Source organism: Podarcis vaucheri, assembly GCF_965113315.1.
Source record: "Podarcis vaucheri genome assembly, chromosome: 8".
Taxonomy (NCBI): Eukaryota; Metazoa; Chordata; class Lepidosauria; order Squamata; family Lacertidae; genus Podarcis; species Podarcis vaucheri.
The window spans coordinates 73,790,254-74,078,611 of NC_138766.1; the positions used below are offsets into that span (position 1 = coordinate 73,790,254).

The 288,358-nt window shown below is 43.0% G+C and overlaps 1 protein-coding gene and 1 long non-coding RNA gene across 2 annotated transcripts; one reads left to right on the plus strand and one right to left on the minus strand.

The window, feature by feature from the left end:
* Positions 1-41,317: 41,317 nt before the first annotated feature.
* Positions 41,318-205,547, minus strand: ANGPT1 (angiopoietin 1). Its single transcript, XM_082235731.1, has 10 exons — positions 205,463-205,547; positions 189,318-189,562; positions 110,364-110,519; positions 105,862-105,983; positions 91,882-92,114; positions 83,178-83,305; positions 79,207-79,308; positions 69,270-69,439; positions 55,127-55,257; positions 41,318-44,939 (listed from the first exon to the last, which is right to left on the minus strand). The coding sequence occupies exons 1-10, from the start codon at positions 205,524-205,526 to the stop codon at positions 44,779-44,781; spliced, it is 1,512 nt and encodes a 503-aa protein (XP_082091857.1). The 5' UTR covers positions 205,527-205,547; the 3' UTR covers positions 41,318-44,778.
* Positions 205,548-239,800: 34,253 nt separating this feature from the next.
* LOC309539657 lies at positions 239,801-241,434 on the plus strand. The gene is made up of 3 exons (XR_014222921.1): positions 239,801-239,849; positions 240,844-240,993; positions 241,097-241,434. It is a non-coding gene; the product is annotated as an uncharacterized lncRNA (long non-coding RNA).
* Positions 241,435-288,358: the final 46,924 nt, after the last annotated feature.

A 288,358-nucleotide genomic window follows, 5' to 3' on the forward strand; every position in this document is an offset into this window, starting at 1 on the left:
TGTAGTGGAATATGGCATGCAGTGTGAACAACAGAGTGTTCACAACTTGCCAGAAACAACGGAAAGATCAGACAATTGATTGGTGGCTTGCCACCACTGTCAATGGAGCTACACATTCATCTTGTGTGTTCTGGAGAAAGAGGAATAAATCCAGATGTGGAATGAACATGTTCTCCTGGGTTCTGTTCCCAACCCAGATTTCTCTCTCTGATTCGTGTAGTCAAGAAGGAACAAAGGCAGACTATCAGGGTGATAATACTTGCCTCGGAGACGATTGTCAGCTTCAATTAATCTTTGCAGAGTGCTGAGTTTCTTAGATTAAAAAACAAAACAAAACTCTGTAAGTGAAAAGTATTCATTAATTGGCTGATTCCTAACTGAAGTTCCTTTGAAATAAAGCCTTTTATACTTTTATAGAAGTAGACTATTCTTCTGAAGAATAGAATACCGATATTCCCTCTAGTTCGGGCAAAAGTCTGTTTCTTGTAACTGTCAAATATCATAGAGTCCAAAAGCTCTTTGGCTGTTGCATTTGATTATCTAAAAATGTTTTCAAGTTCTGCCCCACGGGTACATTTTAGGGATGTTTGTTAATGGAAAGGGGTGGGGATATTTAGACAGGTGTGGATTGCTGGTGTTATATGGAAATTTGGTTGGAGTCATCAGGTTTTTTTCATCACGTTCTGCTGCCTTAGCATAGTGGCTTCCAACAGCAACTGGTTGCCTAGAAAGGCCCACCACAATTTCTGAAAGGCTTATCTCATGAGGTGGGCAGTGAGGAATGAAAGGGCGAGAGTTTAACTTTGCATACTAAAGAGTCACAGAAGCATAGAACTGTAGAGTTGCAAGGAACCACAGTGGGTCTTCTACTCCAACTCCCTGCAATGCAGGAATCTTTTAGCTCAACATGGGGCTCGAACCCACAACCCTGAGATTAAGAGTCTCATGTTCTACCAACTGAGCTATCTATCCTAGGGATCTCAGGTTCAATCCTTGGCTTCTTCAGGAAAACATGGAAAGATGCTGTTGACAATACTGATCTAGATGAATCTTCTGATTCCCATCTTCCTGTGGTTCTATAATATGCACACACCTATTCACTGCTCATTTCATGCTCCTGTTTATGAAATGTAAATGATACACTTTAAGGCATCACATGACACACGGTTGTTGCAATGGTCTAACGTGGTTATTCTTCTGGAGAGAAGTTTGCCTTTAGAAATTGGATGGCTTTAAAGGAGGATTGGACAAATCCACTGAGGACAAGCTTTCAACTTCTACTGGCCATGATGGCTATGTTCTGCCTATACAGTCAGAGGCTTCATGCCTCTGAATACTAGTTGTTGAGAACTGCAAGTGGGCAGCATGCTGTTGGACTCATGTCCAGCTTGTAGGCTTCCCGCAGGCCTCTGGTCGACCACTGTGAGAACAGGATGCTAGACTAGATGGGCCACTGGCTAGCTCCTGCAGCCTTGTCTTACTTTCTTATGTTCTTAGACTTTTCAGAATCTGAAATTGATTTAGAGATGGATAGTGGGAATCTTGGTGCTGGAGGAGACTCTTGAGAGTCCCATGGACTGCAAGAAGATCAAATCTATCCATTCTTAAGGAAATCAGCCCTGAGTGCTCACTGGAAGGACAGATTATGAAGCTGAGACTCCAATACTGTGGCCATCTCATGAGAAGAGAAGACTCCCTGGAAAAGACCCTGATGTTGGGAAAGATGGAGGGCACAAGGGGAAGGGGATGACAGAGGACGAGATGGTTGGATAGTGTTCTCTACCAGCATGAGTTTGACCAAACTGCGGGAGGCAGTGGAAGACAGGAGTGCCTGGCGTGCTCTGGTCCATGGGGTCATGAAGAGTCGGACACGACTAAACGACTAAACAACAACAAGTGGGAATCTGGCTGAAGAATCCATATTTATTGAACATGATTCTGCCCGACACTATTCTGCTACCATTTCTTGTGTGTTTTGTTGTATGGAGTAGAGACTTTAACACTATAACTGCAACTGTTTACTTATAGTTCATTCCTTGTTGAACCATAGAGGTTGAATGCCAGCTGAGCTCATAACAAGGCAGATAATATCTACCACATCACCTACAGTTGGGCTTCCTGATTGTCAGCCCAATCTGTGCTTGTCTGCCATGAAGTAAGTCCAAATGAGTTTGGATCTCTCACTCCTGAGTAAGCGTGCTTAGGATTGCAGCCTTAAATAATTATTTCATGCCTTCCTACTGTCATGGTGAAACAATTACTTGGGTCAAGGGTCTGCACCATAGGGATTGTTTTGGAAGGGGCCCACCCACATTCCAACCTGAGCAGGGTAAACCTGACTCTGGACTCCTGGCTGGAATGTCATGTTAACAATAAATCACGAAGCCATTTAGCTTTCAGCAGTCAAGTGTCTTCAGGTCTGCCTTCCTGGTTTATGTTTTTAATAAAGTCACATATCAAAGCTTTGTGCCCCAGTTGGAATATATTTGGATCAAGAAGATTTAAATACCACATTTCAAACAAAGCATATTAATCCTGGAATCAAGCACTCTGTAATTTATTGGGGAGAGACGTCCCCAAGGGCTCATTGTTATTTTATTGATATGCACAGATTAGAATTATTTCCACGGATGAATGTGAGGTTTAATTTTGAAAAGTTTGTAAAGGAGACTGTGAATTTACTACAAACTCCTCACTTGCTCAGGCTGCAAACACGCCATACATTTAAAGCACGTTCTCACCAGAATCCTGGAAACTGTAGTTAACCCATACAGTGAGTTCCCAGCACCCTTAACAACCTACAGTTCCCAAGCTGCATGATGCGTGTGTGCTTTAATATATGCTGTTTATCCTTACAATACCTTATGCTTTGTTACACGCATTTTCCTAGGTTTTGCAAATGTTTATCCGTTGCATTAAGAGGGTTTGCAAAATGAAGATGACATGTTCCTGCAGACTTAAACCTAATTACCTCTTTAAGATGAGGGTGGGATACCTTCCCTTCCGCTCCTTGGCACAAATGCTCCTCTCACTGTCTTAACCAACTACCTTGATGATAATCAGGTTTTCTGTCTCAACCAAGAATTGAAGAGGATTTGCAAAGAGTGAATCCGGTCAGTGTTAACTGTAGTTAGCATGTGTAAAGGTAAGCCATGATTAAAGCCAGCAAGAGAAAGTGCTGGATTTACTGGAGGAAAGATTTCCTCTAGAGGAGGGAAGAAAATGAATGAAGCACATACAAGTTGACACATAAGGCACAGAAAAACGAGGCTACAAGGCCAAAAAGCAACCAGGGTTGGAGGGCAAATCAGAAGGCAGGACTACAGAATATCAAGACCAAAGAACAAGACAGGATAGGCAAGCCGCATTACAACTCTGGTTGACTTTGTTGCTCAAAGAATGCACTGCTGGAAAAGGAAGCCGTTTTGGACCATCTGGGATGGTGAATCCAAGCCATCTTTTAAATGGACTTATCTGAGAGGCTGCACTTATGCAGCTCACCACACGGGAAAGTGGCTAGCAGTTCCTGACTCAGAAGCAGTGGTGTAGTGGTAAACTTGGAAATCAGGAGCTTGTCACGCTAGTCTCCATAGCTGCATCCCCAACAAGGGTCCAAAAATGTAGACAGTTATTATGTTGATCCATTATTATATAGATATAGGCACACACACAGCAGCACATAACAGCCTAACACCATAATGAAACTACATTTAGGTAAAGGTAAAGGGACCCCTGACCATTAGGTCCAGTTGTGGCCGACTCTGGGGTTGCGGTGCTCATCTTGCTTTATTGGCCGAGGGAGCCGACGTACAGCTTCCGGGTCATGTGGCCAGCATGACTAAGCTGCTTCTGGCAAAACAGAGCAGCACACGGAAACGCCGTTTACCTTCCCACCGGAGCGGTACCTATTTATCTACTTGCACTTTGACATGCTTTCAAACTGCTAGGTTGGCAGGAGCTGGGACCGAGCAACGGCGCTCACCCCGTTGTGGGGATTTGAACCACCAACCTTCTGATCAGCAAGCCCTAGGCTCTGTGATTTAACCCATAGCGCCACCCGCGTCCCTACATTTACATTTAAGTATATTCCACTGAAAAACACCTTGATACTCCTGCTCTCCATTTTTAATTATGAATGGGTCAATGCATGTATGCATAGAATTGTATCAAGATAAGCCTTGTGCAAAAAAGAGCCACTGAACTCAATTGATTGTCCTATTTTTTTACTGTGTTTTATAAAGTTTATATTTATACAATCTACACACACACACACACACACTAAAATGGCATGCAAAATTGCATGGTAAAATTACGGTACATATCTGGGTAGGTTTGCTGGAGTGGGGTTGGAAAGTCAAGTTCATTGATTTCAGTGAGTCTACTCCAAGAAGGACTGGATACAACCCATAGCCTACAATTCTGAATTGTTTGCTTCTGTTGTAAATGAAAGGGGAAAAAGTTGAGAAGACATTCTTGAAATAATTTTTTTTCATGGGAAATAGCTAGTCTGGTGTTTTGTCAGAGATCCAAACTAAATAAGTATGTTTTGATGCATCACATTAATCACAAAAAAGACAATGTTTGAAAGATTACAAATGTAAAAGCCCCCTGGGGAAAAATATACTTTTAATAGGCTTTTATCTTTTTTTAGTCTTTCATAAGTTCACTCCTCTTACAGGAAATCTGTCTAAAAGGATCAGCATGAACTGTGGAAGTGGCAGTGTTTTCTTCAGCTACTCTCCAAGGGCTTATACAATCTTTTGAAATATTAGGTACAGGGCAATCCCTCTGTTGCTAGTTGTAATCTGATTGCATTTAATTCAGTGTACAAAATGTACTCATCATCTCCTTTTATGAAAGGTGTTAGTCACTTCTCGCTACTTAGCCCTTCAGGAATCATAAACACACCATCGTTTAATTGATCACGGAACATCCATCACTTCCCCCAGTAATTCCTTCATCTCCCATAATAAAGATAACTGAGCAAAGGCGCCAGTGAAGGAACCTGGGCTTCTTAGATTTCAAATAACTTTCTTTTTGAAAAAGATGTAGGAATGGGCTTGGCAGCTGCATCTTGTATGTTCTGATTAGGACTTTCAGATGGAAGAAAGGGTTTTGCTAGGGCTTTGACTTGATTATGGACAGTTTGTGGTTGACTGTCAATAATTTTTCCTTTGTTTTCCTTCTGAATAGTTGCAAAAAGCAATTAATTGATATTATTATTATTATTATTATTATTATTATTATTATTATTATTATTATATTGTAACTATTTCAAAAAAGGACTGCAAAACAGATTTGCATTCCCTCTTCTTTTAAAGACCCAACTTACCGTATATACTTGAGTATAAGCCGACCCGAATATAAGCTGAGGCACCTAATTTTGCCACAAAAAACTGGGAAAACTTTTTTGACTCGAGTATAAGCTGGTTCACCACACCACAAACCTCCTGGTGGGCCAGAGTGCATGTGCACACGCATTCACACACAGCAGAGGGGGCTTCTCTCTCCCCCCAGCCCCTCCCGTCCCCCTGCCTATCTAGGGTGCTGCCGAGAGGCAGAGGCTGGTGGCAGCAATGGAAGAGGAAGAACAAGCAGCCTGAAAGGGCTGCTTTCAGGCTGCTAGTGTCGGAATCTCCACTCAGCCAAGCTGATAAAGCTCCATTTTCCGGCCGAGTCTCCGGAAACGCCTCCGACGAATAATTAACGACCTCGAGCCTTTGATGAGGCTCTAAGGCACATTTTATTCAGCAGAGTTCCCAGCACAGGGAAGAGACGAGAGGTTTGGCTACATGCTATGCTTTATTTCTAAGCTACTCAGACAGCAAAGAAAAATACATCCTCTCTCTGTGAGAGCAGAGAGCAACTGAAACAAAGGAACAAAGGAAACAGGAAACCAGTAACGTCACATCCGTCTCTAGTCTCCAGTGAGACTTCCAATAGCCTGGACTGTCTCTGGAATGTAAACAGAGCCTTGTGACTCCAAGCAGCTGCTCAGTGGCAAACAGAAACTAACATCTAGTTCCTCTGCCGCCACTGCCAGCGGCAAAGGCGGCGGAGGAGGAAGGAGCAGCCTGAAAGGACCCTCACTCGAGTATAAGCTGAGGGGGGCTTTTTCAGCATTAAAAATGTGCTGAAAAAGTCAGCTTATACTCGAGTACATACAGTAGTTTTGAAGGCTGCAATTCTATTTTTTTTAATATAAATGTTTTATTAAGTTTCCACAATAGACAAGCATAAACAAAGAAACTCACAAAAAACAATACAATACAAAAGAAGAATACAAACATTAAACACATCAAAAAAGATAAAAACACATATAATAACAAAAAACAAAAATTCCCTTTTTCTTAATTTCTCATTTTCAATTAGCTTACTTTCCCGACTTCCTCACATCTCCCGTTCTTGTATCCCTTTTTTAAAAAACCAATTCAGCAAATTCATATCCTATTAATTTATCTGTTGTTGGTCCAATCTTACATTTTACTTTGTTGCTAAAGCCCCTGCGATTCTTTTCAATGTCCTTAACATTCATGAATTTTACAGTATTTCTGCAAATAAATTTTAAATTTCTTCCAATCTTCCTCCACCGTCTCCTCTCCCTGGTCTCGGATTCTGCCAGTCATCTCCGCCATCTCCATATAGTCCATTAATTGGAAGGCTGCAATTCTATATGCACCTCCCTGGGTTTAAGTCCCATTGAATCCATTGGGGCTTACCTTGGAGTAAATATGCATTGGATTGCATTAATAATCACCCCCAGCAAAGAATAGGCTTGTACCGCAATTGAAGTGTGTTTCCAGTTTCGACTCAGCTATCAAAAGTTACTTCTTTAGTTATCATACTTATTTGTGTGTGGGGTGGGTGGGGAACCTGTTCTAAATTATGCACTGCAACTTGGTACACATGATGGAAAATTGTAGTAACTGAATGAGGATTATCTATGTCACTCTGACTTCTGCTAATGAAGAGTGATTGTGGCTCTCATAAGATTGGTGACTATGATTATCGTTCTTATTGGAAGACGGGATTCTTGCAGAAGTTAACACCCTCCCGCTGTGTTCAGATCAACTTGCATTACTTAAGCGAAGGCAGAACAACTAATTGAATGGGAAAGCAAGGTCGGTAGAGAAAGCCCAAAGTACTTTGGAAAATCATGTTGCTTGGCTGAAAACGCAGGAAAGTGAGTAGTAATTTTCCCCCTCAGAGTGTTTTTTGAAGCGTTATTAGCTGAGAAACAGCAGGGACTTATCACAGGCCCTCCTGCGTTTAAGTGGATAATCTGGGCCACCCAGATCTGATCAGATATAACAGAACTCGTCACCTGCAGAGGAATCTGATGGCACAAAGCAGTGTTTTTTCTTTGCTTAGAAAAAAAAGGAACAGGTCTTTTGCATAGCGTGGCTGAGACGTGCAACAAAACCCCAAGTCGTTTTGCATTATGTTTGAAGCAGAGAATCCCAAAGGCATATCCTCCATGGTAAACACACACATCAAATAATACATTGGATTGTGCCTAAGTATGTCCATTTGCTGATGGAAGACTCTTTTATCCAGTGAACATTTCTGTGAGCAGAAAGTAGGGGGAAATCTGCAGGCAGGTCAGGGGTGGGAGTCTTGTTAGAATATGCCAGAGTTCTACTGCATCCTAAAGCGCTCATCTTCACAGATCCTGCCATAGGACTGTAGAAACAGGGTAAAACAAACTTATCAGTGAAAACAGGTAAAAATGATGCAGACTGGAAGTAGGCTGACCTGTCTATGCCATTAGTATATGTCCATCCCTATATGTCAGCTGTTCTGAGCTGCGTAGAAAAGAACAGCGCTGTTGGCTATTATACAAATCTCTATATGGTTGCTGCATCTTATTATGAAGTTCTTTTTAATTCATGTGTAGGCATCATTACTACAATGTGCAAAATACAGAAATAATATTTTTTATTTCCTTTCTCAGCTTTATTTTACAAGTCAATGAAACACCTGATTGGGGAAATGACTGATTAGGCTCTATGTACATGACTGTGTAACTCTACTTTCAGAGGATGGTTTCTTATAAAGCATGCCAAAATGGATTTCCATGTTCCAATATGTGCTTAATCCTCAATGTGCTTATGTACACTTCCATAATCTTTGCATCTGGGGAGTTGCGTCTCGGCTTATTGAAGAGGCAGCTGCAAAAAGCAGCTTTGGAGGGTTTTTGTTTTTTTAAACTTATTTCTGGTAAAAGGATAATATGTTAGGTGACTTTATTGTACCGTTATGAAGTGGGCTGTGCAATTCTTTCAGTACGTACTCCTCTATTTTGCGACCAGACAAAGCAAAAACTGAAATGAATTTGAAAGCCTTTAAAAGACTTGCAGGCAGTAGTTCAGCAATGCCAAGCTTTATCCACACTGCTGCTTGACCCAAGATTTATTGCTCTCTGGATTCAAATGATTCAGCTGCAGACAGAACATGAGAAATTATATGTTTTAAGCCAGCAATAATATGGCATAGATCTACCCTGGGCCAAAGCTACTACTTCATCTGTGAGTCTTCAGCCTCCAACAAGCTGAAATGAAACCTGCCCGTGAATCTGTAGCAAATTTAAAATGTGCATTGGAGCGGCTCCAGTGTAGAGCCAGCCCATAGATTTGCATCAGATTGCATGTGTTTTCCTGGTGGAGAAGCGACACACATCTAAATAAGTGCCTTGCAAACATGCTGGGTGGCTGATGGTAATGCAGGAAGGACTGAGGATGGATTTTCAAGGGTGAATTGGTCAATAGGATTGTGTGCTAATGGCCTACACTGTAAAAGTAGGTCTGATGGCACTATATTGGCACTGGAAACCAAAAGTCACTTGATTTGTTCTGATTGCTGCTCAACTAACTATTCCAACCACCCAGTTACCCATGGGTGAGCAGGGTATTGTTCTGAACCCACGATGGAGAAATCACAGAAGGAACTTCCTATGTTTACCAAAGCCCATAATAAAACATCGATAGATGTGGCCAAATCTTCTGTAAAACCTTTGATCTTTGGGTTTCAGGGGCTATGAAAAGTAAGACAAAAGTTTCAAGGCTATTCTATGGGGAAATAAATGTAAATGTGTTCTCCAAACATTTAGGAGGCAGTTTCCTATTTCAGTTCTCCATATGGCACAAGCAGATTAAAACCATTGGCTGACCAGGTGTAGGTGTGTGTGTGTGTGTGTGTGTGTGTGACAAGATGAGTGAACAAGTCAGAGAAGCTGCCAGCTGAAAGTTGTTGAAAGAATTGTGTTCTCTGACCTACCCTACAATTTGATGCAAGGGAAAACACATCCATCTTTGAGATTATTGTTTGCCCTAAGTGTAGAATGCTCCTCCATTAAACTAACGACATGGAGCTGATCTGTACACTCTTCCAGATGATACCTGGTGCATATGTGGGGCCATAATTGCTATAAGCTTATGGGTAGACACCAGTCAAATTGAGAAATACTATTTTGTCAGACTAGACGAGCAATGACATTGTCTGTGCCATGGCAACACAAAGCCTTTTGTTTCCATTCTTTGCTGGAGTCAGAGACTGCCATTAATCTCCTGTACAGTGTTTTAATTCTTATGTGTGCACATCTATTAATGCAGCCTTTTCTCCTGTGCTTTTTATTCCCCACCCCCTGCTTAATGCTACTGGAATGTTATATATATAATATCTATTATTTATTTTTGTTGAATGGGTAGTCATTGTGAAGTCCAAAACTCATTTCCCACCCCACTCCAAACAGTTTGTTTCCTTTTAATTTTCTTTTCACCTCAGGCATTTTGATAGGCTTGAGTGGGAAGAAACAGGCAAACAGAGACAAAAGACTCCCCCCCTCCCCATTTTAGTCATTTAGAAACACTATGGCTTTATCAATAGCAGACTTCAGCCAGAATACCTGCTGTTTTTCATCCAGACCAGAAATGATAGACAAGGCGAAATGTGTCAGTTTTCTTTGCATGGAAATGAGGGGGTTTTTTTGAGAGGGAGGGGGTGGAGTGTAGGCATCTGCAAGAGGAAACATCACATCAGCAATTCAGGAAATCATATTCTAAGACACTGGAAGCCAAAATATGGAATTACAAATCAAAGCCCATGAAAAATGGGAAGGGTTTTTTTTTTTTAAAGTCATGCTGGGGGAGGAAGCTGGCATTGCCAACCAGCAGGTTGCAGCAGTCCTGTTTAAACTCCTGGAGCCTGTCCAGTCTCTTCTAATAAATTGCTGTGTGAGGGGCTTTCATAGGCAGTCATAGGAACAAACATTATTCCAGACAGATTCCTGTATCGTTCAGCAGCTTCCCGTCCACACTTTGTCATGAAGTAGAAATAATGCATTTTCTGCTTTAAAGTCATGCCCAATGCCTTTCAGCTCTCAGCTGGTATGTTAACTTTCGTCTCTGACTATCAACTATCATACACCAATGCCCCTTGGAGCAGTCAGGTTTCCTTAAAAGATACCTCCAGACTTAAATGGTATGGAGTCAGAGTTGGGCATTTATTTGCTTTTAAGGTATAACTTTGTGCCATCTGTTGAGCTGATAAGCCTATTATGTTTAGTTTTTTGTTCTGTTTTCCATTAAAGCCCTAAACCAGGAATGTTGAAGCGATGTTCTTCCAGGTGTTGTTGTACTCCCAACTCTCAAACCAGTACACCAAGTGGTTAGGGATGAGGGAAGCTCTACTGCAATTGTTTATTTTTAGGCTGTATTTTCAGGCATTATGACTACCAGAGCAGTTTACAACATTCTGAACAAATTCAAATCCTACTAAATACTTGAAATCCACATAAAGCAATGCATGGTACCTAGTACAAATAAAAATACAGAGTGCAAAGGAGAAAAGAAAATCAACAAAAGGCCTGGGTGAAAAGATGAGGCTTTAACTGGTGGTGAAAACGCAAATGTTATCTGGATGCCATCTAAGCCAGTGGTTATTGCTCACAGTTTAAGAAGATAGGAAGCTGCCTCCCTCCGTCAAACCATTGATCCATCTAGTGCAGTTCTGTTGACATAAGTAGAAAGGGTAAAGGTAAAGGACCCATGGATGGTTAATTCCAGTCAAAGGTAACTATGGGGTTGTGGTGCTCATCTTGCTTTTCAGGCTGAGTGAGCTGGCGTTTGTCCACAGATAGCTTTCCAGGTCTTGTGGCCAGTATGACTAAACTGCTTCTGGCACAACAGAACACTGTGACGGAAGCCAGAGTGCACAGAAATGCCTTTTACTTTCCTGCCACAGTGGTACCTATTTATCACTTGCACTGGCATGCTTTCGAACTGCTAGGTTGGCAGGACAGAGCAATGGGAGCTCACCCTGTCGTGGGGATTTGAACCACCAACCTTCCAATTGGCAAGCCCAAGAGGCTCAGTGGTTTAGACGACAGCACCACCCGTGTCCTTGTTGACACAACTGATGGGTTAATGTGTCAGTTTTGCTTTCTCTCCATTTCTCATTTATCCTTTCTTAAGTTGAGTTCTCCACATTTCCGCCTCAGTTTGCAATTAAAATAAAAATTCTCACGAAAATTCATCTACCGTATTTTTAATGCAGAATTCTCCCAATGCACCCATTATTGTGTGCAATGTTGCTCAGAATGTAGGTCTTCACAAATCAATTTTCCCTAATATAATGATTTTTTTGTATGTTATTTTCATGAATTATGCATTTTTATACGCATTGCTTGGCTGGAGAACTACACTGCAAAATTCAAAGGAGTGCGAATTTTGAATCATGGCTGGGGGTTTTTTGGTTTGCATATTGTTTCAGAAAGTAGATTTGCCTTTCAATGCAAAGTGAATTGAATCTCTTCCCCATCTCTGTTTACAGCCCGGCCTTAGACCTTCTCACCCGGAAAGTTCAAGTATAGATGGACAATACAAGTGGCCTTGCTCTTCCTGTATGGATAGAAATTAAGAACACCTCATTGTGTTGGTTATTTCCTGGGCAACAGGCCCAGTGGGCCTTAATGCAGAGAGGTGACTCTAACAAACGTATTCCCCACCACTGCCATGTTGCTTTGACTGATGCTTTGTGCTGTACTAGCTTCACCCCTTCACCCTGGAATAAATTACAATGCAAATGGGAGGCAGTGAAGTAATGCACTGACCACATCACTGCTACTGTCTTATCGTCTAGAACATGAAATGGAATCTCTTCTGTGGTGGTGGGGAGTTATGAGAGCACATTTCTTTTGGTTCTTGCTATGTAAGGACATCACTTGCCGTTAATCAGCCTTAGGGTCTCTATCTCTCAGCATTTTGTCAGCTCAATGTCTGCAAAGAAGGTCACTGAATCTGGGCATAATGAAACACATCAAACATCTCACTTGTAATCTCGAGGCTCTGCTTCCCCAGCCTGTCTGCCCCCTCCCCAAGAGCCGAATGAACTTTTAGACGTTTGTTTTCTACTGTTTTGGATGTAGCCAGTGGGTTCCATTTTTCCATACATTACTGTTATATTAAAACGGCTTTATACTTGCCCAAAATCTGTTCCACGCTGTTGTTCTACGTTTGTAGAAAGTACAACACTTCGGTGCCAAGAGATATGAAACTAGCTGTGTATAACGACCATCTGTTTTTTGGCTTGCTATGAAATGGTGAGTGAATGAGCAAGTGAGTTCCAAAACACAAAAGGGATGCTCAGTTCCATAGAAAACAAGCCAGGATTGGACACTTCTCCATGCTGCTGAAATGCATCCAACGTTGTTATCTTCAACTATGGGAGCGGTTGTTTCTTTAATTGGCCCCTGCTGCTTTTTGGCTTATACTATAGTGGGAGATGATCTAGATTAGAATAATTTTGGTAACCATTCTGGCAACACTTGATCTGCTCAATCTCTTTCATGGCTTATAGCTGGGGATAACAGTTGGTTACGCTCCAAAGCTAAAAATCTATTTTACCTGTCCTTGGTGAGATTGATAGAGGCAGATAGTGGAACCATTTTTCCTGTGGGTGTCCTTAATTTGCATGAGAGGAATTGGAAAGAGGGGACATTAAAAGTAGAAGAACGTATGGAGAACTTGCAGGATCATGTCAGCGACCCATCTAGTCCAGCAGCCTGTTTTCACAGTGGCTAGTCAAATGCCTAAGGGAAGTCCCAAAGTACAACTTGAGCACCACAACACGCTCCATTCATGCAGTTTCCAATAACTGGTACTGAGAAGTATATTGCCCCTGGCAGTGGTGGTACAACATATCAGAATGCACTGCTGAAGTTCTTCTGAAGAACACTGTCAGTTCCGTTTTTCTGGAGACCTCCACTTGCACATTTCTTGTGTTTCATAAGAAGCCAGACCATACTGAGTCAGACCATAGGCATATTTAGCTCAGCCTTGTCTACACTGACTGGCAACAGCTCTCCAGAATTTTAGGCCTATTCCTATCCATAACTAGAGATGCCAGGTATTGAACTTAGGACCTTTCAGATTCAAATCATGGAACTGTGACTTTTCCTAATAATTATCTCCCCATGAAAAAAACAACAACTTCCCACGTGTAATAAGATCTAACTGAGAACTGTGCTGAAGGTTCCCACCTCATATGCTACTTTTCTAAGATTTTGTTTCAAGGAGTAAAGGTAAAGGTACCCCTGCCCATATGGGCCAGTCTTGCCAGACTCTAGGGTTGTGCGCCCATCTCACTTAAGAGGCCGGGGGCCAGCGCTGTCCGGAGACACTTCCGGGTCACGTGGCCAGCGTGACAAAGCTGCATCTGGCGAGCCAGCACAGCACACGGAAACGCCGTTTACCTTCCCGCCAGTAAGCGGTCCCTATTTATCTACTTGCACCCGGGGGTGCTTTCGAACTGCTAGGTTGGCAGGCGCTGGGACCGAGCAAAGGGAGCCCACCCCGCCGCGGGGATTCGAACTGCGACCTTTTGATCGGCAAGCCCTAGGCGCCGAGGCTTTTACGCACAGCACCACCCGCGTTTCAAGGAGTAGAAGGAGACAAATATGTGATTCCTGAAGTTTTAAGCCTTCATTTGCTCCTCAGCAAGGATGGGCAATCAGTTATTAATTATTACATCTTTCATGCAGATCCAGGAAATCATCCTTCCTTCTGCTGTCAGTGTTCAGATGTGAATATTGTTGCATATGAACAGCACCCTCCATGAACAAAGGGAAAATATTGACAGCCGTAAGGGAAACATCAATATTTGCAGAAGTACAACAAAAATCTTTAAGAAGAAGATCCTAAGAATGGCTCAATTTAGGAATGAGTGATTTGTTGTTGTTGTTTTTTGTTTTTTTTAAAATAAAATTTTTATTGGGGTTTTCACATTTTTTTTAGACAAACACAAAAACATAAACAACTATAAACCAACACTACACACAAATAACAAGTATAGTTTTAAAACCTTAATTTCTTAACCACTTTCCCAGACTTCCCCCACCTCCCCTTCTTGCATCCCAATTCCAATAATTAACTCAGCAAGTTCTTATCCCCAAAATTATCCATTATTAACATTTTACTTAATTCGTCTTAATTAACCAATTTTAAACTTCCACCTCATTTTCATACTCAACATTTACCCCTTTTTCTAAGGTCGACCCAAGTTCCCTTTCAAGAGTTTCCCAATTTTTATAATAATTACAAAGCAACCTAACAAATAAAAGCATATAATTATACCCCTTTGGATTCCAAAACTCCCCCCCTTCCCCGGTTTCGATCCCCAGAAATTATCCTTCAGTCTATCAGTTCTCAGCCTGGATCTCTCACGTCCGAGGCCCTTAAGTCTCTCTCAGTCCCTCTCAGCCGGTTTTGTTGACAGTCCTTTATGTTGAACATCAAGTCTCGGAGCAGCTTTGACCCACTAGGATCTATATTTTTTCCAACCAGACCTCCATATTCAAAGAAGGAGTCCAGATTCTGCTTCTTACTCTTTTTAAGTCCAAATGTCCCAAATGTCCCAAACACTCCAGTTTTCGCCTTAATCAAATTTGTAATCCATAGGTCTTCCGAACTCCCCATAGGGAAAAGTCCCCAATATTCATTCTCCATTTCAAACCAAATTTTCATCATCCAAACCTTGCTTTCCTTATATTCCATCTTAACAGGCCTCTGGTTGTCCTTTTTCACCTGCAGCATTTCAGCTCCTCCTTCCCACCCCTCTGAAACAACGCATGTTTCTTCTTTTCCAGCTGCAGACTTTTCTTGAGTCAAGTCCTTATCAGCATCAGCAAATTTGTTTACTTTAAAGTTCAAGGTTATAAGATTTGTAGCCATAACTTCACTCTGCTCTTGCAGCTTTCCCAGGAAATGAAACATTCTATCCAACTCTGCCTGTATTTTTCCATCTGCAGCCATTGTAATATCTCAGAACCCCCTCTAGAGGGATTCTGGTTACTAATGTTCTTTCTCCAACAATCAGGTTATTTTGTTCTTATTTATTCTTTGTTTTCAAAAGCTTAAAGTCCAATGTAACAAAAATAACCAGCAAAAGTAGCAAAAAACAAAATTTTCTGACTTTGACAGCTCATTTGACAGCTGTCAAACTCTGTAAATATCCTCCACAGGCTCTCTCGCGGATCGCTCCCGGATCCAGGGGGTTACACTTCGGCTCTAACGATCAATTCTAATCCTCCAGCAGAAAACTTATATAGCCAAGTTGTGAAATTAAAAATTTTTGTCTCGAAGAGAGAAAGACAGTCTCTCGACCTTAGTTATCCAATTCTTGCTTTAAATTGACTGCAAGGGGGGGGGAGGCGGACTTCCTTTTGACACCTCCCCCGGTCGTACCAAATTCAATTAAAGGAAATTTTTAACTCCAATTTTTCGTATTACTCATGGGTTGTTACTTTTATAGTCCAAATGATCAAGGAAAGAAGTCAGCGCTCTCCAGCCATGGCTTGCGGCTTCACTCCGTGGAAGAAGCGGTCTACTCACAGCACCACGCCGCTCTCTGTCCCCTGCTCCGAAGCCTTTAAAAAGGCTTCTTCGCGGGTCGGAGGGGGCGCAAATGGTGCCCGCCGAGTCACCAGGTCCACAGGTTTCAGCGCCTGTGGTTTCTGAGGGTCCCCGCATCGCCGCCGCGGCAGGACCTCTCTTCCACAGAGCCGATTCCCTCCGGAGCTCGGAGAGAATCTGCCATTAGCTGATCGTGCTAACCAGGAAGTCCGAGTGATTTGTTTTTTGGAGGGGGGATGAAAACTGGGTAGGAGGGGAACTGGGACAGAGTATTGTGGAAGTGTAGCTTCTTGTCCCACATAGAGATTTCTCAGGAGACAGATGAGGTGATCAGGGACAAGAAGCTACAGTTAGAACTGGATATGGAACAACTGATTGGTTCAAAATTGGGAAAGGAGTACAACAAGGCTGTATATTGTCTCCCTGCTTAGTTAACTTATATGCAGAATCCATCATGTGAAAGGCTGGACTGGATGAATCCCAAGCCAGAATTAAGATTGCCGGAAGAAATATCAACAAGCTCAGATATGCAGATGACACAACCTTGATGGCAGAAAGTGAGGAGGAATTAAAGAACCTTTTAATGAGGGTGAAAGAGGAGAGCACAAAATATGGTCTGAAGCTCAACATCAAAAAAACGAAGATCATGGCCACTGGTCCCATCACCTCCTGGCAAATAGAAGGGAAAGAAATGAAGGCAGTGAGAGATTTTACTTTCTTGGGCTCCATGATCATTGCAGATGGTGACAGCAGTCACGAAATTAAAAGATGCCTGCTCCTTGGGAGAAAAGCAATGACAAACCTAGACAGCGTCTTAAAAAGTAGAGACATCACTTTGCCAACAAAGGTCCATATAGTTAAAGCTATGGATTTCCCAGTAGTGATGTATGGAGGTGAGAGCTGGACCATAAAGAAGGCTGATTGCTGAAGAATTTATGCTTTTGAATTGTGGTGCTGGAGGAGACTCTTGAGAGTCCCATGGACTGCAAGAAGATCAAACCTATCCATTCTTAAAGAAATCAGCCCTGAGTGCTCACTGGAAGGACAGATTATAAAGCTGAGGCTCTAATACTTTGGCCACCTCATGAGAAGAGAAGACTCCCTGGAAAAGACCCTGATGTTTGGAAAGATGGAGGACAGATGGATGTTGGGATGAGATGGTTGGACAGTGTTCTCGAAGCTACCAGCATGAGTTTGACCAAACTGCAGGAGGCAGTGGAAGACAGGAGTGCCTGATATGCTTTGGTCCATGGGGTCATGAACATGGGGACACGACTAAATGACTAAACAACAACAACAACATTGTGGAAGTGGGCATGGCTGACTGAACAGGAAAACAGTGCACTATGCTACAATGTTTTGTGCAAGTCCCACCTGAGGAAAACAATTTACAAGTTATTTAAGCACAAATTGGACATTTTGTTTTTGTATGAACTTGGCCATACCACAGCAGTTGCTGTGTCTGATATGCTGTGCCCCTCTCCATAATAGGAAAAGTGGTTTCCCTAGTTTATTCTCAAGGGGCACCAAGTCTCCTGATGGTTATTTGGCAGCAAATGTGATGACTCAGCCAAAAATATTGTTTAAATAGTGGGATTCAGGAAAAGAAAGTTATTTGGGGGTGGGGGTACACAAGCTTATCAAAGGCTCAGGGTTCGAATGAAAGCAGAAGAACTTTCAAAGCAATGAAGTGAAACAAGAATTTTCCACTAAGAAAATAATCAGGAATTACTATTTAGTACAAAGTTTATTTTACTGTTATCCTCTCTTGGATTGTGACCTTCTTTGCAGTTGGAATGTGTTATTATTCAACCAATTCATATAAACATCCTTTGTGGCTTGGTAGCTTTATAACCGGGAGAAGATACATTTTGGGGTTTTCATCTCGCCCCAGCTTGCCTGTGCATCTCTATAGGTTCAACACAGAGGAGGACTAAGACAGAAGACAAGGAAAACAAAAAGAGGCCTTCATTTGTACATCAGTTGTTGTCTTGCCAAATATGTTGGCTCGGTGCAGCATCAATTTCCATCCTGCTTTGCACTGGCTTCCACTTGTGGAAGTTGTGAAATATTTATCATCAAAAATGAGTCCTCTGGGATTATTCTTGGAAGGCAACTGCTCTCCAAACCATAGCATGTTGATTGAAATCCTTTGTGTCCAGATGTGGAGAAGCAAATTGTGACTGCCACTCATTCCCCATTCAAAAGTTAAAAGGAAATAGAGCAGCTATGAAGAAACGGTACCTATTGCTGTTGGGTCTGTGTACAATATGGTGCGGTGTTTGGTCATCCTCTGCTGCTCTTGCCATGAAGAGGACCAAACCAACCAGGAGAAATTTCATCAACCAGAAACAACATGGACATGAATTTTGTAAGGGAACCGCACCTGTGCGGTTTGCTGCAGCTTTCAGTTTCTTCAACATTTTTGTGTCTCTCCCCAGTCCACATCAACAAAGTGCCCAACTACAGTGCTAAATCAGTACCCCCCAAAAAAGCAGTCTTGATGTCATTGTGTACATATGTTTGCATCAAAATACTTTTGTGTGTTGTGTTTTACCAACAAAGATGTGTGCTTGTGTGTGCTGATAAACGCACGACACAAAGAATCTATCCCACACAACTTTTGCCTCTCCCCACTAGCACCAAGGAATTACGTAAGTTTCATAGGGATGGGGAAGGAATTTAATTCAGGTTACATTCAAAGGCAAACATACTGTTATTTATTGGGTTGAATAGGATCCAAAATGCAGCAGTCTGATTGGTCCTAGAACAATAGGATTCAGAATGCAGCAGTCTGATTGGTCCGCAGGAGCCACCCAATCCAACTCCAGGTGGAAGTGAATCTGTAACCTGATTGGCCTACAGGAAAATCCCAGAAATAGCCAATCACGTGGGACCCATTGTGTAAATAATGTATATAAAGCAGACATTTCGGTGGGAATTCCATTCTTCACTACTATGAGCTGAATAAAGAGCATGAAATCCACACTCGACTCCGAGTGTATTTCACATACCTAGTTAGCACTTTCTGAAACAACTAGCAAATTCTAAAGTATCTTAAAGTTTTCAGTGATGTGCTCCTCAATTCTTTTTCCATCTCTTATTGTTCACTTTCATTTTGTGTTCTTTTTTGTTCTCTTTATCTGGGCAAGACTTGCATTTTTAAAAAGGGATCCTCTTGCCTTTAATAGCTTCCTTGACTCTGCTCACGAACCCTGCCGGCATCTCCTTTGCCCTGGTTGTGGTATCTTTTTGGATCTGCAGTATACATTCTAGCCAAGCTGCTGTTTACATCTCCAGTTCCTGGCATTTGCAGGTGGGACTGGGAAACATTCTTGCCTGACACCCTAGAGGGCTGCTTCTAGTCAGTGAACACCATGGATATCCTCCAGATGTTATTGAATTCCCACTTCCAAGAGACCAATCCAGCATGGCCAATGATTAGGGATAGTCAAACAGCATCTGGAGGGCATCATGCCGAGGTAGACAATGCTGGACTAGGTGGTCCCTAGCTCATCACAAGACAGGTTCCTACGTACCTAAGTTAGTGATGACTAAAGCAAAAAATGATGGTGTTCTAAATAGGAGTTTCCTTGCTCTACAAGAGACCTGTATTTACACAGGCAGCTTCTGCGTATTTTCACTTGCACAGCATGCAAAATCACCCTCTGAGGGCAAGAAATGCACAGTAGCTTGGCTACCAGCTTTCATCAGAGTACCCATGCTCTCTTGTGACTTGTAGTTGCCAAATATTCCTGTCTCTAATGAACTTTATATGGCCGTTGTGCAATGTGGGCAAGGGCACAAAACTCTCCATTTAATTTCTTACCACAAAATGACCTTCGGCTGAATTGCATCATTCAGAACACCAAGGGGTTTACCCAGGCCTTCTCCATTCCTTTTCAAATTAAAAGAGTGGCTTCAGCTACAGCCGTGAATTCATCCAATCCTCTTTTAAAAACTCTCCCTATTTCTTGGGGGGGGGGGGAGTGAATTCCATGATTTAATGGTGGCCTCCAGAATTTGCTGGACTATAACTCCCATCATTCTTGGCCATTGGCCATGCTGGCTGAGGCTGATGAGAGGTGTTTTTCTTTTCCTTCCTTCCTCTTATTTTTTAAAAAGGAGAAGATTCTAGCCACAACAGTATGGCTACATTCCTAAAAGATTTTATTGCTGTGTAGAATACCTAATTCTACACAGCAATGTCCTCAGCATTTGTCAGCCTACCTGTGCATTTTATAATAAGGCAATGGAGGCTGGTCCATGAAGGTGAATGGGGCACTGCCCCACCAACCTCTGCCTGCCTGCTCTATTATGTACCACCAGTCAGGGGGTGGCTCTGCCTGCCATTGGCTGTGGCGCCACCTACTGGTCGCCTCCTTGCCTTCCACCCTATCAGTCCCAATGGGCACCAGCTGGGGCTGTATTCAGGTATGAACGTCCAAGTACGAAGGAGAAGGTGAAGGTGAAAATTGATCCCAGGACATGACAATATACCAAAGATTCCGATCTTTACCTCCTGTGGACAAAATGTCATATACCTGAGCTCCAGTTACAGATGGGTAGCCGTGTTGGTCTGCCATAGTCAAAATAAAAAAAATTCCTTCCTGTAGCACCTTAAAGACCAACTAAGTTAGTTCTTGGTATAAGCTTTCGTGTGCATGCACACTTCTTCAGATACACTCTTAAAGACCAACTAAGTTAGTTCTTGGTATAAGCTTTCGTGTGCATGCACACTTCTTCAGTGTGTATCTGAAGAAGTGTGCATGCACACGAAAGCTTATACCAAGAACTAACTTAGTTGGTCTTTAAGGTGCTACAGGAAGGAATTTTTTTTATTTTGAATATACCTGAGCGTTATGCAAATTATGTTAGCTTTCCGGCAGGAAAGCATCGCTGTATATAGTCAAGCGGTGGTTCTTTCAGGGCAGACATTCTGACTATTTCAAAAGACGGGAGAAAACATACAGTCTGGGTTTTAGTCTTGACCGAAATGTGACCTCGGTTACATTGATTTGCCGATCAGTTTGTTCCACCTAAACTAGAACCACAGATTTGGAGCTTTTGAAAAGAGCAAGCCACTTTATTTAGATGCCTTGATGTGATAGTGGGAAATCTACCATTAAATATTCCTTTAAAAAAAAAAAAGCCCGAGGAAACAATATGACAACAGGAGGCAGACGGTAAGGGGGTTTCGCATTTAAGAGAGGAAATGACATGGGGTTTTTGGCAAGCGCAGTTGAGATAGCTTGGATCCAAATGAAAGGTAGAAAGGGTAAAAAGATCAGAGGGAAATATTAGCGAGCCTGGGCCTGTGATAAGGCAGACCTGGAAATCTCTATTTAGATAAAGACTGCACACACACACACACACCCTGGCAGAACTTTATCACATTAATCCTCATCAGAAACAGATTTCCTAAACCTCTGCAACTGCCTTTTGGAATAAGTGTGATTTTTGCTAAAGAAAAGGCAATGCTCTTTAAGGGAGCATTTGTGCTCTCTGGATTTTAAGAACATCCAGATTGGCACCAGCACTTGGCATTGTGGGGCAAAGGCTGTTGTGGCCACAGGTCCTGGAAGGCCCCCTGCAGCTGACAAAAAAATCTCACTTCAAAAATAATAATACATTAAAAATAATAATAGCCCAGCAACGTAAAGAAACACGCTGGGTGGGGCAGCTGCAGCTGGTTTTGCACTTCCTAGACCCAAACTTCAGGGCACTGCCCCTGACATATACGTTATTTATGTGTTTATTTTGAGGTGCAGATCTGTGCCCCGGTCTGTAGCTGTGTTGGATATGAAACAGGTTTTACATATGGATTTATTTGTAATTGTTTGTATGTACGGAACTGTTATTACACACGGAACTGTTTTAACTGGTTGTTTTTTTTACATTGGGATTGTTTTTAAATGTTTTTATTGGTTTTTTAAAAAAAACCTGTGAAATTGCTTCGAGATTTTATGGGTAGCAATTCATACATAGAATCAAATAAAACCAAAATAAATAAATGTATAAATCTGTTGGTCTACTCTGTCTTTTTTCGTGCACTAATCTGCTCTATACCGAAATGTCAAGTTCCATATCCCAACAATGATTATCATCCTTTCCCTCCTACCAGTGAAGTCACGGTTAGTATCAGAGCCTGGTACCATTTTGTAATACTATATTTTAATGTGTCCTTTATCTTTTTACTGCATTATTGCTTGATTAAGGTACTGCCAAAATTCTCAATCCACAGCCTAAGATGATTCAAATAGAGCTAGTAAGGATTAAAGGATACACTTTACCAGAGTCTGTTAAGTTCCCCTCAATACCTCAGCCTCAACACTGACCCCTTCTCTGGAATCTTCTTCAGGTGTTTGAAAGGTCGTAGCTCAGTGGTAGAACAGCTGCTTTGCATGCAGAAGGTTCCAGGTTCAATACCTGGCTTCTCCAGGATGGCTGGGTGAGTACCTTACCTGAAACCCTAGGCAGGCATGGCCAAACGTGGCCCTCCAGATGTTTTGGGACTACAACTCCCATCATCCCTGACCACTGGTCCTGTTAGCTAGGGACGATGGGAGTTGTAGTCCCAAAACATCTGGAGAGCCACGTTTGGCCATGCCTGCCCTAGAGAGTCTCTGCCAGTCAGTGTAGACAATATTGAGCAAGATGGACTAATGATCTGACTCAGTGTAAAGCAACTTATTGTGTTTGTAGGTTTTCTACCTGAACCATCCGTCATCCTCTCTGATGGGCCTTTGAAGGTACTTATGAGATGTTCCTTCTCTCCCATTCCACTCCCAGAGAGAATGCCTACCTGGTCAATTAACTGCAGTTAGCTCCATAAATCTATCTATTAATCCTATAGCAAGGTCAAATACATTTCAATTCAGGACATCATTTCAGTGGTTCCATTCATTAATCATTGCTTCATAACATCCTCATTAATTTATAAAAACCCTATCCCGCTCACACCCATTCAATTCCTTTGGCACCAACCTTTGAAGCAGACATGTTAGCAAATCCCACAATGCTGAATTTATTCAAGGAAATGATTCTGTTCATTCATCAACCAACCTTTATACTCCACTGAAGAAAACGTTGGCTTATTTATTTAATATTTAAGATATACCGACTGTGTGTTCAGTTTGGACATTGGTAAAGAAGAACCTATGTGTGTTCAGTCATTGGCTTCCATTTGATTAGCAATTCCGCATGATCAGGATTTCAAATTGCATGGAGACCTTCACACACATAGCTAAACATGTGTACACTTCTCTTGTCAGATGTCTGCAAAGAATATGTAAACAATATGGAAGAAAGGGAAGTGGGACACGCGTCGTATCCAAATTAGCGTTATGTGGCTCGTTCCATCAGTGCAAGGAACCCAGAACCTTCTTGCCAAGAAGATGCTATTCCGCTAGGTAAATGTACAAGTGGTACAAACTACAGCTTGTGGACTTTATTCAGTGGATCTGAATGACAGTCTGTGGGAGGGGGGGACCTTTCCAAGACAAACTGATTTTTTTTTAAAAAAAACAAATACAAACACACACACACAGAACGATTCACTGACAGAAAGCATCTGTTGTCTGCAGCAGATAGAAATTAAAAACAAAGCCCAAGAAATGCAGCAGTATTATTTTGCAATGGCATTCCAAAAGTGAAGTGCCAGGAGAAATTGGCAATAAAACCACCCCAACTGAGATGGAGTTTCTCTAGGTATCAAACAAAGAATTAGACACTGTGCTAGCTTTGCCAACAACTTTGGCTGCCATTGCTACAGAGCCAAGGATATTATAGTTGTCAGGAGCCCAAGGCAAACAACATCCATCCAAGACTGATAAAGGAAGTTTGGGTGGAAATGAGAGAAGCTTTAACAGATATTTTCACAGGTTTGTTTGGTTCAGATGAGCTCCCTGTGGGACTGGAACATAGTTAGAATAACCCTCTAATGAAAAACTAGCCTGGAGACGTCCTTAGAAATTAAACAGTAATCCATTTAACCTCTTCTGAGAGAAGGTTTTGTCAGCATTTGAGTGATTTCAAATGCTGATACTTTTGCGAAGCTGAATGTCTCGGCTTGGCTGTGAACAGCTACAAGGCATCAGAAGATGACTACAGTGCTCTAAAAAGACCATAATTCCATATATATCTATATTAGTTATGAAAATATAAAGAGATAATGACTGTGACCCACCAGAAAAAAGGGATCCCAAGGTTGTGGTGGATAGTTTGATGAAAATGTCGATCCAGTGTGCAGGTGCTACAAATCAAGGAAAATCCCACCTTGGGGATGATTAGGAAACGAACTAAAACTGTCAATACCACAGAACAATTATACAATATGGTGAAACCACACTTGGAAAACTGCATGCAGTTCTGACAATCACACCCTAGAATCACACCAATCAAAGGATATTTATGGGTGAATCTTTCACTTCAGTTTTTTTCAGTTTTCCATTCTTCAGTATTCCACATTTCCAAATCAGTTTGCAAAAAAACTCTTCATGAAAATCCATCAGCATTCGGGTCCAAATTTTTGTTAATATTATCCAAATACACGTTTCTTATGCCATTTTGCCTAATACACAAATTTCCCCCTCAAAGTCATTTCCCCTCATATAATGCAGGTTATTTTCACTTATGCCTTTTATGCACACTTGACCCCAGTATATGCACTCTGTACACATTACATGGCTGGGATGCTGCACTGCAAAATTTGGAGATGCATCAAAGGATGGTTGTGTCACAGTTTGCGTATTGTTTTGGAAAGTGCAAATTGGTTAGATTTGTGAACTAGATTGAATCCCCTGTCTCCAGTCTATGTAGAGCTGAAAAAAGTGCAGAAAACAGCAACCAAAATCATTCTGTGAGGGAAGGTTACAACATTTGGGGCCTTTTAGCTCAGAAAAAAAAGTTGTGAAAGGCGGCAGAAGTTCATTAAAGCCACAGCACCATGGTAGAAGCTCCAGCTGACCGAGTAGCTCCAGAAGGCAGTAAAAAGAAAGAACTCTTTCTGAGAATTCCTATAACACCTGGTGCCCTGGTTTCTAATTTGTTTCTTTTTATTTATTCATTTGTCGCATTTATATCTCACCTTCTCCGTGGTGCCCCTTTTAACCTACATGGTTGTTCCCCTCCTCATTTAAACCCCACAAGAAGCCCCGTAAGGTTGGTTAGGAAGGGAGTGAGTGACTGTGTGCTGGGCCCAGGGGTAACCCGTGAAACACGGTCCAGGACCGGACCAGAATCCAGAGCTTCCTCTAGGAGTCAGTCCTACAGGGCCAAGGCAGGACACAAGGCAGGAAACCAGGCAAGGGCAGGTACAGGATCTAGGCATACAGCAATGTTGCTCCCACAACCTGGGGTGGGGTCCGACAGCCTTTCATCTTTGTCGGGGTAGCGGCTGGGCCTGACTCACCTCCCTGTCTTACCCAAAGGCGAGCAATCCTCCTGCGAGTACTCAGGTCTCTCCTTCTCTCAGACCTCAGTCTCTACAGCTCAGGAGATGTTGGTGGGTTACTAGACCCAGAGGCCACCTCAGCCTCCCCTGACCCAACTGGTAGTGGAGCAGCTGTAAGTGATTGCCCAGCTGAAGGCAACAAGGTACTCCCCGCATCTGGAGCCAGGGCAGGCTCAGGCCCCTGACTCGGCCCAGCTGGTGTTTCTTGCAGGGGAACCTGTGCAGACTGGAACTCTTCAGGACCAGGCCCCAGACTTGGTTCATGTTATGTACTGAGTTGAATAGGATCCAAAATGCAGCAGTCTGATTGGTCCTAGAATAATAGGATCCAAAATGCAGCAGTCTGATTGGTCCTAGAACAATAGGATTCAGAATGCAGCAGTCTGATTGGTCCTAGAACAATGCAACAGTATGATTGGTCTGCAGGAGCCACCCAATCCAGCTCCAGATGGAAGTGAATCCACAAACTGATTGGTCCACAGGACAATTCCGGAATTAGCCAATCACGTGCCATTAGCCAATCATTGTGTAAATAATGTACATAAAGCAGATACTTTGAGGGGACTTTCATTCCTCCTCACCACTATGAACTGAATAAAGAGCATGAAATCAACTCTCTACTCTGAGTATATTTCAGTTCAGATTATGCCTGAGGCAAAGGATCCAGTGCAAACCAAGACTCCTCTGATTCTGAGTCTGAGCCCGAGTCCCAGGCCATCACAGACTGGCCCAACATCACCCAGTTAGCTTCACAGCTGAGTGGAGATTTAAACCCTGGTCATCCAAGTCCTCGCCCAACACTCTGACCAACACTGTGACCAGTGGCCCAATTTAGGGTGCTCATGTTCGTAGTTAAACCCCTAAGTGAGTTATCCCATGAACATCTGAAAGGCAGCCTTCTTCGCTACAAGCTGTTAAGATAAGCAGAGGGAGGCCCTCTTAGTAGTGTGGGGAATCTTGGGAAAAGCCCAGGAGAGGGCAGCTTTCCATGGCAGCCTCTACATTTTGGAACTCCCCACAGAGCTGCATCTAACACCCTCGTTAGGTAACTTCTGCCATATGCTGATGGCTCACCTCTTTGCGTTTGCCATCTGATATATAATTATTAGGACCTACCCTATTCTTCTGATTGGCTCTGATATGTTTGAAAATGTGGCCATTTCTGGCTGCCACCTCCTTGATAGAATAGTTTTCAGTGGGCTGAGTATGGTTTATATGTACCGTATTTTTCGCCCTATAGGACGCACTTTTCCCCCTCCAAAAATGAAGGGGAAATCTGGGTGCGTCCTATGGGGCGAATGCAGGCTTTTGCTGAAGCTTGGAGAGCGAGAGGGGTCGGTGCGCACCGACCCCTCTCGCTCTAAAGGCTTCAGGAAGACATCCGCAGCCTAGGCAGCCCTACGGGAGGTCCGGCAGGGATGTCTAGGCTGCGGATAGCAGCCTGCCGCCCGGCGGGCGGGGCGCCCTGAAGCAGAGCGCCCCCCTCGCCAGGCAGACATCCGCAGCGTGGGGAGCCTTGCCGGACTTCCTGGCAAGGCTCCCCACGCTGCGGATAGCAGCCTGCCGGCCCCGCAGGGAGGGTGCCCTGAAGCAGAGCGCCCCTCGCGCGGGGCAGACATCGGCCAGCCCCACAAACTCGGGGGACAGCAGGGAGGCGCAGCGCCGCCATCCCTCTGTTCCCCGACCTGGTTCGGTTTCCCCGACCTGCTTTTGGGGAGGAAATAAAGGGAAATTTTTTTCCCTTTATTTCCCCCCAAAAAAACTAGGTGCGTCCTATGGGACGGAGCGTCCTATGGGGCGGAAAATACGGTATATATATTGTCAGAAACAGATGTTGGCCCAGATATAATTGAAACCAGGGTGGTTGTTTTTTGGGAAGGTAGAGAATCTAAGGTAACAGAATTATTGACACATTTCATTGCTCCCAGTCCATTTTGAAACACGGGACAATAAGTAGAGTAAATTCACAGCTTAGGAAATTCTTGGAACAAAGAGAGGCGGAATGGTCTTAAAGTCAAACATTAGATCTAATCAGCCAGCTAACACAACTTAGTGCAGAACTACAGATGTCATTTTTGGATTAGGTTGAGATCAGGCCCGTTTGAAGAAAGTGCAATGCTGGACATGTTACTTCGTTAGGGGAATTAGTTTGGGCTGCGGTACGACATTCGCTGTTGGAGGAAAAGCTCCAGAGAAAACTCTTGGCTTCGGCTGTTTTTAAATGGTTCAATTGTCTGATAGGAGCGGGGGGGGGGGAGCGAGGGAGGAAAGTGGCTGTGTAAAGTCTTTCCCAAAAACTGATACTAACTCCTAGGATGCCCGAAGGATTTATATTCATGCTGGATTATATTATCATGGAATTCATACAGTAATCATTTTATGTGTTGTCGAAATACAGACCTAAAACCCCCAAAGGTGGAAAACATCAGAGAAAATCACTTTTGGTCTTCAAGGAATTCTCACGGACTTCCAGATCTAATTGTTATTTGGCAGGAATCAAATGGAGCAGACTTTTAAAGATTATTATTCTTCAGAAGCCTCCATTAGGTCTTCTTTTGCTGCAAACATTTGACTGTTCCAAATCTGTATCTTACTTACTTATTCTGTTGTGCTACCTGGTGTTTTTCAGCTTTTGGATTGTTACTGTTCCTTGTTTTTTGTCAAAATTCAGGGCAAATGCATATCTACAGCCCCTCAGATTAGAGGGCACCCAACCTGCCTTTGAGTGTCATTCAAATTTTGTCTTCAGGTCTATTTCACACCATAAAAGGAATTCCATGTATCCACCAAAACCTCAGATACTTTGCTCAAATGACAGCCTCACCCCCAATGGCGCATGACATACTGCCTTTGAAATGCATCTAGCATTTAAAATGTTATTTAGTTTATGTATATTTTGTGTCATTAATTTGCATCCTCTGTGAAACCCAGGACAATGTTCACAGGGTTCCTGGTGAGTCACCTGTGCAGGTACTGATGTGGTCCGGGATCTCAATACTCATGGAATAAACTTACCGTTATTAAAACAATGTTCTCTTTCTCAAAGAAATGTAGAGATAGGTAGATCAATAGATATCCATATGGATATATGGATATAATATATTTATGTCAGGTTGTGTTCTATGAATGTTTACTCAAACCAGTTTAAAATGAACAGCATTTTCCAACCTTGGGTTCCCAGATGTTCTTGAATTATAACTCACATCGGTCCTAGCCAACACGGCCCAATGGCCAGGCATGTTGAGAATTGCAATCCAACAACATCTGGGGACCCATGGTTGGGAAAGGCTGGCATAGAACTAGGATAGCCAATCAGTAGTTTGCCAGATGTTTTTGTACTCCAAGTCCCCTTTTCCTGCCCATTGACCTTGCAGGTTGAGACTGCTGAGAGTTGAAGTCCAACATCTGGAGGTTTGCTCCCGTGGTTTAGAAGATCCATGTATATGCATACTATGCATAGTATTAATTCTTTCCTCTCCTAAATGTTTTGTTCCTGATAAATTGTCCCGAGAAGATGCTAATCCAGGTAAAACAGAAGCCAAGCCTTTCTCTAGGTATGTGTTTTCATTAAAAAGGAATACGCTCTGGACCTACAAACTCAAGATGAAGGATGAAAATACTAAGGAAAAAATGATTAGAATGTTATTTCTAGCTAGGAAATATCTCCTAATAAAGGCACAGAAAATCAGAGTAGATGCCTTTTTGTGGGCCGAAAAGCACAGTAAAGCTAAACATAAAAATGGCAAAACTATTTTGCCCCTTCTCCTTTCTGATTAGTGCTGACTATTCTGCAAGACAATGTACAGTAGTGGTTATTAGAGTATAAGGATTGGTTGTTTTCCCCTCAAATCAAAAACAGATTGTAAGGAAAGGATGCTACATACAATCCGTTTCATGAATAATGGGTGGCAATTAGCCTTACCTTAGGCACATATATATTAAAACTTAGTGTTCTAGGTGGGGAGAGTTGATTTGAAGAATTAATATTAAATGTGCATTAACTACCCGAGGCATTAGGGGTTAGGCAAAGCAGGTGACTACTATACTCCCCCCCCTTAAAGACAAAATACTATGTTGAGCAAGTCCCATTTCATTCGCCAGAGCTTACTCCCAGGAAAAGGACTATGTGATTGCAAAAAAGGCTCTTTCCAAAGTGGTCAAAAGAGAAATATATTTCACTGGTTTCTCTAGGTTTTGATTCTTTTACTTAGGCTGCAATCCTGCACACAATCAAGCTATTTAATTCTTAAAAATAAGTTTGAGGAAGGAGGGGGGAGTTGCTGAATGGGAGAGACTGATTATTCCTATTTTTTGTCTTGGTTCGAAGCAAACTTTCACCCAGCTTGCATCTCCATTAAACCTGGCTTAAGACGCAATCTTATGCACAGCTATTTGACAATAACATCAGCTGAAGCCAACAGAATTTAATTCCAAGACATTCGTTGACTTCAGTGGGTCTAATTTGGCTTCAGTTCAAGTGTTTTGATTTACCTCCGTTGTGTGGATAAGACTGTTGATGGGATTCACACAAAGGCATTCAGCGAAAGGATACTTGGCAGTTAGATCATTTCCCTGAGCTTCATATCACTCTTTTAGGCCACCTACTGTGCTGCACGAGAGGAGTCGTATAACCTTTGACTAAATGTAGGAATTTAAGCTATGAAAAGGTCCGAAACTTGACACTTGCCATGACGCCACCCTGTCGGTTGTTAAAGATAATTCCGCAGTAGATACTGAATTCTGAAAATAGAATTACACAAAGGTTATTTATCTACCTTTGCCCTTCCATACTTTCAACTGAACCCTGCTGTGATTGGAGATTTCCTGAAATCAACACTTTGTCTATATTAACTTTTGTGTTTAAGTCTGTTGATGAGCACAAAAGACGTTTGCAGAAGGCAGTGATTGCAAAGCAGCCAATTTGAGGCCAACAAAGACAGGCGATTGCCCAATTAGCATCTCCTGTCACTCGATCACAAAAGCTTCCCCATAGATGGCTTACTTTTGATTATGATTCCCATTCCCATGAAACGGAATGAAAGGCTTGGTCAACTGAGTTAGGACTATGTTTGATACCACCTGTGTTGACTGAGGCCCACCTAGCTTGTCCTCAGGGTTGGCCCAGCACATGTTTCTTCCTGAAGCGAAGGACACAGGATCACAGGAAGCTACTTTAAACTATCAGCTCATCTAGTTCAGTATTGTCTACACTCAATTCTTTTCCTTTAGAAAAAAAAAAATGGTGCCAATACTGTGTACTCTAGAGTACCCTGAGAAAAAATGCACTGTCTACCCTGACTGATGGAGGCCCTCCAAGATTTCAGATGGGGGACATTCCCAGTCTCATGAGGAGATGCAAGGGATTGAAACTGGGACTTTCTGCATGCAAAGCAGATGCTCTACCGCTGAGCTGTGGTCCTTCCCATCAGAAGATGTTGCACCTTCCCCAACCCACATCCAGAAGCTGTCTGGACTGGCAGTGGAATCTCCCTTGAACACTGGCAATGGGCTAGCTAAGGGAAGCCAGGTCAGGCCATGTAGCATATACAGTTCTGTTCACCAAGAGATGGAAATAGCTGGAGGAACGGGTGGCTGCCAATGTTGCCTCAGCATCTGCCGCCTGAGGCTGCATTCTCATTTCGCCTAGTGGTAGGGCAACACTTCTTCTCTTCATTACTTACATTTGTGCTTCAATAGGACAAAAAAAAGGAGGCAGATCATTCAGCACAAAATGGCAAGCAAGAGGCATTATCACTGCTCATTGACACATTCCAGGCAGGCAAAGACACTTGAGGAAGGTGCAGAACAGGATCCATGAGGGGTGTGGGCTGCAGGGATGGGTGTGATAAACCTGAGCCCCAGACACATTTGTGGCCTGAGGTTCCTGAGGTGGTGGGAATCCATTGCCTTCAACTTGTGTATTTTTCATAATTGGCTGAGGTGGCAAACAGAATATTGAGCAGCCGGACCTTTGGTTAGATCCAGTTTTACTTTATGTGAACAATTACAAAAAACTCACTTTCAGTGAAGCCCTTGCCCCCCACCCCCACCCCCATTGTAGCTGGTCAAGATACACATTGTGCAATCTTCCCTGATAATAACACATGAGCCCACTCACTGGAGACAAACTCTCTGGAATAAACAAAGTAATGTAATATTTCCTGGTGCAATCCCAAGTTTATCCTATTCCCTGACACTAATCTTTTAATTCATTGGCCGGGCACTAGCAATCTCCTTCCGCATTTAGATACATTGGACAAGGCTTTGAGTGTTTTGACATTTTTTGATGCATTACAGCTGATTTCCCTTTTGGTCTTAACTCTTTCAGATTAGAAAGCTGCCAGTGCCAGTGAAGAGGAGTTGGAAGGGTAAACAGGGTCATCTCGGCCCATGATCGGAATCGTTTATGAATGAATTCCAAGCTATGCCTGGACCAACTCCTTTTTTGCACCATCTAAAAACATACGAAGTACCTGCTGGATCAAGCCAAGCCAATGGCCCATCTAACCCACTGTTCTCACAGTGGCCATCCTGTGGCAGCAAGTTCCATAGTTTAATTGTGCGCTGAACTATCTCTGTAAATATCATTATGTGTCCTGCTGCCACAAGACTCTTTCTCATAATATAACCATTCCCACACCATTTGACTAAGGGAGCGGGTGGCACTGCGGTCTAAACCACTGAGCCTCTTGGGCTTGCTGATCAGAAGATTCAAATCTCCGCGATGGGGTGAGCTACCATTGCTCTGTCCCAGCTCCTGCCAACCTAGCTGTTCGAAAGCACGCCAGTGCAAGTAGATAAATAGGTACTGCTGCAGCGGGATGGTATACAGTGGTACCTCAGGTTACAGACGCTTCAGATTACAGACTCCGCTAACCCAGAAATAGTACCTCGGGTTAAGGCTTCAGGATGAGAACAGAAATCGTGCGATGACAGTGCAGGAGCAGCGGAAGGCCCCATTAGCTAAAGTGGTACCTCAGGTTAAGAACAGTTTCAGGTTAAGAACGGACCTCCAGAACGAATTAAGTTCTTAACCTGAGGTATGGCTGTACGCCATTTCCATGCACTCTGGTTTACCTCACGGTGTCTTGTTGTGCCAGAAGTGGATTAGTCATGCTGGTCACATGACCTGAAAAGCTGTCTGTGGACAAACACCGGCTCCCTTGGCCTAAAGCGAGATGAGTGCCGCAACCCCATAGTCTCGCCTTTGACAGCACTTAACCATCCAGGGGTCCTTTTTACCTTACACCATTTGGGTAACATGAATAGGCCCAGGCTGTGTGGGAGGAGAGCTAGCTGAAGAATCTCCCCTTCCCAGCAGCATTGCTACTACCAGAATCCAGAACAATTCTGGCCCATAAAAGAAGCCCAGTGTTGGCTCTACTAGTTAACCATAGTCCTTATCATATGAGCCAACTGCTAGGGGCTGAGGTCCCTTTGCCATAACATATTTGAGGGCCCCTGGGCCCACCAAAGTTGATCAGCATTGCCATTCAAATAGTGCGCATGTGTATATCACATCATGTGATTGATTCTGCAGGGCGGAGCTTCCTTGTCCCCCTCCCCCATATTTCATTCAAGTTGGCACCCCTGGTCCTTATCATGCTATTTTGAGTGTGGGACATGGAGCTGCATAGCAGCCGATCAAGGATGGGGAATCTATATCCCTTTAGCTGTTAGTGGACTACTGCTCCCAATACCCCTGAGCATTGGCTGTATGGACTGGGGCTGATGTGGACTGATGTGGACTGGGGTCTAGCAAAGTGTGGAGGGACATGACTCCCCCTGCAGCAGATCTATACCAAGAATGTTAATGGGAGAAAGCAGGGCACAGACAGACCTTAGTTAGTATTGCCCTTCCTAGCAGCTTTGCATGAAACATAGAACTTCAGTGGAGAACTTACAATGTGAGCCAGTGTGGTGTAGTGGTTCAGAGCAGTAGACTCATAATCTGGTGAATTGGGTTCGCTTCCCCGCTCCTCCACATGCAGCTGCTGGGTGACCTTGGGCCAGTCACACTTCTCTGAAGTCTCTCAGCCCCACTCACCTCACAGAGTGTTTGTTGTGGGGGAGGAAGGGAAAGGAGAATGTTAGCCGCTTTGAGACTCCTTCGGGTAGTGATAAAGCGGGATATCAAATCCAAACTCTTCTTTTCTTCTTCTTCTTGTGTGAATAAATATCTCACAGTGAGATGCACCTATGGCCCACTGTTTTGTTACCCCTTCAAGATCAGAGCCTTTAAAAGTGTTCAGTATTGTCCTGCTTAAGTACATAGGTAGGCCTGTTAAAAATTATTTTATGAAACTGTGTATATGAAAAAGCACAGGACATTGGAAAATAATGGAAAGTGTGCAGGAAACCATTTTAATATATGGTGCAGAACTCTATGGACCACATTGACAATGGCATTTCCCTCCTTTCTCCAACCAATACTGTAGTGTCAAAGAATTAGGTGACTTTCACTGAGTAATTCTTATTCCTGTTCATATCCGTGCTTTCATTCAGGCTAGCTGATTTTTGTAACTTGTCTGACGGGCAAGGGATGAGAACGGCATCAACAACTGGATCTGCTCAGTGTTCCAAATATTGATTTCCCGAAAAATATTTGTTAAAGCGAATTAGTTATGGTGGGAAGTCCTGGCTAGAATGCAAAGGTTATCTGTAGCATTGCGACCTCTTGAGCCCAATCTGCATGCTGCTCTGGCTAGAACAGAAGAAAGCAAAAAGGTCAAAGAAACAAGATAGCTGATGTAGGGCAAGAAGATTAGCGGCTTTCGCTGCCTGCTAAGCTATTAATTCAAACCAGAACTGTACCTTTTGGCAGGTACTGTGGGGGTGGGAGAAAGAGTGTATTTTTTATTATTATTGCTAATTAGATCCATCCAAGTGCAGGCAGTGCAGGTCCACCCTATTTAGTTTTGCGGAACAAATCTCTCTGTGTGTGTTGCCATCAATGAATGAAATGGAAGCAATGGTGTAAGTTCCTGCGTCTGCATGAATTTCACTACTGAACATGAAAGAAAATAGCAGGTGAATGTTCAGGGATGGATTTTCCATCTAGGCCGAGATATTTCCTGTTTCTCCTCCAGAAGCATATACTTCTAGGAGAGACTTTGGGTTTATAGAAAGGTAGGTAGGTAGAGGAAGATTCCTACTGAACCTGGGATTTTTTTAGCTTAAACAAAAGGCAACTAAGAGGTGACATGATAGGAATTTATAATGTTATGCATGGTGTGGATAGAGTTGACAGAGGAAAGTTATTCTCCCTCTCTCATAATACTGAAACTCATGGATAAAACTGAATGTTGTAAGACTTGAGACAAAGGAAAGCACATAGTTAAACTCCCATTTTAATTATCATCATCACCACAGTCTTGATTCCTGGTCCATGCTTTTAAAATCTATTTTAATGTAATTCTGCATTAAGTGCTATCTTGTGTTTTGCAATATTGGCAGTTTATTGCAGTCTTGCTAACGAAGTTTGCCTTCTGTTCAGAGACCTGAGACCTGATCAAGCAAACACCTACTGTCAGATGCTGTTGCGGTTGCTCAAGAGTAACCAGGCAGGACTCCGACCTGTCTTTTACAGGCTTTATTTTGGTGCAAACTATTTACAGTGAAGAGCATCATAAGTTCATGTCTGGCTCAATCGCTAGCAGAATCTGGGAGTGGTCTGTTTTTGTACCTCCCCAACATAAAGGTTTTGTCACCCCCAGCCTTTTCCGCCCCTCCCTGTGCCTCAAACTACTGCGCATGATGGGCGACGGCAAGGACGTGCCTCCCTCCTCTCTGGCTTGCTCAGGTGCAGTGTTAAGGCTCTTACTAGCATCTTCTGGTCCTTTTCCACTGGAGGTGGGGCTTTCCTCCTCACCCGAAGAGGAACTGCTTCGCAAGATTTTCCGAGGCTCCCTGTAACACAACTGCCCCTTCATCTCTCGTCTCTGAGCCGATGGCAGTTCCCTGACATCCACATTCTTAAGTGTGGCTCAGGATAACCCCAGTTGACTATTATTAGATACAGGATAACTCCCATGAAGTAATTAGACCTCAGCAAAGCCACTGAGTGTTTGGGAAGTTAACACCTCAGGATATGATGGGTTAATGTTTGTACATAGTTCTCATAACTTTTCATGAAAAGTTGAATTCTGCCGCACCAGTCCTGGCTTAGTTCTTTATTCCCTTGTGGGATATGTTAATGGTACTTTTGTCTTAAACAGGAAATAATCTTAGCATGGCGCTGATGTGGATTTAGAAAATAAAAGCCAATTCATCAAAAAATTGGATCAACTGCTTTTCAGCCCTCAATCTCCTCCTCTAGTTTTGTATAGTGAAAACAGTTCATTTGAACTTGACTCTATTGGCTTCATTAAAAATGTTACTAATATGCTATAGGTGGCAGCAGACATCAAAAGAACTCAACTGAAAGACCCTGGTGTATTTCATTATGGCTCCTAGGTGCTGGTAATTTCCTCACTGCTTCTTTACAGTCATGTCTTCTGTGGGCAAATCCTATTGACTTTGGTAGGACTTATGAAACAATCCTATGCTCACGAAGCTGGCACAAAGCAGGCTGGTGTAAATTAAGCCAGCGTAAAATTACACCAGATCTTTACCTTGTTCAGCAGCAGGGCTGCTGCTCTCCTTTAAAATCTGGCTATGCAATAATAATAATAATAATAATAATAATAATAATAATAATAATAATTTATTTATACCCACCCATCTGGCTGGGTTTTCCCAGCCACTCTGGGTGGCTTCCAATAGAATATTAAAAACACAATAAAGCATTGAACATTAAAAACTTCCTTAAAGAGGGCTGCCTTCAGATGTCTTCTAAAAGTCAGATAGTTGTTTATTTCCTTGACATCTGATGGGAGAGCGTTCCACAGGACGGGCACCACCATTGAGAAGGCCCTCTGCCTGGTTCCCTGTAACCTCACTTCTCGCAATGAGGGAACTGCCAGAAGGCCCTCGGCGCTGGACCTCAGTGTCCGGGCAGAACAATGGGGGTGGAGACCCTCCTTCAGGTATACTGGGCCGAGGCCATTTAGGGCTTTAAAGGTCAACACCAGCACTTTGAATTGTGCTCAGAAACGTTCTGGGAGCCAATGTAGGTCTTTCAGGACTGGTGTTATGTGGTCCCCGTGGCTACTCCCAGTCACTGGTCTCACAAAAGCTCACTTTCACGCATAGAGCTCTCTTGCTGGATGGAAACAGTTGTGTAAATGTAGCATAACAGCCTTATTTTATACTGGCTGTGAGGGTGAGCATTATTTCCACTCTTGAATGCTACTTTCATCAACCTCACTTACCTGATGGAAATTTGAGCTCCCTTCTTTCAACCACAGCTCATTGGTACAGCACTTCTTTCAGCCAAGAAAACACCTAGGCCCATAGCATACCACTTTTGAGTGGTTATTAGCCTTCCTTACAATAGCTACCTAAAGGAAGGACCATAGCTGAGTGGTGAAGCACTTTCTTTGCACAGAGAAGGTTTCTTGCACCTGCAGTTGAATGACTCATATAACAAGAGACAGGAAAGGCCTGAAGCTCTCTCATGCCTGCCTGGAGAGTCACTGGTACTCAGAGCCAGATAGACAAGTAGGCTGACCCGAAAGTAAAGCATGTTAAAGAAGTTTACAATTCCTGCATTGCTGATTCCATCAAGGTGCATTCAACCACATGGTTCTAATTTAAGGAGTGGTTGCATTTTTTTATTTAATGCATCCTATCTCCAGCATGGGCAAAGTCCTTCAGCCTGCATCTCTTGTTAATCTGGGCCCTGCTATGTTTGCATATCTATGATGTGCAGTTTAATGCACACCGTAGAGCAACCATAAAGGATTAAGATGGATGATGCTACACCATGTCCATGTCAACTTTGTGTAACCTGCTTGGGTCTATATGGTGGTGTTTGCTGCTGTAGATGCCACTACATATGTGAGGAACAAAGAGAGAGGTTCTACTCTGGTTTTATGAAGGCAGAATTTTGCCTGGCTATCACCCCGTTGGAATCACATTTTCAGAAGAGGAAAGACAAAATAACATACAGTGGATGCGAGTCAAGATCTAAAGCCAAAGTCTTTAGTAGAGGAGAAAAATCTCAAAAGTTTTGCCTCACAAAAAAGGAAAAGAAAATATACACTGAGGAGTTCTGCTCCATTTCCCTAAAGAAAATAAATGAACAGTTCAATGATGCATCTGAATGTGAAGAAATCAGAGATTTGTAGTTTCCCTGAGAGCAGACAGTGCTTCTAAATTTAAGCATGAAAGGGATACTGGAGGATGGGTCTACATCTAAACATGGAAGAATAAATATTATCTGAAGATGATTTATTTGACTTAAGGGTTCCTGACTCAGTAGAAATATGGACTGTTTCTTGAGACACCCCCGCCGAAGTCTCTTTAAGAAAGTGAATGTTCTCTGGGTTATGTCATCCATTTTAGAGCCTGATGCCCACTGACATTTCGATATACTGATAGTAAATCTGAAACTATCCATTCATGTTGACTAGTTACACAGCTAGGGCTAGAGACTTGTACCATGAGATGCTTTAGGCTGCAATTCTAACCCTACTTATATGGGAGCTGTGGAGGCTGGTCCATTAGGGTGAACGTGACAATGCCCCACCAACTCTCTGAACTCTGACAGCCTCCATCAGCTGGCCTTCTTACAAACAACCAGTCCAGGGGGTGGCATTGCCTGTGACAGCTTTCTCTTCCTTCGTCTCAGTGCTGTCCTTGTAGAACTCAGGAGGCAGATGGGGACAAGACTAGAATTAGTTAGCTCTGCCTGTCCTTGACTCTGGTTCTATGGGCTGTTGGTTTCCCTGTCTTCCACCCTGCCAGTCCCAATGGATACCAGTCACCAGTGCCTGTGAGTAAGCCCCACTGGATTCAGTAGGACTTATTACTGAGTAGACATAGTTAGGACTGCATCATTATTCTCCCACATTGAGAACCAAATTGATTCTTTGCATATGAAGCTGGTGAAGGCTTTAGCATTCAATCAAGGCTAAATGTTCAGAAAAATCACAAGGCATAATGCCTTCAGGACCATAGGGTGGGAATTGCATGTCTGAAGGCTCCCCTGTATCAAAACATAGCATTGATATAGATATACCACAAACAGTTTAACATCTACTTGCCTTCTTTATATTTCTAGGAGACCAGCAATAACTTGCAACTGAACTCAACATATTGACTTGTCCCCAAAAAAGGACTTTTAGGAGAAGGAGAAATGGTGTTTCTTCATCATAATAATGTCCACCACCTGTTCAGGTCCTCTCTCTCTCTCTCTTTCTTTACTCTTCTGCACCCTTTAGGGCACAGAGAGATGCCTGAAAGCACACAAGGGAGCAGTCAAATATATATATATTTAAAATAAAATAAAAAGGTGGCATATCCAAAATGTGGAGTTCTTTCCATTGATGTGCATAGGTGAATGGTGTGGTGGTATAGTATCAGAGACTCCCAGTAAAGACTGGGATGTTGTAAAGCTTCCCAGTAAAGATTCCTTCCCAGCAAAGATGCTGTTACCACAAGGGACATTGGAAGAGGGTGGGCTTCTCTCTCCCCCACGGATTTTGGGGGAGACATTGGAGCACTCTCCATGCACTTAAATGGGGGAAGGCATGGATCCATCTGCAAAATAAACCCATTTTTTAATCCCTCCTTCAAATCATTCTGATTCAACTGGCCTGTGAAAACCATTCAATGCAACTAAAAGCTAGACCTGTCCATCAACTCAAAATATATTCCCACCTCTGCACACACTCCCTTCTTGAACTCTGGATGTTTTCCCAGGCAGATTGGCTTTGTTTCTCAGGGTGGTAAAGCAACAGCCATTGTGGGGTTGTTGTTGTTTTAGGAGAGCCAAGGCCACAGAGCCAATCAAACTTAGCAAGGTCGTGATTCACTTTGAGACACCCTGTTAATGGTGCAATCTAACTTGGAAATGTGAAAACCTTCACTGAATCACCCAATTTTCCTTATAATCCAGAGAACACAAAGACCTGAGACACAGTATATCTATACAGTGGTACCTCAGGTTACATACGCTTCAGGTTACATACGCTTCAGGTTACAGACTCCGCTAACCCAGAAATAATGTTTCAGGTTAAGAACTTTGCTTCAGGATGAGAACAGAAATCGTGCTCCAGCAGCGCAGAGGCAGCAGGAGGCCCCATTAGCTAAAGTGGTGCTTCAGGTTAAGAACAGTTTCAGGTTAAGAACGGACCTCCAGAACGAATTAAGTACTTAACCTGAGGTACCACTGTATATCTATATGCTGTATCTTAATATTTTGCTACAGTTATAAATGCATTTCAGCAGATTGGATTCCACCCCCTTCCTAAAAAAAATCCTTCGCATTTACTTTCAAGGCATACAAGAGCCTGTAAGTACTAATTGGCATGATAATCTAGGACTTGAAAGAAGCAAAGACACATTGCTCCATTCCCCTATGTCTTTTGTACTGGCTCCCACCCCCAACCCCCGCTTTAAGCTAGGCTGGCTTGAATGTATACAAGAAAGAAGTCTAATTATGCTTAACTTCCCTGAAGAAAAAAGTGGATAAATGTGTTACAAAGAGATGCTGAAAATACTCCCTCCATCCTTGAGCTATATATATATATATGAAACAATGGCTGGGATCTGGTAAAAGAATTCGAGCTAATTGAGGCTGGCCACTGCCAGGCTTCATAAACCAGAGAGTGATTAATGAATAAAAAGTCATTAGGGAAGAAGAAACAAGTAATTCCATTTCATACAAAGATGGCCCAAAGGAAAATGAGTCATTAGAAAGGAAATCCAAATCCAAATTAAGTTGTGTAGTAATCAGCTGGTAGGAACCAGCAAGAAATGGAATTGTATCGTTTGTTAGCAAGAGGCAGAATATTTCTTTTTTAAAAAAATAATTGTGAAGTGCTTTTAGATCATAAGAAGAGCCTGTTTGATCAGGCCAATGGCTCATCTTGTCCTTCACTCTGATCTCATAGTGGCCAATCAGATGCCTAGGGGGAGCCTGAAAGCAGAAGCTGAGTGCTTGAGCCCTGTCTCCACTTGGGATTGTCAGGTTTCATTTCTTAGTACCGAAAGTATTGATCTGATGTATAGAGATCTTTCCTATTCTAACTAATACACGAGAATTCTGGAAGCTCCTCTGTGTGAAAGAAGCAAGCAGAAGGTTCATGATTGTTTGGGTTATACCTTCAGAGAAGCTGAGTACAGCTGGCTTGAACTGGTTCTCTTATCTCTTCCGATTAAGGTCATGTTAATTATAAATATAAGCCAGAAGGAGCCTGGGTTTTACTTTCTATCTCTCTTCTTTTTGGTATGGTGTTCTGTACATAGTATGCTTAGTGTTAAGGTTTAGTCTTGTTATAAATTTTTGTAAGTGCTGCAACTTGATTTTTTATGGACTGTGCCAATCCTGAATGTACTGGATTTGTGACCATTATGCTCATTTGCCTTCAGATGAAAGTAAAAGCTCTGTTGAATGAAATATTAATTGCCTCCGGTCTATTTTTGGGGAACTCTGCTACATGTTAAAGTTTTTTCCTACCCCAGCACTGGCGCGACAGGGATGCCCAGCAATTAGCATGCAGGGGCATATTGGAACATATTTACAGCCTTATCCTCCATGAATTTGCCCAATCCTCTTTGAAAGCCATCCAAGTTGGTGCCCATTACTACTTTTTGTGGGACTGCATTCCATCGTTTACCTTGGTGCTGTGTGAAGAAGTACTTCCTTTTGTCTTTCCTGAATCTTCCAACAACCAGCTTCACTGGATGTCCCCAAGTTCTACTAGTGTCAAAGAGGTTTGATCTTCTCAGCCCTCAGATTGCCAGCCTGAACTTCTGAATATTGTTCTACTTAGGTTTTCCCTCCTCTCAAATGTGGGCTACCACAAGAATGTACACTCCAAACACAGCAAAACACGGAGCCAACCAATGTGTTTTAAATGTTTTATTATAAAGGATAGGAAACCATGTTCCCATTTGTTCAAACTGAGATAAATAAACAGTAAATATCATGCTTGAGTTTTGACATATCTTTTCCTTTATGGTTTTTTTTTTTTAATTGTCCTTTGCAATACGATCTACACGATGGCATTCCTGATTTGGAGACTTAAAAAAAAAAAGATTTTTTGAGAAGTAGCACACTTTTTGGACTTAAATGAAGACTGCTGGAATGAGAGAGAAACCAGAAGTATGAAGGAACCACTGAGCAAAGAACAAGTTGGAACACAACAAACTAACCCTTCAGGCAGGATAATGCAAAGAAAAATACATACGGATACATCAATACAAAAGACCTTCTAAACTTGAGAGACATGGAGCCATCACGGTTACAAATAATCCTGTGGTCACCCCCTTGTACTTCCAGGTTTTCAGTAGGAAACCTGTGCAAGCTTCATCATTCCCATAAATGGAAGCAAAGCAAGCTATGAAGAGGGTGGGTAGTCAACTTTCTTAAGCACAACATTAGAAAAACTTGCTGAACATTTTTTATTTCCTTCAGAAAGAGGCTCACGCTTCAGAGCAACCCAACTGTGTGCTCATTTCAACAGGGCCAGATTCCACTACTGTTTATTTATTAGTTATTCATTTCCATTTCTGAATCACTTGCTATAAAATAATTTGCAGTGATTCAACAGTTAAAAATATATCAAACATTAGACACAGTGAGGTGGTCATCTCAAGTGACAGAGGCTGAGCGTGAGGGATTGACTGTGTCGGAAGTCAGAGCAATGGGTCTACAGCACAGCCTGCCCTGCACTTCCTATGTTAGCCTGTTGTCTTCAGGAGTGGTGGAGGACATCAAACTTAAAAGAGCCTGCTGGATCAGCCCAATGGCCCATTTAGTCCAGCATGGTGCTCTCACAGTGGACAACTGGATGCCTGTGAGAAACACACAAGCAGGATTTGAGCACAAGAGAACTCTCCCTTCCTATGGTTTCCAGCAACTGGTATTCAGAAACATTACTATCTCCAACTATGGAGGCAGAATATAGCCATCATGGCTAGTGGCCTGTCCCATTTAACGGGTGTGTGTAATGAGGGGGCACAAATAAAACCTCTTGGAGGACCAGATGTGGGCTGCAGCCCACAGGTTAGCCACCCCTAAAGTACACCTATAATGATATATGAAACACAGTTGAAAGTCAGAGTGAGACTTGTTGAACAGTGCTGAACACGGTGTTCTTACAACAAGGACTTCCTGAGATGCTGATTTGTAAATGATTTCCCCCATAAGATGATCCTTCCTCACTCAGATACTTCTCATGGCATAGAAAAGCTCGGCTAATGATACCTTGATAGCTGGAAAACCCCCAATCTGCACATACATAAGGAATGTGTGCAGCGCACGTCCCATGCTTTGTTGATAGCATTTGCTCAGTGCCACACATGCACACGAGTTCCCATCACACAGAAGATTTTACTGCGGGTTCCTTGAGTTCCCATTCACATTGGTTTCCCCATTTAACTTCTCATGCGTACTGAAGCCCTGAAGTCTTGTGGACCTGATAAGTTCCTATGTATTCTGAAAATGCACATAGATGAATGCCAACTGAGCAAATAATATTGGATGTGGACCAGATAGTTGCACATACAAATGTATGGCCGGTCAGCTTTCTCTGATCCCCATTTTCTTAAAAAGGGTGGCTCTCAAAAATAATGGAATGAGCCTAATTTTTACGTGTGAATGGTTATCTCACCCATTTCTGCAAGAGAAGGACCACAAGCTCTGTGGCAGAGTACATGGTTTAATACCTGACATCTGCAGGTAGAACTGGGGGAAACTCACATCTAAAACCCTAGAAAGATACTGATAGTCTGCACAGAAGCAGTGCTGAACTAGAGGGACCTGTATAAGGCAACTTCCTATGTATGAGATCTTTCATGCACATGAGTTACATTAATGAAGCATAGGTGCGTTTCCCTTGGGCCATATGTCTTTCTGAGCTGGTCAACAATGTACACAAGGAAGCACATGAAATTCTAGAAGTGCATACATTGGAGGCAAATTATTCAGGAATCAACATTGTAGTACTAGAGCACAACAAACCCCTTCCATACAACTACCGAAAGCTACACGTTTATTGCAGCCCTACGTATGGGACATGATTCAGATGAGCACTTTTAAGTCCCATTCATTTCAAATAAAAGAGTTACGCATAGGCTTAGTTTTCCCACTGAAATTAATGCCTTTAACTTTGGCTACTCTGTGCCCATGCCCACTGCAATTACAATACATAACTGTAAGTATTCCCTTAGTTCTCCTGTATTTACTATTTCACAGCAGTAACTGAAGCACAGCAAAGAACTGATAGTCTCCTGCTTAACTTATTTTGCAGATTAAGGATGAATAACATAGAGAAGAAATGAAGGTCTAAAAGCAATTCAGAAGTAATTAAAATGTGCACATGCAAAAACAACAACAAAACACTGCTTCATGAACCAAATCCAGTTGGAATATGTGGTTACGCCATCTGCATCCATGCTGTATATTTCAAAGGAAATTCCATTTGCAAAATAACCTTTATTTCACCTTACAAAATATCTGGGTTTGACATTCAGACTTCATTTGCTAGAGGCCAGAGCCGTAACAGTCAGAAAGAAAAATCCCTGGTTTCTTTTGTTATCATGCTATAAATCCCAGTTGAAGGATTATGCCAATTATCAGGATTACCTACATTCACCCCAGTCATGCAGGACCATTGACAACTCTCTGCATATTGCTCTTATCATTCTCTGTCCATCATGATTCACGGTCTCTTTATTGGGGGCATGTTTCACATTTGAAACCGACTTAATGAGAAATTGCTCCAACATACCATATTGATCCTACATTAAAGAGACGTTATCCATCTAAATGGTGTTTGCTGATACCAAGCAACGCTTTGAATGACCATCTTTGTGTTTCTTTTTTAAGGCACGTGTACCAATTAAAATAAATATCGGTTGTGCTTTTTTTTGCATAGATTCTGTGCTATTTCCTTCACTGACAAGCATCCTTTTCTCCACGGATGATGATGGTGATGATGATGTATTTCTGCTTTACAAAATTTCATCTAGTTTAATCTGGCAGTTTTGTACAAGCAAACAAGCTTCTGCTCAAAAGTATTAGGTTCATTTGTGGCAACCGAACCGTAATGTTGTCCACTGATCTGTCGCAATAAACACCTTCGCTAGTCCAAGCAACCACAGTGTCATCTGCATCCTGGTGTGTTGGGTGGTGACTTGTGTCCGTTTACTGCAGCCTGTGACAGGGAAGATCTGAGTACTGATGGGCGGCTGCCATTTGATGCTTTCAGGAAGTCCTCACCCTCTGCTTCTGAAGGTCACATACGAAGTTCTTCAGAATATGGTAGCTATACTGCACATTGTTCTTGCTTTTGCTTGGTGCGTTTAAAAGTCTAAGGGCCGGATCATCATAGTTGTGGAACGTAATGAATAACTGGGGCCTTTGAAGTAGTGCCATTTGATTCCATTTATTTTTCCATGGTGCTGCCCAGCAGAGTAGAACATTCCATTGAGATTGGAAGGCCCACAGGCATCAAACCACCATCCTGAAATCATTAAGAACAAAACCATTAGAACATACACCAACTAAGCATGCTCACTTTGGCTTGCAACATCACGCTGGCTGGCAAATGTGTAGAATCCAACTTGGTAAAGGCCGTGGAGGCCATGTTTTGAGTTTCTTCTTCTTCTTTTTTGAAAAAGAAGAAATATTTTGAGGTTGGGATTCTTAGAACTGCATGAGTGGCTACATAAAAAACAGTCATAATGATAGAAATAGGAATAGCAGTACTCTGTACCAAACAGCAGACAGTTTCTGAAAGTGAGGGAATTTTCAAAAAACATTTTGTTATGTGGCTTACAGGTCCGCTTCTCAAAAAGAAAGGAACAACTATTCCAGTGGATATTGCAAACCCTTGACAGCAGCTAAATTTTGGGTCCTTGCCTATAATCAGAGTTGATTCTAGATCAAATGACACTGAACAAGACATCCTTCCATTTGTTTGACTTCTTAACATCTTATTTTGTAGTCATTTCACAACACTGACACCCAACGCGCATGCATTTCTATAAGCTGATAAATTTTCATGGGTGCATCTGCAAATCTATTCATTCATGTCATTGTCTCTAAACTTATGGAATAGAGTTCTTATGCTGGGCTGCCAGGCCACGTGACCAAACTGAATGGGGTTAGGATCCAGCTAAGTCCATGGTTCTGCCCCTGCTATGCCCTTGGAATGCCCTTTTTGGGTGAATTATGCTTGAATCAGCTCAGCCAGCTTTGGTTCAGCCGGCTGAGTCCTGGCTGAGGCAGGATGAGCAAGTTACACCACCATATTTGCAGCCTAAGCAGGGCCGGGGACTTGATCAGCTGGGCCAGAGATCCACTGCATCCTAAACTGCTCATCCCAGTGAATCTTGCCATAGGATTGCTCCCTGAATGTATGAAAGAACTGCAAAGATTTTTTTTTTAACAGGGAAGCTTGTTTCTTTCCTTAATTAAGAAGCATACATGCTCCAGCCGTGTTTGTGGGGGATCACAACATTTCCTTCTTGAAAGCATAAAATCATGTGAGATCAAGTTTTGCCCTCTGAAGATTTTTTTTGGGTTGTTTAAATATTTGTAGCCAAACTTTAAAGAGGTAAACAATGGCTAAATAAATCATTCAGAAACAAACATTTGCAGACTCTTATTCTCGATGACACTCACTCAAACAAACTCAACTTGTTTTAATTAGAATACAGGGAAGCAGCATATCACTTTACTAGCACAGTTTGAGCAAGGCAGAACTTTGTGCATTGCAGGGGGTTGGACTAGATGACCCTTAGGGTACCTTCCAACTCTAAAATTCTATTATTCTAAATCAAATCATACCCCCTGCAATGCAGGAATCACAGTCAAAGATTCCCTGACAGATAGCCATCCAACCTCTGCTTAAAAACCTCCAACAAAACCCCATACAAAATCCATGGAAGTTGAAAAGTGTCCCCGGATTCATTGAAAAAAATCTGGAAACCTTATCTAAGGCTTGGTTTCAGATCCTCTATCACTTGGTCACCCTTGATGATATGTTTGCAGGCATAGAATCATGGGCTTGTAAGGGACTTTGGAGGCTATCCCATTCAACCCCCATGTTTCAGAGGCCTGACTGACCTCCCGTAGAAGTCGAGTAGTTAGTGTTACCAGGACCATGCTGTGGAATACTCTGCCAGCAGAGATTCAGCAGGTATGCTTGCTATTGACTTTCAGGCATCTCTTGAAGACAGGCCTATGCAACAGTATAATTTTTTTGATCAGCCAGTCACCTTAATCATTTTGTACTGTTTATATGGTGTTTATACTTTGTCGTATAAATTATTATACACTGCCTTGTTATATTGTATGAATTGGTGGTATATAGCTGCTTTTATAAATAAATACAGTCATACCTTGGGTTACAGACGCTTTGGGTTGTGTGATTTCAGGTTGCGCACCGCGCCGAACCCAGAAGTACCGGAACAGGTTACTTTCAGGTTTTGGCACTTGCGTATGCGCAGAAGTGCTAAATCGCGCTTTGCACATGTGCAGCAGGACCAAATTGCGACCCGCACATGTGCAGATGTTGCGCTGCACTGCGGGTTGCGAACATGCTTCCCGCACAGATCACGTTTGCAACCCAAGCATCCACTGTAAATGCATAAAAGCCTTGTTAACACTGGTTTTACCCACTCACCCTTTCTTTCTGTTGTTTCTTAAATCCACTCCTTTTTGCCCTCTTTGATACCCCCCAACCGGCGCCAATGAAATTTAGATTGTCAGCAGATTTGTGGCAGGGACTCGCCATGTACATTTATGAGAGAATAAAATAATGTGGACGTTCCTCCCCCACCTCATATTACTTACAATTCTCCTTCCTTCCACCCCCAACATCTTCTCCAAGCAAATCAATAAGGGATATGTGAAACTCCTGTGAGAACTGTTAGTACTCTTTCCAAAAAAAATTGGGCTACCCTCAAAAGCTGGTCACCTGAAAAGGAACCCCCACATCAGCCTTGAATTTCAGTTTAGGTAACGTTTCAGCGGTCACTCTAAGAGCCAAGCTAAATAGTGTGTGGGAGATCTCTGACCGGATCTCCTGAAATCTTTTCCTTTGGTTAAAAGCAGCCACCGTGGAAGCAATTTCACTTGACTTGCAGTTGCAGTGCTGGGGAGGGGATATTAATTCATCTCGCTAAGCTAAAACTCTGCACCCCCATTGGAAGCTGCTGTTTAGGTGGCAGGAAAAGCTATCTATAACATTGAGTATCATCACCATTACCACTTTAAGAGTCATGGAACATCCTGAAAACTCTAGGATGTTAAAGGTGATGACCTCACAGGACTATAATTCCCAGCACCCTTAACAAACTACAGTTCCCAGGATGCTTCATGCTTGTCACAGTATTATAAAAGTGCTTTTAATGTATGGATGTAGGTTATCTCCATTGCTGATAGCAGTTTGGGGACATTTTCATCCAAGCAAAGCAAAGCAGGCTGAATCCAAACCCACGTGGCTGCTTTTTACCAAATTTAAAAACTATCATGGTTCCCACTCACATCAAATCTAGTTTGGCCCTCAGACAAACTGTTCCTTCTACAAAGCACAGTGCAGAAGGACCTGCAAGACGAGAATTCTGAAGCAAAGCAATACATCAGAAGCATGGCTTTACTCATTACAAAAGTCCCTTTTTTGAAAGGAGTATATAGCAGGACAGCTTAGGTTTGTGCTTTTGGGGTTGAAGGCTAATAGTGAAATAAAGAGATTTCCCCTTCTCCCAAAGGGGAAGGAAGCCAGTCTGCACCTTTTGTTCCATTTAAACTAGAGGTTGCTTGTGTTGTGCAGCAACACAGCATCTGTGAACCTGCTGGAAGCATCTGCAGGGGAGCCTAGCAGAGCCAAGTAACAATCAAAACTGAGCACACACAGTTAGCAGAGCGGTGTGAGATTTCTTTAACTCCACGGAACAGCACGGCGTCTTCCAAACTGAAATGCTTACTAACTTTTTTTTTTTTTTGGAAGAAAGTATAATAAAAATAATAAAAGGCACCTTTGGTGTTCAAGGATTCCCGTCCTATCTCTGGAGATGCAGGGGAATTAAACACAAATTTCTTTTTTTGTGTGGGCAGAATGTGCTTCCCATGCGGCTTGTGCACTTTGTCAGCAGATCTGGTCCTCTGCATTCCATCCAAAGGAAAGGAGTCCCTGTTTTCTTTTTTCTTTTTTAACCAGTGGTAACAATGATCAGCGCATAGCTCCAAGGTTTACTCGACTCTGCATTTCGACCAGAGTGAATTTATGACTTGAGCCTTGCAAAGTAATTTCTTGCATTTTTTTTGAACAATACTTTGTAGGCTCCCCACCCCCGAAGTAACACTTCATAACAAGATCTTTGGGGAAGGATCATTGCCAAATACATTCTGGCATTCTGCTATTTTGATACAGCTGACCTCTCTTTGATTACAAAGCTATACCTAAGGGGCTAATAACCAAAGAAAAAGAAAGCAGCACAGCTGATGTTTGACTGTAACAAGAGCATAATCTTGCAGAAATTTAAGACAAAGCTAAACATGGAAAAATCTAATCCTCGATTCCCCCCCCCCTTTCCAGAGCTGAGCCTGGAACACATAAGCGGCTCTCAGCTCCATTTACACTGTCAGGAGTATGGACCAGGAAAGTGGTATCTATTACCATTCTACTTCACAACAACCATCATAGCATGAAAGACAGACTTTCTTTGGGGATATTTTTCTTTTCTGAGCAAGGCAACCTAAACACTGTGCAATCCCAAAGCAGCCCTACATGACAGACTACCTAAATTATGCCTACAGGAACGATCTGCTAAAGTACGTACCACATTTAAGGACTCCCGGCTGACTTGCACAATTAAGTGGGGTCTCCTTTATAGGGTACTGGAGACATGTCTATTACGGTTTATCTATGTGGTCCAGCTCACACAAACATGTGTTGTTTATCCCTTCTTGACTGCCTCATCAAATCATTGCTCGTTTGCTTGGATGAGCTATCACAGTTTAATCCCCTCAGAGAAAACCTGCATCTCATGCAATTCCAACTCAAACAATGCTTTTCCAGTGAAGATGCTTCACACATTCAGCTGAGAGATCAAGTGAAATATATATATATATATATATATATATATATATATATATATATATATGTAGGTATGAACCAAGACAAAAGTCAGCAAATGCTGAAACAGGTCCCAGGATACTAACTTCCTGCCTTCCTGCTGACCTGGCTACAGGACAGATTTCCATATTTTCCACATAGTTTCAAGTGTTTAAAAGTTGCCATTGCCTCAAAGGTTCGATTTCTGCTAAGCAGCAACTGCAACTTATTCTGGAGAATAATGTGAGGACTGGTCTTTTTTAAACTCTACTTATGGTGCTATCCCCAGCCCAGCAACAGTAGACTGGCAGATAACTGCACAGATAAAACGGGGAAAGAGGAATTGCAGCCTGTTAAATTAATCCACAACCGAATTGCAGCCATCTCCCCTACAAATCTCTGAATTTTTCTCATACAGCTAAGGGAGTGGTGATTGACTAGATAGAACTGCAATCAGCTTCTGAGCTGGTCCATTTCATCCCTAGAGATATTAATTATACTGCCAGAATGATTCAATATAACTGGAAGGATTTTGCATTGTTCTTGGTGGTTCTATCATTCTAGAATTTTTATTTTATTTTGTTGTTTTAAAAACACTGTTATGGCCAATGGCTTCAATCATTTCAACAGTAAACATTTATTCATTCATACCAGAAATTATACTGGCCTAAAACAATCAAGGTTTGCTTTTTATGGACCTGTAGGGGGAGAGCAAGAAATTATTCTACTGATGTTTCTAAATCCTCATCCTTCTGTTTAGATTACTAGTTGAGCATCTGCTGATTTTAATTCAATATTCCTAACTAAAAATATGTCTTATTTATTGGAACCACAGCATACCCTCCAACATTTCTCTGATGGAAATAGGGACATCCCATTCCATAATGATAATTTTACTATTTATACCCCACACATCTTACTGGGTTGCCCAGCCACTCTGGGCAGCTTCCAACATATATAAAAACACAATAAAACATTAAACATTTTTTTAAAAAACCTTCCCTATACAGGATTGCCTTCAGACAGCTCGGGAGTCAAATAACTCCATACCCTCCAACATTTCTCCAAAGAAAATAAGGATCCTACCATACCTTCTAACATTTTTGCGATGAAAATAGGGACGTCCTAAGGAAAAAGCAGGATATTCCAGTATCAAATCAGAAACCAGGATGGCTTCTCTAAATCAGGGACATCCCTGGAAAATAGGGAGACTGCGGTTTACAATCTTTTGTCTTCAAGCTGGTTTCTATCTTTCTCTTTCTGAGGCAGAAAGTTCCACAACTAGAGATTGGATTTGGATTAGAATTTGATATCCCGCTTTATCACTACCCAAAGGAGACTCAAAGCGGCTAACATTCTCCTTTCCCTTCCTCCCCCACAACAAACACTCTGTGAGGTGAGTGGGGCTGAGAGACTTCAGAGAAGTGTGACTAGCCCAAGGTCACCCAGCAGCTGCATGTGGAGGAGCGGAGACGTGAACCCGGTTCCCCAGATTACGAGACTACCGCTCTTAACCACTACACCACACTTGCTGTTTGGTAGCTTGGAAATCCATCCAAAAAACAAAACAAAACATTTTTCGGATGATTCTGAACTAGTTCACTCATGTATGCACACTGCTGGAGTTCGCCTAGTCTACATGAAAAGACTGACATCTGAAGGTATAGTCTTACTATTGATAATGTCTGTTTGATGGGCCATTGGATAATATGACTACTCCATTTCTGGTATTAGGTCTGCGATGGCTCATGGGCACATACATTGACAGTGCAGCCAGAAAGTGATGAATGCACAGAACACTGATGAACTAGTTTTCAGTAGAAATGTTGTGTTTATGTCCCCAAGTTCAGGTTAAACTGGCTGCCTGCATGTGCATAACTCTCTCTCTCTCTCTCTCTCTCTCTCTCTCTCTCTCTCTCTCTCTCCTCTCATTCTCTCTCTCTCTCTCTCTCTCACACACACACACAGAACTTTGCTTAGATCCTATGAAAAAGTACATTTTTGTTTCGTATGTCTGTTCCTTAAAAAAAACACACCATTATGATAACATAGGTAAAGGGACCCCTGACCATTAGGTCCAGTCGCGGACGACTCTGGGGTTGTGGCGCTCATCTCGCTTTATTGTCCGAGGGAGCTGGTGTACAGCTTCTGGGTCATGTGGCCAGCATGACTAAGCCGCTTCTGGTGAACCAGAGCAGCACACGGAAATGTCGTTTACCTTCCCACCAGAGCAGTACCTATTTATCTACTTGCACTTTGACATGCTTTCGAACTGCTAGGTTGGCAGGAGCAGGGACCGAGCAACGAGAGCTCACCCCGTCACGGGGATTCGAACCGCCGACCTTCTGATTGGCAAGTCCTAGGCTCTGTGGTTTAACCCACAGTGCCACCCGCGTCCCTTATGATAACATACAGCTCAGCATTTAGCACATCCACACATGCAACAGGCAATGTAAAACACAACAGTTGAATGTCCTGTAACTATATGCCTACGAACTCTATGGACATTGGCTCCATAACTGTGGAGGCTGGTCCATTTATGGTCTGCCCTCAGCTAGCCTTCTCCTGCCTCCCTTCCTACTTACAAACCAGTCCAGGGGCTGAAATTGCCTGTCACTTTCTTCCTTCTAAGTCTCAGTGCTGTACATGAAGGAAGGAGGGGGCAAAACTAGAATGACTTGGCTCTGCCTGCCACTAGCTCTGTCTCTGCCTACGGTGGCTCCCTCTGCCTTCTGTCCTACCATTGACAATGTGCACCAGCCACTGCGGCATTTAAATGTGATCTAAATATGCAAATGGCCTTAAATATGGCCTTGTCTTAATAATAAATGTGCTCTACGGGTTTTCAATGGAAAAGACCTGTTTTGATGGTTCAGTGAAGTTTGTAAACCTTTTTGGAAACAGACTGCTCTACTTTTGCGATCTGTATATACTCCACAGCACTGTAGGTAATTATGATGATCATAACAGGTCAACAAAAGCTGCATCAAGGGACCTTTTATATCCTGTTGCAAACCTCTGAGCCAGGTATGCCAGCACAAAGCAATAGACTGTGGTAGATCTACCTGCTCTAAATCTTGCTTGGCCTTCCATAATTACCTCTTTCGGTTCCACCCAGCCTATCAAATGATTGCATGAATGGCATGCAAATATTTTAGATGCAAAATAAATAACGGCTTTTGGAATACTACCTAGAAGGATCAGAGCATTAACTATAGAGTTTTCTACACAGAGCTTTAAAGTTTGGCCAAACTTGAAGCCCACTGTTCCACATCATGCTGGAAAAAGAAATTCAACCAAGTTGTTGAGCTGGCGGAAGCCAACATAATGAGTCCCTCCAGTGCAATGGGACTTTCCCCTCTCTCCTCCCCAACACCCTCCCCAAGTCTGCTTGGGAGGGCTGGGAGATTGTTCCATCTGGCAAGCAGAAATGTTTGTGCTGATGGAGCAAACACCTTTGCACAAGACTGAATTCCACCCAAAATCTTCTCCCGTTGGCCTTGTTATTTCTTAGTCTTTAAATCAAGTGTTGACTTGTCAAATGATCTCTCCTCCTGCTGTGCATCACCCAGATTTGTCCTAGAGATCCCCCTAGTCCTCCGGAGCAGATCTGGGTAGGGTAAATGGGGAGGAGAGGGGGGCAGAAATCCCATTGCACAAGCAGAAATCTTTGCAGTGATGGGACGTTGCACTTGAATATTCCAATTAGTTTTATACACATTTGCTGCATTAATCCTATAACAAGATCAAATATGTTTCATTTCAGAATGTCTTCCTATGTTCCTAAGTTCTACGCAATGTCTAGTCAAAATCACGTTTGTAATTCAATCCAATTATTTTAGGTCCCATCCTTTGAAGCAACATAAAATGAACCTGCTTTATCACAGCTCAGTTGGTAGAGCATGAGACTCTTAATCTCAGGGCTGTGGATTTGAGCCCCACTTTGGGTGAAAGATTCCTGGATTGTAGGGGGTTGGACTAGATGATCATTGTGGTCCTTCCAGCTCTATGATTCTGTAATCTCTGTGGCAGCCCTTCAGTTATTTGAAGATGTCTATCGTGTCACTTTTTAATTACTTCTTCTCCAGGCTAAATATCCCCAGCTCCTTCAAACTTTCCTCAAGGGACTTTGGCGCTAAAACATTTAACAACAGTACAGAATAAATTGTGGCTTTCCAGTTGTAGTTTTTAATCTCTGGTGATTCCAGTCTCCATCTCTGATCATCTCTTTTGTCACTTGCTACACATAAAATATTTTGCTCATCTCCCAGAGACTACAAAACCCTCCAGGCTGTCAAGATAGCTGCAGAACTTGTGTATATTTTATAGAATTCATAATCAAAAGGCTGTCTATGGTGTTGCCAAAACCAACAGAAAGTCTGATAAGGTTTTCTACTGTCTAAGATACAATTATTTTACAAGATGAATTATTTTTATTACATAGTTATCACAGCCACTTTTTGTTATCAGACAGTTTGTTGTGACAAAAGAATTGAACGGATCTTTCTACGGTTCAGTGTTGTGAAGTGCTCAAAGTGCTATCTCACAGGAAGCTGGCTGTACATTGCAAATCCATGAAAAAAAATAACCCATCATATCCTATTTAAAGATGTTTATGCACAATCAATTAGTAGCACCGGCCCTGAAAAAATGAGTCAAGCATCGTTAGTCATACAGCTGACAAAAACGGGTAAAAGCATCTCCTTATATGTCCATATAGCTTTTTCTTACTTGGAAGCTTTCCACAAGAAATTACTAGGACTCACTTCAAATGTCTAGGATCACCCTGGATGGGGGGCATCTTGGTTACTGACTCAACATTCCCAGTGAATTTCCCATTGGACTCTTATCAATACATCAGCGGTATTATTTTTGTTTGGCGCTATAAATAATAGACCAAGATGATAGTGACTTGAGATCAGATGACACCCCCACCGTCCACCCCAACATCATCACCACTATCATTTGTAACAAGCAGCCATGGGGAGGGGCAGATGACAAAGTCAGAAACTGGAACTGAAATCCCCAGTGTTCACTTATTTGTCCCATTTCCAGAACAGAAATAAATCTACTGAATATAATTAAATACTGTGGTCCCAATCCAAATCTAACAAAAATGTTGTGAGACAGGAGACCCAAAACCAGGTCTCCATTATCTGCACCTCTGGCCCTGCATCTTTCTTTAAAAAACCCGAAAAAGATTTAAATCAATTCGTCACTTCTTAGAAGGTAGAGAGCAGTAACAGAAGCAGAAGGTAGCTCAGTAACAGAAAAAAACATTGAACACACCAGGTTTCACAAGTCTTAACAAGGCTCCCTTAAAACCCTGCAGATGTTTCCCCTAAGGAGGAAGACCAATTTCCCATTGATTTTCAGTGAAACTTTAGCTAAAGGAATCTCAGTAAGCCGAAAAGAACTTCTGTTTGAAACCCTTTGGAAAACTGTTGGTAGCAGTGGGCTGGAAGGATTAGAATCATGATTCAGTAGAAAGTAGCTCTTTCTCCATTCATTCATTCATTCATTCATTCATTCATCTTTTGGTCCATCCATCCCTTTATTATGAGTGTTTTTTATCATTTGATGCTTACCTCCTGTTAGCATAAGGGCACATTTGCACATGCAGTTGTCGTTGTCAGCATCTTTGGTACTGAAGTCAGCTCCGTGCAATATCAAGCTGCTCTGTTTTCCTGCGGTTCCTGAATGACCCTTTAGATACAGCCTACAAAGAGACAGGAGAGGTTCTTCATGTTAGCCAATACAGCCACACAACGAACCACACTTGATTTGGAATTCTGTGGTGGTGACAAGTCAGGAAGATTCCCAAAATCCTGAAAATGCTGCGGGTCAGTGGAATCATATTTCAGCAATATCATTATGACTTAACTCATTTGTGATTTCCCTACTAGGACTGGATCTAGACACATCAAAGAAGCATTTCAGTTTAAAGAGTTGTAAATTTAAACAGGGAAAACAGGTAGAGGAAAACGGGACTCCATGTCGCCATCCAGTGGCACAATGTTATATCACACATACAACACATATAAATGACTTTTTCTTTACCAGTCTAGCTGAGTCCTAGAACTCGTGGACATACAATGAAGGTGAAGGTCGGAAGATTCAGGAGAGACCAAAGGAAGGAATTTTTCACACAGTGTGCAGTTAAACTATGGAATTGGTTCCCACAGAAGGTAGTGATGGCCACCAACTTAGGTGGTTTTAACAGAGGATTAAACAAGTCCCAGCAAAGGAAGAATGGATACAAAAACTTATGGAATATGCAGAAATGGTGAAACTTACTGGAAGAATAAGAAATAAAGGTAACAAACTTTTTATAAAAGAACAGAAAGGGTTTATCGAATATTTACAGATAAATTGTAAACAGATAAAAACACAGGCAGGATTGTTGTAATAACCTGCAGCTACATAAGAGTATATATTTAAAGAAGATAAATAAATAAGTTAAGTTAATTTGGATATGCAGAAGATATTAAAAATAAAGTTAAGGGAACCTGCAGAAAGAGGAGGAAGGAAGTCAAGTTTTAAAATGTTAGAATTTTTGTAAGATCAGTGAAATGTATATATCTGACAAGTATAAATAAAATGTTAAAAAAAAAAAAGGATTCACAAGTTCATGGAGGATCAATGGCTGTGATCTGTGATGGCTTTGTTTTACCTGGATGGCCATCTGTCATGGATGCTTTAACTGAGATTCCGACATTGCAGGGTTTGGACTAGATCACCACTGAGTCCCTTCCAACTCTATGATTCTTTAATTCTACCTCCACTGGTGATGGCAGTATGCTCCTCAACTCAGTAGCTGGGAATCACAATTTGAAAGACTGCTAAGTCCTCAGGTCCTGCTTGCAGACTTCCCAGAAGCTTCTATCTGGTTGGCCGCTGTTAGAACAGGATACTGGATTAGATGGGCCATTGGTCTGATCCAGGAGGGCTTTTATTGTGTTCTTATACGATTGCACTGTCAGCTACACAATGCCCATTCCCAACTAAGAGAACGCTGCTGCACAATCCCTTTACACACAGCCAGAATTGGATCAGTAAGGGGAGAATTAAGGGCACTACGCTGGAAAGAATGCAGCCAATCGAAATGGCAAGATAAATCCAGTGTAGGGGAAGTTCCAAATGAAGGGCTAAGATAAAGTATCTTGGTAAAAGTCAGAGAAAGGCTGGACATAAAAACAGTCACGCTTTATGAGGCACAGTTGAAATGCAGTGCCAATTAGATATTGTTTTCTAAAGCAATACACAGGCTACGTTTTGGAGCAATAAGTATTCCGCTGGTCCTTATGCTTTTTTTGTTGTTGCTTGAATATAAACAAACTAAATTGAGATTATAGCCTTCTAGATTTACTGAACTTGGACTCTCATGGCTTATTTTGGTAAATGATCTTACTTTTTTTTCCCCCAGAGGAAAATAAACTCCTTTGAAATAGTGCTGATAGAAAAACGACTCCGGAACATGGTATCTACAAGCTTATTTTAAACTGTCACAGATCGTCAGTACATCACCCCCCCTGCCAAGCTCACAGAAGCAAATGTCAGCAGAAATAGTGGAACCTGGCTTTTTGACACCATTTAAAGAACTCTGGCTAAATCCCATCATGAAGTCAATAGCCGAAAGTGCTAAAAAAAGAGCCAGGGGTTTCTTAAACTTGGATGCATAGAAACTCCATGAGAATTTTTGCTCGACTTAAATCCAAACTGGTCATGGCATAATCTGCACATGACCAAATAATCTCATCATGTTTATAGCATTGAAATGTGGTTTCTTTGTAGGTCATTGCTGTTATTTTACTATGTCATTATGAAAGTGTTTTCGCACTGTTTGTTTGAAACACAGCCTTGTTTTGTTTGTTGTAAGCTGCTTTCAGCATAATTTTATTTTGTGGGAAAGTTATTCATTGGGGTATCTGTTGATAAAATTATCTGTTGATAAAATTCATATAATAATTTTAATAATTTTTGCATGTACGGGAAAGTTAACTATACAGTGGTACCTTGGGTTAAGAACTTAATTCGTTCCAGAGGTCCGTTCTTAACCTGAAACGGTTCTTAATCTGAAACGTGCTTTTGCTAATGGGGCCTCCTGCTGCCGCTGCGCTGCTGGCACGCAATTTCTGTTCTTATCCTGGGGCAAAGTTCTTAACCTGGAGCAACCACTTCCTGGTTAGCGGAATTTGTAACCTGAAGCATCTGTAACCCGAAGCGTCTGTAACCCGAAGTGTCTGTAACCCGAGGTATCACCGTAAAGGAGGAAAAAAAAACCCTGATTACCGAAAGAGGAGAATGAACTAAATTCTTTCCTTGATCTCTCCCACAGCTGTCTATATTTATGACATTCTTCCAGTCTAATAGCATAATTGTGTTTTACCAGAAGTTCTCTTCGGGCCTTTGCAATTTTGAGTTTTGATTTCTCTAGTGTTAATGGCTTAACATATCTTTCACATCATGCTACAGAGATGGTTTCCAGTACAGATGGAAGGGAGATGTGGTTGATAGGAGACTGCGCAGTGAGACACCGCTAAATGAGTATCTGTAACAGAACACACATGCAACTGGATTCTAAGTGAGAAACAGAAAGAGAGGGCAATTCACATGTGGAGAAAAGATTGCCGCAGTCGGGACTTTTTAGTTTAGGCAAAAGGCGAGTAAGGGGATTGTTATGTACTGAATTGAATAGGATCCAAAATGCAGCAATCTGATTGGTCCTAGAACAATAGGATTCAGAATGCAGCAGTCTGATTAGTCCTAGAACAATAGGATTCAGAATGCAGCAGTCTGATTAGTCCTAGAACAATAGGATTCAGAGTGCAGCAGTCTGGTTGGTCCACAGGAGCCACCCAATCCAGCTCCAGCTGGAAGTGAAAGGAAATCTCTCTCCAGCTTCATACACAGAGATCTGCTTTATCCCATAGTCTCTGCAATGCCCCCTTCCTCTTGGACCCTAGGATTTCAGGCCCCAGAACTGATCACATTTTCAACAGATTCAGAATCCAGCAGATAAAATTTGAAGCTAGATTCAAATATGTTTACTCAGAAGCAAATAAACTCTTTGCATGGAATTGGACCTTTTAATGAGATATTTAGGAAAACTTCCTTTATTTCTAAGGGTTGTATTTCCAAGTGAGTTACCCAAAGGGGTTGACTAATTTCCCTGGGACGAAATCTAGACATCTATCTGTTCTGATTGGCTTGTGTCTTCTAAGGAGGCCTCAAAAGGCAACAACTGGTCCAGATTATGCTTAAGTGATGTCCTAATTCTGATTTATTACTTTAACTACTAAACACTTTTTATCTAGAGGTAAAAGGAGAGAGAGAGAGAGAGAAAATGAGCCTCATCTGAAAATATGCCAGGCGTCGATTCAACTTTATTGCAAAATCAAGCGCCAGTAATTGTATATTTTCAATTCATCTGAAGCCAAAAATATTTTTTCCTTGCAAAGAAGTCGATATTTTTTGTATCACACACATGAAATCAGGGGTGTACTCCTACTTTGGCAACGGAACATTCACTTAAGGCAAGACAGTGATTACGGGGAAGTTCCCAAGTATTTGAAAATGCATAATAGGATACAGTAATTGTCATAGTTACAAGAAAAATAGTTATTTTCTATGCCACAAATAGAAATCTGTACTCACTAATTTCCTTCTGTACTCACTAATAGCAGAAGAAAATAAGCACATGTGCTTGTTATGCTCAGAGGCAGTGACTGAAGCTGCCTTGACCTAACCTGGTTAATAATGCAGATATATTTGCTGGAATTGCAGGCCTGGACTATGCATGTTATGTACTGAAGTCCTCACCCTGGGCCAGCAGGGGGATACTGTAGATAGTTATAAGGGATCGAAAGTGACGTTCAGTGATTGGATAGTTTTAGAAAGTTGTTACAGTAACGTTGTACTGGAGCTCTATATAAGCAGGCTGACTGAACCCTTCAGTTCAGTTCTGTCCTGGCTTGTGAATAAACTAGAGCTGTTTGAAGAATCGATGTGTCATCTGATATGTTCACCCACAACCTAACACTGCACATAGCAGAAACCGTGGAGAGTTGAATTGTATATTGATTTCTCCTTTACACCTTATTCTGGGAAGGCCATGGAGGTCCCAAACCAGTGTCTGGATGTAGCAAAGGACTGGATGTGGGCAAACAAATTGACACCGAATTCAGACAGGACAGTTGTGCTCAGGCTAAGGATCTGAAACATGAATTTCAAAGGATACAGTAGTTGTGTTCCAGTTCACTAGCTTCAGGAAATGTGATTAAGTAGGTTTGCATTAAAGATGAAATGAGCCTAATATCTTCCCCATCCCTTATTACATGGAAAACAAGAGGTTGCCACACTAGTGCTTGCCTTGTAATGCTAATGTTGGGTCAAGGGGGGTTGTGTAGAACCCATGAGTTGGTTGGAGATACAGAAATGCCTAAGGAATGTGTGTGGTTTGAAACAAACACCAAGCACAGACATGATGCCCAAACAATGAGGTTTGGCTGTCATGTTTTATACCTGTATATTCTAATTCTCCCACTGACTCCCTGGTTTGAACAAACCATAGCTTGCTGTGTTTTTCTACGCATGGAACCTATGGTTTTTTAAAACCATTGTTTGTCTCCAAATCAGAAATGGAAGGCGCAGTTTGATCTTGGGTTCTGTTTCTGGCTTGTGGATTAGCTATGGGTTACTCATACTGGGAAACGAGTGAGGGAATCAGATTATGCAAGCGGCTGCAAAGCCTGTTTTCAACAGCCCAACTATAGTGATGTCACAACTGGGTTATAGGGTGTTCATATAAACACAGTTTGGCATTCTATAATTCAGGGCACGAAAGTTCTTTAACAAGCAGCTAATTTCTAAATGTAGGTAATCAGTGCAGAAAAATCAAGAACTGGAAAGGGTATTCCTGGAAATGTTTACAGAAATTTGAAATAAATAAATGTTGCCTTGGAATCCTTGATTTGCTTTCTAAGGACATAATGTGGATTTCAAGAAGTGCCAAGATGAATTATGTGCCACTAAGACCCCAGTTTGAAAAACACAAACAGCCTGTTAAACATATTTCTACTCCCATGGCGTCATTTGTGGCTTCTAGAGTCAGATATGAGTGAAAGGTTCACTCATTGTCATCTATTTATACTTTAAGTTGTTAGCTGGTGCCATACTGACCAGGCCAGGAGGGTTCAGACTGAACCCTGAACCCTGAACACTTTTTTTCTTCTTTTAAAAATCAGAGTCATGGCCTTATTAAAAAAAATCTGCAGTTCAGAATTATGACCCCGTCTCTTTAAATAGAATCAGGAATTAGGTACATGGGGCTTGTTATTACTGCTAAACAGACTAATAAAGACTACTCAATAATGAGTTTGCTTTATGCATGGTTTGCAGCAGATTGTCAGGGAGACTTAATGCAATCAGGTATTTGGCAGGTCTTAGTTTTCCATACAGATAAAAGTCTCATGTAATTGCTTGTTTGTGGAATCTCCTGCCTCACCATGTCCGCGGATGGCCTGCTTTACCAAAGAGAGTCTTCTATTTGAAGGTGTCATCTGTTGGAATGGCTGTCCAAGTCCAGAAGGAAGATTAAGAAGCAGGAGAAAGGAGAGCAGGAGTCTTGAACTAGAGCAGCAGTTCTTAACCTGTGGGTCCTCAGATGTTGTTGGACTACAACTCCCATCATCCCTGAGCTCTGGCCTTGCTAGCTAGGGGTGATGGGAGTTGTAGTTCAACAACATCTGGGGACCCACAGGTTGAGAAAGGCTGAACTAGAGCATCAACAGGACATGATCATCTGTTGAGTTGTGGTAGATCAGTGATAGGACATCTACAGCAAGCAATGCACCAAGTTTCTGAATCGGCCCTTCCTAACACTCTCTCTAGGCCACACCCCTTCTCCCAGGCTCCCCCCCCCCTCGGTGTACCTTGAGGAGGATTTTCTGTGCAACTGAGGAGCGTGGGGTGGAGGCAGACAGATCATGGGGAGGCAAGCTTTAGCCAAGAAACAAAACAAAACAAAAAAAAGCTGTAATTTTTTTTAAGCATTTGGCTCACACCTACTGCAAATGCCTAGTGATAATTGACGACAGCTTTCTTTTTTTCCTCTCTTTTAAAAAAACACAGGGCGGGTGAAGGGTGGAAATTGATGGATGATGAATGGATGTGTCCTGTCTAGCTGTCAACATATTGCATGGACTGGGATTTGATTGGATTAAGCTACAACTGTGAGTTTACAAACCTTACGAGAACAATAGCGTCAGCTTTCAGTTAGCCAAACAACATTTCTCTTAACGTTTGCTAATTCTCAGAGATAGCTCACACAGTGCCACTTCGGACTTTGGTCACTCAACTGATAAAGCACTTTGGCGTTGTTCCAAAATCGGCCTCTTGCTAATGGGCACTAGATTAAATCACTACACGTTTGGGTATATTTCAAGTCATTCCTGAGAAGTCATGGCAGCCTGTTGAATGCAGGAATAAATCTCCATGTTGAGAACATTTGCAAAATATGTACAGAAAGCACATCTGCTAAAATCTTATTATGTGTTGTGTTCTACAGGCATACAGTATGGCTTGAACGAGCTCATTTGGGTTAGGATTGATTTGATGGGAACTTGGAGGTTCTGTAACCAGAGAAGGAGAAAATTGGGTGTTCCAACCCACCTAGGCTGTTCTGGAGTACATCCTTCCCATTGTGATATCATAATATTACGTACTTCCCTAGCTCTGTTACCATTATTGGCTGTTGATGCTGCTGGAGGCAGGGGAAAGCACAACAAGGCAATCTCATGGCATGGGTGAAATGTCCCCCACATTATATTTGAGAGTGGAGACTGTAATGGCAGGATGCTATCCCCATGTTCAGTGCAACACGTTGTTTGGCTGTTTCATTAATTCCCATCACACCACTTCTTGCCATTGCCCCCCTCCATATTTTCTCCCAGCCACATTATTTAGTAAATTCCCATCTGAAATTTGCTTGCAAAATCAGAGAGAAGTTTATGTTCTGGTGTATACTATTTAAATCAAATACATCTGATGAATGTGAATGCTAATGTGAAAATTTGTTTCAGCCAAATATTCTAATTTGAAACAAACACACATGAAAGCTCATAAAGTATATGCAAGGCATGCCAGAAACAAATGTGCATTCCCCATGATTACAAAGTCTTCTGTTTAACTCTCTTTATTTCCTCATATAGATATAGAAAGAGATTAATTTGGCCCCTGGAATGTAAATATGAATATTTCGCCATTATTTAAAATGTGTATCTAAACGGCCCTTACTTGAATAGAGTTACCCTGTGGTCTAAAAGGATACTTGGAGATAGCCCGTTTAATCATTTCTGCATGCAAATACTGCCAGAAAGTAATATTAAAAAACATATAAATCAGATGAGCTGTGTTCAGATTCAGGAATTAGGTCATCATTCAGCATTGATTAGTAAATGCCACTTATTATCAGCCAATACTCTAAGCTCCTTCGCACTTTTTATACCCATCTGGGATGTATTTTATCCTGCCTTCTCAGAATATATATATATATATATATATATATATATATATATATATATATGCAGGTTTTGGTGTCTTCGGGTGTCTTCCCGTGTAAGAGTCGGGGTGTCTGTGCGACGTTTCGACGAGGTCTCACTCGTCATCTTCAGGCTGGTGCTTTCGGCTTCTTGTTACTGGAACAGAGCAGAGTCTGGTGTTTGAGTTCCTATAAATACTGTTGAGGGGTGTGGTGTATAGCCTCCCACGTTCTGGGCAAAGAGGAAGTTCCTAGATTAGTGTGCCTTTTCTTCTTTTGTTCCTTAATTACTTGAGGGATATCTTGAGTGATTTCATGAGTGATATTCTGAATACCACTCATGAAATCACTCAAGATATCCCTCAAGTAATTAAGGAACAAAAGAAGAAAAGGCACACTAATCTAGGAACTTCCTCTTTGCCCAGAACGTTGGAGGCTATACACCACACCCCTCAACAGTATTTATAGGAACTCAAACACCAGACTCTGCTCTGTTCCAGTAACAAGAAGCCGAAAGCACCAGCCTGAAGATGACGAGTGAGACCTCGTCGAAACGTCGCACAGACACCCCGACTCTTACACGGGAAGACACCCGAAGACACCAAAACCTGCATTCCTGTACCCGTGAAAATCTACGAAAGCATATATATATATATATATATATATATATATATAGCGCAGCTGTATGGTTCTGAAAAGAGAGGATATTTTTTTAATGTACATGTGTTCAGCATTACTGCTTTCAAATCAGAGATCCTTTAGGCTAATAAAAAGTAGTAGAAAGAAGGGAATACAAACAGTTAGGAGAATAAGCAGAACATGTCTGAAGTCACCAATTGGGAATGATCCAGGCTGAATCAAAACTTTCTATAGTGTTTTGTAGAGCCGCATGAAAAATGATTTTCCATATTTTCTCAGGCATAATATATCACTCCATAGCCTCCGAATCCTTACATCAGTGATTGCAAGGAAATGTTGGAGCAGTGTTATTTGTCCTTTGATAAGGCATTATTGTGCTGAATGCAAACAAAGCGCTTCTTCCACCTCCCAAGGCTTCCCCCCTCCCACTCCTTCACGTTGTTTTCTGTTTTCTATTTTAGGTTTCCTTGAACTAATGCCCAGGCCAACTTGGAAACCAGTTTCTTTGCTGGTTCTTATTATTGCTGATGGAAATGGTAGTATTTGGAAGTTAAAAATGCAGTGCATCCTTCTTCTGTGTTTTCTTGCTAACAGGAAATATTGGATGCAGGATCATTGTTGCTGTTAATAGTTTCATCAGCAAGAAAGATCATTTGCTTGGCTGAAAGGAGTCTGTTTCCCGTGGGGGATATTCAGAGTAGATGCAACTGGCAACTAGCAATGCGAAAAGAAAGCAACAGTGGATTTTTGCTCAGTAGGCACTTCTTGGGCTTGCTATGCACAATGCGAACCAATGAAAGTTGCGCCATCAAAGGCACAGACACGCTCTGCTCTGTGGTAGGTTGGCCAGCTGTTTGGCATCTAGCCTTAAGATTTAGCTCCCTCCTCAGTTCCACAGCCAACTTCTGTAGCCATCCTAGATTTGGCAAGGGAAGTGAGACTTTTTATTCACGAAGCTGTAGCAAGTTCCTACACTAATGCCTTGATGATCAACATTCTTTGGTTAAAAAAACAACTGGGGGGGGGGGACATTGGCCAAGCTTAAATCTCCCAAGATGAAGAGATTTGCATATTGGTAACACGCCTCATTATTTTAGTGGTGATTTAGACTGTTAGCTGTAAAGGACAAAGCTCTTGCTGTATGACTTATGCTACTTTGTAAAGTATCATGATGGCACAATATGAATAGACACATAGGATTAGTTCTAACTACTATGACCAGCCTGCGTCTTCGCAGAATGTCAGATAATTTTAATTTTCACCTGTGACCTGATCATTTTAACTCAAGATGCCAAGAACTGGTGTCCCCCTCCCCAAAGAAAAACAGGTACCATAACTCAACATGTTACAATAAGTCACCAGGTGACTCGGGGCAGCCCTGAACAGATACTGGTTTGACATTAGGGATGTGGGTGGTGCTGTGGTCCAAACCACTGAACTGATGTGGGCTTGCCAATCAGAAGGTTGGCGGTTCAAATCCCCATGATGATGTGAGCTCCCATTGCTCTGTCCCAGCTCCTACCAACCTAGCAGTTCTTTTTTTTTAAAGTTCTTTTTATTATGTTTCCTTCATCATACACATACAAAAGAAAGAAAAACAACCAGTTCAATAAAAGAAAAAATTCTAATTCACACCATAGTTGAGTGAATTAACAAAAAAGGCACTAAAAAAGAAAAAGTAGAAAAGTGAAAAAGAAAAAGAAAGGTGCAAAAAAGTAAAACATATAACAATTGACATACATCCACTTCCTTCCCTCCTGATTTCGGGTTTCTACTTTTAATAGTTTCATTTTACTGCTGGTATTGGTTTTTAGTTTACAGCATCGGAAGTTTTATATCAGACCTGCTGTAGTTGGTAAGTTACTAAAATTACCCTCAATGTAGGCCATGAACTTATTCCAGTCTTCATTTAACTTTGTATTTTTTTGATTTCTAATTCTTTGCGTCATTCTTGCCAATTCTCACCGTTGGTAAATTTGTACTTTTCCAATTTTGAGCGATTAACATTCTGGCCGCTGCTGTTGAATATTGAAATAAGGTTTTATCTTTTTCCGGTATTTCTTTTCCAACAATACCTAATAAAAAGGCCTCTGGTTTTTTGGGGAATGTGTATCTGAATATTTTTTTTAACTCATTATATATCTGATTCCAAAATTTTTTCGTTTCCTCACATGTCCACCACATATGTATAAAGTTACCTTCCTTTGTTTTGCATTTCCAGCAGACTTTGTTACCAGTCTTATACATCATATTTAATTTTTCTGGTGTTAAATACCATCTGTATATCATCTTTTCTAAGTTTTCTCTAATTGCAGTGCTACCTGTGAATTTTATTCCCTCATTCCATAATTTTGACCATTCCAACCTAACAGTTCGAAAGCACGCCAGTGAAAATAGATACCAGTGGTGTAGCATGGGTTGTCAGCACCCGGGGCAAGGCAAGTAATTTGCGCCCCCTAACCCTAACCCCCAGATGTTGCGCCCGGTGCAGCCGGGCCCTCCTGCACCCCCCACGCTACGCCACTGATAGATACATAGGTACCACTGTGACAGGAAGGCAAATGGTGTTTCTGTGCACTCTGGCTTCCATTACAGCAGTCTGTTGTGCCAGAAGCGGTTTAGTCATGCTAGCCACATGACCTGGGAAGCTGTCTGAAAGCAAGATGAGTGCCGCAACCCCATAGTCACCTTTGACTGGATTTAACCATCCAGGGGTGCTTTACCTTTTACCTTTCCTTACTGGTTTGACAACAGCTGCGTTCACTGCCTACAGAGGTGCTAAAAACTACAACAAGTTGCCTCCCTAGCTGGTTTGGGAGTCCCCCCTGGTTCTGGTCTAGGTCAAATAAATGTGCCCCCACCTCCCTGGTTCTCTTAGATTCAGGCAGATGGCTAGGGCAGCTCGGAAGGGCCCTCGTGCAAATGCACACATGTGCAATGGTAGAAGCCTGGCTGGAAACCTTAAAGCCCACTGTCGCTACACAGGAGACAGATGGAAGAAACAGAAAGATGAACTGCCCCCACCCTCGTGGCTAGGAGATAGGTGGAATCATAGATCTAAAGAGTAGACTCACACATGCTGGCCAGCTTGCATTTTGACTTGAAATGTTTGTTTGGGGATTCTCAGAAGTAAGTAAAGGCAGTAAGCAGGACAGGGGAGCACCAGCCCACAAACTGGTGCTGACCTTTAAAGCCCTAAACGGCCCCGGTCCAGTATACCTTAAGGAGCGTCTCCACCCCTATCTTTCTGCCCGGAAACTGAGGTCCAGTGCCGAGGGCTTTCTGGCGGTTCCCTTGCTGTGAGAAGCCAAGTTACAGGGAACCAGGCAGAGGGCCTTCTCGGTAGTGGCACCCACACTGTGGAATGCCCTCCCACCAGATGTCAAAGAGAAAAACAACTACCAGACTTTTAGAAGACATCTGAAGGCAGCCCTGTTTAGGGAAGCTTTTAATGTTTAATATATTATTGTATTTTAATATTCTGTTGGAAGCCGCCGAGAGTGGCTGGGGAAACCCAGCCAGATGGGCAGGGTATAAATAAAAATAAATTATTGTTGTTGTTGTTGTTGTTGTTGTTGTTGTTGTTGTTGTTGTTATGCCAGGGTGGGGAAGCACTGCCAGGAAGTGAGACTAAAATCTGAGACTAAGGGTGCATTCAGACATTGTTCTACTTTTCCTGATTACAAAGCTAGCACTTCTATTCTGGATTTTAATGATCCTTTCACACTGCATTACCTGTTGCCTTATGGTACTGTGGCTTTTGGGTTGATGTGGAGGGAAGAACAGTATGCTGGAACACTGGCCCATATTTCATCATGTGGAATTACAACTGAAAACTCCTGTGATTTTCCAGATTAACAGGATAACAAATGGATTTTTTTCTGGCCGCAAATAACATGGAGAGAATTGCTAAACTAGATGATGCTACTTTTCCAGAAGTGGCTTTTACAGAGTGTGAAAGATCACAAAAAACATGGAAATTATCATATAAAGAAACATTAGAAAAATGAAAGTAGCCTGACTTTGGCTAGATAAGGCTATATTCAGGTGCTGAGAGACAGGGCGCTTTTGCCTTTATTTGCGTTAATAGAAAGTTATCCATAAGATTTTGTGAGTTTACAGACTTTGAAATTGTACTAGACAAGCTGGGCAATAAGGAGACAAGCACCAGTATATCAAGTCCATGAGATTCCCCTATCACTGTTGGATTTTGGCTCCAACAGATAAGAAACTGAACTTGGCTAGAGAAAGAACTGTGCAGCTTAACATCAGCTATTAGATCACTAGCTAGTCTCTTATTTCTACCTTGGGAAATGTTAATCTTTGGGGTTTTAACTGATGTAAGCAGAATTTTCTTGTATGGCTTAAAAAAAAACCTCTACCGCTATTATTTCCCCCCAGTATTTTCAAAATATGCATAAAATTACGGTAAGTCAAAATTCGATAGTTTGGTGATTTCTAAACCCGATTATAAACCAAATTGAACCTTGCTGCACTGCAGATGATGGAACTGGATGTGCAATAAGGTAATATCAGCTCTCAACTCTATTCTCCCCCCCCCAACGCTAGAGGGAAGGACAGTTGTATCTCTGACACACCCTTCACCCCTTTCCCCTGGCACTAGGAACAATGTCATGGCAGCAACCAGGTACAGGAAGCTCCCAGAAATGCAGGTCCCTGGGTAAATTACCTTTCTCAGTCTGTTAGCATCTGCGTCACTGCCATAATAATGATCTATACACCAGGGGGAGTGGGGGGGCAGAGACACCTCCTTCTTTCATTGCCTCCCTGCAAGTGCCAGAAAATCAGCTGCCAGATAGGTGAATGGTGGAAAGATTTGTGGTGTGGAGGAGTTCTTCTCTGGTTCAGATTACAATCCAAGCCAGAGAAAGACTCTGAACTTAAAAAAATAAAAATAAAAAAGAGGTGAGCATTATGAGTCCCAAGATTCATATTTTGAGCCAAGGAATTGACTCAGTGACATGATTTAGGTGCAACAATATATCCAGTGAATGAAAGAAAAGAAAAGAAAAGAAAAGAAAAGAAAAGAAAAGAAAAGTCATTATAATTCAGAGTGCTGATTCCAGCACTTAAGTTCTTTTAGGGTACAACCGTTTGCACACCTACTGTCAGGAGCAAGCCAGCAGTAAATCACACTTTGCAAGTTTGAGTTAACTCTTTATTAGCAAGAACACGATCTGCAAACCTACCTGGGGGTAAACACCACTGAACATAATGAGACATACTTTGAAGTAAACGTAGGTAGTTGTGGGAAATATCTCTAGAACGTTATACCAGCAGAATGGGGGTGCCTTGTCAAACATGACCACTTTATATTTACATGTCCATAGTAGATGGATATCTTATATGTCAACAAGTATAAGTTTGTACCTAGGCAGTCAGTGTAGACAATACAGAATAGTCTGATTCATGTAAACGAGCTTCATATATTTTCTCATATTCCATCTACTAAAACCTTCCAATTGTATATGTTCGGTTAGTGAGTTTCTAATTCATTGCATGCACACAGTGACAAAAACATCTGGACTCACCTGTAATTCTGCTTTTCATTTCCTATGTAAAATCTATCGTATTGTGAATATGCTCGGCTTCCTTCCCAATCCATTAGTTCAATTCTTAGAGAATAGTGTCTTTGACTAGTGGTTATTGCAAAGATAAACTCATTCCCCAGCCAATATTCACCAGAAGGACTACCAAAGCCCTAGAAAAAAAGAAATAATATTCAATTTATTGGTCTTTGCTTACATTTCTTTAATACTTAAACTATAGCAACTGTCACTTGAAGGGAAACCAACTTTCATAGTTGTGATAAAACTTGACTAATACCCACAATATTATTGAAGTTGTCAGATGCAATTTGGAAATACGAGCTCGTATTTTCGTTGACAACTATTATTTTTGCCGCTGTTTGTTGACTATGATGACATGAGATTGCTATGAAAGTTTCCTCATGTTTGAGGCATAGAGTTACTACTTATTTTTCCCAACTCCTCATTTATTAAAACATGGCAAGCTTTAGGTCAGATCAGATGTACTCTTTGCAAAAGAATTAAAATATATCAGGTTGGATCCAGACAAAGTTAGTCATAAGGTAGCCATGATACCCTAATTTTCCAATTGATTTTGATAGACCTTGCGTTTGCTTCTGCTGCAGAGAACATTTATACTCTACTTTATTAATTACTTTGCTATACTACTTTAGTAATTATTAATTATATTTCTGGGTTGTATCCAATGTAGTGCTAGGCAACCCGTTCTGTTAGCACAAAGATTTCTGCTTGTGCAATGGAACTTCCACTCTCTCCTTCTCCTGTACCCCCTAAATTTGCTCTGGAATTCTCCCCAACCCTCTGCATCAAATATGAGAAGGATACAGGGCATCTGCAGCGGCAGGAGGAGTGGAAATCCCATTGCACAGGCATAAATTCTTGTACTCATGGAACGAGCGCACGGTATACCTTCCTTTGCATGTGAAATTTTATTAAAGAGTTGGTTTTATGGCTTTAATGCTATTAATTGTTATAGGATTTTAAAATGAATTTATTATAAAATTAAAGGAATAATAATACTAGTTTGAATGCAACTCATGTTGTCTAGAAAATGCAAAAAAGGATGGTACAAAATTCCCAGGAGAGAATGGGCGAGATGGACAGCATTAGCTGCTAATATAAAGGTAAAGGGACCCCTGACTGTTAGGTCCAGTCGCAGATGACTCTGGGGTTGTGGCGCTCATCTCATTTTACTGGTTGAGGGAGCTGGCGTACAGCTCCTGGGTAATGTGGCCAGCATGACTAAGCCACTTTCTGGTGAACCAGAGCAGCGCATGGAAACGCTGTTTACCTTCCCACTGGAGTGGTACCTATTTAACTACTTGCACTGCGTGGGACACGGGTGGCGCTGTGGGTAAAACCTCAGTGCCTAGGACTTGCTGATCGCAAGGTCGGCAGTTCAAATCCCCGTGGCGGGGTGAGCTCCCGTCGTTCGGTCCCAGCTCCTGCCCACCTAGCAGTTCAAAAGCACCCCTAAGTGCAAGTAGGTAAATAGGTACCGCTTTATAGCGGGAAGGTAAACGGCGTTTCCGTGTGCGGCACTGGTGCTGGCTCGCCAGAGCAGCTTTGTCACACTGGCCACGTGACCCAGAAGTGTCTTCGGACGGCGCCGGCTCCAGGCCTCTTAAGTGAGATGAGCGCACAACCCTAGAGTCGGTCACGACTGGCCCGTACGGGCAGGAGTACCTTTACCTTTACTGCGTGCTTTTGAACTGCTAGGTTAGCAGGAGCAGGGACCAAGCAATGGGAGCTCACCCTGTCGCAGGGATTTGAACCGCCGACCTTCTGATCTGCAAGCCCTAGGCTCTGTGGTTTAACCCACAGCACCACCTGTGTCCCAGCTGCTAAAATAGCTGTCTACTAATAGATGATATTGAAAAGGAAATACCTTTTGAAAAACAGTAAGAAGACAGCATGTGTTTTCCAAACCGATAGGTTCTACACTTTTGTTGTGAGCCACATTAGGAACATCTATGTAGAAAAGTGTCATAAAATAAAAACAGCACCACTACTACCAAAACATAATGGCAGGCCCAAAGGATTACCATATCTAGAAATGCCTGTTATAATTAAACCACATATTTATGCCCACTTGATAAATTACAACATAATGTTGTTTTTATTCATGATTTTGGCCTGGTTGGGACATCCAGCAGCCCTCTACGCTCACACACATGTGCATGCATGCTCAATCAAACTGGCAATATTTAAGCTCCTGCTGACCGTGAAATAAAATAAACAACCTGGCAAGCAAAGGCAACATTGATTTGGGACACAGCTAATTGCCCTTGTGGCATGTTTTAAAATGGCAGACTGTCATTTAAGTGGGATGCCTTTATCCCTTAGGACACCTGGAGTTTCCCATAGAGCCATTGGCATTGTCTGCCTGGTTGTGTAGCTGAAGTAGCAAAGCAGCAAACATTGGTGCTGAATGCACTAGAAGAAAAGACATGAACCTGGACAGCTCTGTTGGACGTCACTTTAGAGGGCTTTGCGCCCTGATGGGTCTAAGGACATAATGCATCACTCGGGTCTCCTTATTGCAGAGGGGAGGATGTTTTCCTTGGCTCTGCCCAGCGTGCTAGGCATAAGAAGCCTACTTTCCTTTGTCCCATGGTTTCTTCCATCCCCCCCCCCCGTGATTTCCAGGCACAAGTCTGGGCGGTTTTTCTTTTATCCTGTTTTCATTGTTGCCTGGGAAAACCCACAGTTTACTGCTGAATTGGAACAAATGTCAATCCACAGAAAACCTGACTGACGTTTGTTCCAATTCAGCAGAAAACAGCAGGTTTTCCTGGGGGAAGTAGAAGGAAAAACCTAAAACCTCTCAGACCTGTGCCTGGACATCACAGGGCAAATGTGATGAGCCCGCAGTATAAAGACCACCATTTGTTTTGGTGCGAACTGATATGGCTACAGTAAACCAGGTGTGTCCAATAACAACAGTCAATTGTTAAAATGTTACTTCAATGACGTTCTGATCAGAGGGCTATATAACAAAGGGAACTGGAGACAAATGACATTTTATAATGTTTCAGCTACTTAGCAAGAACCACCAAAGGCCAATCTACATTACCCGTTAATTGTGCTGCAATTAGCGGAGCTGAAATAACAAAAAGGGTTAGGGAGTCTGTGTGAGTTTTGAAAGCAACTGCAAGGCTCTTGCATGACTCTTAATAGAGCCACTCAGAATTTGCAGACTCAATGTTAACAAGGGGGCAGGGGAAAATCCCATGGATGGTGCAAAAGGGATTTATTACTTTTGGCAAATTTCATAAGGGTATCCTATTTGAATCGTGTTCCTTCAGCGTCATTAAACCATTTTCTCTCTTGCATTGTTTATTTTGTCTGAAAATGTTCATAGGAAGCTTTGGCGCTTTTTGTAGGCAATCCCTCCAAATTGAAACCAGACACAGACAGTATAGCCTATGGGTTCATCTCTTGTCAGATAGCGCACTGAAGAAAGCAGTTAATATGTCAGGTAAGCCCCCCTCCCCCCAATCTCAGCAATCATGCCTTTCCAGGGACTATAAAGAATAATCAGGGAGATTCTCAAGCTTTACATGGGAATACGCAACAGTCTTTTGAACATTTCTGGCAATAATTTTATTACTGTGCACGATTTCTTTTTTTGATGCATACTCCACTTTTTAGATATTTCTCACAAGGCTGTAACAAAAAACCACACACACACCATAAACAATACAGTGGTACCTCGGGTTAAGTAATTAATTTGTTCCGGAGGTCCATTCTTAACCTGAAACTGTTCTTAACCTGAAGCACCACTTAGCTAATGGGGCCTCCTGCTGCTGCCGCGCCACCGGAGCACGATTTCTGTTCTCATCCTGAAGCAAAGATCTTAACCCAAGGACTATTTCTGGGTTAGCGGAATCTGTAACCTGAAGCGTCTGTAACCTGAAGCGTCTGTAACCCGAGGTACCACTGTACCACTGTATGTATAACGTTTTGCGAGGGGGGAATCAACAACAAAGTCAAAATTGTAAGAATAGCAATCAAAGCTAGCAACCATTGATAACCCCGTGAATTTGTCCAGTGCCCTTTTAAAGTCATTCAGGTTGTGGACATCTGTCATAATACCCCCATCCACACTTTGGTTAAACAGAGGAAGGGAGATCAGGCCAACCAGAGTGTTCCTCTCTGTTTGCCGTCCCTTATGATTAATGTTTCGCTACCACAACATCAAAGTTTTCGTTTCACCAGGCTGCCTGCACCAAAAAGCTACAAACTCCCCCAAGAACACCTCTACTGTGGGGTTTGGTTGTTAAGGGTGGGTGGTTAAAATAACAGAGACCACAAAGTTTCATGAACCAAGATTAAAAGCTAATGAAAAGGATAAATAGAAAGGTTGTTCTTAGGATAAAATGTTTTCACATATGAATAGTTACATGCACACAATCAGTGGTGGACCTACATTTTGGGGGTCTGAATCTTGAATGGTCATGGGGGCCCCTTTGTAACCAGCAAAGAGGTCTGTGTAACCACTGTTATCTTCTACAATGGGGTTGTTCCGTGACAGATTACCAAACCTTTACAACACCTGTGCTACTGACTCTCAAACTTTGAGTAACAGAAAATTGATCAATTTGAGTTGTGTGACTCATATCACGTCTACTAGACCCATTATTATTTTTTAAAGCAATGTTGGCTAAGGTCACTTCTGGGCCCCCTCTGGGATCAGGGGCCCTGATGCTTAAGATTCATTAGTTTTATAATAGACACAATCAATCCCACAAGAGGAGCAAAGTACAGAAAACAAAAGCAGGTTGAACTCATCCCAACAGCTGAGAGTTAAGGCCTTAAAGATAAAAGTCCTAGAAACCTTATTGGCAGTTTGCAGCTCCCTCTGGCTTGTCATCTTCCAACACCTACATGATTTATTGTTCTAGAGATCCGTGCCAGTCTGACAATCATTGCAAGTAGCTGGCTAAATATACCTTTGCATATCCCAAACTACAAACAGACACAAACATCAAAGAAGTGCACTTTTGTCTGAATCCCGTTTGTAGACTGGCCCACCCAGAATCCACACCTTACCTCATTATTTCCTAAAACCTCCTGAGAGGCTTACCTGAGAGAGATAGCAAATTAACTCCTTGATTCCCCAACCAAACTATATACAATATTTCTGTTTCTTTTTAAGCAGCCCGTTTCCTTCACAGCCATCACTATATCTTCTAGTAATAAATTCCATAGTTTGGCTATGAATGGTGTGCATCCTCATGCTTCCTCCATGTGCCTGCAGAAGACCCACTGGCTGTCTTCTAGTTAACCCACCTGAGCCAAATCTCAGACAACCACAAAGCAGCCATGGTTTTTCTCTACTCTCACCCGGGAAGATGAGGCATGAGGAGAGCAGAGACCTGTTTGAGAACCAGAGCAGGGGTTTCCTCTTGCCACAATCCCATTTGAAGTAACCCAATCGCATTTTATCTTAGAAATTAAGTAGGGTTGAGCCTGGCTAGTAGAGGCATAGGTAAACTTGGCCCTCCAGATGTTTTTGGCCTACAACTCCCATGATCCCTAGCTAAGAGGACCAGTGGTCAGGGATGATGGGAGAGCCAGTGTGGTGTAGTGGTTAAGAGCGGTAGTCATGTAATCTGGGAAACCGGGTTCGTGTCTCCGCTCCTCCACATGCAGCTGCTGGGTGACCTTGGGCCAGTCACACTTCTGTGAAGTCTCTCAGCCCCGCTCACCTCACAGAGTGTTTGTTGTGGGGGAGGAAGGGAAAGGAGAATGTTAGCCGCTTTGAGACTCCTGAAGGGGAGTGAAAGGCGGGATATCAAATCCAAACTACTACTCTTCTTCTTCTTCTTCTTCTTCTTCTTCTTCTTCTTCTTCTTCTTCTCCTCCTCCTCCTCCTCCTCCTCCTCCTCCTCCTCCTCCTCCTCCTTCTATGCCTGGGCTAGTACTTAGGTAGGAGGCTGATTGGGAATCCTTCATGCTTTGACCTCCTATTTTGTGTTTCAGTGAATGGTCATTAACTAGCTCCAGGTTCTCTGGAATGAAATGGGATTTTCCAGATCCATTTCAGTGGGGCTTTAGGCCTGATTTTGGAACTGAAACTGCCTTAGTCACCCTGTGAGATTACTTTTGCCGAGAGAGGGGTGAGAGAGTTCAACACTGCTGATTCCCTTGAAGGCTTTTGACGCCATCAGTCATAGTAGCCTCCTGGATAGGCTGCCTGGAATAGGGGAGGGAGGCCTTCCTTTGCAGTTTTCCCGCTCCTGTTTGGATGGTGAGTGTTAGTAGATTTTTGCTTCACCCAACTTCCATTTTTCCTTTGCATCCACACATCTGGGAACCTGATATTTCAGGGTTCTGCACTTTAGATGTTTGTGTGGTATGGTGAAGCAGGAATATGTAATGTCTGGGTCAAGGCTAAGTGGTATACCCTTCTGCATTGCATGAGCAAATCTTCTGAAGGCAGCTATAATTTCCCCAACAGAATTTATATACAATGCAGCCAAGCGCTATGTGTTATGAAACAACTCTTTTTGCTAGAGCTGAACTCTCCTTGTCCTTTCTGACTAGGGAAGGCTGCCATATGGGTATTATTTGAATAATACATGGGTAGCATTTATTACAGCATCCCTAGAAATGCTGTACTCAGCCGAACCAAGCAGATATATAGCCGCACGTCAACACAATTCCTCAAACAGATGTTATCCAGTAACATTCACAAAGGGAGGATAGCGGATTCTTTTTACCACAAGCTCAGGCAAAGAAAGTGTAATCAGCTTTTTGTTCAGTAGCTGAGAAATGACTATAAATTAATTAAACAAGAATGTATGTGGTGGCTTGTGGTTTTATCTAATAGGTTTGCTGAACTGCGTGGGGCGGAAGTGTCTCAGCTTCTGGTTACATGATTTTTGGCACAGCAAGTTTCTTCTGATCTTGTCCATCCATACCACTCAACCTTCTCCTTTCACCCAGCTGCAGACAGTTTGGTCAAGCAGTGGTACATACCTGGCCTCTTGATAACTGAGCCACTACTCTCCAATTTCTCATATTCCACCCTGGCCTTTCTTGTATATTGTAGGCTTATAGGCATTTAATTTTGCTTTCAGAAGATGCCTGTTTGCAGCATTTCCCCCCTTTAATGTCTAGATTGCTGAGGCACCACAAAGTGTTTCAGGGATCCCTGATCAACTCATACCACCTCACAGAGATCTGCCTTCACCTCTAGAAATCCTCAATCCCACCAAAGTAACCCTGCTATGATTCGGAACTCATCTGAATATAATGCACATCCTTATTCTGGTTAAGTATGCCACATACCAGAAACAAGGAACTGAAATAATCTAAAGTAGCTGTATTTAAATTAACAAAGAACCGTAAAATCAATAGCATGAGTAGTTTAAAAATGCAGAATATTTATTTTGATCAAAAACATACCCTTCAAACTAAGCCAAATGTTTTTTGTTTGACAAATGCATGTAAAAGTGGTTTTCCCACTAAAAAAAAAATCATTAGTAGTGAGAGCAAAATGGAAACAGTGAAGCAGGCATGACTAACTCTGAAAACACAAAGCTTTTAAAAATGTCGTCAACACCTCATTTGAAAAAAAAAGAGGAAAATATTTAATCAGGAACAATTTCTTCCTAATTTAATAAGTTGCTTGACATGTTTTCTAGTTTTAGCCTTGTGGTGTACCCTGGCATCCTTCAGAAAGTCTTGAAACTTCTCTATACCCTGGCACCCTCTGGAGGACACAAGGACAGCTAATTTCATTTGTCACAAGATCATATGGAGAAGTGCTGTCAAGTTGTTCCTTGTGTTCCAGAAACCCAACAGGCTTCAATTACATTTGGGCATTTAGTGACAGTAGCCCCACGCTGTGGAACAATCTTCCAGCAGAGGTTTAGCAAGCATCATCAGTTTTGACTTTCAGGCATCTCTCTCTCTCTTTTTAAAATAATGCTGACAGCCTATGCAGTTGTTTAAACCACCCCCCAGGTCAGTCATTTTAATGATTGTTTTGTACTGTTTTGTACTGATATATTGTGAATTATTTTTGTACACCACCCTAATGTTATAGTATACAAATGGCAATATACAAATACTTTCGTAATGGAACAAAAACCCAACTATTTAAATAGCCGTCCCTTTATCTCTGGGAGTACGGTAAATGCAGAACAGAAAAGCCCAAAACAGTGTTAGCTGCCACCATCTACTGACTTCGGAACAGGAGTTCAGAGGAGGTGACTGAATACAAATAAGGGTGGTGTAGAAATTCATTGTGTCCTTAAAAAAGAAGAAGAAGACCAACTCAGTTCAGCATTTCTGAGTTTTCTTGCACAGTAGAACACAACTATTAGTTGGATTATCCACTTCTTTGGATTTTGCTCTGCAATAGTGGTCTCAAAAGGTGCACATTTTAAAAACATTAGTAAGCACACACAATGTGTATGTTAGGATGAAAAAGAATGTATTGAAAATGCATATTGTATGGGTAAATGAATTCAAAGTTCATACAATTTACATGTGAACTTTGTTTCTGTTAATTTTGGAAAGCCTGAAAAAAAAAATAGGACGTATCAGATCTATAACTGAGAACACCAGTGAAACTGACATAGAACGGACTTAGGCGGGTCTGCCCATCCTTAAATGGAAGAGGAAAACACTTTCAGCACTGAATCCAGACAAACCTACTTCCCTTCATGCCACTATTGCACAGCTAGCAGAAGGAATGCAGATGTCCTCAGAGTCTGATGATTCATTCTGAGAAACCACACCATAGCCTCAGTCTCATCAGTGATAGTGGAGCCAATGGCTGCTAAAGCAGGCCAGGTGCATTTACCTACCAGAGGCAGAGGAAGCCAGCTGGACTGAGCAACAGCCCCATTTTAGTCTCAGTCTAGGAGTGCCTGGTGCTGAAGCAACATTTGAGCCTGCTCCTGTCAGTCTGTCTACAGCCTGAGCTGCTCTTGGAGCTGTCCATGGTTCTACCTTGACCCTGAACTCTTGCCTTCAACATATACTCTTCCTATGAATGTGAACTGCTTATGGGTCTGCTCCCTTCAGGTTGGACTGGAACATTCAATGGGCTGCAGTTACTACCCACTTGGACAAGAACACTTATGTGGTGACACAAGTTCAAACAGCACCTCCATCTGAGGGCATCCCAGCAATGAGTCTCTCCACAGCCCTAACATCTGTTGTTCCCCCACCTCAAATTTAATACAAATTTAATACATAATTTGTAAATGAATAATCTAGGGCAGGTTTTCCCAAACTTGGGTCTCCAGCTGTTTTTGGACTACAATTCCCACCATCCCTGACCACTGGTTCTGCTAGCTAGGGATGATGGGAGTTGTAGTCCAGAAACAGCTGGAGACCCAAGTTTGGGAAACCCTGATCTAGGGCAAAATATCTAGTATAGTAGTTTTCCTCAGAGCAGTGACTGTGATCCAAAGCAGCTTTCTCCTTTAAAATACTAGTCATTTCCCTGTGTTTCCTTCCAGAGACAAATCTCCCTCAGTACATGAGAAGCTCCCATTCTTGAGCAGAAGTCCTTTCCCCTTGTTCACAAGGGAGTTTGGAGCTCACCCAAGGTTACTTTTATTATTCATGCTGAATGTGACACATCCTCTTGGGGTGAGGAATGGAAAGCATAGACAAAGGCAACAGATACATCCCAAAATCTGCGAGGCATGGGGAGTTTCTGAGCAGAGAAGCTCTAAGAAGTATGATTCATGTTAAATCAAATCAAGAAAGGGGTCTTTAGATGGCTATATGAGACTTGAGTCACATGGTTCTTCTGGCTTTCCTGTTTAAAGGCCACATTCCCAGCACAAGTTCTTAACACAGTGTCCGCTTCAAAATAATAATGATTTTATAGCAATATCCCCATGGATTCTAGGCATAGAATTCCTGTAAGTAACTCCCCCCAGCTTACCATCTTGTATTCTTTCCAGCTTTTTTGGAAATCTAGGCTCCCATCTTCTCGGTGTTGTATGACTGTCCAGCCTCCTCCTGCAGTCTCCATGTTACAAAAAACCTAGGCATAAGAAGATACACTCGTGAGGTTCACTGTGCGGATCTGGGCCCTTGATAGATCCAGATCAGCTTCCTGCCTCCTGCAGTGGCCAATCTGAATTTTTAGAAAGCTTTGCAGAAAAGCAAATTAGATAGTAACCCATGTTTTTTAATGCCTAGATTCTAAACCCAAAAGGGGGGGGGGGTAGAGAGTAGAGAGCTACTGAACATGGAGGGTGGATTTCTTAATCTCAGTGACCCAGGGAGCAATCGTATACACAAGAAGCTGCCACAAAGCAAGCTGGCATAAGTTACATCAGATCCAAACTCCACCAGCAGTGGAGCCACAAGCTAAGCCTGTGAGAGGGAAAACAAACCTTCAAAATAGTTTGAGTTACACTATCATCTGACCCTGTCAGAGCCCTCAGAAGACAGGCAAGCACTTACCACACTCTGAGAAGGCGCTGCACCACTCGCACTGTGCGAAATATACCTCTGCCCACACACATTGGTATGTAAGTAAGCCCCCCTTTCCACACACCAGCAGCTCTTTCAGAGCTGTTTCCCTCAGGTGCTATCTAACACAGCTTTGATATCTGTCCGGTTGAAACATCCACATAGATGGGATCTATAGCACAATTCTTTATAGCCTCAGCTGAGAGAGTGTAACAGTTAGGTGGAAGAGACCCACACAACCACTGTTGGCCATGTGTGGGAAGGGTTGGGCAGTGGCTTCCATGTTCCTGCAGGTGCATGCAAATGGCACGAAGGATCCACACCACTGTGCGCTTTATACTGCACATCTTTTATGTGAGATGCTGGGCCATATACCGTATTTTTCGCCCTATAGGACGCACTTTCCCCCCTCCAGAAATGAAGGGGAAATGTGGGTGCGTCCTATGGGGCGAATACAGGCTTTCGCTGAAGCCTGGAGAGTGAGAGGCTCTCACTCTCCAGGCTTCAGGAAGCTCTGCGCAACCCTCCGGAGCCCGGCTCGAAGCCGCGCTGGCCTCCGGAAGGTCGCGCAGAGCTACCTGCCCTCCCGGGCTCCGTGCAGCTCTGCATTCCGAAGCCTCGGGTGCACTCTTTAGCGTGCCCGGGCTTCGCACAGCTGTCCACAAGCCTGGGGAGACCGGCGAGGCTCCCTAGGCTTGCGGATAGCAGACTGTTCTGGGGGCTGGGGTCAGGGGAAGCTCGGGCTTCCCCCGCGCCAGCCCCGTGCGGGGGGAAAATAATTTTTTTTCTTTATTTCCCCCCAAAAAAACCTAGGTGCGTCCTATAGCACGGTGCGTCCTATGGGGCGAAAAATACGGTGTGTGTGTGTGTGTGTGTGTGTATGTGTGTATATATATATATATATATATATATATATATATATATATATATATGAATGATGCATTCCTATGCCAAAAGGAGCTTTCACTGACTGTATAGCTTACACGGTCATGTATTTAGGAAACAAGTTAGTCAAAATATTCTCAGCCCTTTCCCTTTCCCAGGAGGGGGAAAAAATGAAAAACCCTGATTTTCAGGTTTTGCTCAGTCTTCTTACTTGAAGCAATTTCCTTAAATATGTTCATACTCAGATGCACGTGCTCCAGAATGGTTGAAAGTATTTCAGAGTTCCTCTCAATGTGATCTCTTAGGAAAGCTACATGCTCCGCTGGTGTTTAGAGCATGATTTTAACAAAAGTTGTTATGAATTCAGTGCAGGTCTCAGCATTCTCACGCAGGAACATAGAAGGAAGCGGACCTCATGACACTAGCTGGTAACATAACGCTGTACATGGCCTGATCACATGGGGGTCACTACCCAATTCCTTTCAACTGTTTCCTTCATAATTGTCCAAAGGATGCTATTTTATCCTTAGCTGAATCAATTCCATGCCTTTCACTCCAAGGGGTATTGTCCATTCTGGTGTTATGCGGTTCCCACTACTGAATGAACTTCCAGTCTGCTTTATGAAGCCAAGAACCCCACATTTTGTGTCAAAGGAAGGGGATTGTACAATGTCCCCCACCCCCGCCACCAAATGGAAGCCTTATTTGAGGAGGTAAGATCAAAAAAAGAAAAAAATATATAAATAAGTGCTTTTGCTTGGAGAAAAACAATTTGGCTCTCTGCTTCCTCCCACAATGACATTTGAGTGCAAACATTTATCTGCACCATGCGGCTTCACTGGTCTTTGATTTATAACCGCCTTTTTAAAGCAATTCATGTATCTTATTTAACACTCGCATCAAGCTCCCAGAAACACAGTGGCTACTTTTTTTGCACATTAAATCCTCATACACCAGTCTGTAGGCTTATGTTTCCATATGGCAGCTGGGGGGAGGGCATGGCTGGGGGGGATATATAAGCACACCCACACATACAGGAAACTTCTTGAAGTGTATTTTTTTTTAATTTTTTTTAAAAAAAATCCATTCCTAAATAGGTTAGGGAGTTTTACTGTTCTGAGTAATGTAGCATATTAAAAATGAGGAATCAGACAATGACAGAGGGATTTGCAGCACTAAATTATTCACTGTGTGGTCTGGTCTACTCCATAGCAATGGAAGGGAACACCTGCCACATTAACAGGAATGGCAGGCTGATTATAAATGTTAGCTTACCACTATCTGAGCCAACAAATGTCCTCAACTGGCTCATGTCCCAGACAAGGTCAAGGCACTCAGCTATTAAACACCTTTAACATGTTTTGAGGTCGAAACTTGAATACACGCACGAAATAAGAACTTGAATTGCTCTGCTTTTTTATTTTATTTGCTTGATAGTGGATGGAATATAACCTGAATCATCACAAGGCAGTGGAGTCTAATGAAATGAAACTCCCTAAACTGATAAGAGATGTATCAAATTTACAACAACCCTATGGAAGCGTGTGCTTTTGTTGTTGTTTTAGGATTAAAATATACCATAGCTCTCAACTTTATTTCAGATGCTGCCAGTCATATGTCAGCTGAAAGAATTCCATCAAAAATGGAAACAGGAGTGGGAAATGTCATCTTCCTTTTCTGTCCCATGTCTGGTAAAGAATAAATCCAGTGACTATGATGGGTACAACAACACAAATGACGTTATCTTTGGCCGAAGGTGAACAGTAGCTGAATGGAAACAATGCCACATGTGACTAATGTATGGCAGGATGAAAAAGGATGCCTTCTTACATCCCTAATGATGGACTGGTCGGAAGAAGTCATTGTGGTACATAGGTGACTCCACCCAGGACTCTTTCTTCTCTCCCTCTAGTAACTGGAGATACCAATGAAATGGATCACTGATGGGACAAGCAGTTTGAAACTATCTAGCACTGCTCCAAGCATTGCTTTTTCTTGCTAGTTTCTTTAGACGTCTTTGTATTTAGAGGATCAGAGGACCAGTGTGGTGTAGGGGTTAGGAGGGGTAGACTTGTAATCTGGTGAACCAGGTTCACGTCTCCGCTCCTCCACGTGCAGCTGCTGGGTGACCTTGAGCTAGTCACACTTCTCTGAAGTCTCTCAGCCCCACTCACCTCACAGAGTGTTTGTTGTGGGGAGGAAGGGAAAGGAGATTGTTAGCCACTTTGAGACTCCCTAGGGTAGTGATAAAGTGGGATATCAAATCCAAACTCCTCCTCTTCCTCCTCCTCTTCTTCTTCTTCTTTTGAGGCACAATATTGCAACTTACCTTATTACTGCAAAATTTCAAAATCCCTGTTAAGCAGACACCTGCTTTAAAATCCCTTCCTGCAGAAATTGAGGAGAGGGGCCAGGGATGCATAATATCTCTCAACATTAGAATTTAAAGATATGATACCCAGATTGCAAAAGGCCAACTCTTGAGCTCTGAAGAGTATCTAATGAAACAGTTTTTTTTAAAAAAAAAATCAACCCACAAAAATTATTTACCTTTTTAGGTTCTGATATGTTATTAACATAAATAGTGTAGACACCACTTTTGTTGAAGCCAGCTTGGTATGCATCAGCACAGTCTCTGAATGGCCTGTCATCTTCTCTTTTTGTACTCTTTAGTACAACTGAAAAACAGAAAACGAATATGGTGTTGACATCAGCAGTAACAGCTGCATTGCAGTGTTATTTCTAATGGTGTATTTTTTGTTAATGGTTGCTCTAATATTTTTACAATGTGGTGACATAAAAATACTTTCATAAATAGATCAATATAATATACAAAAATTAGAGGCATTTAATTCAGTGACAAGCAGAGTGATACCACAGCCTGAGCAACTGAGTCTAGGTTATCCTGGTCAAAGGGCAGATCCACACTCGTGGTTTTTAACGTTAAGGATGGGTTAAGGAATGCTGTTGATAATGTAGATGGACACATGGTATCCTACTTTTATGTTCATAAAACGTTATTACCTTGTCTTTTTATCACTTAATTTTAATTGTTTTATGCTGTTATATCAGTGCAACACTGATCATATGTCCCTAGGTAGTGTTTTGTCTGGTTTTTTTACTGCATTCAAACTCTGACCCCCCCTCCCATGGTATTCAAGGGGCAGATAGCAAAGGACATGGGGGGAGAGAGGAAGAATTAAAATGTGAGACCAGATGGCAGAGCACAGCAACCAGCGTGGCCAGGTATTACTTACATTTGATGGGGGGAAAACCAAAGGTTAAAAAATGTTTTTGATTAACAAGTATGCCCTGTGACATTTTAGGACGACATATCTAATAGTGTTCCAATAGGGGGAAATAATGTTCAAGAGGTCAGTGTAGATCCAGCCCAAGAACAGCTGCAGTTGGTGAATTAGCCTACACTGGGCAGAAGCATTCATAGCTGTAATAGGTATGAGTTACTTGTGCGTAAACTGGTGCCTTTCTCGGTTAATTTGCCTTGTTAAACCTTTCTGACTGCACAGCCCCTTCTCATCGTGGCTGCCTCAGTCACTGGCAGAATCCGTCAGTGGGCGTTTCTTGAACCTCTTCCAGCATAAAAGTTGTTTGACACCCAGTCTCCTCCTCCTCTCACTGCGCGGGAGTCTTCTGCGCAGGGAAGGCGTGTGTAGTGGAGGACCTGGGCTCTCCTCACTGATGTCCAGTGAAGAGTCCTGGAGACCTCTCTCCAATTCCCCCGTCTGCCCCCCTTTATCCCTGGTGTTGCGCTGATTGGCTTCCCCCTCTACTGAGCTGTTTCTCCCTCTGCTGCTGGGTCCTTCGCCAGCATCATCTGGGAGCCTCCCCTTTGCCTCTCGCTCCGATGTCAGTTCTCTGACAATAGCCACAAAAGCCACTTGAGACTCCAGTGATAAGCCCTGCAGAAAGAGGCAAGTCCTCACCTGGTGCCTAAAGAGATGGGGAGTGTTGATGCTACCTGGACCTCATGGGGAAGTGAGGACGATATCCCTGCTACTCCTAGGGCCTTCTGGTGGTTCCCTCACTGTGAGAAGAGAGGTTACAGGGAACCAGGCAGAGGGCCTTCTCGGTAGTGGCGCCCGCCTTGTGGAATGCCCTCCCATTGGATGTCAAGGAAATAAACAGCTACCTGACTTTTAGAAGACATCTGAAAGCAACCCTGTTTAGGGAAGTTTTTAATGTCTTATGTTTCATCATGCTTTTAATATTCTGTTGGGAGCTGCTCAGAGTGGCTGGGGAGGCCTAGCCAGATGGGTGGGGTATAAGCAATAAATTATTGCTGCTGCTGCTGCTGCTGCTGCTGTTGTTGTTGCTGCTGCTGCTGCTGCTGCTGCTGCTGCTGTTACTGAGAAGGCCTTCAGCAAGGTATAGACCTCTCCACAAATGATACAGTAAATCAGGGGTCAGCAAACTTTTTCAACTGGGGGCTGGTCCACTGTCCCTCAGACCTTGTGGAGGGCCAGACTATGTTTTGAAAAGAAGAAGAACGAATTCCTATGCCCCACAAATAACCCAGAGATGCATTTTAAATAAAAGCACACATTCTATTCATGTAAAAACACGCTGATTCCCAGACTGTCTACAGGCCGGATTTAGAAGGCGACTGGGCCGGATCTGGCCCCTGGGCCTTAGTTTGCCTACCCATGCAGTAAATTAACAGATAGAAATAAACAGCTACAGGTTTGATGGAGGAAGTTCTCTATCCTGCCAACATGCCTATCTGAAGCACACAATATCTGCTGACGAACGAAGGTGGAAGCCCTATGTTTAAGTTATGCTACGATACATAAAACTCGCATTACCTATTAACGGCATGATTCGTGACTCACAATCTGTTGGCACTATATAAATGTTTAACAGTAGCAGCAGTAAAAGTTTTACGGAGGAATCTTAACGTCTTTTGTTACACTTAGAGAGGGAAAAGGCAACAGAGCTACTGTTACATTGCCAGATTAGCACATACTCTCTCCCTTTTATTATCAAGGAAAACATCCATTTGCTGCCTTCTTCACCTCACTTTTCTTTTGAGTTCCTAGCACAGCCCGATGGATGAGGCCCAGAGTTTATTGTTTTAGGCTGTTTATCTTGAAAGAAAAATCAAGGCAGCTTAGAAGTCAAACAGTGGGAAAATAGAATGAGAAATCGGAACAATAAAATAGGGTGCTGTTGGCTTCATTCAAATGTTATCATCAGTCTGGGTTGCTGAAAGATTGCTCAGATAAAAAAGATTTTATCTTCTTCTGGGAAGCAAATTCCACTAAATAACGGCTAAGGCTATAAAGGCTTGCCAGTTGCCTTGAAGCTCTGATAAAGAAAAAAGGCAGAACCCGGAACAGCCCCAGTCTTGCTGAGCAAGAAAGCTTCTATGAGAAGCTCCCTGTGTTATGCCGGTCCCAGGCCTTAAAAAATAAAGTCAGCATATTGAACTTTACCTAGAAGAACTTTAGCTAAAATAATTGTTTTGTAAAGGTAAAGGGACCCCTGACCGTTAGGTCCAGTTGCGGACGACTCTGGGCTTGTGGCGCTCATCTCCCTTTATTGGCCAAGGGAGCTGGTGTTTGTCCACAAACACTTTTTACGGGTCATGTAGCCAGTAAGACTAAGCTGTTTCTGGCGAAATCAGAGCAGCGCACGAAAACACCATTTACCTTCCCACCGGTGCAGTACCTATTTATCTACTTGCACTGGTGTGCTTTCAGACTGCTAGGTTGGGAGGTTGTTTTGTAACCTAGGCCAAATACAAATTCCAGCAGCTGATCCGATCAACAGATGTCACCATATTCTATCTTTCCAGCATGCTGTGATCGCTATCCAAGGAAGAATCCTGCTATTTTTATGGTAGATGTTTTGTTTCCTGTAAGTCACCACCACCAAAAAGCACTTGCAGGAAGGAATCCAACAGGTAGAGAGTATTTTTGTTTTGTTTTGTTTTTATAATCACACACATTCTCTACCTGCCGAATTTCTGGGGGAAAGTTTTTATTTATGGCAACAGAATATTGTTTCTCCAGCAGGGTATTCATTGATTGTCCTCTTACTCCCCCATCTATTATTTTAAATATTTATTAGTTGTTTTTTCTTACAAATCTGTATATATACTTATCTGTTTATGAAAAAATAAATATATATATATTTTAAAAAAAGTTTAGTACACACAGAAGTTCAACAGGTGGGTCATTTACAATCACACTTATTCTCTATCTGTTGAATTTCTGCCTCTGATTTTATTACTAAACAATAGGAAAAAATGGCAGGAATGTTTTATTGTGAAGAAGGACTACATGAAGAAAATGAAATACAAGCTTGATAACTCAGTTCCTTTTGTTTTTACATCAAATCAGGAATCTCAGCATGGTGTGGTGGAACAATAATTCCCTTACAGGTGCCTTTCCCCCAAAATAAAACTGGCATGAAAACTGAGCTGCCAAGCAATTGTGTTCCTTAAAGACTGATGCATTTCCTCTTTCTTTCTCTTTTTTGTTTGAGCAACGAAAACCTTTGCCTTCTTGGCAAAGTTCCAATTTGTAATTACTCCAGGATGGAACTACGTTCTCTTGTATCCAAACGAAATGACTTCTGTGCCAAGAATTATCTTCCAGTCACTGCCCTTGTGCACCTCTATTCTATCTTCCCTTACTTGCTCCCACCCCTAAACTGAACCCCCCCCTCAACACTGTAACCCTTTCCTCCTCTAGGAATGTTGCTGCAATCCCTTGATCATTTTGGTTACAAGCAGCTTTTAGAGATTTAGATTCAGGTAGGTAGCCGTGTTGGTCTAACGCAGTCGAAATAAATAAAAAAATGTCCAGTAGCACCTTATAAGCACATGAAAGCTTATACTCAGAACAAACTTAGTTGGTCTCTAAGGTGCTACTGGACATTTATTTATTTATTTAGAGATTTAGGATATACTTCTTTAAGACACTTAGGTAAAGGTAAAGGGACCCCTGACCATTAGGTCCAGTCGTGGCCGACTCTGGGGTTGCGGCGCTCATCTCGCTTTATTGGCCGAGGGAGCCGGCGTACAGCTTCCGGGTCATGTGGCCAGCATGACTAAGCCGCTTCTGGCGAACCAGAGCAGCGCACGTAAACGCTGTTTACCTTCCCGCTGGAGTGGTACCAATTATCTACTTGCACTTTGACGTGCTTTCGAACTGCTAGGTTGGGAAGAGCAGGGACCGAGCAACGAGAGCTCACCCCGTCGCGGGGATTTGAACCGCCGACCTTCTGATCGGCAAGCCCTAGGCTCTGTGGTTTAACCCACAGCACCACCCGTGTCCCTTAAGACACTTACTTAGCAGTAAATTTGGGAGACCAGCAAAGCCAATGTGGTGCACTCCAGAATTTGGTGACTGCAACTCCCATCAGCCCATGCCAGCACAGCCAATCATCCACAACATCTGAAGTGCATCACATTGGCTACCCATGCTGCAGACATCGGTAGGATTCACTGTTAAACATGAAAGACCATAATAACCTAAAGCTAGAAGACATGCTTCTGCTTTGCATGCCGAAGATCCTGGGTTCAGTCCCTGGGATGTCCAAGCATGCCTGGTAGGGTTGCCATATTTCAATAAGTGAAAACCTGGACAGAAAAAGTTGTTGAGCTTATTTCTGCTAAACAGCAAAGAGATTTTGAGCTTTCTCCTTAGGAAAATCAGCAAAAACAACACTGCCGACATCAGCTGCCATACATCCAGATTTTCCAGGAACATTTAGCAGATTTTCCACCCGGACACTGCTTGCGGCAGAAGAAAGACTTCTTCCTGAAACTTGGAGAGCTGCTCTCAACCTGTAAATCATTGTGAGTGATATAGAACAATGGTTTGACTCAGTATATGGCAGCCTCTTCATGATCTGGCTTCATATCTAGGGCTTACATTGAAAGCTGACCCTAGCTTGCCTCTCCTTCCTTGAATTTGCTCTGTAACTGGAAGTGGACCAGTCGCATCCCTGTGGACGGAATGTTAGAATGAATGGGCATTCACTCTCTCCACAGAGATGATTCTGGCTGAGAAGAAAAGGGCAGCAGCAGTAAGGCATCCATGTACTGTTAGAGGCTATTAGGCCTTTTTACTACATTGGAGTATGATCCTAGAGAGCAAAGTATATTGTGCGTTTTAATAACCACAATAGTGCTATGCCTGCACTTTAAAAACAAAACAAAAAACAATGCCCTCATTTCACAGCCACTTTGGAACCTTTTTTTGGCTGGGAATTGAAGCATAAATGCAAATAAACATTTGTGGGTATATAGTGATCTTTGATATCAGTTGCTGGGAAGCAAGAGTAGGAGAGAGTTATTGCATTCATGTTCTGCTTTTGTGTTGTTTTTAGGCATTTATTTGGCTCCTGTGGGAAACAGGATGGTGGACTAGATCGGCCTTTGGTCTGATGTGGCAGGGTTCTTTTTAATGTTTAAATTTGCACTAATTAATGTTTAATTATCATGTTTAATTTGCTAAGCGGAGCAGTTCAGCTGCAGAAGCTTGTCTGTTTTATACCTATTTATGGGGTGGGGTATAATTAATCACAGGAAGACTTCAGCATTCCCAGTAGCTTGTGCTAGACAAGATAACCAAGTCTGGAGTGTAGATAGAACCTTGCTGACTGTCACTCAGCAACAATGCAAGATTGCAATTACTATACTCTCTTTTAAGGCCAAACTACATATGATATTCAATGCAACAATTGCTGTTGTGAGTGAATGTGTGTACGTGTGTGTGTCAACACCAGTGCTGGAGGACCAATCAGGATCAGAATTGCAGTGTGTGGGGAGTGGGGATAACTTATTCCTCCCACATTGCCTTCTTAGTGAAAATCACCCTCACAATTTGGCATTATTTGGTTTAGAATGGAAGCTTCCAATATTTCCAACTCTGTTGTTGTTATTGTGGAAATTTTTATACACCTTGAAATCCCACCTTTTACCTAGGAAATGTGCATGTTCAAAGTTGACACAGTATTTCCTTAGTGTTGGGATTCAGCTTTTTCATGCTATAATAAACCTTGAGGTGATGTGTGAAAAGCTGAATATTGCAAGTAGGAGTTGATGGACACAGGAAGCTAGGCTGGAGGCTGGCACTTGTAACATTTCCTTGCATCTACCATACTCCCTGTTGTTTTTGTCCATTGAGTTGGGAAAGATTGAGGGAACAAGGAGAAGGGGACAACAGAGGACGAGATGGTTGGGCAGTGTTCTTGAAGCTACCAACATGAGTTTGACCAAACTCCGGGAGGCAGTGGAAAACAGGAGTGCCTGGCGTGCTCTGGTCCATGGGGTCACGAAGAGTCAGACACGACTAAACAACAACAACCATGCTCCCTAATGCATGGGGAAGGGCTGTATCTCGATGACAGAACATCTGCTTTGCATGCAGAAGGTCTTAGGCTCAATCTCCAGGTAAAGAGCACCCCACCTGAACTCCCAGAAGCTGGTGCTGCCAGTCAATGTACTGACCTAGACGAACCAATGGTCATACTTCATGTGTTCCTGTGTTGGTGTGAATAGATTTTGAATTGTCCTCATATGGAGTCAGGAACTTTCCTTTGATCAACCAAAGATTGCCCAACGCTAGTTTAATAATTCTCAAACCCCTGATAATAATGTGATATTATATATCAGAGGATGTTGAGAAAAGGCTGTGTCAAGCAAAATTAATTTTGATTTACTCAGTAATCTAAGATCTGACACAATGAATAAGAAATTCAAAACATAGTATTTACTGGTTCCGATGTAAATTAACCAATCCTATTACTAATCGAAGGATGCTTATCTTGATACTAGCATATTTCAACATTTCCTGACATTTCTAATCACATGTTGATATAATGAAGGATGTAGTACTTTGTGGCTTTTCAAATATCTGTCAAATATGGTTGTTATATTAACCTAAAACTGACTTTTCCTGATTGTATGCTCGACTATTCAACAGTGATCGCAGACATGGGTTTGTGATCCCACTTGTTGGTAAGACTGTTGATCCTACTCATTACTAAGATTGTATAGTTCCATTCAAAGTTCAGCTAATGAGAGTCAAAAATTTCTTGTAGATTAGTAAAGACAAAAGCTCTGATGCCGTTGCACTTGCACCTAAGTCACCATGATCCCCAGTGACAGTAGATCCACCATGTCCCACCGCAGCAGAGACCTCTAACTTTCCTAAGGTCACAAAGAGCACACCAAGTGGTGGTGCTCCATTTCAGGTCTGGGGGCTGCCCTTTCAATGATCCCTACTGGTTAGAAAGCAAATGAGACCCGGGAGAGGTTGACAGGGCCTAGAGAGATATAAAGGCTCTGCAGGAGTAGGGACTTTGTTGTGAACAAGTGGTTGACTCTGATGCCTCCTGGGGATCTGTCTGTGATTCTGCAAGCCCTGTGTCCAGTCATCTTTGCTATGTGGAACTGTAGTGATCTGCTACTCTTGTCATCCTGGGTTTTGAACATGTACTTGGCTCACCCAGGTTGACCCAGGGTCCCTTCAACACCCCACTCTGTTTAGTTCAGCCTTTCCCAAGGCAAACACAAGTCCCAGCTCAGCCACAATTCTCACTGTTATGCTCCCTCAAGGGATTGTTCTGAGGAAAAAACTTCCATGAGTGCTGCTTTAATACAAACATGTCAATATATGCTTGTATCATGCATGTGTTATGAAGCTTACCGTGGAAATCTCTTGGCACTTCCTAGTCCCACTCAATCCATTGGTAGGACTGGTCCTGGTGGCTACCTAGCAAAATCCTCAAAAATGGGAGTCTGGTTGCTGTGTTTAAGCTTAGAAGCCAGCCTTGGAACTCATCCGTCTCCCAACAATTCCTTAAGCTGTCTTATTTACTCTTGCCCAGTTAACTATGCTTAAGTTCTACTCATACGACACTTCTGTGAGGTCAGATGGGGACATGCAGAACTTAGGGGTGGGGCATCTAGTAGCCCACTGAATCATACTACAGTAGTTCTGAAAGCCTACATTATAATCTTAGGTGTTAAATTGGATAATGGCTTTACAATCCACAAGGAGCATAATTCAGTACCCAATGGTCATTTGATTCTGAATGTGTTCAAGGAAGCTGGCCTAAGCAGGTATTTGGAAAATATAGTTTTATCCTCAGAATGACATGCTAATAGAAATCTGGGACAGAATTGACTCAATAAGATGGCAGTCATTGTATTAGAGACATTCTGGGGAGAAATCCATAACCACCCCTGATTTAATAGTTCAAGCATATGCCATCTTACCTCCTTCTTTAGAACAAAGACTGACTAAGTTGTGAACGGTGTCCATGAGCTCCAGCTGTTGTTTTTGCAGAATACTGTTATTGGTGGTTGCCTTACTCAGCTGCCTCTCCAGTTCTTGGATGATGTAGGTCTGACGTGAGACCAAGCCTTGCAGGTCCTCTTTCTCCTCCTTCAACGTATCCAGCTCCCCTTTATGTCTCTCTTCCATTTCAAGGATTTTGTGTTCCAATAAACTAGTAGGGGAAAAACACATCTTTGTTAGTGGTAGTGTATGGGAGTAGCTGGCTGGAGAATCGAGCAGAGGAGATGAGAGGCTGCAGGTCATTCATTCATTCATTCCATTTATATCCCACCATTCCTCCAAGGAGCTCCACATAGGACACATGGTTGTCCATCTCATGTTGCCCTCACAACCACCCCGTGAGGTAGGTTAGGCTAAGAGACAGTGATTGGCCAAGGCTGCTGAGTGGGGACTATTATCTTAGTCTCCCAGGTCTTAGTCCATCACTCTAACTAGTACATCATGCTGACTGTCTTTTATATGTGGAAGGGGGCCAAAGCCTTTGAGAACCAGCCCAGCTCTGGAGGGCAGCCTCCCAACAATAGGAGTGTTTGCATCTGTCACTTTTGGTTTCTCGGTTTCTCAATCTCCCCACTCTTAGTTTCAGTTCTCCACATTTCCACATCAGTTTGCAACTTTTTATTTTAAAAAATCCTCATGAAAATCATCAGCATTGAACTGCAACTTTCTCCTAAAATACACATTTGTTTTGAGGGGGGGATTCCCAGTACAGTGGGCAGCTAGCATCTGCAAAGAAAAGGAGGATAAGGGGAGGAGTGAAGAAGAACTACACTAGCCCAAAGCTCACCTTATTATTAGTATAAACTACAGTGGTGCCTCGCAAGACGAAATTAATTCATTCCGTGAGTTTTTTTGTCTAGCGAATTTTTCGTCTTGCGAAGCACGGTGTCGGAAAAGTTTTGGAAAAGCTTCAAAAATCACCAAAAACCTCAAAAAAGGCTACCACACCGCATTCTATGAGTTGCTCCTCGAAGTCAAGTCACAACTGTATTAAGGGTGATAAGAAAAAGGAAACAAACTTGCAAAAAATGCAAGACATTTTCGTCTTGCGAAGCAAGCCCATAGGGAAATTCGTCTTGCGAAGCAGCTCAAAAACCGCAAAACCCTTTCGTCTAGCGAGATTTTCATCTTGCGAGGCATTCGTCTTGCGGGGCACCACTGTATAGTCAAGGCATGCCTGCCCATGAGGTGGGCTGATGTTGCCGCCTTGGGTGGTGGAATCCTGCAGGGCAGCACTTGTGCAGCAATGACCTCTTCTGGCAAGATCTTGTGAGAGTTCTGTGAGATCTCGTGAGAGTTCTCCAAGATCTTGCCAGAAGAAGCCACTGCCATGTGACCTAGGCAACTGAGGCTTCTGCGGGAAAGGGCACCTCATGTTTTGCCACAGGTGGTTAAACAGGATGGGTCCCATCCCCCCCGACCATAGTTTATCATTACAGCAGAAGAGTCTGCACTAAAATACAGCACCGAGTTGCATTTAAAGTGTGATTTCAAGACAGTTTGGAGGTTACTGGCTGGAGAAATGCAAAGGGAGCAGAAATGAGTTTCGAAAAGCCTAGTGAGCCCCTCATTGCTCATCCTCAGAGGAGCAACATGACACAGGCCTGTTTCTGGATAATACTGCTGACAAACATGGCCAAACCTTGACACCTGGCAACATACCACCGTTATAATGTGAATGGTTTCCTATCTGAAAACTAATATTTGGCTAAAGAGTAAAGGTGACTAGACTGACTATGGCTGCATGGAAAATAAAAATACCACCACTCACCCCCGTGCACATTTTATTACGATTCAGATTTCCAAGTGAGATAACATGTACTGCATACAGGAATATATTAAATATGTGTTTAGAAAAAGCAAGATGATGTAAGATCTTGTCTCTCTCTCTCTAAATGAGAGTGATACCCAGATCCCCCTTGCCCCCGTAGTCTTTAGTTGTACTAGAATCCAAGGACATCTAAAGTTAAAAAATATCAGTTTCTCCAAATCTACTTAATTTCTCTGTGAGGTGTCAGAAGAAATATGGCACCCTAACTGTTCACAGATTGTAGGGTTATGTGAGGTACATAGTGTCTTTAGAGAACAGGGAAGTGAAAACCAACACAGCAAAGGTGATCCAGATAAAGAATATAATAGTTCATCCAAAGAGGAAATTAGGCACAAGCTAACATGATACTTCACTCTGCCAGAATTTCTTTCATAGAAGTTGGCTTGTGCATGTTTGAAATATATTTTCATGGTGAATCAGAGGGCATTCACTCTTCATTGAGAACTTCAGGCTACAATATGGGGACAGGGGAACCTTGGACCTGGGGCAGAATGTGACCTTCTCGGCGTCCCTCTCTGACCCTCAGTACTCTCTCCACAGACCCCTCTCAGGGTCACACTACTCAACACCCCAGATCCACACTCTCCTCAAGTGTTTGGGCCTAAGCAGAATGTCCTTGAACCACAAAAACGCCTATTGCTTCCCTGAATGGAGGAGGCAGGTACGTATAGAAACCCCTGGTTTTTGTGTAGTTGAAATGTCCAAAGTAAGAGTCTCCTCCATTGCGCCAGCCACTTTTCTCTCTGGCCCTACCCACCACTGGAATGCAGCCCTTTCTGGAAAGTTCCCCATGTGGGAACATGGTCCTCCTTATTATGGGATTTTTATTCCCACCCACACTCAGATCTTGCTCCCAGTGGGATAGGAAGCTCGGAGTTTGGAAGAGTTGCCTCTCCTTTTGAGGTAGGTCTCCAAACAGCCAAGGTTCTTCTATCACAAGCATCTTTACATCTTTCTCTGGAAACTACATTTACGAAGGGGTCACCGGCATCCTTTTTCTTGGCCTGCTCTCCTTCTTAGCCTGAAAATATATGAAAGAGGAAAATATATTCCTCTCCCTGTGGGCACATCACTGCTATGGGCTTTGTTGGTTTCAGAGGAAGGAAGAGGGTTGGGGGACTGCAAATCTAAATGGGACATTTTCTTCTCCCACTCACTCTTCTCTGAGGTGAGCACTATGAGCTCCTAAAAGCTGTATCTGTTCCTGATAATCTTCACTCACATCCCTAATCACCAGGTCTTTCTCTTACAGAGATGATTGGGGAGCATCTTCATAAATGGATGTGCATTTTGCCCCAGAGTACCACTGGACACTATAGCAATGGACTACTCATGGTAGTCCAGTATTAGCATCAAGACTTAGCATCATAAAACCACTCATGTGGTGCTGCTTGGAGGTTTTAGCATCAAAACCTTTCTGTTATAACAAGGAAGATGTAAATATATCCCATCTGCAGACCAGTCTTTTGATTCCGTATGCCAAAGATCATGCTTTTTATATCCACAGACTAACCAGTGGATTCAAGACTGCCAGTGATCCACGTGCTATCCAAGATTTAATTTGAAATCCCCCCCATCCCTCTTAAGGCTTTTATTTCTGGATAACAGATCAGTGGCAGAGTGCCTTGAACACAGTTCATCTACCCAAACCTCGGGATATAATAGTATCCATATGTTATTGTTTTTATTGACTATCACAGACATTCAATGTGGGATGTTACATATGATAAACATATACTTAATTAAAGCCATGAATCTGCTTCTACACTCTGGAGTAATATTTTTCTAGAAAGGAAAAGTAATGAAAATGAAACACAAATATGCTTTCCATTTAAATTATAAAACATTTGATGTACAAGAAACACACCTCCTAAAAGCATGACTTTTTGTCTCACAAAGTGAAAAGTAGGAGGGATTATGGATTACAAGAACATGAAAAGAGCCTTGCTGGATCAGGCAAAAGGCCGATTGAGCCCAGCCTCCCTGCTTCCCACCATGGCCTACCAGATGTTTCTGAGAATCTCAAAGCAGTTAGTGCAGTTCTTATTCGTACAACCACTTCTGCTTGGCTTTTCTAGGATGCTCATAAGAAAGCTGTCCCCCACATAGATAAAGGGACCCCTGACCATTAGGTCCAGTCGTGACCGACTCTGGGGTTGCGGCGCTCATCTCGCTTTATTGGCCAAGGGAGCCGGCGTACAGCTTCCGGGTCATGTGGCCAGCATGACTAAGCCACTTCTGGCGAACCAGAGCAGCGCACAGAAACACCGTTTACCTTCCCGCTGAAGCGGTACCTATTTATCTATTTGCACATTGACGTGCTTTTGAACTGCTAGGTTGGAAGGAGCAGGGACCGAGCAATGGGAGCTCACCCCATCACGGGGATTCAAACTGCTGACCTTCTGATCGGCAAGTGCTAGGCTCTGTGGTTTCACCCACAGCGCCACCAGTGTCCCCCACATACTGAACCCTCTATACACCATTTCTGCAACAATTTGATTTTTGCTTTCTTTTTTTTGGTAGATCCTCATGAAAATACACCAGCATTTTAATGTGGTATTTTTTCCTAATACAGTCGTACTTCTCGAATGGAATCCGTTCCGAAAGTCCAGTCAACTTCCGTAAACGTTCGAAAACCAAGGCGCAGCTTCCGATTGGCTGCAGGAGCTTCCTGCACTCAATCGGAACCAGCGGGGAAGCTGTGTCAGATGTTCGGCTGAAACATTCGCAAACTGGAACACTCACTTCCTGGCTTGAGGTGTTCAGGAGCCAAAATGTTCGAGTCACAAGGCGTTCCAGAACCAAGGTAGGACTGTAAATATATTTTTGTATGTTTTGAAAAATATAGACATTTTTGCAAGTGCTTTCCCCGAATCAAATGCATTTTTCTATGTTATTGCCGTGTGCATATGCACTTTCACACACACTTCGTCTTAGTATATGCATTTTTGTACACGCTACTTGGGTGAAGACCTGCATTGCAAAATTCACAACAGCGGAAATTTCAAAGGATCTATGATGTACAGCTTCCTTGAGGAGGGAGGATAAGTGGGGGTGTCTGTATATATCTGTTGATTTCCACAATGCAGCATACTGTCTTGTTTATTACCTCCCAGACAATATTTTACATAACAGTAAATTAATTCCCAGTAATAAGTCGGCCACGGGAGTTAGATTAGTGGAATGTTGCCTATGTCAAGGAAGGAAGAGAGATGGTAGCATTTTTAACCCCACTGACTGGGATGTCGTGGAATGAGGAAGCCTACAGATGTTTTGCTGCTTAAGCAACAACACATCTGACCGTTTATAGATGACTTCATGAAAGTCATGTCAGCTTCATGTAGTGCAGTAAAGAGTCTGGGTATTTTAGATTTCCCCTTCCCGTTTATATTTACAAATGTGGTTTTGCATTAATTTCAGAATCAGTGTATAGATAAGGGAATCTTACACACTGCCTTAATGATTCTCTCTGCAGAAATGGCAATGAAAACCATATTGAAGTGTTCAGAGTGGTATGCAGATCCAGAAAGGGTGACATTCTCAGTAACATGGTAATTACTTGTCAACGGTAGTCAGACCACTAATTTCATGTCTCCTTTATTTAGCTGCACAACAAACCTCACAATGAAACCACAGGCCTATATTTAGATGGTAGATCTCGAAGCCATGTTTAAAGGCAGAAATACCAGCAGAGAATAAAGTCCTACTGTTGAGACCTTCTATCAGCCTTTTACTTCAGAGTTTGCAGGGCACACTGCGGCCAGCTCAAGACTTGGATTCTATTTATTTTAAATTTTTGATAAGATCAAGTGTTGGCATTTTTTAAGCGAAACTAATTGCATGTGTTTTGTGAAATGCACATTATAAAGTTCTTGAAAAAACAGGTACATTAGTAAAAAAAAAAAAAAAAAACCACCCTGCATATAAAAATGTGTTTACTGGGAGAAATTCACTCAAAAATGCTGATAAATCTTCACGAGGATTAAAAGAAGAAGAAAAAGAATTAGCAAATTGCTGAAAAATGTGGAGAACTCAATTTAATGTTGGGAAAATGAGCCTGTGAGAACAAAACGTGACAGATCCATCCCTATTTCAAGGAAATAATTAGGGATGCTTCAAATATCATACGTTTCCTACATGGAGAGCATGTAGGAAAAGCAAGAAGACCACATGTGGATTTTCATGAATAATGATCATGCTTGTGTCTATTACTACAGCCCACATAGGAAATACAGATCATTTGAAATTGGCTTTAGATGTTGCAAGATCAGGTTAAAGGTGCAAAGAAAAGTGTGTTGTCTTTAGGGCATGTTAGCTAGGGGGCATATTCCTTTAGATGGCAACGTTTAAGAGCTGCTAGTTCCTAGTCTCAAATGCCACAATATTATCTAATGCTGTCAAGTCTATTGATCTTAAATGAGGCCCGAAATCAATTTTCTACCGGAGAAATGGTGCGTTACTTTTGTCAGGATGTAAACCAGCAGGGTGGATCAGCAGGAGAGTATATTTAACCCTCTTCTCCCTGTTCTGCTAATAAACTTCACTCTTAGGGAAAGGTTAGACAGAAAGGCCAATGTAAGAAATTCTCTGTTGTAGCTACTGTGGAAAAAAAAGGTGATGAAGTAGACCGTGGAACCAGCCCTGATGATTCTCCCCTGGGGCTAGGATTGCTTGATCCAGACAATTTCCTTTGCAAGGTAGATCTGCTAATCCGGTCCAGACCATGCTTGAAGTTTAAAGAGGATTTTAACTCAGATGCATTTGAGAACAGGATGTGGTCCACTACTTAGATATATATTAGGGTTCTCAAGAGCTTGGACATTTTAAAAGTACAGATAATAAGATTTAGTCTGCCCAACAGATACAGATAACTGCCATCACTGGGATAAATGCCCTGCATATCGTCTACATTTTTACTGTATTTTATATGTATAAGGGAATTCGAGATGACACTTCACCTGCTATGAAGCTGGAATGGTTGTCTTAGAGATGGAATTCTCTGACAATCTTGACCTGGAGTTTATCTGCACACTTTTTTTTTCTAATTCGAGTCTCACTCCCTTACTAATTCTGCTAAAAATATTAACATTAACATCAACAAAGGGAGCCCTCCTTGCTCACCTACAACTTAGATCTGTGAGACAGACAGGCACAAGGCACAGGGCCTTTTCTGTTGTGGCTTCATGGCTTCGGAATCTTTTACTGCCTCACCTCCAGAAGCCAGTTTTTCCCCCAAGGGGGTTGAATGACTTGAAACTTGGCATTCACATCAGCAATATTCTTCTCTGAGAGAGCTTTCTTTCTGTTGTCTTATATTAGGAGGTCAATGTGTTTTATCTGGCTTATTGTTTTGATTTCTTAGCACATAAGTGGAACATGGATCAGTGAAACTTGGTGATTCAGCCTACAAGTATTTTAAAACAAATAAAGCAATTCACGAACATCAGAAGTAAGAGTTGTCATCCTTTTTCAAAAAAACAACAACCGTAAGCAATCCCTTGCATTGAGCTACCTGGTGGGGCATATTTTGTTGCGGTTGTTGCTGTTATTAATAAAATACATGTTATTTCTTACTGAAGATGTAAACTGGTTCTTTCAAGGAGTACTGGAAACCTTTTCTTGTCTATTTAAAAAGTAATTTTCCATATGCGAAGTCCACAGTGGGGTTTGAAGTTTAAGGGGACAAAACAGCAGAACTTATTAAGAAAACCATTAAAGAAGATGAAACTGGATGTGATGGAATTTTAGAATGAAACTGTATGCAATCTTGATTATAAACATTGAGGATGGGTGAGTGGGAAGGCAACAGTATTCCAGGAAGGTTTTTTTTATGGTTAATGTTTTATTGTGTTTGTAATATTTTGTTGGGAGCCACCCAGAGTGGATGGGCAGCATGTAAATATAAATATATAAGATTATTATTATTATTATTATTATTATTATTATTATTATTATTATTAAATAGGATTTTAACTGTTGAGTGACAAAATGTAACTTTGAATTTTGAAATAAAATAAAATATGTATTGGGGGGATGTAAACTGGACATTTTATTTAGTCATAAGAGCATTTCTCCAACCCACCTTTCAGGCCAATTAGGGCCACCTAGAAGGCATGTACACACACACACACCACAAAATAACAAGCAATACAAACTGGGATCGTTTACACAGAGCCAAACAGAATGCAAGCAAACAGCAGGAATGGGATAAAAACAAAAGCTTGGCAAGCTACTGAGGCTTTGCCGCAAATCAAAACGCCAGAACAGAGGAGCCCACGGCGCCTTTCCATAGCGGGGATTTCGCAGGCAGAGGTGCTGCTGATGTGATGCAGGAGATCAGATCTCCTGGCTTTTAATTTTATTTTGTTAAAAAGGCTTCATAGCAGAAGAACATCATAAAAGCCTGCTGGATCAAACCAATGGCCCATTGACCACCCAGGTGCCTGTGGGAAACCCGTTAGGAGGAGCAATCTCCCCTCCTGTAGTTTCCAACAACTTGTATTCGGAAACATATTGTCTCCGTCTGTGGAGGCACAGGATACCAGCTGTGGGGTGGCATGAATTGGAATGGGGCAGGGTGCTGGGGGAAATGATGTCCAGTGCTTCCCTGTTGCTCTGTTTCCCTGACCAAAATCCCCTTCCCCAAGCTGCTATTAGCTCTACTAGGAGGAAAGGGGACCTCCTGAGCTTATTAGCTTCCCCCAACGGGACTTCAGGGGAAGGGACATATTTTAACTAGGAAAACAGCACGGAGACAAAGGTTTCAACACTGCGCTACCTCCTGGTGCCACTGCCCTCGTCTAATTTTGGGGGTCCCACAGCTGCTTAAAGCTGTAATAAAACATCAAGAGCTCTGATTACAGATGTCCCACCACATCATGTATGTTTTGGCCCATAGTTTTCAATGCATCTATATATAAAAAAAATTGCGTCCAAGGTATTACACATTCCTCTTACACGGAAAATTATAGCACCAGATGTTTTTTGACAACGCATTATACTAACACTACAGATTTTAAAAAAAAATGGTGAAGGGATCATAATGTCGCTGCTGTGGCAATTCTCATGCCAAAATCCTTTTTTAAGCACTTTTTGTTCATGGCTGAGCAGTCGCAAGCCCTTGTGTTGGAAACGCAGGGATATCCTTTCCAACGAAAGGCTGCTCCTAAAGTTACAAAATTCTTACAGGGGAAGATTGGTATGTGGAGGGAGGGATAGGAAACACGTGTAGATCAGGATGGGCAAACTCAGTTGACAAGATCTATTTTGTTTGACAATGTAAGAAGAGCTTGCAGGATCAGACCAAATGCTCCTTTAGTCCAGCATTTAGTCATGGTGGCTAACAAAAGGCCTGCAGGAAGTCTGTTAGCAGGACATGAGTGGAGTGGTCCTCTCCCACTCATGATTCTCAGCAAATCATGTTCAAAGGCATATTGCCTCTGGCACCGAAGGTAGTACATAACCCTCATGACTCATAGCCTTTTAAAAAATAACTGGAACCTTAAGATTAACCATTCAAAGCTGGAAGCAAAAGACATACAGTGGTACATCGGAAGTCAAATGGAATTCATTCCATTCAAATGGAAGCTCCTGCAGCCAATTGGAAGCCGCGGAAGCCCTGTCAGATGTTTGGGTTCCAAAGAACGTTCACAAACCGGAACACTTACTTCTGGGTTTGCGGCGTTCGGGAGCCAAAACGTTTGACTCACAAGGCGTTCGCAAACCAAGGTACAACTGTACTTAGAGTTAAAGAATTCTGAGCCCAAGGATTTGTTTCAGTACCAGAACCGATTTGCACAGCCCCTAAAACCCCACTCCTGTGTGTCCCCCTTCCCCAATTTTCTTCATTTCAGCAATATAATTTGGAGTTGGGGGAGCCATTTTGCCATTGCCGCTGTTAAACAATTGGAAGTTGCCAGTCCACAAACAGATCCAGAGCTACCTTTCACTCACCCCTGGCATGGATCATTCTTGGTGATGATCTCCCATGCAGATACTTTTTGCTCTGAGTTGCAGCTGGACTCTACTTTCCAAAGCATGTATGCTGCCAGTTCATTGAAAAGAACAGATGTGATAATTTTGCCTGCATTTTGTTATGTATGAAAAATGCATTGATTGAAGTACATGCACTGATTAAAAGAACTGTGATGTGATTGTGCAATCACACAGATTCCTTTTTATGCTGTGATTTAATCTAAGTGCATATTTATTTATTTTTATTTGATTTATTAGATTTATATACTGCTCTGCATCAAAAGATCTCAAAGTGGTACACAAGATTAAAACATGAGATAAAATCACAAATAGATAGTTAAAACAGAAACAACAAAACAATAAGTGAATATGTACTGGTCTGCATTCATAATCCACAAAGGAAAAAGATGTTAACTGCACACTGCATCAAACTGATTATGTGCAGGGGTCTGAACAAGCTCTGGATTTTTATTTTATTTTTATTTGTTTAAGGTATGATGAACTGTTAAGGCATCAGTGCCATTATGGAAATAAAACCAGATTCTAAAATCTGGGTAAAACATTAGAAGGGGGTAATGCCACAAGAATATTGAGGAACCATCCTCACTCAATTATTATCCAAACTTTCAATTCAACCAGTTTGTGGGTTATGGGCTAGGCAACCTTTCTCCATTATCTATAGGGAAGTTTCTGAGTAGAATAGTATCTCAATACTGTTGTTCCAATTCAATTGCTTTTTGGAAATAAGCGAGACAGTGAAAAAGTTGTGATCTCTACAACAAGAAAAAATGATCTCTCCAGTCTGCTCACTCCTGCTAATTTTATTAATGGACCTTACTGCATTCTGCTTTCTTGAACAAACAGTTTCTGCTCCCCTTCCCTCCTTTAACTGCAGCATGAAAATAGGTTGATTTTCAACACATCCCTTCCTTCCATATACAAGGCCAGGCTATTTCATCACATTAAAAGGGCACATCAGTGTGTCAGTCGATGCAGCCACACACAGAGGTCAAGGCAGGCCATGTTTATTTACTGCCAAACATATCTTAACACTGTGACACATTATTAAAGCACATAAATAAATGCAAAATATTAAGCACACCAGTTATCACCTATAGGAATCTCTGCCTTTTCCACATTCTAAATAAATACTTAGGCCTAAGCCGATAATTGGCAGGTCACTAATACAATCAGTAGGTCAGTGGGTTAAAAAGCCACACACATTTCCCCTTCAACACTGAAGCTTTGTAATGGTCTTGCAGCTAATTCAATAATACGGAAGCAAAAGTTGATAGAGCACATTACCTATAAAGGGTCTAGATTTCAGCCGATTACCGAATCTCCCTGCTCTGCCTTCCTACAGGGCCAGTATTCCTATATAACAAAGTGGCCTTTTATGCATTACCACAACGATGCAGAGACCACGTTCCCACAGTTTTACCTCTGGTTGTACAAGAGTGGTTGAATGCTAAGAACAATGTGAGCAGAGCCAATTGCAATTTTCACCCAATGGTTGCTGTCCAGTGGGATGAATATCAGATGGGAAATACCTATGTAATTTACCCCACCCATATGGTTCTGGGGTTTCATTTCTGCAACAGAATGGAAAGATGGCTGTTGTGCTTTCTTGTGACATATGAAGGTCCTTAAGGGCGCTGCTCCACATTTTTTAAGCAAACTGGTCTGTTTAACAATTGCCAGACTAATGCATACTAAATCCTTGGGAGGCTTTTGGGGGAGGAACTACATTGATGAGCCTGTAATTAAACTTTGGATTTTTCCAGATAATGTGATATGGTTATTTTCTTTTATAAAAATGCACCAAAATACATATTTTAGGATAAACTATGCTTAGAAATGTCTATATTGAAAGAAAATGTGAATTTGCATTTTGTGATAAAATATGCATTTAAGTAAGTATTTGGATACAAATTTTCATATGGATTCTTTCCCCACCCCCAAAATGTACAGATCAATGCAGAAATGGGATGAAAACATGTGAAACGGGCATTGACTGGCAACAGACTGCTCCATCCATCCCTAGTGACAACCAAGTCAACTACTTGGTGACTACAATAATTGCTTGATAAACTAGTCATTTAGGAACCATGCAATATCTCTCTATGAGATTGTTTTATCATCTCCTAAGTGCAATTAATGGAACGAAAGATCCTGCAAAATGAGACAATCAGGATGTGAATGTCCTGTTAAAAGCATCTCTGAATACATGCAAACTGTTTGCTAAGCACAAAGCTGTTCCTAGGTTTTTTGAGAATATCAGTGTGTGTGTAAGTGTTTGTGCAGCAATTGTCCAAGAAGTACATTTCAAACAGCACAAAAAAGCAGTCCTTGATGTTAGTTAATAATTGGAATGGTTTGGGAAAGCATAATAATATCCAATTTCATTTGTCTATTTGTCCCTTTCTTAAGCTACCCCCTGCCTTTACATGGAACAATGTTTCTTAAGATAACATGAATAGCCCTACTCCATATCCAATACTCCTGATAGGGCCATATAGAATTCCCCCTATAGTTAACTTGGTGGCCCTCTGCCAATCAACAGGGCAGTGACATGAGGCCACCCACAGACAAAGTAAGAATTTCTTCATACCTGGGAGACTTCCTAGGTTGTTGTGTTTTTTTTTTTAAAAGTAGCACTTTGTTTAAAGAATGAGAGAAACCCTCCCCCAAAAGCCTCCCAAGGATTTAGTATGCATAGACCCTTCCCAAGCTATATATGTTAAAAAGAGTTAAAAACAATGCTAGTGATGAATGTAAGTGGGGGTGACAATCTCATTCCAAGATCAACAAGAGAAATAAAGAAATCTCCAAAGCAAGGAAGGAGAGATGGGTAACCATGTCCTGTTCAGGTTGGAGATGAATAAATATATTCCTCCACAATCTGCCCCGCCCCGATTTCTCCCCATTGATCTAGAGCAGGTGCAGCTAAACCTATGGTTCTCTAGATGCTGCTAGACAGCAACTCCCATTATCCCTGATCAGTGACCAATATTTTGAGAGCCATAGTTTCACCAAGCCAATCAACAGTATTGCTGGACTACAAATCCTCTCATTTACCATGCTAGATGCGATTAACTAGGAATGTCAGAGGATTCCACTGTTATCACAGTGCAGTGCAGCACTGCCTTTCCACAATGAAATAACACAATGAAATAACTGCAAAGAAGTGAGATGTAAGGAAAATAATGCCAAAAAATGAATATCAAAATATGGTGTCTATGTATGGCATTACATACCACAAAAATACATATACGGTATAATTCTACTTACGTGAATAATGAAGCGGGTAGCATATTACAAGGAGAAAAGAAAATTCAGTTGAGCATATTGACTAATATGTCAGTATGAATGAACGTTAGAATGGAATGAAGCACATTCCTACATCCCTAATGCAGGCTTCCTCAACCTTGGCCCTCCAGATGTTTTGAGACTACAATTCGCATCATCCCTGACCACTGCCACTGGTCCTGCTAGCTAGGGATCATGGGAGTTGTAGTCCAAAAAATATCTGGAGGGCCGAGGTTGAGGAAGCCTGCCCTAATGGGTCCAGCAATATTCAGAGGGCCATCATTTTAGCTACCACTTACCTACAGCAATAGAGTGCTTTAGCACTAATTCAGGACCAGTGATTGCATCAAATGTATGAAGGAAGAGTTCACACTCCTTTCACCAACTGTACTGCTCAGTATTTACCTTCCCCCAGTGATTGCCATGGGGGTGCAGGGAAGCAGAGCCCCTTCATGAGTCTTTCTGGTTCCCAGGTTCTTTTGAGATGCCAATATCACACCTTGCTGCCTTTCATCCACTGGTATCATTCAAAAGTTTAGGGTCACTGTAAGCATAACAGTACAGAGTACTGGCCATTTTACCTGATAGCCTCATATATAATTGTATTGTTTCATTGCTTGCCAGCCTGGGCTCCTTTTTGAGAAACAGTGGAGTAGAAATCCAATCAATCAATCAATCAATCAATCAATCAATCAATTAGAGACTGTCCGGAAGAAGGCCTCTTGGTACTGAAAATGTTCTTCCACACATGCTTTACAACAGTATTAAAGAACTCTGCACTCACCTATTTTTATCATGGATTTTCAAGATTTCATGTGTCTGCTGGAGCAGTTGTTTCTCCAGCTTGTAAGTAGATAATGAATTCTCCAGCAGCTGAATTTCTAGTCGAGACGTTTGATTTAGTACCTGAAGGAGGCAAGCGAGAAATAATAGATAGGCCTTCCAATACTTTTGACTTTAGCAGTCAACATTGCTGTTCTGCTTTGCTTGGTCCCAGACATATCATGATGATCCAAAAGAAAAATATTGCAAAATAGAGACACATCAACAGGACATTTTATTTTGGTCTCTACAGCTTTTCCATTGTTCTTTTATGAAGTGCATTTACCTAAGTAGCTTGCCAGGGTGATTTAAATTTAAACACAAGCCAACCTGCTCCCCAGCTTCTGTTCTGTAAACAGAAGTTCCAAAACATCATTGTCCCAAGGTATTTCTTTGGCTGTGTTTGGTCTAGGTTTATTTATAGCATAGCTTCAGATATTGCATACCTCCTTGGAAGTAAGTTTACATTCCTCCCTTGAGCTTCTTCAATTTCAGTCACTCTAAGCCTCACTAGGTTCTTCCTGTGTCCTTACCGAACAACATCACCTAGAACAGTAGCCTTCAGTGTTCTCAGACCTCAGCCCACCTTTAAACCAAACATGTGGGGGGGGCATTCCTTCCTATATATAGGGATGGGGGAATCTTCCTAGATACACATAAAATATAAGGCTGTCAATGCCAATCAGGTTATGGAGAATTTATAGGACCACTACCAATCATCATGTCTCTGCATGCCAAGCATGGTGCATGTGTGTTATTTAAAGAAGGCACCATTGGCCAAATGTAGAGTTACCATAGGATATAACAGGCCTGTCATTACAGGGAGAAAGACTATTTTCTACCACGACCCGAAATCATGTGTGCTCCAGCTATGAGCACTTCAGATCCAAGAATTCTGTCTTGTGGATCACATTGTGAATCTACTCATTCATGCATGATCAAATCAGGTTTTGGGGCAGTCATTATAAAATTAGAAAGAGAAGGCTCTGGCGGTTCTGATGGGCGATTGTCTAGAAAATTATTGAATAATACACATTTATCTTGTTGTATCACAACGCATATATTCTCTACATATTTGGATAGATTGCCAGAAAAATAGTTGGTGTTATGAGTGATTCAACAAAAAAAGGTCACAATCTTTGGCTGAAATCCTGTGTAAAGCATAAATTCTAGTGTTGCCTTCTGATAGTGGGCATCCCCCCTATATTGTATGTGTGCCAAAAGTCAATTCTTATGTTTAATACTGTGACTGCAGGACTAAGCCAATGGGGATCAGCATCTACACTGCTCTGGTAATATAAAAGCCGGCCTTTGTTTATCAAGGATGATGGGTGAGTTGACCTTGACATGCTTATTTTCTCCTAATGCAGTTCAAATATATAGTGTAGCCTCTATTCTCTGTTATGACTTAAGTCTAAAAATATAAGATTTTGGTTCTAGCAATTTCTCATGCTCATATTCCATTACCTACAAGCTAAGGCCGTCTTATATGAAACTTTTATTAGCCCTTCCATGGAAAACTAAGAAGCTGAGAGCTTGAGTAAGACTATATTGTCATCACCATGTGTATATTATCTCTAGCTAGACTAAATTAATTGTCCTTTCTTGTGTAATTGATCTTGTTACTCTATATGTTGATATGCGTTTTAAGTAATCATTTCGGGAAAGGATACTGTAAACACGGTTTGAGGCTCGGAGAATACAAAAAATATGATCCATCTCAAACACTCTGCTGGTATAACTAACTGGCCAGTGTAGTGATTACATACATGCATACATTTGTTTTAAGCAGACAGTCTGGATGCGCAGCATCTGCTAGATACCATATGCTTGAAACTGTAAGGGAAAGGGGAAAGAGTGGCGGAGAATTATGAATTGTGAACAGATAGATAATATCAAAGGGCTCTCAATGAGTTAGGGCCAACGGACATGTATCAGAAGCTGGGATGCTGATCTTGTGGACTTCTCTGTCTCCTCCCTTCAAACCCAGGCCCTGTCTGTGATGGGTTCCCAACAGGACTGCAATTAGCAAACAGATGTTCCCTAGACCTCTTAGCCTCAGGTATAGACAGTTGGAAACATAAGACTATGAGAAGAGCCTGCTGAATCAGGCCAAAATGGCCCATCTTGTCCGGCATCCTGTTATCACAGTGGTCAACCAAATGCATGTGGGAAACAGGATTCAGACGCAAGAGCCCTCTCCCCTCCTGTGGATTCCAGCAAATGGTATTCAGGAGCAGTACTGCCTCCAGTGGTAGAGGCAGTGCACAGCCATCTTGCCTAACAGTCTGTGATAACCTTCTCCTCCATGAATTTGTCTAATCCTCTTTAAAAGCTATGTAGAAACAGGGTCCCTACTTAATTACAGCTAGAACAGGCAGAAAGGTCTGGTCTTTTCTTTAGCCCTGGAAGAAGAGGAGGAGGAGGAGGAGGAGGAGGAGGAGGAGGAGGAGGAGGAAGAGGAGGAGTAGTTTGGATTTGATATCCCACCTTTCACTCCCCTTAAGGAGTCTCAAAGCGGCTAACAATCTCCTTTCCCTTCTTCCCCCACAACAAACACTCTGTGAGGTGAGTGAGGCTGAGAGACTTCAGAGAATTGTGACTAGGCCAAGGTCACCCAGCTGCTGCATGTGGAGGAACGGGGAAGCGAACCCAGTTCACCAGATTATGAGTCCACTGCTCTTAACCACTACACCACGCTGGCTTTCCCCCAGGCCATCCTACCTCCACTACCACCATTAAACAACAGGAGAAGCATTGTTGGACATGAGCTTACACTGAAGGAATGGGTTTCTAAAACCCAAAACTGACTGTGCAGGCAGTTTGAAACTGCACCAAAATCCCTATTTTCCCTTAGCTAAAATCCATTAACTTGAGCTCTGAGCTCAATGAATAAACAAAAGCCCGGCTGTATAGACAAGTGCTCAGAGCCCTCTCCTTTATCAGTTGTGATGGCAACTATGGCCTTCACTGTACCAGTAGTAGAACAGAACAGAGAGAAGACACATCTGTGCTTTATCTTACGTCCTGGACACACTCTGACACACAAACCCAGGTCCGGGAACAAACGCCAGAGTGTGTTCCCGGAGATGATTACCTCTTCCTCCCAGATAAGAGTAGGAAGAGGAAGATCCTTTTATGGTAAGAAGTACAGGAAGAAACACCCTTTTATGGTTAAGAATACCAGAGCTAGAACATATGTGATGTCAACCTGCGTACATAGGCTGACGTGGTTGGAAGGAGGGAGAGGGTGTCTGGAGGGTATAAATACTGCATGAAACTTCTCATTTCTTTGGACTTGCTGTGGACTCACCACGCAAGTGCCTTCTGCTATCCGAAGAGCAGAATAAACTCTTTCTTTGAACCAACTCGGTGTCATTTTGACTTCCTTCCTCCTGTCCCGGAGCAACGCAGACCCAATCGGTGAACTCCAATAAGGCTACAACACATGGGACATTAAATGACTTGCAATCTTAAGCATATCACAGAAGCCCCTACAATAACTTACAATTCAGGCCAAGTTCTCACTGAGATGATAAACTTGTGTTTTGGCCGTTCCCAGGTCCCAGGGCTGGATCCAGGTTCAAGGGGACCTACAGCAAAGTGCCTTCCACAGGTTCTGCTCTACATTGGATCCTTCCTCCCCTCAGCTATGGGCTGCGCCCCACCATTACTCTGCAGCAGCATTGATGGAGTAAGAGTGTTTTCTCCTGTTCTAGAGGGTAGGACCTGCACCAGTGGATTCAAGTTAAGGGAGAGGAGATTCCAACTAATCATCAGGAAGGACTTTCTGACAGTAAGAGCAGTTTGACCATGAAATGGACTCCCTTGGAAGGTGGTGGATTCTCCTTCCTTGGAGGTTTTTAAGCAGAGGTTGGACGGCCATCTGTCATTGTTGCTTTAGTTGAGATTCTTGCATTGCAAGCAGTTGGATTAGATGACCCCAAAGGTCTTTCCCAACTCTACATTTCTACAACCCTGGGATTCTATAATTGTCTTCGATAGCAATACTCCATGGGCACAGTGTATTTTTCATGGCTGTGAACACTGAAGAGAAAATCAAAGCAACCCAAGCTAGCCTAAAGCGGCAAGTGATCACATATATAAAAGGCACAATCAGAACTTTTCGACACATTCAATGCTTCAGTTGCTCACAGCTAGTAGCCAAGCTGTTTATTTGAAGTCAGCAGCAGCAGCTCACTTTCTTGGCTAGTCCAGCCTGAGATAACACATGCAGAGCAAACTATACCAAGCAACTCCCATTTGGCCCAAACCAGGGCACTTTAACTGAAACCAGCCTTTGCTGCTGTTACCACCAATCAAGAAGTGTGTTTCCTGCAGCAAAAATAAATAAATAAATGTCGAGAAGCACAGTATGAGGAAATGACACAGAAAAAAAGGGAGTAAAGGGGAAAATGTTTTGTCATAGTTAATGGCCTGGTGAATGCAACCATGGAAACATACCTGTGTTTCGACATCTGTGAGCTTTCTTGTCTGCTCTGCTGTCTGGCTGAGGAGGCTGGTTCCTATTTCCAGCATGGTGGCTGTATGGTTCTGCACAGCGTTCTGCTGTAACTGCGCCATCTCTGATTTCATGTTTTCCACAATGTAGTTCTCAAGCTATGGAAGAGAACAGGTAACGAGTTTAAATGGCAGCAATGAATTTATGTTAAAATGCATCTGCAATTTAAATGTGTGTGTGTGTGTGTGTGTGTGTGTGTGTGTGTGTGATAAATTTATAAGCGCTTTTTCCTCTCCATAGCGGACTTCAAAACAATGTGAAATGCAAGAGTTTAAAAATAAAAATAAGCAAAGCAAAAATAACAAAGCTTGGAAACAATCCCATAAATACTACCAGCACAGCAAACAAAAGTAAAATCATCAACAGAACATAAGAAGATTTCAGGGGCAGGACTGAGGAGGAATGGTGCCCCCCCTTCTCCTGAACCTTCCCAAGAATAGGAGGACAGTATAGATTTAGAACAGTGGTTTGCAGAAGGGCCTAGTTCAGAGATTGCAGAGGGGGAAAGTTGGGAAATATTGGAAGAGGAACAGCAGGAAAAAGAAACACCAGGGAAGAGACAGCTGACAGACTCAGTGTCTTTGGAGAGCATTCCTGAACTAACTTCCCCCAGGACTAGGCATGCAGTGAGAGTAGCCGAACAGAAAGCTCAGAGACAGAAAGCCCAGCTCATCCAGTGCAGGGATGACGTAGGATAAGAGAGACGGGTGGGTGGGTGGTGGCTTTACTTGGACCAATGCCATTTCTAGAGAGAGACTGCATTCCTTTGTCTCTCGCTGTGATTATTGAATAAACTAATTGGTAAGAACTCTTCTTTTTTTTTATCTGCTTCTTTGCTGCCACCGGGGCAGGGATCTGATTCCCTGAAGCCTGACAGAAGATGAGTCCTGCCATCAAGCCAAAGGCCCACATTCTAGTCCAACTTTCTGGTATCATACCAGATGCCTACAGGAAGGCCACAAGTAGGACCAGAACCACAATAGCACTGTCCCTGCTTGTGATTCACTTCAATAGGTATTCAGAAACATATTGCCTCCAGCAGTGGAGGTAGAACAGCCATCATGGCCAGCAGTGATTGATGGCCTTATCCACCACCAATATGTCTAATATTATCATGGCCAGCAGTGATTGATGGCCTTATCCACCACCAATATGTCTAATATTATTTTATAGCCATCTAAGTGGTGGCCATCATTACATTCACTGGAATCTAGTGTGGAGAACTACACTGTCATGAATTTTCCAACATTTAGCTTCCCTGGATTCATAGCCAGCAGCCTCAGGCAAACTATTTTCTCATAAGACAAGGTGAGTTGTTGCTCTTCTGCAGTGAGATGTAGCCCTTTCATATGCAGTATGTTTAGGAATCAATCCTACCATTCCGGAAACAAAAGTTCATTGCAGCTTCCCTTGTAAAAATCAATCACCCAACGCACTTTTACACAACAGCTGATTCAACAAACTATGTGATGAGCCATATAATAAAGTCAGTTGGGGCCAAATGAACTCTTACCTTCCCTTTGGCCTCTAATGTTGCCTTGGGGAGTACCAATAGTGTCCAAAGTGGTGGATGGAAAACACATTATAATATATTACAATGGGAAGGCTAGATTTACACATCTAGTAGCAAAATTGCAGTTCTGAGAAGCTCATAATCAAGAAATAGAGAAAAACCACAAGCAATTGGCTTGTGACATTCAGAGGGGGTGTGTGAATTAATTTCCTCCAAAATAGTACTGGGTTGATGACATTTTTAGAGTGTGATAACCTCTCACAGAATAATTGTAACACAGAACTCCATTGTAATAATTTCCAGAGAAATATCCTTGTTAGTCTCTTGAAATAAAAACAAGAAAGTCTTGTAAAGAAAGTCTTGTGGCACATTAAAGACTGACAAATTTATGATGAATAAGCTTCTCTTGTGGACTATAATTCAGTACCTGCATCAATTGAAGTGGACTATAGTCCACAAAAGGTTATGCCATAATAAATATATTCATCTTGTTTTTTACAGATGGCCATGGGGGGGGGAATCTGTATTTTATTATTGGGACAGTAAATGAGGAGTACACAGCTTACAAAGTCAAATGTACATATTACTAAGTCATGTGATTAATTTTCCATATACATTTATATAATTTGATCATTAGTTAACTGTGTACTTACATACTGCTTTGTGAAGAGTTTTTTATTTATTTGAAAAGTGGATTATAAATTTATTAAATAACAGAAATAACAGCAACAACAACATTAGCATCATGGTAGAACTATTCAGCTCCATTTCTGAAATATGCTTAGTTTATTTTTGTAGGCTACATTAAATAGTATATTCATAGTCATAGTTATAGCTGAGACTTCTGGATAAAAAACTAGTGCCCATCATACTCATCAGATTATATGGTTTCTGAGTCAATGGAATTGGTGGGTAAATGTAAAACTCCCATCTCCTAGAGAGATCTATGATTGTAGGGGGAAAGAGGCAGGCAAAGACAGCTTCATAGACGTGTCTGTGATTCAGTTTGATGGACCTCTCACTCCCCTGGTGATATTATCTCACTGCCCTGTGAGAGGGCCCTGAGAAAGGGAGGCAAATGGAGATACCACTATCTTGTCTTCAGACAGAGCAATTCAGATTGCCTCTTCTAGAGTCTCCCTTCACAATGGTTACAGAAAGGGGCTCAACATGCATTGGACTTTGCAGATGATATTCACTGGATAAGATATGAAAGTCTAGCTTGGGTTTACTGACTATCAATGAAAGATAGCAACTTTCTAAGTCAATGTAATTCAGAGGAAAGCATTGCAAGTGGATTCAGAGTCTTTGAGTCTTGGCTAAGCCGTTCTTTCTTTGTCCCTGCCTGAACATGTGCAGGATATTCGTTCCCATGTCAGATTTTCAGTGTTTCAGCTAGGGATGCAGAGGATGAATTTAGGCATAAAGTGGCAGGAGACCTGAATGTCTTCTCCAGTGAAGAACAGATAGGCATTGTTGACCAGATGCCAGGATCTCTGGAGTGTTTGCAGATGTAGGAGGTGTTTTCACTATTGCTATTTTGATAATATTTCTTTGGAGTTCACAGCCTTTTAAAACCAATTCCAGGAATGTGACCCTGTGCTCCCTGTGTTACTGTCTTGAATAATGGTCATTTAAATACATTGAAGATGGAGTCATTTTTTGGGGGGGAGGGGGGAGAGTGAGAAGAAAAATTCAATAACAGCTGAGATTATTTGATGCAACACACTGCAAAGACAATGCCAGTATGGTATTGCCTAAGCAGGCACAGTCTATGGCCCATGAGAGCAGTGAAAAAAATTGAGACACTGGAGTTTGGTGAAAACCAGATGAGATTTTCACTGACTACGGTCAGTAAACTGGGTTGGCATGGCAGTAGGACAAGGATGAGTTCCTCATTCCACTCTGCCTTTGCTGATGGAATGGAAATGCACTGAGCTTAGAAAGGCCCACCATGGGAGTTCTCCAGCACTGAACTCTGGTTTGATGAAAGCCTGGCATCCAGGGTCTCACTAGGCAAGTGGGAAGAGATTCCTGTTAGGTAGAGATCCTAACTCATGCTGGGCATGTCTTAGTGAATCCTCCCCTCAGACCCATTTACTAGGAACCAGGCAGAGGGCCTTCTCGGTAGTGGCGCCCATTCTGTGGAACGCCCTCCCACCAGATGTCAAGGAAATAAACAACTACAGTGGAACCTCGGGTTTTGGACGTAATCCGTGGTGGAGGCATGTCTGCAACCCGCAGCGTTTGTAAGCTTCAGCGCCGCGTCTGCGCAAGCGCGTGGCATGATTTGGTGCTTCTGCGAATGCACAAAGCGCGGTTGAGCACTTCTGCACATACGTGAGCAGCAAATCCCAGAAGTAACCATTTCTTGTACTTCCAGGTTTACCACGGTCCATAACCTGAAAACGCGTAACCCGAAGTGTTTGTAACCCAAGGTACCACTGTATCTCACTTTTAGAAGACATCTGAAGGCAGCCCTGGTTAGGGAAGTTTCTAATGTTTGATGCTTTATTGTATTTTTAATATTTTGTTGGGAGCTGCCCAGAGTGGCTGGGAAACCCAGCCAGAAGGGGGTTATAAATAAATTACTACTACTACTACTACTACTACTACTACTACTACTACTATGCCGATCCTACCCAATTCCATTTCCACCCACACTTGTAACAAAAATTCTCTCCAATGCTTAACATAATGAGGGAAAAGGGAAACAAACAAACAAACAAGCCTCCAAAGAGGCCAGTTGAGGTTGAGAGGAAAGAACCAGAGACCCTTTTAATGGCTTCCGCCCTTCCTTTCTCACCTGAGTTCCCATGGGATGACCACCACCCCACGAGATCTTGTGAGGGCAGGCGCAATTCTTCCTCCCCCATCCTGTTTCTGGGCCCTGCACTGCTGGGCAATGTTGCCCCATGTGATGGTCACACCCAGAAGGAGGCTCAGAGGTGTATGAACTTTCCTTTATACAACCTGGAAACTTTTCATATGTGAGATTTAAAATACTTTTATACTTACATCACATTGTTATGAGACTCCCAAGGCATTTTTTAAAGGCTCCTTTCCCTACTAAGCAAAGTTTTAGTCTTACATCTGAACCAGCCCTCTGAAGTTGCCTTCCCCATTTTAGTCGGGTAACATCCTCAAGTTCTACTGCCGTTCCTTTTCTATTAAACTTGAAATGCTACAGGGGAAGTGAGCATGTTTCATTCTGAACAGTAAGCAGCACCCAATACGGGCCAGATGTGTGCCTTGATTTAGGGACTGAGGGAAAAAGTAAGAAGGGAAATGTACAGCATGGGATTAATACAAAAGCACCCTTTCATCTTTTATCTATGTACTTCTGCAGATGCCAGACTGGCAAAGGCTGATGAATTGCACTGGCTGAGGTCAAGAAAGATTTGTAACAAATTTGATTGTCTATGTAGAACTCCAAGTAGTGGGGGTTTTTTTTGGGGGGGGGTTGTTTTTTGTGGGAGGCAGAGAATGTTTGCCTATGAGGAAGAAAATGGAGCTTTCCCTCCAGAACAAATATAGGTGATTGAGAGACGATTTTTCAGCTCAGAAAAGGGAGAAAACCAATGGAAGCATTAGAATAAAAGCTCAGAAATATCACAGGCTTTGCTTGCAATAATGCTGAGTTACTGAATAATACCAGTGCAAACATGCTACCTGGCATTCTAAGAGCCTCTTCTTACAAATGCTAGGATTCATAAAAAGGGAATCACAAACAGGGAGTGTGCTGTTGTACTCAGGTCTGGATTTTGGGCTTCCTATACACATCTGCTTAGTCACTGTGAGAACAAGATGCTTCTAATAATAATAATAATAATAATAATAATAATAATAATAATAGGACGTGGGTGGTGCTGTGGTCTAAACAACAGAGCCTAGGGTTTGCTAATCAGAAGGTCGGCGGTTCGAATCCCTGCAACGGGGTGAGCTCCTGTTGCTCGGTCCCTGCTCCTGCCAACCTAGCAGTTCGAAAGCACGTCCAAGTGCAAGTAGATAAATAGGTACCACTCTGGCGGGAAGGTGAACGGCGTTTCCGTGCACTGCTCTGGTTCGCCAGAAGCGGCTTAGTCATGCTGGCCACATGACCGGGAAGCTGTACGCCGGCTCCCTCGGCCAGTAAAGCGAGATGAGCACCGCAACCCCAGAGTCATTCACAACTGGACCTAATGGTCAGGGGTCCCTTTACCTTTAATAATAATAATACTACTTTTATTATTTATATGTCTCCCATCTGAATGTGTTGCCCATAAAACATTAAAAACACAAAGACATCCAAAGAGAGGGAGTGATGTGTGTATATATATTTATTTTTTAAAAAACACATCATATTGAATATCCTAGAACTTTTGCAATCTTGTAGGTGAAAAATCTTCTGAGCATTTCCCAGTCAATCCAAGGTAAGTGTAGCACAGCTCACCCATTTCTAGTGGAACAACCTGTTCCCCTCTAATGAACCTAGAGAAAAACCAAGAGCAAGCATAAACTTGCCATACACCAGGGAAATTCCTGACATGTCCTGGTTTTCGGGTGTAAAAAGGGCATCGGGGTGAATTTTGCAGAATCGGGAAAACATCAGGGAAAACCCAGATGTATGGCAATGTGATGGAAAAAGCAGCAGAAACAGCTCCAAAAGCTTAAAATCACTATTGGGGGTGGGTGTCAAAAATTTTGGTGGGTTTCTTTAAAAAAGCAACTTTGCGGGTGTCAGGAATATTACTTTTTGAACTATGGCAACCCTAGAAAACATTACTGATGGTAGCTCACTAGGTTAAGTCCCAGTTATCATGGTTTGTACAGCAAAACCTTCTTTGGGAGAGAAACAAACTACAGTCTCTGGTTTGGATGCAATTCCAAGACAGGACTTGTGGTCTGTTTCCTCTGTGAGCTAGTTGGAAGGAGCAAAACAGAGCAAAGAAGCACAATCACCGTACAGTGGTACCTCAGGTTACAGACGCTTCAGGTTACAGACTCTGCTAACCCAGAAATAGTACCTTGGGTCAAGAACTTTGCTTCAGGATGAGAACAGAAATTGCGTGGCGGCAACAGCGAGAGGCCCCATTAGCTAAAGTGGTACCTCAGGTTAAGAACAGTTTCAGGTTAAGAACAGACCTCCAGAACGAATTAAGTTCTTAACCCGAGGTACCACTGTAAACCATTAACTATGGTTTACTGTGACATGAGATTGACAACATAGATTGTATGGCCTCATTTGTATATAATACTAAACCGTAGTTGGCTGTTGATTATACAGGAAAGCCTTTCTTATGCATTTCTTTATTCGCTTTATGGCTTTCCTTTCTTTTTTGCTTTGGAGCCTCTGTCTAAACCAGCTCTTTTTATGCTTTATGTTAGCTTGCAGCCTGCCTGCATAATGGTATGGGTGCTCATGCTATTAAATTCAGCGGCATCTGCTTTCTGTAAACACTCATTACACTGAATCTGTGTTTTCAACAATGTGGTAATACTCAGCAGCGATGTAATAAAGCTCCAACGTTCTCCGAAATAAAACTGCCACAGAGTTAAATATTATTGTTTATTAAACATTCCAGGAGATCGCGTATTAGGAGTAACTGATTTTTTTTATATTTTTTGCTTTCAGTGTTTACCAAATGATCTTTATAGAAGCCACCCAAACGCTAATGATTAAACTGCAAACAGAAATGCTGAACATGAGTGCATGTTAAGGTTAGTGGCTTCCGGCATATGCCTATAAATAACGTAAGAGCTATTCTCTTTTACTTTGATTGACTATTACTCAGTGCAGTTTACACTTTTACATTTGACCGGAAGAAGTACAATGGCTACCCAGATGATTCTGAGATCACAAATAGGCTTCAGAATTCTATTAATTGGCCTCAGTAAGAGGGTGAAGCTTAGCATGACAAGAAATGGTTTCCAAGCTGAAACCCGTTAAAAACCATTTAAGTATACAGTGTGTTTTGGAGGTTGATGAAAGGCGATAGATTGCTCCATAGCTCAACAGCACACATGGCAGCTGGTACATGCATCCATACTAAAAAGGTAAAGAAATCATGAACAACATTGGGAAAGGAACTATGAGCATGTGTGAAATGTAATTCACAAACTGATTGGTGCACCAGGTAGGCTGATAATTTATTATCAGCATGTATTTGCTGTGGTTCAGGACCGAAGCCTTCCATGTTAAAACATGAAACACAGATAAAATCAAATTAATTAAGTCGGTAAGCGGCAGTGTGAAAGGACTCCATAGTCCAGCACAAGCAAATGCAGTAATGCAACTCAAAGCTATTTAAAACTGAGACCGCATCGGTATAAAGAATAAAATATTGGACACTGCATTTTAACTAAAAGGCAGAGGGGAACAAAATGATTTCCTGGAGCTGTTCAAAGGCTGCTAAGGACAAGGGAGGACTCTCAAGGGAGAGTCCCACATATATGGGGCCATATGTATGGTTGCAGAATACATAGCATTTCCATAACAACAATTCATGTATTGAAAGACAGGCTTTGGCACGGTACACTTTTGGAGGGTGCTAAACACTAAAAATATTATTTTTACAGCCTTTCCCAGAAGGGTGAGTTGACTAGTGGGGAAGTATCTGACTTCTTTTTTGAGAACTTTTTGGAAATTAGTTTTTACTTCTTATATTCTTTTATTCTTTTACTGCTGTATATCACCCAAGGCTTGTTCTTGGCTGCAGCTCACAGTTAATGATGAGAGAGCTTAACTGCAGTGTCTGGTTCAGACAACATGCTAAGTCAAACCTTGGCTTACATCAGTGGGGTATGGCAGTAAGAAGGACCAGGGAGCAGACAGTGGCTATGAATTCCTCTCTATCTACACATTCAATTGCAGTCCTTGGTCAGCTATAGTTTGGGCTTCCTATAATGTGTGAACAAGACCACAAAGAAGAGATTTGCCCCTGTGTTTCTCAACATATTGCTCCATGCTGAAGCCACTTATATCTGTCAAGGCTGAATTGCCGGCATAATCTGTTAAAAAAACAAGAAAACCACATCCATTCACTAGGGATAATTCAGAGTTAGCAGCTGATTTATCAAGGGGGTGGAAAAAGCCTATACAGAACTGTGGCCGACCACACATGTTCAGTTTCTGTCTCTCGACATGATATTTCAATAAACATATTGAGAGCATTTATCTGAGATGTATACCGGATCACACATACAAATAAACAGTTGGTGTTTATTTGAATGTGCAATCAATGAAGTAAACACAGCTGTATTTGGAGTACGTGATGTTTAAATGCGCTGCTTCTAATCCAATTGGCTAGCAAGGGTTCAAATGCACTTGTGCTTGATAAGGATCACCTTAGGGCAACAATGCCTACTGAAAAATCAAAATATATGCACAATTTGAGTAGGAAAATATTGGGTTTGCCAGTGAAAAGCCACCGTTGCCTGTGCTTTCATGGCCGCGATCAAAATGCACTTATTTCCCTTCTTGCACTAAATTAGAAATTAACAAGCTGTTTCACAGTATTTCTTTATTATTTCATGAAATGTATATACCACTTGATTATTAAAAACCCCCTCAAAAAGCAAAAAAAGATAAAACAATAAAAGCCACCAAAAAAAATCACAAAAAACATACAAAAATTAGAATACTAAAACCGATTAAAATCACCTCAATTTTCTAAGCGTCTTGGTAGACTCTTCTAAACAGGAATGTTTTTAGCAGGCACCAAAAATAGTACAGTGAAGGTGTCTGCTTGATCTCAATAGGCAGGAAATTCCAAAGTGCAGGCTGAGATCAGAAATGTTCAGTGCGTTGGGTTTGCTGACCCAGGAGAGTCCCTTTGGATAATAACAATAACAATAACAATAATTTAATCTATTTATATACCACCTTTCTCCCAAACTGGGAAAAGGCAGCAGCTCTGCAAGATCTTTTAAACTTCCCTACAGTGGCATAGCGTGGGGGCCGGCCGCACCGGGCGCAACATCTGGGGGTTAGGGTTAGGGGGCGCAAATCCACGGGTTAGGGGGCGCAGATTACTTGCCTTGCCCCGGGTGCTGACAACCCACGCTACGCCACTGCTTCCCTACCCCTTCAGGTTTGTTGAAGGAGAAACTTTTGTTAAATAGCTGAGCAGATTGCATAGTCATCTGATGTGTTTCTCTGCTAGTCATCCATATCCTGGTTGTTAATTATAACTTAGACAGGGAAGTGTGGAAAATCAGACTCTTGGGCCCTTTCGCACATCTCCAAGACATGGACAACAAAAAGTTGAAATTTCAAGGGTGCACTTGAAAGCAATGAAAGCAGTGAAACCCACACTATATCCACTGTTGCTGTTCAGCTCTCCTGAAATCCCAGATAATAAAGTTTAGAATTTCCATATCCAGTGATCATAATGTTTCATGGAGGTATGACCCTCTATTATCTTCAGGGGCAAACAAACATCTGCGGTGAAATACTCTTAAAATTAACTACAATAAATTATACTGTATTTCACTACTGCACTTCTCCCCCAATAGCTGTAACTCATAATAAGCGTGAGACTCTTGATTTAAATAAATCAAGATTAAATCAAGAGGAATTCATATCAAAAGAATGAGACATCTACAATACACTAATGCCAAGTGGACTTAATTGGGGTTGTTATGCAGGTAGGGAGGGGCAAAGGATGAAACTGTAATTTATTGTAGGTTTGTTCCTATATTCAAAATTAATAAAAAATATTTTTTAACAATGCGCAATTAACTTTGCCGTTCACTATCATGAAGGAAGCCAAAAATCTAATCTATATAGTTCATCTCTGTTTATTGAAATAAACAGAGGATGGTATACATACCAGAAAACTTGATTAGCTACTTCCAGTCACCGGCAATTAAAAATTAGACAGAGGATTATTTCTCCCATGCATGGCACTTCTGTTCTTGGATTTACATGTAATATCTACTTTTGATTACAGCTTCGCTTAATATGGTTAGACAACCATATTCATTGGTGTCCTGTAAAGTTTGGTATATTTATGGTCTTCAGTTTTTATAGCACTAATGTGTAGCACAAGTGGTTTAGTGATGAATATTCCATATAGATGGCAATGTTTACTTTAGTTCCTCCCCAAGAATTGTATCAATACATCTCTGTTGGACTTGCTTTATAATTGTAGGAGCACATAAACTGAACAATTCCAGAAATGACCATGGCAATAAAGGAGCGATTTTCAGTTTCCCACAGCACCATAAAAATAGCAAAATGCTAATGGAAACTACAGTACATGTCTTCCTTTCCACTCCCATAATTCTGCACCCATCTATTAAACTCCACATGGCCTTAGCCCTAGCTTTACTTTTAATGAGACTGCCTGCATAACTCTCCACATATAAAACTCTCCAAGTATTGAGAACAAAAACTTTCAGCGTAAGTCTGCAGCCTCCATTTACCCAGGATGCACCAGTATTCTGAATCGCACATGAAAAACAATATGGCCGCTGAGTATTTTCAACATTGGGCTTAGTGCCTGACTCTGGATTCGACTTGTTTAGAATTTAGGGAAATCTGCATTTGGCTTTACTGAGACATCGAACTATAAAGCTGAATGCCCTTAATATTGATAATACCAAGTGTAGTCATTTCTTAGAAGTGTTGGGTGTGGCCGTATTCCACTGAGCAAAAGAAAAAAAGGCTTGGATGTTACACAAGGGTTTGTGTGTGAAATTACACATCACAAACCATTAATATGTTTAATCCCTTCCACCCTTACATTTATTTTCGGTCTTTCTTCCATGCGTGGAACTTAAGGTGGTGTAAATGTGGTTCTTGGGCAGTCACTCATCTGGGTACTGACCAAATCCAGACCTGTTTGTTTCAGCAAGGTGGTGGATTCATGTACATTCATACCATAAACTGGAACCAGGGCAATTCTGTGCATGTCTAATCAGAAGCTAGGGGGTTACTATCAGGTTAGTGGGTACAGGCTTTCATCCCACCATGGAGAATCCATCATAAAGAACCGCTTACAGAAAAAGAAGCTGAAGTGAGTCCTACTGTAAAGGGTAAGGGAGCACTTGTGGATTTCATCAATGTGGTATAGTGGTTAAGAGAGGTAGACTCGTAATCTGGTGAACCGGGTTCGCATCTCCGCTCCTCCACATGCAGCTGCTGGGTGACCTTGGGCTAGTCACACTTCTCTGAAGTCTCTCAGCCCCACTCACCTCACAGAGTGTTTGTTGTGGGGGAGGAAGGGAAAAGGAGATTGTTAGCCGCTTTGAGACTCCTTAGGGTAGTGATAAAGCGGGATATCAAATCCAAAGTCGTCTTCTTCTTCTTCACCAACCCCAAAGGCCACCTTGTGCTCAGAGAACTCCATTTTGGTGAGATCCATATGTTCCACTTGAAATAGAATGAAATGAGTTGCCCGTGCCTCTTAGTTTTTCTTGGGCAGTGGTTTGTTACTGCAATAACAAACACTTAGCATGCTGGCTATTGAAAAAGATTCAAGCCAAAACTGAGAGGCTTTGCCTGTGAGTGACATGGCCATTTGGATGAACAATGAGCAAGTTCCAGTTGCCCATCTAGCTTGACATCACCGCTAAACAGAATACTGCTTGCTGTTATTTCTGTTTAGCTCTTCATCTGAGTCTTGTTAAAATAATAATAATAATAACCTCTCTCTCTCTCTCTTTTTTTTAACTTGGCTCCATTTTCCTTGACTCTCCTGCGGTCCATTTCAGTGCTACAATAAATCCAAGTTAGATAGTGGACATTAATAAACCTATATTATTCTGCCAAGTAAAAGCCTTGGCCAGAGGAACAGCTTTGTAATCATGCTAAGACATTACAGTGTAATCAGAAGTCCATAAAACAGCACAGCGGAGAAAGATAACAGGGCTGCCAATTTATTTATTTATTTTCCAAAAAGGAAAGGGGAGATCTGCATTCTCTGAAATCACATTCAAGGACATTAAAGCACTGATATGTGATGTTCAGACTTTAATTTGTGGAATGACGGTGAGCCGTGTAGCTTTGCAGAGAAGAAATATTAGCTTTTTATTGCACTGAGTCTCCGGATGACGCATGAGGATGCAGGCTATCGTTCACCACAGCACCCACAAAAGCAATACGGTACTGAATCAGAGACCATCCTAATTCTGGAGGAGGGAATGAAGAGCCTTCAGAAGGAGCTCTAACTAGGTCACAGACTTTATATCATGTCATGAAGTCTGAGGAAAGAGCAACACCATAGCTTGAGTGGAGCTTGGTCCTGCCATGATCGAAAGGTAGTCAGGAAACATGTGTGATGCATCTTACACTGATGGGATGCCTGGGTTCAAGGCAGCGGCAAGATCAGGTCCAAGACCAGCAGCAAGAACACAAGCTCAATACACTGCTAGTGGCATCTGATCTGACATATGGGCTCTGCTCTCCATGCTTTTCTTTAAAATCTTCCCCAATGAGAATAACTTGTTAAGGGCAGGTTTAGGTTAGGGCATATAAAGATTTATCTGTAGGAAAGCAGCAGGCAGCCCTCTATAAGGATGAGACAGGGAGGTCAACGACAAGCTATTTCCTGCCCCCAAAAGAGATGCAAATAATTCTTCTCCAGGCTGACAAACTGCTGACCAGCCCCCTCAGTATTACCCACCCTCAGAAGCCTTGCTTGACGTTTCTGGCAACGAGTTTTGTCCTTTCACTGTAAACTTTCCTCACATGTTGTCCGCGATGATTTTCTTCTAAAACTCGAGCTGTTAACATTAGTGCAAGACGTATGCAGGGGGATTTTTTTACTTTGTTTCCTTTGGAACAAACCACCCATTTTGTTAAGCATGAAAAGGAAATTCGTAAGTGCTTCTGTTTCAGTTGAAGTGAGCCATCATCGATCCACGAATTCCCAGCTGAAGGAAGGAAAGGTGGAGTGTACTATATGAGGTGTAGGACACGTGAAATATTTGCACATCATGAACTAGGGTCGTTGTCAGTGGAGGGTGGAATCTTGAGAATATTCGTTTCCCTAGCTTGGAGGCAAAGCTGCAACGCAGCATACCTTTGGGTCTGATTTGTTTAACATACATAAAGGCATCTCACTGTAAGCAATTATTTCATGAGTCAAGGGCTGTAAAAATTATTGCTACTATTATGCTGACATCATGATGAGCAGCAAACCCTGCATGATTAATAATAATAATAATAGTAGTAATAATAATTTATTACTTATACCCCACCCATCTGGCTGGGTATCCCTAGCCACTCTGGGCGGCTCCCAACAGAATATTAAAAACACAATAAAACATCAGACATTAAAAACTTCCCTAAACAGGGCAGCCTTCAGATGTCTTCTAAAAGTCAGATAGTTGTTTATTTCCTTGACATCTGAAGGGGAGGGCGTTCCACAGGCTGGGCATCACTTTGAATTGTGCTTGGAAACGTACTGGATCTGAAACTGACATTTCCTACCATATCCCTCTTGTGATTGGGGAAAAATATATGGGAATTTGCTTTAATCAACATGCAGAATTGGGCAGGTTCTTAATGTGTGGATTCTTCTTCTTCTTCTTCTTCTTCTTCTTCTTCTTCTTCTTCTTCTTCTTCTATCACTCGTAGCCAAGTAAGATTGTCTTCCATGAACACAGTGTGGATTTGCCAAGTGTGCCTTCCTCCTAGCATATTTCTCCCTTGCGTCCTGAGTTTGAGTGTCTTCAACGCCCATGACACCTTTGGTAAAGGTTGTTCTCCAACTGGAGCACTCGCAGGCCAGTGTTTCCCAGTTGTCAGTGTTTATACTACATTTTTTTAGATTTGCCTTGAGATAGTCTTTAAACCTCTTTTGCTGACCACCAGCATTACGCTTTCCATTTTTAAGTTTGGAATAGAGTAGTTGCTTTGGAAGACTATGCACATGCAATGAATAATCAGAAACACCCAAAGCATATACAAAGTTAATAAGCCCACCACAAATATACTATACACTGATTGCACGTCTGACATAGCATCTAATGACAGCTGTCTGTCTAATTCAACTGCAGCTCCACAATGCTGCTCCAACAGCGATCACATCAGAAGTGCCCCATGACAACAACCTTGCAATCACATGGTAGCAGCCTAAAGCTCAGCCCCATCTCTGCCTCCAAGTTGGGGAACAAATCCCATTTTCTCCAGCAGTGGTGCATTGTAATTTGAGTGCTGGGAAAATGCTGAAGCCCTCCCCCCCCCAACATGAAACTTTTAAAGAGGTTGATTATTTTAACCCTTATTCTTGTGCGAGAGCTTTCAGAGAAATAACTAATGAAGCTCGGAATCAAAGTCATCAACAGCAAATGTCAAGTATGGATAAATGCAGGGATACGTTTGATTGGACAAAGGCGGAGAAACTTGGCTCAGACTGTACCGGGGACCAGCAGAACCAGCACAAAAGCCCAACATAATAAACCATTCTTTGTAATGCCTTTTGCTAATCCTCACCTTTTAGCACTTGTGTTGGAGAACAAGAAAGGCGAGAAAGATTTAATATAAACTGGCTTTTCTGACTACAAAATGTTAATATGATTGGCATTTCATATCATTTCCCTTCTATTTAAACTCGGTTCTATTCTTAGGAGCACTGTAAAGCTTTTATTGAGAAAAAAGAGTGAAATGCATATTTGTGTGTGTATATATATGCACACACACACACACACACACACACACACACACATACACAGTACATAATTGGCTCCAGTTGAGTTGGCAGTGGGGCAATACTCTAGACAGCATAATCCTGAACTGGCAAAGGATGAACAGAATGACCTCATCAGAGCATTCCACCTCTGGCTTTCTATGAAATGAGTAGCTGCTTTCTTCCTTTCTTTTTTACTCAACCAATAGAAGGGCGGACAGGATTAAATTCAAATTACAGGCAAATAAATCTTACATAACTTTTTGTAAGGGAGGAGAGACCTAATGGTACAAATCTATTTTTACAACGTAGAACAAGCTTCCAAACTTAGTTAGCTGATCATTAATCAAGTGTCCTATTAAACTCTGGGATAAATTTCAATACAAATTGGATTTTGAAATGCATGAGCTTTTTGTTCCTGGAAGGATCTTGTGTTTAACTGGAATTCGGAAGAGGAAAAAGAAGCTGATTGGCTGAATTCATGCCTTGGCAGTGAGTAAGCAAATGTGCTCACTAATTGTAAGTAACAGAACATATACATGTAAACACTAATCTCCAAGGAAGACTTCAGGTTTTGCAGGCAAAAGTGTTGATTAATATCTGGGTTGGATCAGATATGAAAAAAAAGGTTCTCTATCTGATAGATGTTTTGCACGTTTCTACTTAATTCATTTCCAGATGTTTTCCTAATCTCATGTTCCTCTAAATAGTACATACACCAAATACATTTTTGCAGCTAATGCAAGTCAGGAGCATTTGTGAGCTTGCAAATCAGGGCTATGAATTAGGAAGTCACTAATTTAAAGCCTGCCTTTTCCATGAACTCACAGGGTGGCCTTCACCAAACCACTCTTTTGGCCTCGGTCCCATATGCAATATGTGGGATAAGAATAGCAGAGGTTGCTAACCCATAGGTTGTATCATGCCCCCAACATTTCTGTGTGATCACCAAGACCTTTCTTGTTGCCTTTTTAAAAATAAACAATGCCCTTCTTGCCCCTCTTCCAAACCACCCTTGGCTGAAGGTTTGTATGCAATGTGTTTACATCTCTTTGTATGTGGCTGAGGGGACAACCCTTGAAAGGTTGGCCAACCATCAATGCAGCTCTAGGTTAGCTGCTTTTGCCATCCAGGTGTGTTGTTGAGATTACAGCTAGATAATGCAGGTGAAAACCCTTGAGCACCTGAAAGCGCTTTCCAGATGATATAATGATGACGATTCTTATGCCAGTGTGGTGTAGTGGTTCAGAGCAGTAGACTCATAATCTGGTGAACCGGGTTCGCTTCCCCGCTCCTCCACATGCAGCTGCTGGGTGATCTTGGGCTAGTCACACTTCTCTGAAGTCTCTCAGCCTCACTCACCTCACAGAGTGTTTGTTGTGGGGGAGGAAGGGGAATGAGATTGTTAGCCGCTTTGAGACTCCCAAGGGTAGTGATGAAGCGTGATATAAAATCCAAACTCCTCCTCCTCCTCCTCCTCCTCTTCTTCTTCTTCTTATCATCCTATCATCATCATGCATCTCAGAGTCATATCTTTCCATGAATAAATTGCAGAGAGAAAGAATGAGAGTAGCCTGTGTCTATTATCATCAAGTTGTTTATCAGAATGGGAAACTGCCAGCTATTTGCAGGATCTGACTGTGGCTCAGGGTCTGCCTTGAAGCCGACTGTGGTTAGAGGGAGAGGCTGGTGTATAATCATTTGGACAGGCAAAAGTTGCAAACATGAAGCAGTAATTTGGAAGGGAAGAGGAAGATGGCAGCAAGACGGAGGAGTTCAAGCGAAGAGCAAACTACTTGCTAACCAGTGTGGGTGAAGTTTCAGCTGCTGTGCTTGGCTGTGTTTGGCTGGCATCAGTCCTAAGGACCTGTGTGGCGTTCGTATGGAGCCCCCAATCGTCTCACGGACTACTGACCTGTATACCACTGTTAACGGAAAAAATCTGAGGGCTCTCTTGGACAAAAAGTAAAGACACCAACCAGGATAACTTGGAGCAAAACAGCAGCCTGTAGGCTTGGCCTTTATTGAACTGTTGCAACAGGGTATTCCCTTCCCTTGCAGGAGAGAGGAAAGACCCCGAACAATGGGCTGCAAGACCTTATAAAAACTTTTGAAATTCCCCTCCTCTAGCTCAAGCCCACCCCCAGAAACATCATGCATACATTACAGAAAGGAGGGGTTGACATCATGCATACATTACAGAAGGGGTTGACATCATGCATACATTACAGAAAGGAGGGGTTGAGGGAGGAGTTGTGGTGGTAACCTGAGTGTCCTGTCACCTGGCTGGTTCTTCCTTTCCCCCTCCCCATGAGTACTTTCCAGGTGACAATGGGGAGTTTGCAGTTTCCTGCCCCCAGAGGGAAGATCTGATCATTGTCCTTTGTTTCAGCCTGTGGTGAATCCACTGTTCTTTGTGATTTTGATTGTCTTCTGTCTGGGATTATCAGGGTTGACATAGCAACTGGGCAGGGCTCCTGTGGATGTGCTGGGATGGTGAAGGAATTATGGCTGACCAGAAACCAAGCACCCCCCTTTGATAGTCCTTGTCACATGGAGTAAAAAATGGAACAGTGCAAATCCGATGTATGGTTGATTTTCTATGAATTTATAACAGAAATGTGGCGTATGTAGTGTGTGAGTGTGAGTGTGTGTGAAGTTTGTGCAAACAGAATGATTGGGGTGGGGGGGTTCCTGCTACACCACTAATCCGCTGCCACCAACCAGGTCCTTCCCAGTAAATCACTTAGTCTCAGTCAGGTTCTCAAGTTAACAAAGAAGAGTCTAGTTTATTTCAGACACAAGCAAACTTTAACTGCATTCCAAATGTTGTTACTCTTTACCTTCTTAGTCTTATTTTATCCTGTCCCTATCTCTTCTACCTCCCCTCACACAAGAACCCACTGCACTAACTGTCTCTCTATTTCCTACTGCCTGCCAACTGCCTTTCCAACTGCCTTTCCCAACCAACCAACCCACTAAAACCAACCAACTAACCACCAACAACTAACTCAAATCTCGGGCTAAGCCCTTTTATATACAGGTAGGCTCTGCCTCTGGCTTTCCTATTGGTTTACATATTAACCCTTTCTCTCCCCCTGTACAGACATTTTTCAAACGAACGGGCAAATGTCACAACCTGACTTGCTGTTCTTGGCATAGCACCACCACCTGAACTTCAGGCTCCACCTAACTTCTTCTGCTGAATCTCGAGCTCCAACCACTGACCCTGAGCTGGAGAACTCATCCTCCAAGTGTAGTTTTGGGTCAGGGCCAGAGCCCCAGGTTTCAGATGGAGGTCTGAACAATGTGTCCACTAGGATTCACTATGCCTTCCTGGTGCCCTCCCCTATAAGCCTTCCAGGTGATGGTGGCCAGAAGCGAAGGTGGGCACCTTCCCCTTTTATTTTATTTTAAAAACCAAGGCTGAAGGAGTAAAAATGCTCTGAAGCAAAGCACTGAGTGAGAATGCAGCCGCCTCCCATCTTCATCCCGCAGAACACCTCTGTTTCTGTAACCCTAATTTAAAAGAAATTGTAAGTCGCTTTGAGCTGCCTTGGACAAGATAAAGTGGCTAACAGATTTAATAAATAATAAATATAATAAAGGGAATGGGATGCTTCTGACATGCATTTGCCTCACCATGCCAAGCGCTGAGGATGAGCCTGATTCCTGGAAGTATGGTATATTTAAAGTTCTTGTTTTTACCTTGCCCTGCTTGTTTTGCACAAGATGGTGCATGCTGCCTAGGGCAACAAACTCTGAGTTGTTAGAACCCCGGAGAATGATGAAGCACAGGAGCGGCTAGGATATCATCTTTCTAAAGTGACTCTGATCATGCCACTTCTATGTTAGTAGCACGAGCCCAGCTGAAGCATGAACATAATTTGCAGCCTGCGTGGCAAAAAGCCTGAAATCTACCAAGAAATATCCCAGAGGAGCTCCCCAAATAGTAGCCAGTATTTAAAGTTCTTTGCTTTTCTTTCAGATCTTTTGCATAGTGTGTAGTTTTTACATTGTATTTGGGGATATATTAGTAGATTTGCTTGTCACTCAAACAAATGGGAAATAAATGTTTTTCCTTCAGAATCCTTACTTTTTCCCCAGTAAATTTAAACCAACCCTGAATTTTTCTTTCTACACCCTTTCTTGACGAATGAAGGTTCTCTCGGGGTTCCTAGCGCTTAATAGCTTCTTTCAACTATTGACTGTTCCTTCCTAATGAAAAGCCATTTTTAAAAATAAAACAAAACAAAAAGTATTTGTTACATTAAAGGGTTCTGATGAAATGATGAAAGCTCAGTTACAGCATGGCCTTAAATACACAAATTATGTTACACGGCGGAGGACAAACAGTATATTTGTTCAGGGTATGCAGTAATCCCTTGTAAGTTGTTTGCTACCTTAGAACTGCACACACATAGAGAAAGAATGAAATAAAAACACACATGACTTCTTAGTCAGCTTGAAACTTCAGCTTATGCAAAATGCAGCTGCCGTAATTAGTGCAAGAGCTAGACAATTTGGTCCTATGACCATACCGATTTTGCATCTGTTGCATGTGTTACCCTGTCTCAGGTTAGAATGCCAGTGCTAACCTGTAAAACTGAGACAGTCTTGCAGACCAGGTTATCCAATGCGTTGCTTAGATCTGTAGGAACCTGCCCAGGCGCTAGGATCAGCCTCAGAGGAGCTCTCTAGTCTGCTGCTAAGTTCATTCAGGTTGGCAAGTACCAATGACAGGGTCTTTTCAGTGGTGGCTCCATACTTTTGAAATCCCCTCCCCTGAGAATTCTACTTCTGCATGCAAAACAGATGCTGTTCCACTGAGCTATGGCCCTTCCCAAATGATCAAGACAGTAAGGAGAGGAGAGGAGGACGATGCCTGCTGCCACAGCCCCAGAAGCCCTTCCCCTTCCCCATCCACACACTGAGGGATAAGCTCAGCAAAGAAGAAGGATCTTTGAAGAATCTTTGTGAGGCTTACGGCACTTTCTTTGAAGAGGCTTCCTCAGGATGAACTGGAGTACTCTAGAAATGCAAGAAAGTTCTGCTAGCTCAGCACCTGAGCTATAGTTATTCTAACCTTTCAGATTATTTTTTCAAGTTGGATTTACACCAGTGAAAAACTGCTTTGCCTGTGGTATCAAGAGACTTCAGCTTAGACCTGTGTTCTCTGAAAAGACTACAGCTGTTCGGGGGGAAAGACCAAATCTCGATTCCAAAAATGTTTTGCTTATGCACATGTCTGGAACTGATTTTAGCTGACCTTGAGACTCCGCATCCATTCAGGTAACCTATCCAAAAAGAACTTGGAAAAGGATTTTTGGTACTCATCTTTAGGACACCTGTGTTGTCCCTCCCTGAGTGCATACCTCATTAATCTCCAAAGCAGATACGGATATATTGCATTGGCAGTAGATGTGGCTACTGTCCGGCCCTGGTTTAGCTCAGCCGAGACGGATTGCAGCTGGAACCCACTATGTCTGAGGGCAGAAGAGAACGAGAAGAGCAGCAGACTTGGTCACAGATGGGCTGGACATCAAGGCCTGAAATCAGGCAGGTGAGAGTCAAAGGACCAGAGACAATAGCAGAGTAAGAGCCAGGAAGAAGAGCTCTTTCCAAGCGTTACAAAGGTGGAGATGGAACCATGTAAGGGGGGAGCTGTGAGGACCAGAATACTATTCCACACCCCACCCTGTCCCCATTTTTGTCACCTTCCATCTTGTGAAGGACTGTGTGAAGCAGGGAGCCTCCTGCATCTTTGGAGGCTGCCCACACATTTTTCCAGTTCCAAAAAGTGTGGGGAGCCTTCACATAAATGTATGGTGCAAATGCACCCAGCGTCTGCTGCTGCACATTATTATTATTATTATTATTATTATTATTATTATTATTATTATTATTATTATTGTATACCCCACCCATCTAGCTCACCCAGCCACGCTCTGCGGCTCCCAACAAAAGATTAAAAATACAATAAAACATCAGACATTAAAAACTTCCCTAAACAAGGCTGCTTTCAGATGTCTTCTAAAAGTCAGATAGTTGTTTATTTCCGTGACATCTGATGGGAGGGCGCTCCACAGGGCAGGTGCCACTACCAAGAGAAAAAGCCCTCTGCCTGGTTCCCTATAACCTCGCTTCTCGCAGGGAGGTAACCACCAGAAGGCCCTCGGAGCTGGACCTCAGTGTCTGGGCTGAACAATGGTGGAGATGCTCCTTCAGGTGTACTGGACCGAGGCCATTTAGGGCTTTAAAGGTCAGCACCAACACTTTGAATTGTGCTCGGAAATGTACTGGGAGCCAATGTAGGTCTTTCAAGGCCAGTGTTATGTGGTCTCGGTGGCCACTGAGGTCTGTTTAAAGAAGGGGAAAGCAATGCCAGGAAGGGTGTTTGGGAAGCTGAAGCTGCAGTCATGTGTGCACTTACCTAGGATTATGTTGCCTTGAATCAAGGGACTTACTTCTAAGTAGACATGCACAGGACTTTTCTCATGTGAAAGGTTTCCAGTTTCCTCAAGAGAGCCACTTATGTTGCAGAAGGCAGGCAGGCAGGCAGGCTTGCAAAGGTGCCAAACAGCATTCTGCAAGATGCTGCTGTCATTTAAAATTTTTATTTTAAATGCACCAGACAGACTAAAAGTGGAGCAAGGGATAAGTTTGTACAAGCTGTTGGGACCTGGCTCAAGATTTCTGGATGGGTGGAATACCTCACTTTCTAATTATGCTAATAAAAACAGACTCGTTGTGGTTTTCCAGCTTCCTTGTGACTTCACTGGACTTCCTCATTTACATCAATACATATTAACTGTATTTTAAGACTAAAGATCATCACAGGGAGGAGGCTCCACAATTTGGGCATGTTGTCAAAAAGGCCCTTTCCACCCTAATTGAGACAGCGCATTTGTGAACGTTGGCACTAAGCTTCTCTTTAATTGGACAATTTAATACAAGATTGTTTTTGCTGATCTGCGTGTTCTAGACACTTTTTGCCATCTATTAGGTTGCATTACATGCTCTACTTTTAAAGCACATTCTGTCCCTCAAAGAATTCTGGGCACTGTAGTTTAGCACTCAGAGTGTTGCAAGTCTTAACAAATTACAGTGCTCAGAATTCTCAAAGTGGGAAAATGTACTTGGAAGGTGCTTTAAAGTTATAGTGTGTCACAGTCTTACATGACTAAACGTTAAATCAGGTCCTCCCTTAAAGAGGGCACGTATTGCGGTGAGACCTGGACAACTGACACCCTGTGTTGTGTGTGGGTACAGTGGGTCAGCCACAACACCCAACTGGTAGGTCCCTCAAAGCTGGGTGCAATCTGGCCAATGGGGCACAGTTCAAATGGTTTGAGGGACCTATTTATGCCCATGCACATGACCCAGAGCTTCCTCTTTCAGTGCCAGCATTCGGAACACCTGCCCACCTCTCTACTTTTAGGGCTTTGCGTCTGACCTTGCTATGCCGTCGTGTGTTGTCTGTCGTTGGGACAGGGGCATGGCAGGAATTTTCCCCACTTGGCTGATTGGCTGTTGCCATTTGGGTTTTGCTTGCCGTGTAGCAAATCGTCACAACTTGTAAGGTTGCAGACAGGCTCTGGTTCACGTGATAGGAATGGGAGAACGCTCTCGCCATCCCTACGTGAAGGGTATTCTGTTAAAGGAATCCAGGGACTCGATGGTTTGGTCAACCCCTGAGAGGGGGACATTTGGGTGGTGGAGATAGCCTGTTCCTGGCTTTCCGCTTATCCAGGTGTTCACCCTTGGCTGACCTAAGCTGGAACCCTGGGGTAAGTGCTACCTGTATGGCAGGGAGCTAGTTGAACCAGAGCCTATGCAACCAGTCATTTTCTGTAATCAATAAAGTTGTGGCCTAAATTCTGCCAAAAACCAAACCAAAATTTGAGTCAAGTGTGAATTTATTTAGGGGGGAGGTTTCTGGGTCTGAACACACAAAAGGAAAGGTAACCGATAGTTTCTCTCAATCCTAGATTATGTATATAGCAGCAGTCTATTCTGCAGCATCTAATAACTGTGTGCTATATTTGTAATGAGGTGATGAGAATTATTGTCTAATCAAATTTGGAGAGTGTCACACTGGCTACAATATATTTAAAACTGGGACACTAAAAAAGAAATTAGAAGAAGGAATCCCTGAAATATGAAGAATGTGACTATTAAATGTTTATAGGCAGAAATTACTATTGATTACTTTAAATCACATAGATTTGGTAGTAAGAGTTTTATTGAACATATTACTTGAAATAGCCAGAAGTATGTATTTCATCAGTACAGTTCTATCAATGCACTGGATCCCTACAGTTCTATCAATGCACTGGATCCCATTTTTTCACTCTACTTCTCCCAAAGCTATGGTTTCTGAAATAGTAAATACACATCTAAAACTGCCTTTAACTAACAGATCACAGAAGCATTTTGGGGGTCTAAGACCTCCACACCACTAGATAGAAACCCTTAAATGTACTATAAGCATGTACACCATCCTTAAATAAAAGTAGGAAACAAAAGTATGAAATATATGTAATAGTTATTACTATTTTACACACTTTTTATGTAGAATACAAGATCTGCTCAATACTTTTCTTAATATTATATTCCTCAAAGGGAATCCACAAAGGTTTCTTTTTAAACTAGTCTATAAATGCTTTCCTGGTAATAGTTCTTTCTAAAAGCTATTTTCATTACTTAGCATTATATTAATGTTGCTTTTTCCAGGTGTATACTGAGGAAACACTTATACAGTACATGGTTTCCAAACTATGCTGCAGTATAATTGCTAAGTGCAGTATCACAGATAACATCAATGGAAAATTGTTGGATGCATATTTTTCCCTGAGGGAGAGTCATTGCTGCACCATGAATGAGTTTAAAATATTGTAAGGTAAAGCTACCCCTGACCGTTAGGTCCAGTCACAGATGACTCTGGGGTTGTGCACTCATCTCGCTTTACTGGCCAAGGGAGCCGGCATTTGTCCGCAGACAACTTCCAGGTCATGTGGCCAGCATGACTAAGCTGCTTCTGGCGAATCAGAGCAGCGCACGGAAACACATATGTAGTACACCTAAAAATGGTACATATCCAGATTCTTGGTTTTAAAACTCAAATACACTTGAAGAGCTCAGGCAGTCTTTGACTAAATTTATTCTCAGAAACACAGTCTGGCCTGTTGACACACACACACACACACACACACACACACACATATATATGCGCATTTGCATGCAATCTTTTCTCCAAGGAACTGAGAATTATATACATGGTGTCATCCATCCACAAAAATATATTTTACAGAGGTACCTCTAGTTATGAACTTAATTCGTTCCAGAGGTGCGTTCTTAACCTGAAACTGTTCTTAACTAGAGGCGTGCTTTCGCTAATGGAGCCTCTTGCTGCTGCTGTACCGCCGGCACACGATTTCCGTTCTCATCCTGGGGCAAAGTTCTGAACTCAAGGTAACTCTTCCAGGTTAGTGGAGTTTGTAACCTGAAGCGTTTGTAACCTGAGGCGTTTGTAACTCGAGGTCCCACTGTACTCACAACTTCATAGGTAAGGCTCAGACACACACACACACACACACACACACACACACACACACACAGAGCCGATGTCACCCCTTGAGCTTTGCACTTGAATGAAAGTTTGAAACCAGGACAGTAAATGACATCACCAAGCCAGAACCTAGTTCAGTATTGTCAGCACTGATTGGCAGCTGTTCTGCAGGCAGGAAACTTTCCCAGCCCTAGCTAGAAACTGAACCTGAATTGAACCTGAGACTTTCTGTTTGTAACCCATGTATGCTACCATTGAGTTGCAAAACCAGTAGAGAAATCTGGTTGCCCATTTCAGATAAGGTCAGAGTACGTACTATTATTAGGTAAAGGTAAAGGGACCCCTGAATATTAGGTCCAGTCGTGACCAACTCTGGGATTGCGGCACTCATCTTGCTTTATTGGCCGAGGAAGCCGGTGTACAGTTTCCGGGTCATGTGGCCAGCATGACTAAACCGCTTCTGGCGAACCAGAGCAGCACACGGAAACACCGTTTACCTTCCCGCTGGAGTGGTACCTATTTATCTACTTGCACTTTGACGTGCTTTCGAACTGCTAGGTTGGCAGGAGCTGGGACTGAGCAATGGGAGCTCACCCCGTCACGGGGATTCGAACCGCCAACCTTCTGATCGGCAAGTCCTAGGCTCTGTGGTTTAACCCACAGTGCCACCCACGTCCCTACTATTATTAGAGTTAGGTAGAAAAAGTGAAACAAAAATCTCTCAGAAAAATCAGGAGGGGGGGTTAAAAAAAATTGAGAGGGGGTCGGCCAAAGTGTTTCAGGTCTGTTGTTTTCCTTTTCAAGTGGGGAAATTTCAGCACAACCTTAATTGCTATTGCATTTTCATTCCATCCTTCTTCCAAGGAGCTCAGAGAAGTATACCTGTACACCGTTTCTTTCCTCTTTCCCCATTTTAATTTCTTAGGCTGAAAGTCATTCAGTGAGCTTCAGAGTGCAGCAGATATTTGAACCTGTGTTTCCCAGGCCCTCCTATCCAACAATATAATTCCTAGACCATAGTGACTATAATGAAAATCCACTTGAGCGTCATTCAGTTTACATACCACATCTCTTTCCTCTATTATCAGCTTCTCTGATGGCTCAGATGGTCTCTTGATTCCCATCAAAGGCAATAGGATGAAGAGCATTTCACTTTGTACTGTACATCCATTCATTTGATCAAAACTGACTTTGGTTTGATCATGTTTTGTCTTCGGTACTTGTTTATGCAGCACAGAGATTGGACGTTTCAAATTCTGTAAATGGAGGTTGGTTTGAGGCCTGGGATTGCTACCGTAGTGGGGCGAGGGAGGTATGGCGGTGGGGGCAGATGTCATAGGCGAAGGGGATCGAGATATGGATATGCTCGTACCCCTTCCAATCTGCGCCCCATCCCGAGGGACGAAGGTAGGGTAAGCAAGGATTACTCACCTCCGTCACTGGTGTTGTGCAATGCCAGGTCTATAGGCAAAAAAACCGCCACCCTGCGAGACTTCTTCACCTCGCAGGGGGTTGACCTGGCTTGTGTGACGGAGACCTGGGTGCGCGAAGGGGAAACTGTTACCTTACGAGAGATGGCGCCCCCGGGTTTCTCCGTCCTCCACCAGTCGCGGACTGTGGGCCGGAGGGGAGGGGTGGCATTATTAATCCGAGAAGACTGTTCTTTCAGGGCTCTACCATCGCCATCGATCCCCGGCATTGAATGTGTTGGCCTAGTGTGGGGCTCCGAGGAGAGCTTGGCTGTCTGGCTGGTGTACCGGCCACCTAGCGCACCAGCAGCCACCCTGTCAGGCCTGCTGGAGGCGGTGGCCGGCTGGGCCTTGGAGTTCCCCAACCTATTGGTACTGGGGGACTTTAACATCCATGCTGATGCCACTCCCTCCTCACAGGCACTGGACCTGGTGTCTTCCATGGCGACACTAGGGCTCTCCCAGTTTGTTTCGGGCCCCACACATCAAGCAGGCCACACGCTGGATTTGATCTTTGGCGCCGGTATAGATGTGATCATGTCTCCCTCGATGAAGGTGCCATGGTCTGATCACTATGCACTGAAAGCCAGGATTGATTTTCCACCCCCACCCTGCTTAGGTGGCGAGCCAATTTGGGCTCGCCCGCGGAGGCTGATGGACCCTGATAGATTCCGTCAGGCCTTGCGGGACCTTGCTCCCCCTGGCGACTCATTGACTGAGCTTGTTGAGGGCTGGAATATCCAGCTCCTGGCAGCCATCGATGAGATCGCACCTAGGCGCCCTCTGCGACCCCGCAGAAACCGGGCTCCCTGGTTTACCGAGGAGCTTCGGAAAATGAAGCGGGACCTCAGACGGCTAGAGCGAGTATGGCGGGGTGCCCGTGACGGAGCTTCAAGAACATCTTATAGGGTTTTTATGAAAACCTACGAGATGGCAGTGAAGGCCGCTAAGAAGTCCTACTTCTCGGCCTCCATTGCCTCCGCTAGCTCTCGCCCGGCGCAATTATTTAGTATAATTAGGTCTTTAACGTCCCTCGAAGGACAGCCAAATTTAAATAACAATTCGGCACACAGCTGCGAGGCATTTGCGAGCTCTTTTGCGGAGAAGGTCCTGTTGCTCCGCCATGACCTCCCTGCCAATTTGGATACAATGAAGGAACTGGAGGCCCCTCGACTGTCCTCGGGTCCAGTATTGGACCACTTTGACCGGATATCCCCAGCTGATGTGGACAGACTCCTCCAAGCTGGAAAGCCCACCACTTGTCCTCTTGACCCGTGCCCGTCCTGGCTGATTAGAGCGTGTCCAGACGAGGTGCGGGCCCCCCTGGGGGATATCATCAATTTGTCCCTTGGCACCGGGACATTCCCAGGAGAACTGAAGGCAGTGGTGCACCCGCTCTTAAAGAAAACATCATTAGATCCTTTAGATCTATCCAATTACCGCCCGGTTTCGAATCTTCCATTCCTGGGTAAGGTGATTGAGAGAGCGGTTGCTGAACAGCTTGGTAGGTTTCTGGATGAAACATCTGCTCTGGACCCATTCCAGTCCGGCTTCCGCGCTGGTCATGGGACCGAGACGGCTCTGGTCGCCCTAACAGATGATCTCCGCAGGCAGCTGGATCGAGGCGGGTCGGGGCTGCTGATTCTTCTAGACCTGTCAGCAGCCTTTGACATGGTCGATCACGAACTCCTGGACCGCCGCCTTGCCGACGTGGGGATCCAGGGCACAGTCCTTCAATGGCTGCGCTCGTTTCTCTCCGGTCGGGGACAGAGGGTGGCGCTTGGGGGGGAATTGTCATCGCGCCACTCCTTGGTGTGTGGAGTGCCTCAGGGTGCGATTCTCTCCCCGATGCTTTTTAACATCTTTATGCGCCCCCTCGCCCAGCTTGTCCGGAGTTTTGGGCTGGGTTGCCATCAGTATGCCGATGACACCCAACTCTATCTGTTGATGGATGGCCATCCTGACTCGGCCCCAGATACACTGACCAGATGTCAGGAAGCTATGGCTGGATGGTTACGTGGGAGCCGGTTGAAGTTAAATCCTTCGAAGACAGAGGTCCTCTGGCTGGGACGGAGCGATATGGGATTGAGGGGGCAACTCCCGTCTCTTGCGGGGGTGCAATTAGTGCCAGCATCATCCGTGAAGAGCTTGGGTGTAATCTTCGATACCTCCCTCTCTATGGAGGCGCAGATTACAGCTATAACAAAGGCGGCATTTTTTCATCTCCGCCAGGCTAAGCAGTTGGCTCCTTATCTCTCTCGCCCTGACCTAGCCACTGTGATCCATGCGACGGTCACCTCCAGACTGGATTATTGTAACTCGCTCTACGTGGGGCTGCCCTTGAGACTGACCCAGAAACTCCAGCGGGTGCAGAATGCCGCGGCGAGACTCCTTACGGGGTCTTCGCTGCGAGATCATATCCATCCGGTGCTGTACCAGCTGCACTGGCTCCCGGTGGAGTACAGGATCAGGTTTAAGGTGCTGGTTTTAACCTTTAAAGCCCTATACGGCCTAGGACCCTCGTACCTACGGGACCGCCTCTCCTGGTATGTCCCACAGAGAAATTTACGGTCTGCAAATAAAAACACCCTAAAGATCCCAGGCCTCAGAGAGGTTAGGCTGGCCTCAACTAGAGCCAGGGCCTTCTTGGCCGCGGCTCCAATCTGGTGGAACGCTCTGTCACAAGAGACTAGAGCCCTGCAGGACCTGGCATCCTTCCGCAGGGCCTGCAAGACAGAGCTGTTCCACCAGGCCTTTTGTCAGGGCGCAGCCTGACCCCCTCCTCTGGCAATCTGCACAAAAATTTGCTTGATGGTTGCCATTAATTTGATTTTAATTTGATTTAATTAATTTTATAATGAATGTTTTAGAATGTTGAACTATTTTTATTGTTGTTAGCCGCCCTGAGCCCGGCTTCGGCTGGGGAGGGCGGGATATAAATAAAATTTATTATTATTATTATTATTAAATGATGTCCCTATTTCAAAGGATGCTGGATTTATGAACACCAGACTTAGGCAAAATAAGAGTTAATGCAGAAGCCCAAATCATCCAGTGGTTTCTTTTGGATATGGAAACTTATTCTTCCCCCCAGGGTAGCAGTGAACTCTGATGTGTATAATATCTGCAAAACTGTAAGAAAGGATATCTAAACATGCAGATTTACTGTATTGTTCTGAGAATACAGTCAACAAGGGACCAAAAATCTGATTTCCAAATCACAGTGGAACATGTCCTGTTTTGTTATACACTAACATTCAAGCTGTTCCAAAAGTTAATGTTGGCATGTCAGCCTTGAATTAGGAAACTAGGGAAGATTTAAGCAATTTTTACACAATAGTAAGTTGTCACTGCATTGCTGTAAACTAGGTCTCAGGGGCCGTTGTTGAGTTATATTGGTGGCAAGATTGATAGCCATCAGGACCACTAACTGCTTGGGCTCCCATCCAAACCCCAGAGGGATAGTAATATTAGTCTGTTATAGACAATATCCCAAATGAGAGCTTGACACTAGGGATTGAAAGGATTCGTTACATACCATTACACTTTATCTCGTGGTTTCTTACATTCCATTTTTCCTGAATTCTGGTTTAATGATATATATATATATATATATATATATATATATATATATATATATGCAGGTTTTGGTGTCTTCGGGTGTCTTCCCGTGTAAGAGTCGGGGTGTCTGGGCGACGTTTCGACAAGGTCTCACTCGTCATCTTCAGGCTGGTGCTTTCGGCTTCTTGTTACTGGAACAGAGCAGAATCTGGTGTTTGAGTTCCTATAAATACTGTTGAGGGGTGTGGTGTATAGCCTCCAACGTTCTGGGCAGAGAGGAAGTTCCTAGATTAGTGTGCCTTTTCTTCTTTTGTTCCTTAATTACTTGAGGGATATCTTGAGTGATTTCATGAGTGATATTCTGAATACCACTGGGTGGGTCATTAAGTGTAGATTAGTTGCTAAAGCTTTCGTGTCTTGACCTCTTGAGCTTGTGAAGAGTTTTTCTGAGAAGATGGCTGTGCTGCATTTAGTTGTGCTCTGGCTTGGCTTCGTGTATAGGGGCGAGCTGTAATTTTGTGCCTTGTGCCAGCCAGATCTGTGTAGGGATTGCAGGGGGGTGCAGCATCCGGAGGTGCCACTATAGTTTGGCTACTGGATGGAGTCTGTAATATGTCTGTGGAGAGGGTCTGGGTTTGGGTCTGGTGTGGTTGATTGGTGACGGCGTTCTGTGTGCCTCTGGTTCTGGTGTCGGTTTTTGTGGGGAGGGCTAATTTCCAGATGTCAGGCAGGCGGGACGTGTCGTCACGCTTGTTCATGTTGTGAGGGTGTTTCTCTATCTCGATGGCTTCCATGATTATTCTCTTGTGGTGATCATGTTAAAGAGCAATTTGGAATCTGCAAAATTAATTTCGTGTCCTGTTTCTTTCATGTGTTGGAAAAGAGAGGAAGTTTTTTCTTCTTTTTTGACGGCATTCTTGTGTTCTGCGATACGTGCATTTATTCGTCTGTTTGTTTGTCCAATGTACGTGGCTGGGCAGACTTTGCAGGGTATTTCATAGACCCCTTGGTTTTCGAGCTGGATTTTGTCTTTTGGGTTTCTGAGGATATTGGCTATTTTTTGGTTGGTGCAGAAGGCTGTTTTGATATTGTGTTTATGGAGGATTTTGCTAATTTTGTCTGTAGTGCCCTTGATATAAGGAAGGAGGGCCATGCCATTGTTTTCTTCTGTGTCTTGGTTTTTGGGGGGTGTTTCTTTTTGGATTAGCTTCGTAACCTTGTTTTTCTGGTATCCATTGGCGATTAACACATTTGAGAGATTCTGTAACTCAGTTGTCAAGTGGTCTTTGTCAGCCAGGCGTTTGGTTCTGGAGATGAGAGTCTTGGCTACGGAGTTTATTTGTGCAGGGTGGTGGTGTGATTGTGCATGTAAGTAGCGGTTGGTGTGTGTTTTTTTCCGGTAGATAGTGTGTCCTAGGGAGCCATCAGGTTTTTTGTAGATTAGGACGTCAAGAAAGGGGAGTTGGTTGTTGTCTTCTATTTCCATAGTGAATTGTATTTTGGGGTGTAGGCTGTTGAGATGTGTGAGGAAGCTATCTAGTTTTTCTTTCCCGTGTGGCCAAATTACAAAGGTGTCGTCAACATATCTGAGCCAAAGTTTGGGTTTGTGTTCTGACTTGTCTAAAGCATTGGTTTCAAAGTGTTCCATGTACAAATTTGCGATGACCGGTGAGAGGGGTGATCCCATAGGTGCTCCTTCTATCTGTTTGTATCTTTGTCCATTGTGGATGAAGTACGTGTTGGTTAGGCAGTGGTTGGTCAGGTCCAGAATGTATTTGGGGGGATTGTATTTGTTTTGAATGGCTGTCAAGGCTTCATTAATGGGCACTTGAGTGAAGAGAGATACAACATCGAAGCTCACAAGTAGGTCATCGGGATGTAGGTATTGCTTCTTTATTGTTTCTATGAACTGGAAGGAGTTAGTAACGTGTGAAGCGATGGATTCTGCATAGGGCTGAAGTTGCTTAGCGAGAAATTTAGCGAGATTTTGTAGAGGTGAGCCTATGGAGCTGACTATTGGTCTGAGTGGTGTTCCTTCTTTGTGTATCTTGGGGAGACCGTAGAGTTTGGGGCATCTGGATGATTTTTCTCTGGGGATGATTCTTAGCTGGATTTCTTCACTGATAGGAGAGGCTTTTATTTTGGATTTGGTGGTTTTTTCCAGATAGGTGGTGGGATCTGTTTTTATAGGTTGGTAGGTAGGGTCTTGGAGTAGATTTGATAGTTTTGCTTGGTAGTCCGATGTGTTCATCACAACAGTGGCGTTGCCTTTGTCTGCTGGGAGAATGATTATGTTGTTGTCTTTTCTCAGGTTGGTGAGTGCTTTCTGTTCTTCTTTGTGTAAATTGCTTTTGGGTGGTTTGCTGGAGCAGAGGATGTTGGTGACTTCAAGTCTGATTTTATTGGCTTCATCTGGGTCGATTTTGGTCAGACTAGCTTCGACTCCGCATATGATGTTTTCCGTGGGGATGCGTCTCGGGGCGACTGCAAAGTTGAAACCTTTGGAGAGTACTTTGGTTTCAGTTGGGGTGAGGATCCTGTCTGATATGTTATGTACTGTTAGTTTCATGGGTTGTTGTGGAGGGTGGCTGGGCTTCTGGCGTTTCTCTAGTTTGTAGAGTTTGTTGGTGTGTCTGTCTGTCTTATGTGAGGTCTCAGTTTCAGCTCTCCAGACGGCTAGTTGTTTGCATTTGTCCCAGAGTGCAGGGTGGATTTTGCCTGACATCTGGAAATTAGCCCTCCCCACAAAAACCGACACCAGAACCAGAGGCACACAGAACGCCGTCACCAATCAACCACACCAGACCCAAACCCAGACCCTCTCCACAGACATATTACAGACTCCATCCAGTAGCCAAACTATAGTGGCACCTCCGGATGCTGCACCCCCCTGCAATCCCTACACAGATCTGGCTGGCACAAGGCACAAAATTACAGCTCGCCCCTATACACGAAGCCAAGCCAGAGCACAACTAAATGCAGCACAGCCATCTTCTCAGAAAAACTCTTCACAAGCTCAAGAGGTCAAGACACGAAAGCTTTAGCAACTAATCTACACTTAATGACCCACCCAGTGGTATTCAGAATATCACTCATGAAATCACTCAAGATATCCCTCAAGTAATTAAGGAACAAAAGAAGAAAAGGCACACTAATCTAGGAACTTCCTCTCTGCCCAGAACGTTGGAGGCTATACACCACACCCCTCAACAGTATTTATAGGAACTCAAACACCAGATTCTGCTCTGTTCCAGTAACAAGAAGCCGAAAGCACCAGCCTGAAGATGACGAGTGAGACCTCGTCGAAACGTCGCCCAGACACCCCGACTCTTACACGGGAAGACACCCGAAGACACCAAAACCATATATATATATATATATATATATATATATATATATATATATAATCAGAATTTGCCATCCTGACTGGAGCTTTAACTTAGGTAATTAACATAAAAGAGCCTACTGTATCAGGCCAGTGGCCCATCTTGTCCACCAGCCAGTTCTTTCCCTACGGATGGAAGGATAAAATATTTGAGGTTTTATAGTTTAGCAAAATAGATGGGAGGATAGAAATTATAAAGGTTTATTAAATGAGAGTTGAATTAGGACAGACAAAATAAGTGACTTCTTCACATCAGCACTGACCCGATACACTTCACTGCCTAAGGAAAAGGAAAATATGGCAACATACAGATACCCCATTCCACATACAGAGGTCATTCCTGTCTCCCTAGCATTTGCCACCTGAGGTGGGTGCCTCACTTTGCCTAATAATAGAGCAAATGCACACTTTGCTTTGTTCCCACAAGATGTAGTGATGGCTTCAGGTTTAGATGGCTTTAAAGGGGGATTCAATGACATAATAAAGGATAGGCTTATCAATGGCTCTTTCTTACATTATTTAAGTTTAAGTTCAAAGGCACAACAATGAGATAATCAGTAGCTAACATCTTGAGCTGAGTCTGCAGGCTGTTTGGAAGCCAGTTCAATTGGATAAGATGATCAGACGATAACAGCCTGGGTGGCAAAAAAGTGATTAGGCAAGCAATGTAATCCTATATCCGCTTACCTCAGAGTAAGCCCCACTGAACTCAGTGGGACTTAACTTTTATAGAGACAGATGTCCTGTAAGGCTGAGATCCTGAGAACATTTACATGGATACCAGTTTCTCTGAAATCTACCTCCCTTTCAAGTAAATTTCCATAGGATCGGGCTACAGAAGCCCTTGTGAGTTGTTTTGATACCTTTTCCTTGCAGTTATAATTTAGTGCAGCCAAGAGGGGAAAGCACCAGTTATGGAGTTTCTTAACTTCCATGCCTGGAAGAGGAATGGGCAATGGACTGAAAGAAATCTGGTCAACAGTAATGGGAAACTGGCATGGACATGCTAATTATTTACTTTATCCAGATTATTTCTGCAGTTCTGAATATTCTCCTCCTCCAGGCCTGTTGAAAGTACTGCCTTGTTGCTGTGCAATCAGAGAGGAGCATGCAAAGGTGTGCAATTTATAGCCTTTTACTTAACAGGTGGTAGCTGTGAGTTTCCTGTACTGGATAATAAAAAAGAAAACCATGTCTTCTTTTTGTCTTTTCCTCTCTTCTCAACATAAAAGAGGGGCAGTATTAGTCACAGTTTGCATGGACAGTTGCCAGCCCAATCGCTTGCTATTTTTCTTTTCTTTTTTGAGCCTAATAAAAATGTCTATTAGGCTTTTGTAGGGATTTAAAGACTGACCTGCACCACTGGCCAAAGCCGAATGAAATTGGCAAAGCACGACAGTCAAATCCCATGTTGCTTTGCAACTTTCAAACAATCTAAAAGCCTTGTTGAAATGTAGCAGCCATGGCAAGCTCACACTCTTTGCCAAAGCACTCTAGGGGTACGTTCCAAACAAGATCTGATCTCTCAGGCTCGGACAGTGAAGGGGGGGGGAAAGAAAAGAAAAGAAAAGAGGTTAGGTTCTGTCAATATCGTGCACAGTACAAACAGGGGGAGAAATTCCCCTTGACTTGTTTTCTTAATGAGACATCCCCTTGGATCTGTTTCTTCTGTGCTCCATGGGATCCGATTAGGAAGACTTTCATCCAGCCAAAAGTCAAATGAAATTATCAGGAGTGAAGGCTAGAAGGGGACCATGAAACTGGATTTTCCAACAGCCTACTCCAGTGTTCACCCCACCCTCCTCCTCCAAAACAAAAACAAAAGCAAAATCCACGGGGAGAAGCAAAGTAATAAAAATGGTTATAAACTTAAATGACCCCACCTCCTTTGCCTGCAATTGAATAAATAATAATGATTCCACACTAACAAGAATTTAGTCCACACATGTGAAAAACCGCTGAGTAACAATGAGGATTTTAAATGACATAGCTCTTTGCTTTCCTATTTGTTTTTCCCTCAGCACTATCCTATGAGATGTAGAAAATGTTACCACAGTTATTGGGAAGATAATTGGAACTAAGGTGTATTGTCTTCACTAGATATTGTCTATAATTTTTTGTGGGGGGGATGCCAAATTTTGAAATTATTGGTTGTTGTTTTTTTTAAAAAAATGCATTTTCAGGTGAAATGTTAACTAAAAAATTGAGTGCTTTGGCACCTGTCAAATCCTAAATATCATTACATCTTAATTATCAAATACAGGATATCAAATCCTGTAATGTCAAGTATCTGGGGTAACTTAAAGATTCTATCTGTTGGCATCAATGTTTATGGAGAGAGAGAGATAGAAATATTATATGCAGCTGCAGAACAGAGTGCTGGAAGTCCTTTCGCTCTTTTCTATATTTCTGTAGTTTCCCCCTTCTTTTCCTTTTCTCTACCTTTCTCTTTTTTTGGGGGGGGTGTTTCTTTTCTTTTCTCTTTTCTAACTTTGTTCTTTCTCAAGAAAGTAGCTGTTTTATCTTAGTATATTATAAAAAGGTACTTTGTAATGGGTATGTATTTTTATATATCTATGAATAAGTATCAATACGTAAGTTAAATTTTTTAGGGGGGGTGAGAGAAATCCGAAAACGTTTGGGTTCACTTTAATTGCACTGCTGATCATCACCTGTTTTATGGCAGGAAACAACGATTTATCCAACAGGAATGACAGGTTCTGATCCTACATTAAGGATGGGGAACTTACGGCTCTTTAGACATTACTGGACATCAACTTTGGGGAGCTGGATCCCAGCATTATCTGGAGAGTCATCTCTGCTCTACAAAAATGAATGGCCTTTTGATATTTTGGCTCTGCTTACAAACTGTAGCAAGTATATCCTGTAGAGAAAGGTTGGTGCTCACTAGAGCCTCTTCCCTGCCTATCCTGGCCCAATGGATTATATAGAGAGAGGTGCTCCTGTGGGTATCATTTAGGGTAAAGGTAAAGGTAAAGGGACCCCTGACCGTTAGGTCCAGTTACAGATGACTCTGGGGTTGTGGCGCTCATCTCGCTTTACTGGCCTAGGGAACCGGCATACAGCTTCCGGGTCATGTGGCCAGCATGACTAAGCCGCTTCTGGCAAACCAGAGCAGCGCACGGAAATGCCGTTTACCTTCCCGCCGGAGTGGTACCTATTTATCTACTTGCACTGTGTGCTTTCGAACTGCTAGGTTGGCAGGAGCTGGGGCTGAGCAACGGGAGCTCACCCCATCACGGGGATTCAAACTGCCAACCTTTCTGATCGGCAAGCCCTAGGCTCTGTAGTTTAACCCACAGCGCCACCAGCGCCCCTATCATTTAGGGTAGCACAGGTCAAATCCAGAACCTTAAATTGTGCCCGGTGGGAAACAAACAGAGAGAAGCACAGTAAACCAATAGAGAAACGGGACTGGAATGGCCTGGCCTGGCCTGGCCTGGATATATGGCTTGCACACTATATTGCAGATCTCACTTGTTCAGTGTTGTGCTTAGGTGACGTTTGATGTGTTTATGGTGTTGTTCTCAACCTGTGCCTGTTTTTTTTTTTTTTTACAGCTTCAGGTTGGGAACTAAGCATGACTGGATGCTCCACCATATAAAAATATCCCCTACCACCCAGGGGAAGGTGGTAGGCTACTCTTCCTCCTCACCTGCACATAAGTATGGGATGCCCCTCAGCGATACCCCACCACCACCTGTAGTCTGAAGAAGAAAGACCAGACACAAGCAAGAACTACCCTTTACAATCAGTTGAACAAGTATTTTCCTCGGGTTGTTTTTTTAAAAGCCAAAGCAGCTTTAGGAGTCAGCAACTTGGAGCAGACTATCATTGGAGCACTTGCCTCTTTCTCTGTGGGCCAATTTCACTCTTCTGAGGAAAGTTATGATAAAAGTACTGTTTGCCTTCCTTCATGAGGTAAAAAGCAGCTTGGGTGGGTGATTTTTGATGTGGGGGGAAATGGGTCAGAAGAGAAAACTGAAGTGCACTTTACTCACTCAGTGTAATGTTCAACACCAGACTGTAGCCTTAGCCAAAAGCAGCCGCACAAAGACATGTGTGTGTTTGTTTGACATGCAACTTACCATCTTGCGTTGTTGTGATCCCTTCGTCATTTTTGTGGTTTTGACTTTATCTGGCTTTTATAATGTTTTGATGATTTTACTGTGCAAACATTTTGAGCTCGCTCAGAATAAAATGTGCACAATAAACAAACAAAGTAAGAGCATAAGAACGCAAGCGCTTACGTTATTTGTTTCTTGTATATTTAAGCCACGCTGAATCAAACCAAGCCAAAGGGTCCATTTAGTCCGCCAGCTCTTTCCCAAGAATGACCAGCCAGATATCTTTGAGGAGCTCACAAGCAAGCCATGAAAGCAGCAGTGCTCCCCTGTTACTCGTCCTCAGCACCTGGTATCTGCTACTGAACATGGAGACTCCATTTGGCTACAATATTACAAAACCATTGAAGGAACAATGTAAAAGCATATGTAACCTGAAGCGTCTGTAACCCGAGGTACCACTGTACAGTGGTTACAGACTCTGCAGAACTTTGCTTCAGGATGAGAACAGAAATCACACAGCAGCGGCACAGCGGCAGCAGGAGGCCCCATTAGCTAAAGTGGTACCTCAGGTTAAGAACAGTTTCAGGTTAAGAACGGACCTCCAGAACGAATTAAGTTCTTAACCCAAGGTACCACTTTATTAGACAAAATCATGGAGGATTAGGCCACAAGCCACTGTTCTACCTTCCACTGTCAGAGGCAACATGCTTCAGAATCACAAGTGGGGACAGGTGCTGTTGCACCAAGGTCTTGCTCTTACATAACCTCCAAGATACCTCATATGAAAATAGGGGCATTTCTACCCACCCCCCATTGCCCTTCTCAACCCCCCATTCGCACTTCCAACACTACTACACCAACGGGATGCCACATACACACCCTCCATGATCCTGAGTATACCCCTTAATCCCAGTTTTATTTTATTCTTTGGTAGATTTACCAAAAAAGGAAAAACCCACCAATAAATGCATTTTAGAAAGGGGCAAGATTAGATGCAGATGCATAAAGCTTTTAATTTTTTTTTTAAAAAAATTAAGACTCCTAGTGCTCCGCTCTCCCTTTCTTCCCATCCAGGGCAGCCCTGCCCTCTGCCTGCATGCTAGCGGTCAACAATGTCTAGGCAACCCGATGACCATATACATACGTAATAGACAATCTTTATAGAATTCCTTCAAACCATAAAAAGTTCAGAATGAAATCTTTAGTCTCAAAGTCTCTGAAAATCTTTAAATGAAGCGAGGTACCAAACTTTGTACGGTGGAAGACAAGCTGTGAAGCTTTGTGTATTCAACAATGATGTCCAACGCTGAACAGTAATTCCGGATATCGACTACTGTTTCGTAGAATTCTTCATCAGCATGGTGGGTGGATATAGAATGCTTTATAAACCCATCTTATTTTGAATGAATGCATATAAATGAAAATATCAAATGCTGTGGAACAGTGCTCATGTAATAATGTAGTCACTGCATGACAGTGGTGGCAGCCCTCTCTTCCTCCTCGCCTGCTCTCCAGCAGCTGCTATGAGCTACCCAAGGAGGCCAGCAAGAGCAGCCATGGAGAGGTAACAGGATGCTGCTGCCTCGCAGTCACCACTGCCACCACTGCAGTCACTCAAGACAAGTGCTGGCTGATCCTTCTCCCCAAGCTCAGCGGCAGCACTGGCAGGGAAAATAGGGGCATTCCGGGATCAAATCAAAAGCCGGAATGGCTTTCCTAATTCCAGGGCTATCCCTGGAAAATAAGGACACTTGGAGGGTATGCTTTTGGGCTTCCCTCAAGCACCTGCAGTGCCGGATTTACGTATAAGCTAAACAAGCTATAGCTTAGGGCCCCACTCTCTTGTCCCCCCCAATATACTTCTTCTTAATTGTATTTCACTATTAATATAATTCTTCTTAATTGTATTTCAGTCGGCGGTTCGAATCCCTGCGATGGGGTGAGCTCCTGTTGCTCGGTCCCTGCTCCTGCCAACCTAGCAGTTTGAAAGCACGTCAAAGTGCAAATAGATAAATAGGTACCGCTCTGGCGGGAAGGTAAATGATGTTTCCTTGCACTGCTCTGGTTCACTAGAAGCAGCTTAGTCATGCTGGCCACATGACCCGGAAGCTGCACGCCAGATGAGCACCGCAACCCCAGAGTCATCCGCGACTGGACCTAACAGTCGGGGTCCTTTTACCTTTATTAATATACTTCTTCTTAATTGTATTCCAGTTCAACAATTACTTTGATAAAATACATATTTTGTTACTTTTAGATACCTATTAGGTCCATAAATTACCATATAGCATATATTCAACACAAAAAAACAGTGACAATTTGTTGTTGACAAAGGACAGCTGGACATATAAAGGGCCCCATTACCTTCAGTAGCTTAGGGCCTCACCAAACCTAAATCCAGCCCTGGGCATCTGGTTGGCTACCATAAGAACAGGATGCCTCTTGTTATGTTCTTATGTATTAAAGTTTCTGCACATATTACAATTTCTCTCTTGGTAAAGGTAAAGGGACCCCTGACCATTAGGTCCAGTCGTGGCCGACTCTAGAGTTGCGGCGCTCATCTCGCTTTATTGGCCGAGGGAGCTGGCGTACAGCTTCCGGGTCATTTATCTACTTGCACTTTGACGTGCTTTCGAACTGCTAGGTTGGCAGGAGCAGGGATCCGGCAACAGGAGCTCACCCCGTCGCGGGGATTCCAACTGCTGACCTTCTGATCGGCAAGTCCTAGGCTCTGTGGTTTAACCCACACCGCCACCTGCATCTCTCTTGGTAATGTATGACAAAAGTCCATCTGTTGTGGTCAAAATAGTGACTAATCATGGTGGCTATGATATATTATCTCCAGTAACAGAGGTAGTATGTCTCCAAATACAGTGGTGCCTCAGGTTAAGAACTTAATTCGTTCTGGAGGTCCGTTCTTAACCTGAAGCACCACTTTAGCTAATGGGGCCTCCTGCTGCCGCCCCACAGCCACCCCGCAATTTCTGTTCTCATCCTGAAGCAAAGTTCTTAACCTGAAGCACTATTTCTGTGTTAGCGGAGTCTGTAACCTGAAGCATATGTAACCTGAAGCGTCTGTAACCCGGTACCACTGTACCAGTTGTTGAGGATCACAAGCAGGGATATTGCCGCTGCACTCATGGCCTGCCTGTACATTTCCCAGAGGCACGTGGTGAACAGAATGCCAGACTAATGGAAATGCTACAGCGGCTGACAGGATCAGGGTCTTAACTGGGCAACAAAGCAAGTGGAGACTCTCCAGCTCCTATGTAGAAATCTCCTCCCTCTCCCAGCTCCCCCTCAGCTGGCCTTCCTTTTTACTGACAATGAGTTTGCTACATACCGTGACTGTTGCATTTTAATGAGTTTATGCATGGCTTCTTTCGGAGCGAGCAATTAAAAGAAAGAAAGAAAAGAAGACATGGCACAAAAGGCGAAACTCCTCCTTTACTGCTGCTCTATTATTTCTGCACAGGTTTAAGTTGGCCTTTATTTTACTTAGGCCTATTCTCTACTTAATCCCGCTCTGGTCTCAAGTGCTGGCAAACCAACCACACTAACTTCAGCAGAAAAGGCCGGTTTAGGAGTTACCAATTCAAGTCTTTCTCTCTCCTCACTCCATTCTATGCAACACACTCAGAGAAGAAAAAAGGTCACTTAAATCCATCTCCTGCTTAGCTGCATTGTGGCTCACTCTAACCCACAACAGCAGTGAGCAAACCTTCCTGAAACTGCAGGCTTCGATACGTTCATTCATACATTTGCACTATTTAATAATACCATTTCCCCCAAAGCTCAACACAGCATATGACAAAACTGTAACACATAATAAGAGTGCACATAAATGAATTAGGAAAGAATAACAATCAAAAGAGAAAAAAAGAAAGCAGGCAGTGACACAGTATCATTAAAAATTAGCAGCAGCTCAAGGCTGTCCAGATTTACTGCAGGCATAGGCAAACTCGGCCCTCCAGATGTTTTGGGACTACAATTCCCATCATCCCTGACCACTGGTCCTGTTTGCTAGGGGTGATGGGAGTTGTAGTCCCAAAACATCTGGAGAGCCGAGTTTGCTTATGCCGGATCTACTGCAATCCAAACGTCTGCCCACTTGAAGAGGAGTATCAGTGTTGGCTTCAGACCTCAGGGTCCCAGATTTCAGTGGTGCCCTGTGGGACACCAAAATTTGGCACCCCTTGCCTCTCTCACTCCATTCTAAATCAGTGTCATGGCTCCCCCAGTGGCGCACCTGAGGCTTGGTGCCCAAACTGGTTGCACTCCCCAAAATCCATCTCTGGTTCCTCAGCTGAGGAAGGGATGCAGAATCCATGGCCTTCTATATTTTCTTCAGCTGCAACTCCCATCAGCACCAACCAGCACTCTAAAGCCACCCCAATGAACTTTGTAGCTGACTGGGGATTTGAAACCTCATCTCTCCAGTCCTCGTTTAGTACTTTATCCACTGCAGAACATGTCAAGTCCAAGCAGGAGTTGGCGAATGCAGTTCAAACACCATTCTGAGCGCTACTTTTAGGAGTTTGCAAGCAGGCACAAGATTTAACTTGTGTCTGTAGCTTTAGTATGCAGCTTCTTCTGTTTTGGAGCTGCTGTGCGTCTTTCCAGCTCAACACATTTTTCGGGAATGAATTTGATCTGTTAAAAACAAAGTTTTGTCTTCCCCCATTCGTTGTCATGGGGAATCTAAAAATGACTGTAACTTCACAGAATTTGATTCAATTTGCAGGCATATGAAGGTCTCCATAAGTGAATTAAGGCTGCCAGCCAAAGGCAGATATATCCATATCTTTTATTGTTAATCAGTTGGGGTGCTTCATGGGAGTGATTCATGAGGCAACGAAGGTTCAGCAGAAAATGGACCTTCACTGGGAGAAAGGTGATAATAAACATCCACTCAGATATGCAATCTCTTTCTGACTCCCCACCCCATGCCAACTGCTTAAATGTTCACACTACTTGACTTCTGCAGGATTCACCATCTCTGCACTGCATGGTAAGCACACAATGGAGTTTGATATGAAAAAAAGAGGGGGAATTGTTTTGTTTCTCTACAAGTCCACAGTTGTTCCTTTTTCGATAGTTGCACTCCATTTATTACAGACAGCAGAGTTGCTCATTTAGTTAAGCCATCCAGGAACCAGATGGTTCCTATCAGTAGAGATGAAGAAAAATGAAGAGCTATTCTTGAGAAAACCTGACATCAGCAAGTCTCAGAAACGATGCCAAGCAACAAACTTAGACCGAGATTTGGATGGCTCAAAGTGCCAACACTACAAGGCTTGGTGATGGCAGAAAGTGGGAAAACATAACTCAAGTAGGGCAATCCAAACATGATGTAGACTCAAGAACTCTTTTTAAATAGTTTTTGGAGACTGGAAATCCTACTTTTAGTCTATCAAGACTTTCAATGAAATTTTACACGGCAATTTTACATGAAAAGCTATCTTGGGTGGGGAAGGTCAGAAACAGCATGTTATCCAATTAACATCAATGTGAGGATTTACACTTGCACAATCAACCTTCACCCCTCTCCTCCCCCTGCACACACCCTGTCAGTTTCTCCAGTGCAGATTTGGGGAGGGGTAAAGTTATGTTGTGCAAGCATCAATCCTTGCACTGATGGAACACATTCATCTCCTGCTGCAAAGAGACAAATAACATAGGAAATTGCCTTAACATGAGTCAGATTGTTGGTCCATGTAGCTTACTCTAGCCTACAGTGACAGGTGGCAGATCTCCAGAGTTTCAAGGAAGTTTAGAAAAGGGTACCTTTTCTAAGGTATGGCCATCCTACATAGGTGTGCTCCTATTTGATGTAAGTCATAGAATTCTCCCGCTGTTGGATTGACCCAGTGTATACTTCTGGGAGGCGGGAGGCCAGGAGTCAATGGTTGTACCCAATGCCTATGTCAAACACCTCTAACATCTGCAATCAATAAAGTTGTGGCCTTATTTGACCCCCCAAAGCATTGTGTTCTGTCTGGTGTATTACTCTGGATGGTGCAAAGCTTCTTGGCTTGAAACCGAATATGCGGACTAACTCTATTGGAAAAATGTGGGTTGGATCACATGTTTGTCCCATTGACATAAATGGAACTTTAAGTGAGTCATGAAAAACTTGTCCTCTTGATTTAAATGGAACTAAACAGTGACAAACTTCCTTTGGATCCAGCAAGTTGTATTTGGAGGTGTGAAGTATATGCAAATTCTCTTACTGTATCTCTCACTCCTGTAAGTCATCACTTGATACTGCAGTCATCAAGTGATGAACTTCAATGTAGTAAACCAACCTTGAACCTTTTACTTTGTCTAGTGCTTCTTGAGACCCTCATCCAACAGCTAGGAGAGGAGGCCACCAGAAATATCTGCTTTTTTTTTACCAGAATACAAAAAATCCAGTCTTCTCTCATTCATACATTTATTAAATTTCTATTACACCCTTCTTCCCAAAGAAGCCCAGGATGGCAAACATCAAAATGTTAAAACAATACCATTTAAATAAGATAAAACACACTAAAAACATTAAAAAGCAATTAGAAACTATCTAAAAACATTTCATGTGTCTGAAAATATTTTAAAATGTTTGGAGTCCTTACTCCCAAATTATGGGGATGTTACTGTGCTTGGTACAGACCATCCGCACTAAGGAACTTGGATGGATGTGGAGGTGCAAACATTCACAGCTGGATGCTATCCAGATGTCTTATTTATATCACACACTAGATTTTATCAGATCTGTTATGCTTCGTTTTGGAATAATTTACATGTAGATAGGGCTTGAAGTAAAAATCAGGAGTTGGCAGGACAAGTTGTACCCAGTTCCCAACTGTGTTGTTAGCTGTGTTAAAAAAGGGGGGAGTTCAATCATTTTGTTTTGCTATCCAAATCCACAATTGTTCAGTTTTGACTGTTGCACTAACGTTTATTAACTCACACAACTGAGTTGCTCTGATAGTTCAGCTGCTTAGAACCAGATGGTTTCTATCAGCAGAGTGACCTTAATAATTGGGAGTGGGGATTATGATTCAGGAGGTGATTACATGCTCCACCCCCATCCCTACACACAACCACAGCCTAACCTTCATAGCCACAGCCACTGCTTACAGAACAGTTGGGTCATGCTCCCCAATGCAAGAGTCAGCCTAAGACACCCAGCTGTAGCATGCATACTCCAGTTTTAATGATTCTGGTGCCTTTGTGCATGCTTTATCAATGGACTGCCACATTCTCTTGAGTGCTTATACCCTTCCAATTTTTTTGTCTCATGACATATATATTTGCCAGCAGCCTTTTGGCAAGAAACAACTCAGCGGATACTGCGTTAGTTGTCTCTGTGGTACACAACCGCATGACAGCTGTCTAGTTACTACACTGACACTTGTCAATGCTTTGAAATGAGATGAATGAATGCGTTTCTTGCCCTACCCCACAAAAGATTCCTCCCATCCCTGCAGCCATCTTCCGATTCCCATGCCCCAATGGCAGAGTGGCTGGTTCCCATTGGCAATGTTTACTGAGCTGTTTTTTTCAGCAGAAGGGTGGTGACTGGGAAGCCCAGCACACCAGAACATTTGTGGGTAACAAGGACAGTCATCTGGGAGCTGGGAGTGTGGTGGGAATTCCTGCAATCCACTTTTTGCCATAGACCACTCTGTCACTGCCAAACTTGCTTGCTGGTAGGATTAGATACTTCCCCAGATTTTGCAACAAAAAGTGTACACAAAAACATGAAATTTACTTAAACGATGCATAGTAACTCTATCTATCCCACTTTTCTGGGATGTCCAATGCAGCACAAAGTACAAAAGTATATATGCCTAAAACATAATGAAAACTAGCAATATATCCAAACCCACAATTGAAAGAACAAAATCAATTCAGAAGCCAGGAGCTAAGATAAAATGTTAATTTTTATTTTATTTTATTTTTAAAAATATTCCAGCCTGGATGGAATCATTCTTGTTTTGCATGCTTGTTGGCGAAGGTTTTATTATCACTCTGCTAAGATGTACACTTTGAAACAAATGCTTGGATTTATATAAACGGAAAAAGCAAATATCCAAAATATGTAAACAATGCGGCATTATTTGAGTGGTTTGGGTTTCAAGACAATTATAGTAAGTATGCAGATCTGGTTTTGATGGGCCATGCAGAAGACGTTGGTAAAGTGCTAAATGTGCAAGTAATTACGAACTTGGCACAGTAGCACTATTTATACTTTAAACTGTACATTTGCTGCTTTGGGGGAGGATGTTTACTTAACCAGAATCTATTAAACATGCTGAAGAGTATCACCGGGGAAGAAGGAAAAAAAGCTGTAGCCCGAAACATCTTTCATTGATGAAACACAGAGTCAGTCAGTCATCACAAATGGTAAAGAAAGACAGACACAAGTTGGCAGAATACAGGAGACCCTTAGGTGTCTTTTATCTCCTTTTAAAAAAATCTGCGCCGAAGTGTTTGGTGACAGTGAAAAGGGCTCGTGGGGCCGGCGGCTTGAGTCTTTCACTGGGTTACATACTTTGCAATCATGGAAACATAGGAAGCTGCCCTGTGCTGAACGAGGCCCATTGGTCCATTGAGCTTAGTGTTGTCTACACTGACGGACAGCAACAAGTTTTCAAGCAGGGAACGTTCCCAAACTTTCTTCTGCATGGGAAGCAAATGCTCTCCCACTGAGGTACGCCCTTTCTTTTATTTTGCACCACTGCCTCAAGAAACAATGTTGAAAGGAGGGGAGGGGGGAAAGAAATGGGCTACCTCCCCCAGCTATAAATGCTTTCATCACAGTCATCTCCCATTTTCTCTTTGAAAAAGTGCCAGCGTTATCCCTCTGCTGCAATTTATTTGTCACTAGCTGTTGTTCAGGCCACCCATCCCAAAGATTAGCTGAGTGGATAGCCTGCATATAGATTTTTTTAAAAGGTGTATAAACCTTGAAGACCATACTATTTGGAGTGATTAAACCATACAGATACCATATTTTCTGTTTGTTGGGTTTCAGTGTCATGCAACACCAAAATGTTACACTTTCAGGCACCTAACATCAGTGCAATATTTGACTGATTGATTGATCAACATGTATTGATCAACACTTCACTTGACAGAAAGCCTCTAAGCAGTTTACAAAGAACAGGCTAAAATAATCATTAAAAAAAACAACCAATAACGTGGTACCTTGGGTTACAGATGCTTCAGGTTACAGACGCTTCAGGTTATAGACTCCGCTAACCCTCGGGTTAAGAACTTTGCTAGTACCTCAGGTTAAGAACTTTGCTTCAGGATGAGAACAGAAATCGTGCGGTGGCGGCGTGGCGGCAGCAGGCGGCCCCATTAGCTAAAGTGGTACCTCAGGTTAAGAACAGTTTCAGGTTAAGAACAGACCTCCAGAATGAATTGAGTTCTTAACCAGAGGTACCACTGTAAAAGCAAACATTGCAAACGAATTGGCATGTTTTCCCCCAAAATATTAATATAATCAGTAATTTAAAAACAATTATATAAAGCTACATGTCAAAAAATTATGTGTGGGGGGTTATTTGGGGGGGTGGGGATAGGAAATGCAGATTAATGCTGAAATGGGTTAGAATGGACTATGAAAATGGCACAGAGCAGAAGTAGACTGATCCATCCAACCTTCCTCAAATTCTGTAAACTCTTAGTTGATGTTTCCCCACTCAGTTCCCATTCTCAGACATGAGAGTGGGGAATGATTTAAAACAGTTTCTCTCACCGCTTTAAAAAGTTGATACTTTTAACATGGCTCACTAATGATTATTCATCAATGCATATTTGCATAAATGCAAGTCAGATGTGTCTGAGCTCTCATATAATGTATCTTCGCTGTGTCTGCTTCACTAAAAAAAAAGTGAAGTTGAACTATGTTTGATTTGCAGATATGAACAAAAATATGATCTCTTTTAAGGGGTAGAATTTTCTCACACAATGCAGAAGAATCTTGTATATATTCAGAAGATTATAATGAGTTAGGGTTGAAAGAGTATTATTTTGAATAAAGAATGTGAAGCATTAAATGCATAACATCCCTCTGGAAGAAATATATATTTAGCAACATAAGCTTAACTTTTAATTGGAGGGGCTAGATTCTATTAACAATTCTTTACATGTGCATCTTATGGATTTTATTACTACTTAGTCCAATTCTCATCTTCCACAGAGAGTCACACAGACCCACAGTATGCTTTAAAGTGTTGAAGAAGATTTCAAAGCTTTTGCAAAAGCTACTTACACTCACAAGTGATCAGAAGGTGAAATCAGGAACCGAGTTATCAATTGCATGGAAATGATGTCCTACAGCAATGCACCAGCCATAAGATTTATCTTGTGTGTGTATCTGTTGCACTGGGAAGCAACTTCAACTGTTTCAGATCCATCTACATCTTTCCAATTTGACTTGTTGTTCAGGACCTAATAAAACCTGACCCTCCCCAAATATAAAGGGGAATATACAAATAGCTAAATCCCCCCTTTTTTCCATAGAAGTGTGTGGAATTTGCAGGCAAAGGAGTCCCACCAGAGTGGCTTAAGCTTGCCAAACTGTGGAGAGCTCCATCTGGGGTACTGGGAGGGGGGGGAGGTTTAATGTTTAAAACCAACCTTCTATGTTAGTCTTGTTTGGCAATCCCCTGGATTTTAGAGGCAGAATACCTCCCTTCCAGTCTACTCCCAAGATTTACCGACGTACTATATGTAACTGGTAAGTAGCTACTGTCTGTATACTCTACAGCTGGTCATTCTGTTGCATTCTTTGGTCAGCACTGAGAGAAGATAAATAAAACAAAAGTCATTTGTAATGGAAAATATTACAAACCGTTTAATTTTAGCAAGTGATGATTTGCTGCCCTATATAATTAGTTTTCCCTTCATTCTCTGACCTAAATATTATGCTCTTTTGTTGTATCCATGAAACCACACATCCTGCATTTAAATCCTACAAGACCTATTAAAAATGGTGTAGCATAACTATTGTATGAAAATGAGCCAAGTAAGAGAAAGGTTGAGTGCAGCAGAGTGGGTTATTAAATCCTTGCTCTGGTCAGTCTTCTTCCATTGCAAATTTGTGAAGCATCTGCCAGAAAGGAAAGCAGCTATCTTGCACCCATGTTACGGTTCTGTCTGTGGAAACGTTTACCCAAACAAGCGGTTGTTGTTGTTTTGGACACATGCAAAATTCTAACTGGACACAACCTTTTTGTTGTCACAGATGCCCCCTTTTACATCACCATCACCATTGCCATCACATATAATGGTTGTCTCTATGTAAAACTATGTTACACCAAGGGAGGAATTCAATGTAGCACCAGGCAGATCATTCCATCAGTACAAGCATTTCTGCTTGCACTGATAGAATGACCGGCCCTCTCCTCCACCTTGTTCTGGGGGTTCTCCCAAGCCCACAGACAAAAACTGGGGAGGCACAGAGGGAGTGGGGAGCCCTACTGGGCTAGTAGAAGTCATTGTGTGGGCTTCTGCTGATGGGGCTCATTCTCTGAATCCCATTCAATGCGTTTATTCACATGATTGTTTTCTGATGTACAAAATCACTGGTGGCACATTCAGTAGAGAATAAATGTGCTACTTCTTTCCTATTCTGCCTGCCACTAATGGATTGTACTGTATCCCTTTATTCTGGGTCAGACTCTCTTCAGGGGATGATACCATGGATTCAGAGTGGAAATTGCCTTCAGATCCAGCCTCAGGTGTACACACAACACCGGAAACACTTGAACAAAATGACCTCTCTGATCCTCTCATTACCCTCTGAGGGTTCCAGCCATACAATGACTGTCACTGAAACAACACCTGAGCTCTAGCTGTATGGAGTCTTCAACCTGAGCCCTGTAGGGAGCTGTCCAGGGTACCACTGAAGGGTTGCCTTGCCTCCAGGCTGCTGAAGCCCTGACTCACAACAAAATGGAGTGGCCTATTGATGTACACAGGAATGCATGCTGTTGACACCACACTTGGGAGAATGCCCAGCAGAGTTGTAGGCCAGTGACACAATCAGCCTGCACTGACCAGTACAAAGCACAATCTGGGTGCAGTGCCTGATTGGTACAGAGGTAGACCGCCCTAACTTCCAACTTTAACAAGTGACAGCCTCTTAAAATAACAGTGACCCACTTTTGTTCTTCCTCCTTTATTCACTCTTCAGCCTCAACAGCTGAGCTGTGCATCATCTGCCCCATACAAACTGCTGCTGTATATACTCTCAAAATAGTATTTAAAGTAAAACCTTTCATTTTCTTATAGCTGCTCCCTTGCTAAGGTGTTAAAGCATTTTTAATGTAATCTGGGGTTTTTTTTTATCAGCTTCATGAGTGGAAAACCTTTAGATGTTGTTGGACTCCATCAGTGGTCTGGGACAATGAGAGTTGGAGTCTAGTAACATCTGGAGGGCCACATATCTCCCATCTTTGGCCTACCTGGTTAACTGGCAAAGTTCATGTTAGCTTGTAGAATATTTCCATTGTAACTCACTGCTTCTTGTCTCTGAATTGGTTTATTTATCCTAGCTCCAAGATGTGCTCTGCTCCTTCAGAACTAATGGCAAATCATCAACTACTAAACACAAGATCTACTGTCTGTTGGTTGACAATTTTACTATTATCCCTCACTGTTTTGCTGAGCTTTGACCTCTTGTGTTTTATTAGCTTAGATCTTAAAGTAGCAGGCTATGATGGCATTCACTCCAAAACATACCTGTAGTGACTGCCAGAACAATCCCCCACCATCCCCTTTCCCCAGAAAATCCTGGCAAAATCAAAGAGCAAATGCATATAGCATGCCAAGAGGTTCAGGTTTTACAGTTCTTCTTTGCTACTGTTTGCCATTTCTCTTCAGATATATTCAAAGTGCTATTTAACCACTGAAAACAACAAGAGGAAATAGGAGTACAAACTTGCTGAATTAACAGTTGTAAATATGATACAACACGATACTTAAGTGACTAAATCCAGTAATTTGACCTGCATACGGATCCCAGGAAAGAGAGGGGAGCTATATTTGTAACTGAGAACTGGGCTGGCTACAGGGCAAAATTACCCATTTTGCTAGAAACTCTTCAGATGTAAGATCCAAGCAAAACGGAAATCACTACCAGGAAGAAAGTATCTGGAGTGCTATGCAAAGTTAGGAAACTGTGTCTGATTTCAACGCTGCTTGCTAAATTATGAGTTTGGTATTATTTATTGTGCATAGGTCTAACCATGCTTCAGCATGGAACAGTACTATTCCAATATTCCTCTTTCCCCTCTAGTTACTCCTCTCTCAACCAGTGCAGCCAGACAGCCCAACTGTCTCTCACCGCTCTCTGTCCTCAGTGTTCAGTTCATTCAATATGACTAATCACGCCCTAACCCTGTGAAACAGGAAGCCATAGCAATATAAGAAGGTACCTTATACCAGGCCAGACTATTTGCCATCTAGCTTGTAGGCATTCCATGGGCATCTGGTTAGTCACTGTGAGAAGAGAGTGTCATTGGCCAGGAATCAGCTTCAACTGCTGAACAGCAGCCTGAAGGGGGATAAGGGAGTGACTCCATCTGCAGCTGATCAGCCTTCAAGGACACAGAGTAGAAGGCACTGACTATAGCCAGGTGGCTTCAGCCTTCTTAAGCAGAGCTTCCAGCAGCAGTCAGATGCTAGAAACAACACTTGTAGTTCCTGGTCCTTCCTTTCTGCTGCCTGCTCATCTTGACCCTTGACCCCATGATCATCGGCTTCCCATCTGACCACATGGTCACCCAACCCTAGGACTGGACCTGACTTTGGATGCTGACTCTGCCTCCAGGCAAGTAGACCTCAGAGACTCTTCTGGTTGGCTGGCCTCCCACTCCATTGCGGCCCAGCAATGAGACTACAATACAGAGGGCTGGACGAGATGGGCCTTTGACCTGATCCAGCAGAGCTCTTCTTATGTTCTAAGAACTGTCAGCTTTGGCTGGCAGGGTTTTAGGCAGACATCTTCCTCACTGCTGTAACTTGACCCTTTTTAACTGGAGATACCTGGGACAGCACAGGCTGGTTTATAAACACAACAGGGGAGTTATCATCTCTGTATAGGTTGGGATCTTGCATGCACAGTGATCACCATGCTACAATGCAAGTTTGGGAAGCAGGGAATGTAATCTGATTTGCAAAGTCTGCCCTCTTCTTCTTTTTGAAAGGGAAAGCTTGTGCAAATTGGCAAAATCCGCACAGCAAATTCTGCATATGCTGTCCACTTTGAAAATTGCCTCTGCTGTGGGTGGGAGGGCCAAGGTGCCTGTTTCACTCACCCTGCCTACAGGATCCCATCTGTGTGCGTGAATCTACCCTGAAAACAAGAAACTGATACCTGGCTGTTGTTAAAATGCACCTTGTATTTTACGAGGCAGATGAACTAAGGGCCACACCAGACTTGTTTTGCTAATTTGCAGCCACACAACATAGCTTTGACAATACGAAATGTGATGCTCTGGGAGAAAGTGCTTTGTTTAACCCTGTCTTCCTTGCCCCCCCCCAAGCTGCTATTAGTGGCAAAGGTGGTGATGAGACCTGAAGAACATATGTACCAGTTTTCCTCTCCTGCTGAGCTGAAAGCAGGTTGGTGGGAGGAATTACCATATTTTTTGCTCTATAAGACTCACCTTTTCCCTCCTAAAAAGTAAGCTTTCACTGCGCAGTGAGCCCTCTTGCTGTTCTGGCTTCTGAGATTCAGAATATTTTTTTCTTGTTTTCCTCCTCCAAAAACTAGGTGCGTCTTGTGGTCTAGTGCGTCTTATGGAGTGAAAAATATGGTACATCAGGAAAGGCCATGATAGGAAGGGTTAAGTAAGTCTTGTTAGCTCACCTTTGAGACTTTTTACAAAATGACTGACAAATGTAATAATATAATGATAATGATTTTTAAAACCTCTTCTCCCACACCAGCACATCCACAATTTTCAAAATCATCCCTGAGGAGCTGCTAATGAATAACAACAACAAAAACGCCGCATGAGATCCTCATCACAGCTTTCCTTTATTTTGTCTAGTTTAGCCCTAGGGCTTACTCTAAAAATGTTGGCATTTCATCTATGACTAACAGGAAATATGGCGCTGAACTCTCAATTTAGTAATGTGGGAAACATTCAAAACTGGAACCCACTTTAAAGCAAGACCCCAAAGCCCTGCTTTTATAGCATGGTGACACATTCTTCACACACCAGCCACAAATTCTGGTCCTCCAGGTGCTTGACAATTCCATCTCTGCAGTTCATGGTAATCAGGAAGAAAAACTAGAAGGCTTAAAACTCCACTATTGGGTCACCATTAGAGATGGACACATCAGGCTGCTATCTCTGGTGGATATCAATTTCATTCATTCGAAAGTCATATGCATATTCATTCATAAGGATTCTTTTGATTAATACAGATGCAGTCATGAAAATCTGTTATGTTACAAGCCCATTCCATCCTGTTTCTGCATTAATCTGTGCATAAATAGAGATATATAGGTAATCATATTTAAATATATATGTATTTTATCACAATGTACACAGTTATAAACATATTGTATCCTAAAACATGGCTTTTGTAATGCATTTTGGTTTATGCATCTTTTTGAGTCAGGAACATTATTTTTGAAAGGAAAGGAGACATATAAAATCAGAATGTTAAGTAGGGTCTACCCCACACACCAGTGTGGCCCACATAGCAGTCCACATCTAGATAAGATGTCAGCTTGCACAGAAATCCACAAAAACTGAATTCTTCAAGTATCCTTTGGTATCATGCTAGTGTATGTATGTGGGCGGGTGCTCCTCTGGGGTTGGAGTATCACAGCTTACACGGACCGCAAAACTTGTGGTAAATGCCTGATTTCTATCATGGTTTGGGATCCCTTCACATTGACAAACCACAAAGATTTTCACAAGCTGATTTCATACTGAGAGGGTAGAATGAGATGATGTTAGTGTGAGCCAGCTGCCTACATGAGGATAACCACAGGGACCTTCCTGATCACAGCTGCCATTTTGCAAAGTGACATGGTCAAGAAATGCCTATGACTGCCCACCTACTGCTTTGACATACACATGCGTACAGAAGAATGGACAAAGCAAATGCTCATTGACAGATTCCCAAAGCAAAACTAACACACACACACACACACACACACACACACGGTTAGTGACTTCTTTAGACTCAACAACTCCCTCCACATACCTAAATAACATCTCTTTTAAGCAACCAGCTAGATCAACTGATGTTTTCATCTTGGACAACCTCACATCAAGTTGCAAGTGGAGGGTTTCATGTCTGAAGGCTCAGATACGAAAACTCCCTGAGAACAGGCATAAATGGCATGTCAGAGAAAAGGTTTCAGACTAGCCTTCTTCCTATGAACAGGGTTTCATCAGGTGAGGAATTGGCCAGCTACCCAGGGCCTGAAGCTGTGCATTCAATGAAAGGCTTCAGCCATCATTCTGCTAACTACAAAGACTGATAGAAATGCTACAATGAGGATGCCAATCCCCATCTCTATTTTACTTATTCCAACTGTAATGCAGGCACAATACAGAACATCTGTAAGGCAGAACCACTGGCTTTTAACTTTGAAGAAAACAGTTCAGCCCTAAAACCCTACACTGCTCATTAATGTAGTGAAAAGAGGACCTTTAATTGTGTCTCCTCTTAGCCAAATTTACTGTCAGTCTGTACAGGACCAGCCAAGTAAACTCCTATTAATGTCTGCACATTGGACTGCTCAGCACTGGAGACTGCTTGGCATGAACCAGGACTGTGGTAAGGCATTTCAAAGACCAGACCTTGAATACATGTCCCCTAATATGGGGCCCCTGCTTTTAGGAGCAGGGACCTGTTTTAGAACAGACAGGAGGTTCTATTAGGGCTGTGCACCATATTCAGTTGAGGCCAAGGTGAATCAGGTCATGTAGGGCTTCTACTAGGTTGGGTGGAAGCAGCCCTAGACCATTTCTGGTTGGGCCCTGCAGAGTGATCCAGGGCTGTTAGGGGGTGGTGAGTTGGACAGGGGGGGAAAGGAAAGTGGTTTGAGCATGTCTGTTTCCAACAGGGGAACACACAAACAATCAAACTGAGCGGAACTGATTCAGTTCCGCAGGCTGCAAGGGGTCTGCTTCTCCAGCATATTCCCCACAGGGAATTTGCTGGGGAAGCAGACCCCAGCAGAATATCACAGTTTGATTTGGGATGATGATAAAGCCAAATCAGAGTAAGGTCAATACTTCCTGCCCTCACTCAGGAACCTTGTGAGTTATATATTTAAAAATGTCAGCCAGCAGCCTAGACTTCCTGCAGAATGATCACAAACATCGTGCCCACAAAAGAAATGGCAGTAGTGGGGAGAGATCAACTGCTACATTATTTCAGTGAACTTTCTTCACACACAGAAACCCAAGCTGAAAAAGGTTCAGAGGAAGAATTTTTTGTCCCAGCTCTAGTTTAAGATGATAAAAGTTCTCTCAGCAGTCTTTGATAGGTGATACCTCTTTCAGATCTGCTATTTATCACTTGTTCCTGCAGAAGGGGGAATGATTATGTGTGAAACAACCCAAAGCGTTTTGTGTTTTGTTTTGTTTTTTTCTTCAGTTGCGGGCATTTGAAACACGTAGATAACAAAAAAATGATGCCCAAAACTTTTCAGCTTAATGGGATAACCTTTAAAAAGTCCAAATGAAAAATGTGTAGTGCTTTTTTCCCCATTTTTCCTTTTTGTAATGAGCTTTTAACTTTTCCCAGAGGTGATTAAGCAAAGAGTAATGGGAGCCTTTCTTCCAACTAAATTACATCAAGTTTTTTTTTTAGTATTTATGAATCACTTGGACAAGGCTTTGAGTCTGATCTATGCAAAAGGTGCAAAAACTCTATTTTATCTGTCACTACTTTTAATCATAGCAGAGAGGAATTTCATTCCTAATAAATTACACGGTTTATTGTACAACATTGTCAACAGGTTTCATTTTTCACTCCTTGGGTTTAGAGTCTGACAAGATGAATGTCCCTGGGTATTACTCTATAATGCATACAGCAGAAAAGCAAATGCAAACCACCCAGTGGGAAAGAGCAAATGGTTTTCATGCTGGACCAATTTGATACTTAATAAGAAAGAGAAGAAGGTTTTTTTACAGGGTACATGGTTTTAATTCAAGGAATCTGCATATTATCATGACCCCATCAGCTAATTTCTCCATGTTGTTGTTGTTTAGTCGTTTAGTCGTGTCCGACTCTTTGTGACCCCATGGACCAGAGCACGCCAGGCACTCCTGTCTTCCACTGCCTCCCGCAGTTTGGTCAAACTCATGCTGGTAGCTTCGAGAGCACTGTCTAACCATCTCGCCCTCTGTCGTCTCTTCTCCTTGTGCCCTCCATCTTTCCCAACATCAGGGTCTTTTCCAGGGAGTCTTCTCTTCTCATGAGGTGGCCAAAGTATTGGAGCCTCAGCTTCACGATCTGTCCTTCCAGTGAGCGCTCAGGGCTGATTTCCTTAAGAATGGAGAGGTTTGATCTTCTTGCAGTCCATGGGACTCTCAAGAGTCTCCTCCAACACCATAATTCAAAAGCATCAATTCTTTGGCAATCAGCCTTCTTTATGGTCCAGCTCTCACTTCCATACATCACTACTGGGGAAAATTTCTCCATACCTGTTTAAAAGAAGAGTCCAGAGGCTTTGGATTCTGTTGCCCATGTGGAAGGCACTCACAGATGCACTGCCTCATGGGTATTGTGGCAGATTGCCCATGTTTGAGCAGGAGGCTTGGCTATTTTCATCCACGTGCGATCAACTTCCCAACGTAAGGACGTCGAAAATAAGAGCTGCCTTATGAGTCTTCATATTACTTGGGCTTGAAAAAGACCAGCTAGCAGAAACAGACTTCCAAACAGGGCTCCATTTTCCATTATGTGTTATAATTATTTTGCTATTTTTTATTGTTTGCTGTTTCATATTTGAGCATAATATAGTTTATTCTCATATTCTGGGTTTTGCTGTTTTCTGTACACTGTCATAGTGGGTCAGACTACTAATTAATGATTAAGTATACTGACTCAGTATAAACCAGCTTCCTGGATTAAATGCTAATCCATCTATCTCAGCATTGTCTGGTAACAGTGACCAGCAAAAGCTCCCCAGACTTTCAGACAGGAGCCTTTCCCAATCTAATCTGGAGATACCAGGGATTAAAGCCGAGACCTTTCGCATGCAAAGCAGATGTGCTATCGCTGAGCTATGACCCTTCATCAAAGTGGGAGAAGGAGGAGGCCTATTCTGCTCCTTGGCAGCAAATGAATCACACTTCTTCCAGGCTTCCTGTAGATCTGGCTGGCCCATTGTGAAAACAAGAGGCTGAGGTGTGTGGACCTTTGGCCTGATCCAGTGACACCCTTCTTACGTTCATGTTACATTTAGGAAAAAGACGTACCTGAACTCAACAGACACAACACATATTGTGATGGTGCATATTCATCTGCCCTAAGAGAGCCCCCATATTCATTCTGAATTTGTATTCAGATTTTACTAACAATTCTAGTCAAGGCCAAGGTTGGGTCCATGCAGATTTATTTATTTAGCCCCATCTATATTGGTTTCTGGATCTTTCAATGATATTTTAGTTCTGTATTGTTTCGCACGTAGAAGGTTGGGGAGCTCAGTTAAAAGGCTTTCAGGCAGCAGTGCTGAGAAAGACCCAACCTAAGATCTTGGAGAGTTGCTGTCTGTAAGAAGAGAAAGCACTCAGCTACATGAGCTAAACAGCATCTTAAAAAGTAGAGACATCACCTTGCCAACAAAGGTCCGTATAGTAAAAGCTATGGTTTTCCCAGTAGTGATGTATGGAAATAAGAGCTGGTCCATAAAGAAGGCTAATCGCCGAAGAATTGATGCTTTGAATTATGGTGCTGGAGGAGATTCTTGAGAGTCCCATGGACTGCAAGAAGATCAAACCTCTCCATTCTTAAGGAAATCAGCCCTGAGTGCTAACTGGAAGGACAGATCGTAAAGCTGAGGTTCCAATACTTTGGCCACCTCATGAGAAGAGAAGACTCCCTGGAAAAGACCCTGATGTTGGGAAAGATGGAGGGCACAAGGAGAAGGGGACGACAGAGGACGAGATGGTTGGACAGTGTTCTAGAAGCTTCCAGCATGAGTTTGACCAAACTGCGGGGGGCAGTGGAAGACAGAAGTGCCTGGCGTGCTCTGGTCCATGGGGTCACGAAGAGTCGGACATGACTAAACGACTAAACAACAACAACAACACATGAACTAATGCAGAAAAAGGCAACTCCCTACATTGGGGAGAGGCTGTGGCTCAGTGGAAGAGCATCTGATTTTCTTGCAGCAAGTCCCAGATTCAATCCCTGACATCTCTCGGTAGAACTGGGAGAGAGCCTTGTATGAATTCCTAGAGGGACACTGTCAATCACCATAGACAATATTGAACTGGATAGATGGCAATTCTGAGCCAGAATAAGGCAGCTTCCTATGTTCCATCAGGTTGAATTGATATTGAAAAAAATTAGGGCCCTTAAAATATTGTTATGGTGCGGAACCTGCTGCAGCATGTATTGTTCATTTACTACTCCACAACACTACTTGTTCCATTTGCCCAAGTTTCAGAGGTGAGGCAATAATTTCATGGGAAAGAGCCTCATTGCCAGGCTCACTGCCACATCTGTCAAGTCTTCTGACTTCACTGGAACTGCACAAGAACAGGATGTGCTGCAACAGCTCCTATAATGCAAATGTAACATCATCATAAGGTTGTTTCTCGATCTGTGTGACCAAAAGTCCTTTGCCAAAGTGAATTTAAAGCAGCTGCCATTCATTCAGGACTTCTGCCTATATCCTGTCCAACTAAGTTAGTTCTTGGTATGAGCTTTTGTGTGCATGCACACTTCTGGTATCTGAAGAAGTGTGCATGCACACGAAAGCTCATACCAAGAACTAACTTAGTTGGTCTTTAAGGTGCTACTGGAAGGAAATTTTTTTATATTTTTTATTTTTATATTTTTTTACTATGGCAGACCAACACGGCTACCTATCTGTAACTATATCCTGTCCGTCTTCATTCCAGTTTGCATCTGTACTGGAAATACTTTTACCTGATTCTACATGTGAAATTGTTGTTAAATATTTTGTATTGTTTTTCCACCTGCAATTATTTTTCATTGTTTTATGGTTATATAACTGTTTTACTTGTTCTATTTTTAATTTTACATCAAATGTTAATCTGGCATGTGCATAGCTTTTTATACTTAGATTCTATTGGCAAATTAACTTGACATAAACTCTCATTTTGCATAACTTACCAGACAGAAAACATCAAAGAAGAGAGCAAAAATAATGTGGTGTTTTAATATCTATCTATCTATCTATCTATCTATCTATCTATCTATCATCTATCTATCTATCATCTATCTATATACATTGGTACCTCAGGTTACATACGCTTCAGGTTACAGTCTCCGCCAACCCAAAAATACTGCTTCAGGTTAAGAACTTTGCTTCAGGATGAGAATAGAAATTGTGCTCCGGTGGCGCGGCGGCAGCAGGAGGCCCCATTAGCTAAAGTGGTGCTTCAGGTTAAAAACAGTTTCAGGTTAAGTACGGACCTCCAGAACGAATTAAGTTCTTAACCTGAGGTACCACTGTATATATGAAATTTTAAAATTGTTTAATATTTGGAACTGTTTTTACCATTGCTTTATGGCTGTAACTGTCTGATATGTTTAAAAATTGTATATATAACCAGCCCAGGGACCTTGTGGTGAAGCTAGGGCCGAAGAAATCAAAATACAGTCAAACTTTGGTTGTCCAATGTAATCCATTCCGGAAGACCGTTCGACTTCCAAAATGTTGGACAACTTAAAACTGAAAGAGGACGCCTTAATACAATAGGGAAACTCAAAATGGAAGCCATGTCGGATGTTCGCCTTCCAAAACACATTTGAAAGCCGGAGCAGTTACTTCCTGGTTTTTGGCATTCAGAAGACAAAACGTACGATAACGGAAGGGTCTGGGAACTGAGGTTAGACTGTAAATAAATAAATTGCTAGTAAAAAAGGAATCTAATACACTAAAATTATCTAGAATCTAATACATTAAAATTATCTAGAAACTGAAGATTATTTAAGGCAGGGGTAGGGAAGCTATGGCTCCTAAAATTAACTCTTTATTCAAAGGAACAAACAGCTCAGGAGGCCAGGCCTAGTAAGCACAGCAACTCTTCCTGGTAGATCATGCCCCCAATGAGGCAGTTGTGAGGACTGAAGGTCCCCGCCTTCCCACAGTTGCTTAAACCTCCTTCTTCCCCAGGTCCTTCCCAAGCAATTTGAGACTCTGTCAACATGTTTGTCGCTGCTCCTCCCCCTTCATACTTATTCTGGTCCTGGGAAACCAGAGGGGAGAGGAGCTTTGCTTGCTGGGGTTGATGAGAATTGGAGTCCAGCAATATCTGGAAGGCCATGGATTACCCATTCCAGGTTTAAGGGTATGTTTACTCTCAGTGCCTTCACACGACCAAATATTTGCTAATGAAACAGTAATATAATGCTTGGTCCATGGATAAAATCCACCAAATGGTTATTGTGAATTCAGTTGCAATATTAATAACAGATGTTTCGATATGCTAACACATACTATGATGGACACATGTTCTTCAGTCATCAGAAACTGTGGTGGGTAAGTGGTTTACCTATAACCTTGCTATTCTAACACAACATGAACCTGAAATCAACCAGAAATCATTGTTACGTGCCTCAGGAGGATCACATCTCTTCATAAAAGTGCAGGGGCAGCCCACTTTGAACACATAGACTCCAGAAGTAGATACTTACAAGAAAGTCGTGCTTGTGGTTTTCTCTGCTTGGGAACATAGCAGTCGTTTTACAAGACCATTGTGTTAATTGTAAAAATAAAACAGAAACTATTTGATGGTGTTGTATTTCCTTGCTTACGTGTTAAGTCTCAAGCAATAATAAACTGAGAGCAATGTGGGACAATAATTGGTTTGATTAATCACTCATAAGTAACTCCACAGGCAGGCAGACATATCACTGTACTATGTGTGGTGTGAAATTTTCAATACCACCAAGTGATGCTGGTAGAACGCATCTGCTTTGAGACAACTGAAATGATATTGCAAAGTGGCAGTGTCTCAGTAATAGTTCACATATACTTTGCATGCCAGAAAAAGAGAGAAGAAGAAGAGGAGGAGGAGGAGTTTGGATTTGATATCCCGCTTTATCACTACCCAAAGGAGTCTCAAAGCAGCTAACATTCTCCTTTCCCTTCCTCCCCCACAACAAACACTCTGTGAGGTGAGTGGGGCTGAGAGACTTCAAAGAAGTGTGACTAGCCCAAGGCCACCCAGCAGCTGCATGTGGAGGAGCAGAGATGTGAACCCGGTTCACCAGATTATGAGTCTACCACTCTTAACCACTACACCACACTGGCTCAAGAGACCTTGATCATTTTTATGGGAATGCAAGATATAAACAAAGTAGTCAGAGAGGAGTGCATTCTATGGACTGTGCAAAGACTGAATTCTTCAAGCATTCCTACAGTACAGACACATCAGCGGAAATCTATGCACTCAGATGGAAATGTTGCCTTACCATTGGCTTTGTAGTCACCTATCCATATGATTATGGATAAAGGTACTATAAACTTACAGATTACGTCAAAAGAGCAATGCTGTTGAAACTCTTTCAAAATGAGTATCTAGATGTGCGGTGGGGAAATCTCAGCCCTTCAGATGTTGCTGAACTACAACTCCCATCAGCCCCAGCATGCATGGCCATTGGCCAGGGATGATGGGAGTCGCAATTCAGCAACATCTGGAGGACCAAAGGTTCTCCAACTTGCTCAAATATGTTTGAATTGGCATTTGAAGGAAGAGGGCAAGGAAGAGGCTGCAGGGAATGATTATAGAGAACAATAGCCATTGTCACAAGTCACAATGAGTCATACCTTTTAATGATCTATTTTGCATCACAACCAAAATATTAATTCAAAAAGACGCGTTTCCTCCTTCAGTGATTCTAAGATTGCATTTTAAGTGGAGCACTGAGAAGAACCAACAACAGTGATATATTATTTTGTAAAGACCCTCATCCTTCATCTCACTTGTTTATTTCCCAGTTCAGCTGTTAAGGGAGGTTTTGATATATATACACATATATATTCTTGAGGATTCTGGAGGAAGGTTTTTCCCCTCCAGCATGACTTAAAAGAATTGTCAACAAGGAGTATTAGTTCTGAACTGAAACAAAAACTAGTGCACATGGGGGGAAGTTACTGATTTATTATTCTGAATGTGCTTTTTGTTTTTTTGCTTTTTAAAAAGGAATTCTTAGATATAGAGATGAGTGAATTCTCCAGAGCGCTCTTCTAGCATAAATACATTAAAAAATGTTCCAACACGTGTGTGTGTGCGCACACACACATTAATCAAAGATTGAGTTTGAATGCTGATCTTCACAGAATGTGTGTGTGTGTGTGTGTGTGTGTGTGTGTATCTCCCCTAGTGGGGCTAGATTTTACATAATTGACGTTTATAGGTTGCAGCTCAGAATCCATTTAGCGCCCTGTCAATGAAAGACTGAGTAAGTAAAGAAATGATTTGACTCTCTTCCTTTCCATTGTTTCATTAACTGTGGTCAGAACATCTTGAAAATATCTCCCATGTTTGTTTATTCAAGGCAGCAGTAAAGACCACCTGTTTTCCATAATATCTTGACTTTCCTCCGAAGAAAAAAAACAACCAAAGGGGAAATCACTTTTCTAGTTTTAAATGGTTTGGGAATTTTTATTTGTTTGCTGTTTTAAGTGATGTGCACCTCAGGTCTTCAGGATATCTCCTGGCATAACAGAAAAAACATATATCCAAAAACCAAACAAGAGAACAGCAACCAGAGATGGTGATAAACCACAGACAAATCTGTTCGGACTGTATTTTGGATATAGTCAATGAAAACGAATATCCTGGTAAAAAAATCTCTCAAGAAATGAAGTTCTCATGAGAAATAGAGTTTGTTATCCAGGCCAAGCTGCTTTTCACAAAAGCGTGCCCAACCTGAAATCTGGTTAGCTGAAGCTAAGTTACATATGTTTTGGGGTTTCATGCATCACAAAATTCTAACTCTGTGGGCAATCCTTCCATGTCTAAAAAGATACATTGTGATATGGTTGCTCCTTGGATGTGTATTCATTCATTCTTCATTCCATGCAGAAGTGATCTCTTGGCATTGCTCCACCAGCTCCAGCTTAGATATCTGCTAATGGTGATTTCAGTTATAAATATAATTGTAGTTCCTTGTATTTGAGCATGGTGCTTGTTTTTCAAGGAGAGAAGACATCCTTTCTTTACTGGACAACTTAACACCACTGCCTAGTGTACACCTGCTTATGACATAAATTAAACAGGAATGGAGATTTGAACTCTCAATGACCATTCCAGAAATGAGGGTCCAGTTCAGACAATCAACTCACCATAAGACACCATATTTTATAAGAAACCTTGAGAAGGACATGCAAGAAACATTGCAACAATGGGATATCTTCAGACATCAACAACTCATCCATAAAAGCTCCCTGATCTGGGAATCCCACCTTCACCATTATCAGTGGGAAGCAGGAGATGTGAAACCCCCATGGAATCATATGCCTCAGAAAGAAAGCATGGCTTCTTTAACTGGGAAGACTCTCAGACACAGTCTTCCCCAGAGGACTACTTTCAGCCTTCGGTATGCCAGCCCAGTGCTGGAGCAACATTCCAAGCTATTGATTCCTTGATCCAAATGCACCTGCTGCAGCTACACCAAGTCTGTCTCCCACAGTGCACTGACCAAGGTGCTGACTTCTGACTTGGACTGCAGGCTCCACTCTATTACATGCCCATCTGTCTGTCAACACTTGAAGTCCATCCTCAGTCAAGGCTGCAAGAATTTGGAGTAAGCTACCATTAGATGCTGGGGAGATGTTCCTTGTCTGCTTTTTTGAAAGGGAATGTACGATACTGCCTTATATTGAGTCAGACCATTGGGCCATCTAGATTGGTACTGTATACACTGACAGGGTTCTCTTCCAGCCCTTTCTGGAAACAACACCAGTGAGTGAACCTGGGACCTTCAACAGGCAAAGCAAATGCCCTACCACTGAGCCAAACCTCCTCCCAGAGTTGGGGTTGTATTCTTAGTGGTTGAGCTGATGGCTACAACTCAGCTGTTATATTGCAATGTTTCTGGGTTTTTTTATTTAAAAAATGTTGTTTGTTACATTTCTGAGCTACATTTGGAAAAGAGGCACTGACATTATTTGAATGAACAAACCCTCCCCTTTCTTTCTTTCTTTCTTTCTTTCTTTCTTTCTTTCTTGAACACTGTTGCAGTTGGTTTGCTAAGACTCTTTGCTTCAAATGCCACTGGAAGATAGATTCTAGACAAGCACAGCATGTAGCAGGCAGAAAACGTTCTTTTGCTACCTGCAATTGGCCAGGGGAAAAACATATAATGATCCAAATGTCTGTATTTTCATCCATGAAATGTCTGAGAATATCCACTCACGTGCAAGCAGCCCGCCAGAAGATGGATTAAGTCCTATTTTTACTGCATTTCGAGGAGTGTAAAAACAAAATGGAGAGTTGCGTGGCACCTGGTAGGCCAAAATACCTGACTGCTGAGCTGTATTTAGCCTTGTTGAACAAACCTGGTGAAATTGATGGAGTTGAGAGTGCAGAGAAACAGAAAGAGATAGCTATAATAGGAAAGAGAGATTATTTCAGCATTCTGAACAGACCAAAGAGCCTGAAGCTGGGATGGGAGACCTATAGATCTCCAGGTGTTGTTGGACTACAGCTTCCATGCTGGCAGGTATTCATGGGAGTTAAAGAGTCTCACAACATATGGAGAGTGACAGGCCATCCATCCCTGGTGTAAAGGAAGTCCTGTATTGTACTCTCAAGTACAGCTGTGGGTGCATTGATCATCTGGCTTCCCCAACTCCCTTTGAACCACAGGTAAGTTGGGGGTTTGACTAAATATCTTTACATCTGCAGTGGTCTTTGGTCATAGTGCAGAGGCCTCCAAATACCAGAGCCTCGTATAAACCAAGAGCAAATAACCCTTCATAATAAATCTGGTTCACCCCTGAACAGATGTGAGTCAAGCTGAAAATAGATAAGATCTTAATAGGAGCTCTGCAGGAGTGCAATCCTCACAGTTGAACAACTCTAGCCAGCCAGATGTTTACAAGCACCTGGGAAGCTTATAAGCAGGGCATGGAGGCTTCCCTTCTTATTTGTCCACAGCATTTGGTATTCAACATCTGGTATTCAGAGGTCCACTAGCTCTGAAAACAAACACTCCATTTAGCTATCATCTTAATAATTGTTGATAGACCTGCTGGTGAGTAGTGGGTTGCTATTTTGGGGTAATTTCATGTTACTAAATAATATGGAAGAACATGAAAACACAAGTGAATTATTTGAGGAATGATGGGGTTAATGAATGCTAAACTGGGCAAAACTGTCTGAGTAGATTTGATACTGATTTACATCCCACTGCTATTTGATTTCAAACACTTCATAAATTAGATGCCTCTATTAGGCCTCTATTAGGGACGCGGGTGGCGCTGTGGGCTAAAGCCTCAGCGCCTAGGGCTTGCCGATCGTCAGGTCGGCGGTTCGAATCCCCGCGGCGGGGTGCGCTCCCGCTGCTCGGTCCCAGCGCCTGCCAACCTAGCAGTTCGAAAGCACCCCCGGGGGCAAGTAGATAAATAGGTACCGCTTACCAGCGGGAAGGTAAACGGCGTTCCGTGTGCGTATCTGGCTCGCCAGAGCAGCGTTGTCACGCTGGCCACGTGACCCGGAAGTGTCTCCGGACAGCGCTGGCCCCCGGCCAATAAATGTGAGATGGGCGCACAAACCCCAGAGTCTGGCAAGACTGGCCCGTTTGGGCAGGGGTACCTTTACCTTTTATTAGGCCTCTATTATGCAGAATGATCAAATTAACAACAATGGAACTACGGACTTCTTGGCATGCAAACGGATGGATTAATTCTGATTTATAAAGACGGCATGTGTGTGCCAGGAAGTCTGTACTATAATGGGGGGGAGGGGTTTGACCACACGCACAACCCAAAATATACACACACTACACAACCCAACACACTTTCCCAAAATAGGTACAGCCCTAGACTTTCTGATACCCTTCCAAAGTAGGAATGAGTTATACGACAGGATTCAAAACCACATGGACATTTGGAGAGCTGACGGAATCCAGCTTGAAATTCGCTAAGGATAAAAAAGTGGGATTTCAGTCTACAGCTAGTTTCCAATATTCCATCACGTTAAATTATCGTTCAGTGGAAAAAGAACAAAGGAAACTCAAGTGACTTCAAAGCCAAGACTTTTGTTCGTAGAAGTTCACATGCACTCTTCCTCTGTACATAAGTCACAGGTCCCATCATTCTAAAAGCATTTATGTCACATGGTTGTGTTCTGTGTAACAGTTGGGGAAGGGAGTGTGAGACACTTCCAGCTTTTCACAGTTCCTCCAGAGTTTCTATGGGACAAACCACTAAATCTTTCCGGGATATGTGGGAGTGTAAAAATGTTGATTCATAAAGTCAAATCTGGTAACACACTTCTCGGTTTCTTTACACCACACTCAAGGTTTCAACAATGTTTTTCTTTTTCATTTTAATTACTGCAGAAGGGTAAAAGGAATGTAACACTTTATAGTAAGTTTACATAACGCTGCTCTTTTTCATAGTTTCAGCTAGTTGCTGTCACTCGTGAATGCAATGAAGTCTGATAAATGCATAGCTTCCCTTTTTTTTAAGGGAAATTCCCTTATTCCGAATAGGATTCCTCGCAAGAAAAGGGAAAAGTTGACAGCTACGTAAATGTAAGGATCAGTGGTCTACAGCATTATTATTATTTTTTTTTAAAAAAATTATGGTAGTTTGAAATCTAGCATGTGTACCACCACCATTTTGAACTGAGTATGAATGAACCCTCCTTTCCTTTCTTGACCCTAAAGCACAAGCTTACAGGGTGCAATGGGATCATCAGCAACAGAGGCTAGAGTTGCAGAATCTCAAAGTGAGCCAACTGCTCTGACAAAAGCTGCAGTACTGAGGCCTTCCAACTTCTCCAGCGCAGATTACCCTTCATAGGACCCACCCCATGAATGCACACTCCAGTAGTTGCCCCCCCCAAACCCCCCATAAACCCCAGATTCCCAACTTTCATTTAAAAAGCAAGGTATATTTAAAGCAATATACCACTTTAAACAGTGGGTTCACCCAAAGAATACTGGAACCTTTAGTCTGGCTTAGAGTTGTTAGGAGTCAGTCGCCTTTTCCTCTCAGAGAGCTACAATTCCCAGAATGGCTTAACAATCAATTGCTCTTCCCATGGAACTCTTCAAATTGTAGCTCTTTGAGGGAAACAGGGGTTTCCTAGCTGCCCTGGGAAATCCCACAGAGGCCTAATTCTGAGGGAATAAGAATGTACCCCTCCCTATCCGGCCATTACTAGAAGACACACCAATTAAGTCCTACAGAATAAATAGAATTTGTGATCCCAGATGAGGTAAGTGATCTCATTACAGGAGAGGTGACCTAATTTCATTGGGCTATTCCAAAAAGCTTCTCAAAAACAGGTTGGCAATAGCTGAAAGACAGCATGGCCTGAACATTTGCAAATCTGTGTTTCTGTGTTAATCGGCATCATGCAAGATATATCTGGCATGCCTCTCATTGACAACTGGTTTTGCATCGTGTCCAAGACACGGCATTCTTATATTAGATAATGTTCTTTTTTGGGAAAAAAAACAGTAAAAAATATCCTCTGGTGGATACAAAAATAACCTATTAGAAGAGACTACAGCCATGACACTACCGTACAAGTTCTGGCAGAGGACTTCACACAACAATACCACAGCAAATGTGTAAAACTTACAAAGCATGAGCAAACACATCCACTACAGACAATTCCACAGTTTCCCCATCTGTAGTGTATGTACATGTAATATGGCCATGGTATATAGGCTGTATAGATATCACCTTGCCAACAAAGGTCTGTATAGTTAAAGCTATGGTTTTCCCAGTAGTGATGTATGGAAGTGGGATCTGGACCACAAAGAAGGCTGATCGCCGAAGAATTGATGCTTTTGAATTATGGTGCTGGAGGAGACTCTGGAGACTCTCATGGACTGCAAGAAGATCAAACCTATCCATTCTTAAGGAAATCAGCCCTGAGTGCTCACTGGAAGGACAGATCCTGAAGCTGAGGCTCCAATACTTTGGCCACCTCATGAGAAGAGAAGACTCCCTGGAAAAGTCCCTGATTTGGGGAAAGATTGAGGGCACAAGGAGAAGAGGATGACAGAGGACGAGATGGTTGGAGAGTGTTCTTGAAGCTACCAGCATGAGTTTGACCAAACTGTGGGAGGCAGTGGAAGACAGGAGGGCCTGGCGTGCTCTGGTCCATGGGGTCACGAAGAGTCGGACACAACTAAACGACTGAACAACAACAACAATATAGGCTGTTCACTTGAGAAAGACCACTACAGCAATAACTGGGTTGTGGCAGCTATAGGGAACAGAACATAAACAAAAACAAAAAACAAAAACTGGCATATGTTGGGTGTGGCTAACTGAAACTAGGCCAAAGTTCTCTGTGCCAAATATCTGCTCTAGGAAGTTATCAGCTTCTGCAAAGGATGCAATCTGCATTTTAACAACAGCAGTGTTGCCCTCCCATTCCACACAGAATCAGGAGGCATCTGAATAATAATATAAAAACCAGGACATATTAGAGAGACATTATTCATGTTTACATGCTTCCTCCGGTTTTAAGGTAAAGTTCACATCTCCAAACAGTGTTGGCATCCCATAAATGTCTCCCCGCCTTGGAAGACTGACTCCAATTCTTCCCTAGCAAAGTGAGAGCCAATGTCCCAAGCAGCTGCTCCTTAGATCTGACCTGGGCAAGGCAGTATATTTAATCCCGTGATGGTATCTTTAGGAAGGAAGCTCCTTTACACATTGGCAGACAACTTTAGAGCACACATAAATAAGACATAAAGGGCAAGTCAACTCTCTGTGCCTCTGAAGGGCAAAATTTGAAAGAAAGAATAAAAAGAAAGAAAAAGAAAAGCTGTTTGGGATATAGCTTTGAAGAGTTATCCCTGGAACTTTCAGAGCTGCATAAAATATTTTCCAAGATCACTGAATGCTCCAAAGGTCAGCAACTGATATACTTCTCAAATTATCAGATAAAATGCGCCCAAGTTAAAAGCAGTGTTAATTTCAAGGGCTGTCAGGAATAACTTCATAATGCATAGTGATTGCCACAAAACCCTACATGCATTTAAAGCTCTACTGCATGGTGACCTTAAAATACTGAGAAACATAAAGTATAAATGTTTGATAGACGTCTCCAAAACCTGCTCTTTCAGCCTATAAGAATGTTGTTATTTAAGCAGTTCTGAAACCCATTTTCTATATAGAAATCTTGAAAAGCTGTACTGGGGGAGTAGATCTGAAGATAAATAAAGGTTGCAGCGCTCATCTCGCTTTACTGGCTGAGGGAGCCGGCGTACAGCTTCCGGGTCATGTGGCCAGCATGACCAAGCCGCTTCTGGCGAACCAGAGCAGCACACGGAAACACCGTTTACCTTCCTGCCAGAGTGGTACCTATTTATCTACTTGCACTTTGACATGCTTTCGAACTGCTAGGTGGGCAGGAATAGGGACTGAGCAATGGGAGCTCACCCAGTTGCGGGGATTCAAACCGCTGACCTTCTGATTGGCAAGCCCTAGGCTCTGTGGTTTAACCCACAGCGCCACCCACATCCCTATTTGAAGATAAGTAGTGGTGAGCAATAGAAGGAAGGAAGGAAGGGAAAAAATAAATATAGATCAGGTAAATATTGAAACAGACAGGAGAGAGTACTGTAAAACTTGGGAACAGTGCAATTTTAAAATGTCCTACTAACTAATAACTCCCCATGTTTGTTATCAGATTTGTTGCCCAACTTGTGTCTGTTTTGGAGAGGATCTAGTTAGAAACTGAAACAAGCATCACTATTAATCTGGAGCAATTATGAGCGTTTTGCAGAATCGACCTTCCCCAGGGTCCAGTATTTTTGCAAAGCTGCTGCTGCTGGCTGCAATCCAGAATTTCAGGTAGGCTATCCTATTTGTTGCAGCAAGGAAGAAGCACTGTGCAAGAACAAGCAAGCTTTCCCCAACACTGCAGACAAACAGATACATCTTTACTTGTATGGCGCTCCATGAGTGTGTATGTGTGGGTGTTCTAGGTGTGTTACTGCATCTAGAAAGGTGCCAAAAATTAGGTGCACCAGCCCTAACAGCCACTGGTTGGGTTGATGGAGGAGTTTGTTAGCATCTAAATGCACATACAGCTGTAGTTTGCATGCCACCCAAAGACACAACAACAACTTTCCCTGCTTCAACCCATCCTGTGGAATGCAAATCACTTTCCAAGAAACTCACACCAATCTAGGAATGGGGTAAAATTCAATTTTTTAATTTTTTTTTAAATTTAAATTAGAAGTAATACCTAACATAAGTGAGTGGCAGGTTAAAATGATAAATTATGCTGAGCTTGATAGAATATCAGGAAGATTAAGGGACCAAGATGAACAGAAATTTCATGCTAATTGGAAGAAATATTTAATGTATATGGAATCTAAATCTCAGGTGACACTGGCGGGGTTGAAATAACTCTAACAGCGGGAAAGGCCTATGTAAAAGAGTTAAAAAGTACGCGACTATATAATTTATTCGATACTTACCAAAGGAGTGGAGGGAAGTCCAAGGCTCAGTTGAGACTAACTCAGTTATATATTTTATTTATTATTTGTGAAGTGGATATAATTTGTATAAGGTATGTGGTGGATTTTTTGTTTATGTTTTTCCTGTATATATGTGCAAATATGAATAAAAATTTATGGAAGAAAAAAAAAAGGAATGGGGTAAAATTCAATCCTTGCTCCCAGGGTTTAAAGCAAAAGAAGAGATGGGGACCTGTATAGAGTGTAAGCTCCTTGAGAGCAGGGACCTGTGTAACTCTGAAAGGCAGCAAGCACGTTACAAATAGTAACTCATTGTTGCAATATAGAACCCCACACAAAACCATTCAATGTAAATAAGAGTGGGACGAGATCAATGCATAGGTTTAAATGTTTCCCAATTAAAAGCTGTAATCTTGTCCAGCAAAACCCAGGCAAAATAGACTTGTTTCGGCAAGAGGATTCGTAAGGATGGCTTTGACTCAAGCTTTGTTGAAAACCTATGTATGCTTTCTTAGAAATCATCCTATGGCACAGCTCTCTTAAAATACACCACGAGAATCAAGGTGGCGAATAGCATGTTTGAATGTTCTCTCAAAAATCATAACATTAAGCATGCATGCATGCATGCATGTATGAACCTTGCAACTCAAGAATTCTCATAGTTGTCAGCCTTGTCAACAATGTCTCCTGACCCCTTGGTTGTTAGGTATGGCATCTGGGAGCTACGAGAGAGCAAAGCACCCACTCGCAGAAGTTTAAAAATAGAACGAAGAAGACACCATCTGCTAAAGGTGAGTGACCCCACAACAGTGGCAAATTTCAATGTGTAAACCTCCCTCCCCTGCCACAATGGGATAAATCTCCCCCTGCTTCACTGCTTATGAACAGGGCCACAAAATGCAGAGGGCCCTCTCTAGGTGTACCCATTGTTTTGTCTCATCTTCTAGTATATATGGGACAATGTGGCCTATTTGGTTGGCAATGTAATAGGCTTCTATGTTGGGGATTCCCCATCCTCCTTCTGAGGTGGGGAGGTGCAGGTATTTGGGGCTTATTCTTGGCCACCAACAGCATACAAATCAATATGGCTAACCTGATCCAAAACACCCACCCACCCCAACCACACACGAAAACAAAGATCACCAGAGCCAATCACAAACAACAACCACACCCTAGGCCAATCCCAACCTCTCTCGCCGCCAAAGAAACACAAATGAACAGCATGAGCAACGCTGACACCAAACCCTACATACAGTAAGCAAAATAGAAACATCGCCACTCAACCCCCCCATCTTCCCCCCCTCCACCCCTCCCCCCCCATTGTCTCAACAAATGAAACTGATTTGTAAAAATGTTACATGGAAAAAATACGAGAGACATTACACATACTTCTTTAAGACAATAAAATCTTTAATTTTTAAAAAATAAAAATGCAAAGGACCATTTCGGTCCAGCCAGTAGACACACATCCAAATGCACGTCCACATCAGCAACAGATTTGCAGGAAGATGTTGACTGCCATCTGCAGATATCCCTTGTTGGACCCTATCAGCTCATACATACACCATTTATTCATCACATTAGCAGTTGCCTCTATTTGTCCTCTGCATTTGATTAGTAAAATATACACTGGTGCTTTAGGGATAGCGAGTTCTCCCAGGGAGAATGTCAGGGACAAGCCTAGAGACAAGTCTGATGACTGATAGTTTTCTATGATTTAGTGTGACCGCAAAGCGCCGACCTACCACTGTTATTAATGAAAATAAATAATTTGGGGCTGGATGGCCCATTGTGACAAGGCTCTCCATCAAAGCCTGGGAAACATTTTGAGAAACTAAAGAAATGTGATGATGCCCCCCCCCCAAGCAAGATAGGCTGCTTCTCTTTTCTAATGGCCCTTTGATGCTTCCACTTGCGTGTATTTATTTTATCATTGCCAAATAAGTAATCTCTCAATTCTGACCAATCCTTAGCATTTCTACGCTGGGGATCCCTTGACTTTTGTTGTGGGCACTTGGAATATCTCTGTGGGTTACCAGAATGTGAATGAATAAAGCTCTTAACGAAATTCAGCCACATGAATAGGAGAAAGATGTTTTTAATGCCCAAAGCAGCCAACTATTTTTATTTTTGGACACAAAGTGCATTGCTTTTGAGACAATTTTCATTGCTAAATAAAATCCCGCTTCCAGCCTGACTCTGTTCTTGGCTGCAGGTGTAAAAGAATCCCAAAACAGACTGTAGGGAAGTTGAATTTCTTTCCCACTCCTAGCGACTGCTTTGTAACCACCATTGGTCCTGCTGTGGGTAATTTCCTTCCCAGACCCTGGGCAATACTGCTCTGTCATACAAAGAGCATTTTAACCCAGGGGCAGACACACACTTTGCATTCTAAAAAAAGTGCCTGGTTCTGTCTCTAGCATTTCCAGCTTAAAGGACTAAGTGATGAAAAATAGGGCTGTGTAGCCAGTTTGGTCAAAGCTCAAGTACTGACCCAAAGCAGCCTGATTTGTGTGGATCAGGGCTTCAGCCAGATCAGATTGAGACTACCCTGGGTTGACCAGCCAAGAGCAACCCACTGCATTTTAAAATCTGTCTCATGGCTTTCCCTCGTCACCAGCCACAAGTTTCCCAAAACACTACTTTCCCTGGTCATTCTGGCTTAGAGGCAAAGTGGGTGGCTAACCATAAGGATGGAAGGATCTGTCAATTTCACTTCTCTCCATTTCTCATCAACCCAATCTTGAATACAGCTCTCCACATTTTCCATCAATTTATACCTATATCTATGTAAATCCGCATGAAATTTCACCAGCATTGTAATGTGAATGTCTCCAAATTTTAAATGCTGTTTTGAGTAATGCACACATTTCACAAGCAATTTCCTCTAATAGAAAATAATAATAATAATAATAATAATAATAATAATAATAATAATAATAATAATAATAATAATTTATACCCCACCCATTTGGCTGGGTTTCCCCAGCCACTCTGGGCGGCTTCCAACAAAATATTAAAATACAATAGTCTGTTAAACATTAAAAGCTTCCCTAAACAGGGCTGCCTTCAGATGTCTGGTAGTTGTTTTTCTCTTTGACGTCTGGTGGGAGGGCGTTCCACAGGGCAGAAAAATGGACGTTTGTATGTTCTTTTCAATAATATCTTCATTTTTATGCATGGTTGCTAAATGATGTTTGTTGGGGGGGACTGTGAATTTCAAAGGAAAGATGTGTTTCAATTTGCATATTGTTTTGGAAAGTGTGAATCTGATATATCCATCTTTAAATGCATACCGAATCTAATTTCTCCTCCATTCCTAGTTGGGTGACACTGTAAAGAGGTGCATTGAATAGCACCAACTAGCACCATCCAACATCTCTCTCGTTTTTGAGATGGAGAGGAGGCTATCATAACTTGAATGAACTAAAGCCTGTGCATTAGGTTTTTTCTCTGTACAAAATGATCAGAAAAGTGTTTCATGGACACTGCCAAGAAGAGATTTGGTTTATTTCCACATCTTAAATCTCAGTAATGCTTAGAAAAACTATAAATCTCAGCTGATATTGTAACTAAGGATTCTATCCCAGCAAGCACTGGTCGAACGTGGAGTTGGATAATTTCTTACTGGATTCAGTTGCTTCCCATACAATTGTTCTGAACCAGGCAGAGGGCCTTCTCAGCAGTTGCTCCCACCCTGTGGAATGCCCTCACACCAGATTTCAAGGAAATAAACAACTATCTGACTTTTGTAAGACATCCGAAGGCAGCCCTGTATCGAGAAATTTTTAATGCCTAATGTTTTACCAAAAGAAATTATGTGCTGTAAGCTGCCCAGAGTGGCTGGGGAAACCCAGCCAGATGGGTGGAATATAAATAAAATATAACAATAATAATTTAATAATAATAATATTTCAGAGAGTATTCATTTTGGTTCATTTTGCGGTGGGGGGGGGAAGTGGGGAAAAGAGAAGGAGGGAGAGTCAGGTATCAGAAAAAAGTGAGAAGGGAATAGCACAAGGAGAGAAAAGTGCTCACATCCACCCTAGGCATGTGATCTACAACACCTTGCAACCACAGAAATCCACACACAGATTTCCTACTCCCTTAGACACCAACTACTCAGGGAAGAACGCTGATGTCCAGAGTACCTTTTAATTGAAGTGTAACTGCAAGGATAATTTCATGTGCAACTTCATGGTTAGTTCTGGTAGCCAACTAGCCAAGACTGGACAAGTGAAGGTATTGCTGAGCAATCAGCAAGAGTGGCATGATGTTTGCTGAGATAGCACATGGCCTCACTGGCTATGTAGTACTGAGCGAGTTTTCCTCTGTATGTTTGATTGAATGCCTCCCTGCTGTCTACAAGGCCTGAAGTCAGAAAGATAAAGCCTCTATTTCTCCTCATATTATACACTGTTCTGTACAGTTTCTCCAGTAAAGCATTTTGGGATTTCTCTTCCCTCTGAACTCCATCTGTGTTACTTAAGTGGCTTTTCAGTTTGTTTGTTTATTGAAGAATTTATAAAGGAGCTGCCAACCAATGTTTCTGAAGTGGTGCTCAGTAAAGATATCAGAAAACAGAACGTTTAAGAGATATAAATACATACACAACAATTTGAGTGCAAATCTAAAAACAAAAAACAAAAAACCAAACTCCACAAATTCAGCATACATTATGAAATGGCCAAGTCACACTGCTCAGAAGGCCTTTTTTAAAAGGTAAATTGGACCATGGTTCTCTATGCTATGGCACTTATCATTCTTAGTTGCTAACTGATGGTTAGGACTGAGCTACACATGGAGCAAAACCAGACGGGAATGAGATGGTAGAATGGATTGTACTACCTCAGACTGCGAGTGGGGATAACATTTTCAACAGCTGCTGTATGCAAAACAATGACAACCCGCTCATCTCCCTGCTTGCATAAAACAAGCACTGAAGGACAAGGGCTCACTTAGCACTTTTCACTGCATTGCCAAGTTGTACTTGGAGCTTGAGATGAAACCTGCCTTCCTTCATCTTTTTTCAGAGTAGCTTAAGCCAATCCCTCTTCCCAGGGAACTCCGGGAATTATAGCACTGTGAAATTAACTCTCAGCACCCTTAACAAACTATAGTTCCCAGGATTCTTTGCGGGGAGTCACGAGTGTTTAAAGTGGCATGATACTGCTTTAAATGTATAGTTGTGGATGTGGCCTGAGAAAGGCAACATATGAACAGGACAGAAACAGACAGGAAAGATAGGATCTTGAGAATGACAACAGAAAAGACATTCTGTCTGCCTCAATTCAGGAAACGTCAACATTGTAAGGCTATCATATATGCTGAGCCATCATCTTCCATACACAACACCCTTAACAGACTAGTGGTCTACGGTCAGAAAATAGGTACAACATGCGATCAGGCATCCCAAGCGTATATGGAGAGGTTTATGAAAACATATTCAAATTACTCAGTCATGAAAACTCTGCCACATGGTAAGAGGAACAGAGAACATTCCCCTGAATTATCTTCCAATCTGATTCATGGGAGATCGGCTTAACAGACCCATTTTTAATTTAGATTTTGGCTGATTACAGAAACAACCGCCAGTGGTTTCTCTTTAACAAGGTTATGCTTTTAACTGTTGGGTATTGAATGCCAAACACTTTTGTTAGAAACGGTTTTGAGAGAGGGTTTTTTTTTTTTTTTAATGCTGGCCGCATTATGCCGATGTGCAACTCCGTCCACCTACAGCAATCTCAAGCATTGTGTTGAGAGAGGACTAAATGGATACCATACATACATCTGCACAGTTGTGAAACTATTTGTACTTCTATTGGTACCATACATTCGCTCAGCATGGGAAAAAAATCCTGAATAGTTGCCAAGCTAAAAATGTCAGTTATTCTTTGACAATGTTTAAACACTGAAATTACAACCTAAGCATTTCAATGCTGTATGACAGCCAGTTATTGCAAGGAATAAAAACCAGTAAGCAGTCTGTTTGACGCTGTTAGAACAAACATGGCAGATGCGCAGCCCAGGGTTAAATAACGAAGGAAGCTACCCTTGTTAAAACAAATCCTTCAAGGGAAAAGGGCTAAATAGGCTTCCCAAACCATCACCTTCTGGTAGTTTCGGCAAAAGAGCCCCTCATTGCTAAGCTGGGTCTTCTTCCAGCCAATCACTTCCACACCAGCCGTGAATATGCAAATGTCATTGGACAAAGCAGAAAGTCAGACAAGGCAATCCTCAGAAAGATTCAAACTGACAGTTCATTTTAAGAGGGGTTTAAAAATATTTATTTTGTTTCCCAAAATCTGCTGCCTTTCGCTTTTTGTTAAAGAAAGATCAGGCTACATTTCTTCCAGATTAGCTAAACTAAGACCCTCGCAATGTCAACTTCCTCGTTAAACAATGCATACTACAATCCTTTCTTACATTGCCAGTCTGCCTTCCAAAGTGTACAAGACTGTGTTTGGGATATGTTCTAATAGGAGTAATATGTCCTGACGTGCTCTAATGCCGAACAGTTTTAATGAATGTGATACATTACAGGAAAGGCTCAGGAACCCACATAGACACAAGCACTGTGAATATAAATATATATCTTCCCAGATTCTTAAAGCTGCACTTGGGTCATAGCCATGGGACTAGTAATATTTCTCATTTACTCTGTCTGTGGCAATATATTGCTCAAACAGAAACTTATTTGAACAGACGGGGTTTGGGGGGAGGGAATTAGGGGGCATAAACCTCAGCTTTGGAACTGTAATATAGTCTTTGCTATTAAAAAGGAGGAATTGCAATATAAATAGCCCACATTGACACCAACAATGCAGCAAATGGATTGTGCTGGTATGTTATAATGGAGCCCAATAGAAGAGTCGTTTGCACCACCACCTATAATGCTGGGAAGCAGGCTATTTTGTTCTGTGAAATAGTGACACAGAAAGAGATGTGACCTTTGTTTGTTTGCTGCTTTGAATGGACCCGTCAGGAAACCTTTTGCCTAATTTCAAAATTCCAATAACCACTGAAGGGTGCTCTCCCTAGACATACCACTTAGGTGATGAGTCAGCCAGTGGCTATCTTCTCTTGGAGCCTGGGTGCCAACTGCAATTCAGAAGTAGGTTTTTTCCCCTCCCTTACTTCCCCCTCTCTCGCCCCCCCCCCTCTTGTGCAGATTGCAAATAAAACAGTGGGCTTAGTTCAGTCCCTAGTGGTCAAATGCAGAACACGGAACAACATCCTAGATGCCTTCTACTAGAGCAAGAGCAGCTCTTTCCACAAGAGAACCAATGACACGTGAACACAGAGCATTTGTGAATGCAGGCATTTATCTCCTGCATAAGGTTTGCTCAAAGCCATGCTGAATAGAACAAGTGTTTATTATAAAAGCGTTTCTACTACTTTAAGTCTCCTCTCAATGAAGTTGGAGGCACAGGCTGAAATCCTACAAACCCTTAACTGGGAGGAATTCCCAATGCATTGGATTAGTCTTATCTCTAGGGAAATGCACTTGGAATTGTGATGCATGCCTATGAAGAGTAAAAGACAGCGCAGCACATCAAATTTTGTACAGTTTCACCAAAACATGGAAGCCACGTGGGTTCCTCCCAAGCTATTCTTCAGGTTAAAATGCAACACTGAACCAGTAAAACTGCAGTAGCAACACATTCATAAGTCTAAATGAGGCAGATCTTCTCTGGAAAGCTTTAAAGCTGCAATTCTATGCACCATTATGTAGGAGTAAATCCAACTGAAAACAGCGGGTCTTCTGAGACGAGGTGCATAGGATTGTAGTGCAGGATTGTGCTCATGAAATCCACCTGTCCAGCTGATTATCACTGTTGTGATATAATGAACCACATTTAGTGACCGTTTAAATACTTATACTTATATTTATGGAATGGATTGTACATAGAATGTAGAAAGGCAGCCTCAGAATATTCAGGTACAGAGAATGGCCAAAAAAATTTCAAATCACTAGTTAGGTGATGTATTGGGATGTGTGATTCAAAGCTGCTTTTCAGATGACAATCCAGTGTAAACAAAAACAGCAAACCCTTTACCTAGCCACAGTTCTACTAAGGTGCATGCCGTCTCATCTAAAACTTCCAGCATTATTCTTCTGACTAAGCACATTTATAACATTCCTAACTTGTATCAACTTTTTCTTAGCTGAACCAAAATAAAAATAAAAATGGAAGGAGTCCAGTGGTTTATTGATGCGGCACAATGTACTGAACGATTACCGTAATTACCCTTAAACCATTCATCAGTTATCCCCTGCAGTGTTGAAATTTATTACTGGAATAAATTTCAACTTGATATCAGATGCAAGCTGTTTTATTTTTATGAGGGTTAAAAAAGAAAAAAAACCTTTACAGTTCTCTTTATAGATCCATAATGCTTAATCTCTTATCTAACCAACTGACAATACTTATTTCCATGAGCACCAAGATCATGCTTAAAATATTGCATGCAGTTTATTTTTTAAGAGCCTGTTTTAGCTTGTCAACAGGTTAGCTGATCATAAGCTACCAGCACATGATATAAAATGTATTTCTTCAGAAGTTCCTAACGGATTATTATAAGCCTCAGCTTTTATGTTCAGAAACTAAAGAGATCAAACTTTTTTTGTTTTGTTTTAGGAGTGGAGGGAATCTTCAAGAAACATGCACCAAGCTTGATTTGCTTTATTCCACAACAGAGAGGATGCTGTCACCGTTTTATCAGCACGTACGCAATGTTCGCCCAGCCAATATAACATCTCAGACAGAATAGCATGTACAACTTGAGCAAGGTGTGCGAGGAATCGAAAAAAATGGAGTGCTTACCTTTTGCAGCCACTGAGTGTAGTTTTCCATCACATGCTCCAAGCGCTGCAGTTTCTGGGAAGAGAAATCCTGCTCCATGTGGGGGGCATCCCTTTGGAGAGCATTAGCGTTGTATTGGTCGGTGGTGCTTTCACGACAGTTCCCATCCTGTTCTGGAAGGATGAACGTGTAGGTGCACTGTCCATGCTGAATCCGGTTATATCTTCTGGCACTGGACTCTGGACCCCGACGTGGATTGCTGCAGCCTAGGTGAGTCAGAAGTGTAGCAAGGAAAGCAAGCTGAAGGAATATGGTCATGTTACTGTCCCTTTCCTTTCCTGCTCTTAGAGACAATTTTGACCCAACCCCTTTCCTTCCTTCCTTTTCTTTTCTTTTTTTCTAAAAAAAAAATGCTTTACCTTGTCTTTTGAAATCCCTTTGGGGGATCAGAGAAGGTAAAGAAAAGTGAAGAAGATTCAGATAATAAATGGTGACTTTAAAAACAACAACAACAGTGACTAAGTGCACCAGAGCTGATTGCTTCCTTAGCCGGAGTTTGAGCAATTTATTGCATAGTAGCCGGGATTTATCGTTTCCTCTCTGTTACACTTCAGCGTGCAGCCTCTTTGAGTCAGCTGCCCAGGCATAGCCCCAGCCTCTTTCTCCTACCCTCGCTGCGGCTGAACTGCTATTTTCTCGGAGACCTCGGCGTGTTTTATTAAGGTTGTACATTCAAGCCAAGTTGGAAGCCGGCAGCCTTTCACAAGATGACTTGAGTGGAATGTGTGTGAGTGAGTGTGTCCCTGTGCGAAGGGATGCCTGATGGGTTCGGCAAAGGAGGATCGTCTTACACTCTGGCTCGAAGCATGACCTCAAACATGCACGCCTGCTCAGCTCCCTCTGCACAGAAAACGGCTAAGAGCCTTTTGACAAAGTTTAACGAGTCGAACAGTCCACCTTAATAGACTTCCCATGTTCAAACTGAACTATTTAAATGGACTTGCAGGGTCCAGGCTTGCTGTAATCCCCCCCTCCAGTAAACATTAACACACAGACCGCCGCACATGGAAAATATCTGCTCTTGTATAATGGGTATGTGACCGAGCGACTCTCTCAGGGAATGCTAAATCGGAGAGTGGGTTGCAATTCTTGTCAAACGATTGGGGTAGAAAGCAGGCATGATAACAGAACAGAGACCATCCCTGGAGCAATTTCATTTCTTTCATCAAAACACAGAATCATTTCTGCATCAGAGATATGATTAAAGCAAAAGCAAACAGTTTGGGAAATGTAACTCACCAGATTATTTCTTTGCATGTCAATACAAGATTGAAAAGTGTGTTTGCATATAAATGTGGAAGAGGGAAGCAGTGATTCTGGTTTCTCTCCCCCCCCCTCTGGCTAAGATTTCAAACAACTTGGCACTGATCCATTGAGCCGCACTGCACATTTGCAACTAATACTGTGTACACATTAAACTTCTGCGATGGCAATTTTCCTCCTGCAGTCCCCTTTGCAGCTCAGCACATGACTTTTAAAACTGGGGAAGCTGCTTGAGGACAAATGACTCAAGAAAACCCTACTTGGAACCTGGATCTGTTGCGCTGCATTGAATTATCACCACAGATGCATTTTATAATAGTGTTTTATATCCATAGGATATCCCACTAGGTATTCACTTTGTATATTATTCCATGCCTATAATTCACTTGCATGGGGCTACTAGGTGGTCTTCCTTTAAGGTGCTGACCCACCACCAAAAGACCTCCTTTCAGTGTCATTCTTAGTAAAATTCCAAGATTCTTGTGGCTTTATAACTGGAAGTGCATCATTATGTTCAATGGGTCTTGTTGCCGACGGCAAATTCAGATATTGTACAATATGTTCAGATTTCAGCCCAGTGCCTATTTGTCAAGCAGAAAAAACAATCTCTGACATGGTCTTTTGGCTGTCTCCAGACCATCATCATCCTGGGGAAAAGCAACAAGTGGGGTGTCAAAGGTTTTTGTCCTGGGCCCGCTGTTGTTCATCGTATACAAATCCACCTAACAGTTACTGTACCCCACTCTGCCCACATTTTACCAGCTTCCTTGCAAGAATATCATGGGGCAGTTTGTCAAATCTAATTGACCAACATAGCTGCAATTTATAATTAGAACCAATTAACTTCATAAAGATTTTTCTGATTGTTTTCGCACCCCAATGTGTTTTGAAAGCATCAGATCAGAATTACAGCTTTTCTTCATAGATAAAATCTTTTTGTTGTTGTTTTTGTTCATTTGCTACTTTAGTTAGCAGACTGTTTGAGCCAGACTGAAAAAAAGTCCTCGTCTGTTCTGAAGGATTAATTGGTGTCTTTTAACCCCTTATCATTCGGTTTCTTCAACCTCCTTACATCCCTGGCTCCCTGATTTGTATTTATAGCCAGACATAACAATATGGTATATGTATGAGAATGGGTGGGTGGGTGTGAACTAGACATTTCCTCAGATAGTAATGATTTTATGGAGCCCTAAACAACTCAATGATCCAAGTATCTGTAGGAGAAGCTCCTTCATTACCACCCAACTCAATCCTGACAAGGCACACTCTTCTCTTGATCATCACTGCAACTGGAGGATGAAGGAGGGAACACATAGAATGGCCTTCTCCGTAGTGGGACCTGAACTCTGGAATGATCTCCCACTGCCACCCAGAGGTTTTTGCGCCCAGGCCTTGGTAAATTGAACTCTTCCATCCTTGAAATGAAATGTTCCAAGTTCATTTTTGTCTCACTTTATCACTGTCTGGAGGGGCTGTGGTACAACCATTTGGGGTAGCATTGCAGAAGAAATCAAAGCAGAACAAATTCACTGCCAATGCCCAGTTACTGTGTCAAGGACACTGCAGAACACACCCACAATAAAACTTGAGAAGGAACGGCCCCTAAAGCTGCGTACACAGCATAAAAGGTAAAGGGACCCCTGGCCGTTAGGTCCAGTCGCAGACGACTCTGGGGTTGTGGCGCTCACCTTGCTTTATTGGCCGAGGGAGCTGGCGTACAGCTTCCAGGTCATGTGGCCAGCATGACTAAGCCGCTTCTGGCAAACCAGAGCAGTGCACGGAAAAGCCGTTTACCTTCCCGCCAGAGCGGTACCTATTTATCTACTTGGACTTTGAAGTGCTTTCGAACTGCTAGGTGGGCAGGAGCTGGGACCAAACAGTGGGAGCTCACCCCATTGCGGGGATTCGAACCGCCAACCTTCTGATTGGCAAGTCCTAGGCTCCGTGGTTTAAAACACATTTAAAGGACATGGCTTCCCTCAAAGAATTATGGGAATTGTAGTTTGTTAAGGCTGCTGGGAATTGTAGATGTGTGGTAGGTAAAGTCCAGTTACAGAAACTGCAGTTTACAGACCTACAATTCCCAGCAGCCTTAATAAACTACAATTCCCAGAATTCTTTGAGGGAAGCCAAGTGCTTTAAATATATGGTGTGTCTGCAGCCCCAGCATTTAAGATGCTTTTATATCCACTTGTCTATCTCATAATCTATATCTTGTCTATCTGTGCACACCGGCATCAGTACAAGTGTGCATGAATTGATATATTTGGCATTGAAAAGGGTGACAAACTGTTTGCAGAGTTTGTTTGTTTGGGTTTGGTGTAGAGTTTTTGTTTGTTTGCTTGCTTGCTTGCCTGCCTGCTTGCCTGCCTGCCTGCTTTTGAGGCTGCTAGATAAAGTTAAGTTACGTTCACGTCACACAAAATACCTGAATCCCTTCCAACCCAATTTCCTGTTCATGGCAAAAATAGAAATCATAAACTCTTTTCTACCAGACACATGATTTACAACCTAATGTGCTTCTGACACAACCTTCACACAGTTCAATTAATAGCCGGCATTAACAACTGTCAAAGTGGGAAGCCCTTGACTAAAGAAGCACAGAATCATGGTAACGGAAGGAACTGCGTGGACATAAGAAGATGACCATAAAGCTCAGATCAAAGGTCTTTTGAGTTCCTCAGTAAGTTTCAAACACAGTTATATGCCTTCAGAAAGTTCGAACAGGATATAAAGGTGACAGACATTCCCTGTTGTTTAGGCCTTAGCAGTGAAAATTCAGAAGGAAACCCCCCTTCTTCTAAACCCTTAGCCATCATGGCTACTGACAGGTAAAACCTGTAATAAAATGTTGCACTGTGAAGGACTGCTGTTCAGAATTCTAGCCCCTTCACTCAGTTTCTCCTCCAGCCACTCACACAGGCTGTGTACACGCAAGACTTCTCCAAAGAATCATGGGAACTCTAGTTTTCACCCCTCACAGAGCTACAACTCCCAGAGGCCTTAGCTAACTGCAATTCCTAGGGGTTTTGGAGGGGGACATCTTGTGCTTTAAATATATGGCATGTATGCAGCCACATTCGTCCATCATTATACGACAACGGAGACTGCTAAGTCTTCAGTGGTGAGACTTTCCCATGGGCTTCTCCCCACCCCATAAAGTTTTTTGTACTTCTGCAAACCTTGGGGTTCCCCACAAGCCTACTAATATTTCCCTCTGGTGCATTGGTTGTGCAATTTGGGCTATGAAACAAATGATCCTCACAGCCTGACAATCAGAAATAGAGGGAACAATCAACATATCCCCCTTGGATTTGTCTAATTTGTAGCCATCCATTAAAATATATAGATATGTGAAAGAAGTACTTCCTTTGTCTCTCAAGACTCTAGCAAGTATGTGATGAATTGCCTCATGATCTACTAAACCATCTTGGGTGGCGGGGCCCCTGAAATGTCGGTTGAACACACCACATTTTCTGGAAGGCACACCTACCCACAACGGGAAAAGGAACTTCTAATCAGAGATTAAGAAAGGAGCAGCTTTGACTTCCTTGCGCCAAGAGCTGCAGGAGATTTTGGGGCTAAACTGAGGTTACGGTGGGGTCTGTACTTGTCGTGCATTGCTGAAATACCTTCCCATCCGCTTCGTGAGTAAATAAATTATAAGGAAGACACTCAGATCCGTATGAAGCCTATATATATACAGCAAACACTGTAGGTCTCAGGATAACTTGCCTCAGAGACCATATAAATCATAACTGTAGGAGCCCAAGCCAATGAAGAACAACGTGCAGCAAGGGAGACATTCAACTATCTCCACCGCACACTAGGAACACTCTTAAAGGTGCAGGGACCAATCTATGTCACCCAAACTATTCCATTAAGGCATGGGTAGCTAACGTGATGCCCTCCCAATGTTGCAGGACAACAACTTCCATCATCTCTAACAGCTGGCCATGCTGACTGGGGCTGGTGAGAACTGAAGTCTAACATCAGGGCTTTGCCGGACTGGCTGCCCCTACATTGTGGCAATGGTACATGGCATGGCCAACTCTCAGGGTTGATGGAAGCTGTTGTCCTGCAACACCAATCGATATCTGGGAATGGGTAGGTGCAGATGGACATTCAAACAGAAAAGCGCAAGATTGGCCAGGAGGTTGTCCAGGTATTAACTGTTGATGGGCAGCTTCAGGGGCCCTGTTTCCCATTATTTTTGTTCTTGTTGTCTTTAAACTGACCTTGGGCTGACAATCCTTCAAACGGAGGGTGTCAAGGACCGTGCTGAAGAGGGCTGCACAGATGAGGAATGGTGGGAGCCTTCCCCTACCCCTACCCCAGATCTGGTTCCTGAATCTTCCTAGGAGCAGGAAGACAGTATAGATTTGGAACAGTGGTTTGCAGAGGGACATAGTTCAGAAGACAAAAGCTGGGAAATACTGGGTGGAGAACAGCTAGGAAAAGAAACACTGGAAGAGAGAGGGTTAACAGATTCACAGTCTCTGGACAGCATTCACACACACCCTTCTCCAAAGTCACAGAGAGCTCAGAAAACCACAGACTAGAAAGCACAGAGGGTACAAACTCAGATTACAAGACGTAGTAGATTAATTGGGATGTAAGAGGGTGTGAACCTTATCTTGAAGCACCGCCATTTCTAGGAGATGTGTTCTTTGTTCTCTCTGGGTTATTAAAGTTTCGAACTGCTAAGAAGACTCCTTTTCCTTTGCTCTGCTTATCTACTGCCACATGGGGAGAAAGTCAATTCCCTGAAGCCTGACAGAGGGCATCTTCAAATAGAGAGCCCTGACCTCTGAGGGCCCTCCCAATTGAGGTCTGTCCAGTGTAAAGTAGGTCATATAGACATATAGACTTGCATGACAGGCACGCAACCTGCATACACATCATTTAACACACACACACACACACACACACGATTTTGGGGGCCAGGGGGTTAAATGTATGGTGTGTGCAAGATGCGCCAGCTTGCGAGGGCGATTGAGGGAGTTGACACAATGTTGCACGGCCTCACACGTGCTCAATGTCCTGATGTTGGGCGGAATTGCGGGTGGAGCCGAACACATTGGTAGCGTGGCTTTAATGGCAGATGGCCTTTCCTCCTGCCGCAGCCACAGGTGGGGGGCTACTTCAACCTTTCCCCCTGCAGCTAGGAACCAGCCACTGAAACCATGCCACATTCGGTTCTGCACTCAGCCTCCTCCGCCCCCTGATTTTTCGGGACATGTGGGAGGGGCTGGTTCCCTTCCAAAAATACTGGGGTTGGGGAGAGAAAAGGGCTTGGCCCACATGAGTTGGCACAACCTGGTGTGTGACGATGCCTACTTTGGAGTAATGAAGGTGCTGATGTTGCAGGAAGGGGAGTCTCAAAATGCAGAGTCTCCCCTCTCAAAATCCCAGCCTTGTTTTGAGTCGGGATCAAGCCCCGTCGAAAGCCGGGCCCACCATGTAATGGGGGCTGCAGCCTATCCCTGCAATCTCCAAGCCCTCCATGCCAGTCTCCCACTCCTTAGACCTGCCTCAAAAGGGGTGGAATAAAACTTACTTTGAAGAAGGGCACCACCAGAGCTGAAGTGACTACATTTCCCTCAGAAGAAGCTTATCAGATGGCAGAAATTAATTTTCCCACTCATGATGGGTATAATGGAAATTAGAGATATTTCCTCAAGGTAAGGTAGGGCTCTTTTTCATGCTTGGGAAAGAAGGTGAAGGAAAGATGAAAGCTATTTTTCAGTCAAATTGGGCTCATTGAACATTCCTATCATATGTGATTATATCGTGAGGAATATCAGTTGCAGGTTATTTGGGCAGGTTCCCTAATTACACAACTGACTAAGGCAGCTGCTTTAATTCAGTTTCATTTCCCATCCTGTTTGTTAGTGGGGTTTTTGCTATCGTTGTTAAAGAAATTTTCAGACAGGGAACAGAAGAGGCCTTGTCTATACTCTAGTAAAATTCTGTTGGGTGTCGGAGGAATTACCACATACAGGCTTAGAAAGAAACCAACATATACACACCTTGAGGTGGCCTGTGAGGGGCTTGGTATACCTCCATCTTCTGGCACCTGCCTGGGATTGAAAACAGATTGCAAAGCACCCAAGCAAACCACAATGCATAGTTCAGATGTTGCTAACATGGCCCTGGCGTGAGAAATGGTGCCCTTGAGGTCTTTCTGTGGCAGTTTACACAAGAACATAACAAGATGCACCAATCAAAATGTTACAAGCAAAACAGAATACGCAACTATCTGTAGCCGTTTCTCCTCCGTTCTCCTCAGGGCAAGATGGGTTTTTCAGTAGCGGTTGCAGGACGGAGAGGACAATGGCTGATAGCTGAATGGCAAACACAGTAGATTGTTCTCACAGTGGCCACCTAGATGTGTATGGGAAATTGGCAAGTAGGACCTGAAACCAAGAGCCCTCTCCCCTCCTGTGGTTTCTGAAAACTGGTACAGTGGTACCTCGGGTTAAGTACTTAATTCGTTCCGTTGGTCTGTTCTTAACCTGAAACTGTTCTTAACCACTTTAGCTAATGGGGCCTCCTGCTGCTGCCGCACCGCCAGAGCACGATTTCTGTTCTCATCCTGAAGCAAAGTTCTTAACCTGAAGCACTATTTCTGGGTTAGCGGAGTCTGTAACCTGAAGCGTATGTAACCTGAAGTGTATGCAACCCGAGGTACCACTGTATTCAGAAGCATTATCGCCACCAACTGTGGATGCAGGGCACAGCCGTCATGGCTAGCAGCCATCAATAGCCCCCTGTCCTCCCATCAATTTGCCCAATCCTCTTTTAAAGCCATGGAATCTGCTGGCCATTGTTGCTTCCTGCAGCAGTGAGTTCCATAGTTTAATTATACACTATGTGTAGAAGGGGACGCAGGTGGCGCTGTGGTCTAAACCACAGAGCCTAGGACTTGCTGATCAGAAGGTCAGCGGTTTGAATCCCCTTGATGGGGTGTGCTCCCGTTGCTTGGTCCCAGCTTCTGCCAATCTAGCAGTCCGGAAGCATGTAAAAGTGCAAGTAGATAAATAGGTACCGCTTCGGCAGGAAGGTAAACGGCATTTCCATGCACTGCTGTGGTTCACCAGAAGCGGCTTAGTCATGCTGGCCACATGACCCAGACAGTGGCGTAGCGTGGGGGGTGCAAGGGGTGCAGGCCGCACCGGGCGCAACATTTGGGGGGGGCGCTCCGGAGTCGCCGAAGAGCCTCGGGCGCAGGCTGTAGTGGAGCCGCATGTCTCGCGGAACCGATGAGCTGTGCACGCGTCCAGGCTGAAGGCGCCCGGCAGGCAGCGGCTCTCAGCGCTCGCCGCGGAGGATGCGCCAGGCAGCCCCTCCTCACAGCCCCGCCTCCGCCGCTGCAGCTGCTGGGCCATTGCATTTTCCTCGCCTCTCTGCCCCCCTCCTCCTCCGGGCAAGCGTCGTCGTTTCGGCGGCAGCGCCAGTGGCAACTCGCAGGTTAGGGGTTGGGGGGGCGCTGCCCCGGGTGCTGACAACTCATGCTACGCCGCTGGACCCAGAAGCTGTATGCCAGCCTCTGTCAGCCAATAAAGCGAGATGAGCGCCACCACCCCAGAGTCGGCCATGACTGGACCTAATGGTCAGGGGTACCTTTACCTTTACCTATGTGTAGAAGTACGGTACTTTCCTTTATAAGTTCTTGAACCTTCCAACATTCGGGATATACATGAATTCTGTGTTGGGGGGGTGAGGACTTTACTCTATCCACTTTCTCCACATGATGGCATCTCCCCAGGCTGTTTCTCTGGAACTCCTTGGGTCTTTAGAAGGGAAGGCGTCAAATCCTGCCATAGGGCACTGCCATGGACCCCAAGCATACCTTTTTCTTCTATTCTTGGCTCAACACTAATTATTTTGGACCCTGAAGACAGCACCCATCAAAGCAGGAGACGTCTACGAAGGATTAGAAGGTAAGTAAACAAGCGTGCAGACACAGTGAGAAAGAGACAAAGAGGGAGACAAAGTTCAGATTCAAGAATTGCAGCTATTTCTTATTTAAGCAAGGCAGCTTATTAATGAAAGATCACTTACATTTTTATACAGTGCTTGGCTTGCCAGAACTTTATATTTATTTTTATACCCAGCCTTCAGTTTCACGCTGTGATGCTCTGAGTATATGCATGGTTATAAACGAAGAAGCAGGACCCTGAACACTGTGCTCAGAAGGAGCCATTTATATATAGGAAGTAGAGTCATACATATCTGTCTATAACCAGAATGCAGCAGCTAGTCAGATGACTGGGAGTGGCTGCCAGGACCATATAACACCGGTCCTAAAGGATCTTCACTGGCTCCCAGTACGTTTCCAAGCACAATTCAAAGTGTTGGTGCTGACCTTAAAATCCCTAAACAGCCTCGGCCCAGTATACCTGAAAGAGTGCCTCCACTCCCATTGTTCTGCCCGGACACTGAGGACCTCCTCTGAGGGCCTTCTGGTGGTTCCCTCACTGCGAGAAGTGAGGTTACAGGGAACCAAGCAAAGGGCCTTCTCAGTAGTGGCACCCACCCAGTGGAACACCCTCCCATCAGAGGTCAAACAGATAAAGAACTACAGTGGTACCTCGGGTTACATACGCTTCAGGTTACAGACTCCACTAACCCAGAAATAGTACCTCAGGTTAAGAACTTTGCTTCAGGATGAGAACAGAAATTGGGCTCCGGCGGCGCGGCAGCAGCAGGAGGCCCCATTAGCTAAAGTGGTCTTCAGGTTAAGAACAGTTTCAGGTTAAGTACGGACCTCCGGAACGAATTACCGTATTTTTTGCTCTATAAGACTCACTTTTTCCCTCCTAAAAAGTAAGGGGAAATGTGTGTGCGTCTTATGGAGCGAATGCAGGCTGCACAGCTATCCCAGAAGCCAGAACAGCAAGAGGGATTGCTGCTTTCACTGCGCAGTGATCCCTCTTGCTGTTCTGGCTTCTGAGATTCAGAATATTTTTTTTTCTTATTTTCCTCCTCCAAAAACTAGGTGCGTCTTGTGGTCTGGTGCATCTTATAGAGTGAAAAATAAGGTAAGTACTTAACCTGAGGTACCACTGTATACAATAGTTCATCTGAAGGCAGCCCTGTATCAGGAATTTTTTAATGTTTGACTCTTACTTACTGGTGGGGTACAAGATTAGTTGATAGTTCCACATCAGATAGAGACCTGGAATCTAGTGCACATGTGGTTCAAGACACCATCACAAGAACAAACTGAAAATAGATTTGTTCATCCTTTGTTTGAAAGGGAAAATATGGTGTACTCCCAAATGACTGAGGTATTGCCAGACCAGAATAGGAAATTGGTGCACACTTGGGACTCAGCTCTGCAGCTGAAAATATAAGTGCATTATACAAATGTGACACTAGATAACCTGGTAAGTTAATGGCAAATACCACATATATTTTTTAAAAAAATTTTTATAAAAAAAATGTTCACAGTGTTTTTTCCACATATGCATCGATTCAGCCTTATTCCAAGGGAACACTTTCCCTAGAGTTCTTTGGAAGAGGAACTTCCTTTAACTTTGAACAAGAGACATGAAATCATTAACATATTTCATCAGCAAACTGACCACATGCATAATCCAAGATTACTTGAGTTGCGATATTTTGTTGGAAGGCATATAGATAGAACTCACTAGCATCCCTGCATCACACAGCTCATTCCCACTCTTCTCTTTTTACCTGCAAAATATGAGACCTGTAAAAAGGATCTACTGCATCTATTTAAAAGGTTAGAACAGCTGTGGGAAGCCTATTTGATTCCAAACTGTGGTTCTTCAGGAGAGAGTTAATTCTTTCCCTTTTGCATTCCGATTTTGCCCAATAGGACAAAACATGCAAATACCTACATGGTGCTGTATGTTTTTCTCCATGGAACAAACGGCAACTAGAAAGGAAAGATAATTTTAATTGAGAAAATGTATTGGGGGGGGGGGAGGAGGGAGGATAACTATCCACATGCTTGCAATCAGAAGGGAAAATAGAAACCGAGATTATCACTTATTTGCTATACTAAAAATAGGGTGCTGCTAATAGGAATGGATAGTGGAACAAAGTAGCATTGCTGCACTTAAATAAATTCATCATGGGGCTTTTAGCCACAAATTAGATTTGCCACAAACGAGACGGAGCTTTTGCCTCCATGTAAAAAACATTTTGGAAGAAATTGAATTTAAATATTATTTTAAAAAAAATTAAAAAGGGAGAAAAATGCAATTCTATACCTGTATACCTTTATGGGTGGCGCTGTGAGTTAAGGGTGGTGCTGTGGGTTAAACCACAGAGCCTAGGACTTGCCGATCAGAAGGTCGGCGGTTCGAATCCCCGCGACAGGGTGAGCTCCTGTTGCTCAGTCCCTGCTCCTGCCAACCTAGCAGTTTGAAAGCATGTCCAAGTGCAAGTAGATAAATAGGTGCCGCTCCGGCGGGAAGGTAAATGGCGTTTCCATGCGCTGCTCTGATTCGCCAGAAGCGGCTTAGTCATGCTGGCCACATGACCCAGAAGCTGTACGCCGGCTCCCTTGGCCAATAAAGCGAGATGAGCGCCGTAACCCCAGAGTCGTCTACGACCGGACCTAATGGTCAGGGGTCCCTTTAACTTTAACTATAGTGTGTGTGTGTGTGTGTGTGTGTGTGTGTGAGAGAGAGAGAGAGAGAGAGAGAGAGAGAGAGAGAGACTTTATAAAAGTATTTATATACCTCCCTCTCATAAGATATCACTGTGCTATACAGCACAACAAAGACATAAAACACCACTGAAGAGAGTGATTAATGGAGGAGATGAAAATTTGGGAAATGTTATACACATGCATGAATAAATTCCCTTCTGGGGCCCCTCTGGGAATAGGGGCCCTGAAGCTTAAGGTTCATTAGTTTCATCGTAGTTCTGCCCCAAATATGAGCCTCCATTCTTTGAATTTATGTCACCAAGAGCACATGTGATTTATGCCCTGGGTCAGTAGCTTTCCAGTAGCCAATGAGTTTCATTTCCTAGTGTAAACAGAGCACAGATTCATTTTGTGGTGCAAAACGGCCTATCATCTGCATAGTACCCACCCGCCCAGCCAGCAAGCCAGCTTTCTTTTTCTTAATGGTATTTCGCTTTTAACAATATAGCACCCTAGTGACCTATTGCCACGGTTACTGCATGTTTTAAACTGGTGTCTGCAACTCTTCATTGGGATTACTATAAACTCATCAGGAAGCTGTTGTGTTTTCATACTACTGAAGAGCAGCAGAACAGTAAAAATGCTTGTCAGAGCTGTTAGCTGCTACTTTTCAGCAGCAACTATTAATCGCTGGGCCCAATGTTTCCAGAATTGTCACTTTACAGAAGATTTTTTTAAAGGTCCTTGAGTATGGGAGAGAGCACATAAATAAGAGTGAAGGGGAGGAGCTAAAGTCTTTGCTGTCAAGAATTTTTGAAGGACCACTACAGACCACCTGACTGCACCTATGTTTGTTACCTCCTTCTTGTTCTTTTATTTGCATCTCCCTTACAGGGTTACATTTGAGTTGCTGGGTCTGGTACAATGTTAAGCAGTACATCGAGTTGTTAAATAGATACACTCTGTCCAGAAGAAGCCTCATTGAATTCAAAGAGTTTTGCTTGCAGTTAAGTGGGTACAGCAGAGATGGGGGAATCTGCGGCCTTCTGGGTATTGCTGAGGACAACTCCCATCAGTGCCAGACAGACAGCCTGGCCCAGGTATGATAGGAGAGGTAGATCTGCAACATCTGGAGAGCCACAGGTTCCTCATTCTTGGGGTACAGGATTGCAGCCTTGATGTTACTACCGTAAAATTTATTTTCAAGGAATGTGATCCTGCCAAAGGCTTTAAAATCTTTGCACTCTTACCAAGGAGGAAGTTCAAAGTTAATATTACGGTGTAAAAGATGTGTGGATCCAGAATTGGCCTCCACAGTCACTCTGCCTCAGCCCAGTATACCTGAAGGAGCGTCTCTACCCCCATCGTTCTGTCCGGACACTGAGGTCCCACGCTGAGGGCCTTCTGGCGGTTCCCTCACTGGGAGAAGCAAAGCTACAGGGAACCAGGCAGAGGGCCTTCTCGGTAGTGGTGCCCGCCCTGTGGAATGCCCTCCCATCAGATGTCAAAGAGATAAACAACTATCTGACATTTAGAAGATATCTGAAGGGAAGTTTTTAATGTGTGACATTTTAATGTATTTTTAATCTTTGTTGGAAGTCGCCCAGAGTGGCTGGGGAAACCCAACCAGATGGGTGGGGTACAAATAATAAATTATTATTATTATTATTAATTCTTATTGGAAGACAATCTTACATGGCTACGAGCGATCACCAAAGAGGAAGAAGCTTCTTTCCGAATACATAAGCAAGGGATGGCGCTCTCTCTCAGACCCCATTTTCATCTTAGGATATGCATCCACCATAATTTATCCTTGATGTTTTTTATGCAACCATAGCTGGACCTCCTTCTTGCTCTTCATCCTTTCTGCTTCCCTTGGATTGTGCCTCCCTTTAGTTGCCACTACTTAATGTGCATCCTCCCTTGTTTATTATTAGGCTGCCCTGTGCACGACACAAGCAATATATTTACATTCCTGGCTTCTGCTTATAATCGGCAGGCAATTTGAATGCAATTTATACACTGGAAAGGGAAACACCACACTGAGTTTTGTTTCCTTGAGATGTTTTCCAATGTCCCCTTTCTTTTTCCTTTTTGCATGATAACTTGGTAATAAAGGCAGCTGCTTTGAACATTTTCAGACAGAGGAAATGGTAACCCTGACAACAGGAACCATGGCGCACGTGTGATCTTTCAGCACAGCACCTGCATAGTTTATTCACACCCTCATTGGTTCCCTCTGTAATATTAGTAGTTGGAATTCATTAGCTTTGTTGAATTGCTTTCCGTTTTGAAACCCCTGTTCTTTTCCTCTTTCTCCTGCGTTGCAGTTCCTCGCTGAATCTCAAGCAGTGGGTTCTCTTGTTCCGTGTCGGAGGCTGCAGACTGATATATACCTATCTAGAACTTCCAAACTCCTGGGAACTTTCTTCTGAGTAGACATGCACAGAGTTACACTGTGTAGGTGCAGGTTTTCAGTTGTCATAACACCCTAGTCCATGTGCTTTCTTAAAAATCAGTTGAGAACATTAATCTGGGACACACATTTCCACACTAACCCACACAGACCACAGACCAGCATGTTTCAAAAAAAAATTATTCATGGCATATTGTTATGATTTTCTTTACTGTAACAGTAGTAATAGCTGTGACTTTTTCCGAGAGATCTGAATGTACAGAGAGGAGATTTCTCCAGGGTTGATAAGCCATTCAATGAACAGCAATTGAGTAACTCAGTTTTCCAATTAACTCTTTCTTTCTTTCTTTCTTTCTTTCTTTCTTTCTTTCTTTCTTTCTCTCTCTCTCTCTCTCTCTCTCTCTCTCTCTCTCTCTCTCTCTCCTTGTTGTATTTTTTAAAAATGCAGTCTATAAGTATTTAAATATTTTATATATAAACTCAACTCAAAGCCTAATCAATAAACCAATTGAGCTAAGGTACATTAGCTTTAATATAGTTTAGTATTTTGGCTTCACTTGGACTAAATAATATTAAATTCCAGTAATGTGATTCCCAAACCATTTAACCATATGTTTTGACTTTACAATACTTCAAAGATCAAATGTACAGTAAGTACCCGATAACAATGGGGCAGTTATAAAGAAATAATGTGTTTCTCTAACTGGTGGTTGGTTGAAGTTTTTTTTTAAGTAATCTATTGCAATTGCTTCTGCTTAATAATATACATTTCAATTACAGTGGTACCTCAGGTTACATACGCTTCAGGTTACATGCGCTTCAGGTTACAGACTCTGCTAACCCAGAAATATTACCTCGGGTTAAGAACTTTGCTTCAGGATGAGAACAGAAATCGTGCTCTGGCGGCGCAGCAGCAGGAGGCCCCATTAGCTAAAGTGGTGCTTCAGATTAAGAACAGTTTCAGGTTAAGAACAGACCTCCGAAACAAATTAAGTACTTAACCCGAGATACCACTGTATCTGGAATTTTGTTCATCTTGATTGTGATAGAGTTCCCATCATGCCTGTCACAATGCTTTTTTCATAGAACCACTTCATGCATTCATGATACAATTGCAATAGGATTTAAAGGGGGCGACAGAGGAAGAGATGGTTGGACAGTGTTCTCAAAGGTACTAACATGAGTCTGACCAAACTGCGGGAGACACTGGAAGACAGGAGTGCCTGGCGTGCTCTGGTCCATGAGGTCACGAAGAGTCGGACACGACTAAACGACTAAACAACAAAACAAAGGATATACTCAATATTACATTTTAAAAGGCAGTGTGCTTTGAGGACATTTGCTGTACTTTCTAATACAGTGGTACCTCAGGTTAAGAACTTAATTTGTTCTGGAGGTCCGTTCTTAACCTGAAACTGTTCTTAACCTGAAGCACCACTTTAGCTAATGGGACCTCCCGCTGCCGCTGCGCTGCGCTGCCGGAGCACAATTTCTGTTCTCATCCTGAAGCAAAGTTCTTAACCTGAGGTACTATTTCTGCGTTGGTGGAGTATGTAAACTGAAGCGTCTGTAACTTGAGGTACCACTGTAAGTTGCTTTTGAAAAAGAACAGCAAGAAAAGGATTTTTGCCTTTGGCTTCATGGATACCTAGCATATAAACTCATTTAACTCAGTGCTGCAAACATGGAGTTCCCCTCACACAGGAAGAACTCATAATGACCTCCTGATGGTGAGAGGATCTGAAAGAGAGGATAGGCAGAAGGCATCTGGGCAGGTTCAAATGATGAAAGACATACCTGAAAACCTAACTGAATTAATGACAGCAGTTTCGCTTAGGCTTGGAAATGAACTGGCAGCCATTTATTTTCTTTTAATACTGGTGCACCTAAATGGAGATATGCACACCTAAAAAAAAAAAAAAAGGTGGCATAACATAACACATGGCTTGACCTGTCAGTACTATATGAAATATTATGTAATTGATTACAGTATCATTCTTAATTATGTGAACGGGACTATCTGCAGCTCACTGAGAAAATACTCAAGCTTTGGCTAATCTCTTCAGAGGCATTTGCTTGTTTAACCTTGACCAGTATCAAGCCTGCTGAGATTCATTAATCAAAAGCACTATCTACGGTTTTGCAAGAAGATCGACTCTAGTTGCTAATTGCTGATCTTTAAGCAACTTTTCAATCATGCATGTGGCTAGGCTGAGACATCCTGCTCCCCCAAGTGGATGTCTTGTGCAATTCAAAGTCCTTGCCACATTGCTGAGGAGGCTGTTAACTCTGAAACTGGCATGTATGCCTGCAGTCCTAATGATACTACCCAGCATACTTTGTATCCGTGCAAGAAATAATCACTTAAACTGTGCTGTGCTTCATTGGTTCCCTAACTATATTGATGCCCCTACTGAGTGCTTTGGTAGTCGGTCCAGTCCTGGCCCTCAGTTAAGTATGACATACACAAGGGTTTGCCAATAACATTTTAAAATAGATCTGGCCCATTGTTTACCATGTCCAAGACTGAAAGCAGAGAAATTGCATCTAGGAGAGAACTCTGTAAGACAGCTGAAGCTTGACATCCTATTTTTGCCACAATAATTCCTGCGCTTTTAAAACAGTAGCTTATCTCTTTAGCAACAAACTGTGAAAATATGCTCCAGCAGCATGCATGGTTCTCTTCTACATACACATGTTCCTTCCATGGATGCTGGCCAATAATTCCCATTATGAAACTAACAGCCTTGGACCAGGGGTTGTATTGGAATTTGAAGAAGAAGAAAAACAACAGTGTGTGCCGTTTTGAAATCAGTGATTAGTATCAGTGCAGTTTTGCCAGTTTCAGTCTGAGGTTGAATCCTGACAAGACAGAAGTACTGTTTTTGGGGGACAGGGGGCGGGCAGGTGTGGGGGACTTCTTGGTCCTGAATGGGGTAACTGTGCCCCTGAAGGAACAGGTGCGCAGCCTGGGAGTCATTTTGGATTCACATCTGTCCATGGAGGCACAGGTTAATTCTGTGTCCAGGGCAGCTGTCTACCAGCTCCACCTGGTACGCAGGCTAAGACCCTACCTGCCCGCGGACTGTCTTGCCAGAGTGGTGCATGCTCTAGTTATCTCCCGCTTGGACTACTGCAACGCGCTCTACGTGGGGCTACCTTTGAAGGTGACCCGGAAACTGCAATTAATCCAGAATGCAGCAGCTAGACTGGTGACTGGGAGTGGCTGCTGGGACCACATAACACCCGTCCTGAGAGATCTGCATTGGCTCTCAGTACGTTTCCGAGCTCAATTCAAAATGTTGGTGCTGACCTTTAAAGCCCTAAACTACCTCGGTCCTGTATACCTGAAGGAGCGTCTCCACCCCCATCATTCAGCCTGGACACTGAGATCCAGCGCCGAGGGCCTTCTGGTGGTTCCCTCATTGCGAGAAGTGAGGTTACAGGGAACCAGACAGGGGGCCTTCTTGGTAGTGGTGCCCGCCCTGTGGAACCCCCTTCACTTCAGATGTGAAGGAAATAAGTAGCTATCTTATCTTTAAAAGACATCTGAAGGCATTCCTGTTTAGGGAAGCTTTTAATATTTAATGCTGTATTGTTTTTAACACTCGATTGGAAGCTGCCCAGAGTGGCTGGGGAAACTCAGCCAGATGGGCGGGGTATAAATAATAAATTATTATACTATTATTATACCATTTGATTCAGAATGAGGTCCATTTGTATCCAAACACAGAGGAAAAACCTGCCCTTGAATCTCAAGAACCATCATGCAAAATTTGGTTATGAGAGTTTCTATTCATCTCAGAGTGGACTTCGAGTGGTGCTTAAGAAATGTTCAAATACATAGTGAACAAACTTTCTTCCTCCTTTGCTTTTTTTTGTAATCAATTCTTCAGACCATAGTTTACTGTGGTGTCTGAATAAGTAAACTGCAAGTAAATTGCAAACTATTAATGATTGTTCAAACCACAGTTTGCCAGTTCAGAAATCACAAAAAGTACACAAAAATAACAAACATTAAACTTTTTTTTTAAAAAAACCCAATACATATAAAATTATAAATATAATATATTTTAAATTTAGCATACATACTGCACTAGAGAATTTAGTTTAAACATGCAGCCATACGCAAATAATAGCCTGGGAGAATAGCCATATATTCTCCTGGCATGTCACTAGGACTAGTCCGTTGTCACCAACCACCTCACCTGAGAGACTTTCTAATCCCCTGATCTTGAAAAATGGAAAATTTCGTATTGAATGCAGATATCTCAACGATAGTAAAGCCATTATAAAACATTTATAAATAAACATTTATATTGGTTGTGGGACAAATAGCTGAGTGTGCACTTAAGTCCTTCCAATTGGAATTTATCAGACTTAATTTCTTAGTTTGGGTTGGATAATGCCTAGAAATTGTACAAATGACTTGTTTTACTAAGTGATTTAGCTGTATGTGTTCTGTCTTTAAGCCTAGCAAGGAATCAAAAAATTAAAATGGCAGTGCTGCTGTCAGCATATTATTATAGACATCATGTTTAGGAATGTGAAGGTTACGCTTTCTGGGACCTGCCAATTAGAGCGAACTCACCTGATAGTTGTATCAATAAACATTCCAATAACTCAATTAGATATTGCCCTGTTTGTGAGCCAGATTTATCAGAAGAAATGTTTACATGCCCTTGGGAGTTGACATCACACTTTAAAATCATTACACAGAGTCTGTCTGTGGCACCCTCCTACAATGGCAGGTGACTGGATCACACACAAACACCACAATTCACTTTAATTTTTGCTTCTAATTCATACATTTTGAAATGAAACTCCAGGGGTGAAACTTCCTACATATGCAATCTCAAATAACCATTTAAAAATATTTTTGGATTCAGTTCGCAGCATGCTACAGGATAGCCAATTATAGGCATTTTTGTTACAGCTTCCTGGAAAATAAAACCAAAACACTAAGCAGTTAGGATTTGGCAGGAGGGGTGGCAGACAAGCTGACAATCTTTTTCTTACTCCAATATTCAACAGACAAAATAAAAATCTTCTGCAGGAAGTAAATGAGTGTTAGCCTATAGACCCTACAAGCAGCAGCAAAAGTTAATGTCCGTTAAACAAATCCTTGCTTGGAGCAGACCTTCAGCTGAAAGGTAGTTACAGTGAGACTTGGTATAAAATGGGAAAGCTGACGTTTATCCATGTTTATTGTATTGTTGATTGGGAAGAGTTCTATAGTTCTAGTCAACTATCTAGTTGGAAAAGCAAAGAAGCCATGTTTGCCCCTTTGCAGGAGCAGACTTTGGTCTTTCAGATATCAGCAGTGTCCTATGCGAGGCCAAAATCTGCCTCTCACCTTCTGTTCTGCTCAGTATGCCACATTATATTTGTCATGTCCTAGAGTGCTCTCTAGGGACGCGGGTGGTGCTGTGGGTTAAACCACAGAGCCTAGGACTTGCTGATCAGAAGGTTGGTGGTTCAAATCCCTGCGACAGGGTGAGCTCCTGTTGCTTGGTCCCTGCTCCTGCCAACCTAGCAGTTTGAAAAGCAGATAAATAGTGCAAGTCAAAGTACAAGTAGATAAATAGGTACCGCTCCAGCGGGAAGGTAAATGGCATTTCCATGCACTGCTCTGGTTCGCCAGAAGCGGCTCAGTCATGCTGGCCACATGACCCGGAAGCTGTACGCAAGCTCCCTCGGCCAATAAAGCAAGATGAACGCCACAACCCCAGAGTCGGCCACAACTGGACCTAATGGTCAGGGGTCCCTTTCCCTTTCCCTTTACCTTTACCTTTAGAGTGCTCTCTAGGCTCAATGCCCAGTGCAGTGGAACTGGTCATGTTGCCCTAAACTAATCTCTGCCTTTTGTTCTCAGAGGATAGATCCAAGATGACCTCTTGCCTTGAGGTCCAGAGAAAGAATGTGAGGAGGAGCAGGAAGTGTCAGGAGTTCAGCCTACACTCGAGTAGGACCCTGGCAGAGACACATGCCCGACTGGCATGTTCCCTCCCTCTCTCTCTAGCATCAGACAGGCAAAGAGAAAAAGAACAAAGGACAATAGTCCCAGTTCATGGAACACAGTAACACAAACATCCTGTTTCCATAACTTCCCACTCTGTGGAGTCAAAACATGTACCGTCATGTGATAGACAACAATCCTATGACTGCAATCATGGAGCAGGACTTCTAACATCAAGTTGTTCATTTGAACAGTGGAATAGCAGGGGGAACAGAGGAGCCAAGGTCCCGGGTACAGAATCTTGGGGGGCATAAACCAGGTGTCCCCAGCACCTGCAGAGATCCCCACACCCTGCCTGGCTCCAGCGGTGGGGGGGGGGGGTTTGATGAGAGCGGAGAGCACTCTCTGCCCCCACCAAGCACCAGGCAGGGAGCGAGTGCTCGTCACCCTCTGTTCTCACCAGTAGCACCCCCTGTGACCTGCCCCCCATGCCCGCCCGACAGAGAAGGCTGGGCAAGCACGCTCTGCCCCCACCTGGCATGTGTCCCACACACCCTCCTCGGGCACTGATGAGCAGCCCCTGCACTGGACGCAACCTAAGATTTATCATCAAAGCATCAAAGAAATAGAGAGAAGTCAGCAGACAAAGTTACAGGGATAGTATGGGAATCGCGCCCTAGAAGAAGAAGAAGAGTTTGGACTTGATATCCCGCCTTTCACTCCCCTTAAGGAGTCTCAAAGCGGCTAACAATCTCCTTTCCCTTCCTCCCCCACAACAAACACTCTGTGAGGTGAGTGAGGCTGAGAGAGTTCAGAGAGAAGTGTGACTGGCCCAAGGTCACCCAGCAGCTGCATGTGGAGGAGCGGGGAAGCGAACCCGGTTCACCAGATTACGAGTCCACCGCTCTTAACCACTACACCACACTGGCTCTCTACTCTATTTGAGTTGCACCCAAACTGCCAACAATATCAAATGCAAAGAACATCATTGTTCTCATTCATCCAACAGTTCATGGTTAAGGGACCTAAGAATAAGTGTGTGGGTGTTTTTCAGAGGATGGTGTGTTTCCTATGACTCTGTTAGCTACCCAGGGAATGTAAAGGTGAGGTATACATTATTTAAGTAATAGTGCCACTCTATTCTGCCTTGATCAGACCCCACTTGGAGCACTGTGCCCAATTCTGGGCACCACAGTTTAACCCTATTCAGAAACTCTGATCAGAGTGTTGGGATCGCTCTGCAATTTTGTAACTAAATTTAATCAAAGTGTCATTTAAGACCCCCTTCTATATTCTTTAGAATGGCTCTTTTGGCTACATTTTCAAAATAAATCAATGCACACCACTTCCTCCTGTGCTATTAGCCTAAGGCTGACTACCAGCAGCTGCAGGGAAACTTATCTGATACTATTACATATTTATTGGAAATATTGATATATACTGCCTGCCTTTCAACAGCAGCAAAGCTGTTGCCCCCCCCAAGTCAATGCTTTCATGTGTCACTTTTGAAAAGAACTCCCACCCCGTAGCAGTAAGTGGGGGATCTGAACAAATGCTGTTGGGAGGCATCATCACATGGTTTACATAACAGAGAGACAAAGGAGAAACAGCGCTGTTTTGTTTTTCAAAGTTAAAATAATACAGGGTCAGAAAAGGCTGCAGTATCCCTGCTGAAATATGTGGTGTGGCATTTTGCTCCCCGAGCTCAGCAGGACAGGGTCACAACTGAATCTTAAGGCATATCTATCCCACAGACTTGTGGTTTAATAATTTCATTTTCTCCCCAGGAGACTCTGAGAACTGTAGTTTTGAAGTGGGGGAGTTGAGATTCCTAACCAATTCTCAGCACTCACATGACCAGCGACAACTGGGAGATGCATGGAGTATCCCTAGGAGAAGAGTACAGAGCAGGCATGCGTTTTGTAGTGTCTACATGCCCCTCTTAGGAATCAGGGTGGAGGAATTCTTTCAGATTCATTTTTGAAGGTAACCTATCGAGGTCATATTTCCCAAACGAATGTGTGGTCTGAAACTCTGCCATCCTTTGAAATTCACACTTTTCTGAATGTTGTGATGCATGTCTCTAATCCAAAAATATGGCGCTTATACACACACACACAAAGAGAGAGAGAGAGATATGAAAGGTGCATACAAAAAAAATGTTAATGTAAGGGAAAATAATGTGCAACAATGCATTCTATAAGGGGTAAAATGTGTATATTAGAGTCTGTACAAAAATTGCAATACAGTACATAACGGGAAATGTATGTGAAAATGCACACACATTTTATTGAAGAATACACACACACACACACACACACACACACACACACACACACTTGGAAACTTGAAAAATGAGAAAGTTTTGTGAACCAAAACCAACAGACTCATTGATGTGGACAAAATCTGAAGTGGAAGGTCATATATATATATATAATCCTTGATAGTAAAGGTAAAGGGACCCCTGACCATTAGGTCCAGTTGTGGCCGACTCTGGGGTTGCGGCGCTCATATCGCTTTATTGGCCGAGGGAGCCGGCGTACAGCTTCCGGGTCATGTGGCCAGCATGACTAAGCTGCTTCTGGCAAACCAGAGCAGCGCACGGAAACGCCATTTACCTTCCCGCTGGAGCGGTACCTATTTATCTACTTGCACTTTGACCTGCTTTCGAACTGCTAGGTTGGCAGGAGCAGGGACTGAGCAATGGGAGCTCACCCCATCATGGGGATTTGAACCGTCGACCTTCTGATCGGCAAGTCCTAGGCTCTGTGGTTTAACCCACAGCGCCACCCGCGTCCCTGGGATAATCCTTGATTTGTTGTTGTTGTTTAGTCGTTTAATCGTGTCCGACTCTTCGTGACCCCATGGACCAGAGCACGCCAGGCATTCCTGTCTTCCACTGCCTCCCGCAGTTTGGTCAGACTCATGCTGGTAGCTTCAAGAACACCATCCAACCATCTCATCCTCTGTCGTCCCCTTCTCCTTGTGCCCTCAATCTTTCCCAACATCAGGGTCTTTTCCAGGGAGTCTTCTCTTCTCATGAGGTGGCCAAAGTATTGGAGGCTCAGCTTCAGGATCTGTCCTTCCAGTGAGCACTCAGGGCTGATTTCCTTTAGAATGGAGAGGTTTGATCTTCTTGCAGTCCATGGGACTTTCAAGAGTCTCCTCCAGCATCAAAAGCATCCATTCTTCGGCGATCAGCCTTCTTTATGGTCCAGCTCTCACTTCCATACATCACTACTGGGAAAACCATAGCTTTTACTATACGGACCTTTGTTGGCAATCCTTGATACACTTGATAATCCTTGATACACTGATCTAAAAAGATGAAGGGGCAAAAGATTGCATGTTCATTCAGTGAAAATGACCTGCTGCCTACAGAAAATCTCCATGAAAAGGACCTTGGAAGTCACCTAGTCCAACCCATTGCCACCAATCCATTTGGTGCAGCCACAACACCTGTGTCCAGGCACTTCAGCACCCCTTGGGATGGCAAGAGAGGCCAGGGTATATCAGGTCACCATTTTGAGCCTTCCAGTTGCTGGAAACAATGCAGGTCTCTGACTGGAACCCCAGCTCCTGAGGACACTGCTGCAGCACGTGGTGGTTTCTGCTTGCCTTTGGCAGGAACAGCAGAGATCTCTGTGGTGGCAGTGACTCCCCACAGTTGAAACAGATTGGAGGAGCATCTCTGTATATCCACAGCCCCTCCAGCATGGCAGATCAAGTGTATAAATGGATGTTCATACCTGCTACAGGTCCCAAGGCTTCCCACTGACCCTTTCCCCTTGGTTACTGAGATAGAGGTAAAGTGGGGACGACTCCTAAGAATGCTTAGGGTGGAACCTCTGGTTCTGGAGGTTAATTGCAGGTGCCTGCATAAGTTGAACAAAAAGGTGCAACTTCCATTTATTTTATTTTTGCAGATTGGTACAGTGCTTGGCCCTTTAATATCACATTGGTAGCTATCTAATTCTCTGTATCATAACATCAAGGAAAGAAAATCTCTTGGTTCCTGGCTTGTTGCAAAGATGGACGTTTGGCTTCCCAGCTGTTTCAGAGTCCCAAGTGTTTTGTGTTACTGTCAATCACCACCAGGCTTCCAGCTGTTTCCAGCTCTGTGTTTATGGGCTGGCAGCCCACGATCCACATCTCAGGGAACTTGTTTTTGGAACCAGCCCACAGAACAAGCCCCTTGGAACAACTTTTTACCACCTCAAAGGAGTCATCTGCTCAGGATTGTTAGGGGAGTCTTATAGAGCTCTGCCCTTATGTAAACAGATCACCAGAAGCTTTCCATTTTGTCTACTGGGGCCCAAATCAAATGTGATGCAGGCTAACTGAAGAATGCAGGGAATATTTTTTTTTAAGCCATGTGTGGTTCTACAAGCTCAGCGTCATGTAAACATTTTGTCACTGGTACCTGCAACATTAGCATGTCAACACTGTGTGCTCTTGGCTCATAGATCTGTAGTGTGGTGACACTGAACCCACAGATGCAAGCAATTCAGTGTTTACCCATGGAAGCTCACAACACATTTTTTTAAGTATTAGTATCTGGATTTTGCTAGACCTCAACAGCAATGAGGAGGAGAAGTGAAGACTACAGGGAACCAGGCAGAGGGCCTACTTGGGAGTCGCACCGGCACTATGGAATGCCTTCCTATCATATGTCAAGAAAGTAAACAACATCTACCTGACCTTTAGAAGACATCTGAAGGCAGCCTCCTACATGGAGGCCCTTAATGTTTGAGGGTTTTTGTGTTTTAATATTTGTTTGGAAGCTGCCCAGAGTGACTGCAGCAACCCAGTCAGATGGGCGACATATAAATAATGAAATTTTTGTTGTTTTTTACCTTTAAATGTGAACTGAATCTAATCCCCACCATCCCTAGTAGCAGGTGATGAGGAAGACCTATGCTTGAGACCTTGAAGTGTGATTGCCAATCGGTGGAGAATGGGGGCAGCCAATGTGGTGCCATCCAGATGTTGTTGGACTCCACCTCCCACCAGTCCTAATCAGAATCACCAATGGTCAGGGATGATGAGAGTTGAAGCCCAGTAACATCCGGAGGGCATCCAATTGGTTATATCTGGAGTAGACCATACTGGCTTAGATGCATAAACAGCATGACCTTGTATAATGCAGCTTTGTGAGAGCTCATGTTCAAGGTTTGTACCGGGTGGTAGGAAGGGAGGGGGCGAGAGATAAAATCTCAAAGATGCACAAAAACAAAGGTTTCTGTTTCCAGGATGGAAATTATTTTGTAGAGACCGTGAGCGTTATATATAATGTTTGGCCAATAAGATCTACCCCTCTCGCTCCATCATTGGCGCCTTTCTTCCTACAGTTTGTTCCAGGCCCAGATAAACTATGCCCAGACACTGACACTACCTTAATCTGTGGGGAGCCTCGTTTTGCAGCCAGACTGATAGTCACAGAACCATCAGATTTGGTATTAGAAGGGAACTGGAATAGTCTGTATATAAGATATTGTGACATTGCAGTAGTATGCTGCCAGTTCTCGCTTGCGGCCACAGAAATCTGGCACCTGAAAAATGGATTGGCTTTGCCAAATGTCTGGCACACTGCTAAGGGTTCCAGTATTACCTAAGTAGAAAGCAGTATCTCAATCTAAGATTTATGGTATCTAGGATCTCTCATCACGCAAATGAAAATTAGAAAACTTGGACCCAGTGAAGTGAAATTCTTTTATAATAATTCTTTAGAAGGTGAGTCAAGAACAAGGATTTAATTGTTACAAATGTGGAGAAACCAGAAGTAGCCTTTGTTTTTGTTTTTCCCCCTGCCATCTCACAATGGAAGAGATCCAATGCTTGGCAAGGCGGCACAGCCACAGAACTATAGATATTTAGAATTAAGCAGTGATGTGAGTGCAGGTGGGGATGTTTTTACCCATTTTCTCCAAACCAGGCATAATTTTATAGACCATGTGCAGAGAAGGGGCCAGGTTACTTCAGGGCTTTTAAGATGGTTTTAAATATGGGGATTGGACTAATTTATGGAGGTCAGGGGATTTCAGCCATGATGAGTAAAAGAAACCGCCACATTCGGTTGCAAGAGTGAATATAAGCTGCTGGGGAATGGGGCAAACAGCAGTGTCTTCGGCATTCATGCCCTGGTTGTAGGGATGGAAGGTTTCTCATTGTTCTGGGCTTAAGTTCAATGCACAACATTTGCACAGCAGGTTGCAATTTTTTTAAAAAAAATAAATATGAAAATTCACCAGCATATCAGTACATACACGAGCTTAGGGGTTCTAGATGCCTCTTGTTCCCAATGTTTGGGACTGTCACCGAGCTGTATGTTGCACAGTTCTGCAGAGCAAGGGTGGAGAGCTTCAGGCCTGGAGGCCAAATGTGGGTCTGGAGGATAGAGAAGGGTGTTTGTGAGGTGTGTTGTACAAGGATGAAATTTACATTAATTGCGCCACCCACCTTTGCCTCTGGCCCAACGCATCACTGTCATGGGGTCCCAGAAGGTTGCTCAGAGTGGAATGCTACCCTCAAGCTGAAAAAAGGTCCCAACCTATGTTCTAGAACCTTACATACCAGCTTTTTGCACAGCTCTCTGTCTGAGAGTGAAAACCCCACTGCAAAACAGAAGTGGTTTTTTTTTTAAGCACGCATGAATCTCTGTGGTTTTTGTCATTTTAGAGAAAATTTCTGTGATTTTGATCAGTTCACTCAATTGGTTCTAACAAACATAGGGCAGGTGTCCGTCCCCCCCCCCCAGCCAGATCTAAAACTCCATTGCATTCATGAATGTGTTGAGGTTAGGAGTGGAGGTATTGAGACAGAGGAAGTGGCTGAATTTTCAAGTGGTTCTCCACTACAACTGGAGCTGGCAACTGCAAATTGCACCGGTTAGCATAATAGGGATGGAGCAGTATGGCCGAGCCACTATTATAAAACAGAATGGAGCAACCTTTTCTTAACACTGTACTTACACAATAAAAAAATCTCATAAATACCAAGCAAGTGAAATTTACCCTTCACTAACAGGAAACAAAATTAAAATGTTCATAGGCAAGCATACAGACAAACTACATTAAAATATCTATATGGTGATTTTTTTTGTACTGGATTAAGACATTTTTATTTGCCTGGCCATTTTAAATTTATGGCATTGTTTTAGCTGTTGGAATAGATTTTGGTTTATTATTTTTCAGATATCACATTGTCTTGCTTTTTTTTTTTAAAAAAAGTTATTTTAATATAAGGTTGTATTCAGTGTGGCACTTGTTCCATCAGTGCAAACTCTTCTGCTTGCACAGCAGAATTATCTTCACTCGCCTCCCTTGCATGCTGTTCTGGAGTTTCTCCTTACCCTCCAGAGCTGATTCAGGTAGGGTGGGGAAAGAGAGAAGCAGGTATTTCTGTTGCACTAGTCAGAATCATTGTTATTTAATTGAATGCGGCTCATTGTATTATGTTTATGCACACTGCTCTGGAATCCTTATTTTGGCTCAAGAAATGGCTTAAACATTTCCCCAATTAAAAAATGGATTAAAGTGAGATTAATTATTTGACAGTAACATTTCTCTAATGGGAATTATGTGACTTAGGCTCCTATAGTGACTTACTGTGTGACCTGGGTTTCTGTTGTAGTTTTGTGGACATTGCTAAAAAGAAAAAGAAAAAAAAACCCATGTTAAAGACCTTGCGAAGCATTTGGTTTTATATTTGGTTTTTTCCTACTGACCCGTGTTTTTAATTAGGAGACATGTGCTTTGTATTACTCTGCCTGTAGGAATAATTGTTACTGCCATGGTCCATTCAAACTGCAAACGATTATCTGACTAATTGCAATTTAAGAGGGTTCTGTTCTCCCATTCTATGTCCCTATAAAGAAGTCGTGCTATTTAACCGCTGGTCTTGTCCAAGGCTCTTTTCCCTTAGAAGGTAAACAAGGCGAAGTTTCGAGGCTAGGCACAGGTCATATTTGTCATTATCTCTGCTTGTTAAAACAAAAGAAAAGAAAGAAAGAAGCGATACTGTTAAAATCTAGCAGTGTACCCAGCCATAAATTAGCCTTGCCTTGGTGACCAAATATGAAGTCTCCAGGCATCGTTCTAAAGAGAAAGAACACTATGACTATATATTTGGTCACCCGGACTCCTTTACCTCAGTCCATTTATACTTGTGGGCCAATTCCACAAGTGAATAAAGGTTTTATCCATCAAGGAGAGCAGGGCAATGCTCTGCAGATGAGGCTATGGTCCTTTCCGCAATCTAAACTGTTAAATGACTTGTTATGCAAAGCTCTGGCAAAGAACTTCAGCGCTGCCACATAATGGAAAACAACTCTGACAAATTACAATTTAAGCAGCCAGATAATGGGGGTGGGGGAGACACAAGGAAAAACTATCAGTCTACAACTTCATCATCTAAGTATGCCACGTCATCCGGCCTCAGTGCAACTTTTTCAGAGTCATTCTCTCATTTATCCACCTGCTAATTATCACTTATTGTTACCTATATATGGACTTAATTGATGGCACTTTTATGCTGATTTTCCTTCAGACAAGTTCCAAAGCAGATTGCAATCAATAAAGAACAGCATTTTTTTTAAAAAAATCACAGTTCCAGCACATAATTGTATTGTAAGATTAACAAATCGTGAATGGAAGTTATTAATAATTATATGTGAAACAAGACTAACAAAAGAGCTGAAAAGGAAGCTAAACGATATTCCCTGCTGATATGCGGTACTCATCTGGATAGTTGACCATCACTGTTGCCCTCAGGTCATAATAGGCTAAGTGCTCAGGGACAGAGGACATGAGCTGTGTGTCTGCAGCTATGTTGCGTTTTTCCTTATCCCTCTTGGTCTCCACCTCAAGTAAGTTAATGCATTATGCTGCTTTTCCTGTGACACGCTCCAGCATTCACATTATCGCTACAATGTGGAACTGGTTTACAATGTGGAACTGGTTGGCCCAGATGGAAGGGGTGTTTCCAGAGCATTCCTTTCACGCTCTTTTTTGTGTATTGGTGCAGGAGATGGCACTATACTCTGTTTTTGAAAAGAAGAAAAATCTTTATTGGGTGTTTCCACATGCCACAAGAGGAAAGTATAACAAAGACTAAAAAATCCAAGTTACCAAAAGTGCTAACATATCCCAAGAGATCTATTCATGCCCCCTGCGTTGTACTGACGTGGTCACGTTTAGAAACAATTGGAGCCGTACTATTCCTCTAGAAAAAGAGAGCCAGTGTGGTGTAGTGGTTAAGAGTGGTAGTCTCGTAATCTGGTGAACTGGGTTCGCGTCTCCGCTCCTCCACATGCAGCTGCTGGGTGACCTTGGGCCAGTCACACTTCTCTGAAGTCTCTCAGCCCCACTCACCTCACAGAGTGTTTGTTGTGGGGGAGGAAGGGAAAGGAGATTGTTAGCTGCTTTGAGACTCCTTAGGATAGTGATAAAGTGGAATATCAAATTGAAATCGAAAAAGAGGTGCTGGAACTCACCATGAACACCTCTTTTGTTCTGTTATCATGGCCATGGCACACACCTGAGAGGTGCCGGAACTGAGTTCTGGAGAGTTCCGGCTGAAAAAAAAGCCCTGAATAGGAGGCTCTCAGTGAGCTCACCCTGATGAAATCTATATGGGTTTTCACCCCTACTTTCCAAATTGTTTTCATCTGCCTTATGCCTCGTTTTTTTACCTCATACTGACAGTACAAACGGACCCAGAAAGTGGTGGTCTCTCCTTTATTAGAGGTTTCTAAGCACAGGCTCAATGGCCAATTTTTAAGGATGCTCTAGCTGCAGATTTCCAGGGGTTTGGAATAGATAAGGGGTGGGGAACCTTTGTCACTCCAGATGTTGCTAAACTACAACTCCCAACTCAGCCTTTGAAGTACAGTGGTACCTCAGGTTAAGAACTTAATTCATTCCGGAGGTCCATTCTTAACCTGAAACTGTTCTTAACCTGAGGTACCACTTTAGCTAATGGGGCCTCCCGCTGCCGCTGCATGATTTCTGTTCTCATCCTGGAGCAAAGTTCTTAACCCAAGGTACTATTTCTGGGTTAGCGGAGTCTGTAACCTGAAGCGTCTGTAAGCTGAGGTACCGCTGTATTTGGCCTTAGAGGTTATTTTCAACTCTTTGATTAAACAATGCAACTCCCTCATCTTGACTAATGTGCTTCTGCTTCTTTCATCACTTCTTGAGTAGGCTTTCTTTCTTTCTTTCTTTCTTTCTTTCTTTCTTTCTTTCTTTCTCCTACTTCTTTATTGAGTGGCCCTGTGGTTTTCCTTGGGTGCTCCAGAGTTTCTATTTTGTTCTGTTTCTTGGTTTATTTTTGTTCTTAAAACCATCATTAATTTTATGGTTTGTTCTGCTGCCCACCTTTTCTTTTCTTACATCTATCTTTCACATCTTTTTTCCTGTTGTTTTTTTTTTTTTTTTGCCACGGCTTATCATGCAAAACGGCAATAAAAGTGACAGAGCTGATTTCAGCAGTCACCTCTTGGCAGATGCATTTTGTTTTCCCAAGATGCCTCAGATGTTGCACCGTTCCAAGGCATTCTCTGGGTGGGTGGGGCAATGTTTTCCAGAAAGATACAACATATGAGATGCTCTGGAAAACAAAAATGGTGACTGCCAAGAGCAGTCACCAAAACCAAGAGCAGCTGCTCCTAGGGAAGGAAAACCCTCACAATCTCCAAATCACTGGCAAATGGGTCTGAATGGAAACAAATATGGGTAATGAAAAGCATGCCGATTCGTTACTCATGACTTTTGGAATGAAAGAAAATTGAACCCAATAGACCCAATTTTCGTTCATTCTCACACGACTGGACACACTTCTCCTCAATGCCTGCACCTTTCCATGTAGACTTTTCTTCTTCTGATTTTGGTCACTGCCTGGTCTCTGGCCTTCTTCCTATTTTGGAGGACATTTCAAACAAACGTCTCCCATCCCTAGGATTCCCAGTTGCAGTCTTCAGCACCTTTTCTCATGATATGCATGGTAAGGAACCCAGCTGAGGGAACACACCCTCAGCATGAGCTTTCTGCTACCCTTTCAGAAGTACTGGCATGAAACAGTCCACAATGTCCGTAATGGATATGGATCTATAATCCATTTCCCAGGCAGGCAAATTGAAGTTTATTTTTATTACCACTTAAAAATACCCTATTTTATTTTATTCCAAGTAACTTTTAAAAGGGTGGGATCTTTACACATGCCAGGATATTGTTCTTTCTATCTTCTCTATAGAATACTGATATTCTGCTTCAAAACTCCAAAAGTCTTTCAAAGATGGCGGCAGTTGATAGGCAACAGCTCTCACTGAGGACCTCTGAGGCAGATCAGCTGGAACTTCCACAGCCGATGATGGAGGCCAATATTCCCTTGCTGTTGGTTCCCACTGATGTCCTCTAAGGCAACGGGGTTGAATAGCTGGATCCTGCCAAGCCCAATATGAAGGCAAGTCTTGCCTTGCTGGTGGCTGGCGGTTTTTAATATCAGTTAACTTTTGACAGATAGCTTTTCACAGAGAGAAATAAAATGGCTTGTGAAACTTTCAGATGTTATTTCAGGAATTTAGTAATGCTCTTCAGGTAAACAAACATTACATGGCTCCTTAGGTTTCCAATAAAGCAAATCTGAAATGGGCTCCAGCTCTTTCTGGAGAAATATTACGATTCTCTTTGAACACAGCATGAACGTCTATAGAAATGTGTCATCTCATTTATGATGTATTAAACATTTGCCTTGGAAAAAAGTGTTTTCCCCTCATTTTTATTCCCAAAGTGACATCTTACTTTGGGTAAAAGGGGTTTTCTCGCCACCATTTCCCACATCATGAGCTGAGTGCTCTGCTAAATATTTCCCATGCCTAAAAATGTTAATTGAGAAGGAACTGTATGCATTTGCTACATAGGTGAAAGGCTTGCATATGACAAGCTAGACCCAGAGACCTCCCCCCTAAATAAAGTCACATTTGATTCAAATTTTAATTTTGGTTTTTGGCACAATTTAGGCCACAACTTTATTGATTACAGAAGGTGAGTGGTTGAATAGGCTCTGGTTCAATTAGCTCCCTGCACCCTTGCAGGCAGCACTGACCCAGAGCACCAGCATAGGTCAGCCAAGGGTGAACACCCGGGTCGGTGAACATGCCCCCTGGACTCAGGTACGGCCACAACCCTCCTCTCAGGGGTTGACCAAACCAGTTGAACCATGGATTCCTTTAACTGAATACCCTTCACATAGGGACAGCGAGACCATTCTCCCATTCCTATCACCTGAACCAGTGCCTTATAAGTTGTGGCGATTTGCTATGTGGCAGGCGAAAACCCAAATGGCAATAGCCAATCAGCCAAGTGGGGAAAATTCCTGCCGTGCCCCTGTCCCAACGACAGACGACACGCGACGGCATAGCAAGGTCAATCGCAAAATGCCCTAAAAGTAGGGAGAGGTGGGCGGGTGTTCCGAATGCATGAGCCGAAAGAGGAAGCTCTGGGCATGTGCATGGGTTTATACAGGTCCCTCAATCTGTTTGGCCTGCGCCCCATTGGCCAGATTGAACCCAACATTGAGGGACCTACCAATAGGGTGTTGTGGCTATCCAGTCTTACCCACCCACAACACAAGAGTTCGGTCTCCAGATTTCACCACAACACATGCCCTCTTTTAGGGAGGACACAATTTCTCTGCATATTAGGTGGCAATCCCATACAACTGTCCAGGGGTCCTTTACTTTTACCTTTGCACACTGACCTGGGAGTAACTTGCATTTAACTCAGGGGGGCTTACTCCTGAGGAGACATGTATAGGGTTGTACTGTTAAAGGTCACAGGCTGTAATCCTATGCATATTTATTTTGTAGTGAGTCCTATGATGGAACTCAGTAGGATTTACTGCTGAGTAAACATGCATAGGGTTAGGCTGTATACAGCTGGAACTCAATGTCACACTCTTATAGTCTTTCCCTCTGTGCAAGCATTGCAGCTGACCAGACAGAATAATCTCCTTTCTCCTCCCACATGTGCTTTCCTGGGGAGGAAGGAGGGGAGAGACCCTTTTGTGCAGTGGAAGTCCTTGCACAGGGTATTCACTGATGGGGCTCCTTAGGTCACTCCTGCCCTAATTCTTGTGAGGTTCTGCCTTATTCATTTAATGCCTTTCTAGGGTCTCTGGCATTACCTGTCCCATTACCTGCTACCTTTCAGGGATTGAGCATGGGAATTTCAGCATCAAAATATGTGTCCTACCAATCACATTTGATTCCTCTCCATTAATATGTTGACAACACCCAGCACTGTATTCCTTGATACAACTCTGAAGAGGCTGTGGAGGTCCTCAACCAGGGCATAAAATCATAGAAAGTGGGCCAGGCATGGCAGACTGAGGCAGCTGCCCCAGGGGACAGATGCTGGAGGGCACAGTTTAGTGTGCCATGCAGGGCTAAGCTGGCTGACTGCCCTCTGATGTGCTGGAAGGGGATGTCCTGTTGCCAGTGCTGAAGAAAGATTCAACCACCAGTCCCAATTTGTGGAACTGGGAGAGGGTGTCATCTGGTTCTTCACCTCAGACGACAAAAAACATTTGGCTGGACCTAAACTGCACCCAAAGGGACGCGGGTGGCGCTGTGGGTTAAACCACAGAGCCTAGGGCTTGCCGATCAGAAGGTTGGTGATTCGAATCCCCGTGACAGGGTGAGCTCCTGTTGCTCGGTCCCTGCTCCTGCCAACCTAGCTGTCGAAAGCACATCAAAGTGCAAGTAGATAAATAGGAACCGCTCCGGCGGGAAGGTAAACAGCGTTTCCGTGTGCTGCTCTGGTTCTCCAGAAGTGGCTTAGTCATGCTGGCCACATGACCCAGAAGCTGTAAGCCGGCTCCCTTGGCCAATAAAGCAAGATGAGCACCGCAACCCCAGAGTCAGCCACGACAGGACCTAATGGCCAGGGGTCCCTTTACCTTTACACTGCACCCACAAACTGGGTGGGTATGGGTTCTGGAGTTCACCCATGTCACCTGTGTTCATGAGCCACTCCTTTTGCCCAATATAATCCAGAAATTGGACTGCATGAATGCACAGCAGTCAGCAGCTTTCTTCGTCCCAGGGATGCTTGCGGAATTTATCTTTCTGAATTCCGATTTGAAGCGACCTCATCTGCACCTCCAGGGACGCGGGTGGCGCTGTGGGCTAAAGCCTCAACGCCTAGGACTTGCCGATCGAAAGGTCGGCGGTTCGAATCCCCGCGGCGGGGTGCGCTCCCGCTGCTCGGTCCCAGCGCCTGCCCACCTAGCAGTTCGAAAGCACCCCCGGGGGCAAGTAGATAAATAGGTACCGCTTACCAGCGGGAAGGTAAACGGCGTTCCGTGTGCGGCTCTGGCTTGCCAGAGCAGCGTTGTCACGCTGGCCACGTGACCCGGAAGTGTCCCCGGACAGCGCTGGCCCCCGGCCAATAGATGTGAGATGGGCGCACAAACCCCAGAGTCTGTCAAGACTGGCCCGTTCGGGCAGGGGTACCTTTACCTTTACCTTTACATCTGCACCTCCTGCCCTGATTTGTGAATCAGAACTTAGTTATCCACCAGCTTCGCACTTCTGAAATATTGCAATGCAGTTCTCCACTAAAAAAAAGAAGTAAATTGCAGATTGATGTGGAACAGAGACAGAACAAATTTATGAGTGAGCACATGCGATGGCAACACAGTCCAGAAATAGACTGATTCATCTGCAACCATTTCCAAGATTGTCTACCTTTTTTACTCCCCTCCCCCAACATATTACTACTTACTGCAGGCACATAAATATATCAAAGGCAATTTGTTCCCTGTGTCCTGGATGGCAGAATACATTTTCTCTTCCCAGCAAAAGTCTGCATTTTCATTCAGTGTTTTATCTTCGGGTTCAGTTCCTATTCTTTTCACCAGCTTAGCAGAAGCTGTTATAGTGCATATATCACAAATATTTTACAGCCTGTAAAGGGAGTCATGTACTGGATTCTGAACAAGCCGTGAGTTTGATGATATGAGCTTAGCCATATTTTCAACATCCAGGTGTTGCTAAGCCATGGCCTTTCAAGTTTATTATTCTGTTATCAAATCTAGGAGGAGTAAGATAATTACAGCCTATCGACCCAAAATAGCTCTGAAGTGTTGGCAAATATATTCTTGTTGCGAAGTTACATAAAGTGCTCTTTGTCAGCTTTATGCAACAAGTGTTAACTGACATACAACATGCAGGGGAAGGCAGCCTCATAAAAAAAAAAATAGCTTAAGAAATAATTGCAAGGTGAAGACTTTGGGCTGTGTGTTATGTGGGCTGATTTGGCATTTGGAACATATAAAAAATACCAAACATGTTAAACAATCCAGATGAGACTTTTTATGTGACAGGCAAAGCTCATAAATATGGGTGTGTGTTTCTTATAAAGATAGGCAAAGCTTCCCATTTCAATTGTGTTATCTTTTTAAACACAGAAGCATTTGACTGGCTGAAGGCAAAGAAGATCTAACAAGAAGTAACTGAGCCTTCCTGTATAAGTGATGTTGCATAAACAGTCTAGGAAATTTCTGTGAACTTTAATTGTAAGCCAACAGAAGGGCAGTTCATCCATTGTTTTTATCACCCTTGCAAATAGTTATTAGCATTTTTAGACAAATATAATGAGTGAGACAAATGATCAGGAAAACGTGCTCTGATCCAACAGTATGAATTCGGATTAATGACATGAATGTGTTTTTCCAGACAGAAAAGCCCAAGCCAAAAGATGGGACTCTATATACAGTGATCAATAGCTTCATTCATCTATTTGGGAGTCAGTCAGGCAATGGAGGGTTGGATTTAGGGAGGAAATGCTGTCTAAGATCCACTGGGATGAGCAGCTTAGGCTGCAGTAGATGACTCAGCTGACCCAGCCCCAGTTCAGCTAAAGTTTCGCTGGCATAATTTGATTGTCCTGGCACAACCAAGACGTAGCCAATTGCAATCCGTTTTTGCAAGCCACGTGACTTTCATTGAACATCTGAGTTTAAAAGCAAACTAAAATTACACCAATGAATACAGCTGTATTTCTTTTCGATACATTTGCCTAAGCCACATGTTCTTCTCATGATTGATGAGGTTCTTCGGTCTGGACAGATATCTGCTTTTGATGACGAAACAGTTCACGTTCTATTTCAAATTCAAGATGCTCTTTTCATGCATGACATAAATCCTAAAGTGCACGACAGAAGATAATTCATGATGGGCCTATAGAAAAGTCACACATTGTTTTATTTCCGCTGAAAGTAAGAATGGGGAAGAAATTCGGTTGAGTCCACATTTAAAGGCAGACTTACCAAATTCATATTTACTGAAACAATTCACAGACTGAAACACAACCATATTTCAAAATTCACACTTCTCCAAATGCTGCAATGCAAAGTAATGTGTACAATAATATATATACTCTGTAGAGCAAGGTGGGCATATAAAAGCAAAAATAGCATACAAAAATGCATGATAGGGAGAAATTCTTTGGGGGGAAAACCCCCCAAAACAAAAGACTGGATAAATATTGAATTTAAGTTCACTGTACCACCTAATCACAAGTGAATTTCTTCTTTTTGGTATATATTTGTTGTTTAGTTGTCTTAGTTGTGTTTGACTCTCCGTGACCCCATGAACCAGAGCATGCATTAGAAACTCACTTTCTTCTCAAAGCTTCTCCTTTTTTATGTCCATGGAGTTTTCTTGCCAAAATACTGAAGTGGATTGCCAGTTCCTTCTCCAGGTGGATCACATTTAGTCTAAACTCTCGGCTATGACCTGTCCATCTTGGGTGGCCCTGCATGGCACAGTTCATAGCTTCATGGAGTTATTCAAGCCCCTTCGCCACGACAAGACAGTGATCCATGAAGGGGTATGGTATATATAGCAATCTATAAAAACAAGTCAGCAAAGTAGCACCCTATGTGCCAGGATTAAAATCCCAGAATGCTTTGGGATGGCACCATTGTGAGCATCAGAAACTAGCAAACCCTTCTTCATGAAGCTCTTCTGAGACTGCCTCTGGAATCTTATGCTCAGGTCTGGGCACCGCATTATTAAAGAGATTAGGAAACTGGAGGCTATTGACAGAGAAAGTAAGAGAAGAAACTTGAGTTAAAGAGAAAGTTGTAGAGAGATAAATGTGTTGTGCCTTGGCCAACTAATTGCAGCAGCTGTTATATGGTAGTTATCTAATTATATATCTGAAAAGGTGTAGAAGGCAGAAGAAAAGGTAATATTTTCTCTTCTGTGGGGAAAAAAGAACACTTGGATAATTTGTCAAGAGAGACAGTAATGTAGCATTGTAGTAAGCATGTGCAGAAACCTGTTTTCCAGTTTCTCAAAAGTTTTCTTCCCCCATGAAGGAGGCTTATGGTTTGGGGCCTCATTTACAAGATGCTGTATAATTGATTTAGAATTCAGGTGGGTGCAAGGTTCAGTTTACCTTGCCACTATGAGGTGGCCTAGTGTAGTGTGTGTTTTATTTCCATATTCTTTTTTTTCTCCCTCTAGATGGAAAAAGTTCCAGGTTTCCTGATCTGAAAATGCCTCATGTTTTGTGATTTGAAAAAGCCCCAGGGGTGGAGTTACCTTATGTTACCTCCACGCAGCCTTTAAGTGAAGTTCAGGAAGCCAGATTTCTCCAGCAATCAATGCACTTGCTGACTTTGTTTTTGGGAAAGTTCTTCCCTTTGTCTTCTTTAAACACACACACTCTCACACACATACTTCACATTGATTTATGTAAAAGTAAAAAGACTTCACTTAAAAAAATAACCATGAACAGATGTCAGGACCATGGGATATAGGCCTCCATGAGAGGCCCAGCTAAAGATACCATGAGGTGTTCAGGAAGTGTGGACACCTGGGAAGACTGCAGAAGGCAGATGACCAGAGAAATGATTTGTAGAATTGAAAGCACACTCACAAAAAACCAAATTATGCCCCACCTAAAAAGCGTTTTGCTGAAAGTTTCTCTTCTCTCCTTTTCAAGGTGCTTTCTTATCTCGTTAATTGATGGGATTGTTAAAATAAAATACAAATACATTTGTACAGCTGTAATTGCAGACTTTTGCTGAAGGGGATTCCACTCACCCATTCTTTCTTCAGGATAGGTAGATTGCATGGACAGGCCCTGTTTGGAACGATGTGTTTAAGCCCTTAAGCTTATATTAATGGATGCCAGCAGATGACAAATTAGCCCAAGGCTTACCCTCATGCCCTCCAAATTGGCATCTTGCTCACAAAGCCTATATGCAAACCAGCCTTTAGAAACTGGAATGCACTGTCAAAATTAGGCTGGGGTTGCTGGAAACCATATACAAATCCAGGCCTGGAATGATCTCCAACTCTGTGTTCCCGTTCCCATGGTTAGCTTCTGGGTCTAAGGCTAGCTGCAACTGGTGGGTTATACTCATGCCACCACCAAAATTAGTGCTGGGTCCAAGCTATAGATAGGACAGGAATTTGGTGAAAGTTCCTGGGAGGTTTTTTTAAAAGGATTTGTGCAAATTCATCCTAAAATATCTGGACAACAAGGACAGGAGGACCCTCTCAGTAGTGGCGCCTGCCCTGTGGAACACCCTCCCATCAGATGTCAAGGAAATAAACAACTATCTGACTTTTAGAAGACATCTGAAGACAGCCCTGTTTAGGGAAGTTTTTAATGTTTGATGTTTTATTGTGCTTTTAATATTCTGTTGGGAGCCGCCCAGAGTTGCTGGGGAAACCCATCCAGATTGAGGGGGGGGTAATAAATAAATTACTACTACTACTGACACAGGTGGCGCTGTGGGTTAAACCACAGAGCCTAGGACTTGCCGATCAGAAGGTCGGCAGTTTGAATCCCCGTGATGGGGTGAGCTCCTGTTGCTCGGTCCCTGTTCCTGCCAACCAACAGTTCAAAAGCACATCAAAGTGAAAGTAGATAAATAGGTACCACTCCAGCTGGAAGGTAAATGGCATTTCTGTGCGCTGCTCTGGTTCACCAGAAGCGGCTTAGTCATGTTGGCCACATGACCCGGAAGCTGTACACCAGCTACCTTGGCCAATAAAGTGAGATGAGTGCCGCAACCCCAGAGTTGGCCACGACTGGACCTAATGGTCAGGGGTCCCTTTATCTTTACCTTACTACTACTACTCTAGTCCTACGTGGTAGAAACAGTCCTCCTTTGCACACTCACCAGATAGATCACTGTAAGTTCTGATATGATATGGGAACCATCTGTAGATGGCAAGAAAACAGTCAAGGCAACAGCAACGGAAATACACAGATCCTGCAAAAACTAATAAGAAAATACTGTCCTGGGCCATGTCTCTCAAACACAGGAAGTCAAGCTGTTAGTTCACCTAGCCCAGGACTGTCTACAGTGAACAGCAGTGTCTCACCAGGGTTTCAGACAAGGGACATCCAAAGCCATATCTGGAGAGGCTGCATGGTAACCTGATGCTGTACCTCTCTACTACAGCCATTCCCTGGCCTATGGGACATGTCCAGGTAGGATCGTCATGTCACCAAATCTCTCCCATTCTGAGGACACCAGTCCTTATAAATTCAGGATTGTAAAGTTATTTGGAACTCTAGACTTGATGCCATGGCATCAGTGTCCCCAGTCTTTGTCACAGGCTACACATGGCCACATTTTTGGCTGGGGTGTCCCAGGGGGCAATGGTACTTGGCTAGCAATGCAGCTGCAACAGCTGCACTGCTGCTTGAAGTCACAGAAAGGCTTTGTTGGATAGAAATAAGGCAAAACGGGGAAATTGTTGGCCACCTTGTAAGATAAGACAGCGTTTTTAAACCCCTCCCCCCCCAAAAGGTGCATGTGTGCCTGGGGGAGATATTTGTCCCAGCTTGAATCCAAATATGAAGCATTTTGTCTTACAGCTGGTTCAAAGCCAAGCTGGGGATTTAACCACTGAGACCAGGTTTCCTCTTCTCTTTACCATGAAATCTTTTCAGTTCTACATTCATCGTATTTTTTTCCTTTCACCAGTCTCCCTGTCATTTTTGACGTTTTCTTGAAACTGATCAAAAAGGTACTACTGTGAAACAATGCATGTTTTGGGGAAATATACCAGCGATGGCATGACAGGTTTATGAAAAATACATACTGTTGAGAGGGGTGTTTGTATTTATTCATATGCATGCATATTGTAAAATGTTAAAAGCCATCAGGTGCATTTTTTAAGTCGCACTCCATATTTATTTCCAGATTACCTCAATCAATATTTCACACACAAATCCATTCGAAGATTTCCCTCTCCTAATTATTATTGTCGCAGACCGAACAATTGCTCCTCTGAACCACATGTAAAACTCAGGAAATTCACAAATAACTGTGGTTGCTGAAAGTTTTTCTTTAATATCCTGGAACGAACACTTAGCCAGATGTCTGAGTCAAAACTGCTTTTGTCAGTCTGAAGTGGGTTGTGTTGGTTACAAGGAAAGTGTGCTTAGAAAATGACTGAGCTGCTCAGCAAAGAAGTTGGGGAAATTGCTCCAATTAATATATTTCCAATGAATTGCAGTCGGTTAAGCCACTCTAGAGGCAGTACAGTACTGTGTTGCTGTGTTGACACTGCTTGGCAGTGGCCGAGTGTGGGATGAGTGGGGAAGGCCTTATCCTGTTGTGCAAAGGTCTCTTCAGGATGCAGTGGGCCCATGTCATTATCAGCAGCAGAGACACAAGCCAGACATCCCTGGTTGCCAGAAGTTTGGCCTTCTGCACACTGCACGTTCTTCATGCTGCTACCATACAGAGGGTCTTTATTTTTGCAGCAGGAATAATGTCCATCATTGACAATGCATCCTATGCAAAAAGTCTGCACAGCTGGCTTCCAGTGGCCGATTCTAAACAAGCAGGCGTATCTTCCACAGAATGCACCTAAAAGCAAATGTACAAGGGAAATTCCTTTATGTTCCGAACATTCCTGTTCATGGTACTCACATCCTGGCTTGTGGCTCATAAGACACAAAACCCCTTTGTTTTCAGTGGTTCAGCAACCTACCAAACTACAATGTGACCCAACATACAGGCCACCAATCATATATTGTGGCCAGACAGGTGTTGGATCAGGGGAATGCTGTGGACAAAGTGTATCTTGATTTCAGTTATGCTTTTGACAAAGTCCCCCATAATATTCTTGCAAGGAAGCTGGTAAAATGTGGGTTGAACAGGGTAAACAACTTCTTTGGAACTTTAATTTTGTATTTATTTTGTAATTGCGACACTTAGGAGACGGTCTGTCTGACTTTGTCAGAGACTGTTCTGAGCTCCAAATCAGCACAAAACATGGTGCAACTGGACTTCTCTGCGACCCATCCCCTCTGCAGGGAGGTGGGACCAATTCGGATGGTCCGCCCCCGCCACTTAATGGATCCAAATGGTTTCCAGAGAGTGGTAGGGGATGCTTTATCCCATGTTGATGGCCTTTCAGCTGATTCCCTGGTGGCCCGCTGGAATGTGGAGTTAGCCAGGGCTATTGACTGTTTGGCTCCGAAGCGCCCTCTCTGATTGCATGGAGCCCGGACAGCCCCGTGGTTTTCCATGGATCTGAGGGCAATGAAACAATCGTTGAGACGGCTAGAGCGCCGGTGGCGGATAACTCATTCCGAATCTGACCGGACATAGGTTAGAGCTCAACGTCGAGCCTACCAAGTGGCGATAGCGACGGCGAAGAAGAATTTCTTCACTGCCTCTATTGCATCTGCAGAAAACAGCAGCAGGAGACTTTTTCAGGTGGTTCACAATTTAGCGGAACCACCTGCAGCATCTGGGCCCAGTACGGGCCACATGTTCTCCTGCAATGATTTTGCAAAGTTTTTTGCAGATAAAATCACTCAGATTCGGGAAGAAGTAGACTCCACCGTGGGAGCAGGGCCGGGGCGGGAGAGTGCAAGAGTTCTGTCTGGTCAAGTTGAGTGGGATCAATTCCAATCTGTTACCTCCGAGGATGTGGACAGGCTGCTTGGACGAGTGAAACCAACCACCTGTCTCCTGGATCCTTGCCCATCCTGGCTAATAAAAGCAAGCCGGGAAGGGCTGGGCGATGGGCTTCGTGGGGTGGTGAATGCTTCCCTCCGTGAGGGAGCCTTCCCAGACCCGCTGAAAGAGGCGGTTATTAAACCGCTTCTTAAAAAACCATCTTTAGATGCGGCCACGATGGCCAACTATCGCCCAGTCTCAAATCTTCCATTCTTGGGCAAGGTGATTGAGCGAGTGGTTGCCGAACAACTCCAGGCACGCCTGGAAGAAGCGGACCATTTGGATCCCTTCCAGTCGGGATTCAGGCCTCATCATGGGACTGAAACTGCCTTGGTCGCACTGGTTGATGATCTCCGGTGGGCTAGGGACAAAGGTGAGAGCTGTTTCCTAGTTCTGCTGGATCTCTCAGCGGCGTTCAATACCATCGACCATAGCATCCTTCTGGACCGTCTTGAGGGGCTGGGAGCTGGGGGCACTGTTATACAGTGGTTCTGCTCCTTCCTCCTGGGCCGTGTTCAGAAAGTGGTGGTGGGGGATGAGTGTTCAGACCCCTGGGCTCTCACTTGTGGGGTGCCTCAGGGTTCTGTCCTCTCCCCCATGCTTTTCAACATCTACATGCGGCCGCTGGGAGAGATCATCAGGAGGTTTGGGCTGGGTGTTCATCAGTATGCGAATGATACCCAGCTCTACCTCTCTTTTAAATCAGAACCAGTGAAGGCGGTGAAGGTCCTGTGTGAGTGTCTGGAGGCGGTTGGAGGATGGATGGCGGCTAACAGATTGAGGTTGAATCCTGACAAGACAGAAGTACTGTCTTTGGGGGACAGAAGGCGGGCAGGTGTGGAGGATTCCCTGGTCCTGAATGGGGTAACTGTGCCCCTGAAGGACCAGGTGCGCAGCCTGGGAGTCATTTTGGACTCACAGCTGTCCATGGAGGCACAGGTCAAATCTGTGTCCAGGGCAGCTGTTTACCAGCTCCATCTGGTACGTAGGCTGAGACCCTATCTGCCTGCGGACTGTCTCGCCAGAGTGGTGCATGCTCTGGTTATCTCCCGCTTGGACTACTGCAATGCACTCTACGTGGGGCTACCTTTGAAGGTGACTCGGAAACTACAACTAATCCAGAATGCAGCAGCTAGACTGGTGACTGGGAGCGGCCGCCGAGACCATATAACACCGGTCTTGAAAGACCTGCATTGGCTCCCAGTACGTTTCCGAGCACAATTCAAAGTGTTGGTGCTGACCTTTAAAGCCCTAAACGGCCTCGGTCCAGTATACCTGAAGGAGCGTCTCCACCCCCATCATTCTGCCCGGACGCTGAGGTCCAGCGCCGAGGGCCTTCTGGCGGTTCCCTCATTGCGAGAAGCAAAGCTTCAGGGAACCAGGCAGAGGGCCTTCTCGGTAGTGGCGCCCGCCCTGTGGAACACCCTTCCAGCAGATGTCAAGGCGATAAACAACTACCTGACATTCAGGAGACATCTTAAGGCAGCCCTGTTCAGGGAAGTTTTTAACGTGTGATATTTTATTGTATTTTTGGTGTTTATGGAAGCCGCCCAGAGTGGCTGGGGAGGCCCAGCCAGATGGGCGGGGTATAAATAATAAATTATTATTATTATTATTATTATTATTATTATTATTATTATTATTACAAATCAGTTTGGGTCAATCCAATCTGCTCTGTTGTGATTTATAGCCGCCTAAACCCAATCTGGATTCAATACAAATTGACCTGACTCTGTTCAGGATTTGGGCAAAGTGGTTGCACAGCCCTAGTGTCTACTGTTACTATTCTGTCATCACTATGTCAATAATATTTTTTAAATCGCATGCTCTTTTCACAATTTTTTTAAAATCGCATGTTCTTTTCACAATTATTTTTATGCTTACTTTACACTAGTATAGGTATTTCTGTACTTAGCTGGAGTGCTGCACTGTAAAATTCAAAGAAGCACCAATTTCAGTGTTTGCATATTGTTTCAGAAAGAGCAAATTAGGTGGGTTCACTTTTAAATTACAACTGAACTGAATTCCTCTGACTGTGTGTGTGTGTGTGTGTGTCTTTCTAAATATAAATATATATTTGCTAGCTTCTTTCTGCAGTCCCAGGCATGTAGCAAAAAGAGGAGAGTTCTCAAACTACAGGCACACCATGATTTATTGCTGGTGAGCTGCACTTGGCTTTGTAACTCACTGTTTCTGCATGCTTAAGCTGGTCACATCACTTAACTACTTTTCTCAAGACAGCAGACACATGAGTGCTCTTCCCTTCCTTTTATATGTCAGCTGAGAGGATTGAGATCACCACCTGGATTGCAAACATATACGGGCGTCACACTGCCAACTTCCAGCCAAAATGGAGAACCTATTCCATATGCCTCTGCTGTGAGCAACATTTGCATTTGTAATGTCATCTCCTGTCATCTCGAAATCTCACTTGGCACATTGCCTTAGCTAAATAGCTGGCTTTCAGAGCAAACAAAGCAAGGCAACTGTGCCAGTTTGGCAACATACTGCAGGCACAACAGATTGGAAGAAGCTTCCAGGAATCCTACTAGCTGCCCAACTAGCCACAGCTGGAATCATTCAAACTCTCTCACACCCAGCAGGGTGACCAAACCCTCAAAATCCCTCTTCTCCCCTTAAGTACCTGGTTATTATGAACACACTGGGACTGTGGAACTGATAAATGCACTTATTTAGATTTTTAAATCCTCTCTTTCCCTAAAGGCTGAGTGTGAGGCAACACATATCTGAAGCGAGGAACACATGCATGTGTGTATATTGGATGTAAGAGTGGTGTCAGAAAGAGTTGGGGAGAACTCAGGGAGTGCCAGCAAACCCAAGCCCATGCGCCCAGAGGATGGAGAGGCTTTCAGTCCTAGGAATATGAATTGGACACAAAACACTTTCTCTTAATCCAGCAGACATACCGGCCCGGTGTCTTCAGAAGTTATGGAAAATATAGTCAGTTGTTAAATCAGCAAGTTACAAATATTGCAGAACATTAGCAGGCTGGGACAACACTATTTGTGCATCACAAGAAATGAATTAATTCAATTTATTTATTTATTTTTGTATTATTATTTATTAAATTTGTCTGCTCCCCTTTATCCCTAGATCTCAGGGCAAGTCACAACATAAAATTACAATCTTAAAAAAACAAACAGACCATGGAATACATAATAAAATTAAGAACATCCCCCCCAAAAAAAAATTGCCCCCGCCCACAACACATTTAAAATGACATTGAATGTCAATCAGCCAAAGCCCTGGTTGAAGAGGAACCTTTTTGCCTGGCGCCTAAAGGTGTATAATGAAGACACCAGCTGAACCACTGCATAAAGGTCTGTTATTGTGTTGCCACCATCTGGACCTCTAGTGGAGGAGGCACACAAAGAAGGTCTCAGAGGATGAGCTCAAGGTCCAGGTAAATTCATTTGGAGAGAGGTGATCCTTGGCATCTTGTGGTCCTGAGCCATTTAAGGCTCTTAAACCACCACTGAGAATTGGGCCCGGAAACTAATTGGGAGCCAGTGCAATCAAGCCAGGATTGATGTAATGTGCTCAATCTTGCTACAGTGAGCAATTCAAGGCTCCCAGGAACCCCAAATGATCTATCCACAAAAGAAACCATCTCTTCATGATCTTGCCTCAGTCTATGCCGTACTTAGTTCTTTCTTCCATCAGCTATAAACAAATCATCTAGTCACTCCCGTTACCAAAAGACAGAAGATTTACCTGTTTTCAGTGGTGTAGCGTGGGTTCTCAGCACCCGGGGCAAGGCAAGTAATTTGTGCCCCCTAACTCGTGGATTTTAGCACTCGAGTCTCTTCTGCGCCCCCCCCAGATGTTGCACCAGGTGCGGCAGGCCCCCCTGCACCCCCCACGCTACTCCGCTGCTCCCATCACAAGTCTTCAGGACAGCCATCCGAAGGCTGGCGCGGGGAGAAGGTCTCTCCGCCCCACCGCCAGGCTTCGGAGCAGCCTTCCAAAGGCTGGTGCGGGGAGAAGGTCTCTCCGCCCCACCGCCAGCCTTCGGAGGAGGTCCGAGGACAGTGGGGTTCCTGCTTCCTCGAGGAGGGCCGGCCAAACGCGCCCCCCAAAATGTTGCGCCCGGTGCGGCCAGCACCCCTGGCACCCCCCACGCTGCGCCACTGCCTGTTTTCAAAGGAGGCTGCCCATTGTATCTATCCATATCAGTGTTCTCACCCCTTCAGACTGAGAGTTATGCTGAAAACAATAATCTTTGTAGAGCCACTGATCTGTTACAAAAGAAGCTTCCATGGATGAGATTCCTGGAAGCTTCCATCAGAAGCACCAGAGCTCTGATGGAGTGTAATCCAGACCATGGAAGCCTCTACTACAAGAAATCTCAGAGAAGAAATCATCCACAAGATTCTTTGACATTTCAGCTTCAGCAGACTAGCACAGCTACCCACCTGGAAGTTGTGGTTCAAGGACCTGATCCCCGCATAGTGGAATGAAAACACACTGACACGTGATATAAGGTTAATGGGCAAGAAAAGGCCACAACTTTATTGATTACAGCAAGTGAAAAGGTATTGGCTTAGGCACTGGATGACGTCAGTTGACTCCACCCACTCGGAGAGGGGTGAGTCTAAAAGGGGGGGTTATTCACCAGTAGGTGGAGCCTGTTGATGCTAATCCGACTATAAGCTCTCCCCTGATGTCACCGAGGGTCGTGCCATGGCCTCCCGCCATGCAGGCATCGGACAGAATACACGACCGCCGGATTCCTTTAACGGAATCTTTTGCAGGAGGAGAGTCTTTGTTGCCATGCTCAAAAAGTGTCAAAACACAGGAACACAGTGTCTGTGGTCCTCAAAGGGTGGGTATTATTTACGATTTTAATGATCTAGTGAAAAGAAATCTTGATTGTAAGAGTGAAGCGTACCTCCATGTTTAATTCAGGAAATAATGGTCCCCAGGCTGTCATGTGCAGGGATCAGATTTTGAACCCACCCTTTCGAGGGGAAAAGCACGGAGGGGAGGCCAGGCTGGCTTTCATGCCTTGAAGAGCTCAGCTAATGAAGGGGAGTTGCCATCATCTCTCACCACTGTCCATGGTGACTGGGGCTGCTGGGCTCAGCAACATCTGGGGTTCGGCAACATCTGCAGAGCCACATGTTCCCCATCCCCATTGTAATGGATCGTCCTTACTTATTTTGATTTTCATTTTATGTTTTGGCCATTCAGATTGTCGTTAGCTGCTTTTTATGAGGGAATGTGGAGTAGACAGGTTTGCAATTAATAAGGAATGAACATGTAATTGGCCCATATAAATGATTACTGGGTTTTGACAAACGGAATGCTCTTGCACAACGGCATTTGAAATTGTTTTTCACAGAAACCTCTGGAGTACAATCTTTCACATATGAAGTCGTTTTGGTGGATTTCCTACATAATACGGGCACTTTTATATCTTAGGAAGAAAACCACCGAGATGTGGAATCTTAAGAAAATTAATAGAAAGGATGCTGTTTGCTGTGTCAAATTGTCCTCAGAATAAATAGAACGCTACCAATGCTCATTTTTACATTCTTGACCTGGCAAATATATATGTATGTATATAGTATTGGAACAGGAAATCACAGTCTGAAACATCGACAGCCTCCAAATCAAAAGTACCTATGAACAGGACAAAATATGACCATGTGTCACATACAATATGTATTTTTTTAATTTAAAAAATGTACCCAGTTTAATGTCTCCCCATAATGCAAAGCAGACTTTCTCATTATTTTTATAGGCTTTATTGCTTTCATGTAGCCCACAAAATGGTTTGTATTTTTTGTTCAAATGGTAAAAATAGGCAGTCTTTTCCACAAAGGATTGTGCATTATTGTCACGACTTATAAAATCGGGAACGGATGATGTTGCATGTGTGTGTGTTTTGGAAATAAGCAACAGTCAACATGTAGCCAATTATATTTGATCATTAAATTACCATATTTTTTGCTCTATAAGACTCACTTTTTCCCTCCTAAAAAATAAGGGGAAATGTGTGTGCGTCTTATGGAGCGAATGCAGGCTGCACAGCTATCACAGAAGCCAGAACAGCAAGAGGGATTGCTGCTTTCACTGCACAGCGATCCCTCTTGCTGTTCTGGCTTCTGAGATTCAGAATTTTTTTCTTCTTGTTTTCCTCCTCCAAAAACTAGGTGTGTCTTATGGTCTGGTGCGTCTTATAGAGCGAAAAATACGGTATTTAACATCTGAGACAGGGAACCAAACACTATTCATTGTGTTAAAAATGGTTCACAATGCAGATCTCTGTGTGATGCAAAAGATTTCAAAACCTTTCCCTCCCACCCACCCACCACAGTGCTTGACAGATGGGTGAAAAAAATACAGGGAGAAAAAATAGTTATATTCTGGTGTTCTCCTAAGGACTTTTATTTGATTTTCCCAATGGGTGATGGGAACTGAAGACAAACAACATCTGGAGGGAGAAAGGTTAGCCATCTCTGATTCATAACATTAGTGAATGATATTCTGATATATACGTCACTGAACTCCAAAGTGCATTTCTGCTCCTAGAAAGGTGCTGTAATCATCATGAGAGGAGCATGTAGGGCTTTAACTGCTTATGAATTGCTGCTTCCTGTGTTCCATAAATGTTTGATCTAGTCTGAAGACACCAAAAGCAAGTGTCCCGCTTCTCCTGTTCTTCTGAGCAGGCACACATGATATAGATGCGATGGTCATGGGGGGAAGTTTGGTGAAAATGTCCTAATGTGCCAAATTGGGATCTGCACTGAACCTAATGACCCCACCACTGACTTACATGATCAGTTATCATGCCAGCTTGAAACCAGGCTTAGCCAGCCAGTGTCGCTTGGACATGGACCCATGAAGGCATGATAATACTACATTTATTTACAAAAAAGGGGAAAGAAATTACAGTGAGATCACTCACACTAAATTCTCACAGAGCTGTGAGGAACTGGATGTTTACATGCATAGTAGCTTACTTTTATCCAATGTCCAAGTCGTATGTGTGTGTTTTTGTATTTTTATGTACTGGAATCTATTTGTGGGTATTTGGACTGCAGTGGGTTTTTGTTTTGTTTTTTTAATGGCATCCTCAGAGAGTCCAAGATCAGGCCCCTCTCCAGGAAATGGACTGACCCAGGGCCCTGCAGATCTATGCCCGGCCCTGGCCTTCTCCCATAATGCCCCATTTAGATGGCCTTCGCTGGCTACCTCTGATGGGATGCTGTTGGCAGTAGCTTCTTGGCTTCCCGTGCTTGCATTTGGCGGGTGTTGTGAGAGCCTCCAGACCGGGAGATTCCCCACTGCAAATAGAGCCTGGCAGAGGAACTCCTCTGCCTATTCCTAACCCCCTGCAGCAATGTTGATGGGAGGGGTAGGGTTGATTGCTCTCTAAGTATACATTCGTAGGATCAAGTTGACAAAGGGTCCATTGGCAGTTGCTCTTGTAATTGATGTAGTTATACTAATAAAATAAACTAAAACCCTGAGAAATGACTTATGGTTTCAAGCCAGCCCTCGTGGCCAATACACGCAAACCTCTGAGCATGCCAAGATGTGGATTGAGTGAATGTTTACTTCATTTTTTCCAGTGCGTCAGTCAGTTTGTGGCATTTCCCATATCTGTATATTGAATTTAAGAGCTACATTGTCAAGATCGCTGGTTTACAAGTCAAGGCCAGGATCCATGAGTGAGTCACACATTGTCCACTACCATCATTTTTCTTTCTTTCTTTGTTGTTTAGACTTGGGGAGGGGCTTTTGAGAATAAGATGATGGGGAGGGGGAGAGAAAGACAGGCAGGTACATAAAAATGAAGTGGGACCTTTATTGCAGTTTCAGATTAAAAGTACATTTTGGGATTGTAAAGACTGAAGGGTATATTCTATAGGTCACTTGTGCTGCAGAACACTCAAGCATGCACTATCAACCTATTCATAGACAACCTTTCCTCCCATTTTCCTTTTTCTCATCACCCTAAAAACAGGAAACATTGGTGCAGTGGTACAGAAACATTGGGTGTCATTCTGAATTGGCTTATGTTTTCTCACATTAACACTGTTGCAAACAAGCAAATATGACAGGTTTTTGGGCATTGTGACATCGATACATTCCCAAGGTGATCCCTGATTGGCTGGGATTGTGTTGTAAGGATGAAGAAGTCTTGACGGAAGACCAAAAAAATGCCCCAACAGCTGTCCAGAGGTTAGAAAATATAAAAAAATGGCAATCTTTTGAGAGTTTGGCCAGATGATTCAATCCTTCCCAAAAGCTCCCTTTTAAATCCAAAAGTGTTCATCCATGATCAGTCAAGACAGCCCTAATATTATATTTCAGAATGTCTTTTTCCAACTTCTACTTTGTGGACAACAAAGAGAAATGATGTGTTCTGATGGAATGGCATTCTCAGCCCCCCCTTGTGAAAATGTGGTTGCTTAAGGTGACTGCACATTGCAACTGTGTGATTTGCTGTTTACCAATGAGCAAGCAAGGGGAGCCCCAAGTTTTTTAACCTATCTATCTTGATGGGTAAAGTGAGCATTTGACAGGATAATCACATAAGTGGCTTGGCCCAATGGCCAATTTGAATAAAGAAATGATCCATCTCGCATCAGGGAGCACACTGAGAGTTGTGTGAATTGGCCCTCGCTTTCTAGTGGAACACCTGCAATAGCACATCTCTCCGAAATGCTGCCTGCCAAAAAAATTGGGCCATTTGACTCACTAATGAAAGGAAAAAGGAAACAGACACAGATCTTTGTGTGTGTGTGTATAAACAACAAAGTCAAGACCAATGAGGAGAACCAGCATACCATGGAAATGAAGGGATGGAGGGGTACCAAGAATGGGCACTGCACATGTTGTATGACAACCGTAATAAACATTTCACACAGAGAATTATAGCTGGGTTAAGTCTCAAGGAATGTCCCACAGAGAGAATAGGTAAAGTGATACCTTTCCCAAGAATGAAAAACAAAAATGGCAGTGATGAAAAGCTATGTACAGTATGATCTGCATGGCTGTATGGATATGAGGCATGGAATATTGACATGGAACAGAGGGGGCGGAAATGGGACCAATTGAGATGTAGTTTTCTTAGGCAGATGCTCAGAATGACTAGTATTATTTTATAGCAGTGTAACCCCTGAAGGCTTTCCGCTGCTGCATTAACCATTTTCTTCCACTCTAACCTTTCCAGATGTAGTGTATGTCAACCAAGAGAGGTGATACCTTCGAAGTTATTTATGTATTATCACAGGCTCCTTGACTCCTTCAGGATCTGGCATGGTTTCACAGCACCAGACGCAAGTGGAGGAGGAAGGAAAAGGAACAGATGGAAGGCTGGAAGGTGAGCATCTCAGGGATGAAGGAAGAAGGTCCTTCTCTTGTTACTCCAGATGCCAAAGAGGAAGAAGCAGATCTACCAGTTCTCTCTCTTGCCCCTCCTACAGATCACAGAACCTCATGTGCCAGAGAGAGGGACCCAACAGGAGGAGGCAGCAGCAGAGCTGGAGGAAGAGGGGCAGGACACAGTGTTGACACTGAGAACCAGGTGCTGCCTCCAAAAGTGGGATCAGATGCACCCAGCCAGGTGTAATGTTTGTGTGTACGCATGGTAGAACCATAGAGAAAAAGCATAAGATGAGTGAGCTCATCCTACATCATCTTTAATAGCTTGGCAGAAGAGGTATGTCACCAGTAAGGACATCTTCATAGCTTCTGGTTAGGTATGAATCTCTTGCCTTGCTCATATACCATGGAATCTTGACTTCTAGATCTTGTGCTTGCTGCTGAGCCTGTACTGCTATTTAGAATGAGTAAACATCTCTTCTTTATTTTCAGCTAAAAGTTGTTGTCCTTTCATTTTGGGACATGAGCCTGACACATATCTTAAGCAAAATCATATGTCTCAAGGCTGCGGAGCCTTATGCCTGGGGGCCAAATGCAGCCCTTCAGATCTCTCTACCTGGTCCTCAAGAGTCTCTCTAGACCAGGCATAGGCAAACTCAGCCCTCCAGATGTTTGGGGACTACAACTCCCATCATCCCTAGCTAACAGGACCAGTGATCAGGGATGATGGGAATTGTAGTCCCCAAACATCTGGAGGGCCAAGTTTGCCTATGCCTGCTCTAGACCTTGCACCTTCTCAAGGCCAATCCTGCTCCATGCCCTCCTCAGGTGCTTTTGCTTGGAATGTCTCCTGTTTGTTTGGATGAAGAGAAGAATATGTACAGATTTAATACTGTAGCCAATTATGATTTTATTTAGAGCAAAGATTACTGAAGACAAGCTCTCTTCGTCCAGTAACTTTTGTGACTGGTAAGCCAGCTGTAACAAGATGTAGGCACAGTTCAATATACATTAAATACTTCAGCTTGTAGAGCTTTGCCAGTTCAACTATTTCCCAAAAAGAAACAGCTCATCTTGTTTATAAGCTAGTCTGACTTTGGAAATCAGAGTAGCCCTCAGAAAAACCATCTCTCCCAAAGGATGCTAGAAACTTCTCCACAACTACTGCCCTAACAGCACACAAGAGAGAAGGAAAGGAGAAACCCAACCTCCCTTTTCACATTAGTCTTCCTTCATTGCAGCTGGAGTGCCAACACTGCTGCTATCCCCGTGCTACCCAGTAACCATAATATAAAAGGGAGAGGGATGAGGGTTTGGAGATCAGGGAGCTGGGAGGAAGAGTGTTTTGGGCATCAAGGCGGCTGGGTGGGTACGCCTGGAATTTTATTCTGAGTCAGAGAAGAGTTTGGGGGCCTGTAAAGCTCACCAAAACTTGTATCTGTGCCCACATTTGGAGATCTCTGCCAGCATCTTCCATGCTTAATATACACTTTTTGATTTGATTTTGTGAACATCCAAATCAAATCTGTTGCAGTTTCCAATTTTTTATTTATTTTAATGATAGTAATGGACGAAGAATAAGAAATAATGAAAAACACACTAGGCTGTATCATGAATGCAAAAATCAAATTACAGAGGTATTCATTGGTGGCCTTCACAGGAGCCCCTAATAAACATGTTTGGCCACCAGTGTTCTTCAACATAGCTGTGCTGATGAGGAGATAGAGAAGCATAGGAACCTGCAATAGACTAAGTCAGACTACTGGTCCACGTAACTCAGCATTGTCTACACTAACTGATGAGTGTATCTCTTGGGCATAAGAACATAAGAAGAGCTTCCTGGATTGACCCAGTGGCACTTGTAGTCCAGCATCCTATTGTCACAGTGCCCAATCAGATGCCTGTGAGAAACCAGCAAGCAGGACAAGAGTGCTCTCCTCTCCTGTGACTAGTCAATAGCATTACTGCCTCCAACCCTAGAGACAAAGCATAGCCCTCATGGCTGGCAGCCATTGGTAGGATGGCTAGTAGTCCTACCTGGAGATGCCAGAGGTTGAACCTGGGATCTTCTGTGTTCAAAGCAGATGTTCTATCACTGAACTATATCCCTCTCTTAGGGTGCTTTGGAGGGTGTTAACATACAGGAATTTTTTACCGATCTGTAATGTTCTAGACATCAACACATTGTTGCCATCAAAACATTTCAAGAACCACCATCAACATCTTTTAATGGCTAATGTTTTTTTGCAGGAACTTTAAATCCAGCCTCATAAAACCTTAAGTGCCCAGATTAGTTTAATGATGAAGGTTTTAAACAATGAGAAACTACCGACGATTAAGAGTGTGATTCTGATTTATGGAACCCAAAGGCATGCGTAACCTCAAAAATTTCTCATTAGAGCACATGTTTAATCAAGCCAAGCATTTGCAGATCTGCGTGACATCTATCTTTACACAACATGACAATGAAGAGAGTCTGCCTCCCTTCTGAATTTCATAACTGGTGTCCCAGTTTTGCAAAAAATGATGGTATGCATCTCTGTTTAGCTTGGATTTTATTTCCTTTGCATTAGAAGCTGCAGAAATCATCTGCAACAGCCTACAGATGAGGAGTGAAATAGCAGTTCACAACCAATCTACATATTGTTCACATTGTCTATTAACAATAATTAACCACACATTTTATATGCAGAAAATACTGTCACGAGGCCAGCTTTGGCTGAGGCAGCATCCTTCTTATTCTCATGCCCACTTCCAGAGTGGCTTTTCCCACACAAGATGAATAGCCATAGCTCACTGGTAGAGCATCTGCTTTGCATTCAGGAGCTTCCAGGTTCAATCCCTGGCATCTCTAGGTAGGACTGGAGGGAAATGCGTATCTGAAAGCCTGGAGGGTCTCTGCTAGTCAGTCCTACACTAGAGGTTTAGCACAGGCATAGAGTATAACTGTTGACTCCCAGCCCGCCTGCTGGAAGTATTTCCTGGGTCAACCCAGCAGTGATGGAGTCCTAAAACATACATCAAATAAGAATGCCTCTGTGGAATCGCCATCTTGAGCAGTGCTGTGGCCCAAGACCCCGCTGTTATTATTTGTACTGTAGTTGTTAGAAGATGTATTTTACAAAGAATAAATCATACTGGGGGAAAGAAAACCTATGTAATGTAATGTAACAGCTGCAAAATCTTGTCTCCAATTCAGGTCACAGAAATGCTGAATCATTGCCTTTTCAATTTGTTAACTCTCTTTAAAAGTGAATATGTGTGTGTCTTATGGGAAGGATGGGAGTTGAAGATTGGCTGGTTGTTTTGCTGTGTGTGGAGACTCCAAGAACACACTGTTGTGAGGACAGGCAAAGGAGTTTTAGAAGCAAGAAGCAAGAAAGGCGCTCAAGGGAGAGAAACACATTTTTGGACTTGATATGCATAAATACTATTGCTTGTTAATAGTTGCCATTCTGCAAGTAAAGAGTCCTCTTCAAAGTCTTGTGTGTGGAGTCTACTTCAAGGGTAAAACCACTGTATCACTCTGTATGACGCAGAAAAATAGCCAACACCCACCTGGGTGTCTGGGCAAAATAATCTCTTCTCAAATCCCTTTAATCCCTTTCCCTTGGAGGGACAAGCAGAGGCTACAACCTCCCCTCCAACCAAGAGTAAGGCATACCCAATTCCAATCCGCCCAAAGTTGTGACAATTGCTAAGAGACAGGCAAAAACCACCCGACAAGAGCCAATTGGCCTGGTTGGAAAATTCCTATCTGGTCCTGAATATGGCAGCCAATGAAGTCCTTAACAAGGTCAAGCAAAAACAAGAGAAACAAATGGAGGAGGGTGGGAGATCTGGTGATGAACTGGGTGCAGAGGTCAGGGAAGGTTTATTTACATTCCCCAGGAGTGGACCCAAGGGAAATCTGAAGGTTGATGATGAAATGGGGGGGGGAAAGCTTTGTGTGAAATAAACCAATTTCAGTGGAATGAAAAAGAGCAGGTGAAAATGTGAATGAATGTAAGAATAGACTGAGGCACATCCATCCATCCCCAAATGCCACCCAAAGGGAGAGGGCAGGAGTGAAAGCACATTGCTTCAATGATGGCAGCTCTGCATGGTGTAGTGGTTAAGAGCAGTGGACTCGTAATCTGGTGAACTGGGTTCGCTTCCCCGCTCCTCAACAAGCAACTGCTGGGTGACCTTGGGCTAGTCACACTTCTCTGAAGTCTCAGCCTCATTCATCTCACAGAGTGTTTGTTGTGGGGGAGAAGGGAAAGGAGATTGTTAGCTGCTTTGAGACTCCTTAAGCAGAGTGAAAGGTGGGATATCAAGTCCAAACTCTCCTCCTCCCTCCCCCTCTCCCTTTACTTGCTCCACTCAGCACTCACTCACTTGGCTTCAGTATAGGATAAAATGCAAATACGATCTAAAGTTCCTCAACTCAGTCTTCAAGACTGTGAATGTATAATGCTTAAGCTAAAAACATTCTCCCTCAAAGCATTCTCCCTTTCAAAATAGATGAGCCACAGCATTTCTGTAGACTGTGGTGGCTTGAACTGCAGGATTTCCTCTTTCTCTGGAATCAAGAAAATCACTACACTTTCCAGCACAGAGGACTTAGTCATAACTTAGTGGCAGTGCACATAACTTAGTCTGCATGCAGGTTCTAAGGTTTAGTCCACAACATTTCCAAGTAGCAGTAATGGGAAAGGCTTCTCCCTGAAACCTTGGAGAAGATTTGCCTGACAAAGTATACTATAGTAGGTATTTTGGGGGTCTAGGGTCTCTGCTTTTTAAGATGCTGTCTTAAGCAGAGATATCACCTTGCCAACAAAGGTCCTTATAGTTAAAGCTGTGGTTTTCCCAGTAGTGATGTATGGAAGTGAGAGCTAGACCATAAAGAAGGTTGATCGCCAAAGAATTGATGCTTTTGAATTATGGTGTTGGAGGAGACTCTTGAGAGTCCCATGAACTGCAAGAAGATCAAACCTATCCATTCTTAAGGAAATCAGCCCTGAGTGCTCACTGGAGGGACAGATCCTGAAGCTGAGGCTCCAATACTTTGGCCACCTCATGAGAAGAGAAGACTCCCTGGAAAAGACCCTGATGTTGGGAAAGATTGAGGGCACAAGGAGAAGGGGACGACAGAGGACAAGATGGTTGGACAGTGTTCTCAGAGCTACCAGCATGAGTTTGACCAAACTGTGGGAGGCAGTGGAAGACAGGAGTGCCTGGTGTGCTCTGGTCCATGGGGTCACGAAGAGTCGGACACGACTAAATGACTAAACAACAACAAGGGAGATATGTACAGACTCTTGGGTTGGGGTATTGTTTAATACAAATAACAGGAACACCCCAAAACACTTTTCTGTATCTTTGTCTAAGGTCTTATGATTTATGTGGAAAATGTTCGGTTTGGTTTTGTGCTTTTTGATTCAATAGTCTATTGTTGTTTCAAATGAATCAGGCTACGATTATCCAAGACGTCTCCCTTGACAAATATCAGTCATCCCTCTGGTGTGACTAGAGCTATTTTTATCTAAGCCAAGCAAATGAATCAGTCTTTTTTATGTGTGTTACAAAACTAAACTCAATACAGTACAAACTAAACTGTAAAACAAAATGTATTTTATCAAACATTATTCTACAAGCTTTGGGAAATAAAGTAAGCCACTTGATTTTAAGTGGAGCTTTGCCTAGAAAGCCATAATGAGATATAACATGTGCCTTAGCACCTGCTCTGCTAATGGGGTTGCCATAACATCTGCCACACTTGGCAAAATTGCCTGGAAATATTTACCTGGAAGAAGGAAGTACCTCATTGACAGCTTCCACTGGTAAGACTCCAAGGACAATTTATAACTATCCTCTCTTGGTACCCAGAAAAGAGGAAACCTCATCTCCCTTTTCAAGTAGAGATTAAGTTCTTTCCTTCTGGTTAGCGAGGTGATTATTGCTTTGGAGGAATTGGGGAGAGGGGGGAACCATTTGTGGAAACATAATCCATCTCTGAAGGCAACTGAGAGGATCCTGGAAAGAAGCCCATCGTGTGAACTGTAATTCATGTATTTTCTAAGGCTGATCAGCAAGCTCTACCTTTCCGCTTAAAAATGCAAGCCTTTTTCTGCCTGGACAGCACAGAGAATATCCATGCAATGAAGTATCTGAAACAGTCATCTATTAACATGCTGCCTTCCTGATCTTCTGCTTCCAGAACCATTCCAGATGTTTCATAAAAGTGGCAAGCAAGCAACGTATTTATTTACCTTCTTCTGAGTCAGACCAGCTGGTCTGTCCAGCTCACAAGTTGCCTAATTTGTGGTAAGCTGCTATGTGAACATATTTGAAAGGCTGGTTCAAATGCCTAAAATATTAATAAATAAATGATAACTTGGACAAAGGGCAGCTACCTATTGTTATAACAGGAGATACTTGAACCTGACCACCAATGAATATCATTCCCAGAGGCTTTGGAGGATAGTAAGACAGTGGAGACTGGACCTTCTTTCCTTCCTTCCTTCCTTCCTTCCTTCCTTCCTTCCTTCCTTCCTTCCTTCCGGCATGCCAATATTGTATTTGCCTTCCTCAAAAATTCCAAGGCAATTTACAAAATCATTTTTAATAGCTGTATTTAAGCATCCAAACAGACAAAGAACATGCTTCAAAACCACAGTAAAGACAGCAGCAGACAAGTTCATTAAATCTATTTTAACCAAATTAAAAACTATTGAAAAGCTACTCCAAAAGGGCCTGCGAGAATAGAAAATATATTTGCCGGTTGTCGGAGCAGTTTGGATAACCGCACCACGCCCTTAGAAACTCACAGGACTTTATGGAACATGCTCATCAGGGATCCTCGCCTGACACGTATTACATTGAGGTTTCAGGCACTAAGTCAAAAACCATTTTATTTTGCCCATGGTTGTGTGTGTGTGTGTGTGTGTGTGTGCAATCAGATCTCTGTTTTGCTGCTATGGCTATTGTTCTAGCTGCTGTTATTTTAGAATGATTCTATGTTTTTGGAACAGTATAATGCTGCTTTTATTATTCTCTTGTTGCCTTTGAATATCTTATGGTTGGAAACTGCCATGCAAATTCTTTGAGTTTAAAGGCAGGGTGTAATACTCCAAATAAACAGAGAAATAAATGGCTCAGACCTGAAGCCTTCGATATACAAAGCTCTACTTGTGCACAATGACTCCTCCCCACAATTTCCATCAAGAAAGCTCATCCATATCCCAGCAGATACAGAACTCCCCATGATCAGTATCTGCACTGAAATCTCGTCAGGATCATTGTCAAGGTGTTGGTGGATCAGTTAAGACAACTTCGCCACACCCTCACAAAGATGCATGACTGACTGGATTCCTGCACTCTTCGGCAGACATAACTATCAGGCACTGTTCATTGTCTCCAGTAATATTATTCTCTACATATTTGATCCCAGGTAAGCCCCTTCATTAGGGACGCAGGTGGTAATGTGGTCTAAACCACAGAGCCTAGGACTTGCCGATCAGAAGGTCAGCAGTTCAAATCCCTGTGACGGGGTGAGCTCCTGTTGCTCAGTCCCAGCTCCTGCCAACCTAGCAGTTTGAAAGCACGTCAAAGTGCAAGTAGATAAATAGGTACTGCTCCAGTGGGAAGGTAAATGGCGTTTCCATGTGCTGCTCTGGTTCGTCAGAAGCGGCTTAGTCATGCTGGCCACATTACCCGGAAGCTGTACACCGGCTCCCTCAGCCAATAAAGCGAGATGAGCGCTGCAACCCCAGAGTCGTCCACGACTGGACCTAATGGTCAGGGGTCCCTTTACCTTTACCTTTAAGCCCCTTCATTGGCTTGTAAGAAGCAAATGGAGGACTATGGGGAATTCATTACAGCCATTGTATGCTCCTAGACTCAACACTGCAGCTAAGTTCTGAGAGCAACAAGAGCACCTTTCAACAACCCAGTTTGGCCAAAAGATTGCACCCCTTTCTGCTGAGAGGTCACCCATAAAGGCTGCCCTTTATGGTGTTTTGGCAGATTCATAAGATGCAGAATCTCATCATAATTTCTAACAGAGGTAGGATGCCAATAGCATATTACCTTGGCACACCACCATACACTCTGACTTCCTGTTACCTTCCATGACCATTTCAGCTCCTTTCCGCATACAAATACCCCCTGGGAAGTGTTTTAAGTTTTGAATGGGGGACAAAGAGCAGACCTAAGTATGTTTCATGTACAATCCATTCTGGATCTCTTTCTGTCATTATGGCAGAAGCAAAGCTGGTTTCCCACAATGGACTGACATCTATACAGGAGATGTTGGGCAGAACTAACCACCTTTTACTGTAGCTTTGCGTCTTGTGAGGATGATTGCTCTTCCTCCAATTCAGTTCTATCCTCCTTGTCTGCACCTCCGAGTCAGAAGTCTGAGTATTTGCCTCCTCACACTGGTGGTGATCAAACACAAGCTATTCCCCATAAATCTGGTGTGTGTTCCTTTACCAGCACCTGAAGAGGTGATAAATGTTTATGAACATTCATTGACTGCAAGGCTTATTGCCTTGGATGACTAATTATACTAGGAAGCATAGGCAGCAGCCCTGAACTACTGAGGTGGCTTAATAATAAGCATACAGAGCTCTGCAAAGTCTCATCGGAGCTTGCCAATTTGTAGTGCATCCCTGCCTCAGAACACCTTCAGGTGATGAGATTTCCCAGCCAAGAAAGCTTTCAGCAGATGGAATGGAGCTCTGAAGAATGTCTTTCTTGAGTCAGGCCTTACAACTGTCTTTTGACAGGCTTTGCACAGAAAATCCATCTGCAATTTCTGTGGGAGGGATGACAAATGCGTCTGCGAAGGCACCTGATTCCAAATACATGAACAGTTCCAGATATGTTTCTGAAACTCCTCCTTCTTTACTGTATCACAGGATAGAAGGAACACATTTCATTCTTAGACCTGCTTTTTTCCTGAATGAGTCATCTGTGTTTTTCTTCAAACCTGCAAAATTGAATGCTCCCATAAACGGTAATAAAAAAAAGGAAATGTGCACATGCTCTTTCGAATTTTTATGTACCAAATAAACTTACTGGGATTTGTGCTTTTCTGCATGGCAGCTTTGGCTCCTGCTAATCTGTTTGGGTTCAGCAAACTAAAGAGCAGGAATTCGTTCTTGTATTATTACTATTTATAATAATATTATTATTAACCTCCTGAGGATTTAAACAGAAATTCTGTATGAGATGCACAGTTCCTAAATTTTCACATAAGAAAGTTGTTTGACACACTGAATCTCCCCCTATTCGTTCCAAGGTTATTGACTGAAATTCTTCAGGTGGGTTTTATTTCAATATTAAGCTCTGCAAGTTATCTGAGTTATGGGGAAATCCTATGGCAAGGCCCACCAGAATGAGCAGCTTAGGAAGCAGCAGATCTCTAGATCTCTAGGCCTAGGGCATAACATCTATATGGATCAAATGTATTTCTTTTTTAATTCTTTCTTTATTAATTTATTTCTTCTTTTTCTTCTTTTCTTTTTCTTTTTCTTCTTTTCTTTTTCCTTTTCTTTCTTTCTTAATTTTTTCCTCTCTTCTCACTTTCTTTTCTTAGTCTCCTTTTTTCTGATTTGCTAAGAAAGAGATAAAGTTAAATATGAAAAGTTGACTAACTCGAAGTGATGTTTTGTTGTTTGTTAACTATTGTTAAAGATGGTCAACTGTAGTGAATTGATGTATTAGTTACTATTGATTTATTGTTGAATAGATAGATAGATAGATAGATGATGATAGATAGATAGATAGATAGATAGATAGATAGATAGATAGATAGATAGATAGATATAGATAGATGTATATATAGGGGTGCAGCAGATCTCTGACTTGGCTGGCTGATTCCTGGCTCAAAAGATACACCAACATAAATTTTTCATCATGGCATAGTCGGCTCAGCCAAAACTAGCTGAGCTGAGGCTGGCATACGTTCCCCAAGGGGGTTGTTACAAGAGTGTGGCAGGGTGGGACCAGAAATGGGGAACTTAGAGAAGCTGAATGGGTTTAGGATCTGCCTATGTGAACTGGCAACCCAGCAGAGAACACCATTTTAAATGCTTGCTTTTCCTCTGCCAGGCTTAGGCACAGCAGTAGCCCTGCTTAAGTCAGTCCCATTAAGTTAGACCTAAGTCCTATTGATTCCACATATGCCTGAATCCATCCTGTTTCAGCCGTATGTTAACTAGTTACTCCTTAAGTGATAGTGCAGAAACATTTCTCCACTTCTGTGGTGCCAAAATTCTCACTGCCTCTAACAGCTTCCAAACTATTTTTGCATTTTTTTAATCAGCTTTTTTGCTGTAATTCTCCATTCTTTGCTTTCTTGTTGTTGTTGTTGCTTTTTGGTTGAGCTCTTTCCCTATTGGGTTTCTGATGCTGTTGTTTTGTAAAAGAAGATTGGAGTTGTTTTCATGCATAGAATTGTTTCATTTCATCACTTTAAACAGCTTAATTGTGAACAGCTTTTGAAGCCATTATGGTTGCAAGTTGATCTAGAAATATAATTAAAAATGTCCTCTGGTCAATATATAAACACTAAAAGCCTAATCTTGACTTTGGGGCAAAATTGGGAGCTATTTGAGCATATTGTATGAGGATCCTCTGTATCGCAAAGCATCCAAGGGGGCAAATTGAGATCCAAACTGTAATGTTTTCATGACTTTCCATGATTTCCCTTGTGGCATAGATTTTTCTTTCTTTTAATTCAGGGGCCTAATATTTTTAACAGACTATATAGAGAATGATAGTAGGATCAGCTCCTTCATTTAGCCATTGACATAAATTAAAATGAGTTTTCACATGTTTTTGACAGAGCTGTTTCAAATTCAATTAAATATTGCTCCTGATTTCTGCTGTAAGATCTTCATGAACAGAAATTTGCAAATAAATAAGATCAGCAAAATGAGCAAAACACAGTGCTAGCTAAAAGAACATTTTTGTTCCTTCAAAGTCTGGTCTGCATCTCTGACAATATTTGGAAAGATTGCTGATTTATTCTTTGGAAGCACTTGATTTGTGTTTTATGCAATCAGTTAATCAGTGACACAGAGTTCTTTTTTCCTGACAAGGTGATTAAGTTGAATGTGTTAAGATTTCCATATCGTTTTGGCTGTGGCAATTGGTAGCTTTCTGAAACAGGTAATGCCATCTTTTAGTGAACTGCAACCATCTATCAAGCTGTAACTTTTCTAGCATCAGCAAAACAGCAGCAATTTTTTTTTTTAGATCAGAGGTTGGTCATCAACCCCCTACATACAAACGTCTCCCGCCCCATTCAAAATTCCTTTAGGAGATCCAGGCTTTCAAATATATTCTCATGAGATAGTAGCCCTTCATAGCAAACATACATTTGAGAGGAATGTTGCATTCCTCATTTGTTTGCACTTAAGAACTATCTTCTTGCACCAATTCCACTCACTTAAAGAAACCAACATGGTGACCTTCAGGTGTTATGGGGCTACAACTCCCCTGATCCATGCTCCCTGCCACTTGAAAAAGAAGAAGAAGAGTTTGGATTTGATATCCCGCTTTATCACTACCCTAGGGAGTCTCAAAGCAGCTAACATTCTCCTTTCCCTTCCTCCCCCACAACAAACACCCTGTGAGGTGAGTGAGGCTGAGAGACTTCAGAGAAGTGTGACTAGCCCAAGGTCACCCAGCAGCTGCATGTGGAGGAGCGGGGAATCGAACCCAGTTCACCAGATTACGAGTCCACCGCTCTTAACCACTACACCACACTGGCTCTCATTGACTTGTGGGAGTCTAGAACAGTGTTTCCCAACCGGTGTTCCGCGGCACACTACTGTGCCGTGAGACATTGGCTGGTGTGCCGTGGGAGGGAGGCGGGCGAGGGGTGAGAGGCGGCGGCGGCGAGGATCCGCGTCGAGCCGGGGGCGGCTCCGCGGTGGTGGTGCCGAGCGGTGGCGCAGCGCGTGCAAAAGGGAGGAGCGCGAGACAGCGGAGGAGGAGGAGGCCGGCATGTCCGGGCAGCAGCAGCAACAACAGCAGCAGCAACTCCCGGCGACGGCTCCTCAAGCCCCGCCGCCGCCCCCTCCTCCGCCCGCTATCGCCGCCACCACCACAACAGCCGCCGCCGCCTCAGTTGCCGCCGTCCCTCAGTCCCTCGCTCTGCTGCCTCCTCCCACCCCCAAATCTTGGAGGTTCCCCGGCAAGGGGGAGGGAAAAAACTTTCACTTTCGTGCGTCCCTCCCGGCGTGACGCTGCGCGCTGACGTCACGGGGCGGGGCTTTAATGGTGGTGTGCCGCGAGATTTTTTTTCAGTAAACAGGTGTGCCGTTGCCCAAAAAAGTTTGGGAAACACTGGTCTAGAATCCAACAACATTGCAGGGTGACCGCACAATGGCTAGCCCTGTTGTTTGCAGCATAATGCATAGTGGGTAAAATGATATATATATTTTTAAAGGTGTGCTTGTGGTTATGGTGAAAAATCACAAAAAGTATAAAGAATTAGCTTCTGCTTCTATTTTCCAGATGCTATAGGAAAGCCAAAACAGGAAAACAAAAGAGTTTCTGTGATATGACCTGAGCATTCTGGTTATTCCCAAAAGAAGCCCGGTCTTGCAAGATTACCAGCACAATGCTGCATATACTAGATATTTAGATAAGGATCTGCACTTGTCCAAAACTCACCCAGATTCCAAGCCTCTGGAGAGTCATCAATCAATATGAATTTCCCTCATTATATGGACTTGACAGACTCCTGTGACCCTAACATTTTCAGTGGGGTTTGAGGGTCCACAACCCTGATGAAAGTCCACAGGAACAATGGAACCCAATTCCCATTTCCTTCTAGGAAGTGAGAGCTCCCTTTTGCTTATAGATGTGTTCCTGTCATGAACTAACATACCGAAGGGGAATTTGCACAGCTATGCAAAATTAGGCTCTGGGCACCTCTTATAAATATTAGAGCCCTCAGGGTACCAAGTTTCAGTGATAAAAGGCCCAATGTTGACTGTAAAATGCAAGGAAATACCTCAGGCGGGCATGTGTGTTTGTGAGAGAGATAGAATAATTGTGACTGGGGGAAAAACATCAAGGCTAACACAATTAATCATAGTACAGTATAAACCTCCCTGGGACAGCTCATTTCATCACAAGTAATGGGTGAGTCCACAAAGTTTGTGCGCCAGCCTTCTTTAGTGCCCTTCAGGTGTTTCAAACTATAACTCCTATCCAACCTGAACATTGTTTAGGCCAGTTAAGGCTTGTGGGAGTTGCAGTCCAACCATATCTAGATTGCTGTACATTGGGATAGGCTGGTATTCGCCATAATATGCCATGTTTGTCTTTGAGGGATCACAAGATTCTTCTGTTTTCAGACTTACAGGGCTACACTCTATGGAAACTGGAATTACATATCATTTATGAACTAAAATCTTTTTTACATCCTCCAAATGCTGGTGTTGGGTTCAAAGTAGAGAGATGTACCATGTTTGTGTGGTTCCATGGAATGCATTTCTTCAGTATTTTCATGGGCTACATGAACTTATTCCTTTTGTGAGTAGAGGTGACCAGTTGCACCAGAAGGTGGGATGTCTGTCCTGACAGGCTTAAACCTAAAATTGATCACACTCTGGAGGTGGAGGGACACGGAAATTAATCCCAGAAAGCAAAGGGCACAGCCTTACAATTAAATGGAAATCAAAGCAGAAGGGGGGGAGGGGATACTAGCAGGCAGGAGGACAGGCAAGCCATTGCTGGAGACAGTGGGTTTTTTGAGCCCCATGAGTGTTTTGCACATGCTTTCTTGGAGCACACATGAAGGAGTGAGCCCCTCTTGAAGCAAACAGCAGGATGCTTGAGGATCCCTACCTGACATAGATTAACATCGGTTTAGATTGTGACCATTAGCAATTACATCGAATAAACCAATGAACAAATATTGAATTTTCATCCATTCATTCCAAATGTCTTCAGGCGAGGAAGCTGCAATACAGACAGGTAAGCAGATAGACAGATACACACAAGCCTAAATCGAAACAATAACCCCCTAAAATATGCTTCATGTTCCAATGTTGCTAACGCAATACAACTTTAGTATACCATTCGTATTTAAGTCGACATGTGTTGGGATTTGTTAAATTATGATCACACACAATTCACTCTGTCTGTTGCATTTTTCCTGCTATTGCTGCACCCTGCTTTGAATAGGAAAAAAAATTTCCCCTCTTCTCCCTTCCACACACACACACACCTTGGTTTGTTTTAATGTCATAGGTGAAAGGCTATCATATTAAGCCTTGGGTGTAAGGGGATCCATCTCTTTTCCTTCACTGCAGCTGCCCTGTTTATACCAGGAGCGGTGAAAGCTGAGCTGGTTTCCGCTCTCTGGCATATTTCTTCAGAGCTCAGGTTGTGTTTTTGTGTTGTTTGGCTGAAAGCTTCCCCTGTCGTGACAGAGAAATAAGAAACACCATGCCCTCAATTCTCCAGGAGCATGTCATGTCACTGGGGTTGTTTATATTGGTTAGCATATGTCACGAGGTTGCTTTCTTCTTTTTAGTGGGCAGTTGGCCAAAAATGTAGAGTCGGGGGGGGGGCTGTGCAGTTAGAAAGTTAACAATGCGCAGTTTGGAAAAGGGTGGGGGGATTTGACACATTAGGAGTCTGTATTTATTAAGCACTTAAATGATGGGCAAGGACAACATGCACACAAATTAGGTAAAGGTAGAATACGCTTAGTTTCCATACTTAAAGACAAACTGCATTAACCATATTAAAAACACCTTTTTCTATTTGGCCAGAACCTCCTGTTTTGCACCTTCATCTTTATACAGGTAACTTAAAGTTAATATCCTTAAAGTACACCTTTTTGTATTCCTGCTAAGTTACTGAGCTGAGGCAGATTCATAAATGAATTGTCATTGTATAGTAGATAAGAACTACTGACTGATAGTAAATAAAATAGTAGATATTAACTACTGTTTTTATAATGAAGAAGGAGCTGGGATAGCTTGAGAAGGATGTAAAAGAACTGAAGAAAAACAAACAGGTAGAAAGGCTGGGATGAGAAGAAATACAACACACAAGCTGATTCAAAATGCCACTAACAAACTCTTTGTAATGTTCAGAGAACTAGCCAAAGAGTGCAAAAATGGGAAATCTTTAATAGAATCAACATCCCTCACCCTACCCATTGTCTTCTTCTTTGGCTTGTAGCTAAGTAAGATTGTCTTCCATGAATATGGTCTTAACGGTGTGTCCGTAAGTGACTGTGAAGGTCCATTCTGGATCTATACATCCTTCCACAATGGGGAAATAGGTTTCCGGGTGGAAGTTGATCACGGTGATGGTTTGCCAAATGTGCCTTCCTCTTAGTTCAGTTGTGGTGTGTTGGGTGAGAGTCTAGCCCTGGATTGGAAGCTGCAGCTCTAAGTCAGCAAACTCCATCTCCCTTCCCATTCTCCTCCCCCGGTGTTTTCTTTTTATGATATTGTTTACATTTTTTAAAAAAAAATGAATATGGGTTGCCTAGCATAAGCAATGTACACGTTGCTGCTTGCTTTGTCCCCAACACTGGTGTTTGAAGCTGAGTGCATGTGAAATTAACCACAGTCCTGTAGCTTCTTGAGAGATACGCCCATTTGATGCACTTTCCTTCAACTACCTTCCATCTTGCTAAAAAACCAGAAGCTGCAGTTGTTGTTGTTAATGAAATTTATACACACCATGGGGCACTAAAGCTGAGGTGTGCATACATTTCAGACAGCCATTACACACATGCAGATGGCAGCTTCAGTGGGTAAACAGATCAGATAATGGGTGAAGACATCCCTGTCCCCTCTCTGGTCACTACTGCAATATAAGAATGTGACTGGAACGTAGTGGTGGTGGGGGGATGACCTCCCTGTGTTTCAAGCTGCCAATGTGTACACAGCCTTAGAATGCAGTTTTTGAAACTCTAGATATCTCCAAAGAACTTGTGGGGCCCACTTCCACTTGGGTCACCTGTAAGGGGCCTTGTCTTGCCTCAGGAGAGCCAGTGTGGTGTAGTGGTTAAGAGCGGTAGTCTTGTAATCTGGTGAACCGGGTTCGCTTCCCCGCTCCTTCACATGCAGCTGCTGGGTGACCTTGGGCTAGTCACACTTCTTTGAAGTCTCTCAACCTCACTCACCTCACAGAGTGTTTGTTGTGGAGGAGGAAGGGAAAGGAGAATGTTAGCCACTTTGAGACTCCTTCAGGTAGTGATAAAACAGGATATCAAATCCAAACTCTTCTTCTTCTTCTTCTTCTTCTTCTTCTTCTTCTTCTTCTTCTTCTTCTTCAGGAGGTCTCTGCTTCATTCTGAATATGCCTGCCTCAGGATTTGGATGAAGCAGATGTACAGACCGAGCTTCCAAGTATATATTGTAGTGTAAAGAAATCTCTCTCTCTCTCTCTCTCTCTCTATCTCTCTCTCTCTGTATATATATATATTCCCACATACAAGGCAAATGAAAATTTTGTAATAGGCTGCTGAATGCTGTACTGGTCCTCTGTTTCCTATTTTGGAGAGAAATTATGTTATATGATATAGCTGGGACACTTTGTTCCAAAGATATTGATCTCTTACAACTGGAACTGGGTATACTATAGAAATGCAATAACAAATATTCTTTTCCTAGCAACATATTGTGTTGTTCATTTGGTAGACTTGGCCTTCTCATAGCATATCTTTATTAAAGGCTTTAATCCACCTCTTATTCTCTTTAATAGAGAGTTTTCCATCACTGAAAAATCAAGCCTTGAGAGAGTTTTCATTTTATTTACAAAGTTGCATTATAATTTTTTGTGTTCTGTAGTCAAATATCTCATGTTCTTTTGTAATATGTAAACAGCATTATGGGAGAACATATTGAAATAACATCTTGAGGGAACAGCTCATGTTCTTCAGAATTTAAATCTGATTAACCAAACATATTATTTGAATGCATGGTGTACATATCAATGTTCTAGGAAATTTTATATATAAACTGTGCAAGCTTTGAGTTTATATGATGTCCAGTGTGATGTCTTTTTATGGTTACATGCTTTTGAATTTATTTATATTTAAATCTGCTTTATTGCTTCCACAAATCTGCATTTCTTCCATTTGCAATGACCTCTACTTCAGCTGAAGGTAACAAAAAAGTTCTGATTTTTCCCCAGTTCCATAACTTTATTCTGATCTGTCTAAAAGGTCTTTGTGTATACTACCAAATAAACTAGTGTTGCCACACAAGTGGTTGTTATGTTTTATGGGATAATCTGGAACACAAAAATACAATTCCAAAAGAATCACCCACATCCTACAGAGTCTCACATTAAGCTGGGAACAGCATTGTGGTAGAAAAAACAGACAAAAGGTTACTCAGTAACTATTGTTCTACTATTATTCTACTATTTGTTCGTTGTTTAATTTATATAGTGTTATATAGTATATCAAACCAAAGTATATCAAACATTAACTTTTTATATATTCATAATTAAAATACACCAAATTTAACAATCCAGTTAAACAACATAGTGTTCAAAACAGCAGAGTGTGGATCAAGCAATCAAAGTAATGCCTATCTGAAAGATTTATGCATTTCCTATCTATAATATACCCAAAGCACCTTACACATCAATGTGTAAAACTGCATGGGGAAAATCATAAACTAAAAACAGTAGTAGTAATAAATATCAAATAGCATTGTAGAATTGACCAAATACCTAAATGATAAAAGAGTAGATCCCTCTTAACTGGAACTACTGTTCTATACCACTTGGACTAAGAACTCATGATACACTGTCTAAAGTAGGGTTGAGGAACCTTTGGTCCTTCAGACGTTCTTGGGCTCCAAATCCCACCAGCCCCAGCCAGCCTGGCCCATTGTCAGAGATTGTAGTCTAACAACATCTGTCCCACAGGTTCCCCATCCCTGGTCTAATGACTGAGTAGGGCTAAAGCTGAGGTGAAGGCCATCTGCCAACAAGTAGCAGGTTCCAGACAGCAAGCTGGACAAGATCTACAGGACCTTGGAGAGCTCCTAGTGGAAACTAGCCCAAGTGGAGTGGGGTAGCGGCAAGAGCAGAGATACACAATAAAAGGTCACAATGCAACAGTCTGCTGTGCATCCTAGGGCTTGCCAAGTCTTGCTAAATGTTAGCAAGAATTTAAGTAGACGAGGCCCACTTTGAAGTAAGGTACTACTGAGTGTGCCCTGGCCCAGAATGAATTCTTGTTATTTTGATTAGCTAATTTAACTCATACAAGATGCTCGAGCTCCACAAGTCTTTTGTACTCATTTGCTAATGATTAAGATGTTATTAATGACAGGACCATGCCAAATTTCAGACAGAAAGCAAACCTATTACCGCAAGCTGCCAAGACACAGGTTTCATTATAATGCATTAAACATGCGAGTCTCCCTTTGAGTTTAGGAAAATCGTGCATAATTTAGGGCAGAGAGTTGTTCTGTGCATTGCTTTTGCCAAATGAAAATCCCCTGGATATCAAGGGCTGTGCAAAATGATAACAGAAACTCGAATAACGGCCATGTTAGAATATCAGACTAACATTTTTGTATATCCCTTGCCAACGTAGGATAATACTGTTTAGCTGAGAGGCATTCACTTATTTTCATTTATTTGTTTTATTTACAGCGCTTCAAAGTTGCTTTTCTGGGCAAATGCCCATCCAAAGTAGGCTAGCAATCTAAAATGACAAAAGATGAAAAGAACAATAATACAAAGGTTTAGAACTTAAAAGGACAAGTCAGCAACACTGTGTGTGTGTGTGTGTGTGTGTGTGTGTGTGTGTGTGTGTGTGGTTTTTTTTAAGAGAGTTGGGGAGTGGGGGGATGTAATTCAACCAGACCATCATCCCAGCTAATAAACATCATGCACCTGGAAGGCCAATTGAACATGATAGGTCCTCAGGGCCTTCCAAAAAGCCACTTACATTTGTCTTCTATTTTGTCTCATCCAGCTTCAAGAGAAACATACACAAAATATTGGTTGGCTCTTCAAGGACATTTCCCCCTGTTACAGTCTGCTCACTGCTCAGACTGTCTGGTCATCTGTATTTGAGGGGAGGAGGAAGGGACAAAATGAAATCCCACTCTCTTGTACCTAACCTTCTGCTTGTTTCTATCTAGCCACAGCTGTACCTCAGCCACAACTGATGTCATATATGATGTCATGAGTAGGGCAGGTGTATGTGATGAATACTCACCTACATAAAGGGGTGTTGTATCTCTGGGACCTTGGGGGAAGGTGGGAGAGCCATCATTCTGCAGTGGTTAATGTAAGAGACCAGGTGAGAACAGGGTTCAAATCCTCATGTGGCCATAAATCTCACTGGGGATAATAATATTTTTTTATTTATACCCCACCCTTCCCAGCTCAAAAACCGGGCTCAGGGCAGCCAACAACAATTTCAAAACACTTAATTGTAAAAGCAGCATAAAATACAATATAAAAACATGAATAACAATAAAATTCAAAATTCAGAAATCAATTTAAGGGAAATAAGCATTAGATAATCCCCAGGGCTAGCTGGCTGAATTGGTCCTACTTGGGCCAGCGAGGAGGCCAGGGGAGAATTAGCTGTGGGGTCTCAGAGCGGGTGATCTTCATAAAAAGGGAAGAGGGAGGGAAGAGAAGGGAAATAAAAGATCATGCTGAATTCAAATTAAAAGCCAGGCAGAATAGCTCTGTCTTACAGGCCAGATGGAAGGAGGTTAAATCCTGAAGGGCCCTAGTCTCATGGGACAGAGCATTCCACCAGGTCAGAGCCATCACTGAAATGGCCCTGGCCCTGGTGGAGGATAGTCTGACTTCCTTAGGGCCCGGGACCTCTAAACTACGGTTATTCATGGACCTTAAGGTCCTCTGTGGGGCATACCAGGAGAGGCGGTCCCGTAAATACGAGGGCCCTAAGCCACAAAGGGCTTTAAAGGTCAAGGGGGAGAGTGATACATGCCACCTTGAGCTCCTTGGAGGAAAGGTGGGATATAAAAATGTCACAAATAATTAAATTAATTGCTACACTGGGTGGGTCAGATGTGCTCTTTGCCCAAGGTTGTTCAACTAATATATATGCTGGGTGGCTGGGGAAATCCAGACAGATGGGCAGGGTATACATAATGAAATTTATTATTATTATTATTCAGTTGTTTCTATGGAAAAGAAAAAGTGGTGCAGGATTTAAGTGTATGCAAGGATGGCACCAAATCAAGAGAGATAATCAGCTTTACTTTTATCAAATTGTGCCCACAGTGAGTACTACTGCACTTCAAGAATGTAGCACCAATAGCAGATCAAAATCCCTAGGACTTTCAGCTTCAAAGTAGAAAGAGAAACATTCCTATTTCCTTGAATAGGTCAACCCAGGTCTCAAAGAACAAATTAGATCAAGCTTTAATTTTTATTTTTTAGCATAGTAATTAAAATATATGATCTGCATTTCCCTTAGAAATTATGGCTGAAAACAGGCACTTTGATTATCTTGCAGGTAGGGTAGCTCACTGAAGAAACAGTGAGAGACAGACATAGAGAGTGATTGAGACCTGGTCACTGAGCATACAGTAGAAGCTGGCATTATTAAAATGAATTGGTTTATGTTAAGTAATAGGAAAAGGTTTATGGGATTGTTCCTCTCCCTAACCAATCCCATTATACTCCAAAGAGTGCATACACAACGTTGGGAATAAGATGCTTTATTATGTGATCAACACATTAATTAAAAATAAAAGATACAAAGTGGTTTCCAAAGGAAAGAATGTGAATGACGGACATGCTCCCTGCTTTGGATTGAGGCTGGCAGTTACAAGCCATATTGAAGAATGAGCTCAGTTGACATGGTGGCTTCTGTGTAAGCCTCCCAGCTTCTCCTTAAAAATCGTATTTTGGAGCTGGAAGGGTTGTAGAAAAGGCAAACCTAAATAATCAAGGAGCCAGAGCAACTCGCTAGTGAGGTAAGGCTACAACAGTGAATATAAGTGTGCATGGTGTGTGAAAAGTGAAGAGGGAGATGTTTTGCTCTCTCTCTCTCATTCTGACCCCCAGTGTCAACCAATGAAGGTCAAGAGTGGGAGATTCAGGGCAAAGCATTTATTCACACAGTGTATAGTTAAAGTGTGGGGAAATGTAGTCTGGGAAAACTACAAAGTGTAGTGATATCCACCCACTTGAATGGCTGTAAAAGGCAGGCAAATTCATGGAAGATAAGGCTACAGAGGATGCATGTCACTATTCACTGTATTTTACCTCCAGTATCAAAAATGCAGTGTACCTCTGAATAGCAGATGGTGGAGAACTGCTGAGGCAGTTTTGGGGGCCCAAATTTATTTCCTGGGGGTGTTTGGCCCCTTACAACATTGCGCAACATCACATTGGGCCCCCTCAATCTTCTAGAGAAGCTGGCACCTGCAGTGGAGAACAACAGGGCTATCGGACTCATCTGGTGGGTTGCAGTGGGAACAGAATGGTTAAGGAGCTGGGTCTTATGGGGCCAAGATGGCGTCTGGCACTCTTCTCAGCTGCGCCACTGTGCTGTCCGTGCCGATGGAATCTCATCCAGCCTCTTTGGCCCTTTAGCAGAGCGTTACGCAACGGTAGAAACTGCTGCACTGTGTGGGTAATAAATCAGACTGCACACAGGCTTATCTCCAACAGCCTTTAATCGTGTAGATCAACATCATAAATTCAGCCTCAAACACCCGGCGACAACGCGCACATCTCTTGCCTCTCGATCAGAACAGAAAGAGAACACACATACAGAGTAAGATTCCCGTATGTGAAACATAGCCACGCCTCATGATGTGAGACGTCACTCAGAACTCTTAACCCTATAAGTTCTGATTCTCTTCACAGGTCTTTGGTCTGATCCAGCAGTGTTCTTCTTAAGTCCTTCTGCCATCACTCAGCAGCACACCTGTGGCACAGCAGACACACCTGGCCCATCCCTCTCTGTCTTTGCCATGTGGGAACACCTGCATTCCTCAGGGGAAAGGAGCGAGGGCCAGGAAGCTAGGAAACAGTCCATCAAATCGCAAGCATTCACCATCAGAGAGACTGGGTGAAAGGTATTGAGAACCACTATGGTGTAATTTATGGGAACAAGTGATTTGTAGCAAGGGTAGGGAGATTACAGGTTTATTGGATCTACTTTCACTAGAACCTCAAGATCTATTGAACCAGAGCCAGGTTCAAAAAGCATACAGTTAGAACTAAAGAACAGGGTGCCTTGGAGCATCCTGCAAGCCAGTAGTGGGAGTGGGGGGGCCTCCCTGCAGTGGGTCTAATGAAACCCATCAAGCCTCCTCATTTGACCCAACAGGTGATTTGGGCCAAACCTGTCCTATACCAGGCATGACATCAGGTGTGGCTCGGGTAAAGGTGTGGTTCCCGCAGGGCTTTGCAAGCACCAACCATGAGCAGATCATCAGGACCTGTTGGCCCATGGTGATCAGTGGGGGGGGGGAGACAGAGAGAGAAAGACAAAGAATGTAGCTGCTGAGAAAGGTCAGCATGGTTCATATGGCAGCTGGGTTTAAAATCTTATACAAGGAGAGCTGTGAGAGGCAAAGAGAGTGCAGGCAAAGAGAGTGGGAAGACATGAAGTTTGAAAAGCCAAAGAGATAAATGGTGCATCATGCCTAGAGTCACATGCAGTTGTTGGGAATGGGTACAAGTGCCTGAAGAATAAGGCATACAATATTTGGCTGCAGGTCTCCAGTCTACTTATATATATTTATGTTGAACAACCAGCATGCAGACCTTTTCAAGATTCATTCCCCAGATTTACTCCATCTCCTCTACCCCATTCCCTGCATGTATCTGTATTCTTTTAGAATATCTGCCTAGATTGCTGGCTGAATATCAGGAAAGAAGTCTGTTATATATTTCCCTGAAGAGTCACGATGCATTATGTTTTTAATTCTGATAGACTTTCATGATTGTACAGTTCTCCCAGCCTCGCATTAAGAAAAGGTCTGCTTTCTTCTTCTTTTTTGTACACACATGTTCTTTCGCATTTTGTTACTGTGGAATCACTCGAGGCTAGCATGGATTTGGTTTAGGACAAGTCCTTGTTCACCAAGCAAAGAGAGAGAGGCTGCTATCAGAATATCACATCTCCCCTAAGGGTGATGGTGGGTGATGCCACTTGGCTGAAATAAGGTCATTTCAGCCAGCAGGGTATGGAAGTCTTTGTGAAACTGACATTCTGAAGTAGGCCATTCTGGAAAGATTCTAGACATGTTGCTTTGTTTTGTTTATGTATTGCATTTGAAGCATCTATCTCCACACTACTCTTCTGCCTGAGGGCTCCCATATTAGCAGTGGTGACTGGTGAATGTTAACAATAATGATAGTGATAATGGTGATAATGATGGTTTTATTTGTAACCGACCCATCTGGCTGGGTTTCCCTAGCTGCTTTTGGCAGCTTCCAGCATATACAAAAACATAATAAAACATTATAAACTTCCCTATATAGGGCTGCCTTCAAATACCTTCTAAAGGTTGTTTAGTTACTTATCTCCTTGACATCTGATGGGAGGGCGTTCCACAGGGCAGACGCCACTGCTGAGAAGACCCTCTGCCTGGTTCCCTGTAACTTCACTTCTTGCAATGAGAAGGCCCTTGAAGCTGGAACTCAGTGTCTAGGCTGAACGACAGGGGTGGAGACGCTCCTTCAAGTTTGTTGGGTCTGGCTGCACATACTTCATTGTAACAACTATCCAAACAGAAAATGATTGACACATTAGAGCACTGATACTGCTGGTGCCCTCCACACCTTTGTGTATACATAGTCCAGCAAAGCAGGAGAAGCATATCACCCTCACTATATATTTAAAATGAAATGAAATGATTATTAATAAGTGTGGTTTGGCATGATGTAGGGATCTTAAAGTCACCTGATTCTTTTGAAAAGGAGAACAATGCAACTTGGATGATGAGGTGAGAGCATCTTACCAAAGAATCTTATGAAAGAAAAAAGTCTGGAGATGATTGAACTTTTGAGGGGGAAGCAACTTGCCTTTAGTAAAGGAGTCATTGCATTATAACATTTGTCAGGGGTTCAGAAGCAGAGACGCAGAGAAGGGTGGAAACAGAGAGCGAGGGGGAGGAAGCCGAAGGGAGAATGAGTGATGATGACGACCCGAGATCTCCAAGCCTAAGCAGTGAGTCAGAGGACTCCCAAAAGGGAGCCCCAGTGAGCAGAGCAAGGGGGGGATCCGGGGGGACACCCCAGGAGGAAGGGAACAGAGGAGATTCAGAGAGCAGCAGCTGGAAGTCGGGACCCACGCTCATAACTGAGGGCGGCAGCAGCTGGAAGTCGGGACCCACGCTCAAGACTGAGAGCAGCAGGGAGGAAGGTAGCCAGGCATCGGGTTCCGGAGGCTGTCAGCAGGAGGGAGGGCACGAGTCAGGGGTGGTCACGCCCTCCTCAGAGAGCGAGGCAACGGTTAAGAGGAAAGTAGAGAGTTGGGCGCGCGCGCCAAGTTCAAATGCAGCGGAAGCTGGAGCAGTAAGCAGCCCGGAGAGTGAGCCAGGTCCTAAAGCCCGCCGCAAGGAGGCAGAAGGATCAGGGGGGTCAGCGTCAGAGGAGAGTAGAAGGGAGGAGGCCCAGGGGGGCAGAAGGACCCAGAGACGTAGGGAGAGGCGAAGGAGGTGGAGCAAGGCTAGGGTATTAAGCTGGTGTGCAAGAGGCGGGGACTCAGACGGGTCTTCGCCAACCTAGAGCAGAAGGTGTAGAGCTGCACGCTGCAGTTCGGAAATGAAACCTGTAACTCAATAAAGACTCTTTTAAAGTGGACGCTGTGTGGCGTGGTCCTATGTGAGCTGGGACCTGGTAGCAGCTCTGACAACATTCAACGGAAAATGGAGAGATGGGGTTTGCTTGCCTTTCCAAAGAGATTATCAAGTCCTAACTAAATCCTTTCGGACAAACTGAGAACATCCACAAGCACCACTGAGCTAAGACAGAGTTTCCATTGATTGGTTTCCAGTGCTCCCAAGGAGATACTGGCTTGCCAGAGATCTGTTTAGAGTCTCATACTTTTCAGGCTCCATTATCCTTCAAGCAGGTCTGATGGCGGCCTTGCCAGCACAATGCATGTCATGCGCTGGGCTTGATTAATGTGGATTTGTGAGGGGGGGGGGTGTCCTGAGGAATGCGGACCCATGAAAAGGAGATTGTGTGAAAGTGACGATGAATAAGATGTGGAAAACAGGAAGCTTCTATGAAAACATGAAGAACGAGCTGTAAAAATGTGTGAGGAGAAACCAAAAGCCTTTGTGAGGTAATTCTATTTTCATAACACAGCCACCATAATACATCGATTGTTTATCTTGATATCTGGTTTGATTAATGAGTTCAAGCTGGTGAGAAAGGACAACTCTGCAGAGCACATGCTAGCAGATGCCTAGATGCAGGGGGTGCAGCAAAGCTGTGCAAAGCTGTGCACCAGAGAATGCAGCTGCCTAACACTAAAGATAGCGTGAAATTGTGAATCCTGAAAACCACAGCTTTCTTTTAAAAAGAAAGAGAGAACAAATATCTAGTCCTCATTGTTTTTGGAGAAACGCTGTTTACTGAGGAAGAGCATTGCATTCAGCATTATTATTATTATTATTATTATTATTATTATTATTATTATTACTTTGGGGGGGGGTACTTAAGGTTATGCAGTACCAGCACCATTTTTTTCCAGAAGAAAAGCACATCATTGATGATGATGATTTATATCTCACTTTGTTCCCTGATAGAGACTCAAGGTGCCTTACAGATAAAGATAAGAACAGCTAAAAACAACAATCATTTTAAAAAAATTAATCATTGATAGAATTAAAACTAACTATACATTTAAAATGTCTATTAAAGCCATACAGATAATTACAATAAAATCCAGCCCTTTCATTAAAAGCAGTCAGTTCCCCAGAGCCTGTTGGAACAGGAAAGGCTTCACCTGCCGGCAGAAGGACAACAAGGAGGAAGCCAGTCTAATTTCTTCAGATTTCCAAAGTCTGGGAGCAGCCACCAAGAAAACAGTGAATCTGCTATAATGCACCAGCATTTGAGAGAATTATTTCTACTTTGCATGGAAAGCACTGTGGCTTCTGAACATGTGTTATTGTGGAGAAACAGAGGTCATGTGATGCATGCAAATAACACAGGGAATTAGGCAAGTTGCCTTATGCCTCTGGTCTTAGCCAAGTACAGTGGTACCTCGGGTTAAGAACTTAATTCATTCCAGAGGTCTGTTCTTAACCTGAAACTGTTCCTAACCTGAGGTACCACTTTAGCTAATGGGGCCTCCTGCTTCTGCCGCGCCGCCGCCTCACGATTTCTGTTCTCATCCTGAGGTAAAGTTCTTAAACTGAGGTACTATTTCTGGGTTAGCGGAGTCTGTAACCTGAAGCGTCTGTAACCCAAGGTACCACTGTATTGCCAGCGTTAGATTGAGAGGCTGCCTCATCTTACAGCCAGTAGCTCACGGTGATCTGTGGGAAAGTTTCCCTAGAAAATTCCAAAGATCTCAAGAGCCCATTCTGTGGTAACTCATAGCAGGGCTTTTAGTGGGGCTGCCCCTGCTCTATGGAGTAGCATTCCTGGTGAGATACAACAGGTGCTCACTGCCTGCGCTTTCCGGAAACAATTTTGTTCCAACAGCCTTTCACAGCTGTTTAAATGGGACTTTGCCATGAGTGTCTATTTTATTTAGTTTTAGTTTTATTTTAAATATATATGCAGTTTTTTGTGTGTTCTAAGTCTCCCCCTGTTTTTATTGTATATCACTTTGAGTCAATTACAGAGGTGATTAATAAAATAATAACAGTAGCATCAATAACTGCCAGATCTCTCTAGAGTTTCAAACAGGAGCCTTTCCCAATTCTATTGGACTAAATTGGAGACTTTCTTGTGCAAACTATGCATGAAAGCCACTACAGCTTGCAAGCATGTGTTAGTGTGTAGAAACAGATGCCCCATGATGTTTGCAAATGTCAACATACATAATCGTTCCTCTACATAGAAATTGTCTCTGTGTAAGGAAAGTGAGGCCTGTATGAAAAATCATTTACACTCCAGGGTGTTACAGCATTTTTTGTACAGTGGTACGTCAGGTTACAGACGCTTCAGGTTACAGACTCCGCTAACCCAGAAATAGTACCTCGGGTTAAGAATTTTGCTTCAGGGTGAGAACAGAAATTGTGCGGTGGCAGCAGGAGGCCCCATTAGCTAAAGTAGTACCTCAGGTTAAGAACGAACCTGCAGAACGAATTAAGTTCTTAACCAGAGGTACCACTGTACTGATTGGTCCCAATCCTATACTGGGCAAAAAACAGATAGGATTAGGTGAAAGGATTGTTGATTATGATTCAGTAAGACGCATAATCCAGGATGCGGGTGGCGCTGTGGGTTAAACCACAGAGCCTAGGACTTGCCGATCAGAAGGTAGGCAGTTCGAATCCCCGCATCAGGGTGAGCTCCCATTGCTCGGTCCCAGCTCCTGCCCACTTAGCAGTTCAAAAGCACATCAAGTGCAAGTAGATAAATAGGCAGGAAGGTAAATGGCGTTTCCATGCGCTGCTCTGGTTCACTGGCCACATGACCCGGAAGCTGTACACCAGCTCCCTCAGCCATAAAGCGAGATGAGTGCCGCAACCCCAGAGTCGGTCACGTCTGGACCTAATGGTCAGGGGTCCCTTTACCTTTACCTTAAGGAGCATAATATACCTCTAAGTCAGCGATAACCAGCGATAACCATCAGGTGAACTAAGACATTTTCCCACCAACCTCTGTCTGCCCTCAATGAGTCCCCGCCTGCCTTCCTTAATACTTGCAACCAGTTCAGGGAATGAACATGGCTGTCCGCTCCCTTTGTCTTGGTGTTGCCTTTATAAAACTCAACAGGGAAGAGGATGGTGACAAAGCAAGAATTAGTTGGCTCGGCTTTTCATTGGCTCTGGCTCCACCTGCTGTTGGCTTCCCTTCCTTCTGTCCTATGAGCTTCAAAGGGCACCAGCCACTATGGGGGTTAGCTCATGTGGTGCTCTCTAGATGTTGTTAAACTATACATTGTTGGGGCATATGTAGAGTGCCCATTTAACAAGCCAGTGGAATGTGCTAATAGAATAGAAAAACACCAGGCAGTTTGGCTAGGGTCAGTTCCTTTAAGGACAGTATAATGCAGTTCTACAGCTTAGCGGTTACATACAGTTGTAATATACCGTATTTTTTGCTCTATAAGACTCACTTTTTCCCTTCTAAAAAGTAAGGGGAAATGTGTGTGTGTCTTATGGAGCGAATGCAGGCTGCGCAGCTATCACAGAAGCCAGAACAGCAAGAGGGATTGCTGCTTTCACTGCGCAGTGATCCATCTTGCTGTTCTGGTTTCTGAGATTCAAAATATTTTTTTTCTTGTTTTCCTCCTCCAAAAACTAGGCGCGTCTTGTGGTCTGGTGTGCCTTATAGAGCAAAAAATATGGTATTCTCCATGCAGCATTTGAACACAGATTACACTCTAGCTATGGGTAGGGGCAAAGAGCAACTTTGCTTCAAACACAAGGGTATTTATACTTTAGATTGTGCTGAGTCACTCTCACATGCTTGCTGACTCACACTTTACTACTTGCAAGTGCAGGACAAGCACGCCTAACACTAACCAGTGCACCCAAATTAACCCTTTCTTGGCATTTTTCTCTGCATGCATAAACCCTTTATACATTAACTCAGCTCCCATCAGCCTCAGCCAAGACAGCCAACGCTCAGGGATAAAGGGTGCTGTTGTTCAGCAACATCTAGAGTGTACCCCCTGCTCTGGGCATACACAAATAGCTCTCAAAACAGCAACCATTGGTGTCTAGAACCAGGCAAAAAAATGCAAAAGCTGGAAAGTCAAGACTAGCAAGCAAGGAGGGGTTTGAAGATTTTGCAAAGCTCTGGAGAGCAGCTCAATGTCAAGTCTTTCTGACAAGCACTTCAAACAAAAGAGCTGACAAAGTTTGGGGAGATATACATATATGTCATTATTGCCAGCAGGACAAGGGAGTTCTTGAATCTGTTGACTCAGTTGTCAGTACTTGGGAGATTCAGCTGCTTAATGAGACCAGCTGCCCCCAGTTTGAAATCTGCGGTAGCTGACACCCCTAGTCCACCAATGTTATCAACCCTTCCATAACCCCCACTGCATATTACAAGGTCTTCATGCTACATCTGCATTAGACATGCTGTATTCTTGGGAGGTTCTTCGTAACATACTTTCCCACACATACTTTTCAAACCACAAAATGTGGTAATGAGCAGCGGGTCTCAAGCACGTCTTGCAAGGGGTCTCCCCATATCGCTGTCTAAGAGGCTAACAGCCTTGGTGCAATGATGGCATTGGCCCAATATGCCCAGTTTGGCAGGATTCCCTCTCCACCCCTCTTCTTTCATTTCCAGATCACTGGACTAATTAGAAAAGGGCCCCATTCTGAAATGGCTTTTCCAGAGAATTTTATTTTTATTTTTTTAGTTAGCCGCAGCTTATAGAGGTTTCCATGACTCAAAGCAACCCGTGCCAGATTTCCACTAAGCCATCTGTTAGATAGGAATGATGAGATGTCAAAGCACATGGCCGTTAAGCAAAGCATATTTCCAATATTTCTCATTAGAGCAGCAATCCCTCAACATTAAAACTCTTCTTTCTAGGAGGTCTTTGGAAGCCACCCAGAGCAAGCAGGGATGCACACAGAGAGTGTCACAATGCACCATGTATTTATTTCAGCAAGGCAGTTAATCTTCAAGAAAGGACGCACAGCGGTTGCTTTAAGGAAGACTCACTCGACCCATTTGCTCTCCCTGCCTTCCTGAAAACAGGTTAATTGTGCAAGCTGAACTTTATGGACCAGCAGGAATGCCATATTGACTGAAATAAGCTATCCCTACAATAATAATTAATAATAATAATAATATAATTTATTATTTATACCCCGCCCATCTTGATGGGTTTCCCCAGCCACCCTGGGGAGCTCCCAACAGATTATTATTATTATTATTATTATTATTATTATTATTATTATTGATGTGATAAAACCTCAAACACTAAATACTTCCCAAAACAGGGCTGCCTTCAGATGTCTTCTAAAAGTCAGGTAGTTGTTTATTTCCTTGACATCTGAGGGGAGGGTGTTCCACAAGATGGGTGCCATTACCTGGTTCCCTGTAACCTCACTTCTCATAGTGAGGGAACCACCAGAAGGCCCTTGGAGCTGGACCTCAGTGTCCTGGCTGAACGATGGAGGTGGAGACGCTCCTTCAGGTATACCGTCACAGATGTTCAGGTCATATATGATTATTCCTGAATGAACACCTGTTTATGTGTCCAACTCACTGCAGTGAATAATTATTATCACTGTTATTATTAACTGTTGTTGTTGCTCTTGTTCTTGTTCTTGATATATGGTGGTGTTATCCAACTCCTTTGTCTCATCAATGAAAGGATTTCTGCCTGTGCAATGGGACTTCTCCCATCCTCCCCCCTATGTGCATCCCATGCCCTCCCCAAATCTGTTGTGGAGGGTTGGGGGAACCCTCATAACAGATTTAGGGGGACTGGGGGGGGGAGAGACCCATTGCACAAGTGGAAATCCTTGCGCTGATAGGATGGCTACATAGTGCTACATTGGATACAAGCCATTAGCTGTAGTAGTTGTATTTGTTGCCCTCCTTTCAACATAAGGTCCCAAGGCAGACTGCATGTACAGAAAGACCATACCATAAAAACAAATAGAAAGAATCAAACTCCGAAATACCACATGCCACATCGGAACAAGATATACATTGGAGGACATGAGTAATAGTAGTCCATCTATCAAAGGTCAAGGAGAAGTACAATGTTAAAACATTGATACAATACAGACAAAACGGTGTTCAGACCATAAAGCAAACCCCTCTATCCCTTAATGCAGAGTCGGTCACCAAACACATAGCCCCAAATACCTTCATTTCCCGAAGAAAATTAACAATCTAAATGCCTGAGATGAGGCAGAAGTTTCTGGGGTGCATCTCCTGTCATCCCTGGCCTTTAACTACAATGGCTGGGGTTGGTGGGAATTGGAGTCCAACAACCTATGGAAGGTTACATCTTCTCCATCCCTGCTGATTATTGCCATAAACCACCATTTCCCCCTAACCTGACACCCTCCTGGTGTTTTGGGCTACAACTTCCATCAACCCGCATGACCATTGGTTAAGCATGATGGGAGTTGTAGGCCAACAACTTCTGGAGGCACCAAGCTGGGGAAAGCTTCTGTAAATATTTAAATGGTCCTGTGTATTTGGCGTGTGTGCCAAAGGCACAAAACTCTTCACTTCACAAAAGAGTTGCTTCCAAAAAGATGGTGGGAGGAGGTGGTTCTGTGTCAATAAAATTTCTGTAGCTTTTTGTGAAGTATAAACAAGAAAATAATTCCACTAAATGTTCCTTTGCAACCTTGAATGTCTCCCAGAGGGGACCTTGCATCCCTCTGAACCTTGACGCCCTGCTGAAATCTTTCCACTCTCAAATGAAAAACCGAAAAGGGTTCCTTGCCAATATGTTTATTGGTATAAGATTAGAGAGGGAAATCAAACAGTTGCACTTTAAATTTCCTGCTCCAATTTGTGATTTGTTCCAGAAACTCATATAAAAGTGCAGCATGCTAGACTGTGTAGCACCTTGTAATTCCATGTCAACAAGTCACTCAGGAAGGTATGCAGAGAAGGTCCAAGGCATTGTATATGGAGGGATAGCAGGTTCGATGGAACGGATGAGTTGCCTGGCTTACCAGCCCACCCAAAAAGAGTCTGCCTCTTCTCTCTTTATTCATTTAAAGTTCTTCATGCTAAAAAGGCTCCCAGAACATCGTACACAAAGACACAACTGTCCCTTCCCACAGGCATGACACAAAAGGAAAATGGATTGAATGGAAGAAGGAAATGAGCTTTCTTCAAGATCTTGGTTTACAAGTGACCGGCTGGGGGTGGAAAAGTTCAAGAAGAAGAGGAGCCAGAGTTGCTGGCCTCTCAGCACTACCATTGCACAATGCCTTTCTCTATTACATAAGAACATGAGAAGGCTCTGCTGGATCAGGCCAATTGCCCATCATGCCCCACCTTCCGGCCCTAGGAATCCTCATAAGGAAGCTGGCCCTGGAGGAAGAACTGTGAGGAGAGAGGAGAGAGGAGAGAGGAGAGAGGAGAGAGACTTCATCAGGCAACGCCTCCTTCCACCTCCCTTGCTCCACCCTCTAGTCTCTGCTTCTCAATTTGTATTGTATTATTTTATGTACTTTGGCTTGCTGTTGTTTTATTGATTATAGTTTAGAAATTATTTATTGTAACTATTGAGTGGATTTCTGTTTAACTTTTATATGTTGATGTTATTATTATTTTATATTATCCTAATGATTGTTGAATGCTACTTTTGTGATGCAAATTGCTTATTTTAATGTTTTTATGGTGTTAGCCACTCTGAGCCCAGCCTTGACCGGGGAGGGCAGGATACAAATAAAAATTTATTATTATTATTTATTATTCTCACAGCGGCCAACCAGTTGGCTGTGGGAAACCCACAAGCAGCAGTTGAGCAGGAGAGCTCTCTCCCTTCCCATGATTTCCAGCAACAGGCATTCAGAAGCATTGCTGGCTCCAACTGCAGAGGCAGAGCACAGTCATCATGTTTAGTACTGTCTAATGTAATGGCTGCTACCAGGTCACAATGCTAGGAAGATGGAGAGGAGCCTGACTTCTCAGCAGAGGTCATGCTATTAATGCATCCCTTCTCTTACCCCTTTTGTTACAGACTGTTGTGATGGCTGCTGCCAGGTCACAATGCAGTTATTTCCCCTAGTATAACCATTTGCTTTGGGGAATCTATGAGGCTGTTTTTTACTTGGCAAAATGGCTTTCCTCTGGCTTTGCAACAGTCCAATGTGCAGTGGCGTAGCGTGGGTTGTCAGCACCCGGGGCAAGGCAAGTAATTTGCGCCCCCTAACCCATGGATTTGCGCCCCCTAACCCGTGGATTTGCACCCCCTAACCCTAACCCCCAGATGTTGCGCCCGGTGCGGCCGGGCCCCCCTGCACCCCCCACGCTACGCCACTGCCAATGTGTAAGAGGGGCACAGGAAACAATTTTATTCTAAATCAGCCCATTGGATTACGTAGTTCGGTGTTGTCTACATGAGCGGTAACCAATGTGGTACCCTCCAGATGATGTTGGACTACAACTCTCATAAACCCTAGTTGGTGGGCCAGGAGCTGAGGATAGTGGGGAATTGTGGTCCAGAATTTTACCAGACACAAAAATAAAGGCTGCATTGTCTTTTCCCAGAAACATTGGAAATAATAATGCTTTTTCTGGTTGCATTTCTTCATCCTTAGTTATGAGAAGTAATGCTTTTAATTGCATCCATATTTACATTATATTTATACTGCATACTCATAATAATAATTCAGATCTAAGGGCTGATAGCCCAGATTGGATTTTTTTTAAAAAATAGAATGACTGGTTGGAGCAATTTTATGTACAAGAAGCTGATATAAAACAAGCCACTGTAAATTAAGTGGACATAGCGTTACAGCAGATCTAAACCCTGCTCCCACTGCTGCTTTGTGTAAGCCTTTAAAACAATGTTCTATGCCACATTACTGGGTCACAAGACTGAGCTGAACAGGCTTAGGATATAGCCTAAGTCTACTATCTCTGAAGTAATCTTCCTGGAGTGATGTTAAAATGAAGGGAGAGATGATTCAGATAGCAGTTTCTAATAAAGTGACATGTATTTAGGCTTGACTATGATAGGGTTAGAGGGACGCGGGTGGCGCTGTGGGTAAAAGCCTCAGCGCCTAGGGCTTGCCGATCGAAAGGTCGGCGGTTCAAATCCCCGCAGCGGGGTGCGCTCCCGTTGTTCGGTCCCAGCGCCTGCCAACCTAGCAGTTCGAAAGCACCCTCGGGTGCAAGTAGATAAATAGGTACCGCTTACTAGCGGGAAGGTAAACGGCGTTTCCGTGTGCGGCTCTGGCTCGCCAGAGCAGCGATGTCACGCTGGCCACGTGACCCGGAAGTGTCTCCGGACAGCGCTGGCCCCCTGCCTCTTGAGTGAGATGGGCGCACAAACCCCAGAGTCTGTCAAGACTGGCCCGTACGGGCAGGGGTACCTTTACCTTTATGATAGGGTTGGGACGCGGGTGGCACTGTGGGTTAAACCACAGAGCCTAGGACTTGCCGATCAGAAGGTTGGCAGTTCGAATCCCTCCGATGCGGGTTGAGCTCCCGCTGCTGCTGCCAACCTAGCAGTTCGAAAGCACGTCAAAGTGCAAGTAGATAAATAGGTACCGATCCGGCGGGAAGGTAAACGGCGTTTCCGTGTGCTGCTCTGGTACGCCAGAAGCGGCTTAGTCATGCTGGCCACATGTCCCGGAAGCTGTACTCCGGCTCCCTTGGCCAATAAAGCAAAATCAGTGCCCCAACCCCAGAATCAGTCACAAGTGGACCTAATGGTCAGGGGTCCCTTTACCTTTACCTTTATGATAGGGTAAAGATAGCCATATGGCATCCTCCAAATGGTGTTGAGCTACACTTCCCATCAGTCCCAAGCAGCTTCACCAATGGTGGTCAGAGATGTTGTAGTCCAACATTCTTCAGAGGGCATCACATTGGTTAACTTTTGCAGTAAGATATGGGGACTGTGATGATTTCCCTTTAAGTATTGCTTAATTTGAACAGAGAACTCCATGATATCCAATTAGAAGGTCCGTGGGGTTTTGCAGAAAGGTGACTTGAGGAGGGATCTGGAGAAATGAAAGAGATAGGAATACACATGTTGTCTGGGAGACTGTTCAGGTTGGCTATCTGAAGAAGCAGGAGACTTGGGTGGTTGCATCTCCAGTGGAGAGCCACTGCCATTCACTGTAGACAATATTGAGCTAAACTGTCTGACTTCATATAAGGCAGCTTTCTGTTTTTTGATGTTGTGTTGCACAACTCTTCTCCTATGGTCAATGGTCTTTAAATTGTGGTCAGAGCAGCCTGTGTCAGATCATCTAGATGTGGCATGTTTAGGGATTGATCTGTTCTCACAGAACTTTGAAGCCAGATCTTCTTCATCTGAGTGGAACTAGAAGCAGGTCCACAATTCCACAGTGTTTTGGAAACCCCATCAGAAAGCCTTTAAACAGTTTAATCAGGAGCAGACCATTAAAGGCTCAAAAAAAGGGGGAAGACATGGAGGATCCACAATATGCTTGTGCAGAATGCCCCCATCCTAAAGCCATTCAGTTTTCGGGTATGGACATCTGTGAAAGGATCATTTTCTATGTGGCCAAATCCTGAGGTCATGCTTCACTTTTCACTTAGGTAGAGTCCCATTACAGTGAGCGAAAACTGGAACAGAAAAATAATAATAAGGACCTCAGGACCCAGCCAAAAGTAAGTACTGTAAATTGATATCTACAGCTTCAATATATAATCTTTGAAATGGAGGAGTGAGAATATATCATTCCATTTGGCTATGTCTGTATTTGATACAGACAACGATAAAAGACCCCTGAGCAAATAGAAGTCTATAATTTACACGGTACACTGCTGTTATGAGCCATTAGTTCATGTTTAAGGACAGGAGCTATTCTCAAGAGATAAGTCTGCCATCTATTGTCTCTTAATGTGCAGTTTTTGCAAAATTCATTATCCTGTGTTGTAGGAAGAGTGGAAACTCTGAGACCCTCCAGTGATTAACTTGGAGCACTTCAAAGTTGCACAACTTTCTGTCAAAATTTAGGGCAAAAAACAATGTATATTGGTGCAATCAGAATAACCATACAGTCTTCTTGTTTTTCAGATCAGGTCACTCACCATGTTTCTGAGATGTTGCAGTGGCTACTGCCTCCAAAATGGAGGGTTTGTTATTGCATCAAAGTGCTGCAAAACTGCCGTAGCCAATGCCATTTTGTTATCAGTCTTAAGAATAGATTTTAATTGTTCTTATGTGCTTTCGGTTGTTGTTCTAATGTGTGTAATTTTTATATTGTATCACTAGGTGCTGCTATATCTTCCACTGGCAAAATACAAGCACTAGCCACTGCCACAACCATGTGATCTGAGGCAGAGGGCTTTTGTTGCTTTTAGCACACCAGTGTTCTGCATGAAAGAGAGTCAACTACAAGTGTTGGATTCAGAGAAGCTAATGTATGAGCCAGCCCTTAAAAAAAGGTGCTTTCTGCTCAGTTCTTTTTATTATTATCTGCCCATTATGTATGTAGATCTTCCCAATATGGAGTCCTTTACAATCTTCTGTCATGTTGCAATATCTGGGTAGGAAATATGCATGGTGCATGGTGTTGAGTCTATGTGGCTTGCAAGTGCTTTTCAGCATGGAAATGCCAAGATTCAATATCAAATATAAACAAAAGAATGACATATCCACTTCGCCCTCCAGGCAGCCATTACTGTTCTGAGTCTGGAACAAACTATTCCAATTCTGTGGAAATAGACTAACAAGAAGGAAGGAAGACAAAATGAGTACAGTGGTACCTCGGGTTAAGAACTTAATTCGTTCTGGAGGTCCATTCTTAACCTGAAACTGTTCTTAACCTGAAGCACCACTTTAGCTAATGGGGCCTCCCATTGCCACCGTGCCGCCGCCACACGATTTCTGTTCTCACCCTGAAGCAAAGTTCTTAACCCGAGGTACTATTTCTGGGTTAGCGGAATATGTAACCTGAAGCGTATGTAACCTGAAGCGTCTGTAACCCGAGGTACCAGTGTAATCATATGAGAGTCATCCTGGGCAAAGAGCTGCTGTAACTTGTGATAAGAAAATATAAGGCTTCTTCCTACATTCCTGTGTTCTAAGCACAACCTTTGACATGATAAAAATGGTTCACCTAGAAATATTCTTTCCTGCTTTAGTCCCCAAAATCTGAGCAGCTTCTGCACTGATATTAAGTACTCAAAATCAGAATAAGGGGCATATTATTCATTCACTAGTCAGCATTTGATACTTTCTCATCTACAAACCATAGAATAGCAGAATCGTAGATGTCAGGGAACTGCCATCAGTGCTGGAGGGAGAGAGCAAAATCCAGAGGGATTCCAGAGAGCGTCCCAGGATTGGGAGAGGCAGCCCATCTTCTGGGGAAGAGAATCAGCGTAGCACCAGTGGAGAAGGGGGTCAGATGGGGGAAGCGGCGAGGTGGTCCCATGACTCCTTGCCAGGGACCAGCGGGGAGAGTAGGGGTCCTCCGCTGCCTACGCCCTCCTTGCACAGAAGGCTTCCACGCAGGGAGAGTGGGAGGAGACTGGGCGTCAAAGAGCTTCTTTGCTGGGAGAAGTTTAAGAAACGCCCACTGACGGATTCTGCCAGCGATTGAGGCAGCCACGGGTGAGTGGCTGTCCGGACAGAAAAGGTTCACTTAGGCAACTCAGCCAGGTGTTTGCACCGGTTTACGCACGAGCAACCCCTAGAACCATTACAGTAGAGTTGGAAGGGACCTCAAGGGTCATCTAGTCCAATCCCCTGAAATGCAGGGATCTCAACTAGAGCATCCATGACAGATGGCCACCCAACCAAGCTGGCTTACAATATATTGTAATAAGTATCAGTAATCTACACATACAACAGTCTTTACTGGCTTGTTGCCCTCCCAATGCTTTAGACTACAATTCCCATCAGCCCCAGGTGGTTTGGCTAATGGTCACACATGATGGGATCTGCAGTCCCGAAACATCTGAAGAGCTCCAAGGCTCCTCTTGGTTATCTTAAAAAGTACTCGAAGGCAGTAGCAGTATAAAACAACTTAAGGAGCATTCAGTAAAGACTTCCTAGGCGTTGTCTCTTAGCTTTTGCACACATGGCACAGAAAGAGAAGGTTTTCTGTTTCTCAACATACAACATACAACCAATCAAGGTAAAGATGTAGCTGTCATACTAACAGTGGTTGAAATTGGTTCAGGGAAACTGATGAAAAGTAACATCTCACATTTGTCTTTCTCTGCAGTTACATTTTGGCACCTGAAAAAAAAATAACTGGTACAAATTCACATCGTGTCATTTTTTTAAAAAAAAATGCAATCTTGCAGGTTCAGTCTCAGAAATGATCATTACAAGATGTGCATTTAATATGAATGTCAGAATGTCAGGCAAGTTTGAAAATAACCATGGCATATATTTTCTTTTATAAAAGAAGAGCTGAAATAATAGGAGTAATGCTAAAGATAGCTGTGCTCTCTAATGGAGCCATTATTTACCTCCTGTTCTTCTCCAAATGGCTACCTCTATTAAATTGTCAAGAACTAATATATGTTTCTGCATGTATGTGCTGATTTAAGGTTCTCTTTCTATATGTCACAAATGGATGCAAAGCAATGAAGTTGTTTCCACTGGGATTACTCCGTGTACGATTGGGATGTGCATTCTTCATAGCCCTTGAAAGCGCTCCGAGGCTTTTCCCAGCATCCCACTATGGAAGGAGGTCATCCAGAGTTCTGTTTGTTCAGAAGGTTGATAAATCAAGGTTGCACAGTTAATGAAATGGGCTTAGGGAGCAGGATAGAAACCCACAAACAAAAGGAGACTAAACCACCACCCCCCAAAAAAAGTTTATGTGGTACTTTTATTTATTTACTTACATTTCCACATTCTGCCTCAAGGTTTGGTGTAGCTAACTATAGCTACTGTCAGTACAAAATATATAGAAAACATTAAAATGTATGTCTGGCCACCAATAAAGGCAGCCAAAATTTTTAAATTTTTAAATCCTAAGAGCTCTGCTGGATCAGATCAGGTCATCTAGAGTAGCATTCCATGAGCTACAGTGGTCCTTTGCTACACCATCCCCATGTCAGGACCATATTTGTGTGAGAGTGTGTAGAAACCCTTGAGTTTTGCATGGCTGGGACATGTGTACATGACTGTTGCTGTGCATACTGTGTATATACGGACAATGACAATAAATTTATCTAAAAACTGTACAAACCTAAGAGTCATATCCACCACAGCACCCATTTTTGACTCCATCCATGCCCACTATCGGCCTGCCGCCACCTGAACATTGCCCTCACAAGGAATGATGGCCCTCAGAATGAAAAATGTTCCCCACAGCTTTCCAAGGGCATCAAGAAGAATCAGTAAATACACACATGCCACTGAGGGATCACTGCCCTCAGCTGCACATTTGCCTGGGTAGACTGTTACGGTATGGTTCCGTTCCACCTTAAAAGGGTACAGGCATGACTGTTGTGTGTCACTTGCCTGTTTACTTCCAGCGCTTGCTGGGAACTTCCGTTTGTATATTGCTTTTGCTTGCTGCTGTTTTGCTGGAGACGAAGGGAAGCAGACATGTTTTCCTTTGTTCCTGAACTATGCTGAATAAAATGCTGTACATTATGCTTACACATTTCTTTGTCCGCCTCTTCTGCTGTGAGAAGATTTACACACTCTGCTGATAGAGTGTGCATGGGTCTCTAAACGTATCTGAGGCTCGTGTAGCTGATTAATCCTGTTCCAAGGGTGACCAGTGATCGACCGGCTGCCGGCCGGTGGCTGGAGCCAGCTGGGGGCCTGCCTGATGCCCCCATCTCCCCGGCAGTATCCCAACTGAGGGATCACTGCCCTCAACTGCACATTTGCCTGGGTAGACTAGCTCCTAAATCTTTATTAGATACAAGTCTCAGGTTTGAAACTGGTTCTGCCCAACTGCTACCATCTCCCAGCATTCCTTAGGCAGAGTGAGGCAGCCACCTCAGGTGGCACAGGCTGAGGTGGGGAAGTGGACAACCTGTGGTGTGACATGTGGCTTGCCACATACCCCTTGAACTAGCCTAAGATACAAACAGGGATGGCTCAAGACATTTTGCTGCCCTCCCCCAAGGCACATCCGGAAGACAACTGGCCTGGTAGTTGAATCTTTCTCCAGTACTGGTGAAAGGACAGAATCTTGCCCTGCACTTGTGGGCAGCAGGCTAGCATAGGGGACCCAGGGCAGGCCACTTGCATCTCTGCCCCTCCCCAAGCCTCAGCACCTGCTGTCTGAGGCAGCTGCCTCATTCTGCCTCATCATAGGGCCGGCCCTGAATGCTGAGGAGGGCCATGTGCTGCTTACAGTGCCTAAGGAAGATTCCCTGCTTTTCGGATCAGCTTTTGAATATGGAAATGGCGGCACCATTTGGTCCTTTGTCTCTGGCAGCGAAATGTCTTGAGCAGCCCCAGACTTCATTGGTTCTGTCCACAACTGGAATAGAGCTCCTGACAGATTACCCCTAAGAAAATGCAGTCCATGAGAGAGAGAGAGAGAGAGAGAGAGAGAGAGAGAGAGAGAGAGAGAGAGAGAGAGATGCTGCCCCTTATTCTTAATTACAGATAGGTAGCCGTGTTGGTCTGCCATAGTCAAAATAAAAAAAATTCCTTCCAGTAGCACCTTAAAGACCAACTAAGTTAGTTCTTGGTATGAGCTTTCGTGTGCATGCACACTTCTTCAGATACACTGAAACAGAAGTTGCCAGATCCTTCTATATAGTGAGAAGGTGGGGAGGGGTATTACTCAGAAGGGTGGTGGGAATGGGTGATTGGCAGATAGCTGAATGAGCCTGTTGACGACTCTTAACGACTGCAATAGGTCTTACAGGAAAAGGCAAGGGGTGAGAAGGTGAAAAATGTCTTAGTCATGTATAATGAGATAAGAATCCAATGTCTCTGTTCAGACCATGTTTCTCCATGGTTTTAAGTTTGGTAATGAGTTGCAATTCAGCAGCTTCTCTTTCCAGTCTATTTCTGAAATTCCTTTGTAGTAAAACAGCTACTTTGAGATCTTGTATAGAATGTCCTGGGAGATTGAAGTGTTCTCCTACTGGTTTCTCTGTTTTGTGATTCTTGATGTCTGATTTATGTCCATTTATTCTTTGGCGTAAGGTTTGGCCTGTTTGTCCAATATAGAGAGCTGAAGGACACATGTGGTGAAACAAGAACATTTTCAGCAGGCAACGGAATATCAGGATTAGAGGTGCCTATCTGATTTTAGTAGGAACTGTGTTCCAAATCACTGATGCCATGACACTAAAAGCCTTTATTTATGAATATATGATAGCTGTGGGACATCCAGGAGACCTTCTCCAGATGATCACAATGATCTGGCTGCTGTATAATTAATTATTCCTTGTTTACAGTTTAGCTTTTTAGAATATAGGCTGTTTTTTGGGCCCAAAGCTGCCTCCTTTTGTTATTAGGTGCTGCTGGACAGTGTTTTTATTAGACAGTGCTGGAAAAGGATGTGGTGCTCATTTAACTATTACAGAAATTATCACCCTCTACAGCCACTTAGAATTCCCCAGTGCTGCATGTATGTTTTACTGTAGTGTGTGCTCTCAGATTACAATGGAAAATAGCTACAGTTCAAGAACCAAAGTGCTTCCCACACATGAGAAAACCAAGATGACAGGTTTCCTTTTCTTTCTCTAACTTGATACTGTGAGAAAAAGCATCATCTTGCTTTGGATTCGACTATTTGTTGTATTTTTATTTTTATGTGCAATCCTTGATGGGGAAGAGAATATGGGGATTCCTCTCTAAAGTAAAGCTAAAAACAACACCAAAATAACAATGGGCCATTTGAAATGTTGATTTCTGTTTCTGACCTACATATTGCAAAATATTAGGTAAGTACAATTGTACCTTAGATCTCAAATGCCTTGGCTCTCGAACAAATTGGCTCCCGAACATTTGAAACCCAGAAGTGAGTATTCCAGTTTTCGAATGTTCTTTTGGAAGCCGAATGTCCAAAGGGGCTTCCACAGCTTCTGATTGGCTGCAGGAGCTTCCTGCAGCCAATCAAATGCCGCTCTTTGGTTTCCGGACGATTTGGAAGTCGAACAGACTTCTGGAACGGATTCTGTTCAACTTCCAAGGTACATCTGTACTGAACTTGGTCCTATGAATAATCAAAAGCTCCTCCCATTGATTACTGATAGCAAATGGGATCTGCAACACAGTCAGTGTTGCAGTGCTGACTGCTCTAGATTCTTTCCCAGGATACTCCATTCTATTCTATGGGGTTTTCCAGGACACTCCATTCCATTCTGCCCCCCCCCGCCCCAGTTTTCTACACACACCCAAAAGACAGCTCCCAAAAGAGGCAGTTATGAGCACTTGAGTGTCTTTAAAAGGTAAAGGTAAAGGAAAAGGGACCCCTGACTGTTAGGTCCAGTCACGGACGACTCTGGGGTTGTGGCGCTCATCTCACTCTATAGGCCGAGGGAGCCGGCAGGCAGCTTCCGGGTCATGTGGCCAGCATGACAAAGCCACTTCTGGCAAACCAGAGCAGCGCATGGAAACGCTGTTTACCTTCCCGCCGGAGTGGTACCTATTTATCTAGGTTTATTTAGGGTTAGACAAATTCACAAAGGTTAACTCTATCCGTGCTACTAACCATGATGACTATGCCCTGCCTACAGTGTCAGTGACAGTGGCTGTATGCTTCTGAACACCAATTCCTGGAAACTGCAGGAAGAAAAATGCTGTCGCGCTCATGCTTATGGGAAGCCTGTCTGCTTGTGGGCTTCCCATAGACATCTGGTTGGCCACTGTGAGAACAGGATACTGGCCTGATGCAGAAGGCCGCTTCTTATGTTATTAGCATTCATTTGGCTGCTTGGGCCTCCCCGCCCGATTTTTTGTCCTTCAGCAAAGCTTGGCATTTCCTCAAGCCTTCCAATATGTCTCTCTCTCTCTCTCATGGATGGTGCCATTTTGGCTACATAAGCAACAACATATCACTCTGAACACCGAAGGCAGAAGCCATGACAGCCCCTGCAAATTCCTGTTTTGACATTTGCTCTGATAGAAATGTCCACTCACCCACATGGGAAATATATAACCGGTGGTGTCACTCAGTCACATATTCTAGGGGCCTTTCAGAAGCTGCATTTTCTCCTTTCTTAGGAGGCAGCTTTTTCAAATTAAAGTTAAGGAATTACCAGGCCTGTGCATATAAGCTTACACTATTGCTGTCTGTCAGGAGCTTTCTGTCAACAAACAGGGAAATCTAGACTTCATGGCTGTCAAAGCCCCCATCTTTAGGGAGCAATAAATACACTTTGAAAGATAAATGAAATCCCAAAGGATAAATTGACACAACACTAAGAATGTTACTTTTCTCTCCTTAAAAAGAGAGGGGGAGAGAAACTACTGACAAGGATTTTTCTCCCAAGATGGCCCTTGCATAGTCATTGCTGATTTAACTGAAGCATTTCAGTTAAACGCATTGCAAACTTTGTATGAGAAATCGAGTTGGCAAAAATGGAACTCCACAGCGGCATTTAGTATCACAGTGTTAGACTGCATAAACAATGCATATAAAGCGCCAATGTAGCTGAGCCCCAAGTCTGCCTGCAATCCTGCAACTAGGACTAAACCTCACAGGACTCAATGGGATTTTTGTTTAGGGTTGACATGTATTGGTTCGTACTGTTAAAAATCATAATGGACATCTGGTCAAACCATCAAATGTTTCATAACAAAAACCGCATGCCCAGAAAAGACATTTAAAGGAGAACAAAACTCAGAGGGCGCCTCCATTCTGTCCATATTTCACAGGAGGGATTTAAGTGCATACTGGAATTTTTTTACACTTGGACATCTAAAGCGGATTAAAGAGCTTTGTTGCCCTAGTACAACAAATTCTCTTTAAGGGGGGAAATCAACTTTTTGCAGCTTGGAAGCAAACCAGTTGGAGGCACTGGCCTTTAGTTGATTGATTGGACCCATTAGCAGGTCGGGGCTTAATCCAAGGTGGGGTTGCAGCAGGAGCACTACCACCATGCAAATTAAAAATTAAAAAACGGCTCCCCAAATGCATGTTTGAGTTAAAAGTAAGTCCTGTGTCTGAAAAGGTTGAAGGTACCAGTTCTATGGCACAATGTCCTCAGAGCACCTGACTTGGACAAATCTGTTTTCAGCTACTGAAGGAGTTATTCTAGTATAGTATTGCCCCACACACTTCTCTTTTAAAAAAATAATAATAATTAATGTTGTCATAATATATGAATGGGAAGGAATTCCTCGGCAACTTATATGTCAAGCTGCCAGATAAATATTTACAGCACACTCAAGAGTTTGCTGAATGTGTTTGACTTCACTCAGGAAAACTCTTTCCAGGCATGAAGGTCATGAAATGTGTTATCAACGTGCAGGACCAGCCTTCAGAATCACATAGAAGGTGAAGAGACACATGTCTGGTTTGCGCTACTCAAAACGCAGGCCTTCTGATAATGTCTCTGTGAGCTACTCTTTCTATGAAAAAGAAAGAAAAAAAAGCTCTGTTCTCTGTTCTCTGAGTGTTTAATTCAGAACACAGCAGCCTATTTCCGTGACAATGAATTTTCAGCTCAAACCGAATGTTAAGCCTTTATATTTTTGTCGTGGTGCGAATTGAAACTAACTGGATGATGAACCTAACTGAACCTAGTGGCACTTTCTTCAGAGTAAACATGCCTAAAATCATGCAGCCTGGTCCTAGTTATGTCTACTCAGAAGTAAGCCCCACTGAGTTCTGAGTAGACATAACTAGGACCAGACTGCATGATTTTAGGCATGTTTACTCTGAAGAAAGTGCCACTAGGTTCAGTTAGGTTAAGTTAAGAAGTCCCACTGAGTTGTATTTCTTTATTAAATTTTTATACCACCCTTCATCCAAAGTTCTTGGGGTGGTTCACAAGATTAAGATACAGGGTAAAAGCACAAAATAAAAGTGAAGAAACAAAACAATAACCCCCCAACCACAAACAAACAAAAAGGCTGTAGAATATTAATCAGCCCAAGGCCTAGTTGAAGAGGAGTGCTTTTACCTGGTGATTCAGGCAGTTGTCCCTGGGGAGATCGCTCCACAAATGGGAAGCCTCTGCAGAAAAGGCCTGTTCTCATGTTGCCACCCTCTGGACCTCTCATGGAGGAGGCACACGAAGAAGGGACTCAGGTGGTGATCGCCTAGTCTGGGAAGAAGCAGTCCTTGAGGTATTCAATGGAGTTCAATGGAGTTTACTCTCTGGAAAGTGCACATAGGGCTATATACTTCCCTTACTGTTGCAGCCACATGAGGCTGCATTTCACACTTACCTGAAAGCAAGTCCCACTTAACTGAATAGGATGTACTTCTTAGCAAGTAAGCACAGAGAAGGACCACTTTTAGTTCCAGGGTTGTATTCACCAAGTTCATTTTAAAATTATTTCTGTGTTTTTTAAAAATAAGACAATTGTATTCAGGTGGGTTTTCTGTTAATTTGGGCGTTCTAATCAGATTCGGTTTCAGTTGTCCATTCTGCTGCGACTGTAACATTTAAGTGTGATGGTTTTATTGTATTTTGAACTCTGTTAGCCACTTGGAGCGCTATGCTGGCAAGTGGGAAGGTGGGGTTTAAAATAAATAAATGGTGGGCAAAGCAAGGAATGTTTTACCTTAGCCCACTGGGCTGAATGAATGAATTGATCGATTTATTTAGTTCACTGACCAGAGTGCAGCCCACTAGGCTAGTTTCTTCCCACACTCCAACACTCTCACTCACAGCTCTGTCCTTCATCCAGGGAAGTAAGGTGCATCATCAAAGCTCAAGGACCACATTTCAGCTAGGCAAAATACTAAAGGAGAGTGCGAAGCAAGCCTTGTGGGTAAGTGTGGCCTAGGGAAGGGGGTGTGGCATTGGGGGAGGGTCCTGGGGGCAGACAGAGAGGTTTGGAGGGCTGCATATGACCCCAGGGACTGAGATTTCCCACTCCCGCCACAAGTGTGTGCAGAGTTTGCAATGTTAGTTTTTGTATCAATGATCCCCACTGTCTTTGGGGTGAAATATCCTGAAGCTGAGGCTCCAATACTTTGGCCACCTCATGAGGAGAGAAGACACCCTGGAAAAGACCCTGATGTTGGGAAAGTTGGAGGGCACAAGGAGAAGGGGACGACAGAGGACAAGATGGTTGGATAGTATTGTCGAAGCTACCAGCATGAGTTTGACCAAACTGCAGGAGGCAGTGGAAGACAGAAGTGCCTGGCGTGCTCTGGTCCATGGGGTCACGAAGAGTCGGACACGACTAAACGACTAAACAACAACATGGAGGTTTGTCATGGGTGTACAACAATCTACTAATTCCGTTTGCTTCGCTCTTTGTACCTGCCCAATGGCTTCATACTCCTGGGTAAATCTGTTTGTTTTCAAATGGAAATGCTCATTCCATTACAGTTCTATTTTTAGCACGGCAGATAACTAACTGCTGGCAGAAGGGAACGCGATAGCGTGAATATTCCCCCTGCTGTCTCTTACCAAAGAGATAATTGATGTAGCAGCCCTCTCACTCTTATCTCCGGGGAGCGTTTAACTGCAAAATGCAAGCTACGTTTTGATTTGTGGGAGCTCCGTCTGGGTGGCCCAAACAGCTTGCGGAAGGTGTTAACAACCAGATAGCAGCCTCTTTTATAAAGCGCAGGGACAAAAATGGTTGCGCATCCACGACTTTATTATTACAGCAAAGTGACAGAGCTATCTTGGGATTAGACTGGGAGGCTATGCACCTGACAGCATTTGTTTTAAACAGGATTTGCTCTCCCAGGTGAAAAACAGGGCTGGCTGAGATAAGGGTATCCACCACTCACGACAAAAGAACTCCAATAAGCAAAATTCTAAGATATGATCAGAAACCAGCGATAAAATGTGAATTGCCGTTCAATCATGTGCTCTTTTTAATGCAAAAATAAGATCTGCTTCGTTAAACACAGGTTGCTGCCAGGTGATTTTGCAAGGGATTGTGATCCTGGGCTTATTTAGGAACATAAGAAGAGTCAGACCAAGAGGCCTATTAGTCCAGCAGCATGTTTTCCACAGTGACCAACCTGATGTCTCTGGGAAGCCCAAAAAAGAGACATGGGGGCATTAGCTATCTTCTTCTGCTGCTCCAAAGCAAGTGGTCTTCAGAGGCGTACAGTTTCCAGGTGCGCAGCCTGGGAGTCATTCTGGACTCACAGCTGTCCATGGAGACGCAGGTTAATTCTGTGTCCAGGGCAGCTGTTTATCAGCTCCATCTGGTACGCAGGCTGAGACCCTACCTGCCCATGGACTGTCTGGCCAGAGTGGTGCATGCTCTAGTTATCTCTTTCTTGGACTACTGCAATGCGCTCTATGTGGGGCTACCTTTGAAGGTCACTCGGAAACTACAACTAATCCAGAATGCGGCAGCTAGACTGGTGACTGAGAGTGGCTACCGAGACCATATAACACCAGTCTTGAAAGAACTACACTGGCTCCCAGTACGTTTCCGAGCACAATTCAAAGTGTTGGTGCTGACCTTTAAAGCCCTAAACGGCCTTGGT

What these genes read in the sequence shown, in the direction of transcription:
- ANGPT1 (XM_082235731.1), bottom strand. Translation starts at nt 205,526, where the DNA reads ATGGCTGCCAGTTCATTTCCAAGCCTAAGCGAAACTGCTGTCATTAAT. An exon ending in AAAATCCATGATAAAAATAG is followed by an intron (nt 92,115 to 105,861) that starts GTGAGTGCAGAG and finishes TTCCCCTACTAG; the next exon opens with TTTATTGGAACACAAAATCC. An exon ending in TGCCCTTATGCTAACAGGAG is followed by an intron (nt 44,940 to 55,126) that starts GTAAGCATCAAA and finishes TAATGATTTCAG; the next exon opens with GATGGTGGTTTGATGCCTGT.